Source organism: Nyctibius grandis, chromosome 2, assembly GCF_013368605.1.
Source record: "Nyctibius grandis isolate bNycGra1 chromosome 2, bNycGra1.pri, whole genome shotgun sequence".
NCBI classification, from domain to species: Eukaryota; Metazoa; Chordata; class Aves; order Nyctibiiformes; family Nyctibiidae; genus Nyctibius; species Nyctibius grandis.
In genome coordinates this window covers 103,466,410-103,717,809 of record NC_090659.1, presented here as the reverse complement: position 1 = coordinate 103,717,809, position 251,400 = coordinate 103,466,410, and the positions used below count along the sequence as shown (strand labels likewise).

Genomic DNA, 251,400 nt, shown 5'->3' with positions numbered 1-251,400 from the left:
GCATGTTCAGAGACTGCTGTTATGGTCTGCACGTCAGCCATCCTCCCAAAAGCCCAAAGTAAGAACTGTAGAGAGCGAAAGCACTGGGTAAGGAATAGCAAATATGTAGCGTGAATAATCATATTGTGTATTGCTGAACAGTAGTGAAGCTGGAATGGAAATAAATTGCTAGCTCTGAACAATGTTTACGCCTGTTTTCCATCTTCATTATCTTTTTATAGGTTGCACAAAAATGAATGCAATAGGAGAAATCTTGTTCTCACTGAAGTCAGACAAACCTCTAGTTGCCATAAACTGAGTCAGGATCAGGATTTCATCAAGACGTGTAGGCACATACATGGGAAAATGCCTGTACAAGTCAAAAAGTGGGCTTAGATGTAACAGTGCTGAGAAGAAAGGCCTGAATTTCCTGGAGAGATATCAAAGCAAGAAGCTATGTTTAAGCTAGTTCAGCTATCAGATGGTTGACCTAATGGAACTACTTATGAAATTTTATTTTCAAATGGGGGATGACTAAAGTAGCCTTTGAGAAACTGGGAAAGCCACTCCAAAATATGTTGAAAGTCTGAGTTTATCAGAAAGGGAACAGCTGAGGAGCTGGAGCACTGTGAAGGACGGAGAGAAAACCTTTCTCTTCACACCAAGGGATGCATCTTGTGTTTGTGTTCAGCGCAGGGTGCTTAGTATTTTAAATAGCAGTCAGACCTTTCCTAGACATAGAACAATCTTCCACTCTGCTTTTCAGCTCAGGAGACTTACACAGAGCAAACTATGTTTTGTGTCTTATTTGGCTTCTCACTCTTTTCTCTGGGTGAGACTCTCCAGATCAACTTTCCAAAATTCTATTCACGATCGGGGAAGGTAGAAGGACCCTTTTTTCTAGGAAAGCTATAGTTCTCCCACAGTCATGTGCTGCCAGAAATGTAAGCTTTCAAAAAAAATTACTAAGAATCTGTAAAAGTAGTGACATTGATGAGCCTCATACTCATGCATTAACCCTGAAAACCCCACACCTTTGCATGTGGCTGCCCTTTTCTCAAATCACCCCCAAAGAGGTGGATCCTGAAGAGAGAGTTTTATTCAATACAAATACGACAAAAATCAGAGGGAGGCAGGATATGCTGCAAGAGCTGATCTTAAATGAATCCCTGCCTTTTACCCATATCTTATTTCTCCCTCATCAAACTTAACTTTTCTCCTTCCTCATCTTTTAGAACACCTTCCTTCCTTGGTGTCTTCACCCTTTCAGCTTAAATAACTCCCAGCTTCCAAAACAATGCAACCTGTGAGTTTATTCTCACATGATGATGGGGCCAAAGGTGTTGCTCTGTGTTGCACAATAATAACTGTGTTTGTTAGAACAAGGTTTAACAAACAAGGTGGGTGACGAGATGCCTCTGTTGCAGCTCATGCTAATTGTGAGTAGTTGTTGTAACACTGGATGGGGAACATCTAGGTCAGGACTAGTCATTTATCTGGTCTTACCAGTTAATTACAACAAACATCACATGAACTGATTTAATTATTTATAGACATGTTCAAGCATGATTGAGATTTGAGATGGAAAAAAAAGCCTATAGAGTGTGGTAGCTCTTCAGGAGGGTTTAGTGGAAGGGGACCAAGAATCACAGAATCACAGAATGGTTTTGGGTTGGAAGGGACCTGTGGAGATCATCAAGCCCAACCCCCTGCCAAAGCAGGTTCCCCTAGAGCACGTTGCACAGGGTCTTGTCCAGGCGGGTTTTGAGTATCCCCAGAGAAGGAGACTCCACAACCTCCCTGGGCAGCCTGTTCCAGTGCTCTGCCACCCTCAAAATAAAGAAGGTTTTCCTCATTTTCAGATGGAACTTCCCGTGTTTCAGTTTGTGCCCATTGCCCCTTGTCCACAGATTCTAGAGAATCTCTACACTTGAAATCACTGAGCAGGAAAGCAGTGAGGAGAGGGGTATAGGGGAGGCCATGCGGTTTCAGAAAGTGCTCAGTTAGGCTCTGTGTACTGACTCAAAAACTAATAATGAGAAACAACACTGATATTATACCGTGTCCTGGAATGCTGCTGTCACCTGCCAGTCTCGTTTGTCATCGCCAGCAACCCCCCTCGGGCACGTGCGCGCAATTATTTTTCCACCTGGATCTGACGCCACCCCCCCCTCCCACCTCTTTTACCCCATGAAGCCGCTCAGGCTGCGGCATCGCACCCTCTTTCTTCCCAGGGCTCTCGTGCCCGAGAGAGGAGTCTCCCTGCAGAGGGACCGAGACCTGCCAACATCAACGCACCGGCGGGGAGGCCGCGGGGGCGGGCAGGCGGCGGCCGTCAGGGGGCGCTGCGGCCCCGCGCAGCCCCGCGCAGCCCGGCGACCTCCCCGCGGGGGCCCGTGGCTCGGTGCTCCGGCGGAGCAGAGGCAGCGCTGAAGGGACGCTCGGCCCTCCCGCCGGTCACTAACGCCGCCGGTTTGGGTCCCGTTTGCTGGCGGAGGAGCTGCCCTGAGGGTTTTTAGTCTTAGGAAACGAAACGTGAAACAAAAAATCCTTGTAAATTCTTGCATACATTAATTAAATCATTGGTGACGGATAACTGATTTTTTTTCCTTCTTTTCTTCCACAGGGTCTCCAGCAAACATTTTCTGATTTTCTATTAAAAGACAGAAAGCTTAAAAATCATGACCCTTTCTGGGGAGATCCCCGGGCTATCCTTGCATGGCTCTGACAGGATTCTGACTCAGTTCTATCATTTTGAAAAAAAATTTTTAAAAAAGGAATTTTTTGTGCAAGAACAACTCATGCATATACAGTAAAAACTTCCTGCTCAGCAGAACATCTTCAAGGAGGTTGTGCCCCTGTTTATCATAGTGGTCTCTAAAGTGTTTATTCTGAAGAGATATTAAACCAGAACTACTTGTCACAGTGAATAACCATTTGTAATTCATCCAGTGCAAGTGCCAGCAAAGGCTTCTGCTGCTTGATAACTTATTCACTTTATGTCAGCTTCTGCAGTTTTTCTACATTGCCTCTCCCTAAGAAGTTCGCTTCACTAGTCCTTCCAAATTTAATCTACGCCTGAATCTAAACGCTCTCCTTTCAAGAAGAGAAAGAAAGAAATTTGTTCGATCTGCCTCAGGAACATCACTGCCAAGACCCGCCTACTCCAACAGTTTGCAGCAGGGAAGACTCTGTCCACAAATTAATTTTCTATATTTTTCATTTTCCTCATCTTTTCCTCAACCCTCCATTTTCAGGTCCCAGATGAAAACAGCTGCAAGGAATTTACTCTTCCACTTTTTTTTTTTTAATATCTAATGACTTGGCCACCATTGCCAAGAACTTGTTCTCTGTCTTGTTATGTCCTAACATATTTTTGGTACAGATTTCAGCAAACTTAATATTTTGGATAAAATATGCCTTTCAATGCTAGTACCTTTCTTCTTAGAGGAGGACAGTCAACATCCCTGTCTACAGCTCATTGCAGGCAGCTTACAAATTACATAGAGATTTTAAGACAGAATAATTGAGATGGCTGAAGATTTCAAATCAGGAATCACACTGGGGATGTATTTTATACTCCTCCATCAGACAATAAAACAAAACCTTCTCCAGCAGAACAGGTAGCTGGGAGTCAGCAGAGCTACTCCTGCTTTTTTACTGATTACTTACAGATATGTTTGCTTCAGTGCCTTATGTAGTAAAAATAAACTAATGATGACACAAAGTGCAGGCACATTCTTCACATGATACTATTACATATGCAACTATATTGACGACTTTTGCCATTGACTTTATTGCAGGCTGACAGCCAAATCATGCTCTGTGATTCATATTGTGATTTCAGCATTCATTTAAGCCTGGACGAATAACCATCCAGTTTGACTTATTTATATATTTCCATGATTTTTCAGACTTTCTGATCATATACCTGAGTACATGAGCTTTGCTCTTCCTTCAGGAATGAGTTGCTGTTAGCGAGGGATTGTGTATGTTTATGAGCAGCCCAATCCCTTTATTTGTTGCAGGCTGCTTTGCTAAATATGAACAGGCCCAAGCACCGTGTTGCTCCTTAATTTATAGACTTGCTTTGAAATCACCTTTTTGAGTTCTCAGTCTATGCCAGTAACTCATGGTTTTTATCTGAAAAAAATATTATCTCCTTAGCATGAAGCAAATGCAAAAGGCTGAAGCAAGCAAGATATTTATCTTAAGTTTATCTCTCTATCCTGCCTCTTCTGGGTTTTGTTTGCCTGGGCTTGGGTGAGGAAGGTCTGCAGGGTCGTATTCAAACCCTTATTTGCCTTTCGTTTCACTGATGACTTTCCATCTGCCTTCCCTGTGAGTCCGAGATAAAGGCACTGCTCAAACAGCTGAACTGTTATTTTGCTTGTTACTGTGCATTTTGTCTGCTTTGCATGGCACTAGCTGAATTAACGACAGCCCTTCCACAGGTCTCCTGGACCGTGATCCCATGGTGACTTCTCTGTTCGGGCTGCTGCTCACAAGGAGCTCACTGAAATCCTTGCTGCTCTACCCAGAGTTTGTGGCATTCCAGCCACTTGTGATCCAGTTAACAAAGAATAACTGGGACCGCTGAGGACACCCCTTTTTTGGGAAGTGGCTGAAAAGTGGCTGAAAAGGCAGTGAATCTCAGCTACCATGGCAACCTCCCTTTCTGAGGAAGAGCCTACTTTGTGGCTGGTTCGTCTTCTGCTTCTTGCCCACATCTTCTGTCCTCTCAGGGGAGATTCTCTTTGGCTCCCACATCACCCAGACCTTTCCGCCCCACTAAGTATAGTGAACAATGGTATCCTGGGCTGCGTTAGGAGTATTGGCAGCAGGTCGAGGTCCTTCCCCTCTGCTCACCACTGGTGAGGCCACACCTGGAGTGTTGTGTCCAGTTCTGGGCTCCTCAGTACAAGAGAGACGTGGACATAATGGAGAGAGTCCAATAAAAATGGTCATAAAAATGACTAAGAGACCGGAGCATCTCTCCTATGAGGAAAGGCTGAGAGAGGTAGGAGAGGAGGAGAAGGCTCAGGGAGATCTTATCAATGTGCATAAATACCTGAAGGGAGGGTGTAAAGAGAATGGAGCCAAGCTGTTTTCAATGGTGCCCAATGACAGGGCCAGAGGCAATGGGCACAAACTTTTTCACCATGTGGGTGACCGAGCACTGGCACAGGTTGCCCAGAATGCTGGTGGTCTCCATCCTCAGAGATATTCAAAAGTCATCTGGACAGGGTCCTGGGCAGGACCAGGGCTCTAGGTGGCCCTGCTTGAGCAAGGTGGTTGGACCAGATGACCTCCAGTGGTCTCTTCCCACCTCAACCCCTCTGTGATTCTGTGAACAAAGGGATAATTCTGTGGGTAAAGAAGCACTGGTGTGATGCCACCACAGAAATCTCTCACTAATCAGAAAGTGGCATTGGGCTGTCCTTGTTCTTCACTGTCCTCTAAAGGATGTTTGCTCATGGGGATGGCACATTTGTGCCATTAAAAAGCTGGATAGACAACCCTGAAGCAAAGCAAACAGATACATCTCATCTAATGACATTAGTAAGTTTGCTTTAACTCTTTTTCTTTTTTTAACCTGCTCTGTGTTTAAGTACTCCAGTCTCATTAGCTGACACACTCTAGCACTTCTACTGACATTAGTGGAATTACTAACTTCTTGCAAGCAAGGGCTACTTTATTTAAGTACCTAAAGGTAAAGGTATGAGATTCCTGGCACCTCATCAACAAGGGGAAAAGGATCTGCCCGAAAAAGAAGTGAAAACAGAAGATGACAGATAATGAAATGATACTACTTCTCATCCTAGTATTGTAAAACTTCTCTTTTAAATAAAAACAATGGTTTTCACAACTGACTATAGTATGTTGTCCTTCCATTCCTGGAAAAGGGGGTGAGGAGGCAACACAGAAGGCCTGAATGGTGTATGAAGGAAGGATGGACAGAAAGAGGGAGAGTGGGAGAGAACGGGTTTGCTACAAAATATGAAAAGATAAAAATGAATCCAAGGTGCTTGATAAAAATGGTAGTTGGCATTTGGCAACAAATTTGGTAAAAATGATCAAAAAATAAATACTAGTTGTTCTTATTTGTATCATTATAAGGTTAGGGTAAAAAAACAATTGCAATTCCCAAGCAGTTGTACAATGTAAAATCCAATGTACACCTTAAAGAGCAAGTTGTAACAATAAAACACTTCTTAAACCAGCCCTTGTATCTCACCCATTAGAAATCTTATCTACACAATTAAGCCTAGACTACAAAGAGAGGAGTAAATAATGTCTTACTTTTACAACAGTAACAGAGCTAAACATCCAGGCGATAAGCTAGCTGTTCTGTCTGTTTACCCTGTTCAGTTTTTTCAGCAGTTTTTAAGGAAACACCTTAGAAAAATTAGGGAGCCGTTCCTTCCTTTGGATGAGAAATAGGCACACAACATTTATCCAGCTATCTGTCTAGCTTTGTTAGAATCTTATTTCTCACGAAATACAGAGGAGAAAAGAAGAGTCTATCCTTCAAACACACCAGCAATTTTTAGGATATTATCTGTGTTTGAAGGGTTACAGATTCCTTGAGGAAGCATTTTGCATCATGTTTCAGTTGAGAGTCCTATAGCATCATCTTAAATGTATTTCTATTAACAGCAACAGGGTTAAGCCATATGGGAAACAAGGTCTTCCTGCCCTTCTGAGAAATGCTGCTGTTTGTTGGCTCTGGACTGATTTTTTTTTTGGTCCCTATTTTCCTTTTAAAAGTGTGTGATCACTGGGATAAAACAGTCCTTGTCCTTTTCTAGTGTTATTATAAAAACCTGAAATTGCTTTCTGCCTTCCTTGGTCATCCACTCCTGCTCTTCCACATTTTTTCTTTGTAAATGTTTTACTCTCCAGTTTCATTCCCACTGCTGTTTGCTGGACTTTTTCATCCCTGCCTTTCACAGTGAACATCTCCATGAAGATTTTCAGATCACCTAACTCAACCCAATGACCTAAAACAGCTTCTCAGCTAACAGCGCATAAACCTGTGTGAGTTTACGCCATGAAGTTTCAGATCTTTTGAAAGATACATTTTCTGAAACCCGTGAACAAGAGGTGCTCTATGCTGTATTATTTTGGGGTCACTATAGGAACGGCTCTCAAAGGGGATGCTGCAGAAGGACAGGATACCCACAGCTCTACTCTGTGGACAAACCTGCCACCGCTGAGCAGTCACGGCAGCATGCACCCACACACCGCTGGGCAGAGATGTGGGGGTGGCCCTGGCAGTCAGGCTGTGCTCTGGGCATCTTCCAGCTTCACAGGAGCTTGAAATACAGGTAATCTGAGGAATCTTCTGGAGAAAAGAGAAAAAGCAAATGGGGCCAAACCTCAAAAGAAATGAAACACCCATAGTTTTAAGTTGCGTTTACTTCCATTGGAAAACAATCCTTTTCCTGCACAATCCTTTCACCTTCAGGAATCTTCATTTCAGAAGTGATATCTTATCTTCTGATCTATGAAATACATGGTGATGGATGACCATGAACATATATTCTGCTAGGCATGACTGTTTCCCTGAGTAAGCAGACCATGTACTGGCCTTATCCAGCATTCACAGCCAGCTTGCACCCAGGTTTTTGCATGTTTTGGGGAAGAGACTGTAGTCAGGATCAAACTTGATTCCCCCTGGGGTGCTCATTGATTTCACCTTCCTGCCAGTGGCAGGGCTCAGTGCCTGAACTTGCTCTGGAATGTTTGTCAGCTGATTTGTCAGAGAGAAACGGGTGTATTGCTGGGACATGGACAGACCCTGCAGGTGGCTGGGTCCCATGCATTTCTGGGGTTCTCCTTAAAAAGCAGAAGTGTGCTGGCCCATCTCATTTTTTCCTGGGTCTCCGCTACAGGAATGCAATGGACACCTGTGTGTCCTGTGAGGGGCTGTTCAACAGTATTGTCCTATAGTTTTTGTGCAATCAGACACACCACAATCTAATCCAGAGCTTGCTAGGGCCTGAGTTTGCAGTCCTTGCTCATATAAAATTTCCTCTCATTTGCCAGCCACATGGAGATCTCACTCAGCATCGCACAGCTGCATTTCTCTCAAGTGCCCTGAAACTGTGGGTGTAACAAGACCAAATGGAGGAAGAGAGGTTGTTAATGGAAAACTTCCCCTGATGAGAAAGGTCACCGAAAGTCTCTGTTCATCACAAAATTCTCCAATTTGTAAAACACAAAACTATACTCCTGCCTCAGTTCCTAGGCCCCATCCACCCTCCCACCTCATCCACTTCAGCAAGACTGATTTTACACTAGATAATGTTCTCTTTAACCACAAGCTCTTGCTTAGGATGACCAGAAAAAGTTAAGAAGATGAGGAACTGGAACAGTGCTTTTAATATATATAGCTGTATTTACATACATATTGTATTGTATATATTGTTTTCTAAAGTTCTTGGGATTACATTCCTTGCTGCTGGGGAGCATTTCCAGCAAATAACACAGGGAAGATGCTTTTTCTTTCCTGCAACTTTTGTCTATAATTTAATGACAGACCTGGTGCCTTAAGTCAACAGATATTGTGGAGATTCTCCTCTAGGTGTTATTATAGTTTAGCTTTTCTTTGCTGGTTAAGTGCTGAAGTTTCTGATGATTCTAGTTCATCATATGGTTACCGTCCGTGCATCTGCACAACTTATTACTAGGTCTTATGCCCAGACAAGACAGATTCTTAAAGGGAACACATGCGTTTTTCACAAATTACTTATAATTCATTAAATGTTTCACATTTTTTACATCAAAATTGCTTTTAAAGAGTGATCTGCTAGACAGAGACGTATGGAGCTAGCAGTTCTCAGGATTTCTGCTGTCAGCTATGCCACTGATCCTTCAAATCCTAGCTGGTATGAATGTCCAAAAGCATTTGCTTTTTTTACCTATATCAGCTGGCCTTACAAGAAGTTACACTGCCTCCCTATATACCTCGCCTTGACTAAATAATATCTCAACAGAAAGAACACCAGTCCTCACGGAGGATAATCACACCCTGGGGCTCCCCTGCCTTTTGCTCTCTCTCTGCAGAACTCTCTCGTAGCTGCACTGAAGTCTATCCCTCGCAGCAGCCTTTGGGCACCATCAGATCCCACATGCTAATAACTTTTATCATCTACTTTGTTATGCAGCCTGCAACACCAGCAAAGCTCAGTCAAGAAGAAAACACCGAAACCCCTCTTTGACAGGGTTTGCTTAGTAGTAGTATCAGCAGTCATGCAAAGCAGTAGATCATAAAATACTCATTTTCATTTTTACTCCACCTTCTCTTCAAATAGCTCCTGTAGACTTTCAACCATGAATGAATAATATCTAACAATTGCTCTTTGAAGTAAATATTATTATCCCTGTATATGGAGCTGAAAATGGACCGCAGATTGTTAAATAACTTTTCCAGGAAGGCATCAGAACTGCATCAATCAGGAAAAAACACACTCTCTTTTTGTTTCAGTCCTGGATTTTCACGTTTGATAGGAACAAGCCATTTGTTTTTGAGCTAAACAGTTTCAGGCATTTGATATGGAAGCAAATGCGATTTCGTTTTCTCTTAACAGTTAAATGTTGGGATGATTTTCAGTAGAGGAAATCAAGCTTTAAAATCCAAAACTCTAACAAAACAAAGGCACTTTCTAGACATTAATATCATGCCTTCTTCTATTTAGGTCACTGAACAACAACAACAAAGCCTGGTAAGGTATAAATGCATCGTTATATTTCACTCTACCAAGGTATCTGATTCACAGATTATTTACCTGGGAAATTGCAGATAGATTGTTTAAAGTGATCAGGGCAAGCTAGCATTAACACAAAGAAACACGTTTACATCAGGAAAAAGAAAACAAAAAAAAGTATTTAAATACTTTTTGCCTTGAGCATGAAATGTATCAGGTGCAGTGAGAGCAAAAGCCAGGCTGGGCTGGGAGAGACCAGGGTGATGGGAGGGAGAAGAGCATCCCCCAGAAGAGGGAAGAAAGGTGGGACAGAAAATAAAAGATGCGGGAGAAGATGAACGGATAAGAAGTCAAAAGAGAAAGGAAGGGAAGATGTGAAGGGATGCAGTGAGAGACTGGGAAATGGGGAGGAAATGTTCTGAGGAATGGCGTGAGGCAACCTTACCTGCTAGCTGAAAGGGCCTGCCAGCGGGGTGGCCGCGGGGCCAGCCCAGTGCCATGGCCGGCGGTGCCATGGCTGGCGGTGCCCTGCCGACCGCCGGCCCGGGTGAGTGAAACCCAGCCACGCAGGTGGTTGCCTTAAGAGTGCACGTCACTGCCCACAGTGAAACCACTTCTTTAAAAGTGAGGGCCCGAGACCTGGGCCTGAAGGAAACGGCTGTGGGATGAGGAGAAGGGGGGGCCTCTCTGGGGGTCCGGGAGCATCCTCCTTCTGTCGGAGGGTGCCTCCGCCAAGCCGAGCAGCTGCCAGTGCTCCGGCTGCTCGGTCCTCGCCTGGTTCTTCAGCCCTTTGCTCACACTTCTACAAAAATATTTTTTCTCGGGTAAATTCAGCACATCTGACTTTTTGCTCCCTCACCTCAATTCTTCTTTTCGAAGCAGTTACAGTTGCTGCTTTCACGCACTGGCAGCCTGCATAATTTCTCTGGGTATCAATGAGGGGAACAGCCAGCGGCGCTGCCAAGCTGAAGAGGCAAGCTCAAAAAAAAATCCAAGTGAAGTTTGTGCGACGCCATGGGAATACCCTGCCACATCTGTCGTCGTGGGCCGAGGGAGGTTTCCCGCGCCGGTCAGCGCTTGGCCTGCTGGTGACAGAGGACCTGCTGCGGCCACCTCCGAGCGCCTGGGGGCTGCCACCTGGGCGGGGAGCGGGTTTGCAGCGTGGGGCTGTGTTTACTCGAGGGGGAACAGGGAACTAGCACTGTTGGCAGGAAGGTTCAAACCGAGCTACAGCTGCTCTGAAGTTGTTTCGCAGATGATTTGTCTGGGGGATAAAAACAAAGGTCTCCAGGGTTGCCCTCAGATGTGAGCCTCTAGGGACACGGTCCGTCTGCCCTCAGCCTGTCCCCACTCGCCACCTCCCTTGGAGCGTAGCACTCCAGGACCTGCCTCCTCATCGCCTCCTGGTCGCTCGTGTGTAAAGGGTCAAACTAGCCGGCCCATGGCTGAATTTGCTTGCCCCACCGAGGCTCCCTGGTTTGTACCAGGACAGGACACTGCAGAGGAGCAAGCAGATCTCCCCAGCTCCCACGGGTGTGTGTTGCAGCCCCCAGGCAGAAAGTGGATCCAGTTCTAAGGGATAAGCTGGATCATAACCCCCAGGATATGCTGGGGGATTTTTATTATTCATTCAGCTGTTATATTTTTACTTGCTAGGGACTAAGCATTCATTCTGCAATTGTACAGAACCTGGATAAAAAGAATCCCTAAGCAAACAAATTCAACATCAGTAAGGTGTTCTCAGAAACCTGCCAGAGATGATATCTAGATTTTTTTTTTTTATTTGATACCTGGTAAATAGCTTCTTTTGCATTAGGGAAGATATTAAATAAAAATGTAGATAGACCAGAACTAGACAGACATATCACAGGTAAAAGGAGACACAGAAAATGTCCCAGAGGTAATTGCAGGGGCCATGGGGGAAATGGCATTAAGGCCAGCATTGTTAGTGAAGGTGAGCGCATGACCTTTCACAAAACTACCTCAGAAATACAGACTGAGGCAATAGGATTGTACTCTGGTGCTGAAGACAAGTTTGTATGTGATGCAGTGTGCAAAGGAAGGAGTGGAAATGATATGAAAACTACAGAGGTACATATTTGCAAGGATGCAAAAACCATGAAAGGAAGTGTAGGATTCCACAGGTCTTAGAGAAATCATTGCAAACAGGGAAATGCTGTGCTGGAAACAAGCTTTCCTGTCAGGCAGGTTGCCTTTTTTTTTTCCCACAGCCCTCACTGGTACACAGTCCCAGCATGGATGAGGTTGGAAGACACCTCTGGAGATCGCCTAGTCCAGCCTCGTGCTCAAAGCATGATCAGCTAGCACAGGTTGCCCCAGACAACATCCAGTAAGGTTTTAAATATCTCCAAGGATGGAGACTTCACAACTTCTCCAGGCAATATATTCAATGCTCAGCCACCCTCACAATTAAAAAGTGTTTCCTGACGTTCAGAGGGAACTTCCTGTGTTTCAGTTTGTGCCTACTGCTTCTGGTCCTGCCACTGGGTATCACAGAAAGGAGTTTGGCTCCCCCATCAGATACTTATACACATTGATAAGATCCCCCCCAAGCCTTCTCTTCTCCAGGCTGAACAGTCCCAGCCCTTTCACCCCCTCCTTGTATGTCAGATACCCTAATCCCTTATCATCTTCATGACTCTTCACTGGACTCACTCCAGTAAGTCCATGTCTGTCTTGTACTTTCTGGTATCCCTTTCAACACCACACCTACACACAAGTTTTGCCCTCAGAAACCAGGGTGCAGACAGTTTGTGCTTCTGTTCTGAAACCACCAGAAATCTACCCCAGTCACTTACTGCTCGTGGGCAGTTGGGTGGCATGGCAATGACCTGTCCAAACACTTACATATATGCTAAAAGAGTGGATGCTTATCCTTTCAGTCCTTTGATTTAAAATTGGCAAGTGAGCAGATCGCTTTGTTTTCTCTTCCACCTGATGCATTCAGCACTGGAAGCTGCTGGGATTTCATTGAAGATATTTTGCCTTTTTGTGGTTCAGACAAGGAAAAAATAACATTAACTTTCTTAATCATAAGTATGAGAATCTGTTGCTGGTGATTCAGCTGATCTGGTATCAGTAGTCTTAACGTACATGTGATGTTTTCAGCTTGAAAGCTTCTGTGAAAGATGCCATCAGCTAGGACAATTCATATCTACTGGATGAAGCCAAAATAAACACATAAAATCTGGCATATTAATTTATTCCTAAAGATGCTGGACAGAGGGTGGAGGGGGTTCAACAAATGTGTCGTATACATGTATATGACAGTAAAGCATTCTTCTGAGTGAGTAGAGTTTTTTCCCCCATGGGAGAATGGCTTCAGTTACCAAGTATTTTATCCAAGTTATGTCATGTCATGGTTGGCCTTCACTGCAACAGTCAGATAAAGCCATCTCCAGTGGGAGTAGCCACACAGTAAGAAACTCTGTAGCTAAATCATACCACTGAATTACCAGCACAGTGAAACTAGACTTACACTTTAGTGCTTGTACTAATATGAACTCTAGCCTAGGGCTAGACCTCCCCCCATACATTATTAACATAGGTGTTAGCATACATTATTAAAGTAGATGTTTGCAGGAGCACTTCAGGGTCAACTCCTGACTTGCTACTTCATTTGAATTCAAAATTTCACCAAGTCAGGATGAATTTCTTTTTGCATGTGAATGGGAGTCTGGTTAGGAGCAACATTTGGTTTCTTCCAGATACAACCGCCTAGTTAGGGACCCACGGGTATTGCCACAGCAGGTTGATCCATGAAATCCAATATCTTGGCTGCCCTATTAGTCATTCTCAAACACTTCAAAGGAAGATTAAAAAAACCCTAATTTTGTGGAATAATCTCCTCAAGAGTGGCAATTTCCTTTATATTTCAGACAGCAGCTGGTGTATATCCTGAACTATCAGGCTTTACTACTCTTCCTTCAAAAATAAATGAACAAAAGCTAAATTCTTGTCTAACATTACTGTGGACACTAATCATGCTTGTATTTTTGTAAATCTTGCTAACTTTTTTTTTCTTAATGATATACTATAATGACAGTCTATAAAGGTTAAATTTAGATTATGTGAAAACTTTTTTTAGAAGTATTTCCTTTGATCTGTTTCAATAATATTAAGCAAGGCCAGTTTTGTAAGTAGAGATAATTTCTTTTAATAGACCAACTGGTACTGTTGAGAAAAACAGAGTTCAGGCATTACTTTTTCCAGCTACTTGGTTGGTTTAACAAGATTCCTACCTACAAAACTTGTCTTGCCTATGCCTTAAAAAAAATCACAGCTACAATAACTCTATCCCTCAAAAAGTATTGTTATTCATTTGCATTATCTGATGCCAGCTCGCACTTCAGGATCTGTTTCCACATGCTTTATTAAACATGTTAATTTTGGGTCAACACAAAGAGAAACTGTCACTCTCAATAGCAGACATGGCTTTCTCAACACTGGTTCGAATGTTAGGGGAGAGCTATTTGGCACTTGCGACCTCATTTGGCTGGAGAAAAGAGCTCTTGGCCGGGCTTCCCTTCCCAAGGATTCCCCCCCACCTTATTTTTCATCTCGTAATCTTTGGTTCTGCCTTTCTGTCAGAGCTAACAAAAACTCTGTCACTTGGCTATGGCTGCATGCATGCATACAGGAGTATTTCCTCATTTCTGGGTCAAAAAGCACACCGCAGTTATGACTTAACTACAAAGTGGGACAAGACCCAGGGGTATCTATCTGTTTCTCCTTTGTCTTGCTCCCTGGATCTCATGCAAAGTAAATCTGGGTATGTGCCCAGGAGAGGAACAGCAGCACTCTCCATATAGGTGCCAGCTTCAATTAACAGGGGACCTAGTTTTGCGGGAAAAAAAGAAAAAGATAACATCATCAATCACTACTCTGCAGGAATGCCCAGTAAATCTCTGTGCACTGCACAAGGCAGCAGAGCAAGTTGAAGCAGACAGTGAATGGCTGGCTGGACTCCTCAGCGCTCTGGCTGACCAGCAGGAATAGGGAATAAAAATAAAATTCTGGAGGGGAACACTCAGTTAGGATTAATGAGAAAGTGTCAGGCTCCCATATGGACACTCAGTAGCTGCAGTTTTCAGGCCAAATCCTTATATATTGTTAACAGAAATGAAGAGACAGGAATGGTGAGAGCTTGACAGAGCCACAAAAAGAGGCTCATGCCATCTTGAGCCTCTTCCTGTTATTGGCTCTGCTCTGCTGGCCAAGAGAACACAGAAAAGATGAGGGATGCTTCCAAGCTGATTTGATGCTCAGTGTCTCAGGTACAGCACTTACACTGACTTTGGTGGGGGAGAACTCAAACACCCTTGGCACCATACCGCACATCTCATTGCTATCAGGGCACTCTGGCTAGCAGGATCATGCACTACTGCCCAGTCTGCTATCTCAGCTCTTCCTGCATCCAGTGGGAATGTTTTCAACCCGAGCTACACCATGCAGACAGAAAAAATGTGGGTCGTGTATACACAAGCCCGTTTGTGTCCTTGTTCCTAACCTCACTGTGTATATGTAACATTAGACATATGCATGGATCAGCAAAAGAGCTGTGGGAAAAGCAGATTCACAAGGTTGAAAACACAGGTAAGAATACACTTCAGCAATGGGAGTGGTTACACAATTGAAGTCTTTGCTTGGAAGAATTCATTTCATGTTCAACCAGTTTACCAAGAAAAGGTATTTCCCTATGTGTATCATGAAATCTCTTGTAAGATAACTTGATACCATTAAATCCACAGTACTAAAGCTCTGGATAAAAGATCCACAGAACCTGGGAAACATCTGGGTGAAAGCTGAGATTTTTCTTCTCCCTTTATTAACATTTTTCCTGCAGCCCCTTCCAACCTCCTCACACACACATAAAACTTGTCCACTCATTCTGACCTTTCTGGAGGGAAGGGATGTTTTTCCAGGGGACATCACACCAGGAATAAGGGGTGATAACTGGACTCCAGCAGAAGGCGATATTGGGTTCCTTTCTACCCCTACACCTGGCGTTACCTCAACACATCATCTTCTACCTCCCATTCCCCTCTGTGAACCCAGGCACCCCAAAGGCCCCATCTGTCTTTGATCTCTGCCCTGTGCTGGCATCTTCCCAGGGCATGGATAAGCAGGATAGAGGGAGAGAAACAATGCACTCCCAGGCTCTCGCTTTCCCCACTGCAGCAGTTTCACCCGTGGGCACCTCTGTGTATCTGCAACAGCTCACAGTGCAAGTCCTTCGTTTCACTCCTCAGAGGCATAACACCAATGCCAGGGGGCTGAGTGATACACAGCTAAGTAGCGCTGTGGGCACCTCAGCTAAAGCAGCTGGGACCACCTCTGATCCATGTACTAAACTGATTTTGGTTATCTAAGAAGGTGCAAGCTGGGACTGAAACATTTCCAATGGTCAAGGTATTTCTGAGGGCTCTCTTCCCTGTGGAGTCTGCTGCAGTTTGTGTCTGAGCTCCTACTCGAGATTTTAATGCAGAAACAAACAGGGTTCTGTGTTTGAGCTCCTACTCAGAGATTTTAACTCAGAAACAAACAGGGTCTTTCCACCCTTTTGCCTATTTTTCTAAACTTGCAGAAATATAGAAGCTGTGAGCTATCTGCCATACAGTTGAAAGGAAGTAAAAGGCTGAAAATTGTTGGGGAATGACAAGAGAGATGATATCGTTAATCTTGTTTTCTTGAGATACCAGGCTAGAACTGGAGACCTGACTCCTGTAGCCTTGCTCTTCTCTAGTTTTCTGTCCCACCTTTTTTTGCAGGGCAACTACCTTTTTTCCTCAGCAGGTTCTTAACCTTGGAGAAGCCATGCTTCTCACTGCAAAAATGGTGATCTTGAGATTTCAGTTTAAGGCACACTTACTTCTTGAAGTCTTTAAAGACTTTATCTGAGGAAGAAAGATTTTGATTTGTTCCAACATGACATTTAAAAGCTCATTTTTTTTTTAAATTTCTTTTTGCACAAACTGTCAAACTATCTTGGAGGCAGGCCCTGATTTTCTTTTTGGTTTTAGTAAGAGAAGACTATGATAGACAATAAGCAACCTTAATTCTACAGTAAACCTTTTTCTTACCAAAATAATGTCAACTGCGCTTTAACATACCACGATTTTTCCACTATATATACATAATTTCAGTGATTGCACCACAAGCTGTGCCAACAATTTGATAGAGGAAAATTAAAAAAAAAATCTTGAGTAGCTTAGCAAGGAAGTCACATAACAAAATTCCCCATGCCTAAAGGAAAATGCTTCAAGCATCCCCCTAAAAACAGCCAGCCCACTGATTCGACTCCTGGAGCGGGAGAATCCCTCAGGCTGCGTTCCGGGTATGCCAGCAGGCAGGGAAAAGCCAACGCGCTGCCGTGTGGTTTTCAGCAGGAGAAAGGTACATGACTTTTTTGGGGGAAATCGGTTGAAATCCTGCTGGGAGTGCCGCCACCCTGACTTCCACCCCGAGAGGGGGAAACGGCATGAGAAGCGGCCTGACAGGCCGCACGGGACCCGAGCGGCCCCGGGCTGGGGTTCTGCCTTGTCCCGGCCCGAGGGCACCAGCGGGAGGCAGGGGGTCACCCGCACCTGCCGTTTGCGCCCCCCCGAAACGGCCACTAACGCCCGCGGCTCGCCGAAGGGCCGGCTGGCACCGCGCCGGGCGGTTAACGCCCTCCCGCACCAACCCAGCCAAGGCGGCTGGACAGCCGCCTTGCTCCGCGCCGGCCCCTGGCCTCCCTCGCCTCGCCGGACACCGCGCTTGACAGCCTGAGGCACCGCGGCTGCCGCCCGCCCCCTCTTCCGACCGCTCACCGCCCGCAGCGGCCAGCAGCCCCTCCTCAGCCCCAGCCCCGGCCCCGGCCCCAGCCCCGGCCCCTGCCCCTGCCCCTGCCCCTGCCCCTGCCCCTGCCCCGTCCCCGGCCCCGGCGGGCGGCTTCATTCGGTCCCACGGCCAGCGGCGTTACCCAGCGTGCCCCGCGCCAGCGCAGGCGCGCCCGAGCGGCCGCTCAGGAAGAGGAAAATGGCATAAACAACCCCGAGCGCCGGGACCACTGAGGAGGCGCCGCCGCCCCCGCCGCGGGCCGCGCGGCCCCTTTAAGAGGCGCGGAGTCGCCCCCTCCTCCCCCTTCCGGAGCCGCGGCCCGGGGTGACGGCGGTTCCCGCGCCCCTTCCCCCTCCCCGCCCCCTCCCTCCCGCCCTCTTTCCCCATGGTGCCGACCCCGGCGGCGGCGGCGGGGCGGTTGCCATGAACAGCAGCGGCCTGCCCTGCTCGTCGCCGTCGCCGGTGGTGGGGCCGTCGCCGGCGGGGGTCGGCGTGGCGGGGCCGGCGGCCGGCGGGGCGGGGGCCGGCTGTGGCGGCGGCGCCGTGAAGCTGAAGTTCTGCCGTTACTACGCCAAGGACAAGACCTGCTTCTACGGCGAGGAGTGCCAGTTCCTGCATGAGGAGCCCGGCGCCGCCCCCACCGGCCCGGGGCCCGCCGCCCCCCTCGGCGGGCTCCCGCTCGGCATCCCCCCGGCCGCCGCCGCCGCCGCCGGGCCTGGCTACCCGTCTCACGGGGCCAGCCCGGGCCCGGCGGCGGCGGCGGTGGTGGGGCCTAAGAAAGCCGAGTTGGGGGCGGGAGGCGGAGGCGGCGGCGGGGGGCTGGATGGCCCGCGGCTGGCGAGTGAGTGCGGCGGGGCGGCCCGGGGGTGGGGTGGGGCAGGCCAGGGGGGCGGCGGGCGGCGCGGTGTTCCTGCTCCCCGACACGCTGTGGTGCTACCGGAAACAAATAACAACAGCCATGGTGGTGGCGGGGGTCCCCGGGCCGCTGCTTTGCCCCCGGGTTTCGCCGGTGCTGGGCGCCGTGGTGGTCCCAGGCGGGCGGGACGGGGCTGTACCGTCCCCCCTGAGGCACGTAGAGGGGACCCGGCCGGTACTGATGGGAAGGAGCGGGCAGGTGTGTGTGGGCAGGGGCTCCCCCCGGTTGGCTTTGGGGGGCACCCGGGCAGCTGCCCATCGGTCACTTCAGCGCTAGGCTCGGTGCAGGTTCACTGGACCTCCGTGCCCAAAGTCAGGCTGGGAGGAAGGTAGTAGCAGGGAGGCAGCGCTTTCTGGAGTAGTACCCTTGGATGGGCTCCTCCAAACAATCTATGCTGAGCTTCAGCTCTTGGAAATTCTAAATGTTCCAGCTGAAATACTACATAAAAAACCCCTATAAAAAACTGTATATATCTACATTATCTGCTGCTGTGAGCAGAAATCGCTTCTAAATTTTTTTTTCCCAAGGCTTCTTTAGCCGTCATACGCAGCCCCTTCTCAAATGGTGAGAGTTCAGATTGCCTGTATGCCATGCAGAGCGGCGTTGCTGTTACTGGTCGGTTATGCATCTTCCTGACGTGCAGTCTAATAGTTAGATGGTGTGTGCAGTAAAGTGATTTTAATAACCATTTGTTTTATAGGTAAAGCAGCACTTGGCAGCTAGGAAAAGATGCTCCTTCAGAAAAGTTGTGCCCTTTCAAATGAGTATATTAAGCTTGGTTGCATTATTGATTTCTGTCATAAACCTGGTGTTTGGTTACATTAAATGACTCAACTACTAAATAGTCACAACCATATTTTTTCTGAAATAAAGATGCAACCATGCTGAACATCCTGTATGTAGGGTTTTAGTGCTTGATACATGTTTCTGGAACCTGCAACTGCTATTTTGCCAGGTGTGGTGAGCTTGTGCCACTGAGCAGTATTATCTCTGTAGTTGGTAGCTTGTCAGTGTCTTACATTAACCCAGCACTGTCATGCCTACCCTTGCAGGAGGAGCCTATAATATGGAATGGCTTAATGCTTTCTATTAAAAGGCACTATTTTCAGATTTTAATAATTTTCTTAAACTTCAGTTGTTCAAGCTGAAGTCTTTTGTGCCTTTTTTTTTTACAAGTAGAAATGCCTTGTAGAGATTCAGCAGCGATAAGTCTCTCTTTGTTCATTTTTCTTTTGAACAGAGTTAGGCACAAAGTATACTTTTTCCCTATGCAAAAGGAAATTGCTAAAATCTGTTAAACTAGGGGATTCAGGCTTGGGGAGAGGGTGCATAATTTGTCTTTGGAGGTAAAAGCTTCTCTATGAAGGCTGTTCTTGTAAGAATGAGTTCCAAAATTTGCCCAAGCCCTAAATCTAAGAAAAAAACCTCAGAATTTGTGTATGCTCAGAGGTTGATACTGCTGAGCAGTTAAATTACTTGAAAAACTTGCTTCTATTGAATATGTCAGAGGTTTAAAACTACATAGAGCTCTCTGCAGTTGCACCCATTGCGAGGAGTGAGGGCACCAAGAATGGACAAACCCACTCCGGTGTTACTGTTGATCACCTGCTGGGAAAGCCACCTCACTTGAAGTTATAGAAGCCAAAAGCTTGGACTGGTAGAAGAAGATCTGACAGGAACAAGCCTAACTAGGAAAAAAGAGTAAGGAAAGGAAGGAGAGAGAAATTTAAGTTGAAGAGCCAGGGAGTGGGCCTAGTCTCACTTCTAAGCTTCCTTGCTTCAGTATACTTTTGTGAAACAAATGAGGAGAATAGTGTTCAAAATCTGGAGTTGATCTGTACAGGTATTGACAAGCTAATATCTAAAATCCTTACCTTGCTGATGACGCATGGTGTTAACAGTATGATTTCCAAATGGATGGAATGAAAGTTTTATTTTTATGGATGTAGGAGGTAATACACAAAGTTGTATTAAATAATAAAGTTCTGAGGTTAAGAACATGAAATTGGGAATTGCCAAAAATCACCTGGCTGTACAGTCTCACGGACTGTATTCCCTAATTCAAAAGTATTTGGTAGTCTTCAGTTACATGGCTGTGGATGCCACCTTATCGTTCTTCTTCTTCACTGGACCCCAGACTCATTCAGTGCACAGAGCAGATAATGCTCATTGGCTAATTAACTGTGTAGTCCTGTTTATTGTTAAAAGTGGGTCAGTGCCTCATTCTAACATGCGCGTTACTCTAATCCTGCTTTGAGGACAGGATTATTAATTTACTTACAGGTGTTTCTGTGGTAATCACAAAGGCTCCCAAAATACTGACTTATTTTCACAACATAGGTGATAGGAACATGGTGTGATAAGGAGAAGATGAACAGTGAAAATACAAGAAATACTCCAGTGAAGGAGTATTTCAATATGAGGGTGTGAAGTGGAATGAGCAGGTGACATCCTCAGAGCTAACCAGGAGAAGTTTCTCGCACAACGTGTGGTTAAGCTATTCAGTGCCGTAGGTATTTTGGATACTAACATCTGACAGGGATTCCAAAAGTGATCAGATATACTTGGAAGAAAACTCAGCTTGAGATTATTAAATGTGAAAAAAATCATCTCTGGATCAGACTCATCTTCCCCTACATATGTCTGAGAGCCTGCTGGGAAATCCTGCTTTATCCTTGCCTCATGCTTATGGTTTTGTCCACGTATCTGCTGCCGTCCAGTGTCAGATATGAGGCAGTGGGCTAAATGTGGCTTTGGCTCGACTGTGGCTTCTTAGGTTCTTGGGAAATGAGACTGACTATGCCGATGAGCTCTGCCTGCTCTCAGAAGCTAGCACTGCTGTCCCTGGCCCCCAGACTACTTGACATTTGGAGCACATGTGTTCAAAGCACTGTTCCTCCTTCTTCCCCCAGAGCTGAGTGCTCAGCCTTCTGTGTGGTTCACCTTCCATATGTAAGGTGGCCAGCTGACTGTCTACAAAATAGGAAACATAGTTGATATTACCTGTCTAAAGTTTGATTAAAAAAAAAAAATAATCCTTTTCACATAGGACTTCTGTAACAAAAAAAAAAATGAGGGGGGAAGGAAAAAAATAGAAAAAAGTTTCCTTCAGGTTTGTTAGCTGCCAAAATCTGCACGTGGTGCTTTTCTAATAGACATATGTCCCACTTGTCAGCCCAGTGAGCAGCAGTGGCAGCAGTACCTAATCTGAGAAAGCTGGGAAAATGACTGTTGCTTGGCATTTAGGGCAAAAGATAGGATTGATTAGTAGGGTTTAAGGAACAGCCCAGGGAAGGATGGGTAGGGGGCATAATAGCATGAAAAATTTCTTCTCTTGTATCTGTTCTCTGTGTCACTTTCCAACTTCTGTAACAAGCGAACCAGCAGCCTGTGTTGCTGCAGGCTGCTGGCTTGTTCCTAAGGCACTGTCCCTTCTTGATGCTGTGTGAGGGAACGTCCAGAGAAAAATGTCATCGTGGTACTAAAATGTATCATGTCTGTGGATGAGTTGGACAAGTTAGAGTTGCACAGGCAGTTGCAGTTGTATTTGTTAGCTGTTGAGTAGTTTAACAGTTGTAATATTCTTTTGCATGTATACCTCATGTTATGTATTAATAGATAGGAGCTGAGGTATGGCTCTAAACATTTGCTAACTTCCACCCTGCTTTTTGCCATAAAGTACCTGGTACACAGCTCTCACTCTTTCATAAATATGACCAAAACACAGAGGTGCTGAGCTAGAAGTTCCAGGTGCTACCCGGACCTGGTGGCAGCAGCAGCAGTGGGTGGGTGCTGCTGTCCGCAGAGCTGCCGGCAGAGGAGCTGGCCACGGCAGCAGTGCTGCTGCTGCCCCAGATCCCCATGCCAGAGGTTAGCTCACCCTCTCCTTGTTTTAATCTGGTTCTCTACCAGAAAGTGTTTCTCAAAATCCTCCTAGGAAGTCTGTAGTTGAAACATGGGTCTGTGTTTCCACGAGGTGCCCATGCTATTTCCCAAGTGGCCTTGTTCTGTGCGTCTCCACGGCTGCTGAGAAAACCTGTCTGTGAATAGACTTTGTTGCCATCCCTTGAGAAGGTGGAAAGGGGCATCAAGGCTTGGGTTGCGTTGGATTAGCCTAATAAAAGCTTTATGGCTGGTTTTGCAGCCCACCACCTGCGTGTTATGCAGCAGGTCATAGCAGTAGTTGGATAGGGGCCACCGCTGTAGCAACTCTGTATGCAATCGCTTGGTGGTTAGCTGAGTGAGCATTACAGCTTAGGTTTTGTGAAATCCATAAATCCACTAGGCTTGGAGTGGAAAGACCTATATGTTTGTATATTTTCTGCTTTCTAAAAGGTGTTAAAGTCTTTGCTAATCCATTCCTTTTTAAACAAAAAGAAGCAGTGGATATAGAAAAAATGGAAAGATAAGCTGTTTGGCAAAACAGATACTAAAGGTGATCTGTTGGATTACACTTTATGCAGTGAAACAATGGTCAGGATTATTCTTAAATACGGATTTTTCTTATCTTTGGTAGCATTTCAGTATTTACAGCTTGAAGTATTTAGAAACAGACAGTTATCTCAAATTTTAAATATAAATATAGTTGTGGTATGTCACATACTAGTCACTTTTCCCTGGGTTTGTTTCTTCTTTGCTTGTATACAGAAAATAGCTGTTATGGTAAAGGTGTATGGCTGAGAATTCTTTTTCCAAACCTTTTGTACTTTTTTGCAAGTGATGCTGTATTAGTTTTTGTACACTTCAGTTTTCTTTTTAGAGAGATATTTCCCCTTTTAATTTTCCTGGTGCCTTTTCCGGGAGCTGATAGATGATACAATTTTCATCTTGTTTTACTCTGAATATTTTTAAGAAATGGGGAGACAGTTCTGAGAATTGAAGAGACCTTTGGGACATTTGGAGATGGTTAGAGACAATTGAGAATTGAAGAGTAAAAACAATAACCAGTTAGAGATGCATGGGAGAAAATGAAAATTACTGATTTCACTTAATCACTTTTTGTCCCATATGTCAACTCCAGAAATCGAGAAATTATAGACATAGATTTTCTTTCTGCTTTTACATGTTTCATGTGGAAAATAAATGGGGAGGAAAATTATTGGGGGGAGCTAAGGAAAAAGAAAGGAGGGAAGGGAAAGTTTCTCAATCTGCAAAGTTATGTGGATTTTGAGGGGCAGTTTTAGCGTATGAAACTTAAAAAAAAAATACACTTGATTGGCTTTGAAACTGATTGCATCTGTTTATATACTTTGTGGGTTTTCCGTATTGTATGGGAAATCATTCAAAGTCCAGATGTTCCACAGGAATTACAGATACCTGAGGAGTACTGGTAATTATTTGTTTCTGGTAGTACCTACCCCATGTTGGGTATTGAATAATGTAAAGAAAGCACTATTACCATTGTAACTTTTTCTGCTTCAAAGACAAAGATGAAAAGGAGTCGGGGGCGGGGGGGGGTTAGTTACATTATGTAAGCATACTCTACATGCTGTATCTTAATAATTTGAAGTTTTGTTAATGTTTTTTAAGATACAGAGCATCCCCATTTAGTTTCTATCTAGCAGGTATTAGATAACTGATTTTTTGTAGGTATCACTGTAGGAGTGGGCCTTCAGGAAGGATTTGAATGCCCAGAAAATAGTGACCTTGGGGACCAGCTCAGAAAGAGTTCCATGTGTAAGGAACCACCTAGAAGCAAATTTAGACTGCTGCGGGAAAAGTGGACAAATGGTAAGTGAGGGTGGGGTGATAAACACAGGCAGAAGGAGTTCTGTAGAACCTCAAAAGCAGAAAAAATAATCTTGGTTGTGAGGCAGCTGATGAAAAGGGGGTCAGTGGAGGGATTTAGTTAGTAAGCTGATGTGGTTGATGTTTTCCTGATCTGTTGCTTTCTAGTAAAGACATAATGCATTACACCACCAGAAAAATGGTGTGGTGAATCACTGCGTATTGGAGATGAGCTGGAGTAGATCAGGCTCTGTGTGTGTGTGCGCGCACGTGTGTTCGTTCTATGAGTTTTCAGGAGTTAAAAAAAGTTCAGATTTTGTGATTGTTTTGTTTGATCTTCAAATATATTTTGTGCTTAGAATTTGTTTGTATTTTTTAATTTGCTTCCTTTTACTCCTGACCTTTTTTTTTAATTTGCAAATAACGATTTAGAAATAAAGTACAGATACACAAAAGTGAGAGTAGAGACATGTATTGTACAAGCTGTTGTCGGGATGGTTATGCGATACGCAATTCCTGTAGTCTGTGGGTAGACTCCCCTCAACTTCAGTTGGTCTAATGCTGATGCAACTGGCAGGAAGACCTTTCCTTTCTTTTATGCGTTCTCCCCCACTGCTGTGAAAAATGTCCTAATGTTCTGTTCAGGATATCTGCACGCATTTTGTACAACTGTTTATAAAAAAAAAAAGTTGAGTCTTAGGTACAGGGAGGCTATTAAAAACCAAAGCTTAAATATGTGTGCTTTGAAAAATTTGATGCAGTTTATTGAATAATTTGATGCAATATATTAGGAACTGTGAAAGCTTTTGGAGAGGGTTAGCGCTGAAAGCTATGATATTAAGTAATTGCAGTACTTTGAATTGCTATTTCTGATAACAGAGTAGTTCTGATGACTCTTTTGAAAAAGTATCAGTTTTAATTTGTATTATCAGTGTGCTTTTGGACTTGGTCCATGACGAGGAGTCCTGCTGCTTTAGACTCTGTACTGAGATTTTTACAGCAAAGAAGGATGGCACCTATCCTTTTTTCAGTCTTTATCAGATGCTTCTATGATATGCAAGATAAATTAAAAAGAAAAAAAAGACAGCCCAGTCATTTAATATTATGGTAAAGATTGCTGTTTTCCTTTGCTTGCCCGTGAATATCTCATCGCCTAGTGGGAGTGTTTGTAAATAAGGCAGCTTTTCCCGAACTGTTTTGCTTCCTGTCTGCCTTTCAGCCAGCTTGGTTCGTTTGTGCTGTCTGCCCTCCAACTGCACTCTCCCTCACGCATCCTAACCCAGGCGTGTGCTTTTACTTTTGCTCCTCATGCCTGGGGGTGTAGTTCACTTTCTTTGTCTGTTGTCTCTATTTCAGTGATTCCTAGTCTGCGTTTCAAAAACATTGCATTGAATGAGAGAGGCGTAAAAACACCAGAGAATCCACTTTCCCTAGCAAGTTGCACCAGTGGTGCCACTGTATAGAAAGTAGTGCTGAAATGCACATACTAGTATGTATAGTGCTTGTGAACTGTTACAGAGGTGTACAAGTGAGGCTAGTACCCCAAGCACATTATTATTTCTTGATACAAACGTGTCAGTACAAAACAAAGTAGGACAAGCATAAGCTTCTCTGACACCTTGGTTCTTCTAGGAGACTAAAAGGACACAAGTCTTAAATGACTTGCCATAGATAGGCTTTGTATAAAAGTTTTGTTGTTCTTGTCTCAATATTAGGATAGCTATCTCTGTAAAATTCCACCGGAGATACGGCACTGTAGTTTTCACTGCTTTATATCTACCAGAGATAACACCTTGTCCTTTGTATGCAATGAGCTCATGATACAGTTTACCAAGCTGTGTTGAGGTGAAAAGTGCCTGCACTGTAGCAGTGCTAGGAGTTTAAATCAAGGTTACCTTTATATATAAAGTTTTTTCCCAGCATAAAAATAACTGTATTACAGGGTTTTTTTTAAAGCAGTGATAATAGCAAAATTAATTATTTCAATCTATTGCCTCACTGGAAATCTATAATTGTTATTTTGAAAAATATGTCCAAAAAATCTGTTGTGATTTTACTTTATCCCATTCATTTTTGGGGCAATATATCACATTAGTTTAAAGGATCCTTTTTTTATATTAAGAACAGTTTCTGAGATGATCAGTGCTGATACGAAGTTCATAAAAGAAGCAGTATAGGGTATTACAGTATTTGTTTACTGGTTAGTAAAATGTTAGAATGAAAAGATCAGAAACACCATCTTTTCAGATAGTGTTAGTAATAGTATTCAGATAGTGCTAGTGTTAGACAGGACGAGCATTAAACTCCAACCAACCAAAACCCACTGATTCTGTTGAAGCATGTGTGTTGATTTCATCACAGTAGTACTCAAGCACTTAAGCAGTGACAAGATCCTTTGTTCGTGAAAAGTGTCTTTGTAATAAGTAAGGCAAAAATAACTATCTGGCTTTTTTTCTCTCTGGTGCCTGCATCTGACGGGAAGCCTACTTTCTGCTAAAGTTCTGTGGGAGAAGAATTATATAAGATATTTATTTTTAATTGCAGTTGTCACCTTAAGCTGCAGTGTTACTCACCAAGCAAAAAATTGTTAGATGTGTATGAAAAGTAGAAAATGTCTTCTGAATTTCTCAAGATGTTTCATTTAATTCTTTCCAGAATTGCCAGGATGTAACTTCTGGCTTTGATATCGATGGAATTTAGAAATTTCTTCTTGTTTTCACATATGTGCTTACATAACATGTTAGCATTTTTTTTACCCCACTAGATTCCTAGATGTTCCCTCGCATATCCATCTTTTCTTCAGACCTGCCTAGTCAACCCTTCTACTTTTAGAAGGAAGTTGTAGCTTCTTTCCAAGGAAGAATCTATTGAAAATGTAAACTTAAATGCATGGATAGTAGTACAGTTACGAACCAGAAAGGCATGTTCCTTTGACAAAAATAGCCAGTTCAAGACTTTCCTAAAATTATTGTCAAAATTTACTTACTAAAGTTATAATCAGTGCTTTAAAACAGAAAAGATGTAAACCTCAGAAGGAGTTTTCTATTTGTCATTCTAATAGCTCTATGTGCAGAGCTTTTGAAAGTGCGTGCTCACAATCATTATGTAGGAAAGATCTGGACAGACAAATCGAATGCAGGGTCTGATGTAAATTATGAAACACATGAGAATAAAAACTTTATAAGGACTAAGGTCTTCTGTCTCTTTCCAGTTTGCACTTCTGTTTTTTAATACCACACTGCTTGTGTGGTGAAGTGTGCCCACTTCTGAAGACTTTCTCCTGTGGATTGCTTATAATAAATCACTTTTCTTTTTTCGTGCTCTGAGCTACTGTGGTCTTCCAGAAGCAAGTGAGAATTTATGATTTGCCAAATGTTTGGCAAAAGGAGGATAAAAGCCTTCTACTTCTCATGGAGAAGGCCAGGTGCCAAATACAGTAAAACTTCCTTGACTGTTTAGGTATTTGCTGAGCTTTCATCACTGTAACAACTGAACGTCCATTCTTTGAACAGAAAATGGAGTATGTAGTGAACACACTTTTTGTGGTTCTATAGGAAATGCAGGAATTACTTTTTTCTTTATACCTATGTGAGCTGCATCTTTTCTCTGCTAGTCTTAATTTTCTTATTTGTTACCCTAGGGAAGTTAGTTTAAGGAAGCTGGTGTTGAGTTTTCTCTTGAAGGCAGTAGTTGTACTTACCACTCCTAGAGCATTCTGTTCTAAGGATGAGCTACTGCCGAGAAAACTGCTCTCTGCTCCAGTGAGCTTACCTTCTGATGGTTTTCTTTTGATTGTTCCTGTGGAGAGTATGTTTTCTTGTGGTCTTGGTCCTTTAGCTAGAGGTGTGGGGTTTTTTAGCCTGTTTGGAAGAGGACAATAGAAAGCCTCACAGTTGAAAGCCACCCTGAAATGGCTATGGTTAATGCAGCAGGTGGAACACGAGTAGAATTCAGTGGTATGATGGTGGATTAGCACTGGAGTACAGCAATTTGTGGTAGCCCCATGAGGAGGCTGATCAGCACGGCCAAACTATTGCACTTCAGCAGAGAGATAATCTTCACACAGCTAGATAAAAGAAAATGTTCTGGAGTACCTTTTGCAATCTGGAGTGCTCAGTGAGTTATTGGTGTGGCAATAGAAGGCCTAAATTGTAGCTTTGAGCAGCTTTAAGTGGTTTGGATTGGCTAGCATAGCAAATAGTAGCAGTGGAAAGGCAGCAGCAGTTGAGCAGTGTCAAAGATCAACTATATGATTCCCAGCAGTGTCCTCAGCCTTGCTCAGCTCTGGGTTTGCTGCCTGAAGCCTTCTCCTGCTTGCAGCTTGAGCTCCCTGATGCTGAGGATGCTTCAGCCAGACTAGGACCAGAGAACCTGGTGCTGTATTTGTGCCCTAGCAAGGCTGCCTGCACCAGCTCCAGTTCTTTGGGTAACTGCAGCTGTACCAGCTGTCTTGAGTTATTGGAGATCAGCTCTGGGGTTTCTTCAGGCACAGGGGGCTCTTTGTATGCCTTGCTGCTGAATGTGGCGAAACTTGAATGCTTTCACTTGCTTCTTTCCAGTTTTAAGGATTTTGTGCATTAACTGTATGTGTCCCAACAGAGAATGAAGGTACGTGGGTTCTCATGTTGACTCTAGCATAGTGAAGAGCAGTGGGAGAAGTGGAAAGAATCGTCTGTTTCTTCATTCTTCAACAGAGACTGAAAGATCTGTAAAGCTAATGGTGTAATCTGAGGGAGTCACTTGCTAGTTTGTTAAAAATTGGGTAGAATCTGGAGTTTCTGTCAGAAGTATGAGACGAAATAGCAGACATACTGCTGAAGTTATATAGTGTACCTTGAAATGACAGTTATTCCTGGAAGTTAAACATTTTTTTCTTGGTCTTTTACAGTCAAAATGTAGCATGAAAGCTGCAGCAGTTTTTGATAATGACTGAAATGCAGGCAGAGAAAGCTATATTGGAAATGCATTTTAAAAATAAATAAAAACACAGTGTGAACCCTGAATAATTTATGGGCAAACTAGACTGAAGCCACTCATAATTAAACATGGGTTTGCTGTCTTTTCATTTTCTTGTATGAATGAGTCCTAGTATTTTTCATGATGCCGGCAAACCACTGTGTTAAAATGCTAGCCTTCACAGTGCGAGTTAGGGACTGGCCGTAGCAGGTAGGATGAGACAGTAACTGGCATTACTGCAGACATTAATGTTTTCCCTGATACAATAGTTCAACCATAAAATACTTTTCCTAGACTTTTAGATGTAAGTTTCCCAAATGAAGGCAAAAGAGGGACAGATGCTTAAAAGACAAATCCAAAAAGCTTTGTCTTTTTTAGGGCTGTAGCAAGAGGACTTATGAAGTTTCTATGTGGCTGCTCCTTTGAAATTATGAAGGAGGATCTAGGGCATGGATAGTGGAGGGAGTTTTATTTTCCTATTCTCTTAGCTAACTTTTAAAACTAAAAATGTTGCAATTCATTAGTAAATAGCATCTTTAAAATCCTTAGGGGTCTCCCTCAGACCTGCAGAGTATACAAATAATGTTCTAGATTTGGCAGCAATACTTTAAGAATCTTTTTTCGCTTGCAAAGCTGATCTGTATTGCCACTGAAGCATTTGGTTTATTTGATCTCTCTCCACATACAGCTCTTCATCTGAGGTGCTGTTGGTGTTACCCCTGGTTGGCTAGTTCATACAGCTCCAGTCTCAGTGAGTGCAGCTGGGCAGTGTTTCCATCTGTCTGTAGTATGGGTGCTGCTAGTTATTCTCCTCTTCGAGCCCTTCCTGTGATTTCATCCAGCTGTACTTCTGTTGCTGTTTTCTGTGCCTACAGCATGGAAATGGCTTACCAAGTTACGTAGTCTCTTTTGGAGGGAAAATTCCCATTCAGATGAAATTTGGGGGGTTATAATCTGCATTCCTTTAGCTCTGCCACAAAGTTGCATTTTATTTTCTTTGAGGATTAGGATCAGGAAGTTTTTTTCTGGGTGTCACTGGCTGGCTGCGAGTCCTCTCAGAAGTTAAAGTTGGATAGTTTGGTACAGGATGTTCTTCTGAGTTGGATGTGTGCCTTCCTACCTTGGAGCTACCAATTACTCATGCCTGTTGGCGCGCAGTGGCCTGGCCATACTGATTAGTGTCTTTATAATTTGCTGTGGATATTTTTGCAGAAGCTTAATTTGAACTGCAGCTTGTAAACATTTTTGTCATCGAAGTAATACCTGCTTGAGTGTTTTGTGTTAATTATGACTGCTGCTTGTTGTTCGCTCTAGTCTCATAGTATTGAATTAATTTATTTGTGGTTGAAGTACTGTGCTTGTATGTAAAGGCCCTTGTTTCTAGACGGGATTAATTTCTTCTTACATTGTTCACGCTTGCTTTCAGTCCAAAAGAGTTTTTTGGCCACAGTTCATAAAATTGTTGCCACTTTTATGAAGTATGAGATAGTAAAAATAGTCTTATGTTCTTAAGGAAGCTTTTAAAATGTTTGTGCTTTGTGTGAAAGGACTTGAGATATTTTTAAATGTACTTTTTTTTTGTGTTTCCCTTTGAAAGAACCAGTACATCCAGGTAAAAACTCTACCTGACAGATGTATTTCCAAGATGGGTATGCAAGAATATAGGTTTTCTTAAAATAAGCTTGCCTTCTGGGTTTTTTTGTTGATTTATTTTCTTTCTGATATCATTACTTTCCTTGTTATTCTCATTTCTAAAGTTCAAACTCCTCATCATCTCTGTCAAACGTTTTCTCTTTTCTGCCTCTTTCTGTATTTGTGCTGTAACTTCATGCTGCATATGCTGTCATTTAGCAACCTCTTTTGTAAAGTTTCTTTTTCATTCTATGCACTAATATGCTTTTAGTTGTTTTGCTGAGAAGATAGGTTTGAAATACAGTATTACCAATCTTTTCCTATTCTACCCCTCTGCCAAAAAAATATATAAGATGTATTGGAAAATAAACCCATGATAAACTATATTTTTTCTGAAACATTTTTCTTTTTTTTCTTTTAGTTCCCGGAATAGATGGCGGTGGGTTAGCTGATGCTAGTCTCACAGATTCCTACTTTAGCACCAGCTTCATTGGCGTTAATGGATTTGGAAATCCCGCTGAAACAAAGTATCCCATGATGCAGGTAATAGCAGTGATTTGTGTAGTGTTTCATTAGTTCTGGCTGGCATTACACCAAGAACAGAAAACTGTTCAAGAGGCAGGAAAAATGGAGCCTTCTGTTATGTGTCATTTTGCAGGGTATACACAGTATATACTCGCTTTAATCTTGCAAATGGAAATGAAACAATATAATTGCTTTAAAATTAGTCTTGTTTTGTTGGCATTTATGTGAGCTGTTGCGTTGGGCTTTGCCACATATATTAAATCTGCGTTCCTAGATTTCTTTTTAGGCTCATAGCTTATTTTGATAGCCTTTTACTAAATATATAAAAATCAGATTTTGAAACATTTCAAAGATCAAAAGTCACTGAAGCAAAATGTGAACTGTCAAACCTGTAAATTACTAGGCAAAAATTTCAGAATTTGTAAACTCAGTCTCTGGTGGCATTCGGTGATGTTGAATTCACAATTAAATCTTCTGAAATGTTTTCTTGTATTTATAGTGTTCTGTAGATGTTGGCATAGGAACTCCCATGAGGTGCAATTTATTGTGTAGGTAGTATTATGCAAAATTTACATCAAAAGACTGTCATATTTAAACCCTAAATGGGTATCTATTGAATTAACACATGAAGTACTATTATAAATCCCTCAAACTGTTAGACTTTTTAAAAGCTGAAAAGATGATGATCTCTCTCTGTACTCAAAGGTTTAACAAACCAGTTTCTGGTAAATGAAAGAGCGCACAAGTCAAACAGTTCGCACTGAGTCCTGACAACAACTATCTTCTTTTATATCAAGGAAACTCTCCTTATGAGCTTACTTTGATCTCATTTGTGGCTGTATTATGGATTGAAAAATAACTCAACAAAAGGTGGGAAATAATTAGGTGTGTTCCCTTTTTTTTTTTTTTACTGCATGTTTTCAAGAAGGCTGGATTTTCTCATTCAGCAGAATTTCAAAACTATGGAAATGTTTATTACTGACAGTGATGCATGATTTAAAAAGAAAAATTTTAACCTCTGATCCCAAAGTGTACTAGTGAAGCTGTAAGTTACAAATTTTGGTATCACTGAGATCATATAACTTTTAGTGCTTTATGGTTTGGAACAGAGACTTCCAATCTGATAGATTAGTGGTTGTGTCAAGGATATACCTTTTGTGCTCTGTGAAAATTTGCCCAGATCTTGTCACTTGATTAAACCTTTGCAAAACTGGCTTACATAGACCCACTGGAGACTTCCTAGATGTTAGATAATTTCCCAAAGATGTTGTCTGTGTTGGCATGTTCCAACGTGAGTACATTCCAGCAGTTACAGCACTGGCCTAATCTAGGCCTTGCCTGAACTCTGAGCAGGAATGCTGATCTGCTTTGTTTCCCTCGTTCCTTTTCTTCTGATTCAGACTGAAGCAGCATGGAAGTGGATATGTATTTAATGAAGAAGAGAGCTGAATCTGTGTTAATTGGAGCAGAGGGGTGTGTAAGGGAAAAGAGACGCTGTGGGCTTAGAGAAACTGATCTGAAGATAAGTGGGAACTGGAAAAGACTGAGCAAAGGGACTGAAGCTGAGAGATGATGTTGGTGGGACATACAGAATGGGGACTGGAATTGAACAAGGGAAATACACAGAAATTGGGACAAAGAAACAAGTTGGCATAATGCAAAGTAGGGTGGAGAGAACAAATTGGTGTGCCTATTTCTCTCCAAGTCCTTGAATCAAACTAAAGATGCTGAAAATTCAGTGTTCTGCCATTGATGAAACATCAGAAGTCTTCTGTAAAATATCTCATTAGCCTCTCAGTTTTGCTTTTGCAGATGAAAACATCAGTTCCATCTATGAGTTACTTAGTTATCTCTGGTTGATCTGTGCAGTTCACGAATAGATGCATCAGTGATGCAATATAGTGAAACTTTTTCAGCTTGTTTTTTAAAACTGGGGAATTGCACGAGTGTGCAAATAAACACACTGCTAGAAAAACACTAGTAAGATATACGGTTAGATGTTAAGAAATGTTAAGTTTAGGTTGTCAGTGCAGCCTCGAGGTTATACATTGAAATGTATTCCTCATAACATTGTATAATTTTTTCAGTGGGAAAATTATAAGTGGGACTTATTCAGGACACAAGATGCGTGGTGCATGTGTAATGAGCATCCATTTCATAGTCAATTAAGTGTTCATCTTATGTTTCTATGCCTTGCTCCTGCATGCTGTTCACATCATTCTCCTGAAGACTGTTAGTTGGCAGTGTGCTTTCCTGTGCAGGTTACAGTTATTGCATCCAACTTTGCAGAATGCTTTCCTTATGAATGAAGAAAGTAGTCTGCATTTTATAGAGGCATGGGTAGAAAAAGGATGGCAATTAAACAAACAAAAAACTCCCCCAACAGTGCTGGCAAACTAGAGAGACCAGAATTTTTGAAATTAACTTGTACAGCTGGAAGATGAGGACTGGAGTTAGTGGCCACCTGTAGAAAGCTTTGTTCAAGTTGCTGAACTGGCCTCAATCTAGCAAAGATAATAATAGAGTCAGTCTCTTATGGGTAATGCTAATTTTCTTTTACTATGAGATAATCTTTCTGTAGTCCATGCTTTATTCACTAGATGCCTTCAACATAATCATCAGGGATTCAATAGACAAGTCTTCTTGACTATTCGTAGTTAATCTCCAGAACGTATTTGTCACGTGCAGCAAATAAAACCGAGGTTTGTTGAAGAGTATGTGATTGTGTATATTGGGGTTATCATAACACATACACAATGGAGCCAAATTGCCTCAAGCAAAGCTATATCCAAACTTTGCAATAATCATGTTTTTGTGTGCAGTGCATAATCTGTGTTAGTGTTAAGTAAGCAGCAGAAGGAAGGAAAGTGAAAGTGGATTGTGTCATGATGAACTGGGGAGGGGATGTGCTGCTTTGATCATAGTGTAGGTGACTAGTGGTCAATATTTCTGCAGAACAGATATTTCTGACTTCGAGATTTCATTTGTATGTGTGGAAGAATATTTTACGAGATCTAGAACATCTCATTAGGGTTAGATTAGTGGTGAAGACGCAATTAATGGCAATGCTCAGGTTGCAGTGGAAAAAAAAGAGTAAAAATCCTTGTTGCAGTTCGGAAGAGGCAGGATTTTTGAAGTGGCCATGGCTCTAATTCTTCTTTCTTCCTTTCTGAAAAATCTCTTTTGCTCATCCTTCTGCTCCTCCTGCCTCAAAGGTCTTTGCTCTTAGCCAACCTTTCAGTGCCCCTGGTTGGCCTCTTCTGTTGTTACTAACTAGTTTCCTATTGATTAATAGTCTCCTGTCCTCATTGGTTTGCATTTTCCCATAATACAGTTTTGTTTCATGTACCTTTTCTTCCCTGAATCTGCATGTGCTTTCATATACTACATTAACAGTATTGGCTTCCAGCTTATCAAAGCATATATTTTCTGTTTTCCCCTTCTCTAACTAATAACAGAGCAGGCCTGCACAGCACATGGCCCACAGGCTGCATGCTGTCCTCGAAGCTGTTCTTTTTCTTTTTGGCATAGCAACAACAGCCAAGAGACAGTCCGAGGTGTGGTTCAAGAAGCAGCTCGTTGCTTTTGGCTTTCTCAGCAGTGAGGAGGCAGGAGCTGGCTGGCCAGGATGCCTCTGATGCTTGGCTGCTTGCTCAGTCACTCTGCGTGTGCCACTTGGCTGGCTGGTGTCTGTGTTCCTCTGGCATTAGTGCTGCCCCTTGACTAACGCGTGGCTTGATCAAAGATACAGGTGGTGTAGGAAGGAGCTTTAGCAGTATTGTGTTGGGCTAGTAAAAGGATGTGTGAATAATCTGTGGGAATTTATAGCAGAATGAGGCAGAGGAGCACCTTGATGTTAAAACTTCTATTATCATATTAGAGTTGAGGAATTTGGTTGTAAGACCATAAAACCGTAGAAGGTGTCTTCATGTATGTTACTTCATAGAAATCCAGTTTTCCTTATTTTGGTAGGATGAGATTTATAACTACATGGCTTCCATTGGACTGCAGGTTATGTAGAAAGTAAGAATCACAACTTTTCAATTAATTAATCAAAACAAAAAAGGATCTAACAGTCTTCAGGATTAAAGTTGGCAAGGCCAAGCAATGGAGAAGAATGGGTCTTGCTTGCTTTCACCATACTAATGTTGGTATACTAAGTGTTCTTCAAAAGCCTGAGAAGTAGAGACCATGCTCACTTCAAAGCCTTGCAGCTGAATAAACACAAAGACCTTTGTTCCCATTGCTGCATCTGCCAAGAGTCGAGTAATAAAACTCTCCTTATAGTACAGAAGCTTGTAAATGTCTTCAATTTTTAACTGTTGAGAACTGAGTGGAGCTACAGACATGCTATTTTAAATATAAAATTATGCAGTTGTTTACATAATGCTTTCTGAAGAAATCCAGTTGCTTTAGTTCAAACAGTTGTGAGTGGGACATGCTGTAGATGGTGCCAAATATGCTAACTGTCGAAGACAAGTTTTGGATTGTTTAGAAAGGAAAGCAAAAGATATCACCCTTTGTAGGTCACAGAATCTGACAACTAAACAATGATTTCTTTGGTTGTGACAATCTCATTCTTTTGCAGGATGACTTCTTTCAAGTCCAATTAACATTATTCTAAAAATTACAAAGAAATACTCTGAAATATAGTTCCAGTAGAACAATATTAAGATGAAGAGAATAGCTTGTGACATACTACAAAATATTTTGAGGTAACATACTTAGCACAGTAATGAATATGAGGAAAGTGCTTGTTTTCTCAGGGTTGGAGCAGGGAGCATGGAGACAGAGGGGAACAAATGCCATCTCTTATGTATTTTGGGGAAAAGAAATGGTGGAGAAGAAAGCAAAACCCCCTACTTAAGTCTTGTAACATAAGCTATGTAAAACTAGATCTAATTCTCTGCAGCAAAACTTTATTCATCCTGTATCTTGATGAGAATTTTGTAACTGTATACTTTAGTGGAGGGAGATGAAAGCAAAGCAAACTTGTCTTAAGTGCAGCTATAATTTTGGGTTTTGCTACTGAGTAATGAAGGGTGGAGGCAAGGTGGTGTATACCTTTAGAAGGTGGAAGTATTTCTTGTAACACTTCCTAGCATATTGCACCAAGGAAGTGTTAAAAAGAAGATGAATGGTGTACTGGGCTGCATTAGGTAAAGCATTGCTAACAGATCAAGGGAGTTGATCCTTCCCCTCTGCTCAGCACTTGTAAAGTCACACCTGGAGTGCTGGAATTCTCAGCACAAGAGAGACATGGACATACTGGAGACAGTCCAGCAAAAGGCCACAAGGATGATGAGGGGACTGGAGCATCTCTCCTGTGAGGAAAGGCTGAGAGAGCTGGGACTCTTCAGCCTGGAGAAGAGAAGGCTCAGGGAGATGTCATCCATGTACGTAAATACCTGAAGGGAGGGTGCAAAGAGGATGGAGCCCAGGCTCTCTTCAGTGGTGCCTAGTGAGAGGACCAGAGGCAATGGTCCTCTGAGACACAGGAGGTTCCCTCTGAACATCAGGAAACACTTTCAATGTGAGGGTGACTGAGCACTGGCACAGGCTGCCCAGGGAACTGGTGGAGTCTCCATCCTTGGAGATATTCAAAAGCTGTCTGGTCATGGTCCTGGGCAACCAGCTCTAGGTGGACCTGCTTGAGCAGGAGGACTGGACCAGTTGGCCTCCAGAGATCCCTTCCTGCCTCAACCCCTCTGAGTCTGTGAACAGTATCTAATCCTCAAAACTATTATTAAAATAGCAACCTCATATGGAAGTTACTTTTACAGTAATGCTGTTGATCTGCTGTCAGTGTTGTCTTAGAGTCTGTGTGAAAATAATACTTTTTAAAAAAGCATTATTGCAGCGGTTCTGAATAGGAAACGTTAGTACACAATAGGCTATCTTACATCTAGGTAAGATCATGGTTCACTTTGACAAAAGCTTTATTTTTGACATAGTACCTTCTCACACAGTCTTTTCCTGAGAGGAGATGAGTTACTTTGATTAATCCTGGTGCTTGAAGAAAGAGTAAAAACTTCTGAACAAGCATATTCCCATCCTGTAACTTAATTGCTTGAATATTCAGGAATTGACACAGTATTCTGAAAAACTATATTTCTCATTTTTTTTCTGTGAAATTAAAGAGTCTGTATTTTGTTACTGGTGAAAGGTTCAACAGTGAAAGAACTTTAAGCTGAAGCCTCAGGTTAAATCCTTGGACAGGGATGAATGTGACAGTTTTGTTCTGCAGTAGCTTGCTTTTGAGATGTGAACAGAAACAACTTTTTAATTCCTTTAAAGGGAGAGGGGCAGGATGTGTGCAAGTCAGCCTAGTTGAATTTTAACTAGTGCTTAAAGAACCTCAATAAATCATAACAATAGACAGGCAAAGAAAAGGAGTTTATATGGAACTGAGTGACATTGGTGTGGCGCTTGTTTATGACAAAGTTATCGTTCTATATTAACTTCCATATGGTGAAAGTCATGATGTACTGAAAAAGTCTGAAGCTCTCATGTGCATGCTTGCCTTGCCTGGCAGGCTTAAGAGGAATGAATAGTTCGTTTTCTTCTCCTGTTAATGGTTGCTCTTACCTTCCTGGAGCTTTTATCCTTTGGGCTTGAGGTTCTTGCGATTGCATTCTTCTTCAAATTGAATTTGTATGAAAAATAGTTCAACACCATTAGAAGAGATTGAGAAGTGTTATTTAAAATCAAAACTGCTTTCTGGAAAACACAAATAAGAATACTTGAGGTTTTTTTTCTTTTTTTTTTTTTCTTTCAAGACATTTTCAGCCTGACTTGGTAAAAATCAGATACAGGAATAACCTTCATTAAGACTAAATGTTTCTGGGTGTGGTAGAAATTTTACTATTAAAACAGTTTAAAAATCCTTTACTGATTACATGCAGGTCTTCTATGAATAGTGTTAAAATAAGAAGCTTGTGCGTGTGTAGTAAAAGTGAGCAAAATGAAAAGTTCATGAAAGAGAGTGGTGAAGTGGAGGTTTTTAACCTCATTCAAGGTACAGCTTACAAGCAGTTGTTAAAGCAAGAGCTGCCCAAGATCAGTGAGAGAAGCTTTGGTTTTTCAGAATCCTGGTTTATGTAAAACACATTTGCACCTTGAACAAGACTTTTTTTTGTAAAAGCACAGTTGATGTTTATATGCTTTGTTTGCACTGTGCTTTCAGAATCCTGAACAATGTGTCCTGTTGCAATGTCTTGAGCGCACTATATACTTTTAGTAATCATATCAGCACTGATTTTCATCATCGCAGTCACCTGTTTCACATTGCAAGTGTGTTTGACTGAATGTTTAACTCCTGTACTTGAAGAGGTAGAGTATTGATGGCATAAAAGTGCTTGATTCCAAGTTTAAGCCGTATGCTTAACCATCTTTGATACCAACCCAGATCTCAATATATTTAGCCCCATTCTGACAGACCATTACCTTTCGCATTGAAATTATTGTGAAAATCTGAGTCTTATAAATAGACATTAACACAATTTTTATCTACACATGGATAAATTTTGTGCAAATCTGAATGGTTCACTTCAGGAAGTTTCTTCCTAAACCACTTCATCTTATAAGGATCAGTGTGGATGTATCAAATGCCAAGAAAAGATGCATAATAGGCATGCTTTTCAAATATTTGTGAAACACTATTGAACTATTTTCCATTGCTTAGTCAGGAAATGAGTATGACATGAATAATTGAGCTGCTATAATCCAGAAATTATTTATTTTGATATATTCTCATTTTGATTATGGTGGACAGTAGGATGAGCATCCCTGAACTTGGGCAAGATTATTAACTTAGTGTGGGTCTCCCAAAGTGTTACCTTGTTTTGTAGAAATAAGTAAACTTTGTTTCACTAAGGGCATCCCTTTTGTGTAAAGAATTAATTGTTGAACACTAACCTTTTAGTGAGAGTTACATTGTGTCATGAGACAACGTGGCATGAAAATAAGAAAAGAGCATATAGCAAACAGCTTTCTTCGTTTAAGTCTTGAAAAAGCTGGAGGTTTACATAGTATTTACATGTGTACATGTATTGTACATATTGTCCTAGGACATCTGCATGTACTATAGTTCTGCTTCATATAGAACTATGTACTTGTACTGACTGAAGAGTTGTATCAGAGCAGTCTGAACGGTTGTAGAAAGCTTGCTGAAGCAATGGAGCACAGATGATGGAAATAATACATGGGAGAATAAAGCATTGAGGGATTGAACATATTGTTGAGAGGGTCATGTTTGAAGATACCTCCTAAAGTACCTAAATTTTACTAAAACTTTCTTCAAGTTACTTTTCTAATAGTGAACGCTTTTTTTTTTTTCTTTTATGACTTGCTTTCCATATAAAAACTACTTTACACAATCTATTTGTTCTTTTAGATACAAGTATTAAAAGCTGCAGCTTCTGGTGAAAGCAGTGGTAGTATGAAAACCGCAAATGTTGAGAAATGAATTGCAGTAGGTTTACGGTTCTACCATAACTGGATAACAGTCCAGCTTCTGTTGGTTCTCCTCTGTTCTTACCAAATTAACTCCGGAATATTGATCTTTCTGGTCAAGAATCAGATGAAATGTCATTGAAGTATAATGTAGTAAGCTTCTTGCCCTCTGCCACCAACATTGAAATTGGCCGTGGAAAAATGTAAGCATAAAGAGCAACTCCAGGGACCAGTTTTGAGTCTTACTCTGTGTGTAGACTACTAAATTAAACATGCCTGGAAACTCTCTTTGATGCTTAGGGCCAGCTGGCACAAAAGGGTCTGTTTGTGCTGGTGTATGCTCACCCGGTAAAGCAGAGGCTGCATGCAAACTGTTTATTTGGAGGGATCTCAAACCTTTTCACTGCTGAATAGTGCCTGGAAATTGGCTGGAAGACTCCTGGTTGATGTGGGCCAAAAGCATGCCAGGGAATATTCTAACAAATTACTGGTCGTCCATCTCAGTGATGGAGAACACTTCCTGACCTTGCTTTGCTTTTCTTACACTTTTTCTTCCTGTTGGGAGTCTGGTCAAAGAAAATAATAAGCAGGAGTAAGAGGAGACACTTTTAAACTTCTCTGTCAAAGCAGTGGTAGCTCTTAGAGCAGCACTGCCTCACTTAGTCCAGTTTATTGCTAGCCTGTATCTCCAGAGGAGTGCAGGAGAAGCAGGTGGAGCCTAGGAGGAATGTTGAGAGGGTTTCAGATGTCCTGCTGGCTTACAAGAATCGCATGATTTTACTGAAAGTTCTCAAAAGGTTCTTTTGTTTTTAAAAAGAATCTATCAAATGCTATACTAATTTGAGTATTTTTGCCTTGGAAAAGTTTCAGGTTGTGATGGTGGTGTATAATAAAGGGAGGAGTTGTTTCAGGAGTACAGTGTGAAAGAATGTTTAAAGGAGATAAGTAATTGGCTTATCTAACAGTTTGAAAACATATTGGAAGAGAACCATAGGTTTGGTAGACCCTCCCAAGTTAGAAGAAATTAACGAAGATAGTGTTTTCTTTTAATATACAGTCATTTTTGGTGTGTGTTGCTCTCATGCGAAATGTGTTTTTTTAACTAAACATTTCCGTCATCTACAAACTACTGTCTGCTTAGAGTGTTTATTAAATGGGGAATGAGCAGAGGTTTCACAGTCTTAAAACTTTTGAAATGTCATTCCCAATGCCCTCGCTTAGTCTTTTGTAGCTTTATTTTACATATACACTTTTGTCTTTTATTTTTACAGAGGATGTCAAATAGCAGCAGCTCCCCTAGCCTTCTCAATGACAGTGCCAAGCAGTATGCAGGCCATGGTAAGTACTTTTAAAGTAATACATACAAAAGTATGTTTGGAAATTTAAGAGATTTGCTTTTGCAAAACTGAGACTTGAGGGAGTTTGGTTTTGTCCTCTGATTTGATTTGAGATGCAGTAGAACTTTAACAGCTGTGTGTTGTGTGATTACTTTTAATACAAAGCTGAAGTGCTACTGAACTCACAAATTTTCAGCTTTCTCTTTGCTCCAGTGGGAAAAAACTAAAAAAAGTCATTATTGGTTTTGTCACTTCAAGTGAAGTGCTAGTTTGGATATCCAGTGTAAAGCACTGATAGCTTAAGCATTTATGTTGCTTCTCAATAGTATCCATTTTTATTGTGCTTTTCAAGTAAGTTATTGTGTGAAATGAATGTACAGGGTTTTATTCTTAAATTTAGAATGTATGGGTTTTGTGAAATTTATCACATAACTGATCATTTTTAGTAGCTCTTAAGTTTTGTCCTGTAAGCAGTACTTTACCTCTTATAATATATTTTCCCTGCTGCAGGAAACATGGTTTTCAACTGAACAAAATGTCTCTCTAGTGCAGGCCTTCAGACTCACTAAATTATTGTGGAGGGTGTATTGAACTTCTGTAACGCGCTTTTCAGAATCACTGCAGTTATTTCAGCTGTAGCTGTCAAACTAAGTTCTTTAAAGAAGAGGGTACTACTCCCTTATGGCAAGGGCATACATTTAAAATAATTTCTGCTCTGAAAATTGCTGTGTAAATGATGTTCTAGAACTCTATTTGCATGTCTGACCCTGCAGCTAGTCTACTTACTAGGGTTATAATTTTTTAAGCATGATACAAACTACTATAAAATTAACTTGCTTGAATGTTGAAATTTGTATTTTTTTTTTCTTCGTCCTGGTTCGTTTCCAGTAGGTTTTGTGATTAATTCTGCTGCTTTTGTCCCACCGAACAATTAACTATTCAAGGCAGTGGAGGTCTCTGGTTTTAAATGCAGTCAGAGCTTGACTGTGATGGGCCAAATAGTGATGGTGATGCATGCGAAGGAGAGAAACCAGACTGACTTTTGGAAACCAGCTTAAATTCTGTTGTGTCTTGTGTCCTTTTCATCCCCACCCTGTCCCACCAAGCTGTGCTTCAAGTGTAGAATTACCCTTTTAAGGAGTATTGATTAATGTTGAAGAAAGTGTTTCATCAAAACACCAATGTTTACAGCTGGCAGTCATCTGCTAATTTGACAGCTCTACCCATGCGGTTTGGAGTTTTAAGTTGCATCTGTGATTGTTATTCAGTTTTTGGTGCTTCAACTCTGGAAAGGATGCATAGGGACAAAGAAAAAGCAATAAAAAGCTACTAACGGAATATAGACTTTTGCTGCCCTTAGTTCTGATTTAAATTTGTGTGGAACAGTGACAGGACAAGTAAGATCCACATCATTATTTGTAAGACTATGATATGCAGAAGATTACTAATTTCAGATAGCTGGAGATGAAGGCTTTGAAATGTTCGATGGACATTAAATAGTGTCAGCAGCAATTAAACTTACTAAATTCCGCTAATGAGCACTATTTCAGTTGACCAGTTGCACAGAATCTAATAAATGCTGTGGTTTTTAGCAGTGTGGTTGCTAAACTCAGTTTTGTGAAAAGGATTTTTTCCATACAGAAATAAGTTTAAAAATGTAAAATTTCTTTTTAATATTAGAGATATATAACATGTTGGTTTATGTTCTTTTTACAGATCCACTAACTTCACCAAATTCATCCTTGTTTAATGACTTTGCTGCCCTCAGCGTGTCTCAAAGGAGGAAGGTAAGCAACAACTGAATCTTAAGTAGTATATTTGTATATGAGTTGACAGGGAAGAAGGTCTGGAATAACTTGAAATGCTAGGTGAAATAAGGATGATTCTTCTAATGTTACTAGATTTATTTTAATATGTTGCTGCTGATATAAATAAGATCTTACTGCTTCATTTTTGCTACACCAGATCAGACTGCTGCTGCTATTAAAAATATTCCAAGTACTTGTAAACTGAAGTTTATAAGAATGCTTTGAATATGAAAATTAGGATATAGCCCATTGAATTTGAAAACAAATTATTTTTATTGTGCTGAGGCACAAGGCACCTGCAAGCCTTCATGGCAACAAGTTCTAAATACATTAAGAATCACTGCCTCATTTATTTGTACATGATTTGAAAGTAATTCTTACAGTTTGAAATGCATTTAGTTTGACGGACACTCTGTGATATTATTGGGAAGCTACAGTTTGATTTTTTTTTTTCCCCTCTAATCTATATTGAGAAATCTTTCTTTTGCTGAGGGCTAGACAGCATCTTCAAACACCTTTGACCTGCGCCAACACAGGTTGTGGTGTTTTCCAATTATATGCTTTCAAACAGTGGCTGGAATAAGAGACAAAAGTTTGGTTGCACCAAAGTTCCTTCTCATTTTTGTGAACTGTGGCTTATCAAAAAAGACACTATCTTGTCCCAACAAGTTATCAAATTTTACTTTCATGGATGACTTCCATGTTTTACTACTTTTCTTATTAGCCACGTGATCCTGAACTTTCCTATAGTCGATAAGGCATTGTCTTGAAAGCAAGCTACATCAGCATGCTTGTGACTTTTCACAGAGCTTCATTTGTGTGTTGGCAATTGGGAACTCTGTATCATTCCTGCAGGTGAAGATTGAGCTTAAAGATAATTACCATAGCTGGCCCATCAGACTAACGTTCCTTGAAATGAAATGTTGTAGAGAGGTATCCAAACTACATGGGATCTCTGAATTGTACTTGCCACAATAGCGCACTGGAAATTGGACGTAAACAACTAGAAATGTGTTGTTTATCCACTTACTGAGTGTAGTAAGAATGAAAATAAGCATGCATTCCAGTCTGCAAGCATTATATATGTACACACACGTGTGTATGTATGGACACGTGTGTGAGTGTGTATACTTGTGTATATAAACCACATTCACTGAAGAAAATTAACTATCATACAGAAGTACTGCCAGAGTGACCACTGCCTCTAAAGATTACTTCAAAGTTAGTTAAACAGTACAAAATGAAAACAAAACAATTAATGCTTGAGTGTAAAGCTCAAATACTAATGTAGAGTTTTTTCTGACTTGGTCCCTTTTTTCCCCAAGAAAAAAAAAAATCAGCAAATTAAGCCACTTGCTGCTAAAATAATATCAAGAGAAATATTTTTCTGTGAAACTGATGGATTTTTTCCAATTAATATTTCGGACATAACTGGTATTAATTAAGAGGTTTGTGTTTTGCTTTGCATATTAATAATTTATTGTTTATTATGACTACTTTGTAATGTATGTTTGTATAAAAGATTGTTAAATAATACTAGTAATGGGCAAGTTTTCATCTAATATTACTTGAGCTGTCTAAAATCTAGGCATACAGGCTCCCTCTATAGTCAGCAGAGAGAGATGAGCAGATTAAAGGAACATTCAGTTCCCATTGAGAAAAGTATTTTGGGAAAGACTAGATGTCAGTGACTGCTTGAAGTGGATAAAAATTGATGGCTAAAGTTGTGTGAAATTAATCACACTTTTGTGACTGACTGACTTTTACTACCAGACAGTACATTGCGAATAGTAGTGGATGTAGTTACTTAATATTTTTAGTATTTTTTGAGTAGAATATTCAAATTGCATTAAATGATTTCCACAAAAGCACTAAATGCTTGAGTGCCAGGTATTTAAGAACGTGTGATTTTTTTTTTTTTTTTTTTTTTCCCCCCACCCCAGTAACTGGGGTTTATTTAGAGCTTGAGCGATGCTATTTGTTAGGCCAGTGCTTGATGCCTCCTGTAACACAAGATAGCCTTCTAGAAGTGCGTTCTTCTGTTCATTGACTCTAAAGGGAGCCTTGGTGACTAGCTCAAGTGTAGGTGTTTACAACATCTACTATTTGAAAAAAACTTTAGATTTTCTTGCTAAGAGCCCAGGACTAAGGTTTTATTTGTTCTGAACTAGCTGGCAAAACCAGCGTTTCCTTCCTTTATCAATGACTTGGAGGACAACAGATACAGTACTGTCTTGGTAAGTAAATAAAGAGCAATTGCTTTCCTTTACAAATTAGAATTGTGATATTTTAAATATTTAGAACTATAAAGTTATTTGCAACTGTGCAAAACATGCATGTTTGTGTTGTGTAAAACCATGAATAGTTTCTGTAAAAGCATGTAATATGTAGCTGTGTTAACCAAGGAAGTTAAGTTTATTAATCTTTATTGTCTCTGGATATTGCTGATCATGTTATCCTGGCAGCCCTTTAACAATGGGCAAGCCATATGGATCTAAATATTTGATATCAATAAAATATTAAAGATAAGACTTGATGATTGTAATTCTGAATATCCTTGGTTTTTAATTAGACAGCTTTTTTGAAACTAATTAGTGTGACTGGGCTATTTAAGTAGCTTATGATGGTTTTGATGTTTAAAGACATTCTACTCTTTGTTTAAAAAGTAAACATAGTCCTTGAATTTTTATGAACGTTCTTGAGTTTATTTTCTCTGTTTAGAAATTATTAAACTGCATTTCAATTTTAGATTTCAAGAAAGCTAAGATTACTATTTAAAGACATTTTTATAGGATACTTAAAATGAAATCAAAGGAGCTAAGTATTTCTGTAGATGGAGCCTTGGTGGAGGTTCTGTCAACTGTAAAACCTTCTGGATTTACTGTCCGGTTGTTGTAACTCCACATGCAGTAAGACAAGCAACCTTAAAGTGAATTTCCTATAAGACATTTTCAGGTAAGTATTAACCTACAATGCACAAATAGGATTTGTGAAGCATGGAACAAAAGCTAGAGTTAGTAATAGACTAACCCTCTTTCCTGAGAATAATAATGATGTCACACTTACTTTATTTTTTCTTTAAATACATGTTATGCTTTTTAAAAATAGGGTGGCATTCTGAACTTGAACTTCTTGGGTTTTTTCATAAATTGGCTTAGCCATTACCTAGAAAAATGCTCCTCTCTAAACCCTGAACTGATCTGGCTGGAAAACTCCTTGCATTCATTTTGGTGGTTCTGGTAAACAGTTCATAAAAACATGTGCCAACATAACTGATCAGAATCTGTTGCCAAGGGAATGACAGCTTAATGCACTAAAAAGAAAATCTATGATGAAACTTTTGTTTAAATTTGTTCTGAGACTGTTGCCACTAATCCAGGCTAAAGGGTTCCCCTACTTGTCACTGGTCAGCCTTACAGGATAGTTAAAAGCATTGCTTTTACATTTTACTTTGTTTTTTCATACCTTCAATCCTCATGGAAACTGAACTGTTCTGAAAAGTTCCTAACATTGGTTTATTTCCATTTCATTTTTCTAATTGTTCAGTCACACCTAGAGGAGGGCCATTAAGATGAGAACCCCTATTAGTCCACAGGCTGCAAGGAGTGAACCAACTGCTGTAGTGAACAACTTTCAGTACAATTTTAATGCTTCTGAAGAAATGTTTTTTTTAGAACTCCTTGCATTGGTTTTAGGTGACTAAAAGCCAGGACCAAAAGACTAAACTAGATTAGAATGGAAAGTATAGGAGAGATTATTTGGACTGAAGTTCACCCAGAACAATGTGCTGCTGTTTGATGTTCTCTATGGAGATCTACAGCAAGTGAGACTGGACAGCAGACTTCTTTAATTTGTTACTTTGATTAGTGTTAATAAATATGCAGAGAAAAATATTTTGGAACAAAAGACTGCCTGTAAGCCAAGTCTGCATAAATGCAAGCTTTTTAATGAGTACAAGGAGAGTTTCTGTGATTTCCCCTCTCATGTTAAAAGAAAACAATAAAGCTAACTTCAAGTCCTGTGGAAACAGAATTCTTAAGACCTAAACTATTGCTAGTTCATTTTTGAGTGTCCTGTCCTCCATCTGGTTTTGTTACCTGTTGGGAAGCTATATTTCTCTCCAGCTTCCTGCCTCCAGCTCTATACTGACACCTCTGATACCTGATCTTTATATTGTTCAGCGGTGTTCATTGAAAAGCTGTGTGTGCCATGTTTGGTCTTGCTGTATTTCCCTTTAGTGAAAATGTGCTGATACAGTTGTTTCGTGTTTCATAGCCTCCTGAATACCATCTTGGAAGCATGAATCATGTTCTGAGAAGTTGAGGGATCATTACCAAACACCACGTCATGTCTGTGTGGTAAACTGCAGAATTATGGCTGCACAGACTTTATAATGTACCTGGGCTAAATTTATATTTCAAACCTGAAATTTTCCTTCTGGGATTATACAGCTCTACTGCAATAATAAAACATTACAGTTTGTAAGTGATGCAAAAAAAAGTTGTTGCAGGAATGCAGAAAGACAGACTATGCTTCTAGAGCAACCTAATAGATGTTTGCAGGTAGTATGATATATTTGCTTTGGTCTAAAATGTATTTTAAGGGCATGATATCATCTAACCTATTTTACATTTTTCTTTGGAATAGTTATTGGAAATGTTCCTTGGTTGTGTGCTCTTGCCATCTTAGTAGTTACTACATAGTATGATATATTTCATTTTTAAGTGTGACATGAGAGAACATATTATTCACATTCATTTTTGTGCATGGATTAGTGATCATTGTGTTATGTAAGGAATCAAATTATTAAAGCACTTCCTTTTAGAAATATGTAACATTTTTACATTGATGAGGAGTCATCATATTTTCGTTGCCTCATCCTATTGTATGTTTGAAGGAAAGGAGCAGAATAAGATGACTGCATAGCACAGCACTTCCTTAGAATTGTATTAAAAAGACCTTTGCTTGTTTTGGTTTTGTATCTAAGCAGGTCAGATATGTGACCCACAGACATATAAAACTTTAAATGCTACCCTCCCCATTTTTAAAGCATAACTTCTCAGCTGCCTAGACTTTGTCAGATGCAGCTTACAAGCTGAAGCACTTAACTACAAATGTAACTTTAAAGTGCAATATGCTTTTGCTTATATTTACAAGCTTTGTTTGATTCTTTCTGTGCCAAGGTGTATGTAGTCTTTAAGAATGATTTGCAGTAAAATAATTGAAAGATTTTTTGAAACGTATGCATACATTTGTTGAAGACGCTACACAAATATTTAAAGCAGATAGAAGAGACTGGTTTTGAGAAATCATATGCTTAGTAAAGACCAGAGTAGAAGTTGCATCAGTCTGTAGTCCTCTTTTACCTACATTTTTGGTTCTTAACTGTGCATCATTTTTCCACTGTTTTTGTAAGTAATATAAAAACTTCTGGCCTCCTAGAAAAGAGACCTTTAAACATTAAAAAACCTTTAGTTTGTTCACTGCGTGTTCATTTAGAAACAGAGTTTTTGAAAGTACATCTTGAGGTGGTGGTACTCTGTCAAGTCTTCACTACACATTTAGAACTGTCTGCTCTAATGATGGTGGAAAAAGCCTGCTTTTCCACCAGCTTATTTCAATTCAGCAAGTAGTATTAGTTTCTTAGTAAAGAACTTTGTCAGTATAACTACATCCATGCTAGGTTTTAGCTGTTGTGGTAATTCATACCTCATCCGACCTAGCTGGGCTGCAAAATTGGTGGGAAAAGATTTGACTTAAAGATGTCAGTTTTCCTTAGCTCCTTCTGAACTCTTCAAGCTTTTCATGTCTTCAGCATAGATATTCATGAAATACACTTTTTAGTATGTGCGCCTGAAAAGTTTTCCTTAGCTATGGTTTAAAATGCATGCTGTAATGCCTGATCTGTTGCAGCTTTCATTCTAAAATTTGATTGAACCAAGAATGTTGGATTGTTTTGTTCTGGTTTTTTTTTAGTGATGAAATATGTTGCTCTGGAATAAGATCTATTTCTGTGCCAAATTGCACATTTTAGTTTTCTTTGAGTAGAAGAATCTTTTTTTGTTTGTCTCTGTATGATACTTTTCAACTAGTGAAAGTTTTATCCCCAGCCAAACCCAGGATTTCACGAACAATTTAAAAAAAAAAGGTTCCAGATGGAAGGGTGGCTAGTCTGTAAGTGCATGTAATCTCAATATATAACATTATAAACTTTAAAATTATAAACATTATAAATGTTAGCATGCTCTTCCTTTTTTTTCATAAAAAAGAAAAAAAACCCAACCAACAACAAACACCAACCAACCAACCACACACTTAATTATTTTTAACCTGTTGACCAGAATCCTATTCCATTTTTTATGGATATCAAAGTAAAAAAATTGGTTCCAACCTTCAGAAGTTAAGATACAGAAAACTAGTATTGTCTGCCTTTCTACCAGTGAGAGTTTGTAATGAAAGAGGAAGAGGAGAGAGTATCTTGGTTAGCAACAAACCCAAACCGTATGAAGGGGTTTGTAGCTCTATTGGCCACAAAGCTTAAAAAGTAACAAGAAGACAACTTCTCTTCTTCCTATTACCAGCTTGCAAATCTGTTGGGATACTCCTGGCGACTACACCTAGCATTCAGGTGTAACACCTTGTAGAACTTATTACTAAATCCAGTTACACAGTTGTATTCACAATTAAGGTGCTTCTTAGCTGATTGTGCCTGTATAGGGATTCTGCCTGGACTACTGTGCTTTTTCTCAATAACATATCGAAATTCATATCCATAGCTGGGTGTTTAAAGTATTGTATTATTCCAGCTAATTAGTTATGGCTGTTGGGTGAAAATAGCAATGATGATACCAATGGCTTGTAGTTAGCTTTTAGTTTTCAAGACATAATACAACAAAAGTTGGTTCTTTTTCAGTAGACTAGCTCCCTAGCTGAATGTAACCTTTTTTCCTAATGGTCTCTTTGCCACTAACTTCTGTTAAAAAACGGAAGTCTTACAAGACAGGTCGACATTGAAACTTAAAATTAAGCAATATGAGGAGATTGTAGCAAGGTGGGGGTCAGTCTCTTCTCCCAGGTAACAAGTGATAGGATGAGAGGAAACAGCCTCAAGTTGTGCCAGGGGAGATTTAGATTGGATATCAGGAAAAATTTCTTCACCAAAAGGGTTATCAAGCATTGGAACAGGCTGCCCAGGGAAGTGGTGGAGTCACCATCCCTGGAGGTATTTAAAAGATGTGTAGATGTGGTGCTTAGGGATATGGTTTAGTGGTGGACTTGGCAGTGTTAGGTTAATGGTTGGACTTGATGATCTTAAAGGTCCTTTCCAACCAAAACGATTCTATGATTCTGTGCAACTTTATTATAAGCAGTACAAAGAAAATATGATATTGTATACCTGATTTTTCCTGTCTGACAATGTAATACTGATTTTCATCTGTTTGTACATGCAGATACAGTCAACTCACTGTACAACAGATGAGCCCTAGCTAATGCTACTGTGATACCTTTTAGCTATGGTAGTTTAATGTAATGCTGCTTCATTTAGCCTATGATGGGAAGGCTTAAGATCACTGGTATTTGGTTCAGTAGTATATGCACATAGACAGCATTGCTGTAGCTCAGATTATTCACAATACTTCAAAACACAATAGCCTGCTCATGTGTTTGTATGCCAAACTTAATTGTGCATTTTTGGGTACAGAAAATGCCTTGTAAATCTAAAATTCAAAGCCCACCAGAGGTAGGTACATTTTAAGGAACAGAAATGTAATTTCTATTGTAAATGTAAACATGAGTGATCCTGAAAGAATCCAATTGCAGATCTTCAGTGGAAGAAAACCTTGGAATTGTGTAGTTTGATTTGCCAGCTTGTCCAGACTTAAATATTACAAGGAAGTTACTAGACAGGAGGAGCCTTTACAGTTTGAATCTTCATAAACTTTTTCTTGTTTAGGTTTATTCCTCTAGGATAGTCTCATAATATCTTACACCAGTGGCATGTCCGACTATGAATTGCAAAGAGGAAATGTGGCATTGCTGACTGTCCATGAAACAGGAGGAACTAGGGGCAAAGACACTGTTAGAGCAAATAGTGGGAAGAAAATAGACTTGCTAAACATGTTCCCAGACTTCTTGTTGAATGAATGGGAAGCAAGTAAATAAGCTGACTTGAGGAATATTTTCTAGCGTGGGCTAATTAAGTTACTCATCTCTGTAGCAGTGTTCTGATGTGAAGATGCTACTCAGGAATGACCTTTTTCATTTTAGAGTGGATTTCTTCTGTTGAAGTGTAATGTTTCTCAGTCTTTGGGGGTTTATCTTTCCTAATATAACACCTTCCCTCTAATCATGCCAACCAATAGCTTCCTATCATTAATTGCTGGCAGCAGTTTCTTTCTACAGAGCAAGGGTTATAATTATTAGCTATGGTTGACAATGCTTACCCTTCTCACCCTGGGGAGCCAAGCTGTTGCTAGCAATTAAAGATAGTTAGCTGTTCCCTGCCTCATGTAAACATTTGCAGCCAGTAGTTGCTGCTGCTTCTCACTTCTTTGCCCTGGAGGAACCGAACTCTTCCAGTAATGGTTTGTAATAATTTGGTTTTGTTGTTTGTTTTTTTTTTCTTTCTCTTAGATTTCATTTTAATTGTTGCAGTTTAACCTTATTTTTCCATTTAAAAATAACTGTGATGTTTTTGACCTTTCACAACTCATTTGGAACTCGTAACCATATTGGGAGCTGCAACCTAGTTTGAGAAATACTTGCTGAAGTATTTAAATGCTTTAGCCACCTCCCCACAAAAAAAAAAGCTTGGTATATTGAACTATCCTTTCATCTGTATGGCTGAACAGGGTTTTTTTTTTACCTTGCAGAAAGACTAGGGAAGGCAAAATTGCAATTGCTTTTGTAATCATCCAAGAGAAATTGTCCCCATATCACAAAGTTGGGTTTGTTTGCCCAGATTGTCATGCCTCTGTGTTTTAGGTAGATATATTAAATTAGTTCAGAAACGACCAGTGGTTGATGAGTTCTTGCTTGTTTCACAGAATCACAGAATCAATCAGGTTGGAAGAGACCTATGGGATTATCGAGTCCAACCATTGCCCTTACACCACCATGTCAACTACACCATGGCACTAAGTGCCATGTCCAGGCTTTTCTTAAACACATCCAGAGATGGTGACTCCACCACCTCCCTGGGCAGCCTGTTCCAATGTCTAATAACCCTTTCTGAAAAGAAATTCTTCCTAATGTCCAACCTGAACCTCCCCTGGCAAAGCTTGAGGCTGTGTCCTCTTGTCCTATTGCTAGTTGCCCAGGAGAAGAGGCTGACTCCCACTCCACTACAACCTCCCTTCAGGTAGTTGTAGACTGCAATAAGGTCACCTCTTCTCCAGGCTAAACAACCCCAGCTCCCTCAGCTGTTCCTCGTAGGTCAGACCCTCCAGACCCTTCACCAGCTTGGTCGCCCTCCTCTGGACTCGCTCCAACACCTCAACATCTTTCTTGAAGTGCGGGGCCCAGAACTGGACACAGTACTCAAGGTGCGGCCTCACCAGTGCCAAGAACAGAGGGACGATCACTTCCCTAGACCGGCTGGCTACACTATTCTTAATAGAGGCCAGGATGCCATTGGCCTTCTTGGCCACCTGGGCACACTGCTGGCTCATGTTTAGCCGGCTGTCGATCAGCACCCCCAGGTCTCTTTCCACCGGGCTGCTTTCTAACCACTCTTCCCCCAGCCTGTAGAGCTGCATGGGGTTGTTGTGGCCGAAGTGTAAGACCCGGCAGTTGTTCTTGTTGAACCTCATGCCGTTGGTCTCGGCCCATGTATCTAACCTGTCCAGATCCCTCTGTAGGGCCTTCCTACCCTCCAGCAGATCGACACTTCCACCCAGCTTGGTGTCACCTGCAAATTTGCTGAGGGTGCACTCAGTCCCTACGTCTAGATCATCTAGAAAGATATTGAACAGCACCGGCCCCAGAACTGAGCCCTGGGGAACACTGCTAGTGACCGGCCGCCAGTTGGACTTTGCCCCATTCACCACCACTCTCTGGGCTCGGCCATCCAGCCAGTTTTTAACCCATGGAAGAGTCCACCCATCCAAGCCCCAGGCAACTAGTTTGTCTTGGAGGATGCTGTGGGAGACAGTGTCACATGCCTTACTGAAGTCTAGATAGACTACATCCACAGCCCAGTTTCAAGATGCACTGTTCTGTCTCTGTTGCTTTATTTGCTGCTCTGGATAGAGGGTAGGGATGTAGCAAAGTTGATACACTTACTCAAACTGCTCAATCTATTTGATCTTTCCTTTCTATTGAATCTCTCCTCTTGGCAGACACTTTTCCCTGTGCTTTCTGGTCTCCTGTAAACTCAGACTGGATTTCTGAATCAGATGCCATTTTGCTTATTGAAAACAAGTGTAATTTAGAATGATTTTGATGCAAATAGACTGAAATTTATTTCTAAATGTTAATATTTTATATTCCATCTTCTAATGTCTGTCTGAACAATGAAATCCTGGCCTAGTAATCCCCTGGTGATGTTTTATAGTAGGTAATGAAAGTAAAATTTTAATTTAGCCTTGCCCACTTTTTAGTTTGATTATTTTCATACCAGTAGGCCAAGAACTACTGGTATATGAATCTCATATTGTGTCTATGTTGCTTTATGGCACAAACATATGACCATTGTTTGCCCCCCTGCCCCTCCAGTATGGTCCTTCTTAAAGCCTAAAATATAGTTTCATTGTGTTGCCTGGAATCTGAATCCCATCGTAACCGAAGTAGCCTCCCTCCACATTGGCTCAGTTCCTCTTTTGTTTTGGTTCTCCTTTTCAAAATATTTGTAGATCACCTTTTATTATGAGGGATTAAAAGAACCCTTTATGAATAGGAATGTGTTTGGACACTGGGTTGTAGTCCAGCAGCCTCAGGCAGGCTGTGCCCCTGCACTTGGTAGAATATGGAGAGAGATGGGGAAGCTGCCAGGGAAACTGTTACTCTTCATTACATTATTATTTCCAATAGCCAGGCTAAGAAAAACACATACTGCATTCAAACCCTGCCCTGAAGTCCAACATTATTTGTATGTCTGGCTTCTCTGATATTACAGCTTTGCAGTTTATGATATTAGTAGTCCTTCTGAAATACTAAGATGGTAAGTTGCCCAATAGTTCAGTGATTCTCCCAGTAAACAACCAATATATAGATTTACCATGATCAGGTTTGCATCTGAACTATAGGAGGTCTTTGTGCTACCCATCACACAGTTTACCAAATTTCGAATTGGTATGGCAAAATTCAGTCTTGTTCATTGTTATTAAAGTTGATTAAGTTGATCTTCATGGAGTTTATTGCTTTTCTAGTTCATAGTCAATGTTGGTATCCATGGGGGCTTTTTGTTGGTGTGGTGGGGGGTTTTTTTGTTTGGTTTTGGTTTTTTTTAGGCAAATGAGGTACTAGTGACCCTACTCAGTTTTAATTCTTTCTAAAGCTTTCAGCCTAAAAGTTTTCAGGGAAGTAGAGGAGGGAATCTGTTTAGGTTTTATTTTTGCAGCCATTTTATGGTAGTTTTGTCCTGTGTTTTACAAATTGTTTGTGTGTATAGTGGGGAATCTTCTTCAACTAGATTCTCACCTTGTTTCCTGAGGAACAATTTTTAAAATGCACATCAAGGTACATGTTGCTAAGATTTCTAAGGTGCCAGATGAAGTAGATACCTGAATAAAGGTAAGTTAAGCTTTGATTACTTAAAGTGGTCTATATCCAGATGATGCATTTTCACATTAAAAAAAAAAAAAAGCACAGCAAAAGACAGACCAACCTTTGCAATTTGGTCCAATTGTTGATATAATCAGTATAAAAGGTCCTGGTCTAAATACACACAGATGCTGAAATTTTTTTTAGTGGTATTTACTATCTGGGTAGGTACACATAGGTTTGAAAGCATAGAGAAATCTGGAGAACTTCTGTACTTTACCTGTTTGGAAGTCTTTAACTTTTTTTTACAGTGTGCTTTTTTAATTTAATGTTCATATATCATGCTTTATAAATAGCTTCATTTGTAGAGAACATTGCCAATGTGTAATAGAAATGTCACTCTTACTGAGGTGCAAGTCCCTCCTGCATGTTCACTTCCTCAAGCATGTTTTATTTTCTCAAATTTAAGTTGGTTTCCAATGCATTTATCATGGTAATTCTTGTCTGTTTCCACTGAAGACAGTAGCTGAAGTTAGTCTCTTGAATATTAACTTGAGCAAAATGTTTTCATCACTGAGTTCTGCTGCAATTGGCTACTCACTTCTACCTAATTTTTAAAAAGCAAGTCTTCAGGAGATGAGTCTTGGCAAATTGGAATTTAAAAAGCAGAATATAGAAGCCAATGTTAATTTCTCGTTTGATAGAAATCCCAAGGGGAGTGTTGATTGTTATGATGTGATTGAAGGTATCTATTTAGGAAATACGGATTTTTTTTTTTTTAACAGTTCCTCATTTTTACAGAATTCCCTGATTTATACTCATATTTCAGTGCTGACTTATGATGGACAGTTTTGCTTACAAATAATTAGTAGTCCCTGAAGTTTATTTTCCCTTTTTTTAAAAAGTATTGTTTATTGTAACCATATAGTCAGGATTGAAAGGAAACAGTCTCAGATAAATTTTACTTGCAAATTGTTTCCTATTCCACCAATCCAGAAATCATATCACAGTGTAATACCTATTTTAGTGTAGCTTTAGATGAGGGTTGTTAGGAGTGGCCTGGTTTCTCTCCTTCTTTTTCGTAGCCCAGGAAGTATCGACTGGGGATGCTGGATGAGAGGATAGTTCCGGTGGGATCAAAAGCAAGAAAAACAAAGAACCCTATCGGCTGTCTGGCTGACAGGTGTAAAACAGGAGTACCCATCAATATGGTTTGGTGGAACAGAGTCACAGAAAACAATTTACAGGTAAAATTATTTTTTACTAGTTACTTTTTCAGTATTTTGGATGCTTTATTTTAAATATTGGAAAATGTTAGAAGTAGTTACTCCAAATATGGGCTGAGATCAGATCAAATATTTATTTCATAAAGTAGGCATAGTGGCCCTCCAGGAGAGTGACTCAAAGATGTTTTATTCTCTTTACCCACCGCTGTGCTATGTACTTTGCTTGATTATATTCTAATCTGTGGAGGAGGAGCAAAAGTAATCATTAAATGTATTCTAAAAGCAAAAAAACCTCAACCTTTTATATTAATTTTCATGTGAGGAAGGTTTCTACTGGTAAAGTTAGTGATCTTTGTTTAAATGATTGACACTTAATGCAAATAAATTCCCTTGGTACAGAATTTGAAGGTGCAACCACCATGATCAGAAAGTGTAAATTCTTAATTTTTATGTTGGGATAGTTTATATTTCTTAACTTGTTTGTTAAACTTTATTGTTACTTTACTTTATTCCTGCATTTTCTTCATCTCCTTAACAGGGGTAAGGTACAGCTGGATTTGAGCATCTCTGTACAGAAGTAGAAGGTTATCCTTGGGATGATAATGAAGGATAATTCTAGTCTGGGAGGAATCTGCTTTATGTCCCTTAAGATGGAGTTTAGACGGAAATTATTATAGTGGTCATAACTACAACACTGCTACTATTTTGTACTTGTGTGGTGCTTTTGATTCTTCAGACATCACTACTTTAGTCTTTCTGTGAGGGTTATGTTCTTTTTGATGTCTTCTAAGTGAGTGAAATGGGTAAATTGACAATAAACTTAAAACTAAAATTTGTGGCACCATAAGAGTTTCTTTCAGTTCACTAAAGTTCTGCCATGTAAGGGCCAACATAAAGCTCATACTGGAGCCTTTCCATACCAATATTAGTGTTGCATTACTCGCTGTTTGGACATCTTTGCATTACTGAAATTGTGAGTCATGGGCAGTGTGATACAGGCAAACTGATGCTGCATTGTGTAGGGACCTTTGGCCTTAAGTCTATCTTGGCCCATTTGCTGTGGGGGAAGCAGCAAAGCCACTGTGGCAGTAAAGAGGGAGCATAAAGGAACATTGGTAGAAGGTAAGGTTGCAGAGGTGTGGTTGGAGCCTGTGAAGCACTACTTTTCTCAAGGGAGAGAAGATTGGCGGATTGAATTTATTGTGAGTATCCGATGGGAGTGTAAACTGTAACTAGTAGACAGTTGATCTGAGAAGAGAGAAACAGAAAATTGGTCTTTGAATTTCAGGTGGATGTTAAAGGGCAGGAAAAGCCCCGTTTATACTCATGTCTTCCATTGTTTTCTCTGCTGTTCAGTGTCACAGCAAGGTTTGTTGTTGATCTAGTCCACTTAGAGTAGAACATTAAAACTTAATGTTTCTGGAGGCTAGAGAGCCAGTAGTCTGGGACTTGGAGCTTCTGGCCAGGAGCAATTGTTTTTTCAGTACCTATGCCCTCCAAAGTTGTGTCGGAAGTGTGGTAATGAGAAGCTCAAGGTCCCCTCAAGGTTAGTGGCAACAGCTTGGGATTGACAGCAGAGCATGTGGCTTTTGAAGGGTGCAATTCCAAGCTCCTTTATTGTGCCAGAATCCTAGCTACATAATTGACTTAAACTGTGTACAGCATAAGATTTTGTATTACACAATGCAATTGCATAGCTTCCCATGGAGATGTGGGACTTCAGAAAAGCATGCATACGTATATCTGGTGGAAATAAGAACAGAAGGATGTTCCAGCCATGGGAAATAGGAGAAGAAGGGGGAGGGATTGCACAGAACAGTAGAGTCTGGCGAGAGTGAATGGGGAAAGGTGTAAAAACAGGCTGCAGAGGAGATTATGAAGATATATAGAGTTCTACACAGATGAGAAACGGAATTTTATCTTGATGTTTTCATTCTGATCATTGGAAGTCTTTGTATTGTAGTGTGAACATTTCCTAAGTTAGAGCTAAAACAAAGCTCAAACTGCTAAAAATTGGAAATTTTAATTATAAAAGCACAAAAAAATTACTGGAGAAGTTTGGTACGTGAAGCTACTTAAAAATGAGTAGTTTTATGCTGAGATTTCTGAGATTGACCTTGGTTTTCTACTTCAGTATGTATATAATCCACAGATAGCATTGCTCTTCAGTATTTTGGAATACAGGTTGTTTAGAGGTTTTTGCAGGTGTGAATATAGGTTATACAAACTAAATTCTGGCTGATGGTGACTGCTAAGCAATAAGTAGAAAGGTTAAATTATGATGGAGGCACATCTGTTTGAGGGTTATCTTTGTTTCATTTATGTTTGAAGATGCGAAAGCAGAATTACATCAAAATTGCTGAGGGCTTCCAGTGCTGGGCAGTTGAAGCTCATGTGTCTATTTGAATCTCCACTTTTCCAAATGTATGGTTTAAGATGTGGGAATACACTATTTCATGGTGTGTAATAGAGATTTTCGTCCAAAAAGTGGCTGTTTTAAAAAGCAAGTCAGTTTACAACATGCATTGCAAAACAGTATTACTGTTCCTCATGCATGGCTATGAATTCGTAATTCAGATGTATTTAGTTTAAATCCTGTGTTACACTTCCATGATTAAAAGTGGAGTCCACAGAGTGAATTGTATTCTGGGTTGTGTATTAAAAAAGAAAAAAAAAAAAACAACCCAACCCCAAACCAACCAACCAACCAAACCCACAAAGTTTGCCCTACAGTGATATGTACTACCCTATGTTAGGAAATATCCTGAGTTACTACACCGCTGTGTGATACATATTATAATAGCAAATGGCAATTCTGCTTAAAATGGTAGGAATAGATACTTTTTTTCTTATACAGATCAGTTCTTAAGCACCATGAATAACTTTCTTGAACAAAAATAAAAAATCATAGAAATGAATTTTTCAAATATTTTGAAACAAGAATATGTACTTTTAAGACTTTGTAGTTTTTACAGTACTTTGAAGTAATTTGTTCAAGAAATGTGGAAATATTATGTGTCTTTAAAAGTTTACTTTTTAGTGAGATCTATTTGCTAAAATGTAACAAAACTTTGCTAGTAGTTTTATTTGTCTGAGCCTGTGTTCTGGTTTCAAAATAAGTCTTCAGCCAACAAATTTTACCCAGTTCTAATGAAATGGTCTCTAAAATTGTCTCTAGCTCTTCTGAAAGAGCAGTAGAGCAATACAGCTAATAATGTTGATGAATTGAAATTTATTAGAGCTTATTGTATGGGTGATGTGACGACTTGTCACAGTAATTGCAATGAGAAAGCATGTTGCACAAATTCAATAGTGGGAGGGAAAGAGACTTGCTTTGAAGCCCTTGGTGACCTCCAGTGTCTGCTGGGCTGCTCTGACATCCCAGAATGTGTCCTTCCCTGATGTCATAGTTAACAAGGAATCGTCTGGGAAACAGAGGGGTTGCGGGGATGCTCGCTACATGAAGTGAAGCTCCTTGTATGGCACATCTGTCCATTTAAAAACAACAAAGAAACCCCCAAAACAACAAAAAAAACCCCACAGATAAAAAGCAAGCAATACTTTTGCATGTTTTTGGATTCTGAAGAGATATTCTGAAAACTATGCCAAGAATAGACTGGTAAAGGACTACCCTGCTTATAGCGTGGGTATAGTTTAGCGCTGCTTTTCTGTAACCATTACAGGATTATGCAATTTGGGATGTCAGATCAGCATGAATCTGGAGGTGAAGGAGAGCATAAAAAGAGAACAAAAAGGCTTGTATCCAGTTTCTAGCAGGGTAAGTACATTAGCACATTCTTCCGAAATAAGATGAAATCAGTCTACTTCTTGGCCTTGGGTAGCTGACTTTGGGCTTTGGTAGAATATGGGAGCAGAACGGGTCTAACAAAGTAGTATTACAGCCACCGAAACAGAGGTGGTAGCTCTGCTGCTGCTGTACATCTCTGTTGTGTTGACAGATACTGAACTGGAAATGAGAGAAGGGTGGTTTTGAGTGCTCCCGTGGCACCCTGAATGACCTTCCAAAGGCTCCATAACTTGTGCATCCCTCTGTTACAGCATACTTCAGTACTCCATGGCGCTTAAGGATTTACTTATGAATGAATGGAGCAGTGGGGCCTTAGGAATTCATCACTGAGGAGCATAGAGAAAAAAGCATATGTATTGAAAATTGGTAGTTGATGAAACAGGAATTTTCATCTTCTGGACTATAGCAATCTGTTGATATGTGGAACTCCTCAAGATACAGTAATGCTGCATGCTGCTCTGTGGTCCTCCCAGTGATGGTCTTCGTCTGAGATCCTTGGCTTGCTCTTTACTTTCATCTGCACCTTCTTTTAAGGAGCTCTGAATTGTTTTTCAGTGGTACCCACAAAATATTTGTTTCTTCCCTTCCACACTGTATTTTAATTGTATTTCCTTTTATATCTTTAAAAGCATAAAAGCCACCAGACAGATAAACTCTGTGCTGAATGGTGACATAAATGAGTTGTTTTATAGTCCTCCCTGCCTTGTGGTTCCATCCTTACGAATTGCATCATGACTAAATTCAGCCTTCATTTGGACTGTATTTGTATGTGTTTTGTAACATTTTGCATCCTCTGATGTACAGAAGTATAGAAATTGTTTTTGTATGTGGAGCTGGATGGACTCAGTTTTGTTGTCTGTCTTTGGAAGCTTCCTTGCAAAGCTGACTGAAAAGAGGCTCTTCTCTCTTTGAGAGAGCACAAAGAATCTGAAAATAGTGTTTTGTTGAAATTTCTTTGTGGAGTCATTCTGGTGAGAATGCGTGATGCAGGTATTAATTCAGATAATCTCTAGGGAAGTTGCTTCCCTGCTTTAGTTTGTCAGTATTTTTATGAATATACTGGAAGAAGGGGAGTGAGATTTAATCTGGCCAGGTTGAGAGGAAAAAGGAATGGTGGTAATTTTAGCAAATGTATGAGTTAGAAGTTGCTTTAGGTGGGTTGCTAGAAAAATTTAACATAGCTGACACAGCTGTAGTTTTTTCTGTTTAATGCTGTTTGTTGAAAACAGGTTAATTAATGTTTTGAAATAATTTTCTATGTGCCTTTGTATAGGACATTTACATTTGAAACTGAAAATAGTCTTTAGCTTGTTGCATAGTTCAGGCAGTGCTAGCAGGCTTTGTGTTTCTTGTTTGGGCTTTAGAAAATGCATTTGCTGCTTTTATTTTTCACATCACAGTATTGCATAATTCGTTACATGTCTGCTAAGTATTTCTTGCATCTCCATTCTTTTAATTACTGTCAAGATTTAATGGAAGTCTTCAATACCTGTTTTCTCTCTAATTTTACCAATCCTGATTTACTTAGACTTGAAATTTTAAGCCGGGTCTAGCATGAATAAGTTACTTTACTCTGAGATGAATAATTAATGACTAATTAAGTGAAACTTGTTTTAAAGCTGTGCTTGTGGGAAGTTGAAACATAATGCAGAATGAAGAAAATGTTTTTCACTAATTAGGTATAGATTATTTTCATTCATATCAACATTTAAATTTCTTTTGCTCCACTTTGTTTTGGGATGTTTGGTAAGATTCTATCAGAAAGAACTGTAAAAATGTCCTGTAGGACTTTGAAGCATAGTCCCCTTTTAGACAGACCTTCAAGCTTACCATTGATCCAAACATAAAATTAACATGGGAATTTACACTTTGTATTATGAGTTGCCAGAGTGAAAGTAGGATATTTTTCCAGACTAAGAACATAATTTTTTGAATCATTGGCCATTAAGAATGTGGCTTCCTAATTTTGGCATATTTGAGTGCTCATTGGTGCAGAATAGGTTATCTGCAAAGTTTGAAAAATAATGAAAAGATTAAATATTAAAGAACTGATGGTGATATTCCATTCCCTCACTTAGTCTAGTCACTTATTCTAGCCTACATACTGTGAAAGTGTTTGGGATATATTTTTTTTCATTATTTTGTTGGAAGCAAAGTGTATGCAGAAAAATTAGTGTTTTACTTCAGATGAAAACTTGTATGCATTTGGAAACAGCTTAAGAATTGCAACTTCACATAGATGTAATGTATTTAAACGAGACCTGGGGCTTAAGCTTCAAATTTTCTGACAAAATATTAACTAGTTTTGACCACAAATTATTAAATTTTGTTGTACTAGTTTATGATCAGTTTATTCTGGCTGTTGACTGCGGAGCTTAGGTATTTTTCTGTATTTAGAAAACAGCTTGAATGTTGAAGGGTCTTTTAAAATTGGAACCAAAATTTAAATCACTTTTTTTACCATTGGGGAAAGTCCTGGATCACAGCTTCATGTTTGTAACATCCCAGATAAGTACAACAGGCTTTTATAGTAAAGGGTCTAGCTGTGCAAATCAAATCTGTTTACTCATATAAAACAGTTTTATCAAAGTTATATAGAAACAACTTAATCTTATCAGGCTTTGATTCTGATCCGGAATTGTGACACCAAAAAATAGAATGAAAACTGAATTTCCATCAGGCTTGACCCACCGCTGTTCATAATTCTACAGCATAAGCTCAAACTGCTCTAGCAGATGTCTGGGTTTGACTCTTTCACTTGGATAAACTAAAACACCTACCAGTTAAAGTGGAGCTCTGAGCAGCTGCATTTTAAAATGATGATGGATATATGAGTAACTTTTAGAGACCAAAACTGGTCTATGAACACTTGCAGAATGCATTTCGAGCTAAAAGGCAGCCCTGTTCTGTAGGCATTAATTGAATCAGTTGGTGAAAGTGGTAAGAGTATAGCCAGAATCATATGAATGGGATTTTGGGAACTCAGTTGCTCTAGGAAAGGCTGAGGTTATCTTCCAGAAGATGTCTTTCTCTCCACTTGCATGCGTCCCATTTTTGCCATGTCCTGCCCTTGTCGCCTAGTTGCCACAGTATTTAGGTGTGGTAGATCTGTGGGTGTCTCATGGCTAGTTTTAGCAGTGGAAAAACGTGGCTCTCATGTAGTTCTTTGAAATTATGTGCTTTTAGCAAGATGCTACAAATTCTGTCCCTTGCTCTCCCAGTTGTTTTGTTTGATGACTTTTCAGCTGTATCACTATTTGGACAAATTCTACTTGGCTCTTTAGCACCTCTGTCATTTTCTCCAGTTTCAGTGCAGATTTGGCTGAATTGGTGCATGCCAAATTTTATCTAGTGGAACACTATTCTCTTAGTTATTCCTGTACCTAAAATTCAGATGAATACAGAATATTACTTTTTGAGTTTAAATGTATCAGTTATTTGTTTTCAGTATGTATAATGCTTACTATTTGTTTTTCTGCATTAGTGTACACCTCAAGCAAGTTTTCCTTGACTAAATGTGATTGAAGAGTTTTAAGATTCTTATGAGCTTTTTACTTATGTAAATCTAAGTGTTTTACTTCACCAGTCTACATATTTGGTTATAGCTGTTCTTTGGATATTCAGACATATGCACATGTAGAATTACTAATATGTAACATCATGAAGTGGTTAGCGGTTAAAATTTACCGTGTGATTAAAGGTGGAATATTCTTACTGTTTACTTTTAAACCTGAGTATCCTCTTTAATTTTACAGCTTTTAGAATCCTCTTTCTTTTCCAGTGCTTTGAAATACATTAATACAATGAAATTTGGCTGAAGTATTCAAATAAAGATATTAAAAATGAATTAACACCAAAAAAGAATACTTTTCAAATACTTTTCTTCACTGTCTAAATTACTGTTTTGGAATCACACTTGTTTGCTAATAGTCAATATTGGTAATTTAATTAACAGTTGATATATTTTGTCATTTTAAAACTGCCTAAAACCAAACCAATCCAATATAATTTGCTTTAAAAAAACATTATGAATTAACTTAACAGTATCCTTTGTCTATTGGGACTTATTACTGTCTTCTCATTTTACCTCTTGATTAGACACTTTTGAGAGGTACTCTGAAGATTACTTATTAAACTTAACTTTGACAGTTAATAATCTTCAAGCTTTTCAGTGTGTTCATTGGTTTTATTTGTTGGCTTAATTTCTTTTTTCTTCCACTAGTGTCTTTTGTAATTGACTGTCCAATAATAAGTTTTTTGCCTTTTGAGCTGTAATTGGGATTTTCTTTTTCTAACCCTCCCTACCCCAACACAAAAAACCCACCTCAAAACTACAAAACCCTGTGCACAGATTTTAATAGAAATTAAAAGTTGGTTGTGTGATATGTTTTATGTACTAATAGATACTGAATGTTTGATGGTCACTCTGCTGCTATTTGTTTCTGTGGTACCAAATTAAACCTCATTATTAAAGGTGCTACGTAAATGGAATAGGTAATTAAAATAGAAGTTAACTTTACAAAAAAGGAATGTATAGGCCTATTTGAAATAGAGGCAGGGATGACTTCTTCAGTAGGAATCAGTTTTACCGCTTTAATATGAAACTGCTACTTAGTTTGAGATTGAATCTCTGAAGTCACGTAGGAACAGTCTGTGCAGCAGTGGCAAGGCGTTCTCAGTGTCAGGTCTGTTCTCCAACTTTATAATGTGATGCTTATGGAAAGCCTTTTGCAAAGTTCTTCTATGAACTCATAGATCAGTTGTTCATACGGAAAGCTTGCTAGTGCTACTTCAGATGTAAGCTAGAAAAACATTTAAATTTGTTCATGCAGACCAGCTTCCAGTATCTGCTGTTCTTGTCAGCAAGCTGTATGTAACTTAAATAACCCCTGCACTTGGTAGGCTTGCCTAGAAAGTATTTTCTACCAAATAGGCACTGTCCATCTCTTCACATTTAAAATAAATATTTAATTTACATTTGTTTTTAAACAGACACCAAATCCTTCTGCAAGTGAGTTTATTCCTAAAGGAGGATCAACCTCCAGGCTGAGTAATGTATCCCAGTCAAGTATGTCTGCCTTCTCTCAAGCCTTGTTCTCTCACCCCTCCATGGGAAGTCCTGCTACTGCTGGGCTAGCACCAGGTAAGTTAAGAGTAATGATTTGCAGTACAGTTGCTTCTTTTAACTTAGTTATGTCAAACATAGCACTGTATAGGCAGTGGTCAGGTTTATTGGGTATAAATGTAGCCACCTCCTACTTTAGCTCTTAATTTTAAGACAGTCTTCAAACATATGAAAGTGCAGGAATTTGGGATTTATCTTCCAGTGGCATGGAAATCACACTGCAGGCTCTGAAATCTGTTCAGCCACAGCAGTGCTGAAATTAACTCAGCCTAATTTACTCTGCCCTTTTTGGGGAAAAGGGGTGCTGAGTTATCACATACTGTGCTCTATGCGGTCCTTACCAGAGCAGTACCTGAAGGTGATTTTAAACTACCCGTAGTCTAGAAATGCACTGCAGTCTACAAGTATGTGCTCTGATTACCACACACTGATCTGCTCTTTTGCTTTGTTTCTAGAGTATGTAATCTAGAAGTAATTACTTTCAATGTTAATGAGTACATATGAGGACTTAAAAATCTCGATGAAAAACAAAAAGTAGAAGATAAGATTATTCTAAAATAATTTGCCTAGCAAAAGTAGTGTTGTTGTTGTACCTGTCATATGTAATTTCACTTTTAAGACCAATTTATAACTATTTCCCACATATAAAACTCTTACCGAAGTGTTTTCCATGCAGTCACACAATTCTGAGTGACAAGATTTTTCTTCCCCCTCTGCCCCCCCGCTTAAAAAGTTCAAGCTCTTCATTCATCTTTTGGAATTCTGATTTTAAAAAGTTAGCTTAATTCTAATAATTTTCTTAAAATAAAATTAAGTAGTTTTAAGATATAACTATCAGCAGATCTGGATATTACACATCTCAGATCCTTTAGCAAGTTTCTGTACGTACTTAAACCTTTGGCAATCTCTTGTGATGGACAAGAAGCATTAGCTAGCTACCAAAAGGCAGAGGGGCATGTATTGTAAATATTTGGGTTTTTTGAACCAGTATTGGCAATTACCATCTATTAAACTGAACTTCAGTCTCTCCTGATGCCAGGGGGTAAATCTCAGTGTCAATGTGAAAGAAGCCAGCACTTAGCTCACATGTTATAACTATCGGAACAGGCTAGAAAAGTGATGCTTCTGCTGACCAAATGAATATGTTGCAGTACTGTCTGATTCATACTATATTGTGCTGTACAGTCTTATTGGAAAACTGTTGTGTTTATATGCCTCTCAGCCTTGTCACCTGGATTGAAAAGTGTATAAAGGATTAAATAGAATACAGTAAAATGATCTACTTTTGGAAAGTGTCCAGTGGGATCTCAGAGGGATCCTTCACAGTCCAATTTCTTTACTATCTGTAAGTAATACTTGAAAGGATAAGTAACGCTGTTGATGAAAGAAGTTCGTACAAGAATTTGAGCTTCTAGAAATATAGATGCCAATGCTGAAAACTGTATAGGTTCAATTACTGTTGTTTATGGGTGAGAGGGATGGGGGAGGATTCACAAGAGCTAACTTCAGGCAAAGCTAGCTTGTTTCCCTCCTCTTCCTGTATAATTAAAAAGAGAATATAGTTCAGAGTAGGGATCTGGGTTGGGTGCTCTTAATTTACGTTGAAGCTTCTTTCTCTACACTGAGTGCAGAATTCTCTGAACCTAGATGTCCTGTCTAAATAACACTCAGACATTTATTTTTATTTAAATGATTTAGCTGTCAACAGAAGTTTTTGTGGATGTGTGCTCTTACCTTGAGGTGAGTTAGGAGGTGCTCTTTCTAAAAGATTAGGCTCTTAAATAAGAAATCCCAAAGGTAGGTGTAAGTCAAAACCACTTTTGACGTCTAGTATTTCATAGATAACTGTTCACAAAAGTGATCGTCCCTGGAAAATAGGTGTTCCACCTGTCTTATCTACAGTATTGCAGAAATACTGGAAAAAATGACAACTGAAGCCTAATATACTAACAGATAACTTGTATCTACACCTGACATATCCATTAGGGCATAGCGTGGAAGAAGGTTACTCCTACTTTTATGTGTATTTACTTAGATAAGTGCTTTCTAGCATAATCTCAACACAGAGTCAATCTTCATCTCAGTAGCCTTTAATAGAACATGAAAACAGTGAGATAAAATGTGACTTACACGAATAGCTGGAGAAAATTGTCCTATTGAAGAGCTTTGAACAGATCTCCTTCACCCTTTCTAAACTTTCTTTCCTCAAGCTTGCCTGGATAATACCCTATTTTTGCTCCTTCCATTCCCTTGCTAGCAAACACATCCTGTTTATCATTTGTATGGGAAATTTAGTGAGTTGTTGTCAATCTTCAAATAGTACTTTTGCTACCAAGCTTATCCAGTGTAGTGGTTTCAGAGTAATAGCGCCATTAAAATATGCAACAAAGCATATGAAAGAAGTTAGTCGTTGAAATGATAAGACATCATTGCTGTGTTAAACTTGGGAGAACAGATGTATATCCCCCAGCAGATAAAATCTTTGGCTTCGATTTGCTTAAGCTGTGTTATAGCTGAAGAGTGATGCCTTTGTCACTGATGGAAATGACAGCAAATTGCTGTTGTTTCTGTATTTAGTCCAAGACAGACTCTGAGCTTATGCAGAATGTAAGAAATCCCATTTCTGCTGCCAGTCTGAACCTGCAGGTTTAGGAGCCAGGAGCGTGAAGGTGATGTGCTTGTGTCCAGTTGACACATCTCTGTTCATGAAAGGCTGTGAGATTGTAGTTCTCAGAGCTCATGACCCCAGTTGGAAATGAAGCACTTTCACCTGAGGTGGCTTGAGTGGCTTAAGGCACCAAGAGCTTGTTCCGACCTCCCGTATCAAGTGTGGTGCAGCCGTTCTGCTGAGGAAGTTCCACGATCATGCCAGAATAATACAAGAGAGGATGAAGGCAAAGAGATAGTAAAATTAATTTTATCCCAAATAAAACTGAAGAGAAAGAACTTAGGACTCTGAAGTTGTTTAGGGAATTAAGCAGATTTAATTAACTCAGAAATACACAGCTGGCCTGCAACATAAATACTTTTTAAAAAATAGAGGAATCTAATAGATATTCTACACATACTTTCTTACCTTTGCATACAAATTTACTCATCTACAACCAAATACCTATGCCTCTAAGGCTTGTAACACATTCAGATGTCAAAAATTAAGTATTTACCATTTTATCACTCTAACGTTTTGTACTTTAGAGATACTCTAGACTACTAGGTACATTTTGAGGAATGACTAAATGAAGTAAATAATAAAACCAGACTATTTCAATAACTTATTTCAAGCAGCATCCTTAAATTCACTATATATTTCTTTTTATTATAGGCTCTCTATCAGGTCAAGTATGTGTAGAACATCTATTAGATTCCTCTATTTTTTAAAAAGTATTTGTGTTGTAGGCCAGATGATTGGTGTACACATGAGCTTAAAGAAATCCTGCTTCATTACATTGTAAACTTCCAATGAATCCAAAAAACCATAGACACTGAGTCCTTAATGAGAGTTCATGCTTGATGTCCTTACTTTGATCCTGTTTATCTGTATGGATTCTCCGATTCAAAATACAACCTAATTTTTAATTCAAATACGTTGCATGTTACAAAGCTTTATTAGAAGCCTTAATCTCATAAAATATCTTTGAGCACTGTCTCAAATGAATTTTGAAGTCTACCACTTCCCTTTCCTCAGTCACGATGAAACTTCAGAAAGAAAAAACAATGCAAGAAGTGAAAATATAACAATAGAGGTATATGTAGATATGATCTCTTTCTCTACCTAAAATGAGAATAGTAGCAGGAGCTCCAGATACACGTAGGTAGCCTGTACAGTCACTGTGAATGTTGTGAAAAGACTTTTGAATCCTGCAACCATTTCCATGTTGGTATGATACCGTGACAGCCATATATCATGATACCGTTTTTCAGGTGTAAATAATTGTGAAGTGAAAGAAGCCCTTTCTCCTTGTAGTTTACCTTTCAAGACAGTATTTGACTTCTTCGTGAAGGATATTAAGATTCACTGAAACAAGGAATGGAGAGCCACCTTTACTAGTAGACAGGTCTCAGGAAGGACAATTTAAAGCAGCTTTTTTGGTGTTTTTCTTAGTACTCCTGTTGGCATTTGAATTTTAGTATAGGGAAATGTTAAACTGTCTCATAGGGAAAGCTTAAAAATGTTATTTTTTTGGTCAGGATCACTAGTATTATTTGATATATTCATATATTTATATATATATAATTAGATTATTCAAGCCCCATTTTTTATTAGGCCCTTAAGTGAATAAGTGTTTATATGAAGTGTGCTATTGAAAACAACTGCTATTGTCTAACAATTCTGTGAGGGGTTGTTCCATATTCACCACATTGTTACCATTGTATATGTTCAGTACCGTCTTTTTCCTTCATTATGAGTCGGTAGGAATATATGTTCACCTTTTAATACAGCCATTTTCCTTTATTTTCCTCTTAATTCTATTTTGTTGTGGTTAAATATTAATATTAGTAAGGTCTTAACTGATTGAAATACCAATGAAGTTGGTGAGATCTGCTTGAGTTTGAGCACCCAGTTATTTGCTTCTGTAAGTAGTTAGCTGTGCATCAGTTTCACTGTATGAAAAGATTTTTTCTTTTTTTTTTTTTTGATATTGGACTTTTGATAATTACTACTTATTTATTTAGGTGCTGCAGAATTTAATGCAGGTCTCTCAGAAGAACCTGTCACCTTCAATATTTACTGCCTCGGCCTATTGGTACCCACCGCAGCACTAGTAGCAAATTTCTTATAACTCGTAGTATAAACCCAAATGGTAGTCAAGCTTCTTTCGTATCTTGAACTTACTATGTATATTGGCAAATGAGAAGCCTGTATGTTCTGCCTACCAGATGATTTTAATGGAATTCTAAATGTCCTTCCAAAATCAGATCTAACTGAGGCTGGAAAGGCGTTTGAAAGGATTTTGTGTAACTCTTGTCTTTTTCTTTCAGTCTTGCGTTAATACCCAAGCAAAGACATTAAGGATTTATATTTGTAACTAACCTTTGGCAGCAATAAATTTTTAAAAAGTAAATCTTACAGTGGAAACTGTTTGAAATTGTATCTGTAAGAACTGCTAGTGATAGATTTTTTTTTTTCCTGAGAAACTTTCAGTAGAAGTTCGCAATATAATTTTAGTGAGGTTGCAAGTCATCACTTTCATTTTTAAGATAAGATTTACAGTATACTGTGTCTTGTACGTACAGTTTTTATTTTAAAGTAGAGAAGCCTGCAGTTAATTTTTCATTAGTATATATGGAGGCTGCTATTTTTTTCCTGGTTCCTACAGTTGAATGTTTTATTGAAAAAGTTTCTTGAAGCCAGTTATTAAGTATTACTCAGTCACTCAAGGCAACTTTTACCTTAATGGGACTTCCGTTCTTTTGTAGCATAAGCCAGTGCTATCACAATGAGTAATGTTTTACAGTCATACAGTTGATTTGTAAACATTTTTAGGAGACTGCTTATGATACCCTTCAGACGTGGTTTAAAAATTAAACATTCAGAAGTGCATATTATAATTTGCATTTTGTTAATACACTAATCAGCAAGCAATTATTCCACAGTATTGCTCATTTGTAAGGTATGTGTACATACACACATACATGTATTAATACAAAGAGAACTTCTGGCCCAGAAAAGTGTAGACTTTACACTTTAATATTTTTCATATTCTTATATTTTATAAAAAGAATGAATGACTGAAGAGAAAGGCATAAGATTTTCTTATGGTTTATGTTAAAAATTGTGGTTATTTTGTTGGAACTATTCACTTTTCAAGAACAAAAGAAATAATTGTGCTGAATTAATATGCATAGTTTTTGAGATGTCAAAAAAGTAAATGAAGCTAAATGAAAGGTTACAAATATTCTGTTAATATCACTAGGATAATTTAGCTTCAAAATCGTTTTTCCCCAACTAGTGATTAAACTGTTAATACTAAAATTGTTATTTGCTTTTGGGGTTTGTTTAAAAAAAGAAAAAAGAAAATGTAGGAGGAATGCGACTACTGTAGAGACAAGACATGAGTGTAAAAACACTCCTGCATGTTACCAATGATGCATATTGAGAACTCTGTATACAATAACTCTTGATTGAAGTAACTAAACTAGCTTTTGGTAACTAAAAAGTGTGTATGCAAAAAAAAGTTGCTCTTGTTTTTATTACTCAGATATTTGCTTAAATTACTTCCATTTATAACTTCTGGTTACCAGATATGTAAATGGAAGTAATTTAAGCAAATGTGTGAGTACTAACTAACTGAATTCTTAATTGGAGAAGAATTCTCAGCTGTCCTTAGAGCATTAAATGTAACAGTTGTGTATCTTGTATCCTTTCAAAAAAAGAATTTAGTATGACTAATATAATTCTGACTGTTAAAGTATATCCTAATCTGAACCGAGCAACGATAAGGTTCCTAGATGCTTTCCTTTGTATTAATCTGAATACCGAGATATCTAGGATATTCTACTAGTAATACTAGGAGATTTCTGAAGGGTAATCTCTTCCTCACCCTGGAAGGTTTCTTTGACATCTAAACTTTTATAAATAAGCATATCTGAGAGTTCTGTGTACAATGACTCTTGAAATAACTAAACTAGTTTTTGTTAACTACAAAGCGTGTGTGCAAAAAAAGTTGCCCTTGTTTTTCCCGACTGATGCACTTTGTTTAAAAGCTGAGCTTCTCAAGTTTCCGTTGAGTTGCCTGTCTAATGTTGAGGGTGAACACCAGTCAATAAAATAATTTTAAATAAATTTGCAAATCTCAGCATGAAAGCCTAACAGACTTCATATTCTGAGAAGTTACCTATCTTTACATACCAAATAGATCTTTTGGAGGATGATTTTTGAATATAATAATTATGGGAAAATAGGTAATTTCTCCCCTGAAATTATTAGAAGTAGCATATTGTGTATTGCTTATTTGTGGGGTGTGGTTACTGGGGATCTAACTAATATTCATAGCTGTGAAGTTGGTTCTAGTAAAAGGTACACATGTAATTAGGTGAAGTGAGTTACAGCTTGGCAATTCCCATTGACTGCTCATGTAACTGTTACATAAACATTTGCTTATATAGTCATTAATATTTTCTTTTTGCAGTTTAATAGACTCTTCTAGACACAGCATTAATTTGTTTAATCTCCCCCTTTCTTCATGCATAGATCGTAAGTTCCCAAGCCCTTTCCCTCTGAACTAAGCAAAGATTTTTGGGAAAATGTATCTGTTCAGTCTTGCTCTTAATGTTTTACCTCTTAACTCTTCATACAGATGTGGCAATCCTTAAGCGACTCACCTGCTCAGAATATTATTGCTAGTGAAGGCTGTTTTTTTTTTTTTTCAAATTGCTAAGTTTTTTGATGACAGATTTGATCAAGAATATCTTCTTGTGTTTCTTTAAGGAATGTCACTGTCAGCAGGATCTTCTCCTCTTCATTCCCCCAAAATAACTCCTCATACATCTCCTGCTCCTCGAAGAAGAAGTCATACTCCTAACCCAGCAAACTATATGGTGCCTACTAGTGCCTCTGCTTCTGTTGTTAATGCTGTCTCTCAGCCTCCATCTACTGGCCAGGTGATCCAGAAGGAAACAGTGGGTGGAACAACATACTTCTACACTGATACAACTCCAGCACCTCTCACAGGAATGGTATGTTGCTTTCGATACAGAGGCGTATGGAGTTTCCAAATGCTGAATTGGTTGATAGTACAGAGAATATTCTTAACACTGTGAAACCCTTATTCTGTATGAAGATTTGGCCTTTTAATTGTTGTAATTGTTCTCCAAAATCACTGAAATTGAAGGACCAGAAATTTTTAAATGTATTTTTCATTTACCTCTCTGTAGAGTTTTGATTTTTTTTATATAGTAATAGAAACAGAGCATGTTATGTATATCTCAGTGGATACATACATATGAGAACTTCAAAAACTCTGATTTTTTTTTTTTTTCTGATATGTTAAATAACTCTTACATTTACAGTGGAGGGGAAAAGGCAGTTAAATATTAAAATAGCTATTTACATACACATATACACACCCTCTTGAAATCATTAGTAGTGAATATCACATAAGGAAACTGGAGTATATCTGACAATATATTTGTAACATGTACTGTGCATGAAGACTTCGTAGTTCAGTAGTTCAGACTAAAAGGGTGACAAAACTCTTTGTTTTCCTTATCCTTAAGGATTTTAAACTGCTTCTTAAAATGTTTTGTTTTCAGGTATTTCCAAACTACCACATTTACCATCCAGCTGCACCTCATGTTGCTTACATGCAGCCAAAAGCAAATGCACCTTCCTTCTTCATGGCAGATGAGCTCAGACAGGTAAGATAGATAATTTAAAGCAAAATCTCATATCTTGGCAAAAATTAGAGGATTGCTAATAGTAGAAGAGAAATAGCCACTCAAAATCTGTGCAGTTTTCCCTGTGGAAAATTGAAAAAATCAAGTCCTGTAATGGATGAAGTACAGCAGAGCGTGGGGGCAGGTTACAACGTATGTGAGTGCAATCTAATCTGCATGCAATGATTTACTGTTCAGCTAGGCATTCTTACTTCTGTATTATTTTGGTGTGCATGGGTTCATTTATGTAGCATACCTGTAAGCTGTAATCCTATCCAGTTTTAAAGTCTTTCACTGGAATGAAAGTATATGCAGGTGTTAGTGGAAGAGCCCTTCTCTGAGGGCTGGCTGTGACTGTTATTTATTTCAGCTTTACTGTAGTAGGTGTCTGTGTCAATGCTAGCTATAGCTAATGTGTCTTCTGCAGCTCCTTCCTTCAAGAATTTATATATTTTGTCATTAACATATTCAAGCTAGTGGCCTTCTTCCTGCCCCTGCCTCACCCCAGACATTTGTATCGACTCCCTATTTTAGTACAAGTAGCTGGTACTCAAAGACAGTATACTGTTAACTTATCAAAAATAATGAGCTGAATTATAATGTTTAAAACTTGACTTAATTTGTTCTTTAGGAACTGATCAACAGACACTTAATAACAATGGCCCAGATAGATCAGGCTGATATTCCTGGTAAGTGTTTCTTATGAACTAAACTGTGATCGTATCATTCGGCACCCATGCATATTCAACAATGTTAACAACATCTTGCAAAAAACACCACCTGTTTTTAATTTTTCATGAAGCCTTAATCATGAGTCTGGACTGTGGATAACCAGATACCAAGTATTTCAGAAATATGAAATTTGTTTCTTGCTTCTGTTGTCTTTTTCTTCTGTAAAATTCTGCTGTTTTGAAACTCCTTAATGGTTGGAAACTTAAAATTGCTGAGAAAGGAAGAAACATTAAGGCAATAAAGCCTCGTGAAAAACAGTATTGTATTACTTCATACGTTTTAACTATTCCTTTAAAGGATGCATATATTTTCAAAGTCTGTATATAAACTAGCAAACTAGTTTGTTTTAAAGTGAATCGGCTGGTATATCAGAAAAGGCTTTGTACTAGTTGTCAGGCAAGAGAAGTGTATACTATTTGTAATAATTTGGCTTTTGGAGAATTTACAATTGACTCTGTTCAATTTGATTTAAACAGATTTCTTTTTTTGGTTGCAGTGTCCTTACTTCTCAAATGTGTATTTAATATGATAATGATATAGTAAAAAATGCAGTTTAGTTTACTAATCCAGATGAAGTACAAGTGTATCTCTTCTTGCAAGGGTAATCTCTTAATCTGGTTTGGAAACCTTCAGCACCCCTTTCCCTCTCTGTTTTCTAAACCAGTATGTTACAACATGTAAGATTCAGATTTGCTTTTTTTTGTGATGGAAACAGGGTTCTTACAGTCTGTATGGAAACTGGTACTTATTTATGAATCTTTGCAGGAAAAGAACACCAAAGAAAGGTCATTCAGAAAGGTGAATTGTTAAAGCAAATGAAAAAATGGCAGATGGAACTGTGAATCTATTCTGTTAATTTTTATTTGGTGTAACTTTTTCTGAAGACAGTTGTGTTAGCTCTGTGGAATCTCTTCTGGGAACCTATATAGCGGTGTTAAAGCAAAAATAGTGAATTTTAACTTTACATGCACCTAAAAGATGGTGCAAAGAATTTACATATTAATGACAGTCGTTTTAATCTTCTCTGCTACTGTAATAACTTTCTCAGTCAACTGACACCTAATACGTTTCTGTGTATAAACTGATTTTAGCAGTTCCTGCGGAAGTGGACAGCTACCACAGTCTCTTTCCCTTAGAACCACTGCCACCGCCCAATAGGATACAGAAAACAAGCAACTTTGGGTACATTACATCGTGCTATAAAGCTGTAAATAGTAAAGATGACCTACCATATTGCCTTCGGAGGATACATGGTGAGAAAAACTGAGTTGTCTCAATAGGACTAGCATTCCTAAGCATGCTAGTCATATTTCAATGTCTGGTTGCTTTTCAGTAGTTTCAGAAGTAATGTTAAAGTAAAAAATTCTCCCCCAAAACATTGCATTTTAAAACATGGTTGTTTTTCTTTTCTAGGTTTTCGTCTTGTTAACACAAAGTGCATGGTATTGGTTGACATGTGGAAAAAAATTCAGCACTCAAATATAGTAACCTTGCGTGAAGTGTTTACCACTAAAGCATTTGGAGAACATTGTAAGGTTTTTTTTTTCCCAACTGATGTGTTGAGACTTTTTTCCAAATATGCTTGAGTTAGTAATTGTCACATGTTTCTATTTTTAAGCTCTTGTCTTTGCATATGATTTTCATGCTGGAGGAGAGACTATGATGAGCAGACACTTCAATGACCCTAGTGCTGATGCCTATTTCACAAAACGAAAATGGGGTAAGGAAAATACATTATTGTACAATACTTCTGTAAACTATTTCCAATACTTAAGCAGTAAATAGCTGGTCAGAAACAGTCATTCAACTTAATTTTTTAGCTAATCGGTTCTATCATATCATAAGCTAATTGGGATCAGAGAACTCTTCATCGCTTTCTATTTGTAAAATTTCTGAATAAATTTTTTTTTTGAAATAACAGAAAAGTATAACTAGAGTTAAAAGTTAAGGTAAAATTCTAACAATGAACAGTTTACTTTTCTGGTCACATTTGACTTACGACTAATTTGCAAAATTGATGTCTGTTTGTAAGGGAATTACAGGTCTTTGACAGAGAAGTAAGTTTGAACAGGATTGGGAGCCAAGAACTCTAGGGTCCTATTGCAGGTCTGTCACTGGGTGACACCTGACTGGTGTTTGGAAACTGGAGATGTTTCCAAAATCATAAGACATATGCAATGTCAATTTGATGCTTGCTGTTCAGGTGCCCTCCACTTATAATTTTTTTTTCCTCATAAAGTGTTATGAGGACTAATTGACAATGTTTTATTTAATGTTTTGAAACATGAGGTACTAGTTAAGAAATGGATTGAAAAATCTTTGTAACATGTATTCTTTTCAGACACAAACTTCACATAATAGGTCTGATTTTTTTCAGATTTATACTATGGCTTCAAAGGAGTCACTAAAGCTATGTCTACATTCATAAATAATACCTGTCACGGCATGGTCTGTGGCTCAGCAAGTTGCCCAGCAGAGTTGATATCCATATGGCCAAAGCCTTTTCCCCTCCAAAACAGTATGCTGCCAATCATACTGCCTATCAGGACCAGTTCATGACCCATGCAGTCCCACAAACTGCATCCAGGTGTTGCCTGGAACACAACAGGCTGAAGTTATTAACAGAGCCCAGTGCCACGTTGAGAAAGAGAAATGGTCACAGCTGAATAGAATCACAGAAAGACTTAGAGTAGGAAGGTACCCTCGGAGCTTTTGTCTCAACTTTCTGCTTGATGCAGGACCAACCCTGAAATTAGATCCAGCAGTAGGGATGACCAGAGGACTATGACTGGCCTTGTTTCTTTTATTAGAGTAGATGTTGCCTAAATGTCTTTAGGCTGCCACTGTATAAAGACAAGCAGAAGCTAAGGTTTCTTCTTTCTTGTGCCTTTTGAAATAGAGCCTTTAGCTGTGAATACAATCTGTTTCAAAGGTTGACATGGAAAACTTTACTTGGCTGTCTAGCAGATCAGAGTATAATGGATTGGTAGTGTGTGAATATATGCAAAGGCTTGTAGATCCCTTATATACTGAATAATTTTCACTAGCTTTGCACTGAGCTGACTGGTATGAGTGAGGCTGGAACTTGAGTTCTACCATTGGTTTTGGTGGTAGTATCTCAGAGGAAACGCTAGGTTGACTTGTCATATCCCATGGCAAGTCAAAGAATGCAATTACAAGTTCAGTGAGCCTGATGTGAAACTAATTTGGTAGGATAAACTTGGAACACCTACTGCCAGGTTAATGACTCTTACATGCAGGACTATACTTCTGAGTGTCTCCCACCTGTGGTTTTCAATTTCCATGTAAATCAGTTCTTGTTATGTTTTTATACCTTGCTAGAGTATTATAGAAGAATATCTGTTGTGGACAAAATAATAGAAGTGACAGTAAAATTCCTGGGGACACATTCTTTTGTCACACTGGAAAAAAATTAAGTTTTTCTCCTATAAAGGGCAGTCATGTCTCATGAATTTACTGAAGTTCTTTGAAGGAAGATTCAGTAGATAAGATCTTGTGTTTTCCATGAAGTCCATCAGAATCTCTAGAAGAAACTAAGTGACCATGAGATAAGAGAAAATCCTCATCTAAGTTAGTAACTGGTTAGAAGATAAGAAAGAGAGTAAGAATGAACATTCGATTTTCACAGTGAAGGGAGATCACTGATGGAGTATCACAAGAATATGTGCTGGGAGTTGTATTTCTTAACACATTCCCTTATTTGCACTGAAGATAAATAATGGTCTGTCAAAGTTTGCTGCTAATATAAAATTATTTGGATTGTTAAAAACAAAGGCCAATTGTGATGGGTTGCAGAAGGATCTTACAAGACGGGGATTCTTGGCAATAATCTAGCAGGTGATGTAATGTAAACCAATGTGATTGAGGGAAAACATAACTCTAACTTTAAACATAAAATGATGGCCTCTGTCTGTTACCACTCAGTAATAGATCTGGGGCTATAGTTAAGTAGATTAAGGAAAATATTGTCCTGTTGCTGAATAGCAGTAAATAGGAAATGGATTGTTGCAGATTAAGAAAAGAGTGAACAATGAAACAGAAGACATTGTATTCAAGATGTGGGTGCATCATAGACTCATATCTGTAGTTGTGGTCCTCCTTACACATTTTGAAGGGTGTAGAAGACCAGCAAAGAAGTTGAGAAGAGGTGACAGGGGTGACCAAAGGCATGGAAGAGCTTCTGTATGAAGAACAGCAAAGTGGAATAGCACTTTTCATGCTGTTAAAAATGGACAGGAATATGATGGGATTAAAAATGACTGAAATAGAGTAGGTGTTTTAAAAAATCATCAGGAATAAAGAAAAAATGAATAACAATAGTTTGATATTTCTTCCAGCCTAGAACTAGAGGCTGACAAATAAAACTAGCCAGGCAGCAAATTCAAAATCTGTGTAAAGATAATTAAGCCATGGAACTTAGTGACAGATTATTGTGGATGTTTGCCTGGGTTCAGCGGGAAAGTGAGCTTACTCATGGAGGAGAAATACTTAAGGACTGTTAACTGCAAAGACACTATCTGTAGCTCAGGAGTTCTCTGAGCTGCAAATTATTGGAGGCTAGCAGAATATTCTGTTTGTTTGTGTTCATACACTCAGGTATCTATTGCAAGCTACTGTTCTGATTTTAGTGTATGTGTCTTTGAAACTGGCTAGTGGGCTATCTGGACCATTTATTTGACCTACTACAACTTCTTTCTATAGGCAGGGATGGTCTTTGAAACGGGAAATAAGACATCAATTTCTGTTCAGCCAAACCAAAGTATTATTTAATTAAAATGAACTGTTGTGGCAGAACTTACAGGTTATGTAAGGAAGATAACTCTCTCCTGCCTGTGACACTTCTCATTACCTGCTCTTCCAGTCTTTTTATTAGATAAATTAGAAAAAAATCACCTGAAATTCCCCAATTTTGCCAAATCTTTCTGCACATCTTTGCTTTGGCCTTTCTTTTTTGGTAACTGCTGCTTTCTAGTCTGGTCCTCAGTAGAAGGAGCAATTAAGAGAGAAAAATAAGATTGCATACCTATAACTTGATTTATCAGAATTGCCTGCCTTCACAGATCCTTTCTCCATCCCCTCACAGAGTTTCTTGGCCGTCTGCCTGCCTAGAGGAGACTCCCAAGAGAAGCAGGGGAATGGATGGAAGTTGGGTACTCTGCAGCATGAGGCCCAGATTAGTACAATTGCATTTAAAGGTTTTAGGAGGCACAACACTGTGAACCAGATCAGTGAACTCAGAATTTGATTTCAGGTATGCAACCTTATTTATGTTGAACACTCCAGTTGGCAACATGAGACTTTGACAGTTAAAAGATGAGGATTATGGTTTACATAGCTGTCTTGCATGTCACTGGTGTCAGTGTGGTCAGTCTTGGGTTTTTTCTTTTTGCCATGTTATTTACAGACCTTTTTGCAGAACTACTTTGGAAGGGATTTGGTGTGGAAAAAAAAATAGCAGCTTATGTTTATTTTTATACTGTAAGCTAATGTCTTTGTTACTTTTGAATTCTATAGAATTTATTGCTTGTGTTCTTTATGCAATGAAATATCCTCTTTCTTCAGGTGGTACAGTGTGATAATCTGATGTTGTTCTGTCATATTTTACTAAATTTTCACAACTTTTAAAATCAGAAGTCTAACTTTTCAGTCAATTACTACTCAGAGTACATTGATTTGAAAATTTCCTTTTTGTTTGATTCTCGTACCTCATATTTCCTCAATATACTTTTATTTCTATCAAAAGTGTCTAAACGTTAAATCTGTTGTTCTGGAACTTGATGGTTTTCTTTCACCTTTCTGGTATTTCTCAACTTCAGATTATAGTACATGTTAGTGCATTTATCTCTGCAGAAATTATGTCCTCTTTAAATTAGCAAGTTAACCCAAAAGTACTGAAATGTTGTTCTTAACACTCCAGTAATTAAATGGTGAACCGCATTTGGAATGTACATATTTTAAAACTATCAGCTAGAAAATTCTGGCAAATTAGCAGTAACTATCCACTGCTTCCAGTAAGGTTTTTTCTTTGTCGCGCTTCCAGTAAGGCTTTTTCTTTCTCCTGCTTCCAGTAAGGTTTTTAATTTGTCCTGATGAGTTTTTGTGGTTGGCAGAGATAAGCATGCCTTTGATATGTCCTTTGGTCTGTTTGTTAAAAATGCTCTGAGTAATTAAATGTTGGTGTACATGCTGTTCATAGTAGTTTTCAGCACCACAGATCCTGCTTTTCAGCAAACAAATACTTTCTAATGAACACAGGCAAATTTCCTGGACCTTGTTTTCCTTTGGACACAGTAGTAATAGTATCTAATGCACAAAAATGGATTTTTCTGCTGACTTTATTGTTTTTGCATCCCCAGCTGCTGAATGTTTTTTCATAAAATACCTCTTCCATTGAAAAAGGAATAAGTTATGTACTTAGACTGTGATGAGAAGAAAGAATATATGAATATTGAAAGTCAGCATGATGTTGTTGAGAACAAAATGTGTGACTAATAATTATCCTAAAATACCTTTGCCAAAAGCTGCAACTTCCTCAAAGTAAATTCAGGTTTTCAATATCTTCAGATTTTTTACATAATGTAGTGCTTCACTAGTAGTTCAGAACCTTTCTGTATATTGAAAACGGGGAAATGTAAAACCAAAGCCCAGGTTTCCCTGGAGAAGGAGGAGAAATGAAGGCTACTGCATTTATCTTACTTTCAGTACTTTAACGCAGGAACACCAAGCAAACACTGAACAACTCACAGTTCTCAATGTGAGAGACTGATTTACAGGCCTGAGAGGTTCAGTTTAGTGAGCAGCTAAATCTTTTATTGGGCTTCTGATATTTTTTTTTTCATAACTGTCTGAGAATTGCTGTTTGTTAGCATGCTTTCTGACAGTGTTCCTGATGGTGTAAAACAGGTCCTGCTGCCGGTGGTCCCAGCTCTTCCTTCCCACCCTGGGACTATCCCTGGCTTTATCCTTGCTCTGGGGAACTGGATTTCATTTGAATGCTGTTTTAACAAACAAAAAAGAAGTATACACACACACCCCAGTGCAAAGGGGACATTTCTTGCTCAGTGGAGAACATCATACCACAGAACTTAAAAATAAATAAATAATGCTGACAATGAGTTTATTTTAACGCAGCAAGGAAAAACAATGGATAACCTGTGTTTTGGAATGGCAGTTCTTTAATTTTTAATCTTCTCCGTTAGTATCTATGTTCTGCATCTCAGATGAAAGCAGTGGGAGAGCCTGCCCTGCAGTAGGTGGGAAGAACATAATCTGAAATTTTGCATGTTGTGGCTATGGATTCAGCCTGTGGTGGGATGCCTTTTTCAAATCAGCTAGAAACCTCTAAAAATACCACTTCTTGGTGTAAAGTAATTCTGGTCATTTTGGTAATGTTTTCTTGTATTCTTGTTACATTTTTTCACTGTGTTCAGTAGTTTTTGGAAAGCTTTCCAAAGCATTTTGTGTTTTGCCTGAAGAGTGAGCTTTTGGGTCCCATCTGTAAGTCCTTGTTCAAGTGCTATCTGTGGCAGGCCTGATGGGCCTTCATGGGTCGTACTTCATAGTCAGCATTGCAGCAAACTGAACTGCTTTTAATCTTACTTGTTTTGAACAGATAGATATGTAAGAGGGCATTTCAAAACTGATTCCTCCAGTGTTCTAGCTTGTACCTTTAGTGTATGGGAACGTGGGATGCAGCCAACCAGTCAGAAAGCAGCAGCCTAGATTTGACTGTAGCCTCAAGCAAGTCTTTCCAGTAGCAAAAATAATGTTGTTGCTTCATTGAGATTTGCTGGTAGATGGGGAGAAGCTGTGTTGAACTCTGGTCTTTCAGCTTTTCAGCATACGTTGAATATTCTCTTGGTTATATTGCTGTTATGTGGAAATCAAAGGGCAAGTGCTGTTGTTTTTAAGTTGCGTGCAGAAAAATAACCCACAAGTTTTGTCTTCTCTCTCTCTTTGGGATATTATAGCAACATTTCTCTTCTGGAAATATTTATTTTGTACAGATGGAACTCTGTCTTTCAGTGTCCATATGTGTTGCTGTTAAACATACCACACACGTTGCTGTTTACCAAATGTAAAGTGTATTCTATAGCAAGTAGTAACTAGAGAAAGAGCCTCAACTAATAAAAGAGGTTTTATCTGCTCAGTCATTTTATATCATAATTTTTGTCATGCTGAAGAAGAATCATGAGGGGGAAAAGTGTGTTACGTGAGACTTCTGGTATGCTGGTTTGTGGGAAGTGATTTGCATAATGATTCATTGGGAGGCCAGAAAAAACAAAGAATATCTCATTATATTCAACCTTCAGTAGACATGCCAGGCTTATTGCTCTTTAAAGGAGTCAGTGTCTTCATCTTTATAATCTAAACCAAAGCACCTTAAACCTGAAAAATGAACTAAAGTTTAAAAACAAACAAAAGCTCAGAAATGAAAGCTGGGGACATTCCCAGCCCATCACTCCAAAATCAGTAAAATTTCAAAGTAAAAGTTTTTTTAGTAATCTGTTGCACTTTTTAACTCTTGCATATATATGTTTGTGTGTACACATGCAAGCACACACACAAACTTATTCTGAGCAAGATGTTGATATGTTCCTGTAGGCAGAGGAAAAAAAAAACAAACCCAAACAATAAAAAAAACCAAACAAACCAAGAAACAAATGTTTGGAGGAAAGGAGTGCAGTCAGTCTACAACTTAATCATATGCTTACATGATTTTACTTAATAGTGATGACGTTACTGGTCTCAAAATTAGCGGAATCAATACTGAGGCAACCTCATGAAATGCCTGTCATGTTTTGCAAAATTGAGATGCACTGTCTTATGCTGGATGTTTTTTCTTCTTTTACTTCAGCTTTGTACCATGCAAACAGTAGCATCTTCTTTGTATTACATGCATCTTGCTAAAAATAACGTTTGTTATCTATATATTTGTTTTTTCATCTCTGGCTCAGTATTACTCAGAAACAGTTTGCAATGTAGCATTTGGGTGTATGTTTGCAAAGAATTAGTTTTATGTTTGAAAGGAGGACTACAAGTTCATTTAGAAGGGGAGTGATGCATTAGTTTCATATGGCCCATTGACCAGGGATCGTGCAGTGATGACTTGTCGGGGAGCTGGGTCACAGCAGAACATACATGAAGTAGTGTTCAGTGATGTTTAGCCACCAAATCTTCCAGTCTGATTTGTCCATGTAATTTGAAATTAGCTTGTTAATTTGTCTTATCAGATGATAGAGAATGTTTAATTTGTAAGCCTTTCTACTGTAAAGGAGGTAAAATGGTATCTGTTGAAGCTACTGTGGTACGTGCTTGTTGTTTCAGAATATCGGCCTTTTTACTTCTGAAGTACCTGTGTATTTTGATGTATCAGCTACTTTCAGCAATTTCTAACCGGTGCTCTTTTTGTAGTGATTATTCATCCTAAACTTTAAATATCAGCATAGTTTTCCTGAATGTGAGAGTGAAAATAATAATGCCTAATGAATTGTTAGCATTTTAAAATCTGATGTCCTTACAAAAAAACCCAACCCAAACAAAAAAAAACCCAACCCAACCATTAAAGCACGACATATAAGTCTTTTGAGGACTGTTAGGAGTTGAAACAAATAAATATGTGAATAAATTGCATAATTCAAAATGTGCTAACTTTAATTTTATGTAGGAGCCTTTTATTGATGCTTACAACATTTTGCTTCTAGGTCAGCATGATGGACCTCTACCACGGCAGCATGCTGGATTGCTTCCAGAGTCTTTGATATGGGCATATATTGTGCAGCTCAGCTCTGCGTTACGGACCATTCATACAGCAGGACTGGCGTGCCGAGTTATGGATCCAACAAAGATTCTAGTTACAGGCAAAACAAGGTAATGAAAGCATTCATTCTCGCTGTGTGTTGTGATCTGTGTTCATGGTAGCTCCTGACCATGTACCTGTTACAGAAATAACAGTGTAACTAGAAAGTTCTGTTACTTTTAACTGGCATGAGACTAAAAATAAATACATCCTAAAACTTGTAAATTTTTTTAAAATTCTTTTTAAACATATTTTGGGAAGACTTACACATTATCCTCAAAGTACTGTTCAGATCCACTACTGACAATTTAGAAATTTGATGATTTATTTGTAAACTGAAGACTTGCATTCTATCAAATAGTAAAATTAGTATTTTCTGCTTCATAGTAATTTGCTGCGTACTGATGACATTGTCATATCAAAGCATTCAATGAATACCAGAGGAAAAATTGAGTAGCCAGCAAAGTTTAATGACACTTCCTTTTCTCTTCTTGTTCCTAAAGGTTACGAGTTAATTGTGTTGGAATCTTTGATGTTTTGACATTTGACAACAGTCAAAATAATCCACTGGCATTAATGGCTCAGTTTCAGGTAAGACAACAGCGCCATAGTTAGGTTGGTGACTTGGCACAGGAAGTACTGAAAACCAGTGTGATTCCTTTCAGAAGACAAGTATTTAATTAAACTGTAGTTCAGTATATCTATCTCTAAAAAACAGTATTTTTTTCTTTCCTGATTTGATCTTGGTTCTGCCATGCATTATTCAAATTTGCTTGTATTTAGAAAAGTAAATTCTCATTTTGCTATCTTCTGCTTCTAAAATTTCAGCAAACTCACCAGACAGGTTTAACTATTAGTATTTAACATACTTAAGTCAGAAATGGTTGGAAATATGAATTTCTAAAGGAAGGAGAAGAAAAATCTTACATTTAGTGTTAGAGATAAAAAAATAATTGTTCAGTAACAGTTTTTGCTCTGCTTTCTCTTTTGTTATTGTAACAAAAAAAGTGTTGAATACCTGTTCACAGGGGAGTAAGAGATCTTTTAAATAACTGCACTTAGGTGTTCGCCTCACTCCTAAAAGATTCTAGTGTATCTTTATTTTAGGCTCCTAGTTTTTCCTGTGCTCTCCTGGCATTCTCTGAAGTGTGGACTCTGCATAATTCCTGAATTAAGAATCCCTTTAAACTTAACAAAAACTGTTCCACAATCATCTGGAGCATCACTGTGTACAGGAGTGCCTCTTTCCCTAACTTCCCCTCAGGGTAAAGTACATTGTTCAACAGTCACCACATACTCTGTCCGTACTGGGAGTGAAAGTCTACAGTAGGGAGTTGGATTTAATTTATTTTCATTAATTGAGCTTATTCACTGTGAGAAAATGGCTCATTCAGAGTCTTCCAGTAATAAATGAAATGTTTGAACTTTGGCCAGGCAGAAACTAGCTTATTGGAGACCATGTCCTAGAACACAGCAACTTTTTTTTTTTTAGTGATACAGTAAAGCAATTTTCAGTGTACTTTGAGTACATCAAAGGATTTCCCTCCTGCCCAACTACATATCAATGGGCTTCTGGTAATCGTTTAGTGGAAAACAGCTGAGAGAAGATAGGAATAGAAGCAAGTGAGAGATTCCATGCCTAAAAATGTAATGAGATTTTTTTTTTTTAATCTAAATACTTCTTTAAATTTATTTTAATTGCAGCTGGAACAGAGATCCTCCTGAGATATTGTGACATTCAAGTAATTTTAAAGCAAAATGTTTAATGTACTTGGAGGTACAAATCTAAAAATACTTGCAGGTACACAGATCTGTCAAAAGCATTTACCAGTGTAGCAGCCTAACACTTGGCAACTAACTTGCTTGGTAATGCCTAGTTTTGTTTAGGGGGAATGTTTTTTTCATGTTTAATACATTGTTAGTATTCAAATTATTCAGGTATCACTGCTAAACCAGAAAAGAAGTACTCTTAAATACATAGTTTGGAAGATCTAAGCCGGAGTTAGAAAATACAGTATTGCCTTCTTTTTTTGTCACTTCCTCTAGAAGGGGTAGGCTTTTACTATCCATTTTGTCCTTCAGAGATTCTGGACTGAATTCATTCCTTGAAATTCAGGAGTCATTTATCATTCTCTACATTTGTTTGCCCTAGCCAGATAAAATTACAAAATAACAGCTGCTGCTTGTCCTTTTTCCTCTCAATCCATGACCCAGTTCCTGAATTCCTCTGGGACTCCTGTGACTATTAAAAATGTAGGTTATCTCTTGGTTTACTGCCCAGCTAATATGCGTTTCCTTGTTTCTGTCTTCAATGGAGAAAGGTATTTTTTGTTAGCATTTGTCACTTTCTGGCTATTTCCCATTGTTAACATAGATAGGAAAGAGTTTGGCCAGAACAGTGAGGGGCTATGTAAAAGGAATGCAGTTGTTCGTTACAATCTGTGTTAAACACATTAATTTATATGAGCATTTAAGAGTTAAATAAAGGCAACAACAAGGGAAACTAGAAAGAAGTAAATCAAATGTGAGTGGCTGCTTGCATTAAAAACAAGGTGTTAAACCTATATAAATTCCAGCACATCACTTCCCACCCCGCAATCCTTAAGTCTTGTGTCAGTCAGTTATGAGATACAGATGGGAAAACTTTAAATGGAAACAGTAGAAAAATTTAATAACTATTTCTGTATTTGGAATAAAATGAAGGTGAGTCCTCTGCATACAAAATGAAGAGAAAACATAAGTTTTATTGGTTTAACAAGGGCTATAAGGTTACATTTGCTCAAAGTAAATATTTTTAATTTAGCAAACAAAAGTAACTTTCATATATACCTCCTCAAATTTAAAGAAACTAGCTGAAGAGGCATCTGAAGTATTAATGTTGACTTTAAAAAAAAAATAAAAAACCCTAGGAACTTGGAGGGACTTCTAAGTGCAATTCTGGAACATAAAAGGATTAAGTGCATCCACAGAATTGTAGAGTGGATGAGCTGATATTGATCCAAGCAAAGCAGTGGAACAGAATAAACAAAAAAGTAATGTCAGTTTCAAAGAGTTTATGGAAAATGGATCTTGTCAAAAATAAGATTTGTTTGACTAGCTTACATGTCTGGCTGATAAAGCCAAGTGTATAAAATGCTGAGGTATCTCCAGGGCATTTGACATAGTAGCACATACCTTTTTAATATTAAAAAAAAAAAAAAGGCAGAAGGGAAAGGGTACCTATTCAATTAACTTAAATTGCTCACTGACGTATTTGAAATTCATTTGATAACAGGGAGACATTAATGAAGAGGGCTGTTTCTGAGTTTATCTCCTAGGGGCTGGTTTTTAGTCTAATGCTATTTAATATTTCTATCAATGAAATAGGTGATGGTGATAAAATCTCTACTAGCAAAGCTTTTAGGAGGTAAAAAGATAAGTTGGTACAGGTTACAGTTGTGAATTGAATTGCTAATTAAATGGTCATTAGTTGCATGCAAGGCACATTTCTGAACAAAAGGCAGCCTGTACTTAAAAGGTGTAAAGCTTTTCCTTGAAGCTGAGAATTGACTTAGGATGACTTAATAGTCACTGTTGATAGTTACCATAGCAAAAGTCTTCTGGCAGGTCTGTGGCAAAAGGAACTGGTGTGATCCATCGATATGTGCAAAGCACGATATGGAATATAAAAAGGGAAATTACTGTACCTAATGTCAATCTGTACCTTGCACTAGCAAGGCTACTATGGGAATACAGCATTTATTTCTGGTGTCCCTGCTCCACAGTGGTCTAGTAGTTCTTGTGGGCCTCCTTTAACCTTTCTCTGCCTAGAAGCAGGAAGAGCTGGATTTGTTGACGTTTTCAGAGGGGAGGTTAGGGCTTAATAGGCATGTGTAGAGTGCTTCCTTATAGAACGGATGGTGTAGCCCAGCTTCTGGGAAGTTGTGTACTGTGTACGCATGGATAGAGTTGGTCAGTGGGTGGTAGTTTTGTCCCTTCTAAAATAGGAATCTGACTTCCATAAATCCTGATCTTTATGGGTCCCTTCCAATTAGAGATATTCTGTGACTCCCCTGTCACACAGGATTACTGCCTGTCTTTGTGCACTTGTAACACTTAAACATTGGGCATTGAAAGAACATCTTCCTCCAGGGTTTCAGCTGTCAGTGAATAGTGAGGCACCTCCAGAGAGCAATTCAGCTTGCACAAAATCTGAATTGTCTTGCAGAATTACAGATATCATAAGTCAATCAGACTGTTAACTGAATCGCTTGAAGTTCCTAAAATTAGTGGGACGAATCCAAGCCACTTTTGCAACTCAAACAAGTTAAGCATTGACTGTAGTTTGAAATGTGTGTGTTTGAGGCTGCATTGCAGTGTTGTATCATCTCTGCCAGTTTTTCTATTAGGTATCATTTGCAAAACAAACAAAAATTAAGGTTACAAGTCAAACACTCAAAAAACCAAAAGCCTGAATTTGGAATTTCCTGGGTGATGTAAGTGTAAGACGTTTTCTCAACTATTTTTAAAATCTGGTGCAATTTGTATTGTGAAATCACCTATGTAAAGGAAGATTACGTTTTCATAGTCTTGCCTGAAGTTGTATATTTTCAGTATCTCAGGGCTGTGTGATGATAGAGAATTTATACAGGATACATCCTAACGAATTACTAAAAGTTGAAAGGTATTAAGTGTAAAGTAGGGGACTGCAGAAAGAAGAAAGATTGTGGTTAATACAAATACTTACATATTTCTTTTAAGTCTTTTAGAGGAAAAAATAATAATAAAAATGCCATTGTGCCAGGTGGCATATGTCTCTGTATAGATACTGTATCAGCAAGATTCCTCTGTTTAGTACTATAGCAATGTCCTCTGCTGCTCAAATTGGCTACTTGGTAGTGGAAGCAAGTAGGTTCCCACCAAAATGGGGTTTGTTGCTCTGGTTCATTTCTCTTTACCAAAGCACAAAGGAATACTGATACTCAGGAGCTCCTGGTTCCTTTGGAAATGGAGCTTAGTAAACACCAGTCCCATCTACTTCTCCATCACTTTGTCCTTCTTATTTCTTTTTCCACATCCTGTTTCTGTCTTCATTAGCTACAAAAGTACTATGCTTTTTAATTTCTGCCATGTTGCGTATCCATGTTTAAATTGTGCTGCTTAATCATACTTGGTATGGAAACAGCAGGGACATTGAGAGACCTGGAAAGGTTTTCTTTACTCTGTCCCTCAACATCTGGGAGATGTGGCTGCAGGGAAAGCTCTGCTCAGCTACTACAGCTAGAGGCAGCAAACATGGTTATCCCTCTGGGTGGAAGAGCTGTGGCGTTTTCATCATCACAGCAGTTTTCTAAAGCTGCCAGATTCTAAATAGAACTTTCAGTGTTGTAGTGCTGCCAAATTTTTGGCCTTTCTTACAGAAGTGACGCAAGATGTATTCATTGTATTACTGTGTTCTCTGCTAAATGGCATAGCCTTGCTCCAGACTATGGAGCCGAAATTCTTGATAATTAGTAGCTTTTGCTTTTTTACTTTTGCAAAAATATCTTATTTTCTTAGAAAAAAAAAATCAGGAAAATATTAAATTTGTATCTCTAGATGACTCTTAAATTCAGTCTGAAGCAGGTATCCAGCATGGAAAGCTGCAGGTGTTTCAAGTTTGGCCAAGTTGTGTACAGCTGAAAGCCTTTCCATGGAAAGAATCAGCTTTTGCTATGAATGTAATTGTCGGCTACTAAATCAGGCTCCTTTGTTTAGGAGTGGGCTTTGAAATCTGGTATAGCTTTTCAAAATAATTTCTGGTGGCTGTCTGTTAAAATGGGCAGAATTTTCTGTTGTGGCAAAGCAGCCTGTATGCAGCATTCATCTTTTAAGAGCAGTTCTACCTTTAAGGAAAGTGTTTAGTAATGCTAAGGATTTCTTCATAAATGGGATGCTGCTCAATTTGTCAGCTGTACAGGCTTGTTCCTGTCTAATTATTTCAGGCAGTTCATATCTTTTCACACTGGCCATCAGAGATGAAAGTCTTTGAGCTCTTTGTTAAAACAAAAACATCATTTGCTAGAATCTGGTGTGGATTTCAGTGTGGAATTCGCACTGGATGGCCAGTGTGAAAAGGTATGAGTCCAGTAAATGATGTTTCTGTTGTAACAAATAATCCTTGATGGGTATTTCTGCATCTCGTATTGAGAAGACTTGCCGTATTTGCCACCAACTCCTTGACTTGTCAGGAGTGAGCAGGTGGGTGGTTAAGAGAATCTCTTTGCAGAGCTTCTGCTCACTACACAAGGGTTCTCTCTGGTACTATCCTTAAGCTAAAAATAGGTAAATTTTAAGCATTCAAAAGATAAATGTAGTACCTGGAAAACTCTAGATATCAGGACAGATTTTCCTCTGTACATTTTAACTACTGTAACTTGGACAGTTGTATTGAACTATGATTTGAATAGCACTTATTTTAGTTGCTCAAATTCTTCTAAGGTTATTGAAGAACTGCCTCTTTTTTTTTTTTAAACACCATCTAGTACCATAGGTAATATTTATCTATACTAAGAATCATATTTGTTTTCCCTGTTAGCAAGCAGATCTGATCTCCCTGGGGAAAGTTGTGTTGGCTTTGGCTTGCAATTCTTTATCAGGAATTCAGAGAGAGAATTTGCAGAAAGCAATGGAACTGGTGACAATCAACTATTCCTCTGATCTGAAGAATCTGATTTTGTAAGTTTGATTTAATAGATCTTTTAAAGGAAGTTACTACTTTTTTTACACATACAAAAACGTCCACAACTTCTCTGGGCAACCTGTTCCAGTGTCTCACCACCCTCACAGTAAAGAATTTCTTCCTCATATCTAATCTAAATCTGCCCTCTTTCAGTTTAAAACTGTTACCCCTCGTCCTATCACTACACACCCTTGTAAAAAGTCCCTCTTCAGCTTTCCTGTAGGCCCCCTTCACCTACTGGAAGGCTGCTATAAGGTCTCCCTGGAGCCTTCTCTTCAGGGCTGCTCTCAATCCATTCTCTGCCCAGCCTGTATTTATGCTTGTGATTGCCCCGACCCACATGCCGGAGCTTGCACTTGGCCTTGTTGAACTTCACGTGGTTTGCACAGGCCCAGCTCTCAAGCCTGTCAAGGTCCCTCTGGATGGCATCCCTTCCCTCCAGCATGTCGACCACACAGCTTAATGTCATCGGCAAACTTGCTAAGGGCGCACTCAATCCCACTGTCCATGTCGCTGACAAAGATGTTAAACAGGACCGGTCCCAATACCGACCCCTGAGGAACACCACTTGTCACTGGTCTCCACTTGGATATTGAGCCACTGATTGCAACTCTGAGTGCGACCAGCCAGCCAATTCCTTATCCACCGAGTGGTCCATCTATCAAGTCCACGTCTCTCCAATTTAGAGACAAGGATGTTGTGCGGGACAGTGTCAAATGCTTTGTAGAAGTCCAGGTAGATTACATCAGTCACTCTTCCCTTATCCATCAATGCTGTAACCCCATTGTAGAAGGCCACCAAATTTGTCAGTCACAATTTGCCCTTAGTGAAGCCCTTCTTTCTTTTTGAGTATGTTCTTGCTGTTTGAGTGGGTGAACTACGCAGTTCCATGAAAGTACACTCCTATCTTATGTAAATAACTGACTGGATATATACATGTAAGTTAACGCACGTGTTCTCTGCTAATATCTTTTTCAAGAAACGCTGCAATTGTCAACTTTGTGTATTAAATAGACATCAGGGTCAAATAGTTATAAAATCATAAAAGGACAATCTCTCTGGCATTTGCAGCATGTTTAAGTAATCTTTTTGGGGTGGGGATATTTTGGCAGGTATTTGCTGACTGACCAAAACAGGCTTCGCAGTGTAAATGATATCATGCCTATGATTGGTGCACGATTCTATACTCAGTTGGATGCCGCTCAAATGCGAAATGATGTTATAGAGGAAGACCTTGCAAAGGTAAATCACTTAGTAATTACTACAGGAAGACCTATAGTCAGTATTCCTACAGCTGTACCTTGAGGGAGAATGTTTTCTACTGTGTTTTTTCCTTTTGATTGTTTAGCAACATAAGTAATCTGCCTGCAGACTTGAGAACTCTGAGAAAGGTATTGAAAGTACAAAAACTCCAAGAACCACTAGTTTTAGGATGTCCTCAGCTGGGCTTTAACTAAAGTAACATCTTCATGTCCAACCAGGAGTCTTGGGGAAAAGATGATGTTTATAGAATGGTTAAAAAGTAGTATTCTGCGTAAATAAATCCATGTATGTCATCACACACTAGGTCATGTAGTTTGTGCTAGAGGTTATACAGCAGCAAATGTTGCCTCTGAATTCTTGGATGGATTTGGGTTCCAGTGTCCCTTTATCTCATGTTTTCCTTTCCAAATGAATGCTGTAGGTAAAGGCTGCCATCCTCAGTTTCCCTGAAGTGTGCATCTCTTGCTGTGGCGGTCTGGTTAGTCTATCTGGTTAGTTCAGTCAAGGTTATCAAGTGCTAGCCACAAAGGAAATATGTACCTTGTCCCATATTAGTGTGTATTTGTTCAACAGGAAAGCGTGTCTGCTCGTCAGAAGACACTGCTCACAGGATTTTCTAACAAGACTGAGATATATTACAGAAGGCTTTCATGATGCTGAAGATATATGTGGGATAGAGTATGAAGCTTTTAAGGATTTAATCAAGACCTGATTAAATGACTCCTTTCCATTACATGCCCTTATTGAGAATTTTTTTTAAAAAGGCAGTAGACCAATGGTTGGGATTCTGATGGACTGGTTCTCTTAGTTTCTCCACCATTGGCTTGTTGGATAACAGTTTTTCCCTCCTTAGTGAAAGATACTGAAATCTATCTAAAGCAAAGAGCTGTAGAAGAGCAACGTGGGTACCTGCTTTGGATGCAGAGCTGTAAATGATGGGTGCCCATTCTATCAGAGTCAACCACTACTCCTGTTCTGAAGATGTTTAAGATCGTGTCTTGTTAAGGTGACCCAGTGTGTCTGCACAAATTTGGGCAAGTGAACCTCTTCCCATAACAAAGATGGAGATTGTCCTATAATCAGCATTAAGCAGTCCACATTTTCAGTCAGGTTGTTTGTAGCAGTTGAGCAGAGGCACTAGAAATCCAAGTTGCATAGCCCCCAGTTTGGCAATAGCTGTTTGCCTGGCAGTGATAAGTAGCAATTGCTAATTAGCTCCTATAATGTAACTTGTTTGTGCTACCACATCCTCAGGAACATCAGAGCTACAGTATCCTTTTAAGTCTAGTCTGGTACCCTCTCTTTATTATTGCTCTAAAGCAGATGCTTAGGGGAGAGTATTAGAACAAGACTGGCATGTATGATATTTTTCCTCGTATTCTCCAAGCACACAGTTATCTGTAGCTTAGGGGCTTCTGATGCTGGAAGTGGTTTGTATGTAGTTCATAACTTTGTTTTCTTGAAGCCATGAATATTTTGTTACTCCCGTAAGCTCATGTTTCATACAGCAATGACCCCATTACACTATCCCTTTCCTTCCTCATTTTAATATTCCCATCATCTATATGTCACAGCATTCAAAGCCCCACATTTTCAAGTCCTCTAATCTACTCTGTAGAAGAGCTCCCTGCCTTACAGGCTACCAAGCCTGCAGAGAGGCCACCTGGAGACTTAGTGCCAGTGTTGTTGCTCAGCTATGTCACCATTGACTGGAAATCTGCAAGGTAGTGGCATTCACACAGATGTGGTTTTGGCTTTTGTGTATTTGACCACATACCAAAAAATTATTTGGAGGTTGTATAGACCTCTGCTAGCTGGACAGGGTAAGACTTCCCTGTCAATCTCTAAGTGTAGCTACAATTGTGGTACAAGCTATTCTGCATGTTTTCTTTAGACTAATAATAGAAGTCTTGCAACCCATAGGTTGTCTGAGGTCAAGCTGTTTATCACCTTGACCTACTTTATTTACCCAGCTATGCACAGTAATCCACTCCAGACTGAATTAATTTGAAATCAATATGATCATGCATGGAATGAGATGCAGCTTAGCACAAATAATGTTGGAGAGCTGGGCCATTGGAGAATATGAATAATATCAGGAGAGAAACTTTTTCGTGCCACCTTTGAGCAGCTTTTACTTAAACAGAAGATTAATCCAGTGTAATGTAAGCTAGGATGTAACTCTTTTTACTATGTCCTAAGTGATGAGGAAAAATGTATGAAATCAATTTTTTTCAATTGCATGTATTCTAAGCATCTATAATTCTAATGTCTTGTGTGTGTGAGGTCATTCTCATTGCTTTATCTCTGTCATTGATGGATGCAGAATTTATATTGTTTTAAGACTTAAATTCTAGCTTTTTTGGAAAAACTTGTCTCAAAATTATATTTGGAATCAATTGTACTTTGAATGTTAGTCTGATATTATTTTTGCTTAATATTTACTACTAATGGCCTACAAAGCATTTCTGAAAAACAAATGTGGTAGATTATGTTTCTTCTCATCTTTAGCTGAAATAAGGTATTATACTATGTACTTCTACAGATCTTGGTAACTATGTGTATATATATAAACATATTCTTCTTGTTTAACTGACTGTATTTTAGCATACCTGTAAGTATAGGCTGACAAGAGACTAGACTTATGTTTCTGCAAAGAAATAGGTTGCCTCATCCAGTTCCTGCTGGGGCAGCGAGGTGTTGTTAGTTGTTAAATCCCCACCTTATAACTTAAATATGAAGTACTAAAATGATCATTGGGCTACCGATGCACAATATAATGCATTCAATCTCTTTCTGAAAAAACTACACCCCTCTTCTTAGATTAAATAAATCATTGTAATTAATAGTGCTTCATCAGCATTACTACTGTATATCTTTTGCAAGTAAGTGTCTTCATTTTATGTTTCAGAAACTTTAATAACCTCTTTCTTGTTTTCTAGGAGGTGCAAAATGGAAGGTTGTTTAGGCTTCTAGCAAAACTGGGAACAATCAATGAGAGGCCAGAGTAAGAAATACTTGTTTTCATGGTGTAGAGTATGTAAAACCCAGTTTGCAATGTGAGGTTTCTTCCTTCATAAATTTAAGCTAAACATTTCTCCATATTTTCCCCTGAAGAAATGAGCATTTAAGAAGCCTTGATAAAAATAAGATAAGCAACTTTGACCAAAATTTTAAAGAGAAGGCTACAAATAGATATGCCAAAGTTGCTTCATTTTTTTAGTATGGTTTCTCTTAGCAGTCTCTTCTGAGTGACAATAGTTTTTGAGGCAATCCATAGCTTGCTTTACCTGTAGATATTGGTCTTAAGCTAGTGAATTTTCAGCTTATTTTTTATCAACTACTACATAAAAATGAAGTGTTCATTTTCCCATCCTATTGAATAGACTTGGAGTTGTGTTCGTAATGCTGGTTTCTAACATTTACATGTTAAACTTGTTGAAGGTAACTCTTGCTCTCTTCCATGACTTTTCTGTGGCCCTTGGTAGGCATTAGCTTTGGGTACTTCAGCAGCTGAGAAACTTTGAATATGTTATCTTCTGTTTGTGGCAGCAGGGAGACTGTAATTTAAATTGCAAATTATAAAGGTGGCTTAGAGCAGTAAGATTACTCAGTTCAGACTGAAGAATTACATATATCTGTGGGTTTTGTTTTTTCTTAACTTTCTGAGCTTTAATATGAGCCTTTGTTTTACACCAGGTTTCAGAAAGACCCAACGTGGTCAGAAACTGGAGACAGGTATTTACTAAAGCTCTTTCGAGATCACCTTTTCCATCAGGTGACAGAAGCGGGTACTCCTTGGATTGACCTCAGTCACATTATCTCATGTCTTAACAAGGTACACTGTACTTGGGTTAGCTTTTAAAAATTTGTTTGGGTTAACTTTCTTTAAAATAATATTCCACTTCAAAGCAAGTTGGCATTGGCAGGTTAATTTTGTTGATTTAAATGGTGGTTATTTTCCCCCTGTTTTGGATGAAAACAATGTATTCACTAAGCTAATATTCAAATATTTATGGATATTTTAAATAAACTTAGTATATTAATATTAAAACTTGGAATTCGGTAATACAGCATGAGATGCAGTATTAACTTTTCATCCTAGAATGCATTGAATACTGTGGATAAGCAATGCTGGTCCCTTTATGCTACTCTGGTCTTTCAACACAGCATAAAGGATCCATAAAACCCCGTTAACTGGGGGAGGTTTCTGCTGATGTAGTTATCTCAGAGGATGGTCATAAGGCAAGAGGATCCATTCCTAAACTCTCCTGACCAGAATAGGAGACAGGAGGCAAACTGCAGTAGAAATTTGTGCAAAATCCTTACCATCTAGGACAGTGCTGGAAAATTTCTGTGACTTAAAATGTTAAGTCCACTTCTGATAACTTCCCTAGCCTCTCCAGCCCTTTGTTTTCTAAGGTTGATTTTAAAAAAGCTATTTGCAGTTTTCCAAGAGCTGCACCACTAGCAAAATTTTAGCTGAGCACTCTTGTGAGTAATAGCAGGGGACGTGTGAGAGACCACAAGATCTTCAGTAGCTGTAGAACTTGTCTCGCTCCGTAAATTAAAAAAGTATGTGAGCTGATTTTTTTTTTTTTTATTGGCAGATCAGCTTTCAACTTCTTTTACATTGTTTTGCCACACTTCAGTAATTCATAGGAGACTAAGATGCTCCTTTTTTTTTGGTAGCTGCTTGGTCATTCCACTCCATAGAGAACTGGTGATGCAGACACTGACTATACCGTTTCAGTGGCTAGTATTTTCTTTTCTAGGATTAGGATAGCCAACTTTCTCTTCCAGAAAAAATGGCGTATATTCAGATCCTTTGACATGTAACAACTGACTTTACTACAGTTAAATCTTCTAAATTGTCAGCCTATTCGACCACTGCTGTTTGTTTCTTTAACCTCCTTTTTATCTTTCTGGTTGGTGTCTGTAATCACTTTAAAAAGGACATTAAAGGGATTGAGGCTAAATCAAAAAGAAAGCATGTTGATATTCAAATAGGCAGTGAAATGCCATCATGATTTGAAAGCAGTGACCCATACAGTACTGTAGCAAGAGGGGGACAGTCCTGAATTCGTAGGTCAGGTAAGAGACTGTGTCAAATAATGCCTTGTTCTATAAATGTTCATGGCTTACCTTCTTAAACAGAGGCTCTTCTCTTCTGTGGTTGTGGGCTCAGCACACAAAAAAATGTAAGGCTTACAGAACTCTACTTTGGAAATACACTCTGAAAAACACTTTTGAAGCTGTAGAGTGTACTAGTAGAAGTGGTTATTTAGGCTTTCCTGCTACAGTCCAAAAGCATTCCTTTTGAATGAAAATTACCCTATTGTTTAAAAAAAAAAATATCTTTTTTTCAATGTGGCGTTTTGGGGATCTTTTCAGCTGAGATACTGATTTATACCTCCACAGGAGGAGAGAAAGCAAGCCATAAATATTGATGTTTCTAGTTAGCTGTGTGACTTTCTTAATACAGATCTTCCATATCCTACATTCATTAAGGTAATTCACTGATTTCTTGTATGATGCTAATGGGAACAGTAGACAATATTTCATAAACACCTTAATCATGATAGTATTTTGTAATGGATGTTGGAAGAGGCTGGTGTTTTTATCCTACTCTACAAGAATTAAAAGCTAATTGGCTTGCTTTTGTCCTTCTGAAGCTATTCACAAAGCAGGAACTTTAAATTGGGGAGATTCCAGCTTTTAAGGTTATGCTCAGAACATTATTTTAGAAGACAAATACAAGAAATTTCCAACTTGCTGTGTTGCTCCAGACAGCAGCCAGTGGAACATCTCAGTGACAATTGTTCTTCTGCTATTCAGTACAACATTATAATACATTTATTTAATCCTGCTGGGGTTGTATTTCCAAAGATTGAATCAATAGTGTCATATCCCACTTGTCTCTGCCCCACCTTCTGTATTGGAACAAGAAAATTTGTAGTGTCAAGTATTCGGAAATATCAATATATCAACTAAAACAGAGCTACAAAAGTTTTGCTTTATAAGAGAGTCTGGCAATTCTCCATTGATGAACATTTCATGCAAAGTGAGGAGAACATAAGATATAGTGTTGGGAGGGACTTCAGCATGTAAAGTAGGATATTCCGCTGTTCCAAATTAGGATTTAGTGTACATCTCTAAAGTACGTAGCGTAACTTACAGTTTTGTAACATTGAATTTGGGAAGTCAGAACAAAACATGAAAACAACTGTGGAACAGACTTTAACTGCAGATTATCTAATTGTTTATGGATTATAACTAGGTAATTTTTTTTTTTTTTTTTTTTTGAGTAAGGGATGAAATGTACCATACAGCTTGGGAACTAGTTTGTTTCCAGTACTGCCAAAAATGTGATGTTTGGGTTTCTACCGGTTTTCAGACTACCTGGGGCTGGTCCATCCATTATTTCATTTTAGAGTGTGCAAGAAGTAATTTACCTACATGGAGGCTTGTGGATCTTATGTGCAAATGTAATGTCAAACATGGTTTTGTTCATCAGGAGCTATATGGAAATTTTGCTAGGCTTTCTACACAGGGGAAGAGAGCATTGCAGGATTAGCTAATGCTTTATGGAAAGGGAAGAAAACAGTGGTAACCTAGTCCAAAGGTCTGGAATGTCCATCAGGTTAAGACCAAAATGTCTCGGTTTTTTGGCAAGTACGTTGTTGTGGTGCAATTCAGATCCTTCCTTTCTGTGGTGTTAGCAGATTTGAACTGCACCACAACAACGTACTTGCCAAGAAATTGATTGCTTTTGTTATTGGGGAAATGTTTTGCCATTTCTTTCACACTTCTTTTATTTTATCTTTTGCATTCTTGTTACAGTTAGATGCTGGTGTGCCAGAAAAAATAAGCCTCATTTCCAGAGATGAGAAGAGTGTACTTGTGGTAACTTACAGCGATTTAAAACGCTGCTTTGAAAACACTTTTCAAGAACTGATTGCAGCCGCAGATGGTCAGTTGTAGTATTTGCTGAAAGCATGCAGGACATTGCTGAGGAACTTAACCAATAGCAAATTGCACTACAGCTGAATTGTTGTTGTCATCTCATTTCACATTTGGGAAACAAACAGGAGATGAGCAAAGCTGCTTGCACTTCAGTCAGGTACACTGTTACTTGAAGGGAAGAATGTTTCACTTATCCTAGAGCTAAGGCTGCCATTGGAGGCTTTATCTGTGAAGAATTTATTTTAGATTAAGGAACACATCAGGTGCATGATGTTCCTGCTTTTATTTTTTCCACTTGTATATGCACTAATTTTAATTTTTTTAAGACTTTTCTGATCTCTGAAGTTTTGCCACATTGTATACTTAAGGGAAACTCTTTGCAAGGACATTTCTGGGATACATTTTTGTCACTGAGGATATAGCAAAATTTATTCATTTTTGATATTATTTGCACCCAGAATAGCATAAAGGACCAGGTAAATAATTTAATATAAATTGTGTTCTATTAATGACCGTTTAGTTCGTAACCTCTGTAAAAGTGTTGTATGCAAGCTCTGTATGCCACCCACTGTTAGCTCAAAGAAATGTGAGAAGACGAAACTTTTTAAAACCGGTCAAGTGAAGTATCGGTGAATTGACCAAAAAAAAAGGAAAGAAAGTCCCCTGTCATTTGATTTAAGCTTTGTCTAAGCGAAGTGATGAAAATAGCATAATGGGAAACATCTATAATTTAAGGAGCATATCAAACCTGCTCTAAACACAACCAGCGCCTTTTAAAAACTGTTTGTACGTTTTTCCTGCTAGTCAGAAGCATTTACATTTATGCAATTTTTTTAATAGATTTTTTTTAAAGAAATTGTTTAAATGCCTGAAGTTTCAGGAGTGTATTACTTTAGGTTATTTACAGTATAATTTTTGTATAAAGTTCTGTTCTTTGAACCACAGCTTTATTATGGTACGCTACACTGGATACAGATACAAAGACACTGTTAAAAGAAGATTAACTAAACACAGCAGTTGTCTGGCATCAAGAGCTTTTCAAGTTTTACAGCCTGAATCTGGAGGGATAATGATCTGCTGTGCCTTTGCAGTCACTGCTTAGCCCAAAGTAATATTACTTTTGATAATACTCAACACATGAATATTCCTGAAGTAATTCAGTCTCAAAAGTCTGGAATTTTCCTCCTCAATTACCTTTCTAATATTTGGACATGCAGTTGTCTCCAAACTTGTGTATTTATGGGATTTCTAGTTAAACACCTACACTTTGATACTGAAGACTGCCAAATATGTAGGAATTTCCTTTCTTAAAGCAGTAGTGAAGACTGTATCTATCCTTTCCCAGCACTGAATGTTTTAATAGCACTGGGTGCTCACCATGAAGAAAATGTGGAAACTCAAAAGGTCAGGACAGACTCTAAGCACTTGCAACTGATGTTACTGACATCAATTTTAATAATTCTCAATATTTGTAGTTTTCAGAGAAGTTTTTAATATTTCTCTGTCCACTTTTATAAGCTTTAAAATGATTCTCCGCCTTGAGACTTGCATCAAGAAAAAAGCAACTCTCTTCACATCGAAAGCTTTGAAGACTAGGGACATGCTTTACACATTTTAGAAAATGTGGTTGAATCCACATTAGGTAGCATCAGTTGTTGAGTTTAAAAATCAATTATTGTTGCATTTGATCGAATGAATTTTAAAAGGAACATAATGTTTAATATTCAAATGATAACAGTTGCCAGAATGTTCTTTTTAATACAAAAGGAACAGGAACTTTGAAAAGTGAACATGCAAAACAGTCTTTTATCATTAGCTCATGTATTTGAGGAAGAGCAGCTGTCTTTTATATGTTTTTTGACAAATCATATTGTAATTCTTTTGTACAAAAAAGAAGTACTTGTATTCTAGAAGAAATATGAAATGCTTAATTTATAAGCGGGCTGAGGTTTTTTCCAGTATTGTTTTCTTTGAAAATGAAAGGGGATCATCTGTTCAGTTATGGGGTTTGGGAACCTTTGAAAATTTAATTTGTGGACCAATATTTTGTGAAAGTTTAAGGCAGGGGTAAAATAGGGCTTGAATTCTCATCCTTTTTAGACCAGCAAACCACCCTCTGCAAGACATGTCTAAATTGCAAACCTGTGTGTATTTGCATAATGTCAGTTTGCTTCAGCCCCTAGTAACCTCAGGACTTGGTTTAAAAATAAAAAGGTAGACAGCTAATAAGTTTTCATACATAGTGTCAGCCAGAAAATATTTGGTGTCAGGTAATACCTAAAAAAAAAAAAAAAAAAAAAAAGTTGAGCTTTGTTTTCTATTTATTTCATTTGGTCCATGTTTGGGAATGATTTGAACAGTCTGAAGTTTAGCTTGGGTGTTTTTTTGGGGAGAGCCCTTCTACCCCATTTTAATTCCATTTAGAAGGTTGTCCTAAAGCTGTAGTTTGATCCATTCATAGGAAGAACTGTGTACCTGTCTTTAAAAAGAAGAGCCACCAGGATGTGCTCTGAGCACCAGATGGGAAATTTAATTCTTACCTTCCTATTTCTTACAGCTAAAAGCACAGAAGGGACAACCTTTGAAATTGCCTGATGTTGGTCATTTTAATTTTTGTACCTGTTTTAAATTCTGTTGCTGTATTTACTATATTGTAAATATTTTGTTGAGGGTACCTATGTATTTTTGATTTGCCCTTGTTTCAGTAATTCAGGTGTCAACTGCTTCCCCTAAAAAGCACCAGTATGTTAAGTTCTAATGTCATGATCCCAATATGTGTTACTCATGTTTAATCCTGTTTTCATTCTTCATGTGTACAGCAGTATTTTTAATAAAGAATACCAGAAATAACATGGCCTTATTTTGACAATGTGAAGTTCTGAAGTTGGATACAGGGATTTTCAACTTTGGTGCTGGAACTGTATTTCATTCTATCGTACTTCTTTTCTATTCACTCGGTCTGCAATGCAGAGTTTAAACGATCATGAGTCACAAAGCACATTTAGTGCTTCCCACTTAGAGTGTATCAGGTGTCCTAAAACTTACAGAAGTTGTTGACTGGAATTGTACTAATACACATTTCCTTAACTCCCACAGAATCACAGAATCACAGAATGTTAGGGATTAGAAGGGACCTCGAAAGATCATCTAGTCCAATCCCCCTGCTGGAGCAGGATTGCCTAGACCATATCACACAGGAACGCGTCCAGGCGGGTTTTGAATGTCTCCAGAGAAGGAGACTCCACAACCTCTCTGGGCAGCCTGTTCCAGTGTTCGGTCACCCTCACCGTAAAGAAGTTTTTCCTCATATTTATGTGGAACCTCCTGTGTTCCAGCTTGCACCCATTGCCCCTTGTCCTGTCAATGGATGTGACTGAGAAGAGCCTGGCTCCATCCTCATGACACTTGCCCTTTCCATATTTATAAACATTAATGAGGTCACCCGTCAGTCTCCTAAGCTAAAGAGACCCAGCTCCCTCAGCCTCTCCTCATAAGGAAGATGTTCCACTCCCTTAATCATCTTCGTGGCTCTGCACTGGACTCTCTCTAGCAGTTCCCTGTCCTTCTTGAACTGAGGGGCCCAGAACTGGACACAATATTCCAGATGCGGCCTCACCAGGGCAGAGTAGAGGGGGAGGACAACCTCTCTCGACCTGCTAACCACACCCCTTCTAATACAGCCCAGGATGCCATTGGCCTTCTTGGCCACAAGGGCACACTGCTGGCTCATGGTCATCCTGTTGTCCACTAGGACCCCCAGGTCCCTTTCCCGTACTCTGGTCTCCAACAGGTCTGTCCCCAACTTGTACTGGTACATGGGGTTGTTCTTGCCCAGATGCAGGACTCTACACTTGCCCTTGTTATATTTCATTAACTTTCTACCCGCCCAACTCTCCAGCCTGTCCAGGTCTCTCTGAATGGCTGCGCAGCCTTCCGGCATCTCAGCCACTCCTCCCAGTTTTGTGTCATCAGCGAACTTGCTGACAGTGCACTCTATTCCCTCATCCAAGTCATTAATGAATATATTGAATAGAACTGGTCCCAGTACCGACCCTTGCGGGACTCCGCTAGACACAGACCTCCAAGTGGACTCTGTCCCATTGACCACCACTCTCTGGCTTCTTTCCTTCAGCCAGTTCACAATCCACCTCACTACCCGATCATCCAGACCACACTTCCTCAGTTTAGCTGCGAGGATGCTGTGGGAGACCGTGTCAAACGCTTTACTGAAATCAAGCTAGACCACATCCACAGCTTTACCGTCATCTATCCACCGGGTTACGTCCTCATAAAAGGCTATCAAGTTGGTTAAGCATGACTTTCCCTTGGTGAAGCCATGCTGAGTGCCCCTAATGATCCCCCTGTCCTTGATGTGCCTAGAGACAGCACCAAGAACAAGTTGTTCCATCACCTTTCCGGGGATGGAGGTGAGGCTGACCGGTCTATAGTTACCCGGGTCCTCCTTCTTGCCCTTTTTGAAGACTGGAGTGACATTCGCTTTCCTCCAGTCCTCAGGCACCTCTCCCGTTGCCCACGACTTAGCAAAGATGATGGAGAGTGGCCTAGCAATGACTTCCGCCAGCTCCCTCAGCACCCGCAGGTGCATCCCATCAGGGCCCATGGATTTATGGAAGTCCAGATTGCTTAATTGATCCCTGACCCAGCCCTCATCTACCAAGACAGATTCCTCCTCTATCCTGACTTCTTCTGGGGCCTCAGGGGTCTGGGGCTCCTCAGGACAGCCTCCAGCAGTATAGACAGAGGCAAAGAAGGCATTCAGTAGCTCCGCCTTCTTTTTATCCTCTGTCTCCAGGGCTCCCACCTCATTCATCAGTGGGCCTACATTGCCTCTAGTGTTGGCTTTACCTGCAATGTATTTGAAGAAGCCCTTTCTGCTGTCCTTGACCTCTCTTGCAAGGTTTAATTCCAAGGAGGCCTTAGCTTTCCTAGTTGCCTCCCTACATCCTCTGACAACAGACTTATATTCCTCCCAAGTGGCCAGCCCCTCCTTCCATGATCTGTACACCCTCTTCTTCCACTTGAGTTTGCCCAGCAGTTCCCTGTTTAACCATGTAGGTCTCCTGGTACCCTTCCTTGACTTCCTACCTGCTGGGATGCTCTGATCTTGAGCTCGGAAGAAGCAGTCCTTGAATGCTAACCAACTATCTTGGGCCCCCTTACCTTCTAGTACCCTGTTCCATGGGATTTCCCCTAGCAATTGCTTGAAAAGGCCAAAGTTGGCCCTCCTGAAGTCCAGGGTTGTGATTCTGCTAGCTATTCTGTTCCTGCCACATGAGATCCTGAACTCTACCATCTCATGGTCACTACAACCAAGGCTGCCCTCAACCTTCACCTCTTCAACCAGACCCTCCTTGTTAGTGAGGATAAGATCCAGCAACGCTCCTCTCCTAGTTGGCTCGTCCACCATTTGCATCAGAAAGTTATCATCAATGCACTGGAGGAACCTCCTGGACTGAGGATGGCTGGCTGAGTAGTCCTCCCAGCAAATATCAGGGTAGTTGAAATCCCCCATGACAACCAGGCCCTGTAATTGCGAGACTGCTCTCAGCTGCCTGTAGAAGGCTTCATCACCCTCCTCATCCTGATCTGGTGGCCTGTAATAGACACCCACAACAGTATCACCCCTGCCAGCCTGCCCCTTAATTCGCACCCACAAACTCTCAACTCACTCCTGATCCGCCCCTGGACAGAACTCAATACATTCTAGCTGCCCACTCACATAAAGAGCAACTCCACCACCTCTCCTTAGCGGCCTGTCTTTCCTGAACAAGACATAGCCATCCATGACCACATTCCAGTCATGCGAGGCGTCCCACCAAGTCTCTGTAATTGCCACTAAATCATAGCCCCCCGACCGAACACGGATTTCCAACTCCTCCTGTTTATTCCCCATGCTGCGTGCATTGGTGTACAGGCATTTCAGGGAGCGAGCTGAGGACACCGATTTTACCCCAGGGGGATGGGAGGCCTCCTGGTCTGCCTCAACACTAGAGCATTGCCCCAGTGGTGCAAGCCCAGCTACTACCCCATCCCCCTTCGAATCTAGTTTAAAGCTCTCTGAATGAGCCCTGCTAATTCCTGTCCCAGAACCCTTTTGCCCCTACGACATAAGCCTTTCCCATGTATTACAGTCACGCCTGGTGTCTTATAAAACCAGGCATTATCAAAGAACCCAAAGCCCTGCCTGTAGCACCAGTCTCATAGCCAGGCATTAATAGAGAGAATCCTACTATTCCATCCCACATCATTACCTGAAAATGGGAGGAGGGAGGAGAAAACAACTTGTGCCCCAGACTCTTTCACCAACCGTCCTAGGGCCTTGTAGTCTTTCTTCATCCCCCTCAGACTACGGGATGCAGCTTCTTCCCCACCTGTCTGGAAGATCAGCAGGGGGTAGTAGTCTGTGGCCTTCACCAGGTTGGGGAGTTTCCTGGTGATATCCCTGATTCGGGCTCCAGGCAGGCTGCAGACCTCCCTGTGATGGGGGTCAGCTCTGCATATTGGGCCCTCAGATCCCTTTAGGAAGGAGTCTCCAACCACTAAAACTCTTCTCTTCTTCCTTGTGGAGGAGGTAGCTATACGCCTGTCAGGTTTTTCTGACTGTGGTGGGACCTCTGATATAGGTTGCCTCTCCACCACATCCCCATTGGACCGGCTGTATTCCATTAGGGCTTCATATCTATTGCTCAGAGGCACCTGTGGAGGCAAGGTAGGCAAGGAGGACACTCGCCTTTTGCCACGGCCATCGACTTGCCTCCACTCACTCCTCTCCTCCAGGTTATTGTTTTCCACCTGAGAGGGGCAGAGTACAGGGGTCCCTCGATCCTGGGAGCTCTCCGGCAGGTGCTCCCATTTTTGTTGCAGGGAAGGCAGAGCCTGGCTCCACCAGTCTATCTCCATTTCAGCCTCCCGAATGCTCCTAAGCCTTTCTACTTTGGCTTGAAGCCTTTCAACCTGGCTTTGCAGCTGTGCCGCTCGGCCAAGCAGATCATCTACTTGCTCACAGCGCACACAGCCCCCTGTCACCACAGAGACACTGAAGCATTCCCTGCAGCCTCTGACCTGCACCATCGCCTCCTTCCGTGGGAGCTCTGTCTGGGTTCCCACATCCATTTTGGTCTTCTTCCGCCGGGTAAAGTCCCGGCTCAACTCCCAAGTCAAGTCCCATCTGCTTCTGCTGGATCAAATCTGCTTTACTAGACAAGCCCTAATTTTGAAAACTGTTAAAGTACCCTTGCTTTCATGTTTATTGAGCTTTTTGGCCCACTAACAAAGTATATTAATTTCTCTGAGAATTTGCATGTGAAGTCATGACAGCTTCATTTCACAGAATTATTTTTCTGTATTGTTAACCAGCAAAGGTGAGATGATTTACTGATGGGGTAAAATCTCCTATGCCCATCCAATCCTAACCATGCTCATGTAGTGTAAAATTGTATGCAATATATGTGAAGTTGTCAATACTCCCTGCATACATTTAACGTGGAGTCATTATCCCTTAAATTGGAATGGTTTAGAAATTTTATTATATAAGCTGCAGTAAGCGTGATTGATGCACTTATAGAATCATAGAATCCTTTTGGTTGGAAAGGACCTTTGAGATCATTGAGGCCAACCATTAACCTTAACACTACCACGTCCACCACTAAACCATATCCCTAAGCACCACAGTTACTTGTCTTTTAAATACCTCCAGGGTTGGTGACTCCACCACTTCCCTGGGCAGCCTATTTCAGTGCTTGACAACCCTTTCCGTGAAGAAATTTTTCCCAATATTCAATCTAAACCTCCCCTGGCACAACTTGAGGCCATTTCCTCTCGTCCTATCGCTTGTTACCTGGGAGAACAGACCAACACCCACCTCACTACAACCTCCTTTCAGGTACTGGTAGACAGCCCTAAGGTCTCCCCTCAGTCTCCTTTTCTCTAGACTAAACAACCCCAGTTCCCTCAGCCACTCCTCATCAGACTTGTTCTCCAGGCCCTTCACCAGCTTTGTTGCTCTATCTAGTGTCCAGTTTCCTTCGTAGTAATGCACAGCAACAGCTACACAACTCCTGTGGCAGCAGGTGATGCTGTTATGTTCTGCCTCCCTAGAGGAAGTTTCATCTTAGAATCACAGAATCAAACAGGTTGGAAGAGACCTCTGGGATCATTGAGTCCAACCATTGCCCTGACACCACCCTGTCAACTAGACCATGGCACTAAGTGCCATGTCCAGTCTTTTCTTAAACACATCCAGAGATGGTGACTCCACCACCTCCCTGGGCAGCCCATTCCAATGTCTAATAACCCTTTCTGAAAAGAAATTCTTCCTAATGTCCAACCTGAACCTCCCCTGGCGAAGCTTGAGGCTGTGTCCTCTTGTCCTATCACTAATTGCCTGGGAGAAGAGGCCGACTCCCACTTCACTACAACCTCCCTTCAGGTAGTTGTAGACTGCAATAAGGTCACCTCTGAGCCTCCTCTTCTCCAGGCTAAACAACCCCAGCTCCCACAGCTGTTCCTCATAGGTCATACCCTCCAGACCCTTCACCAGCTTGGTCGCCCTCCTCTGGACTTGCTCTAACACCTCAACATCTTTCTTGAAGTGTGGGGCCTTCCAGCACTCATGTGTAGTTTATCTGCAGTGTGGCTTGAAGATCCCCTCAAATAATAAAATGCTGTATAGCAGAGAGCACTCAACACCTCTGTGGAGGCAGCATCCCCAGCTTCTGATGGATGAGGTGGGGTTATGGAGGTTCCCTGAAGAAGAGAAAGCATCTACCAGGCCTAAGGTACTAACTCATCACAGGTGATTCAGAACAGGCTTTGTTGGGGACACCTTAGCTCTGATTGCTGTGCTTTTGTCCGTACCAGGTCTTCTAGCTGCAGAAGTAACTGGGGGTGGGGGGCAGTTGAATGGATGTTCGTCAATGGGCTGCTTTTTCTTCCCCCACTATGAAACCTTGCCTCTTGCAGAGGCAGAGTTGAATTTTTTTGCCTCTAGACAGAAATAAGTACTTCTTAGATATGCTGAATCTAGGGGATGTCACTCACACAGGGAGCGGTGCAAGTGTCCATCACTGTATCTGTTTTGCTGTGTGAGAAGTGTGCCTTCCATGCAATTATTCTGTGTTCTCCTTTGCTCACAAAACTGGCCGATGGGATGGGTTGTTTGCCAGATGTGTTAGTGCTGCCCGATGCTGAATCATCTGCTGCACGGTCTCTGACCCTGGATTAACTCATTTGGCAGAGTTCTCTCTGTGGATTCTTTCAAAAGCAAACTTTATTATATCAATTCAGCAGTCAAATATGTTATATGAAGACAGAAAATGCAAGACAAAAAAGAGTTCTTCACATGTGAAGAAACTTAGGGAGTTCATATAAAAGTAATCTTTGTAGTCCAGTTCTCTTTAAATATTTATGCACAAAAAGCATATTTATATATTTACACTGTGCAAACATTTCCTTTGGGATGCATCAACCCATAACTATTTTTGCTCATTTGGAGTTAAGAAACACTTCTTAAACTTTCCTCTTGTTTTGATCAAGATCAAATATACCTCACCAGCAAGTGCAATCAATACAAAACTGATGATCTCTTGGTCAAGAAGATCTAGAATTGATACTTAGCATAGAAGTAGCAGTACATATTTCTTTTACTTGAATATCCAAGCACATTTTTCTTTGTAAATACACAAAAGGTCATTTGCCTTCAAGTCTGTTAGTGGGTTAGATTCACAGCTCCTAAGCTGAGTTTTAAGAGTTCAGAACCATATTATATGTAGCATTTTAGTTAATATATATTTCTATTGGACCATGAGAAGCTGAGATTGGGCAGTAGTTGTTGATTTGGAAGATGTCAGTGCTACTGTGTTAAATGGCCAACTCTTTTTAATATTGCATTCAAAGATGAAAGGGGATGGTGCATCCTTTTCTCAAGCAAAGAACATTCATGCCCTTTCTGAGATGCTATACAAAAGTCTGTTACAAATGAATGATACATTTTCATTCCTGTACATATATACTGGTAACTAACTTGGAAATTCAACTGTCTTCATGGAAAAGCTGCCCTAACTTTGCAAGGAAATTGTCTTCTCATTTCTAACTAACCTCTTCAAACTCTCTAGTGACCAATTCATTTAACGTATATGCAGTTTAGTAGCCATCCTGTCTTTTCAGACAGATTCCCATAAATAAAATATAATCAGTGCAGTGTTAGAAGGTCCATGAGGTTTCGTGGACAGAGCTTGGCTTTAACATATCTAGCTTTTGTGGTTTGGTTCCAGTGTGTGTGTTGGCATACTGACAAAGTGCAAAACTTCATGAATTGAAAACTTTATGAACTTGATTTCAGCAGGCTTATCCAAACCAAATTGTTCTGTATTCCCTGTTGTTGCAGCCCTGCCTCTGGTCTTAGTTCTCCTCTATCCTTGCCAATTGTGTTTTGCAACACATGATTGAAATTCTTGCCTCACAAGACTCCTTACCGCATTTGCCATCCCGAGCAGTAAGAGCCATATGGTGCCCTGTCCCCAGCTAGCTGATTCAGCTTCCCCGGAGCATTAGCCTTCCCTCAACTTTCTCAAAGTAGAGTTTTCACTAAAAACCATAGAGCGTGGTCTGTTTCTTGTTTTCCTCTTCTTGGAGAGTCTTTTATTTTCCAGCACTATACAGGCCCCTGCAACAGGCTGCAAATTCACCCAATGCCTGACATGGGGGCTCCCGAGGGCTCCCAGCCACCTCTCCTGACTAGGACACAGATGCTACACCTGGGGCTGAGCAAAGGCTGGGTGACTGGAGCATGAGAATACCATCCTGCTGCCAGGGACCAAACAGCAAACTGGTTTTCTCTGTAACGATGACCATTCAGGCTTTCAGAAGCAGTGGGCAGTTTTAGTAGCAGCTGTTGATGTTCAGCATTGGGAAAGTCAAGGCCTAAGCATTAGTATTTCGCTATATTTTGTATATGCTTGTTGCAGTCTGTAGAAAAGCAGATCACTGAGATTAAGCCAGTGATATCTTTTTAAATTTTAGGATAATTAAAATTACTTGGGTCAAAGTTTTTAAACTGACAGTGTTTCAGAAGAAACTTTTTGGATTAAATGCGTATTTAAATCTCAGCCTAGAAGTACTCAAACGGGTGGCTGAGAATAAAGGACCACGGAGTTGTAGTCGGGAGGGGGAGAATGGCACGCTTTCATTTTCTCCAGCACCGTGTTACCATATGTGTATCTTCGCTTGGAGTCGCTGAGCTGGTCACAACTGAAACTGCAGAAGCTTCTTGGCTTGGTTATTCCAGAAAGCACCGACTCCTTGCTCCTGCTGGCACCTTTCACGCTGTAACAGAGCAGCATCACTGTTAGCATATTTAACATGTATGGGCATTTGTTTTAATGACTTGAGCAAAGCCACATCACAAGAAGCAGCTTTGTTTATTCTCAGATGATGGCAACGGCATCGATGCAGATGGGATTGCTCAATGGGAGAGCTGAACGGAGGACTGAAAGAGCCTTCCTGTGTCTCCCTCGAGTCCCCTTCTGAACAGAGATGCTGTGACTGAACATCTCTATTGAAGTGCTTGTGTTCAAGGATTAAGCTTCTTGCTGCTTACAGGGAATATTTGATCGCTCAGCCTAAGCTCTGTTGCGCTCACTAGTGCCAGGTGCTACAGAGTGAAACTGCATTGCAGGGCAAAGCAGTGTCCAGTGTCTGGCATCTGTGCTGCCGCTGGGCTGTGGATCCGCATAGGGTCCCCACACTTAAATGTTCTTCTGAAGGGAACTGGGTTTTTTTTGAGCAGGAGGAGTGAAATAATGAAACGTCTCAAGCCTTCGGGCAAAAGCAGAAAGCTGCTAGTGTAGGTGTTCCCAAAGCCTAATGCTGGGATGAATTTTTAAGATAAATGGCAGATGTTTGTGAGGAAGGACACAAGGTCTGGGTATCTCCTCTCAGGCTTCTCTCAACAGCAGACGTGAACTGCTGGTTTGAATTAGAGTTTTCCTGTCCCACAAAGGACCAGTTATCCTGTAGGTTGCCTTTTATATGATGCCCTTTACAAGAGGAGTTTAATGTCTTCTCAACTGAGCCGCTCTTGAAGACACTGATCACCTCACAGCACTTTCTCACCCGTGTTCAGAGAGCACAGTGCTTAAAAGGGCGCTTTCAATTATGAAGAAAGTTAAGGCAAAGATAATTTTCACACCATTGAACTTAGATACCAAAGATTTATCTGTAGACAAAGGACAAGCCAGAGCATTTTCAATCATTGATTACATGTGAAATCCTAATGTAAACGTATGTTGGACCACAATGCCTAAGATTAGATTCCCTCCCCTGTATTTTTATAAGTTCATGGGCACTCCACCCCACTCCATTTATAAGGTCAGGAACATTAGCAGCCCTAGTCTTGAATTCCAGAGAAGACAGTCAGAACATCTGTTGAGGCTTTCAGAGCCCAGGGTTTTGCTTTTCTTTTTAATTTGCACTATTAGATCTTTAAGTGAAGCACAGAACTGGTAGCACAGGCCCTTTCCTGATTAAGAAATAGAGAAGTAACAGTTTCTCAGATTTCACATTTTCTTGACTCCTTTAACTCACAAACCTGTGTGCTTTTTAAGGAGTGTGGTCTCTGTCTTCTGTCCTACTATAGGAAATTGGAGGGTCCTCTCAAGAAGACCACCCCATTACTTTTATTTGTAGATGGATGGAGTTCATGAGGAGGCGCCCTCCTGATGAGGATTGCAGATGCATCCCACATTTTTATTTCATCTATTGGCAGATGTACAATTGCCTTGGGATAAATTACGTAACCATGTGACAAGGTTAGTCACAGACTCAATGGGCATTTTGTGAAGGGTTTAAAGAGAAACGCTTCTGTGATTTACATTAATTGCGAGTATTAGGGAGCAGTGGGATGGCAAAAGTGGAGTGTGCATGCAAAGTTAGGAGCCTTAAAACCATCATTCTTTGATCCTTTCATTCATTATCAGGCTTCTGCATCCTGAGAATGTTCTTGTGAGCTAGACTTGTCTTCTATTTTAATTACTAAACCTTTAAACCAGTAGAGCTGCATCTATTAATTTTACCCTGCGTGCACTGCTGTGCCTGGGCATATACTCCCACCGAGAACTTTGAGGGAGCATGTGGGATTTTGGCATCCATATCAGGCTTCATTTTGAGACTAAGCTTATAGTCAGTAAAGGCTTCTCTAGGTGTGGACTATCTCCTTTCCACTCTAGCAATGTAAACTATGTCTAGCTGTTTTTTAATTGGGATCATTTGTTGGAGGAAATGGCTGCTGCTTTCCTGATAGATTCAAGAACTGAGGGAGGTTAGAGTCTGGCTGCAGCTCTTGAGATGCTTGTTCCAGCTCACAAGTGGTAGAGTTCTCGGCCATTTCTCTGGCTTAGCAATTTGCTTTGTCTCAGAGGTTTGCTCCAGCCCAAAGATTTTGGCTCACTTGGGTTGGACTTTTTCAGCAATACTGAAAAGCTAGAGGAGAGTTGCAACTGGGATCCTTTCCACTTGCAAAGGAGCAGAGCTCAGAAGCTTGTTCTTTGTCTGCCCCCAAACCTTTCTGTTGGGATCTTGTTACCTGAGGCCTTACATTAGTAAAGACTTCTCTCTCTTTATGCTCTTCACGGTATCACTTATTTTCATCTCAATGGCAATAGCAAGTCCAAGACATGTGGCAACCATTTCTGTTGTGCTCCTGGCCACCACCTGGGCCTGAGGGGCTCCCCAGGGTTCAGGGTGATGCTTGTTTCCTACAGTGAAACCAAGGGTGAGCTTTGCATGTTGGTGCCTTTCCCTCTACAGCAGTGGAAGCCTGAGGGGAGGGGAGTTGCCTGGGTCAGTGGGGTACCCCTGCACTGCCAGGTAAGCTGGCTCCCCGCTTTGTTTTCCCCAGGGCCTGGCTCTGGGGTTGGTCATGCTGAGTAAGCACCAGTGCATGCTCTGGCTCTGTCCTGGAGTCAGCGGATTAATTTCCTCTGAAACAAACCCTGGGTGCACTTCTGGAGACAGGTAGGATGCGCTGGGTTTGGCTCCTTCCACCCTACGCAATCCTTCAGCACTGGCATGGCAGATGTGGCCCCACCAAGTCTGAATCCTCTAGTGCCAAGCTCCAGGGCACGCACACGCCCTTGTGCTGATCTGAAAGGATCACCCCGCCTGGCTGGCTCACATGCGATTTCGGATGCTTCGAACTGAGGAAAAACCACACCGAGCCCAATCGTTCTGCCCTGGGCAGCAGGGAAGTGCGGGAGCCCAGAGGAAGGCAGGTGGGCCAGCCTGCCCCAGCCTGCAGGCGAGTGGGGAGCAGCGAGGGCACGGCCACGCAGCACCCTCGGCCCCGGCTCAGGACCCACCCGCTGCTGCGAGTGCGTTTGTATCCGTATCCTAAACTGTGGTGTTGAGGGTTACAGTGTGATGGTAAGTGCTCTAGTTAGGGGTTACACTGAAGGTGATCTAACTGTAAGCTGCTGCTAAGCGGGGGTGACCCCTTCCTCATCCTGGGGCTGGCACTAGCTGCCCTGACGCTGAGCTGCTGCTGCTGCTCGCTCAGAACCTATTCTGTTCTTCTGATAATCTGGTGACCTGAACCAGCTCTCTGCAAGGCAAGCCAAGCAGAAATGGCAGCACAAGAGAGGGAGCAGGACCACAGAGAAGGATGCTTGACATGCAAGGGAGGAAGCAGGACTATGCATCTGGTTAGATCAGCTTACATGTGTCAAACCCCTCCAGGCTCTACCTTTCCACTACTACTTTCAAGTGTATTTATTTACTGCTACAATTTAGCCTAAGTAAAGGATACTTAGCTAAGCCACTGCTTTTAGGAACGTGTGCAGACTAAAGGGTCACTGTGTGCATTCACATACATGAGTGCTTTCTGGCATAGCGCTACAGTACCACTTGTTTAGCTTGCAGACCAGATGACCTTGTATGTTCTCAGCCAGCTGCTCTGTTTCCCTGAGGATTTACATTCTAGCAGCCACTGTTGAGTTCAATTTTTTTTCCCATCCAAGCATTCCTTTTCCTTCTGCAGCTGAAAATGATCCTTAAAGCAGTTCTGGAGGGATGCTTGGGGCACATTCCATGTATTCTGTGCCACGCAAAGAAAAAGGTATTTCATACATTTCAGAAAGGGCTTCTTCAAATACATTGCAGGTAAAGCCAACACTAGAGGCAATGTAGGCCCACTGATGAATGAGGTGGGGGTCCTGGAGACAGCGGATAAAAAGAAGGCGGAGTTACTGAATGCCTTCTTTGCCTCTGTCTATACTGTTGGAAGCTGTCCTGAGGAGCCCTGGACCCCTGCGGCCTCAGAAGAAGTCAGGATAGAGGAGGAATCTGTCTTGGTTGATGAGGGCTGGGTCAGGGACCAATTAAGCAACCTGGATGTCCATAAATCCATGGGCCCTGATGGGATGCATCCGCGGGTGCTGAGGGAGCTGGCGGAAGTCATTGCTAGGCCACTCTCCATCATCTTTGCTAAGTCATGGGCAACAGGAGAGGTGCCTGAGGACTGGAGGAAAGCGAATGTCACTCCAGTCTTCAAAAAGGGCAGGAAGGAGGACCCGGGTAACTATAGACCGGTCAGCCTCACCTCCATCCCCGGAAAGGTGATGGAGCAACTTGTTCTTGGTGCTGTCTCTAGGCACATCAAGGATAGGGGGATCATTAGGGGCAGTCAACATGGCTTCACCAACGGGAAGTCATGCTTAACCAACTTGATAGCCTTTTATGAGGACGTAACCCGGTGGATAGATGATGGTAAAGCTGTGGATGTGGTCTATCTCGATTTCAGTAAAGCGTTTGACACGGTCTCCCACAGCATCCTCGCAGCTAAACTGAGGAAGTGTGGTCTGGATGATCGGGTAGTGAGGTGGATTGTGAACTGGCTGAAGGAAAGAAGCCAGAGAGTAGTGGTCAGCGGGACAGAGTCCAGTTGGAGGTCTGTGTCTAGCGGAGTTCTGCAAGGGTCGGTTCTGGGACCAGTTCTATTCAATATATTCATTAATGACTTGGATGAGGGATTAGAGTGCGCTGTCAGCAAGTTCGCTGATGACACAAAACTGGGAGGAGTGGCTGAGATGCCGGAAGGCTGCGCAGCCATTCAGAGAGACCTGGACAGGCTGGAGAGTTGGGCGGGGAGAAATTTAATGAAATATAACAAGGGCAAGTGTAGAGTCCTGCATCTGGGCAAGAACAACCCCATGTACCAGTACAAGTTGGGGACAGAGCTGTTGGAGACCAGCGTAGGGGAAAGGGACCTGGGGGTCCTAGTGGACAACAGGATGACCATGAGCCAGCAGTGTGCCCTTGTGGCCAAGAAGGCCAATGGCATCCTGGGGTGTATTAGAAGGGGTGTGGTCAGCAGGTCGAGAGAGGTTCTCCTCCCCCTCTACTCTGCCCTGGTGAGGCCGCATTTGGAATATTGTGTCCAGTTCTGGGCCCCTCAGTTCAAGAAGGACAGGGAACTGCTAGAGAGAGTCCAGCGCAGAGCCACGAAGATGATTAAGGGGGTGGAACATCTCCCTTATGAGGAGAGGCTGAGGGAGCTGGGTCTCTTTAGCTTAGAGAAGAGGAGACTGAGGGGTGACCTCATTAATGTTTATAAATATGTAAAGGGCAAGTGTCAAGAGGATGGAGCCAGGCTCTTCTCAGTGACATCCCTTGACAGGACAAGGGGCAATGGGTGCAAGCTGGAGCACAGGAGGTTCCACTTAAGTTTGAGGAAAAACTTCTTTACTGTAAGGGTGACTGAACACTGGAACAGGCTGCCCAGAGAGGTTGTGGAGTCTCCTTCTCTGGAGACATTCAAAACCCGCCTGGACGCGTTCCTGTGTGATATGGTCTAGGCAATCCTGCCCCGGCAGGGGGATTGGACTAGATGATCTTTCGAGGTCCCTTCCAATCCCTAACATTCTGTGATTCTGTGATTCTGTGATTCTGTGATTTGGGGACGTTGCCATGTTGTCTCTGCGGCTGGCAGCAGCCCTCAGAAATGTCACATTTACACAAAGCAAAAATGTGTTAAGCCACTTCTAGGAAACATTGCATCCTTTGGAGCCCTCTAATATCCGCATGCATTCCAAGCTCTCTAATACCTGGCTCCTCAAAAAAGAGTACGGAAAACTGCCTCAATAAAATCAAAGTACCATAAAATCGCTCACAAGCCTCTTTTCTGAAATGTGAATGGTCAAGGCAGGAGAAAGGGTTTTCCAGCACTTGTTTGGAGTGGCTTGAATCACCCCGGCTTTGCCACGCATGAGCAGTGCTCCATTGCAGACTCCTGCCAGCAGCACGTTTGCCCCGCACACTGTGTATTTTGGCCGTGTAAGTGTGCACGCTCTCGGACATGTATGTCTATGCATTTAACCAACGCCCTCTTAGTCACTGGAATTTTTCTTGAAGCAAGTCCTCTTTGCCTTGGCCGCACATTTCAGCCAGCTCCAATTGTTCATGGAGACAATACTACACCTCCCAGCCTGCCCAGCTGCAAGTCGCTGACAAGTTCAGCACAGGCAGGATGGTGGGATGGCCCTGACCTCCTGCCAGCATAAGATGAGTGATGGGTTGGGTCTGAGCAGTCCCTGGCCTGGCTGAGAGCGGTGAGCCTAAACCAGCTGCAGATGCTGCCAGCTTCGCGGTGGCTGGGAACTGAGACACTGCCGGCATTGAGAAAATAAACATTTCCCATTTACAGAGAGTTCATGTCAGTGCAACGCATTTCTTAGAGCAGCCTGAGTTCCCTGCTTGGGCAGCTGTCAGGAATTAGGTGGAGGAAGGTGGCCAATATATTAAAGTGCTTAAAGACAGGAAGAGAAGTGAGGCCACACATCCATCTATTGTAAAGTTGCCACTTTAGCATCCTGAGCCCATGGGTGTTAAATGGGCTGTGCTTAGCTGAGTCATGGAAAAGAAGGGCAAAAACAAGCACAGGGGAGCCTTGTCCCAGCTGGGGTGCCCTTGGGGACTTGCAGAAACAACTGCAAATCCTTCGTAGCCACACGTTCCTCCTCCCCTCCCTGCCAAGGGCTCGTTTCCTATAGTTCGCTACCGCTACCTTGGTTTGGTGCTCTCTGGCACTCACTTGTCCAGCCTGGCATTAAGTTGAGGATCTGGCTGATCAATAGAGTGCTAATAAATCATATTGGCCATGTGCACCAAAGAGGTTGAGTGTTGTTTCCTCAAAGGCGTAGGGAGGGTTAGGTGTGGGAGCTGACTGACTGCTGACTCAACTGAAAGGTCAAACCTCAGCGAGTGTTTGCAGGGACTAGGGACACCTCAGCTATTTTCACTAGGCCTGATTTAGCACAAGGACCTTGAATCCTCCTTTGCTCTCTAAAATGTAAAGGAGAAGAAGGAAACATAAAATACAGACCCAAAGAGCGTCCGTTTCTGCTTGCTGCCTGTCCATGTGAAGCATTTCAGTTCTTCTGGAGCCAGCATCATCCCACTGTCTGCTTGGTAATCCTTGAAGAAAAAAGAAAGATATAACCCTATTCGGTGTTAACTGTAGAAAGTTACTTTTACAATGGGCTTAATTACTCTTCGGTCTGATTTTCAGCATTGTTTTGGTTGTTTTTACTAGGAAACAGATGCTGCATGCTGCTGGAGGTGCCGTAGTGCCCAGGTGTTTAACAGTGCCTTTCCAAACTGTCCTTGCTTTGGGGTGCAGCAGCCACATGCCGTTAATGCAGATACAGAGCGTTAAAAGAAAGGTGTCTACATGCCAGGTGAGGTTCTGGCCAACCACTAGTTCAGCCTTGAGAGCACCATCATGCTTTTCCCCACATCCCACCGCTTGATGCATACAGCTGGGTCACTAAAATCTTCCCCCAGCCTCTCACTCATGCCCACTCCCACCAGGACATTATGTGTGCCTCTTTAGTAGGCATTTCTCCAGCTTGTCCACCCAATAACAGGACTTGTTCATACCAGGAACCTCTGATGGAAATGTGACTCACGATTCTCATTTGTGTACCACTATTCAGATGAAAACACAAATCTAAGGGATTTTAAGTGGCTCTCCCACATTGGGGAGATTCAGATGGGACCCTGGCAGCCGTACCGTGCAGGCCTACAGGCATCGGCCACTTCTTATCAGGGAAGGAGTGTTTGCAGCCCATTGCATGGTCAGCAAGGATCTATGGTTCCCCATTTGTAGGACATGGGATAACACCATGCTGTAAGCACAGCTAATATTGCACCTTGTATCAGTAGAGCTGACAAAGTAGTAAAACCCCTTCCTGATTCTCTCTGTCTAAATCTGCCACACCAATAAAAAGAAATAAATGGTGTAGCATTTGGCCCAAGAGTCACTTACATTAAACACAAACGTTTCCTTGATGGGAAGCTCTTCAAATGTCTTTATGCGCTGGGGTGGTTTTATTTTGAAAGTGTTTATGTATCTGTTCAATAAAAAAAGCAGGACAATTTTTGGTGAGAGTGTGAAGTGCGTAAGCAGGAAGCCCTGGGTATTTCTCTGTTTCTTTAAGCAGTTGCCAAACTGTCATCAAGGTAGTTTACACAAAAGGGACTTGTTAACCAGACTCCACCCAAACCTCATTCCCCAGCCCTGGGGCACACACAGCTGCCCCTCTCACAGCGCCCAAGCGTGGTGGTCTGATGGTCTCCCTGGGCAGGGACACCCTGACGGGCTGTCCCAGCCCGATGGGATCCCGGTGGTGGTGGCTCAGTGGCTGGTGGGACACACAGGTCACGTGGGTTGTCTCTGTGTGTTTTCTCCCACCCAGGTCCAAACCAGGCTATGCAGCAAGCTACAAAACCCAACAAACAAAGTCTTAATCTTGCTTATCTCACCTGACGTTTTCAGTGCTTCCACAACTTGAGCTTGTAACAGAAAAATTTTCATTGCACAAAGGATCAGATGCAGGGGGAAACCCACTCTCTGTTGTAAATATTGTATTGAGGGGTATGTAGTCTTTGCCTTCCTAAACACATACAAGAAATAAATGCGTTATTCCTGGAACCATGCAGCCAGTCCCCCCTGCCTCGGTGACAGCACGCGGTTGTGACATTAGTACCTGCTGGACGTTTGCTTGCAGCAGGTCTCCCAGTTTTTTCACCAGCTCGGAGAACCTTGGTCTGTCACTGGGATTGTTTCGCCAGCAGTCCAGCATGATTTGGTAGCTGTGAGGACAAAAGCAAAAAGAGCACATGGTGAGGTTACAGCTTGCTTTGATCCAAGGCAGAGCAGTCTCTGACAGCTTGTCATCAATAAAGTTAACTCCTGAGCACGCCTGATTTTACAAAGATGCTCCCCAACACCACCGAAGCCTCTTACTAAAAGAGTAAACTTTCCACAGATAAAGAAAAAACCTTCTTCCCGCAAGACACCGGGAAGATCACGTCAAAACAATAATTTAGCCAACTAGTCATACTTTCTTTTTTTATTCCTAATTAAGTATTAAACCTTTGTATTAAACATCTATTAACAGGCAATGTTTAAGTTAAGGCATCCTAAGATGACTTATATGAATGTGTCACTTCCTCATATTGGTCGAGTCGAGCTTTCCTTCCTGCAATAAAATATGTGGAAAAGAAAAAAAAAAGCTCTTATCTACTGTCACTAGGATAATAAAATTAGCCAACGGGTAAGACTCCCAGCTAGGCATGGCTGGCTCGCATCCTTTTTCTTCTTCCAGAACTGTTTTTTGGTAAGTGTTGCTATTTAGAGTCATGACGTAGCACTCAAAAAGGCCCCGAAGATACCTACACATACTTGATTTTGCCTCCAGAGGTAAAATACCCTGGGTACGTTCATGCTCCTGAATGATTTGTGCCACAGGGTGTGTGTTCAGCATGCTGCAGGTGCCTCCCTGGGCAGGGCACCCCATCCCGCTCCCAGGGCAGAGGGGCTGCAAACTCAGGGTCTCACTTGGGCCTCCCCAGGCCTCCAAAAAGGTGTTGGCCATGCAGCAGCAGCTGGAGGCTGTACCTGAAGGCAGGGGACCAGGGAGCAGCAGCTGATGTCGTGGTGGAGGGCCTCAGACAAACCTCACAGGTGACACGAGCTGGGAGGCTGTGGGTCCCTATCACCTTCCTCTGCCATCAGACACCATCTCTGGGAAAGGGTGGACCCTCGTCACCCAAGTATTTGCGAGGAAGTCTCCACTGTTTCTTCCTAAGTCAAGACGACATTAATAATGTCACTTTCCTCCAGCACTTATCTGTGTGCACATGGGTAAATATTAAACCTGGAGAGGAATGAATGACCTTCCTCCTCCAGGCTGCTCGCTCAGCTCCCCTCAGAGCCCAGCCTCAGTGGTGCCCTGGGCTGAGTCCACGTCCCTCCTCACCTTCTCCTACCCCACGGGAGGGCCAGGGAGTGAAGTGGGGTGGGGGATGCAAGAAGGTGCTGGTGACAGCAAGAAGATACAAGGCAGCATCAGGTTGTTTTTCCTTATGTTGGCATAGGGTACTTTTTGCAGAGGCTTGTATGTCATCTGCAAGGCAGCCCAGGAGGGCAGCGGTACACAAGGCAAGGAGAGAAAGGCATCTTACATCTCCTCCGTCGCTTGCTCGGGGGCTCGCATTCTTGTGCCTTCCTTTAGTCTGCTGCAGAAATCCTCATCTGTTTGGACTCCAGGGTAAGGAGAAGCACCTGGAGGTGACATTGGGAGAAGAGGGTCGTATATGCCTTGAGCTGGGTAGCTGTGACCTAGCCTTGGCCCTACGCATCCCCCTCAGACACTCGAGGTGTGCAGCACCTGCTTGCCGAGCTGGGAGCTGCTGCTGCTCCAAGCCCTGGTCATTGGAAGGGGCAGGATCAAACCCAGCATGATGGATGGTGCTTACCTGGCCTGAATGCAAAAAGTACACATGAATGTGTCTTGAAAAGCATCCCTCAAGAAAAGCCAAGTCTGATCTCTCTATTGGTTTGGACCACCTCAAATTCCAGTAAGCAAGAGTATTAACAAACCCCAAATGCTCAAAAGCACTTTGAAAATAATAAAATCATGGTTTTAAATCAGATCACAGTACATTTGCATTACTTTTCTAGCTTCTGTGCTTTTAAGATGCAGCCTGATCATGCTGTTGGTCTTTTTTCCTTGTACAAAAATAAATCAGGAAAAGGGAAAACGAAAGAAAAAAAAAAAAGAGCTTTCAGAGAGTCAGACAGTCGCCAGGTTCAAGGAGCTGGGGCTTTAAGAAAAAAATAGCAGGTATTATGAGGCTGACCATAAAATCACAAGAGTTGGCAGGCTGAGCAACAACACATATTTAAACTAATAAATGATTGATTGTCCTGAGAATTGTATAGTATTGTTTCCTCTGCTGTTCACCTCTTTTGTCAGCCTCTATGTTGAACCCAATTAAGATTCTTCTATTCTGACGGTCATTGTTGTTCCCACTCAGTGTACATCTTGTATCCTGCCTTTTCCATATGAAAGAAAGGGGGAAAAAAAAGCTTCGCTGGGTTTTAATTTCGGATTGCATGCTCTAGTTCATCGTGTGGCATCTGTGCAGATGCTTGTTCGCCTGCTGCGTCCAGCTGCCCGGGTGAGGGGTGTGCTGGGTCTCTCCTGGGCTGGGGGGTGACTGCCTGGTCTCAGGCTGGAAATGGGGGTGACACAGTCTGAGACATGCAAAGACCTCTGTGTGTGTTCAACTCCCTTGCTCCCACAAGAGGTGTAAGAAGCTTTTGAGGGAGCACCCGGCCCATGGCACTCGGTGTCTTGAATACTATCATCTGTGGCACAGGGGGTGATACTTCGGTGCCTGGCAGCTGCCGACCCAGGCCCACAGCTCTGTGTTATCCCACAGGGTTCCACATTCAATAAAAACACTTTAAAATTTGCCCGATTTTCCTGGTTTGTGCCATCAGTCAGACAAAGCACCGTGACTGCTCTGTCTGCTGAGGGTTTCTACAGGGAAAAGAGGGAAGCTTAGGTTTTGCCCATGGCAGAAATATGTGGTAAAGTTCTGAGCTAGCTGTGCTATCCATGAAGGTTTTCAGCCTGGCAAGTCAGCCTTCAGTGCCCTCACATGCACCAAAATTTCCAGTTCACAGGGGCGTGATACACACAGTTCTTCCCTCTACTCTCACACCCCCCCTCTGCCTGATTTAGGTCTTTCTTTATTAAAGATCTGGCAAAAGCTCGTTGAGGGTAATGGATGTTTTTCCCCAGGCTGAAGTCCCCTCCGCTGAGTCCAGCTCCCGGGCTTGCAGAGTTAACATACCCAAGGAAAATATCTCCCACAGCAAGACCCCATAGGACCACACGTCACTTTTTGTATTGTAGATTTTATCAAATATGGATTCTGGAGCCATCCACTTGAGAGGAAGTCGAGCCTGGAGTAAAAGGGACAAACCTGACTATTATTTTCAAAGCCTAAAAGAATTTAATCATAGATGAATCAACTATATATTGTTATGTAAATAATTACCATTCAAACAGCAACCTGTTGGATTTCCTTACAGGCAGTCAAGATAAACCCACACTCATTCAGACACTTTCTTAACAAACTGTCAGAGTAAAAGGCTGGTTTTATAATATGTGTGGCACAAAACACGAGACATTGGAAACCTGTGGCCAGAGTGACCAGGCCTTTTCTTTACAGGGATGTGGGTGTATGCAAAAACAGAAGTCTCTTGCTGGCAGCCGAGAGACAGAAGAGAAAACCCTACGTCCAAGCGCGAATCATTCTGTGATGGTGTCGGAGATTTTCTTGGGGAAATTTTTAAAGCCTGAATTGCAGGAGTATACCAGCAACCCTTGAAGGCCCCTCAGTGTAGCCTGTTAGGGTCTCCTGAGCAGAACCCAAGTTATGTGAATGACGTTTCCCAGCTAATATGTAATGTTGTAAGTCCTGAAAGCTATTTATGGATGAGGGAATAGCTGGCAGGTGGGTGAGACCTCCAGAAGGAGACTCTCTGTGTGACCCCAATGCCCACACCAAATTCCCATGGCATCAGTGGGTGCAGGCACAGTTTACTGTCTCAGCCATCACAGAAGGCCTGGCAGGGGCTTACTGCCTGCTAGCTGCAGCATAAGCAAAAAAAAAATCGAGTAGGTGCTGGAGGCAGTGAGTCCAGCTCAGCTGCTTGAGGCACCACGAGCGGTGCTTGGCTTTGTTGTGTGTGCATGGGGGGACACACACCTTGTTTTGGAGGGACTGGTTTCCTTGAAAGAAGTTTACTGAGTAAGGGGGTTATGCTGAGCTAGCCAAGAAACATGTCCAAAACACATCTGAAGTATTAACAGGGCAGAGCTGTGAAACAGTTAGCATGTCCAAGCCTTACGCTTGAGGATAGAAATGCTTTCCAGATCTACAATGCATCTGGATAGCTCATCTTCACATAAAAACTGTGATAGCTTTCAAGCTCTTTTAAGTTCAGGAAATGTGAATGTCTACAGACCATTTTGGTGGACAGTTTGAAATGATAAGTTATAAACATTTGGGTAAATAAAGAGCATCTTGACTTACATCTCCTTTTCTCACATAATCAGGATTCTTATAAATATCTCTTGCGAGGCCAAAATCACAGATCTTCACGACATTGTTCTCAGATAAAAGGATGTTTCTGGCTGCCAGGTCACGATGAATGCACTATAATAAAACAGTTTCACAATCAAACTGCATTTCCTTAATCCTGCCCACAAATTTCCTGACTGTCTCCCATATCCTTTTTAAAATTATTATTTGAGAGATCAATTTAATATTTTTTTAGGGAAGCTGACTACAGTTTACATGAAGTTACTGTAAACAGTGGCAATTCTTAAAAAAATCCAAACTTCCTAGATCCAGAAAGTGGCAAATTTTTAAGCCCCTTGACATTTGCAGGGAAAGCGCTGATTCATTTGGAGCTCCCTACCTAATATATGTTGAAATGAAGAAAAAAAACCCACCACACCCAAATGATCTTCCCTGAATGAATGAGCTTGACCCACTGCCTTCAGCCATGATCCTGTGTTTATGGACTATGGAGACTTGGATAAACACACTGTTATATTTATAACGCCAAGAGGAAAACGGCTCTTCCTTTGGGAACTCTCCCAAGGAAGGTGTCACTAAAACATAGACGTGATTTCACCTCTGAATCCCATCCTTCTGCAAGAAAAAATCCCCAGTGCAAAACTCACCTTTCTGGAGGAGAGGAACTCCATGCCTCTGGCCACCTGAAAGCTGTAGGAGATCAGGTCCTCCATAGTGAGGGGCAACTTGTAGAGATCATCAGCATCTGCAAAGGTGGAAAACGTGGTTTGTTACAAAGATCGCTCACAAGGCAGTTATTTGCCCTCCCTCTTACTGATCCTATTACTCCCATAAAGTCAGTCTTCGTAGACTAGTATTCGAAGGTTAACTCACTGTCACTGGAAACAATAATAGTGCTTACTTTATACCCCGCGCTTTAGATGCTGCTGTGTTTTCCCCAAAGATAAGGAGCAGTCAGAAGAAACAATCACACATTTTCCTGTCAGATTTACTAACCCTGGAAATAATCTTTTTTTAAATCTTCTACCCTCTGGACATGACCCTGTGAGCGTCTCCCACGGATGTTTATTACGGTGATAAATGAGGAAAAAAATTTCAGGGATGCACAGTATGTTGTAAAAATATCACAGACCGTGTACGGGCAGGAAGGAATTAATACCTACCCTCCTCGTCCTCCTCCACATCACTCAGACTTTTATCTTCCTGGAACCCAGAGCTTGCGAAGCTCTCACTGCTGGTGACGCTGTCCAGTCTTTGTTTTTTGCCTTCCACCATCTGAATATCCTTTTTCTCATTCATTGGCTCTCCTTGCAGAGAGGAGTCCTTCAAACAAACAGAGAAGAGGTGCTACATCAGAGCAACGTAGAGGGTGGGAGAGGAACCGAGTCAGACTTCTTTCACCTTTCTGCTGGGAGAAAATGCTGGGCTGTGGCATGTGCGGTCACGTCTCCCACAGGCACGGGTGTCCAGCACCACCACAGCAGTCAGGGGCTGGTGGTGGGGCTGCACTCCACCAAGGCTGCCATCCCCAGAGGGCAGAAATGTGGTGGCTTGGGAGTACCAGCACATGATTTTGAGGCACCCTGGGTGGTGGGCTGCCTCTGGTGAGGTGAGGATTTGCGGGGTCCATGGATGGACATGTCTGCTGGCCTGTGGCTCATTTCAGCCTGAAATGAGACATCTGAAAGGGCTTGTTTCTCTCTGGTAGCCAGAGAAGAAGCCTAGTGGGATGAGTTGAGAAGGATGTGCCCACAGTGCAGGTGTCCCAGCCCTTGCAAACTAAAGCGGCAGCTTTTTGTCCCAGGCTGCTTAAGGCACCTGCCTCTATGTCCCTGCACAGTGCTTGGTGTGGGGCTGTAAGCCCTTCCAACGAGGAGCAAGGGCACTTCGTGTTTGAAATAGAGCCGCTGTTGGAAGCGACTTCCTCTCTTCCCCAATGCCTTTATCCAATGTTTTCATTTAAACCAATGACGGTTTAATGGGACACATGCAACACTGTTTGGAAAATGCTTTCCCACTACTACCTGGAGAGCAGCCTCGCTGCTTGGCCATGCTCTTGTCCCCTCTGCCCTTTCCTCTTGTCCTGCGACCATCTCTCTCCCCTGTGTGTGCTGGTGCAGACCTGGGCTCCCTCCCCCCTGCCCGTGCGCCCTTCCCAAAGGTGCCGGGGCACAAAGTCCGGGCAGGGGCCTCACTGTAGGGGATGTGAGTGACTCCCCCCAGGGTGGATCCCGCATGGTCATGCTCCCTGCTGAGCCTCCTATGCCAACAACCGCATGTTGGAGGAGGTGGCTGCTGTGTTTCATGCAGAGTCCAACATGGACAGCCTTGGGAACAGAAACTCAGCCAAAGCCCTTGGGAGGGGGACGTCCTCCTGATTGTGCCCTCCTGCAGAGCCCTCCTGAAAAAACCCTGAGATGCTGCTGAGGTTTTGGCACAGCTGAGCAGGGGTTTTGAGGACTGCTGTTCTGGGTCCAGGCTCCTAAATCCCACTTCAGAGCCCTTAAGCCTTTGGGGGCTTTTGCTGAAAGTGCACAAGCAGGGATATAGTTGGCACATTTGTGTTCAGGTTTGTAATAAGAGACATGCCACAGATTTGATTCAGAGGGCTGTGGGATGTGAGGACAAGACTCTAATCTCTTTTCCTCTTGATAGCCCTTCTCCTCACACAATAATAAAATTACTTGCAAATCTCTGAACATTAGGGTGTCTTGGAACATGAGCTTTAAATGGCATTATCTCGGTTGTGTTCCCAGCGGCACTGAAATCAGTGGGCAAAACCACTTCCTTCAGCTTCGCTGACACCAGCCTCTGAAGTGACCCCAGGCTCAGCAGGAATGGGTTCGTCAGCAGCAGGGTGAGAGCATGTGGGGACACTTTGGATAGGATTCACTTCCTCTCGCTGTAGATGGCTCCAGCTGAATTACTCACATCAGTCTCCTTGCACAGTCAGGGGAGAAAAATGAGTCCTTTCTTGGCACAACACATCCCACACCAAATATTAAAATAGGACAGGTAAACTGCACCCAAAAGCCATTTCTCTCCTTTGGTAGAAGAGAGACTAAGGAGACTAGCTCAGAGGATGACATCTACATTACCGACACTTAGGTTACGTAAGATGAACCCTACCAGAGGCACCTGCCTCCTCACCTTGTTAGGGCAGAAAAAATTCCTCTTGCTCTTCAGGTAGTTTGATAAATTCCCATACTTGCAGTATTCAACAACCACCATCAGAGGCCCTGGGCAAAAGAATAGTGCATTTTGAGCAGCATAAAGCAATACAAGGCAGCGTCAGTTCTGAGAAGAAGAAAAGTCTTTCATGCCCATAGCTGTAACTTGAGTCCATAATAACTAACAACATGTCCTAATGAAGTAGAAGGCTGCTTGAAGGACACTGGTCATGTTACCAAAACAATACTGTTTCTGGAAATTAGGGAAGGGCCTAATTTTTGAAAGCTGGGTCATGAACCTGAGTCCTGAGGGACCCTCTGTTTCCTCTTCGGGCAGTCTGCGTTCAAACTGGAGTCCCGCAGCCCACACACACTTGCTGAACTAAAATAGGTGACATCTAAAACAAACGATCACTCATACAGGCCCTTTAATTTTCTTAGTGGAATATCATGAAGGATTTTACAACAGTTGCCTTGTGATTCATCGTTCAGGGCCAGCAGCTGATATCCCTTGTTCCCAGCCTTTCCAGATCATATTTAACTTGAGCTTGAGCAGTGAAATGAGTGAGATAAAGGACAACAAGTGGCACAGTTCTAAATTCACACTTCTCATGTTAATACTAAAAGAGAGTTTAGGTAGAGAAAATGTTTTATCACTTCATTAAACGACTAAAAATCTCTTTTTTTTCTTCTTCTTTTTTTCACCAACCCCAGGACGAGCTCAAATATTTCAAGTTAATAACTTGAACTCTGGATGAAAATCAACACAGCCAACTGACTTATTGGGAGATGATCCAAACTCATTTTCAGTGCAGTGCAGACTTTTTTACCTCCATTTTTGGTACAAGCTCCCAACAAATTCACAATATTGAGGTGATGACCAATGTGGATCAGGATTTTCAGCTCTGTCATCAGTGCTTTGTACTCACTTGCTGTAGCCCCTTCTGAAAATGCAAAATAAAGTCAATGTGAAATGGCAAAGAACTGGTCCTGCTGAGCTTTACCACTTATTGTTACTTTCCATTGAAAAAATCTCCATTACTGGATGTACTTCATGTGTTGATGTTCTTTTTCTATTCCTCCCTGCTCAGCATCCTCTTACTCGCAATAAAACCTGTAAAAAGTGTTAGGCACTCAACTTCCTCCCAGTAGGCTCTGTTATATTTAGAACTGAGAGAAATTTTTTTCACATGAATAGTTTTGTTGTTTCAGTCAAAAAATGAAAGAACAAATAAAAAGGGATTTCAAGACTATAATTAACTCTATCTAGAGTAGGTTTCAGGTGACCTGACTTCAGCCGTCTAAGGGTTATGTACCAGCCTGAATTAATCAACGTCTCAAGGAGTCAGTGGCAAAAGCAAAGCATTTCCAGAGCCTGATGCAGCCATCAGCTTTAGCCATCTGTATAGGGAAGAGAGGAACCACCCCTTGGTGATGCTTGTCTGGTTCTGTTCATTATAGAGGAAGCCTGGAGTATTAAGACAGACCAGGGAAGTAAATTTCAATTGGTTAATTAGGTGACTGTATTTCACCCTTACTAGTTATGATCAATATTAATAATAAAAGTAATAGTAATGAGATAAGAAATCCCACAACTAATCCCAAAAGATTCTATTTAGTGTTGAGTGAAACTTTTAATTCCCCCTGAGCAAATTTTTTTCTGCAGAATTTTATTTCGGTAAGAAAGCAAGAAAAAATATATTGCTTTGCGTAGACCCAAAAGGACTTTTTTCAGTTCAGTGACACCAAGAGTAAGAAGAGCAGTCCAGTGGAAAGAACCTAGACCTAGGTCTTAGAGGGCTTGGTTTCAACATCTGAATGGAAACAGATTTTCTTGGTGGCTTCATACAAATCTTGTCACCTACCCAGTGACCCACTATTCATCTGTATAGTTGGTGACACTTCACCTCATGGGAATTCTATGAGGACAAAGCTCATGAATTACTGTAAAGTTCCTGGATAATCTAGTGAGGACACAAGGAATGGGGCAGATCTCCCCTAACTTTTGCTGACCGTAGTGAAGATACCTACAGAGGATCTAGTCATCACAGGCTCTCTTCATAGTCAGCAGAGCTAAACAAGCCCTCAGCTCACCATGTGCAAGGATCTGCCTTAGGATGGGATGAACTGTTGTTTCTCACCACTGACAATAAAGGGAATTTGAGTGACTGACTCAGATACAAGCATCTACTCTGCACATGCACACATGAATCCCACCATGAAGACTTCTTGTAGCTGTCGTCTGCTCCCGTCTACTCCAGGAGCAACCCCTGCTGCTTTGATGGTGCTGGCTGGCACAAGAAGCCTGCTGATGTACATGAAGAAATGTTGAATCTGGCAGACCACTCTGCCAGCACATATGTCTGCATGTTGGCAAAATGGCTCAGTTAATCAGGGGTCAGGTGGTGACCCAGGTGACAGGCCATCCACTAAAACCAGTGACACAGATGGCTATTGGCCCACTGCTGCAGAAGGTCTGGACAGGGACCAAAGCTTTAGCTTCCTCTCATTTTCCAGACGTGCTTGCTGCAGGGTAGTTGTTCATTTGGCATTGGCCAACAGGGTATTTCTGTGCTTCTGGAACAAGAGATAGAAGGAAGGTTGGCCACCTTCTCAGCTGCAAATTCCCTTCTTGGGGATGATCCTGGATATCACAGTAGCACGTACCACCCCCTGCAAAAGCATTTGATGTCATATTGCAGAACAAGCCTGTCGAGGACAATATCAAAAGGGCGTACCCTACACAGGGTACAGCTGTCAGGTCATCGCTGGCAAGAAACAGAAGCTATTTGAGGTTGAGTGTTGCAGGGACAGACTGTAGGTCTGAAAGTATCGCACGTGCCCCTCCAAGGGCTGGAAGTAACATGTACAGATCTCCTGCTAACTGATAAGTCAGCAGCTGTGAATCTAGAAGCCACTGGATAAGAGGGACATATTCAAACTATGCCTGAACAGAGCCAACTGAGAGCATCAGGGATCCAAGCCTTACTGGCAGAACAGGGGATGTGTCCTGGTAGACAATGACACTGAAAAGGATTCAGGGATTAAGACAGATAAGCAATGCAGCATAAGCTCCCAGGGCAATGCAAAAAAAGCCTGCTATGATCCTTACATATACAAACAAGGGAAAGCTAAATGCATCGGAAGGGATGCCACCAGGACTCTGGGTTAAGGAATTCAGCCACTGCTGCTGCGGGCTGTGACTGAATATCATCCTGCTTGCTAACTTCCCAAGCGCCCTCTTCAAATTGATGAGGGTCTTTGTCCTTTCTGCTCCAATGAGAAAAGTGGCAGTGAATAGCTGGGAGATTATTTCACTTTGGGAAGAGCGCTGGCATATGAACAGTGCTGGCAAATCCATTACACAACCTGGGTGTCAGCATCCTAAGCACCGTGTGAGGTGACACACCCGCACAACAGCTCCAAGATTTAAACTGCTCAATCTGTTTAGCTTAATAAAAGGGCCTTCCTGAAGAAAAATCATTATATAATCTAATGGAGCAGGTTAGAATAAGTGAAAGTCAGACAGATGCAAATTAGACATAAGACACCTGTTTTTAACAATGAGGTGATTAATCATCAGAACTAATGATCAAGGAAAATGCAAAAGCTTCCATCCGAGTGTCTTCACATCAAGGTGGATGCCTCATGCTTCAGCTAAATTTCATTTACGGTGTTCAGTATAGGTTCAGTCTAGCATAACGGTACAACGTAGGGTACGCAGGAAATCTAATTGTCCCTTCTCATCCTACAAAAGTGACTCTTTCATTCTTTCTGGCATTGGAAGTAGTGGAACCAGATTTTCAAAAAAATTAGGCAATCAGGTTCTCACTGCATCTGAAACTTTCTCCTATATCGTGACAATTTATCACCCTTTTTACTGTGAATGCAATTTTTATTTCATAGTTCTGCCATTTCACTTGTGGTGGACCTGAAACTTGGAGTATACATTTTGGAGGCTTCAGAGAATTATTGGTGGGGAGATAACATCACACACTCTTGCTTTTGACAGAATCATATTAAAAGTTGGACACTATACAAGGTATTGTTTTTTCCAGCCCAGCTTTGCAGCAAGATACCTTTCAGCATTTTCACAGCAACTATTCTGCATGTTGGTGATTTCTTAATTCCAAAAGCAGATGCTTGTACCACCTTTCCAAAAGCTCCGTGTCCAAGAGACTTTCCTGTAAAAAAAATAAATTGGGGAGACACATTCTGGTAAAAAAGGAATCTTGTCAGCAAATGGCTTCATAGATAATGAATTGAAAAATGTACTTTACAATGAGCCCCACATGTATATTTCCAACATATTGGTGTTTTGGGGGTTTTGCGGGGGGTTTTTTTGGTTTGGTGGGTTTTTTTTAAAGAGTAAGCAGACAAACCAGGAGACAGAGCCATGAGAGGGAATAAGTGATTTGATTGAAAATGATGCTAAATGAATGCAACCATTCAGTGTAGGTACGCTGGCTTCTGACCCAATTTTTTTCAGTCTAGCTCTGCCAGAGAAAGATTTGCTCCTCTTTCCCCCGAGCACGCTGCACCATGCAGCAGACTGTGACACTGCTAGTTATGTCCACAACAACACAGCGCCTCTGTCTAAACTTGCACACACACTATGATGTAGCTTGTCACAGACTTTGGTAATTTTTACAAATGAAATTCGTCCTTCTCGAACAAGGTGCCTTAAAACAATCTTCATTCCAGGGAGGCAGCAGCAACTTTGCATCACAGCCCCTGGAGTACACGCACAACCCCCTGATGCTCTTCCCTAGCATGCCCTTGTAGGTTGAGATCATGGAGTGGTGAAAAGCTGCAAATCTGTGCAAATGAGACCTTTACATTTGCAAAATGAAGTCTGGGGGGATTCAGTGAGAGGGCCTTGGAGTGACAAATGATGGGTTTGCTTATGGTGGGTACTACGCTTCCACGTGTCCAAAGGCAGGCTTTTGTGCTGTATCATCATCATGCTGCTACTGAGCAGACCCCAGGAGAAGCACCCAGAGGTCCTTGAGATAAATCAGTGGGCATCAATAAAATTCTCCAGCAGTAGAAACTGAGGGTCCTCTTCCTTCATGTTCAGAACTGAGTAAGACTCCAAGGGTACTGTTATAACTTTTCCGGAGTTCATGACATTTTATGCCAATCTTATGATCTTCACAGCCTTCTTCATGATTTATTAGTGTTTGAAGCAGGGAGTATTGACTACCTCTTTGACACTGTGCTCACGTGGACAGGGCTGTCTGCCTCTGCCATTCTCAAGCGGCGGGCGGAGTTTTGATGAGAGACATCTTGTCAGCATATCAGCTAGCAATAAATTTTATTTCCAAGTAACTATTTTCAGATCGTATTTGTGCTTCACCTTCAGCAGAACCCAGGCATCTAAGTGGCTATCAAGAGTATAGCAGCAGGTTTTGTGGTGTAGAGGAGAAGAACAGAAAATAAAGGCCAGCTTTTCATATAAAAGCAAAGGATAACATGTGTCATATATTTATTTCTCAGATATGCACATGTGACATAGCCATCTCCATAGGACAATTTCCTTTTCCTATGATGGACCTCTGTTTGACTAGCTCTCACTTGGACATCTACCTTGTTGATGTCTAGGTGAGAGATGAATCCCACCCATACACTCAGAAGCAGAGAAAAAGAGCTGCTGTCAATTCTAAATTAAATAGATACTACCTTTTATATGTGTATCACATTTCTAAGCTGTAATTCTCAGTATGTCTGTCCGTAGAAGCAAATAGCATATGTTATCAAAGCAATGGAAACATGAAGTGGAAAATGCTAAGCCAAAAATCCCCAGAAATTTATTCCCCCCCTAGATGTGCAGAAGTTTGCATTTTTAAGAGCAAATAAAAACCATGAAGAACTTAATCTACAAGGCTGAAATGCATCAACAGACTGAGCCTTGGTTTGTGAAGGATTTAGAGTTTGACACACAAATACAGGTGAATCAGTGTATACCTTTGAAAATCTACAGTCACCTTTTTCAGTCACTGCATATAGCTTCTTTATTCAGCAGATTTATAAGGGAAGCAACATTAAGACTAAGGTCTCAGGTTTTTTTTGGTGAATTGATGGCAGTCCTTAATGTATTTGCTGTTCATGGTTTCTACAAGATGAAGGTGCAGTTTGAGGTCCTATAAAACCCATCTACCTTTGTTTAATCCATTGCTTTAATCTGTTTCCATCACTTCCCACATCGAGATAGCCTACTTACTTAGTCACCACTTGGAAAACATACCAGTTATCTCATAAAGCTACACAGAATTGCTAACCTTTCATAAAGGAGAATGAGCGCTGGAAACAACACTTCCTTTTCTAAACAACAGTTGCACTTTAATGGGAAACTGTAATAACACTTGATGTATTAGTCTTTGTTGCTCCGGTATTGTTGGTACCGGGCTAAATGTTAGTGCAGAATAGGGCTGCTTTAACTTTTCAATGTGTAGATCGAACTCCACAGTTTAGTATGTAGATTGTGTCTATGACTCTAACAGATTGCTCTTGCAAAAGCCCCTTATGTTGACACACAGAGTAATTACAAAAATATTAAATGGAGCAATTAAACAGAGGAATATTAAGTTGCCCAACCCTCTGAGCAGTCAACTTGTTACAGACTTCAAGCAGATACACTGGCCATGTTCAGGGTAACGCTCAGGTGTGAAATGTTGCAGCTTTTAGAATCATAGAATCATAGAATGGTTTGGGTTGGAAGGGATCTTAAAGATCATCTAGTTCCAACTCTCCTGCCACAGGCAGGGACACCTTCCACTAGACCAGGTTGCTCAAAGCCCCATCCTACCTGGCCTTGAACACTGCCCGGAAGAGGGCATCCGCAGCTTCTCTGGGCAACCTGTTCCAGTGCCTCACCACCCTCACAGTCAAGAATTTCTTCCTAATATCTCATCTAAATCTATCCTCCTTCAGTTTAAAACCATTACTCCTTGTCCTATCACTCCATGCCCTTATAAAAAGTCCCTCTCCAGCTTCCTCTCCATTTACATCCAGACCAAGGAAGCAAAATACTCTACTTAAATTTTCTGCACTTGACTTTGGTTTCTTGGGGCAACTCAGAACACATTAAAGTGAACATACCCCTCAGTCAAGGAGTTTTGGATCAGGTTTCCATTTCAGTCCCATTTTAGCAAGGTCCTTCAAGCATGGGAGTTGCTGGACTGGGGCACCAGCAAAAAGCACTTTCAGACACCGTGCTCCACGTCTGTGGGAAGGCAGAGGCTCAAACGTGTGTATGTGTCTCAGGTCCTTTGCTGCAGTTTGAGTCATCTGTGTTTTCCCCACATGCTGTTTCATATTTTCCATTACATTACATACAACAGCTCCACGCGTGAAGAAGAACGGAGAGCACTCTGCTTGGTGCCAGCACCGTGGGCTTGCAGTGCACAGGAGGGAGCAGGGCTCAGGAAGCTGTCCACCACCGGCGTGTTTGACATTGCACTGGAGCTATGTGGCAACACTCCCTCAGGGTCCTGCACCACAGCATCAGCAGTGTGTGACCTCTCATAGATTAGAAAGGTCAAGCCCAAGAGTAAGGTGAGAAACGCATATTAGCTTAGCGAACACTTGTGCTGGACTGCAATGTTATCGCTGACCACGCTGATAGTGATTTATAGCACCAGCATTTTTCTGCCTAATGAAAAGATGGTATTTTGTTCTCAGTCAGACTAATCTATACTGCATGTTAATTACCCTGACTTCAGTGGTGCCCATACAAAAATTCCTGTAATGTCTGTAGCTCTTACAGATGAAGGGGGAGTCCTGTTATACAAGCTCTGCATCACAGCCGTGGGCTGTATGTATGCGTGTTGGAGAAAGACACAGCACAGGAGACGTGGGCTGAAAGGAGAGACTTATTTGCAAAAGTTACAATAAATACGTATCCCAGAGGATAAGTAGGTGGAAAGAGAAAAACAGACATATCTGATGCTGGAAGGGGTTGCATTTCTGAGGAAAAATATTTTTAAAAAAACATAGAAGCACATTTTGTGTTTGTGAGACACTAATCCTCAGAGACTGCCAAGGTTACTCAAAGACTGAGCCAACTGCCACGTAAGCAGGACTTGCACTGAGCTAATCTAGCATACTGCACATACCCAACTTCTCTGAATCTGGTTCTCATTCATTGTCAGCATTCTTTATTTGTTTATACCAGCTCTTCCACTTTTAACTCATTTTCTGGTCATCATTCCTCACCTCCAGACTCCGAACACCAACCCTGCAAGATGTGGGTTTTTCCTTGGTGTTTACATTCCGTTTCTGCTTGATTCTTTCCGTGGGATTTACACAGAAATAAAGCATCACATAAAACAGCTATCACACTGTCTACACATGAAGCTCGTGGTCCATCATTGTAAGAAAACTATTAGAAGACTGAAGACACTCCAGCACAATGTTATGTTTCAGCATTCCCAGAATTGTGTATGACACTTATAAATCGCTAGCAATATATTTCAGCTCTGCTTATCCACATCTGGTTGCCTTGTGACTTCTAGCAGGCGAATTAAGTGTGTCCCTGAAATCCAGCTACAATCCAGGGATTTTGTGTAGGATGAATCTAACGCATGCCTGAAAGAACAAACAGCACTATAGCAACAGGCTGAGCTTATCACTGATATTTTAATGTTGACCCTCTTGCTAAAATCTGTGTGGTTTCTGGAGGGATTCCTCAACTTCAAAACCTGGTCCCTACCTTCCTGCCCTCCTCGTCAGCCCCACACTAGGCTAAGCAAGTAAGGAACGCTCCCAAAGCCATGTGTTTCACTGCGGTATGGGTAGGCGAGCTAGCTGCAGGTTCAAAGTTTCCATAGATATTTATTTATTTGTGTGTGGACTCATGTGTCACATTCTTGCACTTTATGGTGCACTGACAAGAATGTTTATAAATCTGCAGCACAGAAGGAAAATAGGGAGCGTACGCTGGAGAGAAGAGGAAAGGGAGAAACAGGGAGGTGTACAAGGTGGAGTGTAAGGACCCATTTCTGCACAGGTTTTTTGCTAGATGAGCACATAACCAGGTTACAAGGGAAGAAAAGAAAATGACAGTAAATGCCAAAGGTCAGTCTCCCGAGTCTAGAGAGAGAAGCACCCAAGTCAGCAGTCTGATTGGGAAGCCTTCAGTTGCCCTGCTTTTATGTCGTGTTTTAAATAAATCAGTCTGCAAAAAATTATCTGAGTGCAGCATTATTGTCTGTATTTTAGTTTTCCTACCTGGGTCAAAATATATATATGGCAAGTCATGTAGACACAGTCAGCCAGTCAGTCCTAATTGCTATAAGTTAGTTACTGACCAGGGCACTTGGTATGGAATAGCTCACACCAAACCTGGCACTACGTTGTGCTGCATGTCTAAAACACACAAGGCTCCTCTTTACCTGTACAAGTACATCTCATTCAATCACTGCAAACCCAACGTGAAGTATGCCAGTTTACCTAGTTTAAGCCTTTCCCTTGCAATCTCCCACTTGCTGGCATCATAAGGCAGACGTTCACATTGCTCATCTAAGGGGACTTCGTCAGGATCCATTATGATTGACAGGTAATGGTTGGTCTTCATTTCAGAGGAATAAGGCTAGAAAACAAAGAACATGGCAAAATGTAAAAGAGGATAAGGGTATCTGTCAGCATCTTCCTGTTTGGATCAAGGGTTTCAGGTTAGTTCTGTCCAGGGGCTGTGTGTTTCACAGTTCAATAGATGGTTTGGTTAAGCAACCTTCGGCTTTTTTAAATACTGCAAGACTTTTTATGTAAAAGAAACTCTGTCCTCTAGCTTTCCTCATATGTGACATTGGTTTCTTCAATGAAATCCATGTGGATCTGTATTAACGTATGGTGTTATGATATAGACCCTCTGCACAGTCAAGAGAAATATTTTCGGCAAGTGACTAACCATTGCTGATAAAAATAACTTTCCTTCATGATTGTGCAAAGCAAGAAGTGGCCATATGCAACAGATGGAGTTCAACTGCCAGTGTTTATTTGTTCCATACACCCAGCAAACATAGGTCATATGTGGTTAGAAGTTGTGCAAGACTAGTCGCCAGGAGACTAGATATTATACATTTCAGAAACTGTTTACAAACTTTCAGAATTCTTTATTTCTTTGGTATCTTTTCTGACAAATGTACTGAAATTATTTGAGTTTGGAGGAATTAATGAACACCCAGACTCAAACACATAATTTCAAATTAACTTGCCAGAAGTTCAGCTTCTACTGAGCAAACAGATTATCCACTTCACATGAGAAATGTAAGGAAAGATGAACCTAATCTCAAAGTTTTCTGCAGCCCACCCATTTGAAACGTATTTTCCTTCAAAGAGCACATAGATGGGCACTCTAATCTTTCTGCACTACCGAAGAACTGTATTGTCTGCTTACGAGAGCTGTTGTGGTTTAACCTGCACACATCATGCAAGGCAGACATGGTGCTATCAACAAAGAGGGGCTTTAAACTATCACTGTCAGCCTTGAACAAGAAGGAGGGTCAGCTGCAGGGGCAGTTAACATTATCCTGCTGATACAGGATCATCTGCTCTGGAGGCTGCACCACCAAAACCACTTCAGTAAAATATCACTTTGCAAGTGATGTAATTATACGAGACACTGTGTGCAAACCAGACCCCAGCACGCTCTGTGAAGATCTGTCATTCCCACTCACTCAGATCTTCAGAGACATTAAGATGTCAAACTCCCACAGCTTTCAAGGGAATGGGGATGCCTTTGGTGGGAGTCAGGCACCCAAATGCTTGCAAGACTCAGAGCCTTGCCCCCAGCCAGGCTTTGTTTCTGGGCTAACTCATACATCAGCCTTACAAGTCGCGGTTCCCTGGGCACCCATCAGCAGCCTGGTGATTGCACGGGGAACAAAGGTGAGCAGTAAATGAATCAGATTTTTTTTGGTAGACTCAGCAACGCAATCCCAGTGGCCTGGGAAGGATTTTCTAACACAAGCAAAGGGCTGGTAAGGAGAGGCAGATTCCACCGGGAGCTCCCCATCTGTTCTTACCCTCTTCAGCTTGCGAATGAAGAGGGTCAGCAGGAGCCAAAAGAGCGTCGCAGCCACGCAGGTACAGGTCAGGGTTATTAGCTCCAGGTTTGACCTCTCTGATATGCCTGGGAAAATCAAGAGGCAAACATTTTAGAAAATGACCTGCAAAGCAAAGGCACTTCATGTTTCTTTTCCATTAGAATAAAATACCAGGAAGGGACCAGCTTTTTTTCAATGGGGTATTAATCTCTGTTTGGACTGGCTCACAGAGCCTGGGAAAAAAATGGTCTCCCCAGCAAAACCGTTGTATTGAACACAGCAAAACTGCATTTGGTCCATCTGTAAGTTTTTTCAGTAAAAAGTCAGCTCTTCTTTGGGGTGCAGGAGGTGAAGTAAACCAGGATGAGAATGGCCAGTCAGAAAATCATTTCTTTTTGAGGTGGAAATTCAGCTGCAGGGTATTTTTAGCCAAATTTTCTCTGTGTAAGAACATGTGTGTGCCTGCTCATGCAGTTTCACACGCCCCCCCCCAACAGCAAAACCCATCTGGCCAAGCCCACATCTGAGAGAGGAGCAGAGGTCTCAGAAACGCTCAGTCCCCAACAGCCTCGGGAGTGGATGGAGCTGCATGGAGGGGACGGCTCTGCTGACCCTTCCCTGGGAGCAACGCCGCGGTGCAAGAGCTGCTGGTAATGCTCAGCAGAAGCTCCAGGGAGGCCTTGTGCTAGTGTAGACACCGGTGAACCCGGGTGTGACCCAGGGCATGCTGCAGTGTTGCTTCTTGGATTTTGCTGTCCAGGACGTTTGATGCCTTTCCTTGGGCACTGCGCCTGCTCTGCCCCAGCTTGGTGAGCTGTTCCATGCTGATGTCTGAGCCCTGCAGCCTGCACCTCCATCCCAGCCGTGCTGCAAACCCACCAGTCCTCACTAAAAACCTCTCTGGGGCGAGCTGGGGGCTCACTTGAAGGCTCACAGTGCAGCTGGCAGCAGTCCATGAGCTCTCATTCGCATGGTCTGGATCGACCCAATCTGGCACCGGTGAGCTCAGCTTGTGCAAAGCATGGCACGGGGGTCTTGATCCTAATCCTCACCAAGAAGTGTGGCCAGAAACCTGTGGTCTAGGACCCAGCGCTCCCTCCAACCTGCTGGTCCCCGAGCAGGCTCTGTGCCCCCAAGTCTCCTGCCATTCACGCCAGCAGCACGGCGCCAGGGTCCCTGAGGGGACATGGGACCCTCACCTCCACAGGACCCAGCAGCACCTCGCAGAGCCCAGCTGGCAGGGAGCTGGGAGAGCTCTCCAAACCAGGGAACAGATTAAGCACAGAAAGGGAAAAACAAAAACAACGATGACTGAAAATGAAGCAGCAAGAAAACATGAACATTAGAAATCTGGAGAGTATTAGAGCCCACTGACAGATCTTAAAAAAAAGCCAAAATAAAATTCACTTCAGACTGCTACTTAGAGACTCGTAAAATGGTTTCAGAGCAGTCTGTTTTGCAAATCCTGTGATCGTGTCAAAATACCACACTTCCCACAATATGTTTTCCATCTGATTGGTAGCAAATGCAAAAAAAAAAACCACAACCTTATGGTCTGCCTCTTATTCTGGTACACCCTCCAGAGAGAGAAAATGAGGGGCCAAGGGAGAGTAATTCTGAACATGATTTCACAGTGGTTTTGTCAACTGCACTTGCAGCAGTTTCAGACCCCGGGCAGCTCGGTGTTACTCCTGACATATAAAAAAGGGATGATTGATGTCTCACTGGTGGGCTTACTGGATAATCCAGAGGGATGTGCTGCCTGGTTTTAGGCAAGGCTACAGAGCTTTGTTTATGGGGTTCCTGTAACTGTGGCTTAACTAGCATAATATCTTCCCTCTCTAAAGGTGATAATCAGATTTGCGTTTGTGTCCTATATCTAAGATTCCTCCAGCATGTCCATTCTGGAGCTTTGAGAATAAAGCTCACTGAAGAAAAATATGACTGCAACTACACATGGAGATATAAAGTATCTACTTCTCCAAAATGCCAAGAGTGTTAATTTTTCACAAGTATTTTTTAAAGGCTTTATTTAGATAAGGCTCATAATGATGGCATAAATGATAGAGCCTAATGCAGCTTGCCTATCCTCTGGCATCAGACTTTCCTTTTACATAAGGATATTCTCCCCTTGCTTCTGAGCAGCAGCCGTGCAGATGGCAAGCAATAGTTTCTGACATTTATTCAGCAAAACCTGGAGGGGATGAAGGTTCATTTGTTGCCACTGTTCCATATGGCAGGATTCAGATAAACCTGTGAGGCATGATACAGCCAGTGCTGGGGGTGGAAGGCAGCAACTTCCTAACGACTACTGTGTGCTGCCCAGGAGTTAGTGCAGAGCCATGCGGGTGCTGTCTTTGAAATGTTTGAGCAAATTTAGGCAACCAGAAGGCAGTTCTCCAGGCTGGGATTGGGCTGGGTTATCAACACCAGATTCCCAGTCCTGCTAAAAGCCTTGCAGGCAGAGCTGGCTGAGTGCCTCTCAGCTGGGTAGGAAAAGGTTTGATTTGAGGCACAGGGCTTAGGATTAGCAGAGTTTGGAGGGGCTCTAAGCAGGACCAAATCCCTCTCTCTGCCTGGTAGCCCAAGCTTTCTGGCTCCCCAGACCTTTACCCACCAGCTACCTCATTAGACACAGACTTTACCCTGTGTGCAGCTCTGCCCCATCTAACTCGCTGCAGCAAGCGGCAGCCCCCTTCCTGCCCCTGGAGCTCTCTATCATGTGTCAACCAGGGAAAAAGCAGCGCCTGGGGCACCAACAGCACTCTGCTGCACCCAAAATGTCCCTCACTCTTACACCAATGTAGTCTACCCTGCTTAGTCCATGTGATCCCATTATCACAGCAGTGCAGCACTGGGTTGGGTGCTTAGAGATGATGAGGAATTTACATCCTTGGAGGTTGTCATGACCTGGCCAGTCAAAGCCATCACTGACTGGATGTAGTGTTGGTGATGATCCTGGTTTGAGCTGAGGTTGAACTAGAGACCTCCAGGACTTCCTTCCAACCCCCTTTGGTGGTTCTCTGAGGTAACAGGAGTCTAAGTGTCACCTGATGTTCACCTTTTCTGTTACAGTCACCCACACAGCCCAGGCTGAGCCTCATTCAGTAGCTGAGGGAATTCCAGTTAAACTTCATGGAAACATTCCTGATGACTTCAGAGTCAGTATGACCCAAAAGGCACAACAACTTTTTGAGACACAAAGTCAGAAAGGTAGGTAAACAAGACAGTTATTTAAAAAGCAAACAGCATTTTCATAGTGTCGGAATAGTTCTGTGAATGCTTAATAAATGTGATGCTTTCCTTTTCATCAGCAGGGATCACATTAAGTTATCAAGCATCAGCTGTAAGACAGGGCATGTTGCTGTATTCATTTGCTTGTTACACATCCATATTTCAGTGTGCACAAGCTGTGAAAGATGCTCCTTCTTTCATCAACTCATCCCCTTCAAATGGTGCAGCACCTCTGCAACTAGCTGTACCTCTGGCTCCCGCTGAGAGGGGGTGTGAGGGTCCCCAGGAGGAGAAGCAGAGCAAGGCTTTCATGGCAAGTTTTCCACTCCGCGAGCAGGGCAGACACCATGTGGCCGGGTGACCCCCTGAAGGAAAGCTGCCCAAGATAGCCTGCGTTCCCTCTGTGCCCAGCAGCTTGTGTCCCCAGGTTTTTAGGGGGACAGTCCCCTCTGCCTGCAGGGTGCTCTGGCAGCAATTTGCTCTTCCCGTTCGCTCCTTGCAGATTTGCCGCCTCCTCAGTTCCTCAGCTTGCTCTGACATGTCCACAAATGCAGCCCCGCTTCTCCTCAGACAGCCTGGCAAGCACAGCTTCCAAACCAAACACAGGCTGCGCTTATTTAAAGATGGCCCTTGGATTTCACCATCCGTTCATCCATCTCGGATATAAAAATAACACATTGTTTTATCTGTGAGTTTAAGAACGTTTTTTCAGAGGAAATAAAGAGAGCAGACAGTTTCCTTCCTGACTCATTCACAAACTACTCTTCCAATCTGCTAAACACGGCCGTCTTGTTGCTCTGCTCCCTTTGATCGGCAGCCCCGCGCGCCGAGAGCCACTGGGATGGAGGGAAGGTTTTGGTACTCACAGCAGCAGTCGCAGGGTCTGTATTTCTCAGAAAGTCAAGCAAGCGGCAAAGCCTAGAAAGAGCCCCACGTTTAAGCCCTGATCTTCTCTCTCCAGGCTCAGGGATGGGGTGAGAGGCCACCGCTCCCTGGGAGAGGGACAGACACTCCAGTTCAGCACACGAATGAGTGAGAAAACCTGCAGTGATGTCCCTTCAAGTGGTAGGAGGAGAGAGGGTGGAAAGGCATTTTCCTTGATCATAGTAGATAAGACAAACCTCTCTTTTTCTCATCCAGTCTCAAAGCTATGGTTTACAATATGGCAGACTTCATCTCCTGCTTATCTAAGAGCTCCCATAGGAGTCAGGCAAGAACATTGCCAGTGGTCCCCCAGGATGTGTAACCACAGAAGAAGCCTTCCCAGCTGCTGTCTTTCCGCTCCTCTGGATCATGGACTAAGAGATATGACTTCCTAGAAGCCATCTGACAGAACGCTTGTGATTGCAATAAATAGCCAAGCTACAATGACATTAAAAATCAATACAATAATGAATTACATTGTCCAGGACTATCAATTAGTACGATGCATTGGACAACAAACAGGCACAAGTTATTCTTTTAGCTATTATAGCAGCTGTAAAAACCTTAGCATTATTCATAAGGTGGTAGGTGGTTTTAACTCCTTGATTACACCAGTTAGGCCAGACCACATGTACATATACTTATCCCTGACCTTTTAAATCAAAAACATCATTGTATCATCAACGATCGCCATTATCTAAGACTACTAACACACCCATGGCAGAAAATCAATACTAATTTACTAGCTGTAATTGTCTTCTGCTGTAGGGTAGTATCCAAATACTCAGTAGTATTCAGATACATTTAGCAACCGTATGACAACATCCACAAAGACATAATCCCTGCCTGAGAGACCTGATGGTAGTCAAGTTGTCTTCTATAAAGAGAAACTAAATGCATTTAGGACTATTTACTTAACACATGAGATCAGTAAGATAGATTATGTCAAATCCAATTTATACATGGAACTGACTTATATGGAGAATGTCAACCTACTTCTCTTATCTCATAGTACATGAACCGAAAGGGTATTCAATGAAACTGAAAAGTCACTAGATAAACTGTATTTTTATACAATGTAAAATTACTTGACAGAAGTCACTGCCACAGACCTGAGTCAAGCTTGGCAGAAGGTAGAACAACGCTGGACATTTAAATGAACAGCAAAATGACTCAAGTAATGGTTACAGAAATAACTAGATCATACCTACTTCTTACAACAAGTACCTTTAAAAAATGCATGTGTAGTTGCCACTACGCTAAAATCTTCTAGTCCAATTTGGCAGTTCACTTTACATTGAAAATAAACAAATGAAAATATCCCAGGCCTCGAATTTCTATGGATTTAACCTGAAATGGGAAAATAAGGGAGTAGGAAAGTGTTCCTTATTCTGTTTTTTGTTTGTTTTGATGATACTAAATTTACATTGCTCTTCTATCCTGACCCGATCTTTGTTGGGTTGAAGCAATTCTTCTTTTTAGGTCAGTGTAAACACACTCTGAGTTAGCATTTCCTGCTAGGCTTCCTTTCCAACCTGGTATGCTCTCCTTGCTAGGACTTCCTTCAAATCACTGCCTTCAGAGATCACTGCCTGAGCCCCAAGTCATACCCCCCCCTTCCCAGCCTGAGCAAGAACATCACCCTGGCAAGCTTGCTCTTCCCATTTGATATCATGCTTTACCTTGTACCGTCACATATGCTGCACTCTCCACGGACCCTTTTATGTTGGTGGCTATACACTGGTAAAGTCCTTCATCCTCCTCTTTTACTCTTTCAATAAACAGCATTCGGCTTCCAGGCCCTAAAATTATTCCTGTGAAATGAAATATTTTGCAATGAGAGGGAGCCAGGATATAAACAAAAACAGGCCCTTGTGTAATAATATCTGCTGCAAGTTCTTCTCAAAAGAAATCCGAGCCACAGACTGCACAGCACAATGTTATCTGCAGAAAAGCCAAATGTGCTTGGATGTTTTGGGAATCTTTTGGAAATCAGTGTTTACAAAGCACTTGTGTGAGTGAAAAAGCTCAGCCTAAGGGAATGATCTTGGGAGCACTTGGTATCATGTACATTGATTAGCACTGTACGTAGACTTTCATGCAAGTGAGTTCTTCAGCATGTCTCCAAGTTTTGGAAAATGGGTGGTCTGATTACTTAGGACTGCACTTACAGGTGTAGGTCTGCACCAGAAGCAGCTCGAGCTTAGAGCACATCCAAGACCCAGCTCCATGCGTCCACACCAGCCTTACGGGCAGCAGACTCACTCCAAATCTCACTTGCCCATGAGGCATGGAATGATGGGCCCCTTCTCAGACAGACCCCAGCTAGTGCAAAGAGAGGTTCCCATGAGGTGTACCCTAAAACACAGGAGTAACCTGAAGTTTTCAACACCTTGTTTATTCTAGATGGGTCAACTCAGAAGCCAGCCTGGGCAACATTCCAGCAAGCGAGGAAGAGGCAGGCCCCAGAGCTGCCTTTAAAGTACTGTATAGCCAGGAAATGTGCAGTCAAGTATACACTTGCGCGTTGAGTTCCATCAGAATTACTGTCCCATCAAAATGTATTCCCACCATCTATTTCAGGCACCTAACTAAAGTGCTTTGACCTACTCTCTAGAGACATGTTCCTGGCTCCTAACTTCGTGTTGCATTACACCCAAGTTAGACACATAACACTCATTTTAGAAGATAATATGTTAATAATGCACATTACAACGATGTGGTCACTGTAAAGCTTCATGGAATCTGGCTCTAGACTAAGTTTAGTGTCTGTGCTGCAAGTCTGCACAGGCTTATAACTCGGAGAAATCCTCAGTTTTTTGCAGTTGTCTTTACTAATACTATAGTAATTTCCAATAATGCAGGACAGAACCTTAAACACAAACTTTCTAAAACGTTGTTATTGAAGACTACGCTTGGGATTCAAGTTCCTAGAGACCGAACCTCCTTCAACATTTTTGCTGGGCTGTAACACTAGCTCGTTGTGTGCTTCTCATTCAAATGTGGATGAACTCCCATGAGAAAGGTTTTGCCTTTTCCCCTCATCATTCAGCTCCACCTGCAAAGTCCAAGGAACACTTCTGTGACTGTGGTGCCATCAGAGCTGGACATGTAGCCTTAACTGATCTTTGCAGCCACATTCTGGACACAGCAGTACATATCTCCCGAAGTTTTCCCATAGCTGCAGCGCGCCACCTGGGAAGCTGTTTCTTTCTGCTGCATGAGACCTGGATTCCCTGGCTGCTAGCAGATGCATTTCAGTTTTGGACACCCCAGATATGGAATTAGTCTGGCAGCTAGGCTGTGAACCTAGAACAGGCTTTGCATGCCTGACCACAGACTCCCACCGGTACTCCTATGCACATCACTCAAGCTTGGTTTTCTTCTGCCTAGCTATACGCTGGCCAAGACACCTGATCCTTAGGCTCCCTCTATAGTAAATGGAGAGAAATATGTTTCTCTGGAGATGACTCTTCTAAGATGCAAGTTGAGAGCTATGTTTTTTCCACTGACTCCATACAGGCCTGTTGTGTCTACACCTCCAGCCTGGCTGAGGTTTTGGAGTGAGACGGAATAACTCAGAGCACCCGTGCTGCTGCCTGCCTGTAACACCCAGGCAATACTTTCTTACATCTGGGTGTCAATGCCAATGGCTCTGCAAATGGCTACCTAAGGCAGACGGGTAAATAAAAAGGCTGTAAAAGGTAAGTGAGCACACAGAGTTCTCACCTGATTCTTGCTGTATTTCCTCATGGTTTTTAAACCAGGATATCTGGGGCTCGGGGATGCCACGAACCTGGCACTCCAACATGGCCGAGTTACTGGTATTCACTGTCTGATCCATAAGGTGCCGCAGCAGGGCTGGTGCCTCTTGAGCTGCAAGACAAAACACCACCTCCGTTTTACATTCCCGTGACTGTGGGGGTTTAATTATCTTCCCTACCAGCATTTTACTGATGTAAACAGCTATGGCTGTTCTGCCAAGTTCATCATTCACAGATTTTATTTACCGTTCCTGTTTGCTTAAGACCGTCTGGTGTGTACAGCGCACTCCTGTCCCTCAGGGATAGCAGGTTATGGTGACCAATGAAGACCCAGTGATGACATCATTTAAAAGATTTCCTCAGTTCCATTACCAACCACATTTGTTTATCGAAAGCAACAAGTTTCTATGAAAGCTTATTTTTGCATCATCAGGAGAAACAAACTGTGACACCAAAGATTTTAACAGTTAGCAGGACATTCCTGTAGCAGAGTATCTCTGCATCATTGATAGCACCATGCAGCTCTGTACACCACAATACCCGTGAATGTGACTTTTATAATTTACTTACTTTAAAGAGTACAGTTACAAATCATATTCAGTAAACTCACATCATCCCAAACCAGAAACCATAAGCACAAAAGCGTTGTGTTACATGTCCCAAAGTCTTCATAAATTCTTCCACTTTTGTGTTTCACATATTTGGCTGAACACAACAAGGACTGGCCAACCCACACCACAGCCCGCCTGCCAAAACTTCATTGGTGAGAAATGCGCCCATGTCCTCCGACAGCCACAGACTCTGGAAACCCTGATGGCAGGGGCCGAAGCTGAGTGCTAGCAGCCCACACAGCATAGCAACACAGCTCCCATTTTACTTCTATCTACTGACATTCATACAAATGCAATGTAATAAAACACATTTCCATGACAGTCAATGAATATTGGAAGCGCATCTCATCTGTTCTGCGTCTGCTCAAGGGCCTCCCTGAAGGGCATTTCAAAAACACTCTGTAAACATCATGTTAAAGTCATCCCTGAAAGAAGCAAAGCAACAGATCTTTCTCATCCTCATTTCAACCCTGCCACTCTTTCCCCCATTTCATACTGAGCCGAAGGCTGTTCTGACATAGATCAAGATATTTGCAACATTTATGCACATTATATGGCAACATCTTTCTGTCACATTTGCAACTCTCATAGCATCCTTTTTTGGTATTTTGGTCCCTTTAAAGCAGTGATGGAGAATCCAAGGAGCTTCTGAGCAATCTCACAGATGCAAATGCTCTGCAGATTCCCTCAAATTCCCTGGTCTTGCAAGAACTGATTATTTGCAATCTTTCCCTTCAAGGGCACTGCCAGGATCAGCAGTAACTAACACAGTAAGACATACATTACAAAATATGAAATAAAACAAAACAAAACAAAGCAGAAACCAACTCTTTGCAAGTACTTTCTTTTAGACTGCAATAGATACCAGTACACCAAGTTCCAGTATAACACCAGCTGAAATTCTGACATTCTGTGTTTGGAAGATTATTCTCTATCCTTTCAGAAAAACTGACTATCAGACATTTCCATCTTCACAATCATTCTGTTACAAGCTGTAGATAAAATCTCTCCAGAAAAATTAAGCACCTATGTACCACCAGTGTGCACAAACCCACAGCAGCAAAAGCACTTTTAAAGAGGCTATCTTTGCTATGCTCTTACCCCTTGAAATTAATTCCAGCATAGGCACGACTCTGCAAAGACCAGTTTGGGCTTTTCTGAGCTGCAAGTCTGTAATTTCCACAGGCAATGCTATTTTTTTCTTTACAGTGTAGTAGGCAATTTATCATCTCTTTCCAAACAGTAATACTCATGAGAGAGGCTGTAAAGTAAATTCTTCATCAAATACCTACACAATAACATGGTCAACAATATTTGCCTTGCAGCCAGGAAGACTGCCCTCTTCTCATTGATAACTTGCCTTGATTTTTGCACAGTTCTCATTTTTCACAACACTGTCTATGAACAGGCACCATCTGACACACATCCACATATGCACACTGAGAAGAGCTCCCCATTTCACGTTTATCAGCTGTGCCTGATGGACACCCCAGCCCAGACATCCAAAATGAAGGCGGACAAGATGACACAACAAAGGCAAATCACACATGCTGTGAGTTATTTGTGATTAATTTTAATTTGTTTATAGCCATACACTAAAGATGGGTTTTCATATTAGGAAAAACTTTTTTGCTTAAAACTTAGATCCAGTCACCATTCACATACTTTCAATAATTTCTCTGCTGCCATCAGATGTTTTTTCAAGGACTTGGTCAACCTGAGGATTATTCGCTTTTGCAAATGACCCGTTTTCTCCTGTTCATTTTTGCAGTAAAGCTGGGGGAGGAGTTTCCAACACCCCGCTCCTCTCACCCCGAAGCTGAGGGGCTGCCCTGGCTGCAAGCAGGCGCGATGCAGGGCTCAGCGCCAGGGCAGCCCCCCCGGGCTCGTCCCCAGCCCTCGTGCCTGCCTGCAAACGCTGCCCTGCCCGGCCAAACTCTGCTCTCAGTGCCCTTGAGGAACTTCATTGTAGGCAGAGTTTGGCCCAGGGGAGCGACATGGGGGGTCACCGAGAGGAGAAGAAGACACTGGTGTCAGAGCACTCAGCCGACCTGGGGTGGAAAGGAGGGAAAATTTGCATTTCTAAAAGCAAACAATGGCAAACAGGGGGGAAACATTACAATTTGTTCATTTTGGGGTATATTTTTGCATTCCGTCCATTTTTGCCCTTTGTTACGTTGTCTGTTCACTTATTTTTTATTAATCAGTACAAAAATATAAATACAAGCTTTAATTTTAACACTTAAAAACCCCCCAGGAAATATAACTCACACCTTTCTCCCTAAATAATATATTACACAACAGAAGAGAGAGAAACTCCCCAAACCGATGAGATTCTCCAGTCATCTGAGGACATCAAAAGTGACATCAGTAGTTTTTATCTGGCCACCAAGAACTGCTTTCCTCAAACGTTTCCAGTGAGGTTTCTCTGTGCCTCCCAACATGGGCAGCCACACTGGGATGTTATGACATCCTTGCAGTGTGGCCCTCTGAGCGCTGGTCAAGACCAGGCTGGCAGGACGTCCACCCAGCAGTGATACACATCATCGCAATTCACAAAAATTTCACAGAGGAACAGTCTAATTGCCCCATCTCTTTTTTTTTTTGACCCAAACTCATATTGCCTGGCAACTGGCTGCTACAAGTCATCACGCTCCAGCTCCCAAAGCCATGGGAAATTCATAACGTCCTGTCATCACCGCCCACCTTGCCATCAAATGTCTTCTCACAAAACAGCCTCATAAAAAAGGGGATTCTGTATTGTAATTCTTTTGGAGACTCGCAAATGTGAAAGAGTGCACTTGCCCTGTTTTTAAGCAGTCACCAATGATTTCACTTGCTTTTTAGGCATATTTTAGGAAAAAAAGAGATCCAGGTCCCTTTGCAAGAACACATTGTTTCTGGAAGCCATCACACTAATAATGAACAAGAGAGCTACTGTATACAAGCTGGCTATAGGTGACATTTCAAGATATAAATGATTATTCTTTTCTTTTACTCTGACAACTTCCAGGTTATCAATTGTTTTCTAAGCATTTTAGGCTCCATGCAACTGGCATTATGGGGAAATGCTATTGTTTACCCTTTCACACTTGACAAAAGCAATTCCCACGTGACAGACAAGTTTAGCCGTGGGACACAGCCTCGATACCTAAAGGAGGAAATAGTCTGGTGAGTTCCCAAGCGCAAGAAACTGTCATGTTGTCACCCTCTATTTTAAAAGCACAGCCACTTTGTTCCTTTGCTGTAGCTATTTTGGTCAATATGGTCTGTTTTGCTACTGCTTATGTAAATGCTATATAAATGATCAATCATAAATGTAACCAAAAATAATAAAAGCTATGTATTGTAAAAAAATAAAGTTATCATATCTATTAAAAATAGTAACTTCTTCCTCATACAGAATTTATAATACACAGAAACATCTCATAGCAAAATCATGACAAAGGAAAAAAAAGGGAAACGCTCACAAGGAAGTTTTAGGTTGCCCTTAATTCTCCTTCAGAAGCTTGGCTGGTTCTTAATCCCCATAATAAATCCAATTGTCATTTGCATACCAAAAGCAATGAATATTTTTAATGGTTTCAATTTTGAATTTGTATGTTTAAAAACTTATTAAACAACTCACTGTGCTGGCTGCAACCTTGTCAGTCGTGTTAGTGTAATATTTCTCATTTAATAAAATAATTACAACATTACAAATTCCTGTCTCTTCAGGCCAGGAGCAATACTCACACTTTTATCAGTAGCTTGTTACATTAGTGCAGAACTGACTTTAAAAATTGACCAACACAGCAACTAGAAGTCTACCTGGATTTATTTAGAGAAACATGGTTCACGTCTGTCAGTTTTCAAATCATCATTATTATAAATGATATGATAGGTCTGTGCATTATATCAACATTTTTATTTCTTCCCTGCATACTTCCTTTAGAAGATACTTTTTAAGATTAATGTACTTTAGTGTAGAAAATAATTTCAAATAAATAAGCATTAGAACTTGCTCAGCAGGTAATATTTATAAGTCCATCAAGATCAGATTAAAATAAAAAATATATAGTCCAGTCAATCTCAAACTGAATTGTGCTCATTCCGCACATTAAAGTTAACTTATTAAATGTCCATTGTTGACTGAAAACAGCAGTTTTTAAAGTTAATCAGTTTATTCAGCTTTGACACTTTTGATGAGGCCGATACCAAAGTGGAAGAAAAGATTGATCCAAAGTTTTCCTTATCGCTCAGTAGGAGACAGCAAGAGAAAAAATAACAACAAGCAAAATGTAGCACAGGGGATCTTCCAAACCCCAGCTTCCATGTGCCTTGTCAAAGCAGAAAACACCCGTCTGAACTCAACTGGAAGCTCACGCGTTACGATTTTGTTTGCTATTCCTCCTACGTCCAACCCATGGGGGAATGTGCACCACCTCAAGGCCTGAAAGGTAGCAACAGCAATAAAAATCAAGATGATATGAGACACCTGTTACTGTTTAATGAGTCCTTTAATGTTTTACATTGCTTTGTGTTGTACAATCATTCCTTGTGCTTTTATATTTGAGGATCCGAGAGTAAACAGCCTTTTTGTTGCAGTGCTCACCTCTGATTGTAACGTCTTTCTTTTGAAGCACTTCTTTCCCCGTGTATATGTTCCTTGCTCGGCAGGCATAGGTGCCCGAGTGTGCCAGGGAAACATTCTTGATGGTCAGAGTGAGGATGATGGAGTACTCCTTGTTGAGAGACCTTTTTGCTTTTGTTTGATTGTTGACTGTCCTCGGTAAAATCCAAGCAATGTCTTTGTACAGGAATTTGTTGGCCGAACAGGACAATATCAAATTCTCTCCTTCAATGGGTATTTTTTCCAAACTAATATGGAATCCACTCGGTACATCTGTCAAAAATCAAGAACACTTTTTAGTTTACATGAAATCAATGAGCCAAAATTAACAGAGTGTATATTTTCCCCTTTATCAGGAAGCCTTTGAACTAATCAATGTCATTGTCTTCCTGCTGAAGTCTCTAATCTTTCCTTTCATACACCAGGCTCCAGCTATTCTTATGATTTGTCTTGGAGCTACGAGACACTTGGCCTCAGACATCAGTTGGTGTAAACTGAAGTCGCTCTTGGAAGCAATGAGTTTGTATAAATTTTATGCCAAGTTAAGACAGGCTGGGGCAAGGTACCAAAAGCAGAATTATTTAAAGACAGCACAGTGGGACTATGAAAAAGGAAGACAATTCTAACCTCAGCTCCAGTTTGTGAACTGCATGAGAGAAAATGAATCTCAAGAGGACAGTAGAAAAATACTGCAGCTCATCATTCTTGGTCATATTGTTTTCTTGCTATTCATAAGCATTCAGACAAATTATGTCTATTTCTTAAAAATGCTTCAAATCCTGAGAAATTACTGAATCTGTGATTACATGCCTGACATTTCCCTTAGAAGAGAGGTATTTACCCTCCATGCATTTAAAGCGTGTCAGCTACCCAAGAGGAAAGTAGAAACAGTACCCGCTGACCTGGGTGGCCAACTGTGTGCGGGCAGCACTGGGATGAAGATCTCTCTATTCAGACTGCTTAGCATTAAACATAGATGAATAGTTTTTCCACCTGAGAGAAATTAAGGATCACCACACTGTTTACTAAGTTTTCGCAAGGATTTTTCACAGCAGCTAGTTCAGGCAGGAATAACCTAGCCATCAATGTAAAAAGTCATACTTGGAAAAGTCATGTTTGCAGTTCCTTGTAACATTACTGCAGCTTTGTCCCCCTGGGGAGTGGCACAGACCTGTGGCTGTGCCAGCTGCCTCCAACCACCTCCACCCAGGGCTCATCCCTCCAGCGAGGGAGAGTTACACCACTGACCTCAGTGAAAGTAGAAGCAAGTTCCTGAGAGAAAGCACTTCCAAGTTTTACTCCTAGAGTGCAACATCTTTTGGTTTATTCGTAGTCAATATTCTGATAAAGTAATTTTCTTCTTCTCAGTCAAGTGACATTGACTTTGGCCATATTCAATTGTTCTTTCACTGCTAATTGCTATGGCACTTGGCTGTGAACTTGACTCAAAATCATAAGAATGGCTTCGTCTTTCATAAGGGAGAATTATGCCTTCTTTTCTTGTCTCTTAGAGCATGAACAGCTCAATGTCAACTTTCATTCAGCTTCATGCTTACCAATGTTGCTTCGGGTTTAACATCACTTCAGCAGGAACATGTAAAGAGTAGACCACCAGTGAATAATATACCCCATCCTCTTTCAGTGACCTCTTTCATTGATTGACCAATCCATCAGAAAGCTTCTCCCTAAATCCCCACAATAGAAACTGAGCTGCCTTGCCTCCCCAGGGGGACCACAAACACAACCTACTCACTGCTGCCTTTCAAACAAAGTTCTGCCTGTTAAAAGTCTGGCATCAGTTGCTCCCCTTGATATCCTCTTTTCCACAGTGCCCTGAGTGTTAAACAGAGTAAATGAGCTCCTGGAAGTCCTGGATTGAAATTTCTTCTGACTGTAGATGCCTTCCAGGGAGAGGCCTGATTTCTGTTAGTTGAACTCATGTGCCCTTGCAGTGAGAGCAAAGTGTGTGCCTGTCACCAGCTGTAGTTCAGGTGTGTAGTCCAAAGATCAAGCTAATGGAGGCAGTGACACTAACATATTAGACTGGATATTAAAGCCTGTGTGTTGACTTGTTCCTCTTATATGTCATTGGGATCTCCTTTTTTCCTCTCTCCAGCAAACAAAACTGTAAGAAAAACTTTACATTTAGTGAACTCATCTCTGAGCGACTATCACCAGCATTCTTTTTGATATATAAGTGCTATGTGCCAGATTCTGTTCTCAGTTAAGAACATGTCGACTGGAAGTGCTACTAAGACAAAACCTTTCCCTACAGGGGTTACAGCATATCTAGCCTAAGCCATCAAAATGTAGACATCTACTTGAATATAGTTTTGCGTATGAGCAACAGTTTACAGCCCATGGAGTGATGTAGGCAGCTCCAGAGGGCAATGCTACCCATCACCTTAAGATGAGTCAAATTCCAGAGATCCTGATACCTCACGCTTGATTATGAAGAGATCCTACATGACCAGCTTAGGCTTAGATACCTAACTTTAAGGCTTAAGTTAGATGAAGTGAATCTTATGCTTGATTTTATTAAAAAACATTGAATTCAGACACACTTAAATCCAATCAAGGGTCCGAAGTTTTGATCATGGATAAGTATTTGGATGAAAGAAATTGCTGAGCCTTACTCACAGTACATCTCAAATTGTTCTGATATGTGTTGGGAAAGCCATGGTATGGGTCTGAAATACTGCATAGTTTTGGGTTTTGCAGACGCCGGTACTGGGCAAATGCTAGGAAGAGCCAAGCAAAACTCTTAAGATGAAACTAAAGATCCCCTGGGAGTGAGGCAAATGAACTATTTTTAACGTAAAAGGATAGCGTGCCAACAGAATAATATAGTTGCAACTACTTCCAGGTTGTCAGGTCTGGAGCTCTTCCTAAATATGTCTTCTGTGAAGAAAGATTATGTTCTGAATAAATCTAGGAACAAAAGCAAAATGCACAGGATTCCAAGAGAATCATTTGTTTAAAGGCTACAAGCCCCCTAATATATGACACCTCTCACCAATTGTTACAGACTCAGGCTAGCTAAACAACGTGGCTGGGAATAATCTAAAAGGGTTTTATTTACTTTAGTGATTTGAAGCTTCCTGTGGAAATAGCTCCCAGGTTTCCTGATGGAAGATTTTGTTTATCTTTGCCAAGCACCATCAGGAATCTCAAAATAAAATGCGCTTAGTGACATTGGGAAACCAGGGAGATAAGGCAGAGCTGTTCCTGTTTCACCCTCTGTAATTGCAAACACACCCATGGGCCTGCTGTGTGCCAGCAAAACAGCCCAAAATGTAGGGAAAGGGGCAGGCTGGAGGGAAGGGGGCTACCACAGTTAAATTTGGCATAAAGATGTTGGTACAGAGACTGTTTCCATATCAGCGAGCAGGAGAGCTTCCAGAAATCACCTTTCCACATCACTTTTATATAAGGCTCACAGCTGATTTTGTGCCCTGAATAAAGATTTCCTTTTAGAAATAAGTCAGTTGGACAAGACCCCAAAAATGTCCATTTGACAGAAGCCATAGGAAAGGAAAGCTATGGCAGAGCCCACGGACTTCATGTCCTACACCCTCAGGCACAGGGTATAAAATTATGCCACTCTCAAACCTTCTGGAAACACATACACAAGTTGCAATTCAAGCCCAGAAATAATGAGATTTACAATAACTTAAGAAAGGGCTTGTTCTTACTGGGTCCCCTCTGCTATACCTTCTTGCACTTATTTCCTCAGATCTACCTTTCCCTGAAGGGGTGCAACATGCCACTGCCAAACTAGGGTTGCTGGGACAAGCTCTGCCTTCCCACCACCTTCCCAATTGTTTCTGCCTATAGAAAAGAGACTCCTCACACCACCACAGCTGCTTCACTGGACCACATGTGTTTTCTAATCCCCAGGACAAGGCCTGAAGGAGATTGTCTCCAAGGAAAGGGGCTCTTCCTGTTGAGGACAGGCTTTGTCTTCATCTGCTCTTTCAAGTCTTTTCTGGCTTGTCCCTTTTGCAGAGGGCAGCAGCTCCTCTTCCTACAAAGGATCACCTTCTTCTGCTTAGACACTTCTCTTATGCTTACTTTTATGTAGTTCAGGCTAGCTTCATATGGTGCCAGCAGACTCAACAACATAAGATAAACTAGCCCCAAGCTGTCACAGGAGACCTGAAGCATTGGTTTTGGACTCACCAGAAGGAAATACTTTGCAGTGTCCTGTTTGCATCCATCAGCATTTAGGGTTCTCATTTTTTTATTTCCTCAATGTGTTTTTCAGCAAATTCTGGATGCATTTATTTCATTGACGTGAAACACAGGCTGTTACCCAGTCACAGCAGTTTGATCTCAGCCTGATGGAGGAGAATTATGATTGCACTGTGCGAGCCCAACTGATGCGCTATGTGCACAAACCAGAAGAATGAGCCTAACTTGGTTTGTGTAAGGACAAACCAGCAGTATTGTTTAAACAAACTGCCTTCAATCAGTGCCACTGATTGTCAGTGGATGATCAGGACTTTCCATGTCACACAACTGAAGTGCTCAGCTCCAGGAACTCAAAAGACAAATGCATTTCAACTTCATCACCCTATATAGAAAGTTTGCCACCAGTCAAGATATTAAGTATTTCCAAGCCATAATAGAGCTGTCACTCCTCTTTCTGAATACCAGCCAATACAAGAGTCTTCAAAGGAAAGTCATAATATTCTGCATGTTCTCATGCAAGCTTTGGTATCAAGGGGAAGGATTTCCTTCTATCCCTGGTCAAGATCTAAGAATGTGAGATCTAAGTAGGGAAACTGACTCCTTCATGTCACAGCACTGAAATATCCAAAACCACCATCAAACTTTGAAAGGAAGATTTGGGCACAGCTAATGGGGCCCATCAAACTTCAGCTTCAGTTGGTTTCAGGATCTTCCACGTGACATATTGAAGACTGAGGAGTCAGAGCTAGAGGAGGCCAGATCCAACATCTTGCCCATTAAAAGAGGAACAGCCTCAGTGAGTGACTCTTAGTGACTACTCAAAGTTACATGTGAAGTCCCCAAATAAAGATGAGAATACAGCTCCATTGGCATGTTAATTTATGGAGAACTATGCGTCGTTGTTTAGCTTTCTGTCCAAACAGACACAATGCAAGGATAGGGACAAAAACAAAACTGTGATTTGAGAGTGGGTACAGCACTCATCTTCAAAGTGGCAAATGTTCTTGTCACATCCATTAATAGAACACGGAGATGTTCTTCTTGCTTCTGTATTTTAACAAACAACCTGCCTGTGTGTCACTTAGCTGTTTATACTTCAATAATTACTTCTCATGCTTGTTACCAGTTTTCTAAATTTGTAGATAATTGGCACTTTCTAAATGTGGAAGTGTATTACTACAGCTAGTCCGAATATTTAAAAAATATAAATTTTGGTCCACAAAATTGGGAGGGGGGACATTTTTTGAAGAAGTTTCTTTCTTTTTTTTAACGAAATCTAGTGAGTGTGTGTCTACTCTCTTTTGCTATCTCTCAGTATAGTAACAGAACGAGTTTCACTAAAATCACTCATCAGAATGATAAGCGCAATACTGACAACAAAAACAGATAAGAGAAACAAAAAAATTAAATGGGATAAATTAAAATCATTTTTCCTTTTCAGCTTCAAGATTATAATTTTGGGATTAAATTATCAGAATATTTTAACCTTTTTATCTTTTCTCATATTTAAGAATGAATTGCATATCTTTAATGACCTACACTGAAAGTTGTCATCAGCCTAAATGCTCTACGAATCATAGAATCGTTTTGGTTGGAAAGGACCTTTAAGATCATCAAGTCTAACCATTAACCCAGCACTGCCAAGTCCACCACTAAACCATATCCCTAAGCACAGGACGCTACCACTTTGTTAACAAAATCAAAATAACTTCTTTCACCAGAAAACAAATCTGTTGTTATGGCATCTGCAGACATTATGGTTGCTAAATCATTCCGTAGTTATTCTCAAAAACTCATTGTGTTTTTTTCAGTACACCCTGAAATAAAATATTTACTAATTTGTTTCTGAACCTGCAAACACTTGCATACATCTAGTAATGGAAAAAAACATGGAAACATACCGATATGTGCAGCTAACACAATGAGTCTTCTCAGTGCCATGGCCCAACAGACCTCCAAGGTTGTCTTTCTCAGAAGTGGGAACAAAACTCTTTATATCCTGCCACTTTTCTACCTACAAGTTGTCATAGTCCCTGAGAGCTGTGAGATGCTGTCCAGGTACCCCATGCATCCCTCCTCTGGCACCGTGCTGCCTGGAGACACTGCTCTGGGCACTATGTCGTAAGATCTGGTTGGCAGCAGGATGAGGCTGTAAACACTATCAGTGTCACACACAAAACTGGCTTACTGATGTATGAAAATAGAGTAAAATTTCAGGTATGGAATGATTGCAGAGGCTAGGTGATTTAAAAGGGGAAATTACAGATTGCTATATTTATGAGCAATTCGTGTCATGGTGGGCTACTTGATGGAGGGATGAATCATTCATCAAACGTGGTGTCCTTCTTAGAAATCCGGACCAGCTGCTGTGAAAAACCCCTCCAGGATCACCCAAAAGCATGGTATGAGTTTACAGGTGCACACATTACAACAGTTCTCAAACTGTAGTATATGAAAAAGCCACAACATCCTAACGGTTATAAACCCAGGACCAGGAAACACATTTGGCTCTAGTGGGGACTAGATCTTACCTGTTACAATAAAGCTGACGTTTCTTTCGGCTTTTCCCACTTTATTGGATGCCACACAGCTGTAGATTCCAGAAGATTTGGCTTCAGCTACAACGAGAGTGCTAGCAGTCTGCAAAAGAAAGAAGAGGTTTAGCTCTCGTTGGATCAGGAACTCAGTTAAAGCTTCCCTTCTCTTTTCTCCTAAGTCACCGTTGTCAGTGCCACGATTCAGTCTCTGCATTCATTCAGTGATGGGCACCACTGGGGCTTTTTAAAGGAGATGTCACCATATACAGTTTTGGAAAGGGCAGAAGAGTAACAGAAAACAAGCTCCTTGGGAGACCCTTATATCATCAGAGCCATCATAACCAAAAATCTTTGAATGTGTCTTTCAGGTTGATTTATCTCTTGCTGCTGATGTAATGACAAGCTACAAAACATGAAATGTGACACAACGTGGTTCACCCAAGGAGATAAGCAGCCTGTAGGGCAGCCAGATTGCAAAGGGAATAGGTGAAGAATGCCTCAGGGATTTGGATAATGATGGGAAAAAATTAGCTCCATTTGGCACTAAATGCATTTGATTTCGCTTTCATTTTCTCAAGTAAGTGTCAGGTGAGAAAAGACAGGGACAAAAGAGATGTTTACTCATCCTCTTTTGGAATATTTCCTCTTCTTGGACTTAATATTTCTATTATTAATTAATAATAAATTGAGTTTCTTTACATTGTATTCTATCACCATCTTAAGAGGTTCAGCACACTAAATATTTTCACAAAGTGATATCACTTGCAAGATGAGACCTTGGAAGGCCGGGGACCAACACCACCTGATGTGCCTTTAGAAAAATAAAAATCATTGTAATAATAAGACTTACACCTTCATGGTGATGGAAAGCCATGGTCTAATGGCTTGGGCACTAGGTGAAAGAAGAAAGGTATGCAGAAACAACTAAGGTGTCATTCTTGGAGCTGAGACATGGGGCATGCACATGGAGTGCAGCAGTGGGATGTGCTCTCAAAAACAACTTAGATTAATTTTCTGTCTTTCTGTCTCCATTTTACTTCTTCTGTAAAACATGCGTTGGCTGGAGTTACAGACAGAGCTGGGACAGTGACGAAAGGAAATTGTGTGGTCGCAGAATCCTGTTGTTTGGAATGATTTGGCTTTTCTAAAAACCTTCAAAATCATTTTTGTGAAATTAATACATTCTTTTAAGTCTGGCTGATTGCTGGAGTCCAGAGTCAAGAAGAAGAGGGTGAGTCAGTAATAAATAAGGACCAGTTATCTACATTTCTACATAAACACTAGCTGAACATTTGCACTGCTTCTATGTCTCCCACTCAGAGACTTCATGGCTACCCCTAAACTCCTTGTTGAACCCTTAAATAATATAAATCTGGTTTTCCAAAACATTCTTTAGTAGAAAGAGTCTATCACTTTCCTACTACTCAAGCAAACACAGTGGAGACAAGTTGTTTGATTTTGGCTTATTTGAAACTGCCCTATGGCAAATTCAAGACTACAAGTGATGCTAACAGCACCTTTACCCTGTTAAGATGTCTCAATGGTCAGCTACCTGTCTGCTAACTAACTACACCTCATTTCCAGCTAGAATTTTTCTAACCTACCTTTTAGGCTCTTCTGTGAGATGAAAGAGGCTCAATAACACCAGATAGATAATTACAGCCCTTAAAAAAAAAATCATCCTGTTTTGCTAAATACAGTAGGCTGATCTCTACAAATTCATAATTCTAAAACGTGGGTCCAGTCCTGTCTACATTTTGTCATTCTCTTTGAATTCCTTCCAGTTTTTAAACATAATTTCATAAAGTGTGGACACTGGGCCCAGTGGGAGGATTCCTGCAGCCATTTTATCAACACTAACTCCAAATAGAAGGAAGTCCCATAACATCTGCCAGAGGGCTAACGTGGGTGGTTAAACACTGCTTCTGCCATCCCAGACTTTCCACCACAAAGTCAGCCTTTCTTGCTTTAGTTGGTATTACCTCATAGGTTCCAGGTAGGAATAGTGACCTAAAATGCACAGTGAAGGAGAATGAAGCTCTTACTCTCTGCCTCGGGGGCACCTGTCTTTATCCTACTACATCCAGAACTGGCGCATTTCTGAGCTTGAAAAATTCATGTCCATTATTCCTCCCACAATCAGTCCAACGGATTGTAAAGTTTTTGGTAGTATCAAACTGTATTTTGTCCTGACACTATGTGGTATTAGTTTTTAATGAAAAATTGTGCATCCTATCAGAGTTTTACTGCTCCAGCCCACTATGATGTGATTATTACTTTTATTACACTGAGGATGGCACATACAGTTACACTTAAGCAGTATGACCACAGTTACTGACCAGAGTGGTTATAGATTATGCCTCTTCTTGCATATTAAATGACCCTAGAGAACATAGCTCGGCACTGTAATTCAGTAATTTAAACTAAATGCTTTTCCCTAGAATTGTTCTGGTTTTGACCAACTTGCACTGTCCCAAATATTCCTCTAGCATGGGCCAAGGATCACTGCCAACAGGCAACTTCCATGCAACCAACATCTTCTGGAAGGCAAGGGAGATAAATGCTATGAACACAGGTCTTAGTGCAAGAGAGCAGTCATTGGTATGTTTACTTGACTAAGGCAGAGAAAGCCAGAGTGTCTAGGAAAAAGCAAGACTGACTTTGCAACAGAACAGAATATTTTAGAGACAATATGTCTCCGCATAAATCTTTTTGCTTATAAATTAGTCATAAGGATAAGATAACATCTCTTTAAATAGTTTGTGAGCCCTCCAGTGGTGCAGTCTGTGTTCTGCATTGTGGATGCCAGCCAAAACCCACCAGAGAAGCAGTGTGTACAAAACTAAGCCTGGCATGTTGTTGTTTATTGAGCAATTACGGCTGTATGAGATCAGTTTGTGCTGCATGGTTCCTCTATACAGCTATTGCTGCAAAAGGAGCAAGAGAAAAATTTTGCACAGCCTTGTATCGTCTGGCTTCGCAACAGGTTTCAGGCCCTGGATTTGCATCCATGTTATATAGAGAAAGTCTGGATCCAGTTGCCATGATCAGATGGAATAGGGCCAATCCTTCCTGGCATGCTGGACATCTTGGGCATCATCTGCCCACAAACCCCATTTACCACCAAAGCTTTGATCCTTTATTCCTCCTTTCTGCACTCATCATCTCAGCTGAAGCACTATGCTACAGGCTCATCTCAGAGCCAGGGGCTAGGGGAGTAAATCACATTCTGCTGCTGCTTCTGCCTGCAAATAAAAGAGGCATTGAGCAGAAATCCTGAGAGATGAAAGAGGAAATTACATGTTTGTTCGTGGTGGAAACTGATGAGGAAAAGACTGGGTGGGAAAGAGAGTGCAAGGCAACTGGCATGATCGTTGTGCTTGGAGCCAGGGTGAGCTGGTCTTTCCCCCAGAGGGTCTGCTTGAATTTCTCTTGTTTCAAAGTAGCTTAGATAGAGGATTCCCACTGCTCCACCTGATGGCAGAGAAGCAAGAGGAGGTTTCAGAAAATGGTTGGTAACTTGACTCTTTCCTGACTCCTAGAAGGCCTCTGCAGACACAAGCATAAACATGCTCCATCCAGAGATTGCTGTCCTAACTTCTCTAAACAGCCCATACATTTAAAAACCAAAATATTGTCCTTTCAGCATTGATCAGGTTAGTGCAAGTCTGCCAAATATTGTTGATTCCCTCCTAGTTATGCTTTTAAGAAAACATATTTGTTTAAAAAATGGGAAATAAATGAAAATATGCTCTCCTCAGCCCATTGGATTGATCTTTGGCTCAAAGAATATTATTTAGGAAGACCCATGTTGAAATATTGGCAGCACACCATTGGATTGGTCTGCTTATGCCAAAGACATATGATCTGCATGCCTCACGTGTTGGGAAAGAGCATCAGTGCAAAACATCTGGACAACATGCTTCACCTTCACCGCCACAGAAGAAACACCAAAATATTTTCAATAGCAGGACCATGAATACATGTAGGAGAGCACCCTCTTCCCCCCTGGCATCAGACAGGCAAGTCACTGCTGTTTAGCAAGCAGAGCTGCAGTTTCCCTCTACATCCCGTGTTGTCCCGCTCAAAAAGGCCATGAGACTGCACGCAGCCAGCTGACTCACAAGGAGATCATGCTACAGACAGCTGTAGCACGTACAGCCCCTGCCCTCCTCCCCAGGGCCATTCGTAGAGTGAGGCAGCACTCGATTCACGCCTCCCTCACACAACGAGGGAGGGAGGGGATCGATTTCAGGAGCTGGAGGGAGCCCCAGCTTGGCAGAGGCAGGTGCCAAGTTCTGCTGGTTTTAATCTCACCAAGGGCTCAGCTCCGCTGGCACCTCCCAGGGATCTGCTTAAAAGTGTTGACAGCGATTCTAGTAGCATTCAGGAAGGCCCCAGGAGAAGTTACGATGTGCTGAAAGAGAGGCAAGCTACACTCCCACTGCTATCTTTAGCTTGGCTTCCTAGGAAGATCACACTGTCTGTCCATCTGTCTGCCAGTATCCTCCCCTCTTCCACACCCTTGGTAATTTTTGAACCCATTGCCCAATTTCAGACGAAATTGACAGACAACTTAAAGCTCATAATATCTCATGCATTTCACGAAAACCAGCTGTTGGATAGAGGAGAAAGATCAAAATGAGTGGTGTTGTAGTGAGTGAAACAGCTTCCTCTTCTTCTTTGGGTTCCAGATGGCCAATGAGCACAGATGTACTGGCCAGGCAGCTGGCATGTGTAGGGACTGAGAATAGACACAACACATGCTTTCTTGTCTCATTAGTAACGAGGGGACATGGAAAATAGCTAGAGGTTTAGGGCTGGGCATAGAAGATGCAGGAGAGATGGACCCATCCTATTTTGCATGGTCACACCTACGTCCAAGAAGGATTGACTCTCCTGACTGTCATTGACTCTCCTGACTATCTTGCACTCCACTTTTATGTTGGATGGTCGTAGTTTTTAATACTACCTACAGTAAGCACATGCGAGGTTGACCCATCCAAACCAGAGATGGACAAGAGTGAGCCTATGTTTGGTCTTGCACAATCTTGTTACAGGGCCATTACTTTCCATTTTCCCTGAAGGCAAGTGGCTTTGTCACTCACAAGGGATGGGACCACTAAAATCTTGTGTCAGTAAGGTATGTATGCAGTGGAAAACAAGGCCATACATATATATACATACATACACATACACATATGAATGATAAACCACAACTTCATGCCTTACTATTCTTCATACACAGTTCCTGGAGGCATGCACCATGACACAGACCCAGCTTTCATGGTACCTGTTATTGTCAGTGGGACTCCAACATTTGCTAGCAGCAGAGGGCTGGGGCAGTCAGGGACCTTCTGTTCCATTTCAGGTTCTCAAGAATGTGTCTCTAGTAGGTTATTTCCCAAAACCAAGGGTGTTTTGTCCTACTCCTTCCAACTTTTCCCTGTACTCAACTGCCCTCCTGTCTACTGTCTCCTTCCCTTGGATTTATCATCCTTTCTTCTTGGCCAACACCTTCTACTCTCTCTCATCTGAACTCTCCTTCTTAGAGCTCTTCTGCACATTCTCCATGACCAGGATCTTTGTCCACCTCTCCTGCAGCTCCCTGTCCCTTGTACCCCTGTACAAGAATTACTGACTCCTTCTTTCAAAGCTGTTGATAAACCAGTGTGTGACTCCACACACAGAAGAAAACATATACCCGATATGAATGCACTGTTACCAATGAATGCACCAACTCTTTGTACCTCATTACTGCAGGTCATTCACAGATTGACATTTTAATGAACACTGATCATGCTAATAATAATAATAATCAGTATTTGCCCTGAGTTACACATAGCACAGTTAGCTTTAGCCTGGAACACTGAGAAGTGATGGTTTTTAGCAGCTGAATGACAGGAGAGTGTCTGTGACCTGTTTACATGATAAGCCTAAGAATAGCCCAAATTTGTAGGAAGTCACTGAAATGTCCAACAAAATGAGAATGAAAACTTTGGGTGGGGGAATCAAATCACTTCAAGAGTTGTCTTGTGATTAAGTATTATGGCTTATGTTACAAAGTTCTTCCATTATACCAATCGAGTTTCTCAATGTCCGTTTAGAGAGGCTTCAACGGAAACGTTACTAAAACACTGTTGTCACGGTTTCTCTGTCACCAGAAGAATAATGTAGCACAGGCTTCCTGCATTACTTTAACTGTACAGACACAGGGTTTGAGGTTTTTCTAACTTTAAAAATATACTTGTGGCTACCTTGATAATCACAGACAAACAAACAACTAATCAACCTACCACAGCGAAAAGCCAAACTGGAGGCACTCAGATATTGCACATACAGGAAATGGGTGGAACTGGCACAATGTCTTTAAGCAAGGTGAAAACAGCTACCTTTATTGCTAAAAGAAACCTTTGACCATTCCTTGTTCATGACCAAACCTTTGACCTTCCCTTGATTACAACAATCCATCCTGTGGTCACCCCCATTTCTCCTTTCATGCTAACCCAAATGTGCAACTTTTTGAGTTTCTTCATCCATTTCCTACTGCTTTGTCTCCTATGTCTTTGTTGTTTCCATTTGAGCTTTGAGATTGTTTTTACCATGCTTGCTATGCTTGGATGTGGAAGTGGCGTAGACACTCTGTTTAGGTAGCAGGACTCCATTGATGTGGAAGTGCCTCAGAGAGCTGTTCATAGCTGTTTGCAGTAGCAGAACTGCTCACAGTAGCAGAACTGCTCACAGTAGCAGTCCATCGGAGCCAGACAGTTGTGATGACATGCTGCATTCAGTGACCTCAGTGCTATTAACAGTCTTACAATAACACAGCAGATGAGGAAGGGTTTTGTCTGAACTGTGTCCCTTTGAGTTTGCTCTGGGGGACCAAGAATGAGTCTTGGGCTGCAAAGAGTGAAAAGCTGTAGACTCCCATGGAAGAAAAACAATCGTGGATGCTCTAGAGCAGCTGTGTGTGTGCGAATCATGCCACTCACAGTTTGGCCAGCAACCCAGGCTTAGAGAGCATTTTCTACTTACAATAGCAATCCAGCTGTGCTTGAAAAGCTATGGAAGAGAAGCAGAAATTAAGAAACCTTAGAAAAGCTGTTAAAAAGCCGAGCAAAGAGATTGTTCACTAACATCCCCTTCACCATAAGGACCAGGAGGAATAAAGCAATGCAAGGTAGACCTTTCTTAGTTGAACTAAACAGCAAGAAGACAAGGAATACCAAGGAGAACCACTAAGTCTCACTGCAAAACTTTCCGTGTAACACATGCAGAGACCATTCCTTGGTTCACTTCTGCGCACATTTTTAAAAAGGGCTGCTTGCCAAAGACTTCAAACAAAACCTGCAGTTCTGCCACAAGGAGCCATTATTAGCATCTTCCTCCAGGGAGGAATTTATTTGCTGTTGACTGGAAGTTGCTTTGACATTTCAGCCACTCCTCTTCCACTGTCTCCAAAACGCATGGCACACAAGGGAATGAGATCTGGTTGAAGACAGCTCCTTCTGCACCCTGTGAGCAGGTAGGACTTCACCTATACCATAGCTAGGTGCCTTCTGGAAAATAACTAGTTCTCATAATCTTTTGTTCATCCTTCCCCCTTTGGAATAGACTGAGTCTTCCTGTGCCTGAAATTATTTCCCCTTCCTCCTTCAAATCCCTCCTTATGTCTCGTTTTTCATGTGCTTTCCTATGACAGTCTCCCCTATGAAGCTGTTTGCCCCCATCTTCGCCTTGATCTTTAAGCACGTAGAGGTGGCCAGCTAAATAGAGCAAATGCCTCACTGGGACCCAGCCCGTTCCCATGCGCTGGAACAGCGCCACGAACACCTGTGATACTTTCTAAATAATACAACAGCAGGAGAAAATGCAGTCCCAGGCCTGATTCTTGGCTGCATGCAAAGCCCTATTTATTCTGTGGTGTGTGAAAGGCCCCTAACATGAGAGTAATTATAGTTTATATCCATTTTCACAGGCAGAAGTCTGAAGGTAGACATGAAGAAAAGGAGACCTATATCCCTGATGCCCTTAGAATTACAAGAAGCATTTCAGCGTTCTTCGAAAAGACAGGCCTAGAGTAAGGTTGTATTGGGTTTGCATGGCAAGGTTTTGGTAGTGGAGGGGGCTACAGGGGTGGCTTCTGTGAGAAGCTGCTAGAAGCTTCCCCTATGTCCCACAGAGCCAATGCCAGATGGCTCCAAGATGGACCCATCACTGGCCAAAGCTGAGCCCATCAGTGACAGTGGTAGCACCTCTGTGATAACGTATTTAAGAAGAGGAAAAAGTTACTGTGCAACAGCAATGGCACCTGGAGAGAAGAGCGACAATACGTGACAGAAACAACTCTGCAGACACCAAGGTCAGTGAGGAAGGAGGGGGAGGAGGTGCTTCAGGTGCTGGAGCAGAGATTCCCCTGTAGCCCGTGGTGAAGACCATGGTGAGGCAGGCTAAAACAGCCTGGAGGTTAACGGAGGAGCAGATATCCACTTGCAGCCCGTGGAAGACCTCACACCAGGGCAGGTGGATACCTAAAGGAGGCTGTCACCCTGTGGAGAGCCCACACTGGAGCAGGCTCCTGGCAGGACCTGTGACCCTGTGGAGAGAGACAGGGGCACACACTGGAGCAGGTTTGCTGGCAGGACTTGTGACGCCATGGGGGACCCATGCTGGAGCAGTCTGTTCCTGAAGGACTGCACCCCATGGAAGGGACCCACACTGGAACAGTTCATGAAGAACTGCAGCCCGTGGGAAGGACTCACATTGGAGAAGCTCACGGAGGACCGTCTCCTGTGCGAGGGACCCCAAGCTGGAGCAGGGGAAGAGTGTGAGGAGTCTTCCCCCTGAGGGGGAAGGAGCAGCAGAGACAATGTGTGAACTGACCGCAACCCCCATTCCTTGTCCCCCTGCACTGCTGGTGGGGAGGAGGTAGAGAAAATGGGGAGTAAAGTTAAGCCCGGGGCGGGGTGAGGGGAAGGTTTTCTTAAGATTTAGTTTTTATTTTCTCATTATCCTACTCTGATTTTGATTGGTAACAAATTAAACTAATTTCCCAAGTCAAGTCTCTTTTGCCCATGATGGTAATTGCTGAGTGATCTGTCCCTGTCCTTATCTCGACCCACGAGTCTTTTGTTATATTTTCTCTCCCCTGTCCAGCTGACGAGGGGAGTGATAGAGCGGCTTTGGTGGGCACCTGGCCTCCAGCCAGGGTCAACCCACCACAAAGGTAGGCTTTCAGATTTATAATCTCTTCATCCATTACTGCCACAAACCAAACTAGTCTGTGAAACCAGCAGCTGTGACAGTGGCATGGTGTTGTGCATCTTCACCTGAGCTCCTTTGTACTGCAGGCTACCCAGCCACACCAAATCACTCATGTCTAACCCAGGAAAGTGTAGTTAATCTAGGGCATCCTTTAGGGAAACATCTCGATTTAAAGGTTTTAACTGATGGAGAATCCTCCATGGCCCTTGGCTAGTTAATCCCATTGGCTTTCTCTCCCACATTAGACACCAACAGATGACAGGCCTGCTCGTTCTTCAGAAGTGCCTGCATCTCCCCACGGCCCATAAAGGGATGCTTGTCTTGGACTAAACAACATTTAGACAGTTAATGCCTCTGGGATGAATCCCACCATGCTGTCTCTGACTGAGATCTCTCTTAAACTTTGCTTCTGTAATCTGGATTCATTTGGCCCTTTAAATTTTTTAATGCGAGAAAGACCTGGTCATCTAATAATCTAGGACCACATCTGTGAATAAACTCTCTAATGAGAGTAAATTGTTTAATTCTCATAGGAAAAACAACAGGAAATTGTGCAATGTCACAAAATGAAGCAAAGATGGCCTGGAACCCTGCCCCTGTGCTCCTGAGGTGCCCCAAGATACTACAGACAAGCTCTAAGAAAGCAGATATGGTGAATCCCATTGACATACTCTCCTGGCTTGTCACTTACCTTAATATGACTGCATGCAGAAATAAGTACATCTCTGCATCTCAGCAGATAAATACCACGTATGGAAGTTATTTACATGTATGCAGCTCTTCAAATCTAAACAATATAAAATACTGACTTCTTCACTGTTACCTCGATAGCATCTTACACTGCCTTTTCAACACATGCTGTCACAAAGAAAGGTTATCTGCTCCTAGGAATCGTACCTTATTTTTGCCCTCTATTACAGCCGTTCGCTCAGTGATGCTCTGAATCCTGTTTCCTGTGTTGCTGCCAGCTTTCAGGATGAAAGATCCTTCGGTATAAGAGCAAAAGCCATGCCTGAAGACAATAAAAATTGAAGGTTTTTTTATTTGGTGATAGACTGAAACATTCAACACATAAGACAAAACAATTCTTCTGGAGACAGGGACCAGTCAGGGAAACTGCAGGTGCTGTGATGACCAGGCAAGTATAGTTACTTTTCATACTGAGGTTTGGAGCCTGATGGTTGGATCCACATCCACAGCCCCTCCTTGAATATTAGCTCCCTGGAGTCAGTGTTAACATTTAACTCACTGTGGACTGGAAGGTCAGAATTTACAATCTGAGCCTAATTATAGGGCTGTGGAAGACCAACATCCCATTTCCAATGCTCCCATTTTCAGCCATTGTCATGGCTCAGGCTTGGCTTCAAACCGGAGTTCATATTATTTTCAGCCTTAAATTCAAGACAAGTTATACTTGTTTCAAGATCCATTCCATAATGTATTGGATGCAGTTTCACTACATGCAGGTTCTTTTTGTTACCATGAAAAATGATGCAAGTTCTCATTTCTGAATGTTTTCTTTAGTTCAGTTTACAAAATGGCAAAATATCAATACTAGGATTCAATGATTACAAGACACACAGTAAAAATAACCATAATCCTGCAAATTCACAAACCAAAACTATATCTAATTGCCAAAGAGATTTAAATATTCATTTAATCTGAAAAAAATCAAAGTCATGTTAATGAATGGAATCTCAGGGAAAAAATGTTTTTGCCTTATGCAACAAATTGGCTTCTAATCAGAACATTCAGGTGTGGTCATGGTAGAGCTAATTTGTTTCCCAAAGTCTAATTTGGTACACATGGAAATAAACACATTGGAATGCTTCTTAAAATGCTATCTGTCTCTATTCTTCTTTGAGGATATCTAGTTTTGCTTTTCATCCAAAATTTAGTTGTTGTTTGTTCAATTCCAGCTTCAACAGTAGAGTTTAACCCTTCAGCAGGTCAAGCTCTTTCAAATACAATATGTTCCTTTGATCTTTCATGATTTGAAAGATAACAACTGTAGTATCTGTAATCAAACAGTTCTGACATGTATATCAGTTGTTTGGAGAAATGACCTTTAAAGCCCAGTGCCTGGATAACGGTATGTGATGCAATCCTGACCAAAGAATGAGGTTCATTTCCCTTCAGCTAACTGCAGTTTGCTTAAACTTTGTGTTGTTTATAATATCAATGATGCACTAATTTTACATGCTTGTTTTTAATTGCACAGCTTTGCATCAAACTGTCCAGTGTCTTAGCAGATATTACAGCTTAAAGAAATGATGATATATAAACTAACTTGGGCTGTAATCATTAGCACAGATATATGATTGTCTGCCCAAATTTCTTAACATGCGTTGAGAGGCTCTGTGAGCTGAAAAAGCCAAAAAACAGGAACAGGCCATGGTCGTTCATGCATGGAGAGAGGACAGGGAGCAATACCGTGGCAAGAAAGCCCTATCTACACAAACATTTCTTCCAGACTCTGTTTTAAAAGCCAACTTCTAATACATGATTGTTGAGGCCAGGGTGGATGAAAGACAGCTGCGTTAAGACAGTTGATGAATTCAGATGAGAAAAAATGGTTAAAAATTGTTCAGAAAGGTAGGTGCCATTTACTTCACAAATTTAATGCTTCAAGAATTCTGGTTCTGTAACAAGACTATAGCTCAGAAGACATGATAATGTTGCTAAGCTGATAATATTTCCACATCATAGCAGATATCAGAACTTATTTCATGATGCCAATACTGTAGGCACACAAACAGGCAGTATCAAAGGCAATCTCTTTATAGGAAGACAGGGACCCCAAAATCTCATTTCACCTATACTAAAAAGTAATTTAAAATTTTTTTTCCCCACAGAATGAATTTATGTTTCTTTGTTACGATGCTGAAAATTTGTGCTCTTTTCTATAAAAGTCCTTACAGAGACACTTATTTTGGTAAAGGACAGAAAGAAGGTGTAATGCCTATTCAGAAACTGCTTGTGCATCTCTGAAAGGCATCTCCAATCTCCTTTCTTGCAGCTCTGGAGCCTCCAGGCTTAGTTATTATTATACTCTTCCTCATAATTCCTTGAAAAAGACTGTATATATTTAGGTTGCAATGTCTTAGGGGATGAGGACAGAGTTATGTCTTTGTTGATGCTTAGCACAATGGGGTGCTGATTACTCATTAATACTGTAATACAAACCACCATCATAATTACAATAACATCACAATAGTAAGAAAAACACATGTAAAACACTAGATGAAATATTAGCCCTGGAGGCACATGTGAACTCTACTGACTTCACATACCATACTATCTCCAAACTGCTGATTGCAATGTTAATGCAATTATAGTAGAAAATTAAACACACTTAATAGCTGTTGTCCATGGTTTTAATAAAAAAAAAAGTCACAATCAAGCAGAGAATACATCATCTAACAGCCCACAGTACACAGCGGGGGATGTAAGTACTGTCATACGCGACACTTCGGCTCCACGGTCTGCTGGATCAGCAAATGTTTACAAATCAGCTACATCGCGGCTGCCAGGCAAAGTCTAGGACAAGACTCAGACCCATCCCTTTGGATGCAGAACCAGATGCTTTCACTCCTCAGCTGCCAAATGCTCTCACTTTAACCTCAAATATGCTAACACAGCTTAGGGACAGAGAACATGAGCCACCTCCAGTCTCCTGAGCTGGTTACTCATGTTAGTTCTCAGTCATCCTTCCTCTTGCTGCTGCCAGCGGTGCCACATGAAGCCACTGCTTAAGCCAGCAGCATCGGGTAGAGAGGGGCAAGTGGCAAATGGGAGTAATTAAGAGTCCTGCCTTCTAACCTGACTTCGGTTCCTAACAGCAGTCATTTTGCAAGAGAAAAAGGCTCCACTGAACTTAGATGTATTCATCAAACCAAATGTTTGTGTTAAGTACAGATGCTTGGAAAGAGAGAAAAAAGAAAATATAAAAATTGACTCCGGCTGGGACCAAAATACACAATCGTCTTTCCGTTAATTCAATTGATGTTTCATGGCATGTGTCCTTAAATAACATCAGCTACGTAATTTTGTGTTTTACAAAGAAATTATAAGTTACTTCAAACTAGCTGCTCAGTAAAATAGCAAGAGTATCCTATTTGTAGCAAGAACTGCCTGTGTTTGCAGGGAAATCCCACTGCATTTTGGATATCTGAATCTTACTCCAGATATATCCAGAGCGCATGAATCTCTGAAATGTTTTGTTATGTCACGAGCCTCATCGCTTTGCATCTTCAGGAAAGCTTACAGCAGGGTTACCGCCAGGTTAATGAAAAAGCACACAGTGTGCACAAAGATTGATAAACAAGCTAATATCTGCCAGCACATTTCTTAGCACTTCTTACACCTGTTTCCCCGCAGATCCTTTCACGTCTCTACTTTGTGGGTGCGACTACAGACATGTAGGGATCCTATATAATAAATGCTAAGGGGGTGTGTGTACAAATGTATGTTTATAAACATTATGCGATCTCAGAGCAAGGTAATTAGACTCTGCTGTCTCAGCGGAGCACCGGGAGAAGCAGAGCAATCAGGTTTCTCAGCCCCTAAGTAGTTTTTTCCCTGTGCCTGCGTGCGTGCTCGCATGCGCGTTGGCTGCATGCACACACACACACGCACGCACAGGCATGCTTCGTCCTTTGTGTCGAGAGCCTGAGAAACGGGCTATTCCTCTGTAAAAACAGAAGCTGTTAACTGTCCTGCGGGTTTCCAGAGAAGCCCAGCATAGGGGGAAGGAGCGGTGAGAGCGGCTCTGCTGGCGCTGGGGGAAGCCAGCAGCATGCACTGCCTGCCCGGCTGACCGCAGCGCGGGGCAAGCTCTGCCAGCAGATCTGCTCATCCCCCTTAGCTTTGGGAATCTACACTTCTTTGGAAGGGCTGGGGAGAAGTTTGTGCAACCAGAAGTAAGTTCAGCTTTAGAAAAGGTCTGTGATGTGCGGAGCTGGCACCGGTGAGGGCCCTGGAGAAGTGGCCTGGGGGAGGGGAGCCAGCCTGCTTCTCAAGACTACATCAAGCCCTTGAGGAAGCAGAGTGTGCCATGTTTGAAGATGCAAAGATAATCACAGTGCTGGGAACCGTCTTGTGTAGCGGAGGAAGCCAAACAACAAGAGGAAAGCAGCCTATGCTCCTGATTTCGCACAGGAAGCTAGCAGCACCTCCTGCCAAAGTGAGATAAGAAAACTCCCATGGCCTATTCTGGACAAGGCCATGGTTATCAACCTTAGCTTCACACTGTCCTCACTCTGCTCCGCAGCCCGCTCCCTTTCCTAATGAGTTTCAGAGCCCTCACCTCTATTAGCATACAGCATGCCAAGCACAATAGTGTGGTGTATTTATAACTATCAACAAGGAAAAGTTTCCAGGGTAAGAGTGTACTCCATGTCATCTTGATGTATTTCACTGAAATCAAACTACAAACCAGCTCCAAGCTGAGGTCCTGCTTATGGAACTACTGGTCTCAGAAGAAAAGTGGTTTTGCTGTCACACCAATGATTTATAGCGGAGCATAGGAGCTGAGGTAAAGGATTTGTCTAATTATTCACAGGACAGATTTGACCCTCTGTGTGACAGACAGACCTAAATGAAAGCCCTAGACCCAGCTTGTGCTCAGACACATCTTTCCTATCCTGGAGACAGTTCTACAATTTGCAGTTCAAGTAGTACAGTGACAAATACCAACAGAAGAGCCTCAATCCCCATATCATTTGGAAAAATACTCACCACCTTCTGTCTTATCTTTCCAGCTCCTCCCTCTCAAACCGTCCCATGTGATGCCAGCAGCCATTGCAACCTCCTGTAACCACCCATTCAATACTCTGAGCATTCCTCTTGGCAAAGCCACTGGCAGCCTCAATCACTCTGTTATTTACCGAGGCAGTATTTGGCAATTGCACCAGCACTAGGAGCGAGAGGAAGCCATCCTGTCACTGATGGTGACCACTTTTGAAAGCGATTAATGGCAGCCACAATATTTTTCTCAGCATCTATCCTTTTTTTAGCGCAGCACTCAATTCCTAGCAGCATCGGGGCAATATTATTACAAATTCAAGCTGGGCTGACTCATGTCTTTCAAGAGGCGGTGGTGACAACACTAACTTTAAGACAGGAACTCTGGAAATTCCTGGAATTGTAAAGAATATATAGGAACTGTTTTCTACTTGGAGGTTATAAAAAAAATCTGAATGACATGGGCCTCGCCTTCTCCGCACCTTGGCGTCCAGCACCATGTGATTGGCAGCACAGGGCTGGTGTAGCCACATGTCCTGGGGAATATTGAGTCAATTTGAGACAGGAAACAGAGTGGGAAAATAGTAGCAGGGAGCATGTACAGGTTGTGAAACGTGCTTTATGGGGGTGGAGGGGAAGAATGTGTGCTGGCCCCCCACCAGCATGCTCCACTGCCTTCGCCTGTAACACTATAACATTCTTGTCCATTAAGGAGCTATGGTCCAAGTCTTCCCGCTCAAGGTCAAAAATAATCGGTTAGAGGTTGAAATGCTGGTCCTACCACATTTGATGGCAAAGCTGCAGCCAGCTGGGAGTTCATCCCAAGCACCTTTCCCAATACACACACTCACACAGAGTATGTGGGTTAGTGGGGCTAGGAGGTAATCTTCTACAAATAGTAGGAGCTGCATGTATTTACATCATATGTTGTAGTTTATTTATTTATATTTATTTAGGATCTTAGCAAGGAATACCAAACAAGAATTCCTGGTGAGCATGGTGCAGGTTCCTCCTCCGCATGTCTCATTTTTCAGCCCTTTGCCTCTCTGCTCTCGCTGCTGCTGGTCCCTACTGCTGCCCAGTGTAGTGTCAACACTTGCCCATCAAGAACAGATGGGATATCACCAGCTCATCTCACTTCAGACATGCTCACATCTTCCAAAGAGCATTTGAAAGTAATTTTTCAGGTGTTTGCACATGCTGAGGTGACCTGAAATTTTTCACTTTGAGTTTCTTATGAGATAATTACATTTTGCTTCTTGACCCTCGATTTCCTCCTTCACACTGCTTAGCATTCTTCATGTACACAGAATACCATATTTCAGTCAATCCTTCCTTCCTTCTTATCCACCTCATTTCCCTCCTTTGCTAGACTGTAATCACTCTCATCTCCCATGTGGTCACTGTGACTCAGCCTCCACTTTCTCTCTCTGAGAGCACCAACCATGTCCTCCACAGAGGACCTGAATGTTGGCTGGAACTACAGAATTATCACTCAAATCATGAGGTTTTCACAAGCACCTAGGACTTCTTGCTGGGAAAAAGCACTTGATTTTAATAGTCTGTGGTGTGCTGAAAGGAAGAGGTGTTTTCTGATTTGGTTGAGCAGTCAGAAACCTAAAGGCAAAGACCATGAAACCTCTACATACAATGTCCACTCTTACTCTCTGTTTCTTCTATTATCGAATAAGTTCCCTGTATATGAAGTCCAAGATATTGTTCAGACTCTTCTGGCATAACTTATATTTCACACACAAGTCACTCCTAACAGCTCACTCAACTTCTGGGCATAACGTCACATGTATAACCTTTCAAGATGCAGGTATCCCTAACACCTTCCTTCTCATAATACTGAAATTCTCTTCCTTTTCTTTGCTGTCCTGACTGGGTCCTCTTGGCTCTAGAAAGAAGTGACTCCTTAGTGATCTATTTACACAGTCCTTAATACTCCCTGTCTTGCTGACAAGCTGGAAGCACAACTAACACCCTTTCCCTTTTCCAGTGATCAGGGGAGGAGATGAAAGAGCTATTGCTGCACTGAGGTTGTGTTTTTCAAGATGGTTTGTTTTCAGCTTCCCTGCAAAGAGGGGTCGGAGAGCAACTCTGGGCTGACTGGAACAAGGGACTGGAAGTGCAGGCAGAAAACAAGGAAGGGATGAGAAAGAATGGAGGGAAACATTTTTAAGCAGAGAGAGGAGTTGATTAGAGGGAAAACAGGAAGAGAAAATACTGGCAGATGTGGATATAAGACCAAGGATCCATCTACCCCATATCCTGTCTCAACAATGACCATGAGCAGATGGTTGGGGATGAGTAAGAGCAGGACTAACTTCAGATACTTCCTCCTAATACTCCCCCTGTCACCAATCATTATCAGCTCAAGAGCTTCCCGCACAGAGGCTGTTTCTACACTTCAGTAGATTTCTCTTCCAAGACTTCATGCAAACTTTTGAAACCCCCAAAATCCTCTGGCAAGGAGTTTCATAGATCTACTACCCAGTGCATGAAGAGACATCTCCTTTTTCTGTTCCAAACTGCACTCCTCCTGGCTTCATTTAATAGCCCCGACATCTTGAACTGGAAAAGACTTACACAACTGATCCTCGTTCACCTGTGTCCTTCGTAACTCCGTAGATATCTATCATGTGGCCCCCCAAGTCACCTCTTTTTCAGTCTGCAGAACCTTGATCTCCCTCCTTACTCATCCCTCACACATTCCTCTCATTCCCTGAAATTCCTTTGATCCTTTTTGTTGCCGCTCCTGGTGTGCCTCACAGTTTGGCTGCATCTTTTGAGAGGAAAGGATCAGAAATCCTCATATTATAAAAGATGTCACTAATTTATGAATTTATGTGGAGTTATCATGGTGTTCTCTATTTTGTTCTTTATTTCTTTCCTGGTAATTCCTAACACTTGACTTACTTCTTGAGCTGCTCATGATTGTGATAGCTTTCACAAACCCATGTATCACAATGCTCAGATCTCTCTTTGTGGTAGTAATGATCAGCCAACAGCCTCTTTACATGGACAGCCTTCTTACACTTACATTTTACATGTGAAAGTCAGATTGTTTTTTCCTATGTACTTCAGGCACATTTATCTTCAGTGAACTTCATCTGCCACTTTATCACTCAGATACCCAGATTCATATAGTTCTGCATTTCTTCACAATCAGCCCTCATCTTTACAAATCTGAATAACTTAGTATCATCAGCAAACTCTGTCACCTCCTTACCACCTTTTCCAGGTTATTTCTGAACATGTTGACAAGTACAAACCCCAGCAACAGCTCCTGAAAAACTTCACTGGTTGCCTCCGTACGCTGTAAGAACTGGCTGTTCCCTCTTAACCTCTGTTTTCTATTTTTCAACTGGATAGTTTTTTCTGACCTTGATCTTACCTCATATGTCGTGTCTGTTCAAAGCCTTCTGCAAAGGCTTTTTGAAAGGCATACACGTAAAAGGAAAAAGGATGCTAACTAAAGTTTGTATATTTTTGTAAAAGGTGTACTAGGTCCCATAATAGTACTCCATTCATAATCACTCCTAAGCACACACAGAGTTTGACCTGGTGCCTTCCTTTGGCCAAGAGCCCCTGCTAGTGCAGGAGCAGGTTTCTGGCTATGGGCTGGGACGTCCCACTGGCTCGGACATCACCAGCGTGCGGGACCTCGCTCACGATGTGCACTCCCCACGTACAGCCTGTCACATGCTTTATTTTCTATGGACTGGGCCACAGCGAGTAAAAGATCAAGCAATAACATCCCACCATCTGCATGACCCTTACATGTTCTTCCTTAAGACTGTGTGTCAGACTGTCCCTAGTAAAGCCAAGAGACCACCCCAGGCAACAAGAGGAAAAAAAAGAAACTGGGAAAAAAAGAGGGACAGCAAGCGAGGATAAAAGTGTGATACTAAGGAGACCACCTCTGACCACCTGGATCTTACTGTGCTTCCCACTTAGAGTGTATCAGGTGTCCTAAAACTTACAGAAGTTGTTGACTGGAATTGTACTAATACACATTTCCTTAACTCCCACAGAATCACAGAATCACAGAATGTTAGGGATTGGAAGGGACCTCGAAAGATCATCTAGTCCAATCCCCCTGCCGGAGCAGGATTGCCTAGACCATATCACACAGGAACGCGTCCAGGTGGGTTTTGAATGTCTCCGGAGAAGGAGACTCCACAACCTCTCTGGACAGCCTGTTCCAGTGTTCGGTCACCCTCACTGTAAAGAAGTTTTTCCTCATATTTATGTGGAACCTCCTGTGTTCCAGCTTGCACCCATTGCCCCTTGTCCTGTCAAGGGATGTCACTGAGAAGAGCCTGGCTCCATCCTCATGACACTTGCCCTTTACATATTTATAAACATTAATGAGGTCACCCCTCAGTCTCCTCTTCTCTAAGCTAAAGAGACCCAGCTCCCTCAGCCTCTCCTCATAAGGGAGATGTTCCACTCCCTTAAGCATCTTCGTGGCTCTGCGCTGGACTCTCTCTAGCAGTTCCCTGTCCTTCTTGAACTGAGGGGCCCAGAACTGGACACAATATTCCAGATGCGGCCTCACCAGGGTAGAGTAGAGGGGGAGGAGAACCTCTCTTGACCTGCTAACCACACCCCTTCTAATACACCCCAGGATGCCATTGGCCTTCTTGGCCACAAGGGCACACTGCTGGCTCATGGTCATCCTGCTGTCCACTAGGACCCCCAGGTCCCTTTCCCGTACTCTGGTCTCCAACAGGTCTGTCCCCAACTTGTACTGGTACATGGGGTTGTTCTTGCCCAGATGCAGGACTCTACACTTGCCCTTGTTATATTTCATTAAATTTCTCCCCGCCCAACTCTCCAGCCCTTATGGTTTAAGTTTGATCAATGACCAGTTAAAAAAAAAATACTTGGGCAACATAATGCATTTTATTTTAAAACATTTCCTGTTAAACTTGAAAAACTTTGATTTAAAGTGATTTGAAAACTAGCAATATCGAAATTTGAAAGCTTAAGCTTCTGGTTCAGCTAAGACCCATAATCAAACCATTTACAGCTTGCAGAATAAATTCATCAGTGTGTCACCCTGAGGACAGACTGGGACAAACTGTACTCAATGTATAGAATGTATCTGTCAAGCTTATTTATCCATATGCATATGCTAGGTCTGATTCATATGGCATTTTGTAAGTAAAATATTTAAAAGTATAAAAAAAATCCAAAATACTGAGGACAAGGATACAGTCCTACTAGCTGTTTTCAGAGGATAGAAGGTGTTCACAAACAAGCATTGACTTTTGGCTCACAGTGGAAGTGCAGAATGAGATGCTTCAGCAAATTGCTTGTTCAGGATGAAGCAGATCAGACGTTATTTCACTTCTCTCTTTCTTTTGGCTTCAAATTCTCTGCAAGTCCACACTGCCACAATGTATACTCATGTCTGTTCCTCTGCATTTTTTGAAAGATATGTGAAAATTACAGGGTCTGATTTTTATTTATGCTAAAGTATTTCCCCAAATGTAGCAAAATAAGGGAATAGCTAGCATATTTTTTTGTTGTATCCATTTTAAGTAACTTCACGTTACTAGATCACTGTAAGAAGATTTTCTTGTAGTAGAGAGTGGAAGGCACAAAGGCCATCAGCCAGATCCTCGTCCAGTGTGAATTTAGAGCTGAGGATCTGGCCACATGTCAAATTAAACAAAGGCATTTTTGAACTACCTGTTTATTAATGGCATTTGACCTACTTTTACCAGATCTAAGGACTCAGACTTCCCCTTTCCGAAAATAGAAGGTGGCATGGGGAACAAAACAGTTGCTGTGGACCAACTAATGGGCATCAATGTTTGCAGACATCCACAATTAAATTTGGGTGGTTCAGTACATTTCTAATTAAGTACAATTAACATTTGTTCTTTACTTGTTCATTTTATATACCTCACTGATGTTCCAAATCTGGTTTCCCCTACATCCTAATGATTCTGCCTTTCAATTCTTTATTAATACACTGACATAAACAACGCAGAAATGCAATTAGAAATGCTATGCACACATGACCTGCCTCCTCTTTCACTGAAGCGGGTGGGAGTCTGGCCATGCACTTTCATTACGGTAGTTTCAGGCTTTCTATATCTGTGCAGAAGTTTCAAGGAAAACCTCTAGTTTTTGTCTCACTGAGATGCACGACACGCTCTTCTTCCTCCCTGCGCAGTGCTGGAGAGCTATTTCTGTAGAAAATCATGCACATGACCCTACCTTCGCACTGCAGACAAGCCTCAAAGGGAGGTAATATTCCCTTCTCATCACTCTGTGTTAAAGCAGTAGTGATGCCACTGACAAGCGTGGACCCACATTGGAGCGTTACAGCCGTCGTGGTTTCCTGAGATTAGCTCTTTGGCAGCAGTACCAGCTTAGGCATGGCTGCACAGCCCCTGGTCCCTGCTGCCCGTTTCTGTCCCCAGCTTCACGTATTCAACCACTTCATTCCCAATCCCACCATTCAGGTGGTTTTACCAGTAAGAAGAGTTCATATCCTGACACCATAGTCAGGGGGGCAGAGAATCAGGTACCAGTTTTTCCAATGACTTTGGTTTTGTAGGTATCTCCGCAATATTGTCATGTTTCTCTCTCCCTCATGCACGCACACAGAGAAAAAAACAAAAGCCAAACAAACACAGACCGATGTGATGGCAGGGTTGTAAAATAATAATCTGATGTTCAGTTTGAGGCTAAACAAAACTGATAGCTCAAGGAGAAAGGGAGGCAGTGAGGTAATGGGAGAGTTAGAACACCCAAGGGAAAATTTCACTGTTGCATCTGTTTGCAGTTTCTGAAGGGCCGATTGGTCAAACCTTGGCCGAGCACGATGAAGATCTCCCTTGAACTGCCCACATGGAAATGTCCAGAGAGAGAAACTGCCCCCAAATGACATCGCACAACCACTGAGGAAACCAGTGCTTCCACTGAGCAGTATCAATATCCCACATGCCTTTCTTGGCAATCTCTGCCAGACCAGTTTAAGATAAACACAAATCTGCTGAAGAGATTCAGGTCAAGAACCATTAACATCAAGCACGTTCCTGGTGTGCAGACGCTCATTCTGCAGCCTCAGAGTTGATGAGTTTTAGGTGGAGCCCAGCCTGGCTGGCTCCAGAGACCCTCAGCAAGCCCTGCCGCTGGCTGCCCCTCTGCTGACAACCCAACCTGAGCAAAAACGAGGCCAGAAAGAACAACTCCGGGGTGGTAAGGAAGAGGCCAAGGAGGCTGATGGACACTGTGGGACAAGTGTCCCACAGGCTGTCTTCTCCTATATCCACTGAGCAACTGGGGGCTGCCCAGCCTGGGAATGTCAGTGTCTGCTACAGAGAAGCAGAGTAAGCTGGAGTAAGATACCACTGGAAAAGAGGTTTCTCGGTCATTTAAGAAAGACTAATCTTTAATTTTTTTAATTGCATTTTATTTTAACTCTCATTGCATCTTCTACTGTCTTTTGCCTGCCATCTTAGAATTTACTAGCTCTGCATAACCTTTAAAAACTCTCAGAATGTTACTTTTTTGCCCCAGACAGTTTTTCTTGACTCTTCTATGTTTCCTTGCTGGGGTGAACATCAGAAAAGAAGCTTTCCATCTAGTTAGCTAGCTAGCTAACAAAAGGTTATTTAATGGCAATAGCGTTGGTTTAAGCAAAGTAATTTTAACAGAAAATAAAGAACGGGAATTTTAATGACGATGGTCTCTCCACATTCCAAAAAGTCACATTTGTTGAGCAATTTTACAGATTTTTTTTTTTTTTTTTTAAATTTGCTACCAGGAAACTATGGAAAATGTTTAATTTGGCTGGCCTCCTGTTACTGGCCTGAATGAAGTAGAGAGGAGAGTTATGCAAATTGATTGTATCCATCACAAAGCATTAAAATATATCTGCATTTTGTTCAAAAGCAATGGAATCCGCTGAGGTATTTTTAGATTTTTGAAACAGAAATACTGTCTGGAACAGAAACTGAAAGAAGCAGACAGATAACCTAATGGTTTCTATCAAGGAGCCCTTAGGCAATAGTCCTTCGGAAATAAAACCACTTAATTTATGCACTATGCATCATTCCCCAACTTCCAGTGATAGTACTCGAGCGGTGTGAAGTTATGCACATATATAAATTTTGGAGCAAACAGATCTGTGCACTGCAAGGTCTTTGCAGTAACAGCATCTTTTTCCTCGGAGTGTGCGCTCTGTCCTGTGGCATGGGATTCAGAAACCTGACGAGAATCCCTACTGCCATACACTAATAATGGTAACCTGTGGGGGTTTATCAACTTAAGGTACGAGGTACATCTGTACACAGAAATAGGCACTACTTGAGCACAAATAGAGCAACATTTTAGCCTTGGAAACCTAATACTGGGCAGGTAAATCCAAAGAAAATTCTGTAATGGCAGAAGAAGATACATTTTTTGTCTGCTGCACAAGGTACACACACCTTAAATCTGTTGCTTAGGCAAACCTCCCCTCACATAAAGAGGGAAGTATAGTGAATTAGATGGGATTAAAGGGTTCTCTGGTTCCTCAGGGAGAACTCCTAAACTGGCACAGACATCAGCCTGAGCAAGCCAAGCCAGTGGCTGAGGTAATCCACTCTGCTCACTTCTTGGAGCAGGAGACAAAATGTAATTATTCAGGTATTTCTGCCTTTCTGCGATAGTTAATTGTCACCATATTATTCAGACAGAGACGTTCCACTCCTCTTAGGCAAAGCATTAAAAATGGTATTCTCCAGACTACTTCTTCAGTGAGCATTTAAAGGAGAAGGAAGGGGAGGGGGTTAAAGAGAATTGTCGCAGAACAATTATGAGGGCTATTTGGAAGCAAGTCTGGAAACAACCTTGTAACAGAGCCAATAGCTGATTCAAATTGTTACATTTCTCCTCTGATCACCTGCTCAAGCACACTTCTAATTAGCATTTAATTGAGTCTACAGTTTAGCACATTATTAAACACCTGCTAGCGGATATTAATTTCTATTTTTGATGACACACTCTCCTGTGCTGTAGTGCAGATCTGTGCTTGTTAACAGAAGGAAATATTTGACAAAGGATGAGCACCACCCCAACTCCCAAAGAAGAACCAACTGTTTTATCAGTGCTGCATTGTGATTTCAATCCAGAACATGCATAGGTGTATAAACACTTGAAAGAAACTAAAAGATTGAAAATTTTCATACACGCCTTTCACAGGGTTTCTCTACTTAAAAGATGCTGTAATTTCTTTTTCCTTACACCTTGCAAAAATAAATACTGAGAATTTTGTGACTTGTCCTTCGAAGGTAACATAACAGATAGAGGAAATGCAGCCCTCACCTGTCCTGGAAATGGAGAATTTCAGGTTATACCTATTCGAGCAAAAGGAGAGATTGCTAGTGCCATCTCTTGGTGAGAAGGGCACAGAAAGCCACCTATTAGCATAATCCCAAAGCAAGGCGTAATTGGGAAAACTATGTGTGCTTCTAGAAAGCGCTGACCACTCTCCCACTGATTACAAAGCACTTAACAAGCATCCTTAATTTGAAATAAGATGTTTGTCCTCCTTAATCCCTGCAGTTAAGCATGTGCTTAAATGTTTGGCTGAATTGGCACTAAAACCCAATTCTATGAAAGTGTTAAAGAAGTTAAATTCTATGTAAAATGATTAACTTCAACTGAAACTGAGAAAATGTTGCTTCCTAAACTTTTATTAGGTTTTTAAGTATCTTAGTTTTGCTGTGATCCAAATACCTCGCATGTTTGAACCCTTCAATAGTAGCTTAATGCTAATGCCATTGTGGATGTTGAGTGTTAATCACTAAGATTGTATCAGATTTCATGATTTGGGAAGAGCTTTGGATAAATGAGTCAACACACAAACTTGTAATTGTAAGAGAAACATAGCTGAAAAGAAAGCTTAAATATAAAAGCGGATTAGTTAAGTGCCACATCAGCATCAAGTAAGCTTGTATGGTGTCATTTATATTTTACTCTGTTGAAATATCATCTGGAGAATGCTGGGCACATTTGGCTTGCTGAACTGAATCTATGAGTCAATGTATCATAAGAAAGATTTGACCTTCATAATGGATTTCTGTTGAATTTCAAAAGAAAGCACACAGTGAAATCACTGTGCATGGAGGAAAGCGAGGAAAGCACGGAAATCTCCTCCATGAAAAAGCGTGTGAACTTTGTAAGACATTGCCTGCAAGGCTTCCCTCATAAAAATTAAAAAGCTTTTATCATCTCTGGACATTGCATGCATGAATAGTAGCGAACTGTAAATAAACCTAAGTAGCATTACAAAATAACAGCTCTGCCCTCCATTTTTAAATAATGATGAAGAAAAAATTGCATTGTGCCTCCATGTTTACTAAAAAATACATTGATTAAAAGTATACAAACACCACTAACTAAACAATAATCATGGCAAGATTTATTCTTGTAAAAGGTAAATATTTAAATGTAATAGTAAGGGAAGACATGCTAAATAGAAGGAAGGAAGCTGTCCTACCTTGTTTTAGAATGGTTTTGTCTACAGGGATACCACATCCATGTAATTTTAGGCTGAGGAATACCATACACCGTGCATGTCAGCAATTGTTTGCTGCTCAGTAAATACAGATTGGGATCAGGGAATGATGACACAGCATTTTCATATATCTGGGGTTTCACTGTAAAGGGTAAAAATTGAAAAGCAATTAAATCCAGCTCATTTCCAATGTATTGCATGATCATGAAAATACTACATTCCTGCAGGGTGAGTAATAAGAAAAATCCTCAGGAGAACAAAGGAAAAAAGCAGGCCTAAGTCAAGTCAGATGAGCGGTTAGTAACATATTTAAGTCATCAGGAACAAGTATGTGACCCTAGAAGACAGAACCCCTTCTAATGAAAACCAGTGTCCATCTGCTGATTCCAAGATGGGCCTGTCACCCAGCATACAGGGCTTGAATTTGGGTCTACGAAAGTCAGTAAGAAAACCCACAATGACCTGAACTGTGTGAGATCAATGAAAATCTATGTCAATGAAAATTTAGCATTTACATGTTCAGGAGAAGCATGGGAACATGCTGCAAACTTACCGTTTACTCCAAGAGTGACTGTAAGATTCTTAGACAAGTTCCACTGTCGTATGCTCAATATCATAGTGTAGTTTCCGGCATCTTCCTCAGCAACATCCTTGATGATTAATGAATAGTCTTTAATCATGTACCGGGCACACTTTTCAGCAGCAGGTAGCCCATCTTTTAACCTGTTTAAAAGAATTCCAGAAATCAAAATTTTGAAAAATAACATTGCTTAAACTGCCTGCGTAATTTCATTTCACAACATTTCTCAATCTTTAGGTAAGGATTGAATTTACAGTCTGAGGTTCTGTTTACCAGAGGCTTATCCTTCCCTTACAAGTAAGATTGCTGATATTTATAAAGCACTTTGGAGAATACCATTCTATATTTTAAAATTGATAAGGATCTGACAGTATTTGAGAGTTGCTGAAAATTGCAACTCTGTCTCTGAAGATCCTGGTTTCTCGTGCTTGTGCCACCATTTAGTCTAGAAGACAACCATTTTGGCTAAGAGTCGTTCACACAAATAAAGGTTGTGTCATCCAGCACTGATCATTTCTTTATGACCTCAGAATACATCCTGGGACAAAGTATTACAGTAACCTAAGCACAGCAGTGATTTTAGGAAGAGGAAGAGTAAGTAGATTAGATAAGCACTTAAGAATCAGATATCCTGCTATCAAGTGAATGTTTTTAAAGATAACAGAAAATCAACAGAGAAACTAACTGTTGCTCACACACAGATTCCTAAAGAAGAACAATATTTTTCTCCAAAGTCTAAAATGCAGCATAAAGCACATTTTGGTAGTTTGCTGTATGAAGTTGACACGATGTTAGTAGAAGAGTGCAACAGAGCTTCACTATGATGACGGATTTGATTAAAATGATTCACAGGTTTTAGTAAGTATTTACAGAAAACTCTTACAGTTATTAGAGAAGCACTAAAAATTGGGTCTAAGGATTATGGATTTAAGCATTTCACTGTATCTGTATTTTACAGAACCGCAGAATAGTTGAAGCTGAAAGAGCCCCTGGAGATCGCCTAGTCCAACCCCTGGTCAACGCAAGGTCAGCAAGTTGCCCAAAACCATTTTCAGTCTGGTTTTGAACATCTCCAAGGATGGATACTCCATAGCCTCTCTGGACTACTTGTTCCAGTGTGACCAACCTCGCAGTGATAAATAAAAATTCTTATTTATATGGATTTTTTTTTGTATTTCAGGAGTTTTGGATCTATATGTGTAGTCAAGAAGCCCAACCACTAAAGAAACAGAAATTATTGTATAAATGACTAGCATCAGCTCCACCTTCGCCCCTTAATTTTCGATGTGTAGCTATAAATGTAAGGGTTTTGTAAAACGAAACAAAATGTTTGGAGCAAAAGTAATTTCTATCTGTGAGTAACATGAACTCTCACTGTTCATGTATGCATGATTTGTCTTCTTAATCAGTCTTGTCATAGACCCTTTGTTAAAGTGCAATGACTTGAGCCAGAGCTACTGGTATTTAAAATTATTTAAACAAAAAAACCCACTTAAGATCATGAATAGATAACATTGTTTTATATAAAAGTAGTTTAAGTTAATACAAAAAAAACTGTTCAAAAGATTTAACAGAGCATACATGAGCCAAAGTGCATGCTCCAGTCACTGAAGCAGATCTACAACCTGCAGATCACCATATAATAAAAACAATTTCCATTGCTTTTCTAATTGTGCATGTCTGTATGACTCAACTCAAGTTTTTTTTAATGAAAAACTCCTTTTGTTTCTCCTACTGTCTGAAAAGCAAGTTCAGGTCTCATATGTAGGTCTGAGTGAAGTTAGATGCAACACTTCAGTCAAGACTCTGTATGACTCAACTCAAGTTTTTTTTAATGAAAAACTCCTTTTGTTTCTCCTACTGTCTGAAAAGCAAGTTCAGGTCTCATATGTAGGTCTGAGTGAAGTTAGATGCAACACTTCAGTCAAGACTGGTAGAGATATTTAGCTGTAGAGTGTCCATCGATTTCAATAGGAGACATATCTAACATATTTGAGGATCTGAGCTTCAAGCTTTCCAGACCTCCTTTTTTGCACTTGCAAAATGGAGATGATCTTCTCATAAATTATTAAACCCAGGACAACCCTGAAACTTCCAATAAAACTCCACAACTGTATTGTCTCCAGTTTGTTGCCATTTCAAGGGGTCTTATTTTCATATTTTACCAAGATATTATTTTTCATCTAAGAAGAGGTCCAGTATGCATACGTGGAAGTAACTGTTGTCCTACCATATAACCTCTGGAGAGGGAAATGCCTTCACTTTCATTGACAAACGATAGGATTTTCTTCCAGCTACAGCCTCCAGTGCAGTTTTTCTTCGGTGTTTCAAATTAATGAACATTTTATCTTAAACAAAAGAAAAAGAGCGCACCTATATTACTGGTTGTCATCCTGCAAAAAGAGTTGTTCTACTAAAGAGAACAGGAATCCAAATGAAAATGATCTTCAATAACTTTGGTGTTCCCACATGGCAACAGCAAGCATAAAGCCTAACCTCCTGGAGATCTATAAAATATAGAGAATAATACCACAAATATACAAGAAACAGAGATACAGCTCGCAGGCCATGAATTTGCCTGGAGAAGATACACTCTAGCCAAATTCACATTGTGCTTCAGTCAGAAAAAAAGGCACTAGTTTCAGCAGAAGAGATAAGGTGGTTCGTGGTACATGGGAAGCTGAACTAGAAGAGCAGATGACCCCTCCACTCCTAAAGGCCAAGAATTAATGAATGTTCCAAAAGAAAATATTCTGCCAGAGAGAATTTAAGGGAACTTCAGAGAAACAGCAAAGGAAAAGGCAGAAACTTTCTGTACCATTGGTAAACAGCTGTTTTATCAAACAAACAAAACTTTATCACTTCACTGGAAAAATCTCAGCCTGCTGGAATTTGTTCTTTTCTAGTTGTACTGCCCCATATTTCAAACTCTCTGGCAAGTTGATGGGTTTTACCAGATGCGATAAAACACGATGTTTGTACAACACATTGGAAAATCTCTTCCCCCCGCCCCGCCTCCCGCCCCCAAACTGCACTTGAGTAAAATAAAACATACCAAACATGAAAAATTGTTTGAGTGCCATTTTGACAGTACCTATGGTGCAATATTTACTCACATTATGGACTGCTCAAGGATGTTGGATATTTATTAAACAAGTGCAATATTTAATCACACTTGCCACACACATTGAAAATAACATGCACAAGACAAATCAGTAGTTTAATTACACAAGTCAAGTTATGAAGATACAACCCTGATTCTGCAAACTCTTATTCACACAGGCTCTTTCTAATACAAGTAACCCATAGATGGGGCTGCTTATGTGAATAAGAGTTTACAGGCTAGCTTCAACAGTTCCAGCTTCTCTGACTTTAATTTTAATCTAAAACTCAGTTTCTGACAGCTTCAGCTTATCTTTTTAAGAATACAATCAGTGGATATCATGATTCATTCTGTGCTCCCAGTGACTTAGTCCAGGGCTTAAATAGAGAAAATGGACTGAAATACTCTCTAAGAATACCAACATGGGATGCTTAGACCACACTTTCAGATGAGAGAGAAAAGGTAGACCACTGTAAACATGGAACAAATCAATATTCTGACCATGAGTCATCTGTCATAGAGGACACCCACCAACCGCTTGGTCTTTAATACCAACAATGCTCCCAAGATCCTGGGTAGTCCTAATTGTAATAGGATGCCACAAAGAAAATAGCTTCTCATAGAGTCCCAATGCACAGAAGTCCTAACTCACATAAACTTGGAATAACATCAGAAATTTCCAGATTTCACAGAAGGCCCAGGCAGACCACAGGGAACTCATTTAAGGCTCCCACCATAAAACCACATTAATGAGTCGCAGTATCTTGTGCTTGTTTCATTTTTTTGAATGGTGTAGCAGCTACCTGCTCCATGTAGAGCTAGTGTATCTATTTCTTCATTTTTCATAGAAAACAATGAATAAGTACCATAGAAGAGGAAGTGGGATTCTTCTATTGTACTTTTTTTTTTTTTTTTTTTTTTTTTTTTGCAAACTATAGTTTAACTGATTGCTTTGGCCACAACTGACTTGAGGACATCACAGTATTTAGCAGACAAGAGTGATCAAAGTGAACATTAACATGTCTACTGCCAACAATACAACAGAGTCACAGAAGAAAAGGCACGCATTCTCTCTGGTCTCCCTCTTTTTTCTGCCCATGATGAACGTGCTATAAATTCCCTTCCACTTTGTGTCAAGATGTAAAGCTATCGTATGACTGAACTTGGTACATGAGCATTCAGTATTCTACAAATCTGCAACATTTCTTACCGTAAACAATGACTGTTGTGTTAACAGCTTTGATTGATGGCCCGCTCTTCACGTGGCAGGTATACTGGCCTTTATCCATATCACGCACTTTGTCAACAACAAGGATACTGTAGAAAACATTGGCTTCTGCATTCTTCTGGTCAATGCGCTGTGTTACAGAACCTCTCTTCCTTGCCTATAAAAGCAAAAATGCATAAGAAAGAGCTTAATCAAACCACTTTTCATGATTATTAAGATTTTTATTTTACTGTACTGCCATCGTACCATAATAAAAAAATCCAGATCCCTCTGTACAGCACAGACGTGCAAAAGATGCCTAACATTTCCAGAGGAGTCAACAATAAAAATTACATGTACTATTATACTGCAATTCATTCCTATCTTCACCAAAGTTGTAAAAGCATCCAAACTAGTTCTTTCCAGACAAAGATCATCCCTTCTTAAGGCTTGCCATACCAATACACCCAGCTCCCCATTGCTCCTTGTCCAGCATTGCTCGTAAAAATCCCTGGAGCCACTGGCACATAGTTTGGTGCCTGGATTAAGTGTCCATAAGCAGCAGACATATAGAAGAAGAGAGCATTAACACAAGGGGAGAATTCTGGAAACGCTATAGATGGAAAAGGGACTAGATTTGGCAAGGGAATAACAGGGTGGAACTGAAGATAATGTGAGTCTGAGGAGTTATTTCCTGCAACTCCCCCTCAGCCTTTGGCCTCAAAGTTTATTTAACCCAGGACATTGTTGGTGTCTTATAAACACTAAGCACCCTTCAGTTACCATCCAAATAAAAACAAAGCAGAATTTCACAAGTGTGGTGCCCAGCTTGGTAAGACAGCAATGAGCAACGTAATATATTATTTTGCGCATTTTTTGTTGCTAAGTTGTTTATTTCTGAGGTGGAAAAATGCCAGGGACAATGGCTACAGTATGCAAGAAATTATTGCATTAATCTTCCCTATATAATGTAATCATAATTTCAGTTTGTGATTAGGCACAATGAGTGACATAATAAATGATCTTGACTTGAATCACCAGCATAAATCAAACTGACATGAAAGGAATGGGAGTTGTAAACCTTAAAATAATGTCAAATTTCTTATCAGCTTTACACGGACCCCCTGGCAGTTGTTCTGTAAGCGACAAATATTTATGAGGATGCTCCCAATGCGGGGGGAGGAGAAGCACATTCAAGATCATTCCTGCAGTTGTCAAAACAAGACGATTGTTCATGTGACACTTAACAAATGAGATTTTGGCTAGCTAAATCAAAATATCTTCTCTAAACGTGCTCAAGTCAGGTGCCTGACTGTCTGCCAGTCTTTGAAATGAATGTGTTGAGAAAGACAGCCTAGCTGCAAACTTTTTTGTCACAAGAGAGAGCCCCTGCCTGGGACTGGGTGATAAATTTCTACCATTTCTCCAGGTCAAAAAGAAGCTCCCAGGGATAAAACAATTCTAGCGTTCACTCACAATTATGCACTATAACCAGAGTACATTGTGTAAGCATGTTTACTTATTCAATTAAGCACCAGAAAGAAAAAAGAAACCTTTAAAGATATGTCAGCAAGGGTCAAAACGGTGGAATGCGAACCACAGCAAGCATTTCGAGGCAAAATTCCTCCCGGGATACTAGATGCAGAGTGATCTATGGGAAACCCCTGGATTCTTCATTTCAATCACAGCACTCACCTCTCCAGGATAAGTCCACGTCATCTGCACTCTGGTGTTCCAGGCTGCGGTGACAGTGCAGTTAATTGCCAGGCTGTCTCCTTTCAGCAACTTGACAAGACGTGGGGTGCTTAACTGAACATCAAAAATTGTGTTGGCTGCACATGATGAAGACAAAGAAAAGTGAGTAACATCACCAGGGCAGAACGCTTTCTGAAAGACGTGAACTGAAGAACTCTACTTACTTTCTCGGTGCGTCAGGTACTTTGTGCTGTACTTGTGTCCACCGACGGCTGTCTCACAGCTCAGGAGTCCTATGAATCTGTAGGTTGCCTTAGGTATTCTGAAGCCTTTCATACTGTCCCAGATTATTGTTTTGCCATCAGGAATTAGGGTTTCTCGTGGAATCTGGAAATGTGAAACATGCATCATAAAAACAACTCATCCTCATGCCACTCTCTAATCAAAGCAGCCTAATAGAAAGGAATGGGAAAAAAACACCCTAAAAAATGCCAATCAAAGTAGAAAGGATGACATTTAATTATGCAGATTTTTCAAGTCACATTTTCATCACAAAACAGAGGAAAAATCTGGGTGGAGAATGTGAATGTTTTATTTGTTTCCAAGATTTCATTATTTATAACAGGATGTAATTTATGACACAATAGATTGACACTATCATTAGCCTCAGAGCTGGGGCTGCTATTCTGTTGGCTCCGGGCTGGCAGCTAAAGTGCTCATCTTGGTGAACCTTTGCAATTAAGCATCCTGGTTTCACCACTGAGACGCAAATACACATTTTTCAATGCAGGTGACAAATGGACTATTTGCTGTCATTTCATGGCTTTAACAGATTCCTGCCAGGATTCAATCTGATGCTTCTCATGTTTATGTTGCCTAAAGGACTGGACTGTTTTTTTTTTAAAAAAAAAAAAGTTAAGGACATGAATGGCTGTTCCAAAGCTGACAGGTCAAACAGTACATGTCTCTAAGCCATTACATACAACATGAAGTGTAAATTTTAAAGCCACAAATCTTCCTTGGGTACTTTTATTGAGAACTACTGATCGTACTGAATGAGGAATGTCATATTGACTAGAGATTTTGAAAAGATGCCCTGAAACACTAAATACATCACATTTCCACAGAAAAAGTATTCAGCACATTTCAAAAATTTGGCACTTCTAAGTCCCTCAGAAGTTGTCGACCCAACAAGTAATTAGTGTAAAGCCATCAGGTGTTATTAACTTGAGACCTGAAATCTAATACAGACTAACATATTGCCACGTGGGATCAAGTGTACACTTTGTCAGCAGTACAAATTATATTTTACATTAGGATCCTTTGAGTTTTAAGCCCTATTTCAATAAGGTATCTAGAAAAACACTGAAAAGGCAAAGCATGGCATAGGCATTGAAGCTCAGACAAGACCTCTTGCTTTCGCATCATGGTTTTTTTATTATGCCTTATCGATAGAATAAATGCCACCATTTGGATAACACAGAGATCAGCCACGAGTACAAAGCCTGGATGTGACCCTACTTTTATAAAGTCTGCTTTTATGGTAAAAATAAAATATTTCTTAAAGAGGGCACATAGCAGAGTTTGAGTTAATTAGTGCCCTAAGCAAAGGCCTTGGGGTCAACTAAGCACCTTGCAGCCCATCACTTTTCACTGTCCACCCAGTCTCACTATGCCCACTTCATTTCTTTCTTCCGCTTTATTTGAGCAGAGGACTTGTATGCTGGCCAGCCCTCTCCTTCCTACGGCCAAAGCCAGCATGGGTGGCTGCCAGAGGCTGGGGGAAGCATGGCTGCCCAGCACCTTCCTGCATGGTACAACTTCTCTCCAAAACACAACACCCTCAGTGCTGCCTGCTCAGCGCACGCCAAAAGCTGCCCTTGAGATCACCTCCACTCATCTCATGCCATTTCCTCTGACAGAAGCGCACAATGAATCAAATGAACAATAATTACAGAGCACAAAATGCTGTGGTAGAATTCCTTATCTTTACAACAGCTGATAAGACGCTATAATAAGCATGCAAATCACGGGGGAACTGTGTGTTACACACACAAGTAAAGCCCATTACATTATAGCCTTCTGGCTACCATTCAACAATATCCTAGACTCTAAGAGCTCTGTTGCCATTCCTGTTCTAAATAAAACAAATATTCAGGCTTTGGTTTAAGTAGTTCATAGTTATGCTTTCAAGGGCTTCAACTGGATTTATCCTCTTGCTGCTTTGGTAGAAACCAAACTATTTCTGAGCGTATTCCTCTACAGGTTTTCATACATACCATGAACATTCAGAGTCAAGTCAGAGCCTCAGAGCCTCCCTAGACTGACATTTCCCAGGGAATGTATTCTCTTCTCATTAACTAGTTTATTGATGGATTATTGAATTTGTATCAGCTTTACTCCAGGAATGGGAAAGTAACCAAAACATTCAGGAAGTGTCCGGGTCTTGGAAATAAAGTGCTCATAAATATGATCCTGTTTTGCAACACCAAATGTTGTCTCTTGTCTCTATATCCAACAGACTCATCTGCCCCGGAGGCAAATCTTTGCCTGCACAGTTTACTCATCTGACACTCCTCAAAACCAGCTAGAGCTACATCTTTTTGTGTAGTTTTTTTGCAGCTTTGAGACTAAAAAGTTGCACACTTTCACACCCAAAAGCATAAACTTACATTTTTAATTTACTGTACAGAATACTTTAGAAAACTGAAGTCTATGACTAGTGAAAGACCGCTGTGACACAGCTGGTCTCTGCCTAAGTCGGGGAAACAAGATACTGCAAGAAGTCCCTTTCAGAGGGTAGAAATACCAGGATTTTGTCCCAGAAGAGAACAAGGGTGGTGGCTGGGTGCTCACCCTCATGGCCCTTCACAGCTTTACCCTCTCTCCTTACTTGCTTCGGTAACAGTTCTCCCCACTGGTTCTCCCCACTGGTTCAGATGACCAGTTTCCCACTCTCAGAGAAGCACAGTTGCTTTGTCCTGCCCTTTGTTCTGGTGTAAACCAGCTTTCACACCACCACCTAGAGACACGGCATCATCACTATGATGATCGCTGCATGGATAGTACAGGACAAAGGATCCCAAAATCACACAATAATTTAGGTTGGAAGGCACCTCTAGAGGCCACCTCGTCCATTCCCCTTGCAGAGCAGGGCCAATGTAGTTCAGGGCCTTGTCAAAAAACCCAGCCATTTAGTCATCACAGAGAGAAGTAGAAAACCTATGATGACGAAACACAGTGCTGGAACAGTGAGATTTCCACCGAAGCATCAGAGGATAAGTCCAGCTAAAATAATAGCTTACAGATGGGTACCAGCAGATAGTCAGAGGCATCCAAAGAATCAATTTGTTGCGATGGCTGCAGTAAACATGGAATTTACTGTCCACATACTTATCTGCATGAACCACATTGCTGTGGCTCCCAGTGCAGTCTTGGCCTTTTACCTTCTTTGTACTTTGTTTCAAACTAGACTTCAGTTTCTTTTGGTATAGGCTGTGCCTCCTTCTTTGCTTAGCACCAACCACTGAACCTTTTTGGTACCTGGTGGCATTAACACAGTACTACCACAAGGTTTTGGGGATATACATATGGTCAAGAGCATACAGTAAGCTGTGGTCCCCCACATTTCCAAAGACAGATTGTATTGGAAAGAGCCAGCTGAAAGTATAGTAAAAATGTACATTAGAGTTTTGAATGCCTGACTTTTCTTTCATGTTTCCCCTTCCATCAATTTGGGAAGGATGAGGTGCCATTATTAAGAATTCAGACTGTCCAGGTCCCCAAATCCTTGGGGTTTTTCCATCTTTTTATTTCGTATGCTGAAGCTTATTTACCTCTGTTCCTGTGAAAGTCATCGTTAACTTTTTGACAGAGAATCTAAAAGGAGAGTAAACAGGGGAATCAAGCCATTGTACCAAAAGGTGATGCCTTCTCCATTTAGCAAGACAAGAGCAACTGAAAAAGCAAGGGAAGTGCATACCTTAATTGCAATAAGGTTTATCTTATTTTACAGTTCTTGAATGAGACTGCCAGAATCATATTGATAGGGATGATGGTTTCAGAGGCTCTAGATATCTGTCCATTAAGCATTAGAGCAAAACTATCAACTGATTTCACAGGTCATCATATGATGAGGAAGAGAAAGGGCCAACAGCTGTTGCAGATATAGGTTATAACAGGACCCGAAGGCTGGATTTGAAATAGGAATTAAAAGCTCCATCCCCTTTTCCCATTCCCTGTTTTACTAGCTTCTTGATTTTTAAGATTTCTTCTATGTTGTATATGATTGCCATGCTATAGAATACAGTCTGTACAGATGTTCAGCCTGGAAGACAGAGCAACATAGTATCTTAAAAGGGCTGACTAAGGTAAAGATGCAGTTTTAGTAAAAAAATCATTTGTAGTGTTGATGATGGACAATAAACCTTCCCCACATTGGTCCACTAAAACTAAGAAGCAGCACTACACAGGAACAAAATGCCAGAGGCAGTGCACATGCAACTGTCCCAACAAGTACTTTCAGAAGAGAGAGATTACAAAAAAATATTCCTTATTTTGACTTCCTAGCAATATAGAGTGAAGAATCTAATGATTCTAATGCTGGAGTTTTCTTTCCAGCTCCAGAGGACTGCATTATGGGAACACTGACTTCTTCCTTTATTGCTAAATGGAAAACACAGAACAGCTTTTGCCAGCTCTCCAGAAGTAGTATGTCTGCAGCTGTGAAATGCATTTAACACATCTCTTAATTGCTATGTGAACAAAAACTTGCTGGAATCTTCATACATGGGTGTCACTGATGATAAATAAAGTAAAATGTGATGTAATGCATTGTAGCTTACATACTTCAGGAAATTCAGGGATGAATTAGGGAACACATTTCTTTTTCCTGGAATGCAAAACATGTAAGCAACCAATCCTTTCTTTCAAGACTTGGCTCCACCTCCTCATCCTCCTTCCCAGAGCATTACATCTGGTTTTGATGGTGTAAAGATGTGTCTTACACCACAACCCCAAGCTAAAGGCAAGCTGATATGAAAAAAAGAGAGTAGATATATCTCAATCTCCTCCAAATAAGGAGAAAAAGTGATTTTTATATTGTCTAATAAGAGAGAAACCTTACAGCAATTTTCTTAGTTAGAGCTTTGAGCAACCTGGTCTAGTGGAAGGTGTCCCTGCCCATGGCAGGGGGCTTGGAACTAGATGATCTTTAAGGTCCCTTCCAATCCAAACCATTCTGTGATTCTATGAATTTAATATGCTGAGATTTCAGATGCAACACTACAGTGCCCAAATAAGTCCCCACTTTACGACATCCACCTTATAGAAAGTCAAGCCTCCTTTACTTTTGAGTCTATAGCCACAGAATCTTGTGCATCATCCACTCCTACACTTCTTGTAAGAGAACCGTGTGTGTGTGTGTCTACATACACACAAGGTAACATCCTAGGTCAGATTACTTTCTTTTCTCTGCATTTTGCTTTCTTTCATGGGATTTAACAGGTGGAAAACAAGAGGCAAAATCAGTATCTATATTGGCAAAGCAGCATGGGATAGAATTTAGAAACCTTTAGGTCAAGTTAAAACACAGGATCAAATCTGTGGCTGGTGTAAAACTCTATAGTCAAAGAGGAATCAAAGACTTGTATTGATCTAGATAAGTGTCTTGCAGTGGTATTGTTTGGCAATTGCATATTATTCTACAAAAAGACAAATTTCTTTTCTGGTAACAATGATGAATATTTATGCCACTATGTACAGACCTCCCTTTATTTAGAAACAAAACATCACTGGCACCTCCACCTAATTTTTAAGCTGAACAAAGGAACTTAAAAAAAAAGAAGCACTATTCTCTGTCTTGCTACCAGGTACTTTACTACAGACATAGGACAGCCAGTTATCCATGTAACTCTCAAGGAACCTAGGAAAGAAATGGTTTCCCCAAAACACGAAAAATGTCTAGATTTTCTAAAACTGGCCCCACTGTCTCAAACTCTGCACAAGTTTCCCTACAAAGAGGAGCCATCCCCTGTCTGATGATAAGTGCAGTCATATGGAAAAGGAAGCAGCAAAGTTGCTGGTGGGAGTGAGGTAGGGCAAAGGCTTGCAGAGACCCTTGTACAGCCCCAGCAAGCCTCCAGGGACTGAACTTACCGGCTGTTCCAGAGGACAGAAGAGGAAAGGGGAGGAAGGGCAGGGGAAGAGGTGGGAGGAAGTCTCTTCTCTTAACAAGAAATTCCTTCCTGGGCTTAAGAAACCTTTGCTGGTAAAGATTTAATAAAATGGTATGAAAAGTTTAAGTTTCTTCAGAAAACTCCCATCCAGTATAAGAGATTTGATGAAGCCCTTCTGTGAGATATGAAATGAAGCCTCCAGGGTTGAAATATTTCTAAACATGCTGACACCCAGAAAAGTTGTTTAAGAAATACTAAATTGTTGAAATATTCAAAAGCATTACAATAGCTGTAAACAAACGAACAAAAAAAAAAGCATCGTCCACAATAACATTTTCAGAGCATGCTTGGATTGAGGTACCTTTTTTAAAGTAACAGCAATGTCTGGTGCTGTGACTCTGCATGGAATGATCATTTCTCTTCCCACAGTCATGTGTATTATTTTAGGTATATCACTGTGCATCTCTATAAATGGATTGCTTGTATCTGCAAGAGAAGAAAAAATAAAAGGTTAATATCTGAAACCTTAAGATAGCATATGGAAATTGTAACAGTGCATACCACCTTGAAAGAACATACTAACGCTGTCCATAATGAAAGCTAGACAAATTCCTCAAATCAATCTTCTGTTTACTTTTACCTAAACAAGTTCAGCAAAATATTATTAAATATTTGAAAATATATTTATCACTCAATATCAATGGCAGTACTTCGGTATCTCCTTTAAAATCCAGGACTGTTAAAGTACATTTTTCCCATTACAGCATCATCTCTACTGCTGAGAGATGTGTATCTTATTTCAGGGGATTTCTATTTTATTATCACCAGAAGTACTTATATGGGAAGTAAGCTGAAATTCACTTAGCAGGAAACCCCTACACAGGACATGTTTCTGCTCTCTGCAAGGAAATTGATGGGAAAAACTCATGTTGACTTCACCAGAAGAAAGAATCTACTGTGATTATCTAGCCATATTTTCAACTCTGAGAATACGGACTAGTGAGAGTTAATTATTCTCCTCCTTCCCGCTATTACAATACATATATGTCTCTTTTGTAAGTGACAAGGTAAATGAAAATGCCAGGAAAACATTCATTCCGTTCGGCTCTATAACTGAAGCTTGGCAGAGTAATCTACCGTCCCTTGAACAATCCCTTTAACAAAAGGCATTGTCATAAATAGCTTGCGCTGGGAACAAGGAACATTGCTGCTTCTATTGTTTGGACCACTTAACAAAGAGGGGCTCAAGCCACAGGCTGTGGCTCCAAATCTCCTTTGCAGGTGTTCAGATCTGAAGGTTTGGTTTGACTCACATCACAGATAGACTACCTCAAAATTCACATAAAGGTTTGGATTTTAACTCTTAGAAAAGTGGAACATTCAGATCTTAATTCCGTGCTTATCTACGGCTCCAACGTTTTTTCAGGCAAATCCTATTATTTTCACTCAAAAATCTGACAAATAACAATGGAAATCTTTCTTGGATAAGAAACAAGTAAAGCAAGCAAGAATTGACCCTTTATAAAACCTCAAATTGTGATACTTTGTTCAAGTGTTTTGGTCCTAGACTTCTGCATGTTGACCTATGTTCACTCAAGTAGTTCTTCAAATACATTACTTTTGCTTCTCTTTTAAAAGTATGATCTGCACTTCCCAGTGTCATGAAACTGTTCTGCCCTTAGGATCTTCTTTTCGTATCATATGCAATAATATTTTTGTTTGAGACATCAAACAGGAAGAGAAGCAAATTCTACTGAAATTTATACTGGGGAGAATCCTAAGGTATAGTATCTCAAATATACCCCAGAATACAGGAAAAGTTTTCTTGAAGAGGTTTAATGAAACTGTTACACAAACTTTCTGAAATGAAAGCCACAACGCTTTATTTAATAATAGGTGTTAAGTGTCCGCTGAGATCACAAAAGGAACTTATGAGTAATAGAGGATGCGTATGTAATAAAAAAATACCCTAAGGACTTGTTAGGCTAACGTTTCCTCTGCAGTACGATTTGAGGAAAGACCAAGAATGAACCTATTTGTAGCATGGTAAAAAGAACCTTTTTTGTTTCAGGGGCTGCAGCCACAGAAGAGGTCACCTGCCCCTTAACATCACCAGACAAATGTATTTACTACTCCCCAAAGACTCATTCGTCTTTGTCACAAAATTAAGAGCTCCTGCCCAAAACCAGCAAGCTTTGCAAAGTAGTTTCCTGTATCATAATCTCCAGATCATTACAAGTGTGAGGAAGAGCTGTTCTGGGGACTACCGGTACTGTCTGCAGACACCGTGTCACCATTGACTGATGCCAATATTGAGGCAGTGGGGGCTGTGCGACTCAGACCTCACAGGATCCCTGCCCATCTGAAGGCAGGGACAGGAAAAGAGCACAGAACACCACACTTAGCGCTTTTTTTTTTTTTCTTTTTCAATGGAAATGCACGTTCGCGCCTGGAGAAGTCAATGAAGTGCTCTATAAAAGTCAACTAAATGCCCTGACTGCTCTTAGTAGGCTTTAAAGCTCAGTCCAGCCTTTCTTGGTACACTCCCTGCAGTGGTACGTCAAGGCGTCTCCGTGCCCCTTCTATTCGCGTGCAGAGCTCCCATTGACATCACTGGGGACTTCCGCCATGGGCCGGAGGGCAATCGATGGCCCCAAGTGCTCCAAATGTTTTCCTGCTTTTGATTAAAAGAAATACGCATCATGTTTCCTAGCACAGTTTTGTTTTCATAATGAGTGTGGAGACTTTTCCTGATTCCCTTTGATTTTATGCGTCTTCCGTCTTTGTGGCAATAAGGGGATACTCTCGGTGCCTTAAGACTAGAATCTGGTGCAGGCTCTACCAGCCTGGATCAGGCAAAGCCGAACCCACAGCAGCACCAGGGCAGGTTATGCCACGATGGCAGGGTATGCCAATGACGTGGAAGCCTGTCCCCGAAATAATAGCGCTCCTTGCTTCTTTTTTCCTCTTTCCCTCCCATCATAGCCCTAGCTATTGCCAGTGGCTCCTGCTACATTTCCTCCCAGTTCCTTCCTGAGGGGAAGTAAATGCCATCCTTCCGTGAACAGCTGGCTGGCAGTGCATCTGGGATGACCTAACCTAAGGAACATCATGGATTGATCTATATTGAAGACCACATCCAAGTTACACAGTCAGCTCCATCAGGATTTGGAACAGAAGATCTAAGAGGGTTGATTTTTTTTAATTTTTTGGGGGGGCTTTTGGTTTTTTTTTTTTTGCTTCAGAGCTGCCTGCAAGCATAGCAAAATGAAAGACGGACAGCCAGAATGTTTTCATATGCTAAAGTAACTTTAAAAGTCAATTGAGTGTATTTTTAAGGAATTAATGACTGTGTGCTGGTTTGACTGAGTTCCTTACAGTATCTCTCCGTTACAATCAACATGAAACCACAAAGAGCATTCATGAAATCACAAAATCCATAAAGGTCACTTGCTATATTGTTAAAGAACATAAATAGCAGCTTTTTATTAAGCTGGTTGGCAGCCAGATGCAAACTTGATAAGAGACTTAACATAAGCAATATTATGACTGGTATCAGTAACCTGTCTAGGCTATTTATGGGGTTTGCACAAACAACTAAATTAGCCAAGACTGAAATGCCAAATTCAAAGAAGATGGAGAGGTTCCTTATTTCCACAAGCTTCAGCTACTGTTCTTTAGTTTGTTTTGTTTTTAATAATCTGAGCTATGTAAGTCAGAGTACTTATACATTTGCAAGAAAAGTCTCTGCAGGAAAGTCTGAGCTCCTTGAAATCTCTGAAAGTTTGTCCTCCGAAGTTCTTCCTAAATACCTACTTACACTTGGCTCATCACTAAGGTTTTTCTCAGGCCAAAAGAGCCAAAACAGTTTCCTCACAGTCACATAACACCTTTTTCCCTCATGCACCTGAAGAGGACCAAAGTCTTTACTAAAGCACAGAGATGCAAACTTCATTAAAGTTTATGGGCCAATTGCCAAATTTCCATTTCCATTGTAGGGATTCACCCTAACTAACTTTATTAATCCCAGCTAAATTAATAGGGCTGTTCAGAGGTAATTCAAGGAGAACCCTGCACACCAAGAATGCTCTCATCTCACTTACACATCTAAAATATAGACACTTCTCACTGAGCTAGGTGGCCAAACTGTTAGTGTTGTCACTGGGGAGAAACGGGGAATTCTGCCATGGGACTCATCTGACCTGTTTTAGACATCTGTTTTATGACAAGATGAATCATGCCCTAGGAAAGGCACCTATTCAACCTGCTCACATGTAGGTGTCTATGTTCCTTAAGAAAAAAAAATCCCATTTTGTATGTCTGGAAGCACAACATTTATCTGCAAGAAGGGTTTTTCCACTCTTGCCTCTTCTTACCCTGTAAAATAGTTCTCATCAAATTCAAATTATTTCTAAACCTTGAAGGAAGACTTGAGATATAAATTAATAACCAGAGAAGTCCAGGAAAAAAAAAACAAACCAAAAATAAAAAGGAGCAGAATAATTTGTATCTGGAGCACATTCAGACACAAAGCATTGCTAGCGTAATTGTACAGTGATTTTTAGGCAGGGTTTTTTTGTTTTCCTTTGGGACTAGTTATACTACGTCGTATCATCGACGTAGGTCCATAACACACATAAAACAGCGTTAAAACTCTTAAGGAAAAATATTCTTATCCACATTAGCCAGGAAATCCACACTAGAGCAATTATGTTCAGAAAGTCATCTCTAGAAGGCTAATGGACATTAGGAACACTTTTTCAGATGTATCCCTCCCTCATGACAGTTCACCTTGGAAATATGTTTCTATTTTAGTAGGAGTTATAAGCCTTGGTGAGCGATGAAGGACCTCGGAGGGCTTAGTGTATGGCCTTTGATGCTGCCAAGGTGTCCACACATGCTCTGCTCAGCACAGTATACTATGATGTGAAGCCCGTGTATACACAAAATGACAAAAGCACAGTAATTATAGGTGATTGACGTCAGCAAGTCCTAGAGGGCTCTGTTTTGCAACAGGAACTTCATTAGACACTAAAAATGTGTCTGCATACTTGATACAGCTGTAGCATAGTTTAATTTCAACTAGTTTCCTTTTCGTAAGAGAAGCGCTATCATATTATTGACTCTGACAGTGTAATCCAAAACCATACTGCTCATAGATTAAAACTGTGCCAAAAGCAAAGACAGAAAAAAGGCACAGGGAATGAATAGTTTCCCAGGCCTCAGCAGGTTCTTCTGTCAGTACATTATTTCTGAATAAGAAAAAGGAAAATGAAGAAGAAAATCTCCCTTTCTGTTAGCTTTAAGTGTGTTTTGTCTTACTGCTTTTTTCACCTGTTGAATTATTTTGACTGACACTTCTGATCTTGAGACCCTTTTGAGGAACTCCTTGGATGCCCCCCGCCCTGTTCTGCAACATAGTACCTTTAGGGTTACAGGAGTCAATCCATTCAAGCTAAATCTTAAATCCATGTCAGTTCTGGGGCTGGATCCAGCTATCTGTCAACAAGTGGACCTCCCAAGGAGATGCCATATGCTCAGCACTTGCAGAAAACAACTCTAGAGTTTGAAAATACACTCAAAACCCCAGATGTTTTGGCACTTCAAAGGCTTACCTTTTGAACCATTCACTAATACTAAAGCTCTTCATTTTGGACTGTCCAGCCTGAGACACATCTCAAGCCAAATATCCAAAACTAGTGGATATGTTTGACATTCTAGGCATTGGTGAGTACAAGTGGTCTCAGGACTTGTACCTTTAAATATCCAGCTTTGATTTGTCTCACCTGACTTAAATCATCTCAAAGCAAGACATACGTTCTAAGCTTGTTCTCCAGGTTCCTTGTAAAGTCAGTGATGAGAAATACATACCAGAAAGTCCTTTTTTCTCTCTGTTAAGTACAGAAAGAGAACATACAACTGACTCAGCCTAGAGGTCTGATTTTAAAACAGAATATTTTGAATGGCACTTGATTGAAGTACCAGTACATGTCTCATTTTGCAAGGAAAAGTATGCAGTCAGAAGACATGCACAGCAGGAGTGTGATGAGAGACAAGGAGAGGGAGAACATCATTGACGAAGAAATGGGCTAATACCCTAAAGCCAAGTACAACTTCACTTAGAGAAAAATTCTCTGTTGCAGCAGAATTAAGACATTATTTTTGTATATTAATAGCTGAAAGCTGTCTTCATCACAGGAAGTAGCAACACTTCAACTTGAATCAAAGTTTGTATGAATTCTTGCAAAAATCTAATCTTGATATATCAATGTAATTGAATTTACATGCTTTTCCTCTGTCATACCATGGGAACAACTGATCAAAGGCCAGAGATAATGAGAGTAGAGAATGAAGAGGACTGCACATTTTTGAAGAAAGTGAACGAACTCCAGCAACTGGAAAAGAGTGTGTTGGAGATACCAAAACAAAGGCAGACAGAAAGAAAAGCCTTTAGCACTGTCCCCAGTGAAATCTACATAGGTTTCAAAACAGCCTGCTTATAATTTGGTGTTTCTTAAATGTCTGTATTCTATAATTATCTCTTTTCAATCAGCAAATTCCCCGTGCCTCACTCCAATGTATGTAGTGAGTGTTCATTACAAATCTTTCCATTTTACTACTAGGCTGCGGTTGCATGACAAAGCAAATATCAGAGCAGCTTTTGGTCCGAGACAGTGGAGAAATTGGCAAAGAGGCTTTGCTTCATTTCAGAATTTTTCCCATGGCTCATGGTGGAAGTCAGGCCATCACTTTTCTTAGAGTAATGTCCAAGGCCCTTAAGAGAATTCATTTCCCTCGCTTGATGTCTCAATTCCTGAACTGTGTGTGGTCAAGAGTTGCTGCGGCACACACTGCGCACTCACTCCCCTATGCAACTCAGTAGTGACCTCTCCAGCTGAAAGAAGGGTGGTGTCAGGACTAGCTCCTGAAAGAAATGTCACCAGCCTGCCTGTTCTTGATCACCCAAATATAGGACTTCAGAAATGCTTCAAGTCATCCTGGGACACGTGGCACTTGCAGTCTCCTACTCATCACCTTGCATCTTGTTTTTGTCTATAGAAGCTCATCATCTGCCGTAGCATACACTCATTACTGAGCCAAAGGACTTACTGGGTTCATTGTTTTTTTTTTAAAGTCCAGTTCATATTCAGTATCACTCTAATTACGGAAATGAATAACATTTTTAAAACAATAAGTGATGACTTCCTGTACAAACAATATCAACTTTCCTGATACGGATTCTGTGTTTGTAAATAGCAACTATTTGTTCTCATCTGCAGCATGCTAAGACATGGGAAACAGGCACCTCGGTGATCCACATGGAGCTAATATGGGAAATGGACTGACACAACGTCCTGCCACAGGAAACAATACAAAACTATGAGGGACCCAAATTTTACAAATGTTTATTTCCTAAGCACCCACAAATTAATTTAAAATAAATCTGAACTCAAGAAAGGTAGTCTTCACAGAGGACTTTGTTATCCCCATCTCACGCCCACTTGAGCCAGATAATTAAATTTCATGCATGTTCACACAAACAATGACTTATATTGATTCCTTAAGTATTTTCTTTCCAAATGCTAATGCTACACTGATCACAAAGGGTGAGTTTTGGTACTTGGTATCTTGTTTCTTTTCAACCTACTCAACAATTCTTCCTGAAACTGTAAATTTTTGGAGGACTAAATTACCTTTCCCCACCTTAGGGCAGAGTGACACTTTCAACAGGCATTAAATGAGCAGTTACCTTGCGGCCTCCCTCATTACCAGTGGTTTGCCCTAACTCTCATATGAGCTTACTAGGACACAATCAACACTTAAGTGTTAAGAAATTGATTTTTCAATCAAAAGGATTGTCAAATTCAGAAAATTAAGATGCCAAAGAGGTCTAAGCTTGGTACAGGTTTGTCCCTTAAACATTTCACTGGTTTTTGGCAAGTAAGGTAGGAGGAGAAACATAATCTAATCCTATCTTCAACAGAAACATCAACATTTAATGACTGAATGTCCTTGAAAAAAAATCAACAAAACCAAGACATTCAGGCAATCTTCTTTAACTGATTTGGCGGTGGGCGGTGGGGAGGGTGCTGTACAAAAACTATTTCTTCAATGATGTTTCCCTTCCATCACCATGTGAATTACACAGATAACCTTGGTTCACATATGTCTAATGGAGGATCTCTTTCAGATGCAAGCAAGCTACGTACAACTTGGGAAGCAGTGAAGAGTTAGAAAGACTGGTTGTGTCTTCAATTTGTAAAAATTCAGGATCCAGAAAAATTATCACTTCAAACAGGAAAGAGAACAAGAGGATGCAAAGAAATCTCTTATATCGTAAAGTGGGTTTAGCAGAAAGGTTCTCAGTCAGAGTCACAACCATCCTTGCTCTTCTCATGTGGTGAATGGAGAGGATTGTGGGTAGATCTCAGATAGAGATGACATCCAAGGTGGGAGGTTCAAGAAGATCCCATGATGGGAAACTTGAAAAAGTCATCCAAGAAAATTGTAAGTTTTCCTAGGCAGCAGGAAATGTTGGTCACTAAATGAATAACCTACTTTGGTTATACTTCCATGGATGCATCTGTAGTTGGATATCCAGTGAATTATATGAGAATAGTTGGGTGCAAAAAACACTCTGCAGTATATTTCAAATGAAGGAAAGCAGGATGAACAGCATGAATTATTCAATAATTCTCAATGAAGCAACACATAATAATGGGGGGGGCTATCTTATTTTCCATCACTGTAGTGAGAGGTCCACTTCATTCTGCTTTTTCACAGCACCAGTCCCATTCTTCATGTCACAAAACGAAAACAAAGGCCAATTCACCCTGATGTGAACTTGTTAGAAGCAGCAGACACATAATTTGGAAAACTTCCAGTTGCACTTTCTCTGTAATATGGGCTTTCAAAATCTGTGAATAATGATATCTTACAGTAATCTATTAATTTCATCCTGCAAAAATCAAGAAAAACTAAAATATAAAATTAAATTAAATCCCTAAGTTGTTTATAATTTCTTCTTTTATTATTGTGTCTATTGAACTCAACTGTTCTGAGAAGTGTCTGCTTAATATCCTGGAAGAAAACACGATCAGAAGCCTAACTGACCTAATTCTGGCATTTCCCATACATAACACAATACTTGTTTGCTGAACACAATTCTGTGTTTAGTTTGATTCCTTTTATTCTAGATTTTTACAATCTGTGTAACATGGACTACAGAGTACATTTTTCAGTGTGACTTGACATGCAAATAGTAATTTTCTATGGCATGAGATAATCCAGTGATCTGGATAAAGAGCTTTGGCATCCTTCAGCTGCCTAGAAATCTATAATCTTACACAGACAGGTTAAAGTGGACATTGTACCAGATATATGGTCTTCATCAGTCATCATCCAGCTCTGTAAGATATGATTTCTCTGATACCCATTTCACAGATTCACTAGTCTACTTCCATGCAGAGTTCTATTTACTCTAGTAGACTGGTTGGATTAGCTCTTTTTATTTCTTCTTTTTTTTTCCTAACATATGAAACAGTAGCATTTATATCTGCAAGCTCTGAGAAAGCACATTTTATATATTAATTAGTAAATTATAGTGACATTTTGCAAGGCTGAAAATATCATTCAAAACCCTGTATTTAACTATAGCTGAACTGCCTTATTTATGCATTTTGCTGTATTGAAGTGCAAGTACCAAGAAGTGTTAAAAAAAGGTAATCTTACCGTTAATAAATACATAGACTGTAGATTCCTTCTTCTTTTTCGCTGGACTTGTTGGGTATTTGCAGCTATAGTTTCCAGTGTCACTTGCTTGAGTTCTGCTCAAGGTCAGACTGCTGCAGGACTGCTTCCCATTCCTTCCACAGGCATATTTAATTACTTTCAGCCTTTTGCTATCCTTACTTAGAGTTTCAGGCAAAGACCATGAATGAACCATTTCCCCCCTGCAAATACAGATAAGGAAGCAGAAACAATTATGTTGGGCTGCAATTATATAGCTCCAGTTCCCAAGCTTTCTTTTTTATTATATCAGGCTATTTCTGGGGTTCTCTTTTATCTTGTTTTCCAAAAACAACAACAGAAACAACAAAGAACTATTAAACAATTGCCATTGAAGTTCACTCCCCACCTTTCCCCACAATATAAGGTTTCATTTTTTTTCTAATTTCAGTTACAAAAAAAGAAAGTGTCAGGTGTATGAACTCCCAGCCAAATTATCAGAATCCAACTCAGCTGGTTACCTGCAGGTGAGATTTAAAGTCTGGCCTGCTTGAACAACATGCTGTGTGCCATTTATGCTCAGCTCAGGAACTTTTAATTTTGATCCTGAACTAGATCCTAGAAAAACAAAGAAAAAAAAAAACATTAACAATGACAAATCATTCTGTTCCCAGTTCACTCACATTTATGATGTTATATTGGAAGGGGAAAGCAAAGAAAAGGAGATGTCCCCCTTACCACGCATACTCTTTTGCTCTGAGCATAATCCTGCTGTCCTGACTCAGGACTCACATAATCTTCCACGGGAATTACTCAGGAAAGAAAGTAGAAATGAAAACCATGCAAGTTTCAATCAATGTCTTTGCTCTCCGATTGTTCACTGAGCATACCATGAAGAAAGTTCAGGACCTTGCAGTTACACATCTAACCAAGGAAGCGTGCCCTCAAGCACTGCTGGCTGCATTTCCTTAGGAAACACCACCATGGCAGCCCCTTCAATGGGAAGGGCAAAAGTCAGCCACTTCTATGGCGAGAGCCACATATTGACCTCTAAGATACTGAACTCTCACTCAAACAACTTGCTGCAAAGCTGGAACTGCTCTGGAAGGAGTGAAAGGGGATTAAGGATCTTCCCTTCCTGACTGAAGGTCACAGCACTGTTACCTACAGTCCCTCACTAGCTGCAGGCTTCCTACCAGTGAAGTGGTGTCAAAAGGTAACTGGACAGCTCTCCAATAAATTCTGAGAACAAGTTCAAGGCACCGTCCAGAGCAGATTTGATAGTTATTGAGAAAGCAAGCGTGCCAACATGGCCTTGGTCATGGCCAGACCATTCTAGTATGGGTGAAGCCCTGGGTGTCAGTATAACATGAGGTGGCTTAGGACACTTGAAAACATCCAGGCAGGCTTCTCACAGGCCATGTGAAGGCAATTTTTAGGAAGTCCAAGAAAAAGCCCCATGGTCAGAAGACTAGAGGAACACAGGACCTTCCCTCACATCAAGCCAGCAAGTGCTAGAAAGGCAAAATGTTTTATCCTTGGCCCATAACAGGCTATGGCCACAAAAGCTTTCACAGCAAGCAGACAGAAATGCATGCCTTAGAGAAGAAACAGTCCTTGATCCATCTGATTGCCCTCACACTGACAGCAAAGTGTTCCAGAAGCTAGGAACAGAACAAGCAAATATTTTGAAACCGTTGAAGTTGAAAACCACTTTGAGTCTAAATCTGGATCCGAGTGCAATTTATGAAGATTTCAGTGCTGTGAGAGAGGAGCAGAGAGTACCCTAGATCCCTTCACTCCCAGAGAAAGTATTTTTTTGTCAACATATGAGAGAAGCAGTATCACGTAAACAAGGGTAATGTGGATTTTCCACTAGAACGCAGTCAAGTAGTTTCAGTTTAGCTATTTTAAGCCCTTCAAAGAGGTCTCTGCCACAGCCAAATATGAACAGCTGTAGGCACCATAGTAGAAGTACATGAACCTTATTTGGCTGCTATGGATCACCCACTGGACAGGCCTCCCTCTTACATTGACTACAGAAGGAACTTTTGGACATCAACTCCAGCTGAGATTGGCAACTAAATTTCAACTGTATAAACCCTTCAAAGTCAATGAGTGCTCCAAATTCAGCAGTTTTCACCCAGCAGCAGATGCAGCCTCGGGTTAGAAGCTGAACAGCAAAACTTTGTTCTGAGATGTGGAGTCGAACTCTTTCAGGCTGAGAAAGGCCTAGAAGCCCAGTATCCTCTTTTGGAGAGAGATGCTAGAAGTACAAGGATTTTGTACAAAATGTAGAGGCACTGCTCTCATCTGCTGGTTTTGGTTTTGGGTTTTTTTTTTTGAGGAGCCAGCTGTGCTCCATTTGTCAGTAAGTATTTCCTACTGATTCCCTATCACCTTCTGGAACTACCTAGCACAATCCATGAAAATAGCCGATTAGGTCTGCAAAACTATTTGCTAGAGGTCTTGAGAGACCTGTTTCTCTTCCTTAGCAATATAAGAAATGAACATTGTATGGGTTAACTAACTTTTAACTGACCTTTGGCATCTAAGTTAGTTACATTTATCTACATTTTTCTTTTTAGCCCTGTATAACTTATTTAAGCTGTGGCTCCAGTAGTTTTCCTGTATATATTATCATCCATACCTAGTCAAAAGAAGATTTAAAGGGTAAACTTAAACATAGACGTAAACTAAATTATAGCTCACTTGAACAGACTTCAAGCAAAGGCATAACAAGTTTTCAGAAAAAAAGAGGTCCTCTGAACTGCACCACAAATATTACCAGAAATTTGAATGGTGATACTGTACAAATACACAGACTTCCTCTGTGATCTGTCTAGACAACCATACCTCTAACTAGAAATGAATATATTCTGCCAGCCATTAAGAGAGGAGAAAAATGATGCAGCAAATCTCTGAAGAAGCAATTTGTTACGTGATATCCTGCAAGCATACATTTTTCTCACCTACCATTTAAGGTTCTCGATTCTGAAATGCTGGGTCTGCCAAATAGCGCACTGTGCTTTTATGGGATAGTCTCCCATAGATGCTTACAGTCTGTGAGTCTACTCATTTGCAGTTCTGAAATAATGTCCCTGAAGCTAAACACTGAGAAACTGAGATAAGACATTAAAAGAGCTCAGGCAGCTTCTGTGAAGAGTGACACAGGCACTTTAGTTGAGAGGGTTTGTCAATGTCCTCCAACTAAACAATCTGACAGTGTCATGAAACCACCATGTTCCTGCATTTCATTCATATTCCTCCTGTCATCCCAGAACCGAAGGCTCAGATGCTCTTCCAAGAAGGCACCGTTTATATCCAGCTTTATGAACCTTGTTCCTTACTTCAGGGGGGAACCTGGCCTCAAGCTTCCCTGAACTGCTCCTTATTTCAGCCTCTAGAAAAGCTGAAAGCACGCAACAGTGTTTACTAACAGTTCAATATATATGAAAAAAACATCAGTAATGGTCTGCCAGAGGAACCCGTTGGGATCAAAGCCCAGCTGGTAGAGCTGCAACACCCAACCCAGTTGCTTAGTAAAGTAACATGTAGGCTACTCTCAGTAGAGAGCAACTCTACTCCCAGTAGAGAGCAACATGTAGGTTGTGTCCAGTGTAAAACTGATGGAAAGGTGGAAAATCCATGTGAGTGACAGGCACTGAGAGCAAGGCAGGAGAGCAAGTCTACAGTGCCTGGTCATGACTGTGGCGCTGAGTGCTCAGCTTTGCTCGGCTGACACTCTGCCCATGAGCAAAGCCAGCCATGCAGCACCATGCATGGTGCTGACCCATGCCAGAACCAGGACACCAGCCCTGGGAATGTGGGCTGCTGTTGTTTTCAAAGTCTGCCGAAGGTGAAGAAGAAAACGTTATAAATGTTACAAACTTTTCTCTTGGTAACTCTACGATGATATAAGCAAAGACATCCACATGAAAATCTCAAGATCTATCTTAAATCAAACGTACAAAACAAGACTGCCTGGAAGCCTGTGTGTCAGAAGATCTGCCTCAGAGTTATTAAAATCAAACGAAAAAAAACAACCAACAGATCTTTTCACCCCATCTTGCAGGCAAAAAATAAACCCAGATATACAGGATACATATTCAAGCTTTCGCCCTTTTACATATATTACATATATCTGAAAGACATAGCAGTATTTGTAAATATTGTGGGTGGGATCTTAAGGAGTGCTTCGTGTTTGTCTAACTTTGCTTCCATTGACATAAGCCAGAGTTTCACCATTGATTTCAAGTACATTTTAGGCACTTAACTCCAGTAGTTATTCATATTAATATTCAAGACCTAACATAAATGTATTTGGCATGATATATATATTTCACATGTTATATATTCCTTCAATTACTTTCTCACTCACAAAAGGTTGAAGTAAAAGATTTTATTTCTAGACAATATCATTGCTTTTGCAAGTATGCGAGACAATGCTTTTACCAGCAAGATGCTAAGTCTTGAAGAAAAATAGCTTTATTTGACATCCTATCTATTCATGGGTCATTAGCTTCCTTACGTTTTTAAATGCTTCAAAACTGATGCAGAGTACAAACGCAATAGAGTTTGACATGTTTACCAGAAAAGAAAAAGGAAGGAGAATAGCAGGGAAATTCCTACGGTCAATATTTAGAAGCGGATTATGCCTTCTATGTACCTTCTCTGGGCATTTTACTTGACACTGTCTTTTCTGAAGGGTCATGGCTCAACAGGACATATTCACTTATCATTGTGCCTGTCACTAAGCGACCGTCAGCAGCCTACCCTCAGACTGACCTACATTGGGGGGTGCAACTTCTTTTCATGTGACAACAACAGAACTAATTAATCCTGATAACTGAGGAATCTCCTCCCATAGGGAAAGGGGTGATTTTTTTGGCATATTCTATTTGTTTCGGAAGGCTTATTAGATACATGTGAAAGTCAGTCAATAGGGCTGCTTCATTAATGAGCAAACATTAATTTAGGTTGCAAAAGTTAGCCATTCTGTCTAAAATAAGGGAAGGGCAAATATTTTTTTTTCAGAAAGCAGAGGGTATAATCTGTAATTTGCAAACGAACAAAAGAATAAACTTTCTTCAATTATTTTCTGCCTTGCAAAAAAGGCAATGCTCTTCCTGAATGAGGTAAACAAAAATTGGAATTACCCGTTAACCAAAAACACTGATTACAAGCAATTAAAAAAAGATAAAATAAATGAGCGTGCATATAATTTTTCAATATGATGTGTGAGTTCAGTTCTATAGACATCTGAGTGACCATGCCCACGTGATCGGGGCCAGCCAACATGGATTCATGAAAGGCAGGTCCTGCTTGACCAACCTGGTCTCCTTCTATGACAAAGTGACCCGCTTAGTAGATGAGGGCAGGGCTGTGGATGTAGTCTATGTAGACTTCAGCAAGGCATCCGACACTGTCTCCCACAGCATCCTCCTAGACAAACTGGCTGCCCGGGGCTTGGATGGGTGGACTCTTAAATGGGTTAAAAACTGTCTGGATGGCTGAGCCCAGAGAGTGGTGGTGAATGGGGCAAAGTCCAACTGGCGGCCGGTCACTAGCGGTGTTCCCCAGGGCTCAGTTCTGGGGCCGGTGCTGTTCAATATCTTTCTAGATGATCTAGACGTAGGGATTGAGTGCACCCTCAGCAAATTTGCAGATGACACCAAGCTGGGTGGGAGTGTCGATCTGCTGGAGGGTAGGAAGGCCCTACAGAGGGATCTGGACAGGTTAAATAGATGGACCGAGACCAACGGCATGACGTTCAACAAGAACAAGTGCCGGGTCTTACACTTTGGCCACAACAACCCCATGCAGCGCTACAGGCTAGGGGAAGAGTGGTTAGAAAGCGGCCCGGCGGAAAGAGACCTGGGGCTGCTGATCGACAGCCGGCTAAACATGAGCCAGCAGTGTGCCCAGGTGGCCAAGAAGGCCAATGGCATCCTGGCCTCTATTAGGAATAGTGTAGCCAGCCGGTCTAGGGAAGTGATCATCCCTCTCTACTCGGCACTGGTGAGGCCGCATCTTGAGTACTGTGTTCAGTTCTGGGCCCCGCACTTCAAGAAAGATGTTGAGGTGTTGGAGCGAGTCCAGAGGAGGGCGACCAAGCTGGTGAAGAGTCTGGAGGGTCTGTCCTACGAGGAACGGCTGAGGGAGCTGGGGTTGTTTAGCCTGGAGAAGAGGAGGCTCCGAGGTGACCTTATCGCAGTCTGCATTTACCTGAAGGGAGGTTGTAGTGGAGTGGGAGTCGGCCTCTTCTCCCGGGCAACTAGCGATAGGACAAGAGGACACAGCCTCGAGCTTCGCCAGGGGAGGTTCAGGTTGGACATTAGGAAGAACTTCTTTTCGGAAAGGGTTATTAGACATTGGAACGGGCTGCCCAGGGAGGTGGTGGAGTCACCATCTCTGGATGTGTTTAAGAAAAGACTGGCCATGGCACTTAGTGCCATGGTCTAGTTGACAGGGTGGTGTCAGGGCAACGGTTGGACTCGATGATCCCTGAGGTCTCTTCCAACCTGGCTGATTCTGTGATTCTGTGACCTTCCACTTATTTTAGCTAAACCTCAATTTCTCTTAAAAGAATAGATCTGCTGAGCTTAAAATTGGGACCATGTTCTGGTTTATTATCTCCATTCTGATTTTTCCAGCTTCTACTTTCAAATTTCCTTTTATACACTTTGAATTTCTGCTACCTTTGACTAAAGAAAGTAAACCCAAGAGCTAGCACTATGGCTTAGTTAAAAAATCCTCAAGTGATATTAGAAGTTATTAGAAATTTCCTTGAAGTTAACATGTTGGGTAACTTTTAACATCTTTTTCATAATTCAAGGTCAAGTGACTGTCTTCCAGCCACTCCAGCTATCCTGAACATCTTGATTAATCTTTTTTTCACCTGCACAATGAGAGGTTAAGGAGAATGATCAGTTTATCTTTGCAACTTCAGTGTATACAAAGAATCTGACCTTCCGGGTTCAAAGGGCCATCTGTGGGCAATAAAGTTCTCCATCATGAAGTAATTGTTTCAGTTATTGTTGGATTTGCACGTGTTTTTAGGCTTGTTAAACAAACTGACCCTTTGTGGTTTTTACCATCAAATATAATTTCCTTCTGATTCAAACACATTCAGCAAAAAATGTATTTTGTAGAGGACACTCCTGAACTGGAAAAAGAGCACACATGATTTCTTAATAAGGTCTTCACCTCTCTGTGCTCCTTAAAACACAGGTGATTCAGTTCAAATGCAGCCCAGGACTTTACTCTTGCTTATGAGCACTTCCTTATGAGTCATGCCATTGAAGGGAATGGGAATACCCACATATGTACAACTAATAAGCAATTGCAGAACCTGTCACAATGCTTAGGAGCATGGTAGAACCCAGTGGGTTGACCTTCAGTACGTCTCCAGTGAAAATGAGCTGCCTCTGATCTGCAACAGCACCTTAACCAGAACATGGCCACCAGCTAATCTCATGTGGGACATACAGCTTTACTCCATTTTGTAAAGAAAACTACCGATAACACAGATTTCCTTATTTCAGAGCTCTTCTTGGCAAGCTGTTGTATTACCAACTCTTCTAAAGGTACTTCAGGCCATTCTGTGAGTAAATATAACTTTTTCTTTGGTCAAACAGTTGTAACTATCTGTAATAATTCCAATTACATCATTCTATTTAAAAAAAAAAAAAAAAGGGAGAGAGAAAAAAGAACTTGTGGTCAATTCTGAAGAGCCATTTAAAGTTATGATTTACATCTGACCATAAGGAGAAATATTGACCAATAGGTCCTCCTAGTTTAATCAAAACTGAGATTCTCATCAGTATCAATATTGCAGTTACAAGAGAAGAAAACTTTTAGGCAGGGTTGTCTCAAAATTTGAGTGGTGACTGGAAAAAAAATTGATTTTTTTTTTCCTGCCTAAAGGGAAAAAGTCTGGGCTGGTCCTGCCACAGGGCTAGAGGGAAAAGGGATCACTCTGGATAATGAAGCTTTCTACTTCTGTGACTACTGGTGTCTGGGAAGAACTGCTACTGGAAGAAGCTACTCTTCCCCCACCATGGCGGCAATAGCTCCTCTTTCATCTATGTCGCCTGGGTTTCTAGTGCTCAGGCACAGGCAAAGCAGGCAGCGCAGTCTGGTTCCTTAACCCAGAGGCAGAAGCACCATCTCCTTTGCCTGTGCTTAGAAACATCCTCCGGGAAAGACCTACAGTGCCAAACCATGAGCCACCCTGAGGCTCAAAGCAGTATCTCCAGGTCTTTCAGATTGCCATCAGGGTCCCCATCCTAAAGGAAACCTCACAGTCCTTCATACACCTAATTTCATACCACTTCTCTGAAGCAAATCCAAATATTCCACCTAAAGTCTGTGGAAGAGAAACTAAGACAGCTAATCTGTGAGGTAGCGAGAAGGTATGCCTGTGTTCCAAGCTGACACTGACAATCATCCAGATGAGCAAGTTCATGATCTGAAGCAGTAAAATATAACCGCTATTTCTGCCTAAGCAGAACTTTGCAGGGCAACTAAGGACCATGGGGACTTGCAAGCGTTAACAGACCTATATAGGTTCTTGGGCTCAAAGGTAGCTTTGTCCCTGTTTCCTGTTTGCTCTTGTGCAAAAAGAGGCATCGTGTGTGCTGGTACAGAGCCAGCAAACAGAAACACACTCAGGGCAGAAGACACAGTCCAAGTCGTCTCACTCCTCAACAGACCTACCACTCACACATGTCTCTGTTGTAACTGAAATGTGTTCTCGTTTGCTTTCAAGATCAAGAAAATTGTTGGAAGCTATTTGCTTACAAAGTACACATTGATGCATAAAAATAATCAGTTCCTTGATTTGTCCCTTTCAGGTGCAGAAGGGACATTCTGGATCAAATGCTTAAATCTGATTAATCTCAACTATAATTTAAGAATTTAAAATGCCATTAGGACATAACAGTTAGCCAAGAAAATGGTTAGGTTAATGGATGAGAAAGCTGCACTGCTGTACAATACAGCATTGTAATAGAGTCTGAACAGCAAAAGGTTTATCACAGTAGATTAGAAAAGTCCTGGGCAGACTAAAATGCCTTGACCCTGACTCCATGCCCTGGAATTAAAAACCAGTCAGCAGGACAAATAGATGCGCTACCACCCAAGAAAGGTCTGCACAGGCACAGAAAGATGTGTATGTCTATTATTTCAGCAAGTGTGTCCTTCCCCTCTCAGTTCTGGGTCTCAGAGCAAGTGGTAAGAGTTTATTTACTATCTGCATGCGTTCACTGTCCCTAGATGTGTATACACACTGATACAATATTAGATGCTATAGAGGCAAAGCATAACACCCAGTAACTAAAAATAGAGCAAGTACAATTCTGATAGCAGTTCATTAGCACTTCTGAGTAGTACACACTATCATGCCAATAGGGTCAATAGCTGTAAATGTAAACAAATACGTATTTCCCCAATAATTGCCAAATCTTTTGCCAGTATTTGCCTTAGCTAAGTCAGGCTGTGCTTACAGAAGCCTGTGGTAAAGCCATTTTATTAAAGAGCAGGGGGATTTATTCACTTAAAAATTTAGATGTAGAAATTTAACGAGCTGAAATCACAGTTGGTTATTTGAAATAAATCTGGCTCCAGTTACTACTAATTGAAATTACTACCATTTCCCATCATACCTGGGCAGCTGAGGCCATGCAGGTTAGTGCACTGTGCCCACACAACACCTGCTTGAAGGCACTTGCGTCACCAGCTTGTCAAAGCATTGTGTCCTGTCTGCCCTAAAGTTGCCAGGTGACTTCTGTGCATGAGCACAGGCACTTTACATAATGCCAAATTAAAAATACATTTCAAAATTTAACATTCACAGAACCTGGGAGAAAAAAAAAAATATCTTAGTTTCCTCTTTTATCGATCCAATTTTAATAACTCTAGAAACTTAGCATCTGAAATGAGCATCTTTGCCCCTATCTAGCCTGGCAAAGGTGCTCATTTCATTAGCTATATAAGGAGAAAGCAATTAGAAAGAAGAAGTAAAACCAGCCTAATCACAAACTTTTTATTTCCCATTGAGCATATGGAATTGAAAATGGGAATCCAAATGTACAGTCTAACACCTCCATTACGAACCCTCATGGGATCATCACTTTGGTAAACCAGATCAAGGGGGCAAAACACACATATATATGGTGTGCGTTGAGAAAAGCAAGAGAAATACCGTAGTTGCGTCCACCTTAGTCTGGTCTTCACTCCAAGAGAGTGAATGCCCAGCTTAAAAAAACAGGTCTGCTGAGGCTGTTCTCAGCAAGGGCTGGTCATAGCAGAGCTAGGCTGTAGTGATACTTTCACAGCCACGTTCAGCGTAGGTCCGTGTGGCTCACACACCCCTCTACCTTGACGTGCCTGTCCTGGCCCCTCTGGGGACACCCTGCTCAGACCACTGCAGATGAGAAGTGGTTGTGACTCCATCGTCTTCCCATTCAAAAGTGATGCCGTGTGATTGGACTGGCATTCACCCAGGAGTATGGTTTCACACCTTCACACATGATCAAGCCTGTGCTGCTTACAGGAGTATAGGTAGCCCTACCCATATTACACCTGTGAGCCATCAGATCTGTCAGCAACTCTGCTCTGATTCCACCATGACAGATCCCAGCACATAATCATCAGCTTGATATTTTTTGAGAAAAGTTTATTCCATTAACTAGTGTAGTAGGAAAGTATTGATACAATACAAAGACAAAGCAAGTACACTAAAAACCAACACAAAAATAATTTAAAATTCTATATAGACTAAGGGGGTAAATTTTCTTGACCAAATTCAAATTATTTACCAACTTGATACTTAAGAGTGTTACAGATTGCCTGGCAGGACAAATTAAGTAACACAATACCATTGAATTGGAAGACTATTTCATATAGATGTCTGAGCAGACAAACTGCCTACCTTCCAGTAACCTGCCAGCTCAGCCAGCAGCACAGGCCTATCAAATCTATTTGGGGCTGTACTATTCATTAAGCTGTGCACACAGAAATAAATTAGGAACTAAATAAAAGAAAACATAAAGCAAAGTTGCAGGACTTCCACTTTGCTGAAGGCTGACGGTTATTATTTCCGATGCTCCATTATTACGGCTGGACTGTCCTGTAAAGCTCCAAGAAAAGAAAAAGACAAAGTTGGGAACTGAATTTCCATCCACCCTACTTTAACCTATAAAACAGAGCTATAAGCAAAAGGGTTCAAAACAAGGGAAAATAACTAATGCAACACAACAATTTGAACTAGAGAGGTAGAAGAACCAGAACAGTCTGCACGGAGGACTCCCTTGTAATGGCTCAAGAGGCTAAACCCATTCTGCAGTTAAATGATGTCTAAAACACAAAGCCTATGGTAGGTGCACATGCAGAAAACCTCTGGCAAGCTTGCCTATGGCTCAATTTACATTGGGAAATTAAAATCATTAATACTTAAAAAATAGATTAGAACAAACATTAATTTTGTCACTGCATGAAACAAAGAAAGGTAGGTTTTCACTCCAAATGCTACCAGTACAACAGAAGAAAATTCTCTGTATTACACAATATAATACAATTTAATTGTTATATTAATTTGTCATAAACACAGACAACACCTAAATTTTGGCAGACACTGATTTTAGTTTCCTTGACCCTCAATCCCACGGTTTCTTAGTACATAATAGTGGATTTTAGATCATACTACAAAAAAATTTCCTCCCTGGAGAATTTTATCAGATAACTGCTTCCTGCAAGGTTCCTTGAACCTCCCCTGAAGATCAGATGTTGGACACTGCCAGAGACATGACACGGAGCTAAATAGAGCCCTTGTCTGAATCAGGATGGCAACTCTCATGCTTCCATTAACATTAGTCCATGGTGATCCTGATGAGAGGTTTTTCCATGGAGGAATGACAATGGGAACAAAAGGGGTGAATTCCTTCGTTCTGTGGCAGGGAAGAATCCCACAGGAAGGACGCTTAAGTGAACTATGTGAAATTGTGAAATTCCTCTCATGAAACGCCCTCACACTCATCGCTCACCACTCCCCACGCACTAAGCAGGGGGTCCTGTTCCCAGAGCACAGGCTTCCCGAGGGAACTTCCGAGGAGCGGAGACATCTGCTCAGGGGTCCCCAGCTCTGCGAGGGCCACCGTGCCCTGCCCACTCCACCCCTGCTTCTGGGCACAGCACGGAAATAATTTCACCGCATTGCCACAGCATCTTCAACCCACACAAGTCCTAGAAACAGCTTCCTTCTAACCACTTCCCCATCCTTCAGCTGCTCAAATGGCAAAGAGCACCTTGTTTCAAGGCCATAGCTCCAAAAGAGGGAACACGACTTAAAAGCGATTGCGTTTAAGAATGCTTAGTACCACATATCAGTGAATGTTGGAAGAGCAGCCCCACCATCTACAAAAGTACTGGAACCACACAAACAGAAATCAGTGTCAATCCCATCACACTGGATTGTGCTTGTTCTAAATATGTTACAAGGGTGACTTAACATTGCAGATATGGACAAATGGATTTTGGTACCGAAAATCAACCGGGATTTGACGGAAAAAACAAGAGAGATAGTAAAATCAGGTCATTATGAATGTGAACCTTGTGTTTCTCCATTAACACAAACCAAACAAAGTCTGGGAAAGATGATGAATAAATTCGTTAACTGTTTCACAAGCACCTATAATGGTCTTGAATAACACAGATGCATCACAAGAAAATCATCCTCCTCTTCATCGTTAGGCTGGCACATTTCCACCCACCATGCCACAAAAAAACCCCAACCAAATACCAAACATTACTTAATACAGAAGAAACAGTCATCCACGCTCCCAGTCCAAGTTTCTCCATACATCTTAATGGCTCAAGACTTTAAGTTTCAGACAAAAGTACCTCTGAAACATATAGTTTCAAATCTCTTCCCCCACACCCTCATGTTTCTCAATCTGTTATCGCTTTGCTTAGTTCCAGCATTAATTCACTCTGCCGGTCACAAAAGGCATAATATTGTGCCACGCTTGGCTTTGGAGAGAGCACCTATGCCTGTATTTTCACTTTTCAAACTGCTGCTTGCAGCATATCTAACTTTTTTTTAACCACTGGGATTTACGCAGTGCTGCCCTCCAACCGTGAGGGAATGAAACTGAACTTCTGCATCTTGACAGGAGAAAACTGCGTGGGCACCTTCCTTACAATCACTGGTCCAATTTTAGGATGAGGGGTTTCCACACGGTGGTTTAAGAGGCCATTCCCAGCTGTGAATGCTTGGGAAAGGTTGTTTCTCAGTTGCAGGAATATGTGTAGTAAGGATGAATCACAAGGGCAAAGACAGAAGAGCCTGGTGCTGTCCATGGGTGGAATTAATGCTCAAATATGCACAGAAACGTTTCCCCACATTCTTACCAATATTGATAGAGTTAAAAAAAAAAAGACACTGCTGGGGGGGAAGTGAGATCTAAAGATAAAGCATGTCTGTAGAGGGAGCAGTTTGCTTCCTGAAGGTCTCACACCAATAGAAGATACTTGCCTCCAAGAGCAGAGGTGACTGTGGTTGGGCATCCTACGCTTCATGGCAAAGCTATTCTTGCAGCAGTCTCGTTTTCCATCCCCTCTGGGGCTTCGGTAGGAAGTCCCAACCCCTAATTCTGGGGGATTCAAAGGAACAATTTTGCTGATAAAGCCCCACCACAGCCCCACTGGACAGAGACTTCTGAAATGTCAAACCTTAACCCTTATCTGCTGAGCTTCTTCCTTTCCCAATCTCAGTCGGATATGAAAACTAATGAGTTGATAAACATTGTGCTTGAAGTTTCCAAACCACATTAAAGTGTAAGGACTCAGCAACTGTCCTGAAAATCTGGACAATTTCCTTTTGTCCTACACACCCACACAGTATGAAGGGCTACTGGTTTCAGTCTTTGAAGCATCTGACAAAAAAAAAAAAAAAAAAAGGCTCAGTTTGTTTGTTATTGTTCACATGCAAAAAAAAACAAAAAACCACCACCCCCCAAAAAATCCTCAAATCTCCCCAGTGGCAAATTTTTAGGGTTTTAAATGTAGTGAGTGCTTCTGGATATAAAGATCTTTACTAGAGCACAGGCCACATCCTGATTTCCTCCAGCATGAACCGTAAATCTAGAAGATGCTAGCCTAGCCCGAAGGAATTACCCCAGACTTACACTAGCTATAAGGGAACGAAATCTAGCTTTGTGTAGGGCATATGAGCAAAACACCTGTCTGGTAAAACATCAGTAAGTGATGCAAGTGATTTTCTTTAGCAATGCCAGAAAGTTTGATACTTAAACCCCATCTATACATTTTTTAAAAGCCTGTGTTACACAGCAGGGTCTAACTCTTCTGCCTTATGTGAATGTAGTCTGGAATTTTTAAGAGAGCACAGTTTCCATAAAGATCCAGAAGAAGTGGGAAACACACTTTTTCTGGACTCCGTTAAGATCTCCAGCCCTAATCCCAACCTAGACCACTGTAGCTGTGTGTCTGCGCAGCTGTTTCAGTTGAGCACTCAAATCATCTGAATAGCACTTTCAGAGAAGTCAGGTTAGTTATTGCAAGAAATTAACCTCAGTGCTGACTAGATTTGACCTGGAATTTCTTCCTTCATTTTTTCCAGCTGAACATGAAATTGAAAAGTCCATCATTTGCTGGGGATTTTGATGATCTAGTTCCAACAGGAATAACTGGGGTTCGTATAGCACTGTTCACAGGTAAGATTGTAGTAGAGTCTATTTACCTTCTAGGTGCTAATTGTGAGGGATTGCTTCTGTGTGGAAAGCTGGAAATACAGCCAAATTATCAGTTTATGTTTCTGAAAATGTGGCCACATAATCCTTGATCCAAGCTGCAGAATTGGATCTTTTCAGGGTTTAAACCCAATCCATCACCTTCCCAAACGCTATCGATTAAAATTATTGTCATACGAAGTCTAGGATTGGGAGATTGAATTTAATATGGCCACAACATTTTCGTGTTGACCATTATGTGTACAGTCTTTAGCATAAGTGTATGCAATACAATTTGTAGAGTGCTATGCAAAACACAAAAGTATTCTATCCCATGATAGCCAAAATATGCATCTGCATAGAAATACATGAGAGCTGAAGTGCCCAACACTCACATGTCAAAGAAACATAATTTCTTTACATTTTTCAAATGGGGACTCTCATGGCTTGTAGCTTGCATGTTGCTTTGGGGAAATTTAAATTATTAAATAGACATATACAAGCTACAAGACCTCCTTCTGTGCCTTCCTTATGAAGCTCTCTGTAGTAACTCCTGAGCCACTGACTATTTCCATGAATCTCCTCCAGCACCTGTCAGTAAATGGAAGCCGAGCAGACACGTGCAAAGACTGAATTGCAAGAGCGGACCATACAGCAGTGATGAATCAAGTTTCATCAAGAACACTCGAAACGGGAAGTGATGGACAGTCTGAGTAAGAGCTTTAGGCAAACAGGCAGTGAAGGAGGGTGAAATGGGAAGAAAAGCATAGAGACATGCATGGTATGAAACATCACACCACTTCACTGATAACTTGGAAACACCCCATGCAAATTCAAATATGGAGAGTTTTACCACTGACCCAGAAGAAGCATGATCAACCTATCTGGGATGTCCAAATAAAGCTGTGCAAGGATGATTTTCTTTCCAAAAACAGAAAATGGAACAAAATCAAAGAGTTTGAAAGAGTGTAAATTCTGATTTGGAGCACAATCTCTTGTGCATTTAAGGGAGCGATATGAATTTTTAGCAAACTGTTTGTAAAGGCATTCAGCCAAACTACAGAGAACCACTTCTCCAGTGCCTAATGCACCTGAGCCGACCCCAGGATGTACATGCCCAGCAGCCAGAGCACCAGGTTTTCCCCTAAACAAGACAAGTTTTACCCACTGGAATTGGTCTAGGGTGCCCATGTCCCTGACAGTCCATGGAACAGGAAGATGAACCACAGTGTCTTACAGCCCCTGGCTCACAAGAGTCCACCTTCTCCCTGGGCAGTGGGTTTGCCATGATTTGCACAATGGAAAACCTTTCCGACAGGGAAGAGGAAGCCAGTCCGCAAGCATAGCTGGTCACTGCAGGAGCCCATACAGGAGTGGGACACCGAAGTTCAAGCTCAAGCTGTGAAGGAAGCCTGGCAAGGATTTGAACCCATATTTCCTGTATTCAGGGTGGGTGTCTCATGCCTGTGCCTATTTCATCCTGGGCATAAGAACCTCCTTAGCAACGACAAATAATGTGGGGAAATTAGCACTTTCCTAGGGGGAAAAAAAAAAAAGAAAAGAAAAAGAAAATAAAAAGAATACCTATATATCTATTTCAAAGTTGATGAATCAGCACTTCCCGAGCAGGAAAACGTCTCGCCGGAGCGGCCCCGCCAAGTGGCCAGGGGCTCGGTGTGCTCCGCCACTGGCCACTTGAGCGGGGGAGCATGGCGAGTCGGGCGGCCGCACCGCTAGTCCCAGAAACGCCGCGCTGCGCGGCCGCTGGCCTCCACGCCTGTCCCGGAGGAGGGAGCTCGGGTTTTTCCTTCCCCACCCGGGATTTGCTCTCGCTCCCAGCCGGCCTCCCGGCCCGGTGATGATGCGCGCCTTCCCCGCGGAAGCTGGCCGCGGTCGCGCAGCGCACGGCGCGCACCTGGGAGACCCGTGCGGGACACATGGAGCCCGAAAGGGCTGCGGGGCCGCCGATCCGCATCTCCCTGCGGTGCGATGAGCCCACGCGGGACCGGCCCTTGCCCAGCCCTCCACGCATTTCTGCTCTCAGGTGACCAGCAACGCAAGGCCGGGACACGCTCCCCACCACGGCACTCCGGCTCCCAGGGCCGGCCCCTCGCTCAAAGTAAAATAAAACTCGATTTAAAAAAGCAAATCTGCGCTGATCCATCCCAGCACACGCAGCATTGCGGGATGCCGGCGCCGGAGAGCGGCTCCATCCCACTCTCCAGAGAGACCCGCGTCGGGTACCCGCGCGGCCACCCCCCGCAGGCAGCCCCGACTGATGCTCCGCCGTCCTGCCCGGGCGGGAGGCAGCAGCACCTGGATTTTTGAGAAGGAAACGGGCACCTTTTCCGCTTCACGGGCAGAACTGGGAGAGGCTGACACTTGGAAACAAAGCGGGGAGGAAAGAAGCCTGCCCTGCAGCCAAGACATGCTTTCTTTCCGTGATGCACCGGTTCGGACATCTCCCGGAACGGCTGTCCCCCGTGTCCGGGAGAGGCTCGCCTCCCCGCCGGCACCGTCGCCTTGCCCGGAGGAGGGCAAGCACCGTGTCCCCGCACCGCCGGCACCCCCGGGGCGCTGCTCCCGGGGCACACCGCCGGGGATCGGGAGGCTAACAACCGCTCGGGACGTAACGTGTCACGACTCTCCGGAAAGCGGGGATCGCTTCCCCCGGCCCTGCCCGGGGCAGAGGGGCGGAGGGAAGGCAGGTGCCCGCTGGCTCCAGCCGACAAGCGGGGTACAGCGGGGCCGGTCACGGGCGCGGGAGGCGCCGCCGAGGAGGCTCATGGCTGGGGGCACGTCGGGGAAAGCGCGGCGCAGAGCGGGGGCTGGATGGGACACGGGGTCCCGGCAGGCCCTTACCTACGAGCAGGAGGGCGGCTCCCAGCAGCACGGTCCCTGAGAGCATGGTCCTGCCCGCGGGAGCGCAGGGCTCTTCCCCTGCCGATGGCAGCGAGGCGGAGGCAGAGGCGCCGGCTGGGCTCCGACGGGCTCTCCTCGGTCCCGGGCTCCGATGGGCTCTCCTCGGTCCCGGGCTCCTCCCGCGGTAGCAGAGATAACGGCGCGGCGCAGCGCGGCGCACGATCCGCATCCAGCAGCCCCCGAGCCCTCCCCGCCCGCCCCTACCCGCGGAAAGGGAGTGTCCGCTGCGCGCCGCCCTGCCAGCTTCACCTCCCGCGGACATCAATTACCAGCCAGCCCCAGCCCCGCTGATTTATAACTTCTCCACCCCTCACCGCGCACCCCTCCGCCCTCCCGGCCCACATCCTCCGCCGGGAGCACGCCCTCCCCGGGACGCGTTCCCCGCCCGCCGGCGGGCACGGGGTTGCTTCCCCGGCGGGTCTCCGGCCCCGGCCGCCCCTGCGGAGCCCGGCCGTGCCCTCCCGCCGGAGCCCGGCGCTGGGGAGTTTCCAGCCGCCGGGGCTGCAGCGCTGCCGGGGCGGGGAGCGGGGTCTCGCCGCCCGCCCGCACGCCTCCGGGCTCCTCCGGGAAAGGCGGCAACGGACTTGCGATTCCCGGACCAGACGCTGTGGGCTGGGGGTCCCCGTCCCGCAGAGCCCCTCTCCTGCTCCTCAACAAGACCCCGGCAGCGCTGCGTGCCGTCGCCGGCTCCTGGGCTGGGGGCCAGGTCAGGCCGGTGCCGCACTGCCTTTCCCCGGCTGCCGGGCACGGTGCTGGGAGCGCCCCAAAGCGCTGCCCGTGCCCCGGGGGCCCGGGGCTCCTCTCCCTGCCCTCCCTGGGGAGGGGGAGTGGCGGAGCGGGCTGGCCGGTGCGGGGCCTGACCCCGACCGGGTGCGGGTCCCCTGCCAGGAGCACTGAGCGCTCAGAGCAGGGAAGCCAGGAAGGGGCAGCACTGGCTAAGGGTGCTCCAGGAGTCTGCCCTGCCAGCGCTGCTGCTGGCCTTCACTGACCCTGTGACATCCAGGACTATCCTAGAAATATATTTCTCCTTCCTATGCACTTACCTCATGTTTTCCATACGTGTTTTACTTTGTGAAAGACCAGAAGAGAGCTCGTGAGAGCAAAACTCGAGCCAAAAGTGTTTCTACTTTTCCCCTGTGTAGCCAGAGAAGGACCATTGGGTGAGTCAGGTCTTCGGTTTGACCCAGTATGGCCCTTCCTATATTTTTATGCTATGAAATAAGTCACAAGAGTGTCTGCATGGGGCAGGTAAATGTGATCACCACCATTTTAGAGAAGGAAATCAAGGTGCATGGAGAGGTTAGGCGGCTAGTCTAAGGTCATAGGAAGCTGGTGACAAGAGCCAGAAATAGATCTCCTGTGTCCCATCAGACCATCCTGTGAAAGAAAAAGATGAGAAGTTGGTGTTGTTTTTAACTTGAGAACTGTTTAACTTTCAAGTTTAAAGTCCGTGAGAATATTTCCTGCACGCTTCTGCCTGACTCCTATTCACAAGTGACAGCCTAAGCTAAGAATTTTAGTCTGCATTTTCCAATCTTCCTGCCCCCAGCTGAGACCTTGAAAATAAAATAGTTATGGATACCTTCCCCCTCATCTGCTCACACCATGGGAGGAAGAACCCAGAGGTTTCTTTCCCGAAGAGGATGACTCATAAGAAATCACCTCCTCCAGTGGAGAGGACAGCAGCTGGGAAAACAGTCGGCCAGTGAGGATAGACCATCCAGAACTAGGACACTGGCCATCCTGACAGCTCAGACCCCCTAGGAGCAAGGGCTCCCTGTGGAAGGAGCTAAGGGAACTGTATGTCCCTGCTTTTGACCTAGCCAGTGCTGAGTACATTCTGAGTCTGAGATGATGCAGGCCCCATCACAAGCTCAGCAGCCATGCCACACCAGTTCCTCCCCATCCTCTCCACACCTCCTACATCACAGCTGCATTCAGTTATGGTCCTCCAAAGGCCACAGCACTTTGACAAGACATACCTCCTTCCTTCTCCAACAGTTGTCAGCAGCTCCTGATCCACCCAAGGAGCTGAGGACCAGGGAGGGAAAACCTGAAGATCTGCTCCTTACCCCTCATCACTCTTCATGTGCTAAAGCCAGGGAAAGAAGAGATGTGGAGCCTGCATGAAGACTGAAAAGACCCCAGTAGTGCGATGACGGGGAAGAAAGAGGCAGCAGGCATTCCCATAAAGCAGAATGAAGGTACAGGGGGAAGCCTGTGCCTGGAACTGGATGAAAGGCATCTCTAAACACATAGGCTGAAGCATCTGGACAGATGGACAGTGCGTGTGTGAAGCAGAGGGCTGCATGGAACCTATTTGATCTTATTTTTTGTGTACTACTGTGTAACTGGCAACACCTAAGGCATTGGCGAGAGTAAGGTGAGAACTTATCTTGAAGAGTGGTTTAGGTGCTCTGGCCAAACAAGCACTAAGGAGACAGTCATAGACCTGTCCCAGGCAAATGTCCATCCTGCAGGCAATATGGTCTCTTCATACCAGAATCCTAGGCCTTGGTCCGATGCCAAGTAGTGGGTGGCATATATGAGGACAATTTTTATCCTTGGAATAAAGGGTATTCAACTGTTGTTACGTTCTCTTCAGCTCTGAAATGCGGGAAATTTCATTTTTCTAGCATTTGTTAAAAAGACTATTATTAAATGCTAGAAAGGAAATCAGCCAAATTTAGCAGCTGAGAGTAAGCCCTCTTTGAAACGTATCAAGCAAATATTCTTGCTGCAATGCTGATCACCTGCTCAATCTCCAGCACTACAGAAGCGGCAAAAGAGAGAGGAGAAACAGCCTTCACAGTAGACAACAACTGTTTTTAGTGTTCACTTGCAGCCCAGCAGTACCTTGTATTGCTATATTCATTAGACATTGGAACGGGAGGTGGTGGAGTCACCATCTCTGGATGTGTTTAAAAAAAGACTGGACATGGCACTTAGTGCCATGGTGTAGTTGACATGGTGGTGTCAGGGCAATGGTTGGACTCGATGATCCCAGAGGTCTCTTCCAACCTGATTGATTCTGTGATTCTGTGATTCTGTGAATTTTACCATGCTCTGGAGGAAGATGGCTTCTACCAAGACTTTTGCTTGAAAAACCCATATATCTGACACTAAGATCATCAAGTTGTCAGGCAGCAAAAGCATCAACTCTTCAATATGCCTCCCTTACCCCTCCCTGGCCAACAAGACTCATTGGAACAACATAGAAAATGAGCAATAGGAAATTTGATTGAAAAGACGAGTAATCAGGGCATTCAGCTCCTGGGTCTGCCTTGAGCAGCAGGCTACCACGCTGCAAAGAAGCACAGACATCACCCTCAACACATAGGACCTTTCATAGCTGAGTACTTAACAAGAGCATTGCCTCTTGTCTGCTCTCTGCCAGTCTCTGTGACTCTTGCATGTCTGGCTTCCAGAGTTAGGTGGGGTGGAGACTCCTCTCAACTCGGATATGACTTAGTCAAGTTGCTGGGACACATCCTGAGGTTGTGGATTCTACTCCCCGTTGGAATTAGGATACTTGGAACATCCTGAATTAAGGCTTTAGCCAAGTCTCCTGGGAAGAATTGCTTGGACAGTTCCCATGGATCTGGCAAAAATAAAGAGTGTGGAAAATCCCACTCACATCAGCAGCTGATACTCTCCCAACCTGACCTGACTCTTTGCAGTCATGGAAGCAATTTTTTATTTGCACCAATGCTCAAAATAGCACCTTGTGGCACTGGTTCCAATGTTCAGAGCATTACACAAAAGGCTACTGCCGCACCTGCACAGCCAGTGCCTGCCCATAGAAGAAGACTGCATGGGCCAGAGTTACAGCTGAGGGACCACATGATTATCTGTTGGACCCTTTACTCACAGCAGAGAGGTAGACACCTCACAGGAACAGGCTAGACTGCCTTTGAGATGGTCCCAATCTCCAGATCTTGGGAGAGAAGGAAAGATGTCAAAGCAGAGCAGATTCGATCTCCCTCTGCAGGTCTTCCGCAGAATCTGCGTCTGCCAACTGACGTCTTTTAAGAGAACCGGGTGCTCCTAGGATCGAAAATTTAAGCAAAGCAATATTTCAGTTGATCACCTGAAAACATTACCATTTTTTCAGAGCCAGTGGGAAAGGATCCAATGCTCCCTGTCCACCAGTGAAAGCCTCCTTCCTCCCCATAGTCCCTTGTCCCTTGTGCCAGTTGCACTGGCACAACCATTTCTGGGGCTCACAACTGTTTCTGGGGCTCAGTGTAAAACAGTTTGGTGAAATAGTCCAGGATGTAACTTGCCTGCTTTCTATGGAGGGCCACTTATAACCTGGGTCGTTTCACTGATACAGCTTACAGCACGCCCGCACAACAAGAGACACCGCGACAACTGGAAGAATATTGGACCTTTTATACTGACCTATCTACTGGGGAGACTGTAACCTGGAGCAAGACCCTAGGTGAGATGGACTGGGTCTACTCTACTCAAGGCTCTCCTCCGATTCTCTTTTCCTCTCTCTTTTCAATGAGGTGTTTTCAATCACCATTATTCTAACATCCTCTGGTCCCATCTCCCTATGGCAGGAACAAAATTTAAGAGGCACATTATCAAGTAAATCCTATTTACCATCATCATTATAACTTTAGCCGCTGCTGTTATTTGGATTTGCCCACTACATTGAAAGCTGCATATAAACCAAAGTAGAGTTCCTTATTTTTCTCCGGGACTGTGAGAATAAAAAGCTGAGACCTCTTCTCTGTACTACAGTGTTTACTGGGATAGCTACTTACACCTGCCCACCAGGCACATGGATAGACTCGTGTACGCAGAGACATAAACTACAGCTGTGGTTGTGCTTTCCCTGAGCAAGGCTGAGCTTTACCTTACATTATATAGACTCTTGCCTCTGTACCCCGTCAATGTGTGTGGCAATAACAGCCAAAAGCTGCAGCAAAGAATTAGTCCTTGCAGGACAACCTCACACTACTGCTGCCCATCCTTCACTGAAGGGTACGAGAGCTCAGACTGTGTCACCTCTTCATCCAAATTTCTCACTTGCATCACTGCATCAAAGTTAGGTCCACTTTTGAGGGCAGGCAAAGCAGGCAGCTGTCTAACCATAGCAAGAAACTAGAGGCAAAGGGAGCACGTAATTTGCCACTGCTCATTTTTTATTATAATCAGTCAACTGGCATGTGCAATTAATCAGATTACCTGGTATTTTATTGGGAGGTTAGGAAGCTAATGAGTAAGAGCTCCTGCAATAATCGGTCCCAGAGAGTACCCCCGTTCCAGGAGTTTCCGTGGCTGAGTTGAGGAGCCTAGCTGGTGAAGTACAAGGTCAGCACCTTTGCTGGCAGTTGCTGTTGTGGAGAAAGCTAGAGGTGAGGATCTGCCCATCCTGGCCCTTGGGAGCTGCTTTTAAGGTGAGGCCATACTGCTGGTCCCTGCTTACGCTACACCACGGTTCGCAGCAGCTACCACTGCACCCGGTCTTCTACCATCACTGTGGCCTTGCTGGGAAATCACTGGGCAGTGTCCAACCCTGACCAGTGTCTCTGGACCTGATCCTGACCCAGGCTTGCTGTTCCCCATTCTGGCACCTTGCTGGTGCCCAACTGCTCCCACCTGCCTTTTTACTGCGCTTGGCTCACTCGGGAGTCGGCTGGCCCTCGTGGGTCCCCGGCACGTCCAACATGATTTTGGCTCTGCCCACATCTTGTCTTCCTGTCAGGACCATACAGCAGAATGCCAATGATTTTGTCCTCCTTTCTAAAAGCAAACTCTATTACAAGACACATTTTCTTTCAAACTACTACACAATTGATTTTATATGTGCATTCAGCAATATTTCACTGAACAGGAAAAAAAAGAGTGGGACAAGATTTTTTTGTCCCTGAAAAACACAAGTACAATAGCAGAATGCTAGTAAGCATTTCCACTCTGTGCTGGACCCCACTCGCATGCATGCACACCTGCATCAATATGAGCATGACCTACTTTCAGCATAGCTGGGTTAGTGTGGTAGTGATGTAGCGCTCTCAGCTTCATCTCCCAGGCATCTGAAATCCAGTCCCCAGCCATCGCTTCTTCCCTTTATCCAGGAGGATGTATGTATGTGCCTTTCCTGGAGCCATCAGTACCTGAATGTACCAGGATAAGTGTTTAGAAAGAGGCAAGACCACATGAAAGGATCAATTGCATCTCCTCCCTGTGGCATCGGGCCAAGGTCACTCCATTTCAGTGGGAAAGACAACCAGAAGGTCAGCAAAAGAACCACAAAACCAAACCAAAACATGTCAAAAAGGGAAAACTACCCAAGAAAATATTGGGCCATGAAAAGAAAACCAGTCTTGCAATGAAGAGCTCTTTTCCTCTTACCACCCCAAACACGAGCCCCGAGAGGCTTAGTGTTTCCCTCACCGTAATACAAACCAGGCCTCCATGCCAGGAGCCTGTGCAGCTGCTGCTCACAGCGAAGCTGGTGACTCAGTGATGTGCAGGAATGCCTATGTCCTGATTATTTTGGAACAAATCAGATACAAAATGTGAACAAAAGCAAACAGTTATCTGACCACAGAAACAATGTTCACAGGAATATCTTGTGAGCCGTGCTGGGAAATGTGGGATACATACAGCACTGTCAAGGTCTTGCAGCACCAGAGTAATGCGTATGGTTACACCACATATGCCCCAAATAGTAGGGTTGGGGCATATGCTGCCCCACATGCTGGTTCACTTACAAAACTGCAAGCAAAGCAACTTCAGGAAAGAGGATTCAGGTGCAAGTTTGGAGCCCTGGGCCCAGGAAGGTCCATCTGCACTAAATCAGTAGCAATGAAAGTCTAGCAGACAGGTGGAAAGAAAGAGGGTCCACTGCAATGTTTGCCCAGAACCATGTCAAAGCTATTTCCAGCTCCATCTGCAAGTAGCAAGGATGACGCTTTACAGAGGAAGACTAAGGAGAGCTGCACCAGTCCAGGGGGGGTAAAAAGGCTTCCTCTGAAACACACTAGAATTGCCTTTTCTTTTGTTCTCCAGCCATCATTAAGATTTTCAAGACAACAGTTTTAAGATAGCTCTTTTCCACAACACATTTCCTTGAAAATAAGTAAAAAAAGTAAAGCATAAAGAAGTGTTAATAAAAAAAAAAAAAAAAAGAAACTGGTTGACAGGAATAGTTAAAAGATTGTTTCACTTCCAGTTCCACGAGATACTCTTGGTGATGCAGGTGGTTATTACCTTAGTGATGCAACAGTGTCATTTCCATGCTACAAAATGAGTATCTTTGCTTCCTTCGGTGTGGGAAAACCACAACCGGCAGATCAGCACAACGTGGGGGCAGAAGAGGGTTGCCTGCTGACTCGGCAAGCCTCAGAGCTGCACATCTGGTGCTTTGAAACCCCATCTGGGAATGCTCTCTTGTCACCAGGTCCAGCAGACAGGATCCAGCACAGGTCTAGAGGGAGAATGAGCTCACAACTACCAGGAGCTGCTGATGCAGTTTATGTGTGTCCTTACCTCGCAAAGATACCAACTCATATCCTGAAGCTGAGGTTTAGGGTGTTGTTGGCAAAAGGGGAAAGAGAAGAAGAGTTGACCAGGAGATTTTGGTGGCAGGACTTCTCTTGAGATCCTCAGTGTTTGCACTGACTTCTCCTCAGTCTCAGTAATGGGCAGACAGAGGGAAGATGGAGAAGCCAGGACTGGGCTGCAGTCACTGAATCCAAACTCACATCTATTTGCCTGAACACCACAAGGCAATGAAGAACATAAATAACATCATTTGAAGAACAACTGTGGAATGTGTATTACACTTCATACACACACAGCCTTTGTTGAGGTAAAACTTGCCCCAAAGGTCTATGTCTATACAGGACTAACTATGCCTTTTTTAACCCTGTAATACAAGGGGTTGAGCATCTCCTGGGGAGAGCTGGCTTAGAAAGACATTTTAATGTTTTATTAACAAGTGTGTGGCCTTTCTGGGATCGGGAGCATTGTGCAAGGGCTAATATCATTAGAAGAAGCCGGTTAAAAGTTATTTCAGGGAGTCGGACTTTATAGGTAGCATGAGCTGTCAAAGGGCAGAGCTCTCAGTTTCTTTCTAACTCTCCCAACTAGAAACAGCCCTTTTTTTTCCCCCCCCAAAGGAGATAAGCGGGCTGTATTTCCATCCAAAGATCCAGGAGACGCTGTGACTCCCCGTGCCACCTCCAGCCCAAGGCAGAAGGAGGGAGAGCGGCACAAACCCACGGCGGGAACTCGGGGACCCCGCAGAAACGCCGCAGAAGCCTCCGCGCTTCCCTGCAGCCCCCGCCCCGAGCCCGGGGCTGCACCGGGCGGGAGAGGCGGCAGGCGGGGGCCGGGAGGGAGCGGACGGGGAGCCCCCGGGCGCGAAGCCCCGCGGCGGGCCGAGCGGGGCGGAGCGGGGCGCGCTCCTTCCGCGGCGGCGGCCGTGCCCGCGGGCAGCGGAGCCGCGGTCGGGTCTTCCCTTGCGCCGGGAAGGATGCGGAGAGGAGGCTGCTGCCGCTTCCCTTCCCGAGAGCCAGCGAGCCGAATTCCCGGGGTGTGTACGGTCAGCAATAAAAAGAGAAACGCACGATCCAAGTTAATTTTCCACCCCCGAAAGGAAATGCTGCTTCCTGTATTATGCAAGGCTGGTGCCAACACCACTGACACAGGAGTCTATTGTCCTTTTCACAAAGCCGTGGTGGGGAAGGACGCCTGAGCAAATAGTCCTTTTGCAATAGCAAGGAGGTTTTGATCTTGGGGGGGGCAGGGGGTGGAGGGGGAGAGAGGGAAAAGCAGGTGTGCGCTGGGGGCCGGGAGGGATGCAGCGGGCGGGGCGCGGTACCCAGCCGGTACCAGGGTGCCCCTCGCCGTGCCTCCAGCCCCGCTCAGGCGGCCAGGATGCGACAAAGTGCCTGCAAATGTCTTCCCTTTTCCATAAAAAGCGATCACACGGCTTCAGCCCTGCTTCCGATGTGTGCAAGCCGGAACAAAGACACGAGGGATTAAGAGCCTCTTCTTGCCTTCCCCCCCACCCCTCCACCCCTCACCCCCCGGTCTAATGCAGATGACTTACAAAGCTTTGGTCACCGGGAAGGAGCCAATATCTCCTCCGTCCGTGCTGGGGCTGTCCTGGCTCCCCCGCCGCCAGCCCGGGCCTCGAGGACACGGTCGCGGTCCTCCCAGGTGGAAGCCGGGCGGTTGCCGGCACCACCCGTTACCGGCGCCCAGCCAGCAGTTGGGCACAAGCAGGGGGCTGCCGCCCCACCCGGCCCCAGGGGGCCTGGATCCCCTCCTGGGTCCCCTCCTGGGTCCCCTCCTGGGTCCCCTCCTGGATCCTCTCCTGGGTCACTTCCTGGGTCCCCTCCTGGATCCCCTCCTGGATCCCCTCCTGGATCCCCTGCGCCAGGCAGGTGGGCTGCCCGGAGTGCTCACAGGGTACACGGTGCTCAGGCCAGCTGAAAGCCCCAGCAGTTTCTTAGCAGGAAAAGCTAAGTAACATCTGAAGAAGAGCCGTGGTGTTTCCAAAGGTAGTTTGGGAGACATGCTTTCCTGTCAGAGGCTTTAAAAAGATCATGGCTTTCTTTCCCTTAAATAAGTAATAAAGGCTAAAACACTATTCCTACTCTAGCAGGATCCTGTCAGTCCAAAAGAGGGTATTTGAATCCTTGGATATTCGCGTTCATTTGATTTTGCTGCTGCTATCCCTTGTCAAATAATTCTTAAAGAGTTAATCTTTCCTTAAGAGAGCTTTTAAGAGAACAATTCTTATTCTTAAAATAGTTCTTATAAACTTTCTTATTAGTTCTTATTAAAGGCGAGTTCCTGCCTTTCTTAATGGGATACAAAACCCATTTCCAAGGGAAGTCTATGTCCAGCAAGAGCAGCATGGTCAGGCTCTTGCTTTGACTGTTTTCTGGCAGCTGTCTGTCTGCAGGATGGAATCACTTTGGCTAATGACTAATGACTAACAGTGGCTCATTATGAGAAAATGCAAATCATTTTCTTTAAATGTGCATGCTTGCCATCCAAAAGAAAACATAATGTTCCTCTTCACACATGTAGATAGCCTGACTTAAAGGCATTTCAGGGAAAGAGGATATGGGGAACCTTCAAGAATGATTATGAGTCTTCTATACAAAAGTAGAAGGGGATTTCTCAAGTCCAAGAGCAGGGTTCTTTTAAGAAATCCTAAATCTTGCTCAATTTTTGTGTCTCCTTTGCTGTGAAAACAAAATAGAAAAAAAATCCCAAGGTAAAACAGAGCCTCTGGGTTTCCAGTAGCTTGCAAGATGCTCACTGCTGAATACAGCTGTTTGTGAATGATGGTGAGCATCACCAGTGGCCTTCCAACCCTACAGCTGTATCCAAACACCCTTGCTTCCCTTCACAGAAACACAAGTTTGGGTCTGCAGTTTCTAACACTGTGCCCAACTCCGGTCCATGGTCCTTAGCTCCCATCTAACCTCACAGTCATATTTAACGCTTCAGCATGCCAGCTCTTCCGGCTCTTCCCAGGCTCTCTACGGAGGCCAGGCATGCTGCAGGCAGGAAAAGCTGTGCCTGTGGTACTGCCTGCCCTTCCCCCAGCCCTTAGATGTGGGCAATTCAAGTTTATCTCCCACAGACTCTGCCATAGACTTCTGTTATCTGGAATAAGCCCCAGAGGCACAAATACTTAAAGGCATTGAAGTGCCTAACTCCCCTCAGAATGAGGGATGTAGTTGTCTAAATACCGCTGATAATCTACAAAGTTGCTCACGATTTGGGTAACAGAGATCACATAAGTACCTACAGTCTGACATAGGCAAAGCACTAAGTGAAGTTTCCTTTATTATTGCTGCTGCTGTTGCTACTTCTATTATTCAACATCCGTGATAGGGTGTACTCATAAGTCCAAGTTGGGGGTTCGGAGTCCACCAGGAGAAGGAGCACAAGGAGCAAAGGTTCTGCTTGTGAGATTTCACATCCAAAGAGTACACTGAGAAACAGCGTGGTAACACAGAAGTGGTAACAACAGGAAGATTGTCGTGAGCTCTCCGAGCACAGAGTGCATTCAGCACGCCATCCGCCTTCTGCTGTCAAGGGTTTTTCAGGGTTGACAACAGAACTAAACTTGTAATGTTAGAAGTACCTTTCTCCTGCCCCTCTGATGACGGCTGGTCACTGGGTATCAGACTATGCCTACTGGAACCTCTGTCACCGAGCCATGGAAAAACAAGTTAGCTCAGCTTTTTGGGTCTCTGTTGGGAACAGGTTGGAAATGGGAGGGATCCTTTCCTTGCACCCACCTATATGTGTATGTGTCCAACTTCCTCATGGGAAAATACAGAGTGCTTGTGAATTTAGAACCTTGGGCAATGGCTAGTCATCTGCTGCTTTACATGGGTTTCAGCCAGCAATGAAGCTAAGATGTCCATCATTCTGGTGAGATGGATGAGGCTTATTAAGAGAGGAAATAGGCACAGCCTTAAGGGATAGGATATACCAAATGAGCACCTAAAAATAAACTCTTTGTTTTTCCTGTTCCATGAAAGCTATTGTTGAAGTTGCCACAGAAATATTTCATAATTGTGAAACAAAAAAACTCCCAAGAGGTAATTTCTCCTCTACCTGTGATTTCCCAGTACAGTACAAACTTTGTAAAAATTTCAGTATGTTTGAAATAATCAGTACATCCAGCTGGGGACAAATTTGTAACTGTTCATCATTAATATGAATAAAAAATTAAAAAAAAAAAGCCACTGTTAGTAACAGACCTAATTCAAACACTTTAAAATATGATCCAGCTGAAGGTGTCAGTTTGTCTGCTTTGTGAGGGGTAAATCTGCACATATGTAATCCTAGAGGTCATGTAAGGATGAAGTGACGTGTCCAATTTCACACAGCGTGAGTGACAGGGTCAGAAAATGCATTCTCTCAGACAAGTCATCAAAATGAGTCCTTCTGCAGACAGACACGTGTTCGATTCCTTTCACTATGTATCAGGGTCCAGTGTTAAAAATGTAGTGCTGTGAGCACAGGAACCGCAGAAACCTGGTTTCCTACATAGCTTGGGGGTTCTGTGTTTGATAAAGTGTGAGCTCTGCTCGATGCTTTTCCCGTGGATGAGCATTCATAAGGTATTTAAATGCCCTAGTGAGCCGAGGGACATGTTGGTGACTGAGAAGGTATGAGTTCACAATAAAGCCTTTCCCTCAGTTGTTGCTCTTATGGGTTCTCTACTCTACCTAGCCCCTATTTTCATGAAAACTTTAGGAATAGAATTACCTTTCAAACCTGTTCTATATCAGCTTTAATTAAAACTAGCCAACAGATTCCAAAGGGCTTTTTGCTGAGGTAGGAACCATGTAGGTACACAGAGATTGCTCACATAACTCTCCATTTTTAGAAAACTATGCTGATTGCTTAGATTTTGTGCTGTCCCAGTTCCTTCTAAAGAAAAGCTGTAGCAGAACCTTATTCCTCTACTTTAGAGAATTTCTTCCAAATTCCAGCCTAAGTGAATTTGAGCAGACTTCACATTTTTCTGGTTTTATGCTGACTTTGTCTTTCTAACTTAAATACCATCTATTTACAGGTGTTTATTCCTGATAAATACTTATGTCAGACACAGAATCAACTTTATTTTTACTGTAATTGCCTCCTCTCATAGGACAGGAATGCCCTAGTAGACATTCCTTACACCTATTCCAGTTTTAATTAATTTTTCTCAAACATTAAAAACCACCATGCCTTTTCATGGCAGTTTCACACTGATGGGTCATGAATTAATACATTCATTTTTTTTTGCTCTGTCATTGCCAATGTATGATTGCAAAACTTATAGCAGATATTTTTGAGGAATTTACTCAGAACAAAAGTTGTAACCGTTCTGCTTCCTGGTCTTATGAAGTTGTGAGCATAGCTTGACTGAGAAATTTTGGTAAGTTATTTTAAGTATTATGTATAAAAATATTCCTTTTGGAAAGTGGGTTTTATTGTGGATTTTCTGCTCTCTCATACATGTGTACACAGCACTTTGGAATGTGAGACTGGCAACTATAGGGAATGAAAACTACTACTTCTGGTTCACCTTGCCAAGGAAAGAGATGAGTGCTGTCCGCAGAAAAGAAGAAAGGAATATTGCCAGATAAACCAAAACAAAACACACTGTTATTCCAGGAGACACACCTCTAAAAATGTAGCTGAAGGAGTTTTCAATCACCAAAATTGCATACTGTTCCAGGAGACAGCTGCACAACTGAAACAAAAAGCAAGATGCCTGCAAAAATCCAGTCTATTCAAAACCAAATACGGGGATCTGAAAGTGAATGCTGAGTTTTGTACTTCACAGGAAATGTACCTGTTTGGATTTCTGCCTCTCCTCCCACTTAAGGATCCTGAAGCTCTTTCAAAAACTTAACAGATGAACACTTGCAACATTTTGGAAATGAGAAACATCCTCTTTTCTGAACCAGTCTACTTCTCAGTGACCACATGCTACTCAAGGGCATGAAAAGGCTTCACCAGGCTGTCTGTCCAGGATGGGAGAGCTCCTTGAAGACCTGTAATGTGAAATTTTTCTCCTTCCAAGCCCTGCTGAGGAGAGGAATCTTTCAGTCAGATACTTCTTCGTGTTCCTTCAGCAGCCCCGCCATTTTGGCCCACACACAGGGCTCAATTGGTTGCCAAATGTAGGTGTCTAATCCTACCTGTAATAACCTGGGGCACGCAAGCCATCCACCCACAGATGGCGTGGGTCCAACATGCCCAGGCCTCTCAGGAGCAATGGCCAGAGTCCAGGAGGGATTGCCTGTACGATGGCTGGATGCCAATGTTTGGACAACTGAATTGTCCCTCAGGCTTCCTTCTTAACATGTCTCAGAAATTGTCATCTTCTCTTCTAGGTAAGACACTGCTGAGTTCTTTTCAAATGTGTTGTGATTTAACACCACTTAATACCTGGTATTTTCTAAAGAATTTACTTTCAAAGGCATTAGGCCTAGATTTAGACTCAGTCCTTGTAACTGATGTTTTCTACTTAGGAAACACAAGGCACAGGGATCAAAGTTGGCTTTGGTCTGTGTGACTGAAGGACATGACAACAGCAGTGGATGCAGATAGACCTCAACTCATACTGGTAGTATCGTTAACATTTGAAATGGAAATGCATGAGGAGTTGAATGAGTTGAGCCGACTGAATAGAGCCAACCTGGATCTGGAAACAGTACAGTCATGTTTGGTTGAAACTATTTCTGAGCTAAGACACTGTACTGCAAACTGCTCCATGGACTTGGCCTCATCTCCACAAGGAGGATCTATCTTCCAGGCCCTTCTCTTTTGTGGAGACATACTTTTTGATTTTTTTTCTGTATTTTCTCCTAAGCGAAGGTGGAACAGCATTTAAGTTGGAAGGTCTTTAGGTTGTGTATTTCAGCAACCAAGTCTTGTTGAAGATGGTGAATGCAGTTGGTTCATTGGCAACTGGTGACATACTTCCTGGAAGGAATGAAAACTGACTCTTCCTGAACCTTTTTCCTTTCTGAGAAAATGAGGTTAAAAGCTCTGGTATTGGTTCTCCTATCTTTTTTGCGGTGCTGAAGACTTTCTTGTGTCAGTTTATTATGCTGTGTTGCCAGCACAATCAAGATTTTCTAGCAATGCCTGTTCTGTATCCTTCTACTCTTTTTCTCTCAGTGAAGTCAGCAACAATTCAAACTAGACGTGGTAAGTAACTGATATTGATTTCTACTCTTGCTGAAATCTAAATTGGATTGCATAAAACCTTACATAAACCCTTGATGATGTTCCTTGTTACAATGGCATACCATAACACCTAAGATATTCCCAAATGTATTGGGTTGGTTGCCTAAATGCTGTCTTTACACCTATAAACTGAATGAGGAACATCTTCTGTTTTCTTTTTTCCATTTAACTCACTGTTTCAGGGTTTGTCAGCCTTTTGTTAATACAAAGAATATCCAGCCTTTTAGATGAAAAGAAAACCTAAAGACAGTTGCTAGTAGGGTTGTTACAGAGCTTTTCACTTAATTCAGTGAAAAGTTAGCTAAACTGCTTTTATGTTTATTTTCCCCTAATTCATTTGGCTTGCCTGCTTGAGTGGAGAATGTGTGGTGTGTGTGTTCTTCTGGCTGAGATACGGAAATTAAAATTATTCTGTGGTTTACTGTTTCCAGGATCAAAATTAATCCACAGGCAGTAGCTTGAGGAATTGTGGTTGAAGAATTGATCTTCCTTTATGAAATTCAGTCTATGCTTCCCTAATTTGTCAGCAGTTGTTTCCTTTACTCTGCTTTAGATAATATCGTAGAAGGCTTGCCCGCCTCTGAATAGAATACAGCACACACTCAGATGCCACAGTCACTTTGGTCACCTTTCTTTGTCATTGTGTTTACAACTTCCTTTTATTTCAGAGAACAGAGGCTTAATGATATTTCCTCGTCATGACCATCAGGACCTTTAAGTGTTTCCCCATAAGTTAATCCTCACCTGCACCTTTCTAGTTTAAAAAATTTTTTTGGCGTCTTTCACTTGTATTGTGCTGAGAAATGTGAGAATGTCTAGCACGGTGTTTCATTTTCAGTTGACACTCTTTAAGAGTGTTCTGCCTATAGTCTGTGTCTGTTGGACTTTTTTACTGTTTTCAAGGACTCTTCTTGTTTGGTGTGAATTTGCAAGTCAGAAGCCTGCTGATCTGAAAGACCATTTCACTTTTCTCTCCTTCACAAATGACCAGAGCTTCTTTGGTTATATTTTCCATATATTTCTTCTTCTGTCTTCTTGTTAGTGCTTCGGTTTTTATTTAATAGAGACTTTTAGCTGCTTCTTTATCTAGAAGGGATATTGCTTCTTTTCATTTGTTCTCCTTCTTTCACACTATTCTTATTCATCTAGACTTAAGTTATACTTGCTGAGAAACCAAGAATGGTTATTGAAGGTTCAAAGCTATTAGTGTCAGCTTAAAGGGACCTGACATGTTCCCATCTTTTTCTGAAAGAAATAGAAGAACAAGAATATTAAGTGACTTGTCCATACAATAAAAAAAAAATCTGTCACAGAACAGAAAATAGAGCCCCTGCCATCTGGCTAAAGTATCATAATCACACATTTATCTTTTCTTCAATCTCTCTCTCTAGTTGCTGCAATTACAGAAGAAAAATATCCAGGTCATAAATCATTTCACCCTTTTAAATGTTAATGTTTTAAATATATAAGCAAGCTTTTAAAAATGTTTTTAGTAGCTTTACAGAACAGTTCCTCAAAGCTATGCCACAGTCACTGCTCCAGAACATAGCAATACATCATTCTGTGCTTTTCTACTAGGTGTTTCCAGCTACTAATTAAAAAAGAAAACATGAAGCATGTTGACAGACAGCGGTGGCCCTGGGCACAAAGACATAAAAACCACAGTAACATGATTGCTATAGAAATGGAAGTAGTCATTAACTAATCACAGGGAAAGAAAGATAAGACTAGGACCAGAATCAAAGAACAGGAGAGAAACTTTCCTATAGAAGCAGGAAACATTTAAAAAATAGTCCCACAAAAATCAACTGATTTGGTGATTTGACAGTTAATAGCAGGCAGATGAACCAATCCTTTGTCAGTATATTATTTTTTCTGAGAAGAAACACAGAAAATGTACCTTAAAATCTATCTCTTCTGCTCAGATAATTGGAAATTTCTGGCGACAACTAAGCAAGAAGTCATATTTTCCTATTCCATATCCCAGAATTTCATTTAGACCACAGCAGTTAGTAACACACCCCTGAGCACTGTGAGCAGAACTTGCAGAACATGTATGACAAACAAAGGACAAGAGAAGATTTAGAAAAATTATGAAAATGTATACAAATATGGTTTATTTAAAAATCTGCCTACTTGCAATCATTTATCTTATCTTTCTTCTTTTTTTTGAAGACAAAGGCCGAGAAGAAAAGCTATTTACCGCTTTCCAGCCAAGAAAAACTGGAGACACCCACAGAGCCAAGTTGCTGCTGAATCACCTTTCCCAATCTAGCCTGACTTTCTTATTCAACATGGTTTCATTCAATTGGCCAGATTTAAAGCTGTTCTTGAAAGACAAAACACAGCTCCCATGCCTTGTAAATAAAACAAGTTATGGCGTCCCTCCTTGGAAGTGTTCAAGGACAGGTGGGATGGGGCTTTGAGCAACCCGGTCTAGTAGAAAGGTGTCCCTGCCTGTGGCAGGGGGGTTGGAACTAGATGATCTTTAAGGTCTCTTCCAACCCAAACCATTCTATGATCCTATGATTCTATGAAACCCAGATTTCAGTAAATACAGAAATTGATAACAAACAATTATGAACTCACTTACCTCTCCTGTTCTGCTGGCAGCATATCTTAAATGAAGGACACATATTATATGCTCTTATCACCTGCTTGACAGATGTTTGTATTAGTTTGTTGTTTATTTTTTTTTTATTTGGGTTATCTCACCCCCCTCTATTGCAATGAATCAAAGGTTGACTAAAGTAATGGATCACCAGTGGATTTTCCTCTGGATCCATGGATTTCAGTGGAGGAGCTGTGAGAATCTCCACAGAGCACAAGAATTGTCTGTATAGAGAAGGAAACGGTCATTATATCATGGGCTTTTGTATCCTTGCAGGATCTTGGCAATGACCAAGCTGTTCTATGTCAAATGCTTATTCAGGAAAGAAACAAGTGCACTAAAACTTGCTGTCAAATACACGTAATGTCAGAGCAATGGATCTGAAAACACCTTCTCAGGGAGTCATTATTAAACTTCATATATTCCAAAAGTAAGGAAGACAGGAAGCAGGCTGGATTCAAATCATCATGGGGTGTTTCTTGCACGAGAGAAAACATCACTAATGCAGTGATAATGGTCAGTATCATGATCATACTTGGGCCATGAGAAAAGTGAGATCCCAAATCCAAACCCCAGTCTGGACACTGTAAGAATGCAGAGAAAAGTGTTATCTTGCTACACAGTGTTAATATGGTGCGGGAATGGATGCCCCTTCACAGCCAGAATATCCACAAGTGAAGTAGTGGTGTTGGATACTCCCAATTACAAGTGCCCAACTAGAAGTATATTAAGTGGATCTGATTTTCAGAAAGCAGTAGGGTCTGAAGTTCAAGACTTTCAGAGACTGTCATGTAAGCTGCCCACAAAATTAGGCAACAAAATCTTCTCTGACGATCGGTAAGTATAGAAGTTACTTCATCACTTCTTGAAGAGCAGTGGCAGGGAAGCCAGAGATGACAGTAATGTCAGGAGATAAGACTGCAATAGTGGGAAAGACTGTAAACCACAGAGACACTGGTGACAGCAGGGAAACTGTTAAGCTAATGAGGAAGAAACTTGAGGAGAGGTGCAAAAACTCCTCCATCCCAGCCCACGCAGTAACTGCAGAATTGCCCTACCCATTCCTGCTAGTAAAAGCAGTAATTTCTTGATCTTAGACTTTCAGACCATTACCAAAATAAATCAAAACAAAATAATATGAGAAGGAAAATGAAGTGCACAAGTTTATCAAGGGACCTTAGAGGGTTGTTTCCCCAGCTAACTCTCGGGTACGCTGTATGTAACCTCACCGTACTCAACCACCGACCTCGCAGTTTCCAGCCCTGTCCACTGTCACTATGAGATACGCTCCAGCCCACTGAGTGCAGAAGCTCCTTGGGCCAAGCTCCATCTGCAGCTATCCCTCAGGACAGGTGAGATGCTATCTTCTCTCCTGTAACGTGGCTGCAAAAGCATGATGTTTCTCTAACCCTCCTGAAACCCTGTTTTCATTTTGATTTTTTTTTCTCCTGTACTGCTGATCTAAAGGGAGAGCAGAAACATTTCCATTAGATGCAAGAAGTATGTTTGTGAGAGGAAATTGGGAAAAAGATTTTTAAAGAGGATCTCCATCTGACCATTTTTGCTGTCAGATTGACTATATTATATACTATTTCGTGTGACTTCACTCCCTATTCCCCTTCACTCTAGGTAATGTAACTTACTGACGAAGGTCTATCTGCCTATGACAATTTTGCCTTTCTGTATGCTCTGTAATATATGTAAAATTGTGTGGCATCTCTGTGAACACTTTAGGAAACCTTTAGCAAGTCTCTCTTTGCATTCCTTTTTAGGAATGGAACCCGTCCATCCAAAGTCTTCCAGAGCAGCAATGCAAGAGGTAGGTAGCAATGTACCATTAGTCGGAACACAAGTTTACCGTTGAAAGGTTTATTTTCTGAATAGAAAGCAAAGACACAATCTACTTTGTAGCCTGATCTGAGGGACTAATATAGAGTATATATTACCACTTCTGCTTGCACACCCTGCAGGTATTGTGACAAAGACTTATAAGAGAGACACAGGTTAAAAAGTTTGTACTGAGGTTCTTGTCCTAGCGTGAAAACACATTTCCTTAATTATAAAGATGCTAAGAATTGACATTGTTAAATGAAGTTAATGGAAGGTACAAATGTTCTGCCTCCTTTGGAATAACAGGACACAGTTACCCACTTGGTTGTCTGGTTTTAGGTATCTACGGTTGAAGCAATTTTAAACAGTATATCTTGTGGGGTCAGAACGCAAAGAAGGTAAGCCAAAAGGAAGTGGCAGCTGAAGTAAGAGGTAGGATATAGCCTCAGAATAAAAGGGATCAGCACAGCATATTTTTAGATGCTTGGGAATGGGGCCCAAGAAGAATAAAACTGTGCAATCAAGGACACTGCTTCCCCTTCCAATCACACACACACTCTCTATATTGTATCTAATCACTCACAGTTATGGAGTCATTTCCTTAGGAGTTCTAAGGGAATCACGTTTGGATTCCAAAATGTGTAAGCAATGCATTAATTTGATACTATAGAAACTTACTTCGGAAGTCCTTGGCCAAAATATTCAGCACTAGGAGTATGGTATCATTCTTCCAGTCCCTTCACAGTTTTCCACCTGGTATGTTTTTCAAGGATGTACATTAGCTTAGAAAATAAAGACAATAGATATTAAATTGGCCCTAAACTGATAATGAAACCTTGCATGACTTCATCGTCACATTAAGGAATATATTTCAAGACAAATAAAAGGAATCTTGACTTATTTTATTGCTTCTGAGAAAAGGCCTGTAGAAGGAAGAGTGGATGGCTGAATAAGATCCCACAAAACATCCAGCATTTATGACGTAAAGGCAAACAAGTTGACAAGTGAAGTGAAAACTCAGTGTGTTATCTCTGAGTCACACATTGAGAAGTACATCTGTTGACATAGAATGTAGAAAATATCAAAAGAATACAGTATAATGCCAAGCAAGCCCTTACAGAAGCAGCAGAATGTAAAAGGCTTTCAAATCATTACACATAAAGAGTAAAATCAGGTAACATCCACACAATCTGGCACTTATGCTGTCTTTAGGACAGATAGAACCAAAAAAAAGTAAAGCCATTTAAAAGCAACCACTTGTGGACTGAAACGTAACAACCAGATATCTTTGTATTTTGTGTTAATATCTGAAACTCCACCTTGTTTGAAAAATCAGTATAGCTTTGAATGGCTGCCCTCTGTATGACTGATAATGCCAACGAGACACATGTTACAACAATACAGGCACTGCAGTAATATATATATATATAAGGAGACATGATGATTGTTATTTCACTTTTAAAAGTCACTATGACCTAGGGCACAATTAACAGGCAATAAATTCCTACATGCTACTGAAGTTGAGAGATTAGTGTTTGCCAGTCAAAGCATGGAAACACATTTACACCTAATAAAATAAGGCTAATTAGCTGTTTAAATAATAGGAAATGTCAGTCAGGGGCCACAAAAGGCTATGAACAATAACCAAACCTACCACCAAAAAATTAACACGTGTGTTTAAAGAAAAATCAAATATTGAGCATCTAAAACAGCCTCAAATGTTTGCCAAGTCATCCAAAAGAGAAGGAACTTTACTTAAGTGATGAAAACAACAGTTAGTGGTAGAAACTTACTGGAGTACAGTAGGGCATATGTCACTCCAGTCTGCGCACTTCTTCACAGATTGATTTAGGAAAACTTTGTACATACCGGACAGGCATTCAGTGAGAGTTTGGAGCATAGTACGGCTTGTTAGGACATGTTTTGCCCTTGTCCAGTTGTAGGATTGCAGGTGATATCAAAGAGTATGTCTGAACTACAGGGCAGATGTACAGGGCGGCGTGCCCTGCACTTCCCATCTCCCAGCTATCCATGGCTGTTGGAAGATGCGCATCTCCCCACTGCCCATAGCCCTGTCTGTCCTTACTCAGGAATTGAAGGCATGGCAGGGGTATTAAGATGGCTAGGAGTTCTTGCTCTAACATGAAGTCAGGATGCAGCTATACATACTCCCAGACCCCCAAATTGGAAAAGCCCAAGCCCCTCATTGAAATATACTGACAAAAAAAAATTATTTCGATTTAGGACTTTTTTTTTATGCTCACTTGAAAGTTAGGTAATGCAAGGAAGGAGGAAGTGGGCAATAGCACTGGTGTGATATGCCACCTGAATGGACAAGTGACTTCTCTGTACTTGTGACCTGAGCCATTGCTTCCTCCTGAGAAGACAAGGATGGGGGCAGAGGCAGGTCTTTTATACATTGATACAGGCCAGGTAGCTCTGTTTCAGAGTGCTCAAGGATCAAAAACTGGATCCTAGCTACTGCTAATGTTGCAATTTGTCCACACAGATATCTGATTAGTTTTTAAAAAATACTATAAATAATTTTGTGTTAGTTTTAACAGCTCCTGGTGTTCTCTTTCTGTTTTCTCCTTTTTTTCTCTAGCTTTGAATTTCAGAGAGGTTGAAGCAATTATAACCCAGCACCTATATAAAGAGACTAATAGCATTGTTTCTGATTGATTTCATGGTTTGGTCTTCTACTCAGCACTTACAATCTGTCAAAAATAAGCTGTATCACTCAAAATTGAAACTACAGCATAAAGACATGCTTTTTTTTTTGCTGGTGTGAACTCACAAATGTAAAACAGGTACAATAAAAGTTGATTTTTGCCTGGGATACTTGAGTTGCCAAAATTCCTCTGACCACAACTCTCACCCAAAGCATTCAGCACCTTTCACGAATGCTAATCCCTTCCAACCTAAATTATTATACGATTTATAAGATCATGACAGGAACACAATGTAGGGAAACACCTAAAGCACATGACGAAATCCAGTTCAGTTTCAGTGGCATTTAAGCATGTGTTTGAATTATTCCTAAAACAGAATCAAGAAATAAATACAGCTGCATGACGTAGAGAGATAAAGTGCCTATATATATCTTCAAAAATTCTTGAAGAGGGGAAGGATGTTCTATCTAGCCTGCCAGAATGGAACCAAGGAGACTGTTCGTCATTTCCAACATTTTTTTATAGGCTCTTTCATTATTTGGGGCAAATAACTTAATCTCACTATAAATCAGCTGCTGACTTATTAAGCAACAGGATAAATCCATTAATACTTAGATATTTGTGAGTCCTTCAAATAATACTAAAATAAGGTTCACAAGTGGATTCTAACGGAGCGAAGGCAAGGATGCATCTCCTTAAGTTCTGAGTCATCCGTCTCAGACAAACTGTGCCATAAGAGCATCATTGACAGCAAAGCTAGGAGGTTTAGCTCCAGGGTAGACATCTATCATGTAGACATCTGTATTTGGTTTAGAAGAATCTCACCCAGGAAGCTACGATGCAAAACTGCTTCCTTATGCCAGAAGCCTTCAGATGTAATGTTAATCAGAATGGAATAAGAAGTAGGAGAGAGGTTTCTTTTCTTCAGTCTCTCAATAATTGCATTTGGTGAGGTTTTTTTTTTTTGGCACTGTTGCCAATAACACATTGACAAAAAAACACTATAATCTCTGTATTTAAAAAAAATGGATTATTACAATCATAAAGATGCCCCAGTGACTTCCAAGAAATAAACTTCCGGATGAAAAACAAATTGTTCAAATTAAACTTGGGTTAAATACGAATGATGGTTGGGAAAAATATCTTTGGAATTGTCCTAGGACAAGTACATTGTTTGCTTACATACAGAGATCTTTGCTAGTTCTTTAAATAGCACAAATCCCTTATACTCTTCAGTTTGCACTGTGCTCTTTGAATGCCAAGATCACCACAAAACTGAGACATGACTTCTTCCATAGGATGTTTAGTAGATACTGTGTCCTGTGTTTGCAACTGGTGGTCTGTCTGCCTGTGCTTTCCACACATCTCGACTCCAGGTGCGAGGCAGTAGGTGAAGCAATATATAAGTAAAGTAAAAGTGAACCTCTACCACAAGCTTGAGTTCAGTAAAAGAAAATATCCATCTTAGAGCAGAATGCTTTTCCAGCTACTTTATCATTGATATGAAGTTACTGAGTTGTCTCAAAAGCAAATGAATTTACCAACTTCTTATCTGCTGCCAAGTCTATTTTCCTAACCATGCTTCTAGAAAGTCCCATCCCAGCTCCTTCTTCTGATGTCTTCTAGTTTGACATTCTTCCTGGAATTACAGTTACCCTGACTTAATTAGCATAAAGATGATGTACACATATTCTACTGCAGTATTACTTACATTCTTATAAGCGTGTGTCTATATCCCCAAGGTCATCTTAGTCTATGTCTAGGGCATTTTAAATCCACATCGCTTACTCAGCTGTGACATAAAAAGATTAAAGGCTGTAGGGCTGGTCTAAAAACTTCACCTCTTGAGTTTTTTTTATGCTTGGACTGTAAATGTGTTACAGTAGAAATGATCTGTTCATTATCTCTACATACATCACCTAGCACATGACCCTTGTCCAATATCAGGCTGCCTGCATATTTTACACTAATATAAATAACTAATATCAATAAGTAAAGTCTTTTTTTGTGTGTATCTAACAGGGAAAACTTGCATTGGAAGGAAATTACTTCTAGTTTAAGAAACCAGCAAAATCTATGCATTCAAGGATAGGTAAAATCCAGGAGACAAAATGATCACATTCCATTGCCATTGCTGGCAGATTTTAATGACAGGATATAATTTAAAATGCTTAAACCCCATACTGATGGCTCTTGGGGAAATCGTAAGGTATATTCAAGTAAATAAGAACAGCAAATATATCACTGTAACTTATCATCACATTCTGGGCTGCTACAAGGTCTTGGGCAATCCCACTGAACCAGTGTGTGTGAAGCGTGTGGGCTTCCTCACGCGGCTGCTGCCTGGTTTCCTCCTCCCTGAGAACAATGCAATGAATGGCACTGGGAGGGCAGGAGAGCATCCAGCCCTGGAGGACAGCTATTCAGGCTGCTCCAGCCAGAGGCCTGTCAGCATTTCCACTCTTTCACACACGTCCCAACTTCAGACAGGGATTACATCATTTTAACCACTTTTCTCACATTTAAAAAAGTTAAAATTAGTCAAAACAAAAACAGCAACCATGTGTGCTCAGGGATGTGAGTGGAGAAGTAAGGATAAACAAATCTGCTGTCTTGCATATCCTACCAGAAGTTCGTCTCAGCGTGATCCTTAAAAACAGCAGGGTGCCTCGCCTCAGCTTTTATCAAATAACATTTATAGGACACCCCACATTCCCTACCAGTGGACCACAAAGAATCAACAGGGAACTAATAGGCTGTCCTTTATTTTTGAAATGTTAGGGTCCAGCTTACTCAAAAAATACTATGATGTATTTTGTTTTGGTTTGGTTTGGTTTATAGCATGGGAAAGAATGAATGACAAGTGACCCATACAGGCTTCCTTACGAAAAATTACGGTTCATACTACAGGCATGTTTATGAAAACAACTGTGTGTAAGGATAAATACCCTTCAAAATCATGTGCATGGACACATGAAGTTTGCTGTAAAGTCTGTTTTACGGGAATGTCAGTTTTTCAGTATAGGAAGAGGGAAGGCAGGCTCTAGTATGTCTAGACAGATGTGTTCAGGGGTGTTGTCCCTAGACAGCAGAGGATATACGGCCTTTAAAGAGGACAAAGATTGGCTTTGCTATAAAAGAACAAGCCACTTCCTGGAGAGGAAGATGCACTGATTTTTTAGGAAAATGCAGACACATTGTGAGCTCCAAGGAACAGCGATCTAGAGAGGAAGGAAGAGGTTGCGATGTGAGGACTAAACATTACCTACCTATAAACTTTGTAATTAAGGCTCATAGCCTGTTATAAATGAGTCTTTGAATGATCTTCACTTAGATGACAAGAAGCAAATGCTTTATTTTATGTCTTTATTGTTTTCCTCTTCTGCTTCTCTCCTGCTTGAAGAAAAAAAACACTTGTAAAATACACCTGTAATATGGATTTCACTGCTAGTAAGGAGGAAAACCAAGGTGCAATATGCATTTGAACAGAAGCAAAAGGCTCTTTGCTCAGGAAAAAACAAAGAAAGTAAGAGAGGATAGAGATAACCTGATAATGAAGGGGGATTTTCCAACGAGGTGCCATGACTCCATGCTTAGACACTGACTCTCCGGACTCTCAAAGTTTCAAGGAAAAGTTGGCACTGTTACGTTCATAGAATTCGTATAGAAAATAGGAAATGTTTTCCAAAATTTTAATAACATATTTTGCAAAGTCAGCAAGTCACATTTTGCTATGGGAAAATTCTCAGAAAAGCGAGAAATATATGTGAGAGGTAGACAATGGAAAACTGTTTTTTTAGCTTTCATATCCCAGTAAGTAAGCACATAACATCCTCCCTTGGGCTATAAGACAGCTATATTCTCTAATATGTTATTGTGAATAAGCACAGATACAGGTTCAAGGAGTTCTCTTCCATGATTCCTGCTGTGGCTTTTAACTTCTCAATAAATTTATTGAGTTGACTTTCTTTCTCCATCTTTTTCCAACTGATGGAATTAATTTAGCGATATTATGAAGATTAAGGTATTGATGTTTTACTTATCACAACTCAGTAGCTTGTGGTTTTAAAATGCTAGGAAAGGAAGTGGGGTTAAAACAGACGCAAAATCCTTTGAACAGAGAAATAATCCTGAAATCTTCTCTTTCTTATCATCTAACATTCACCTCTTATTATGTTCAAATATGCCAGACAGTAGTTAATAATAGATAAGTGTATCTAGAATGAAGGCAAAACACATCATTTCATGCTCCTTATCTCTGTAATCTTCATTCAGAGGAATTCTCTTTTTCTTTTGGAATCTGGGGCAACTTTTCTGGAAACTGCAGCGATAGCAAACTCAGTAAGTTATCAGTCCCTGCAACATGTGTGAGTTGTGGCTGGAAGCAGAGCAGATGAAGATATCAACTAACAGCAGATTTTTTCATAATATCTGTCATTAGACTAAAGAAAGCATGAGCTCACGGCACACCGGGTACAAAATGAAGGATGAATAACTTCACAAGGCTTTAAGGAAAACTGCCAGAAAAAGCATGGGGAAATGTGGCACTGAAACAGAATAGTAGATTAATGCATTAGCCTCTCATTGTCAGACTAGTAAGAAGCGAGCTGAGATTAATAATGAATGAATTGGTGGTCTCACTTTAGTAGACCTTTGGTTACATACCTCAAAGACAGAGTGCAATTTTTAGTCTGTCTTTGAAAATCATCCAGAAAAAGTGCAGAAGCACATGTTTTAGGCTGGATCTGAGGGCTGCTTCAAGGCATAAACGGAACATGTTGGCAGGCAGAGTTAAATACAGGTAATGTAAAATGCTAAAGTACGCCTGATGTCTATAACCTTTTCTTTATTTAAAGAGTGAGAAAATGCTGATCTATAGAGCTTTGGAAACACACTGGGTATGTTTTGTTTCAACAATTTTGTGATTAACACCAGCACAGAGTAATTATTGCCTCTGCATGGAGCTGCATGCAAGGCCTGCTGCTTTAGTCTTGTGTTCATAAAAATGGGTGTGAAATAAGAAATAATATAAGCATATTCAGAAAATCTCTCATTCTGAGAGAGAGAACAGTTGAAACATCTTACCACCCAATCCCAATGCTAGTTCAGCATATAATGAAAATTAAGTTGTTTCTCTTAGACACAGAGCAGATCCACACGTCACCTCTGGACTATAAAAAAGAAAATTCTAATCTCCCTTAGTCAAATCCTGTGCACTGAGAAACTACAATATAGCACACCTTTTAGGGCATAATCCTTATTTATGCTCTTTAGACAGAAATATCCCAGAGGAGAATGCTCCAGACACTCTTCCTTCCTCTCTTTTTCAAAGGATTTTTTTCATCTTTTTAGGATGGTCAGCATGCTATCCTCAAACAGAAGCCAAAAGCTTTAGCTTTTACTACAATCAGATTTAGTAGGAATCTAGGGGGAAAAGCAGATTTGGAAAAAAAATAATAATCATAGTCTTAATGTAGATATAGTTGTTCATGAGATCTGGTGTAGATCCAATTTCTATTTAGAACAGAGTAAATGAGTATTCTGCCTCAGTTTTCAAGCAGACTGAGAAGCTACAACATGGTAGCAAGGTTGCATGGTAATTTTGAAGAAACCTGTAGAATTGGAAATGTCTATTTCCAAGGCAGCAGAAAAAATTAAAAAGCTGAAAGGCCTAAATTGAATCATTTGGTAATCTTCATCCTCCAATACTCAAAGAACCAGCACAGCAATCACAAATCTTACAATAAGGATTTTAAATAAATCTTACAAATTTCTATTCGTTCTATCTATTGGTCAGTGGTACACCTAGGAGCTCTATTTAAGGAAGAGAGGAAAAGGGTATTCTAGATAAAGTCAATAATCTGACAATAACAGTATGCAAAATTTTAGAATAAACTTTGAAGGGGAGAATAATCAGGCATTGGGTAAGTAGAAAATAACACAGACTGAAAAATAGATTTTCTAAGAGGAAGCTATGTCAAAGCAATATAATGTCCTTCTTGAATTGTGTAAAGGAGGTTTTGAAAATAGTAAAGTACTTCTCTCATCTAGCATAATTTTAGCTTAGTATTTGATACAATGTCAAAATGAAAAATATTTTTTAAGAAGAAGAGTATTAATTGTAGAATTGAAATTTGAAAAAATATTACTCAGAGAGCAGACTATAATGAAGTGCCTTGAAATGGGATGATTCAGGATATATTGGACTTCCTCAGGGACTGTTCTTAGGAATAGTCTTATTTAGTATTTCCATAACTGATGATCCCAGAAGAAGCAGAAATATGCTAATTAAAGTTAATGGTAGCCCAGAAAGTCAGGAGATCTCAAACCAGAGGAACATTAGACTAATCACCCACAGATTACATTAGAATAATAGATATGTAACAGAATAAACCAAGGTCATTAGTTAGAGATTAAGAACAAGACTTTTTGCAGCAAACTAAGAGCTTGTCAATTAAAGGTCTCTGGTGAAGAGAAAGCCTGACAGTAGCCTATGAAGAACCAGTGTAATGCAACTATGAAAAAAAGCAAATGTGCTCCTGTATGAGAAGAATTGTATTACTGCAGCTGTGTAGGCACTGATGTGACCTCATCTGAAGCACTCTACAAAATGCTGACTACTCATGTTCAAGAAATGTAAAATTGAAGCATGTTCTGGGAA

At 41.6% G+C, this 251,400-nt stretch overlaps 2 protein-coding genes across 7 annotated transcripts; one reads left to right on the top strand and one right to left on the bottom strand.

Moving 5' to 3' along the window:
• The first annotated feature begins 17,957 nt into the window (after positions 1-17,957).
• Positions 17,958-101,477, top strand: PAN3 (poly(A) specific ribonuclease subunit PAN3). Of its 5 annotated transcripts, none has more exons than XM_068425341.1 (21): positions 17,958-18,375; positions 24,040-24,180; positions 31,187-31,308; positions 41,016-41,082; positions 42,798-42,868; positions 45,061-45,126; positions 55,678-55,839; positions 64,619-64,769; positions 72,181-72,428; positions 73,005-73,109; positions 73,759-73,816; positions 74,954-75,112; positions 75,273-75,389; positions 75,478-75,579; positions 83,585-83,750; positions 84,183-84,270; positions 90,236-90,375; positions 91,492-91,621; positions 94,585-94,649; positions 95,342-95,480; positions 98,486-101,477. In XM_068425341.1, exons 1-21 carry the CDS (start codon positions 17,958-17,960, stop codon positions 98,624-98,626), a joined length of 2,856 nt encoding a protein of 951 aa, XP_068281442.1. In that variant the 3' UTR covers positions 98,627-101,477. The 5 variants fall into 5 exon arrangements, with proteins under 5 accessions (XP_068281442.1, XP_068281443.1, XP_068281441.1 ...); XM_068425342.1 differs by having other exon boundaries at positions 74,951-75,112; positions 99,554-101,477; XM_068425340.1 differs by having other exon boundaries at positions 74,951-75,112.
• A 6,402-nt stretch (positions 101,478-107,879) lies between these two features.
• Positions 107,880-223,124, bottom strand: FLT1 (fms related receptor tyrosine kinase 1). Of its 2 annotated transcripts, XM_068417993.1 has the most exons (30): positions 222,822-223,124; positions 205,731-205,827; positions 205,213-205,433; positions 195,842-195,966; positions 189,529-189,691; positions 189,305-189,441; positions 187,613-187,787; positions 185,530-185,647; positions 183,273-183,442; positions 182,702-182,861; positions 167,341-167,455; positions 157,174-157,282; positions 150,431-150,721; positions 145,191-145,337; positions 143,144-143,275; positions 137,283-137,389; positions 135,709-135,847; positions 130,335-130,439; positions 127,086-127,199; positions 126,236-126,324; positions 124,249-124,408; positions 123,733-123,830; positions 123,077-123,199; positions 121,829-121,940; positions 120,149-120,248; positions 118,669-118,774; positions 118,445-118,575; positions 117,948-118,032; positions 117,003-117,094; positions 107,880-109,951 (listed from the first exon to the last, which is right to left on the bottom strand). In XM_068417993.1, exons 1-30 carry the CDS (start codon positions 223,048-223,050, stop codon positions 109,747-109,749), a joined length of 4,155 nt encoding a protein of 1,384 aa, XP_068274094.1. In that variant the 5' UTR covers positions 223,051-223,124; the 3' UTR covers positions 107,880-109,746. The 2 variants fall into 2 exon arrangements, with proteins under 2 accessions (XP_068274094.1, XP_068274102.1); XM_068418001.1 differs by lacking the exons at positions 107,880-109,951; positions 117,003-117,094; positions 117,948-118,032; ... (12 more) ...; positions 143,144-143,275; positions 145,191-145,337 and adding an exon at positions 147,394-150,268.
• Positions 223,125-251,400: the final 28,276 nt, after the last annotated feature.

Bases quoted from the DNA above. Each gene is read 5' to 3' on its own strand.
- PAN3 (XM_068425340.1), top strand. From the start codon at position 17,958: ATGAACAGCAGCGGCCTGCCCTGCTCGTCGCCGTCGCCGGTGGTGGGG. The intron at 72,429-73,004 runs GTATGTTGCTTT...TTTTGTTTTCAG, and splicing joins CAGCACCTCTCACAGGAATG to GTATTTCCAAACTACCACAT. The intron at 91,622-94,584 runs GTAAATCACTTA...CTTGTTTTCTAG, and splicing joins TAGAGGAAGACCTTGCAAAG to GAGGTGCAAAATGGAAGGTT.
- FLT1 (XM_068417993.1), bottom strand. From the start codon at position 223,050: ATGCGGATCGTGCGCCGCGCTGCGCCGCGCCGTTATCTCTGCTACCGC. The intron at 205,434-205,730 runs GTAACCAGCTGA...CTGTATTTGCAG, and splicing joins ACTTTAAATCTCACCTGCAG to GGGGGAAATGGTTCATTCAT. The intron at 182,862-183,272 runs GTAAGTTTGCAG...TACCCTTTACAG, and splicing joins AGTCACTCTTGGAGTAAACG to TGAAACCCCAGATATATGAA.